The sequence below is a fragment of the Artemia franciscana genome, chromosome 13, assembly GCF_032884065.1.
Source record: "Artemia franciscana chromosome 13, ASM3288406v1, whole genome shotgun sequence".
Classification (NCBI taxonomy): domain Eukaryota; kingdom Metazoa; phylum Arthropoda; class Branchiopoda; order Anostraca; family Artemiidae; genus Artemia; species Artemia franciscana.
In genome coordinates, this window is record NC_088875.1 from 24,665,030 (window position 1) to 24,953,387 (window position 288,358).

The window sequence follows — 288,358 nt, forward strand, 5'->3', positions numbered from 1 at the left end:
TTGATACCCATCTTACTGCAGTGAGCAGCTTAGAATAGAAAAACTTCGTCTATAGCTGTTTGAAGATACAAGTAGAGAGAAAAGCATATTTTTGTATTTGAAAATTGTTAACAAAAAGTCGAGGACCTCTTGTAAAGATTGGAAGAGTGTTCGTAGCAAGGGTGAATCGGGGATTAATGCGTTGCATTCATTTGTTTGTGGTGCAAGCTTTTTAAATTATATCTGAAATCCCAACAACGATCCATGCATCTATCTGTACACACTCCATACAAATTGTTCCAAGGTAAAGACATTGCTTTCAAAGAATGACCTTCTTTGAAAGACAGTGGCTTTACCCATCGTAGTAGTTTTTCGCTCTTTCTGAACATATGAACCAAGATTGGTAAATATAGGTACTACACTTTAACATATACTAAGAGCTGGCATATCCTTCCCCAACTTAAATGTTAGGGAATAAGTAGAAGTGGGATGAGAAAATAACTCACTTTTATTTACTAGAATGTCACACACACCAAAAACTTGAATTATTAGAAAACACACTATCAACTGGTTGCAAAGCATATAAACACAAAACCCGTATACGGGTTTCTTTTGTTGGTCAGGGGGACGTCGACATAACACTGTACCATTAGATTCAAAGAAAACTCAGAGCTTTCAAAACGCAGTTGAAAATGTTTATATACAGGAGAACCAAAGCATCTAGTGTGTTTAATACAAATGATACAGTGTATTTATCAAACATGCCCTCCCTGAGATGAATGGCCATCGTCACATCCCTCCTGGTCAAACGCATAACAAACGAAGTAAAGAAAAATAATACTAAACTTCAGAAGTGTGAAATTCTACGTTCCTTCTCTCCTCTCCTCTCCTTCTTCTCTTCTTCTCCTCTATAATTGATGTCCGCATTTCTAGGATACCAGATCAGTTTGGCTAAAGATCCATTGCCATCCATGTACCTCCAGATTGAACCATCAAAATAATGGGTTTAATAACCCTTGCAAAAGGGTTTTGTTTTCAAAGAAGAGGATCCGCGAGATAGCAGAAAAGTCATGAGCAGAAGTCATGTAATTACAGGGAAAATATAGACGAGGAGTGGGGATAAAGGACCTAGCGTTCAATCTTCGCCTGCTATCCCAAGGGGAAATATATATACCAAACCACCCACTAATGAAAATGAAAATCTCAAGAAGAGACAAAAATCTTATGGGTTTTAGGTCATCAACTACAAGAATTTTATAGCAAGATTAAAGAAGTAAACTTTCTCATCCACTCAAATTTATATTTGAGAGAGCCAAATTGAGTTCTGGTATATTAGACGATGCTACGTGTCAAAAGACACTGACTACAACGGCCTCTTATCCTCCATCGGTAGAAACAAATCCACATCTGAACTAAAACAGAACTTGACTCTTGGTATAGCTTAAAATTTCTCAGGATAAAAGATACGACTTCACAGGAATGATTGAGAGGCAAATCTCAAGGAAGCATGAAGTAACTTTTTCAGGGTCCTACTACTTAGGACGGTCATACAGGGAATAAAAGTCGATACCAAAAGAGGGTAAGAATGGGATATGAAGCTACAGAGTAAAGGTTTGGTGAGAATAGGTAATTACTGGCAATCGAGGATAGTGTCACCCAGGTGCCGTAAGAAATTAAGCGGCATATGTTTGGGAGGGGTAATTTCCTAGCACTTGGAAAAAGGAGGAAGTACAAAGGGAAAGTAAGGGTAATAGATGGCCGTTACTAGTGCCCTATTCTTGGAAATTAAGGTAAGAACATGTTTCACTTCATGGCTTTTTGTCCTGATTTACCAGATTTAAGAAAAGAACTATTTTCTTGCAGTTTATTGTCAATTGAGTAGTTGGGCCTAGTAATGGGGTCAAAATGTCATAGGTCCATAAAAAATATTGCAAATTATACTAAATTGGGAATGATCCCGAGTGAACTATAGCTTGAAGTGTTTTATTTTTCCTTTTTGTAGCCATGGACCATGTGGATTTAAAGCATTTAGTACCCATCTATCATGTATGCGACATTTTGTGTAATTTTGCGAGTTAGTTTTTTGGTATAATCTGTTTTATTATGTTTGTTTCTCTTTTGCAATTGTTATGTTTTTCATGTTTATTTTTATTTACCATATTTTGTTACCCAATGTGTGTTATTATCATGTGCTATTATTTTGTGTCATTTTTTTTGCAATGGTCCAACGTAGCTTCTGTTGCAATAAATATATATCTGTCTGTTTGCCAAATAGATAGAAATTCTCACTATTTTGCAAAATTGATTCTACCAAGTAACGGCGAAATTACTATTACATAAACATTGAAATTTTTTTTATTCCAACCATAATAGCTACGTATCCCTTGCAGTTGTTAATAGAAACTTATTGTAGTAGTTTAAACGAAGTCGAAATGTAAAGTCTTCGAAGCCATCTCCATAAGACAAACGATGCCAATGGTTTTAAGTTATAGTAGCTAGTTACAGGTGTTTTTGGTCACCAGCAAGCTTCTGTTGTGTCTGATCAAGGATCTTTAACTAATGGGCAAAAAGGGTTGTTGCATTCAGGTGTGAGAACTAAGGTCTTTGGGTGAAAAATTAAATACAGATAATCAGGGCCTTTATCGTAAAGATAAGTCCTAAAATTTGGTTTTTAAAACTGTAGATATTAATATGATTTCTTCTATAAACACTCATAAATGTTTCAACCAAATTTTTATGTTATGTAATTGATTTTTCACCTCACCTTTGATGCGATTCTTCGGGCTTTTAGACATATTTCCGAGTAATAACTCCAACAGGAGATGTGCCATGTCATTATCAGGTGTGCTTTCATTAAGCAAGGATGATGATGGCCTGGCACAGGTCCTGTTGAAATTATCCAGATCTTTGTGCTATTTTGTTTTTTCTGACAGGGCATATTGAGGTAAATTATATAATTTATCTGCCATATCCGCTTTGTGTTCAAGCACGTAACGTATATGTAAAATTACCGACATTTTAAACTACTTTTTTGTTTTCAGATCATTCACAGAAGACTTTGTGCCCGGAATATCATGATTGCTGACGATTTCGTTCCTAAAATAACAGGTTTCACTCCAGAGCATCCTCAGACACTTTTAGACAAGCCTGATTATAGGCGCTGGCTGGCACCTGAGACTTTAAGATCTCTTCTACACCCACCCAAATCTGATACTTGGTCTTTTGGTGTTTTACTTTGGGAAATCTTTACGCTTGGTCAGTACTGTTGATTACTTACAAGGTTTATCGAAACTCTTGATTCTTAGGGAATGATATAAGAAAAACTATCCATCCTGTGGAACTGAATATGCTCAATCTAAATTTCTAGTCAAAGTTCAAAGTCGAATTTAGTCAAGTCAAATCTTGAATCCCTACTCAAAGAATCCTCATAAAAGGAACATAAAAGGGTACAAAATGAACATGGTCACCACTCTGTGGCAAGAACCAATTGTTTTGGCCGCAAGAGACCCATGTGCTATTAGGCGCACTTTCTGAGATAGCTAATCAACTTAGAAACTATCAAAAAATTGTTTATTTATTTCCTCAGTCTTGGAAGCCATAATCTTAATTTTAGAACCTGGTAGCGCATTTTTTTATAAACATACGTCCAAGTCGATGCAAAGTAAACACTTAGTTTTCTACACCTAGTTTTGATCTTCGTTTGGCTGAGTTGCCTCACCTGAAGCGTTCTTAGTTTATGTAGAGTGGTGAATAGCTAGCTAAGCACCAACTAATAGGGAGTGGACTCGGTGAATCTTTCTGTTATTGGAGGTGCCAAAAGCATCGAAATGTGCACTTGTAGGCTCAAATTTCTAATTTCATAAAATCTGGTCCTAAACCAACTTCATGTAGGTACGGAAGAAGGAAAGAGGATAGGAGAAGTCCCCTATAACCGAGGAATATCTTTGAACCAAGTCAGTAATTCGGATTATATTTCCCTCTTGCCTCCGAAATATTTAAGTGTAACATAAAAGATTACATTCATTTGTTTACCTGCACAGAAGGAGGAGGAGCTTTAGGGAGTCCTTCACAAAAAAAAAATTTGAAGAACTTCCCTTGAAAAATGAGAAAGGACCCTAGTTTACATTTTTAGTATTTCAGACAACTCCCCTCTCCTTTCCCGAATGTATTTCAAGGGGTGAATTTTTCAGAGATGACTAAAGCCTTAGAAACATTGTTGTTCGAATATTAAACATGAATGTAAAAAAAACAGATTTGTGGGTGGGGATGCCAGGAACCTTCATCATATTTAAAGGAGCCACTGATTAGACAGTTTGTATTTAAAACTTTAAGTTAAAACGATACCTGTCACTAACTTGCTGTTAGAGTAGAAGCCTATGGGATTTTTATTTTGGTAGGGAGGCATTGAAGGTCTCAGAACTGGATTTTCAGTGGATTCTGAATTGGACTTTCCGTGAAAGGTGTTTCTGATAGATAATCAGATGAATAAAGTATATTTTCACAAGCGAAAATATCCTATTGTTGTTGTATTTGTCAATTACTATAGGGGTAAACGAACTCTTTGATTCATGGAATGTTCCACTATACTCTTTTTTTTGTTTCTAGGTGGGACTCCATATGCTGAAGTTCGTTCGCAAGATGTTCCAAATAGAGTTATACGTGGTTTGCGACTAACGCAGCCTTCTAATATTTCTGACGATTTGTTTCAAATTATGCTGCAATGCTGGCAAATTGACTTGGATGAGCGACCTGCATTATCAGATCTAGTGGAAATTTTGAGCCATGCTTTTGACCAAGCACGGGTAAGTTTTTTCTCGTTGTTGTGTTCTTTCTCATGTTGGCTATTGGAAAACAAAACGTATTCTCTGTACAACTACTGGTCCTTCGATTCAGACGGTTTCTTCCTTTTTATTGGAGAATGTGTTTAGATCTTGTATAGCCGAAGTGTATTTAATTACTCTATACGGCGTCTTGGTAGGGAAAAAACAAAAGAAAATGGGGGAATTTTATTCTTTTTAAGTTTGAAGCTGTATTTTCCATTCTACTCTTTACTATTTGTAAGTTTGTGTATGTACTATTGTTTGCTAGGTACTTATTCTGTTATATTGACCCCACTCAAGAAGTGAAGTAAGACTAATCTTAATGAAATATGCCAAAACATGATGCAAATATAATTCTTTGGAAATAAATTTGGGCTTTATATTTGCACATTTGGGGGATTCTTTAACCTGTCACTTTTTTTCCATTGACTGTAAGCTAATTGTCTCTTAATACAGACAGACGAAACCGGCTTGTCCTCGAGTTTTAGAGCACGGTTCTTGAGTGGGGTTGCTATAACAGATAAGTACCGATGGCTGATGAGCCACAGTCTTGTCTTGCCAGCCCTGACTCTAGATTAATAAAAAGTAAATTCTTTTACAGCAGTTATAATCGGTTCACATCATTCTTTAGAGCCAGTGTATTTAATATGCTGGTTTTAAAGCATGTCCAAAATCTATTTGCTGATTACTGAGAAGAAAATGAAAACACCGGTTTCAAATACTACCTTTAGTTCTTCAAAAACCTGCAATAAAATAACAAAATTCGGGTAATTTAACCTCACAAATCTAACAAGGAATATAAGAAGATAAGATCATGCTTATGAAAAACCCTTGAGATCTACTATAAACAGAACTTAATTAATTTCTAGAAAAAAAGGACCAAGCATAATCTAAAACCCATAAAGTTAAGTACGATTTTTAAGCATTAAGACTTTCTTGCAAGATGTCAAACTATATCCTATGAAAGTTGTCTTTTAGGCAATCCCTGTCCTTGTAAAAGGCGTTAGAAGTAGTCGAGTCGTCAGTGAGACGCTCGCCCATTCTCTGTTTGTTTTTCAAGGCCAAATTTGCCCACGAATCTTTCTTTCTCACAAAAACAGTTCTGATCGAAGCATTGAAGTCTCTAATAACAAAGAGAAAATCTTTTTTCAGAGTTACGTCAACTAGACTCTGTCGTTGGATGGGAGACTCCGAAGATAGAACCTTTTAAATTCTCCATCTCGTTTACTACAGCTTGGAGCTTAGACTTGAATCGTATTGAATGGCGATCCATTTGTTCTTATCGAAATCAGTCGAGATGGGTGCGGCGTAAATATTTGATTTTTTGTCTTTCGTTGTTATTCTTGTCTTGTTTTTCTGAGCCTTTCCTTGCTAGTAATAAGGAGGTATGCCTAAGAAAGTTCCGCTGTGCCCTAGTCGTATTTGTTTAGCCTATTTTGGACTAGACCTATTTTCCTCGTTTATCAGGCGTTCTAGTATTCTGGATTCCAATAGACAAACTCGATTTTTACATATGCATAGTCTCCGAAATGGCAGTGTTCGATGTTATCAAAATGATTCTATTCATTTTGTTCCCGGTCGCCAAATCATTGGTTGCATTGAACGGTATCGATGTCCATGTTACAGTATCAATATGGACGGTAGATATCATCCTGTGGTCTTCTTCTGTTATTCGGGATGCGTTAGCTATGGCTTTCATTTTAGATTGCTTTTCATGCACTTTGGAACAGAGGGTCAAAGAACAAAGGATTGTGACTAATTGAAGGAACGTGATAAGTCATTTTCTCTACTCAATGCAGGATTCAGTTTTATATATTACGAATAAAATGCCTTTTTGGTTTTCTCCAACACCAACAACTAAACCCACTGTTGAAACTGGGTTTGTGACTGTCAGGACTTATCCGTAGACCCATGCGCCCTGCCCAGTGTACATCATAGAGGTCTTCTACCTCCTCTGTCTGAAATTCTGGTCCATAGGTCTGTGCTTTATCTACATTTAATGACCCTAAGAAACCGGGTCCTGTGTTGATCCGTACCTCCCTACCTGGAGGTACCCTACATACCTGTGGCATGGTTCACTATGTGCCCCCCTGGGACTTACTTCTGGAGAATGCCTAATAATAGCTCGTTTAACTTTTGTATACTTAAAAAAAGTTGGACGTTATATTTGGTTACGCCTTGGAATATTTGGTTTCTTATTTTGCGCTGCTTGGTCTGCCAGAATCAGCTGAGTCATCAGGTCATCAATCTGCTGGTGTTAGCTGCTGCATGAATTACCTAGTGTTATTTTTCTGGTCCAAGTAAATCATTAGTTGTTCATTCGTAGACATGGTCGTGACAGATTTTTTTATTTGTGTAATCGTCGTCAAATTTCAAAGGACACATTGCCGAGCAATGTTTAGAAACAAAATGTCAAATGCTACTCTCTGCGATCGAAGCAGTTTGAGCCCTCTTAATATTTGTAAACAAGTTAGTTGCTCAGAAAAACTAGGTGTATTGAGGTGTAATGCAGATCTAAATATTCTGAGGATAGAAAGAAGATTCTTTAAGAAACAGATTACAGAAAAACAGAATAAGTTCTTAAAATTTATGCATAGGTGTCCGAATTGAGCTGCATAAAAATGGCGTATAAAAACTTTTTTGTTTGACTGTCGTAGGGAACGACCTTATCTGAAAGCATCAACAATGTGGGATGAGGGAAAGCATGGGTGCCAAAACAAAAGTGCAGGGTTATTGAAATACTCGGAGGAAATAATTACTTTAGTCTACTCGTAACTCATAAGATGCTTGACAATTTTGTACATACATTCATGATTGGATCTCTAAAAGACATGCTCACATCTTCCATGACATCCTTCGACTTAGCTATTCTGAAAGAAGGATCAGTAAAGTAATTTAGACTAGGATGGGCGAAATACGATTGAATATACATTGCCGTGCTGATCTCCCCTTTAAGCGCCAGTGAACAAATGTGTTTTGGCAATTATTTCGGAAGCTATATACGATTTATAGACATAACAGCAACGATATATGTGTTGATTTATTTTTAACATCGGCACGATATTATCCAACTTTGGTGTGCATAATTTTAAATACAGATTTTTAAAATACAGTCATTTTCCCTAATCGCTTATTCCACTACGCTACAAATATTATTCTCGAGTAGTATTTGCAGCGCCATATACATTCGTTAGTCTTAAAGTACATCATCAGTGCTGTGCAGATCTCTCAGGTAACAAGCAGGATAGCGAAGGGAATCCGCAACAAGCGCCGTAGGTATCTGCTGGTATTTAGTTACTCTTAAATTGTGAGGAATAGGTAAGTGGGTCCTGACGCATTTCTTTTTCCTGAATATCTATGTAGCCTCTTCTGTGAGGTGATCGATATTGCTAGCAAGCAGTATTTATTCAGCTTCAATTTTTTGTGCTTGAATTAAGACTTATTGGAAAATTAATAACCTGTCCTGCTTGTAACGAATGGTGCTTGCTAATTGATTGAGTGTGGAATAGATAGGTCAGTGCCATTAGCATGGCTGGCAGCAGCTATGTTTATTTGCCGGTAATGAGCTTTACAGAAATGATGTTGCGATATCAGGAAAATGTGGTGAAAGATGGAACAATGAATACGATGAAGTTTTATTTTTATTTTTTTTTGCTATCGGTGAAAAATCGAAAACCTGAATGAGATACCTGATAGTTTACAGGAGCTATAGGTGAATGAAAAATGTAGTCAAGTATCTTATAGATGTCTTTTTTTATCTTGATCAAGGCTATGAGATTATGAGCACTCCGGCCTTACTTATGTTTCTTATCTTGGTTCAGGGTCATGAAGATTTTTAATTTACCTCCCCCCCCACCCCTTGGCATTGCAATAGTAGAAAAGTCTATTAAGGACCGTGACCCAGACGTAACAATAAAGCTGTCCATGCTGCAAAGAGTGTCAGTTTGAGGATTCTACCGATTTTGCCATGTCATAATTTAGTTTTTTTTCAATAATTCAGGTCCATTTTAGATTCTTTTTGGGTTATTCCGCTTTATACTTTAACTTGAAAACACATGTTCTATTTAATCACGGTCACAGTAATAGTTGCAACCTAGTAAGAGCAAACCACGGCCCATAGTAACCGATAGTTTAAAAAGCGGTTTTGAAATGTATTTTCAAATATAATAATAATGGTTAGTATTGCCAGTATCTGGAAGTTACTTCCCATTTGAAGAAACTGTGAAGTAACATTTATTTAAGGTTAAAGTATTTATTTTCAGTGCATAATTTTTGGGCTACTAACTGGCGTATTAGTTTGTAATTGATCAGGAGATTCTAATTAATTTGTATTGCTGCAAACTTAACATATCTTTACTTTAATTCATCTTTTTAAAGTCTTTTTTTTTCTAGGAATATGTTACGTTTGACCTAACGCCAAATTTCAAATATGAGCCATATCAAACAGACAAAGAGTTCAACAGATAGTCAATGTCTAACGAATTGAGTCTTCCACAATTAAACTTTAGCCATAGGCCTACTTAAGAAGTTGTTATGTTTTAGAGAGGTTATTTTAATTGTCTACAATCACTATGTATTTCAATCCGTCCTCTAAATAGATCTGGTTGTATTTTAGTGTTTTTATGTGTCTTTAATAGTGTTGCAGAGCAACACTATTGCCTTAGCAGTTGTAGCTGTAGTTTTTTTGTTTCTTTATGAGCGGTCTCTAACTCCAACTGGTAAGAAATGTAAATCCTAAATTTTACCTGGGTATAAGAATACAAAAAAAAACAAACAGATAAACTTCAGTGAAAGTTTGTAAAACATCCAGCAGTTTTTGAAGAAAAAAAATATTATGATTATTACTGCGTACATACAGAACAATTCAGAAGTTGTGTAATTGCTCGTTGACCTTACAAAGAAGCACTTATATTAATCATAACGCATCTGTAAGAAGTATAGGGAGCGTGTACAGTTGTACCCTGTGAGATATAGTTGCATGAGACGTATTTTGGTCTGTTACTATGACCCACGGGTCGCAGGGGCTACAATAATTCCCGGGGTCATGGGGTCGGATGTCTAGTTCGAAACTTGGCTCACTGAATTTCTTGTTTTACTTCATTCACTTTTCATAATCCCTTCTTTGCATTTACTTGAGAGAACACGAATAAAGAAGAGCAGCAATCTACAGGGTTATCTGAAAAATTAAACAACTGGGAAGTCGCTGTTGATTTAATAATTTGAACTGCACTTTTGTGCTTAGCACAAATTACATCTCTCCCTCCTTCGCTTTCTTTCTTTCTCTCTCTCTCTCTCTCTCTCTCTCTCTCTCTCTCTCTCTCTCTCTCTCTCTCTCTCTCTTTTTCTTTCCCTTATTTTGTTTCACTTGAAGCAATGAAATTGCTTGTAAGTAAGAATTGTTTCTTTTAATTTCAAATTGTAGGTACGTGTATTCTATGTGTTTTACTAAGGAATTATGTTGGCGTATTAATTAGAAACTCTGAATCTTGTATCATTGCATCTCAGTTAAGTTAATCAACAGAAATCTAAATGTTCTATTTTGTTTACTTTTTTTTACGTATTATCTTGTTTTGTCAGTTTAGCTTTCCTTTTGAAACTGTTTTTTTGAACTTTTCAGGATAAAGACAGGAAAGAAAACTATTCCTGTACAAGTTACTTTACGTCGCTTTCTGTTCGAAATTCCGAAGTAAATTCCTAATTTAAGCTCTTTATTGATATCGAACACCTTATCACTTGCTAATGTATTAAAAAACATTAAAGAAAGCTTTTATTACTAGTTACCGTTTAACGCTTGTTAAAGAATTTCGTAAGATGAAGACAGATGTTTTTTCTATTAGCTTCTGACCAACTATTAATTCTAACTTATACTATGATACATTTTTTTACTTAGTTCAATGAACAATTGAACTTTACTAAGCCGAGGGCTTTGGAATACCTTTAAAGCTGATTACAAGACGTTAGATCCTCCATCCCGCGTGACCTTATGACCAAACTAGTTGACAGGATTTTTGGAGGATTTTTGGAGGATTTTAGAAGATGGTGAGAAGAGCTCTAGAGCTGGGTGGGCATTATTTCTCCACACTCGGATTTGCTCTTGCACCCGAGATGTTTTAGACTCGATTTGTGATCTAGTTTGCGATCACTATTAGTTTTAAAAACATTCCTTTTCCATCTTTTTTGCTAAATTGATTACTGTTGCTATTGCATTCAGAACAACCGCCTTTTTCCCTTGAAGTTTCGTTTCCTTTTTGAACATACTTTAGCTCAACAATGGTTAATTTTTTCCCTTTTTTAGTGTTTATTTGATTTTTTTTGTCTGTTTCGTTCGTGTATTTTTTTGTTATTTTGTATATATAAAATAAGAGCTTTTGACTACCTTTGAAAATATGTTTTTTTTTTTAAGAATAAAGACTAAAAATATATTTTATTGTCATCGGAGTATCATTAATTATGCCACTTCCTAGATCATGGTTGCAGCAACCTAGTTTAAGGATGAATCACGGCCCATGGCAGAAATAGCCTGAAAATTTTAAAAAACGTGTCAGATGAAAACAAAAAATAGACATTTGGAACGGCCTTGGATGAAAAATCTAAAGAGGAAATTTACATTCCCTTGGCTTGAATAACAGGGAAAATCCCTTGGCTTAAACAACAAGGGAAATAACTTTTCTAGATGAGGATCGTCATCAATGTTTTCTTCTTTTTTTTTTATTAATTCTGTGGATCCATTCTCTTAAATCTTCTTTTTATATAATCAACATACAAATGACGACAATTCACACTGTCAAAATTCTGGAATTGAGTAGAATGATCGACAGTTTGGTTATTTGAAGTCTAAGTTAGTCATAATTAATTACACGACATTTTCTTTATTTTACTTGGAAAGTTAGCTCGAGAAAAAACAAAAATAAAGAATATTACCTAATTCATTCAATATATCAATATTTGTCAGCGGTACCATGTGATTTCTGGTTCTTTCTGACGTTCCCCGTTTCTTGGAAGCGAGAATTCTCTGAATTGTGAAATCTCAGCTTCAACAACTTTTCTAGGTCATCAAACTGTTTAGGTACTTTAACCACTTTTACCTGTATTTTCTTGAGTATACCACGTTTTTTAGGAGCTTCAACAACCACTTCCAATCCAGATCCGAAAATTTTTGTGTGTACCGGGTAATTTTAAACCTCGTCCTTTCCGTTAAGTCTTCGGTATTGTTAATCCTTCACCTTTAGCGTTAGAAAATAAGTTATTTTATAAATTTCTTTCCAGAATATGTACCCAATGCAGCAGCACCACTTTTTAGAGCAGCTTTACCTGTTGCAGTGGCTAATGGTATTAAAATGGAAGTGAGCCACCATTTTGAATCAGTTGATGATAAGATATAATTATATCGACATCTTTATTCTTTATTTCTCCTTGCTCAAATTGCTCAATTTGTTTTCCTTTAAGCAACCGTTTAACAGGTTCTTTACCAACAATAATATATATATATATTTTTTTTTTAATTCGGCAATTTTTTTTTTCCTAAGACATCTCTTAATATTTACTTTTTGAAGAAGAGAAAAATGAATTGTGTATTCAATAAAGGCAGCTTTTTTTATTGATTCAGATTTATCGAGAAGAGATAAGAATGGTATCTTGGATGATTTTGAAGAATTTTTTCGTAGTATAAATCAATATCACATCCTTTTTTCATTCTTATATTTTTCAATCTTTGTCACCTGTCTTTTATGAAGTAAAAGCTTAACAGGTTCTCGTTCATTCATTTTTGTTTGCGTTACTCGCACTTCACATTTTTGTTTCGCATCGGAACTCGCTTTAATTATTTTTTTTGTTGAAATTTTCCTAAATTTATATTTTATAAATAAATTTACATTTATATTAAAAATTCTAAGGTAAGGATTATTGTAATGCTCTTCAAAAAACTTCAAAGGCTTGATTTTCGTAACCTTTCTTAAATTCTGTTAAGCGTATATCCAAGTTCGATTTGAACTTCAGGGATTCATCGTTAGTTTTCAAATCAATTAGCAAAATCCATGATTGTTTGTTACTTCATTAAATTAATGAGGGGGGGTGAGTCATTGTTTAGGTGGTGGTAGGGTAGATTCCTAAAAAAACACATTTTAATGCAGAAAGCGCTTATTCTTCACTACTCCCCAAACACATGGGCCCCTCCCTCAACACGCTATAGCTTCAATTTTCTTCTAAGTTCTTTAAGAACTACTGCTCAAACACGTGGGTCCCTCCCTCAACACGCTATAGCTTGAATGTTTTCCCAATTTTTCAAGAACTACTGCTCAAACACATGGGTCCCTTCTTCAACACGTTATAGCTACAATTTTTTCTCCATTTTTTAAGAACTACTGCTCAGACACATTTGGTCCCTCTCTCAACATGCTATAGCGTCAATTTTCTTCTAAGTTCTTTAAGAACAACTACTCAAACACGTGGGTCCCTTCCTCAACACGCTATAGCTACAATGTTCTTCTAAGTTCTTTAAGAACTACCGCCCAAACACATGGACCCCTCCCTCAAAACGCTGTAGGTTCAATTTTCTCCTAAGTTATTTAAGAACTGCTGTTGAAACACATGGCTCCCTCCCTCAACACGCTATATTTAGAATTTTTTTCAATTTTTTAAGAACTACTGCTCAAACACATGGTTCCCTCCTTCAGCACGCTGTAGCTTGAATTTTTACTCAATTTTTTAAGAATTGCTGCTCAAACACACTGGTCCCTCCCTCAACACGCTATAGCTTGAATTTTTTGTCAATATTATAAGAACTACTCCCCGAACACATCGGCCCCTCCCTAAACAAGCTATAGCTTCAATTTTCTTCTAAGTTTTTTAAGAACTGCTGCACAAACACATGGGTCCCTGCCTCAACACGCTATAGCTACAATTTTCTTCTAAGTTCTTTAAGAACTACTGCTCAAACACATGGGTCCCTCCCTCGACACGCTCTAGCTTGAGTTTTTTTTTCAATTTTTTAAGAAAGGACGGGAATTGATTGTGAAATTTTAAAATTTTTCAATGTATTTTCTATGAAGTTTTCTATGTATTTTCAGTTTCGCGATTCTTTTTATCAGCAAAAAATGGGCTACCCATGGGGAACCTTTATCCGGGCTACTGGCAAATATTTATGCCGAGAACCTTCAAAATTGGGCATTGAATTCTTATCTTTTAAAACACGTCTCTTGGGGTCGTTATATGGATGACGTAATTTCACTTTGGAATTATGGGGAAGCTGAACTTCGGGGCTTCTTAGATTATCTTAACACTTAGAATCACAATAAAAAAAATAAATATGAAAAGTTTTTTCTACTGAAAGTAGGAAGCAGCATTAAAACTTAAAACGAACGGAAATTATTGCGCCTATGATGGATTTACTTCCTCGTAATACCTCACTCGAGGGATTGCGGAGCGGCCAAACCATTTCATATACGGAGTAATTTTTCTTCGTTTTTAATTCTCTGGATCCATTCCCTTAAATCTTCTTTTTATATAATCAAACAGCTCGTGGTAACGAACTGTAGTAAGGAGCGACCCGGCTCAATAGTAAACGAAACTCTAAAAAACGGTATTTTGATGCTAAAATATACATAAAAAAATCAAATTTTCATGCTGATTTTAAATATATAAGTTTCATCAAATTTAGTCTTTGTCATCAAAAGTTACGAGCCTGAAAAAATTTGCCTTATTTTAGAAAATAGGGGGAAACATCCCCTAAAAGTCACAGAATCTTAACGAAAATCACACCATCGCATTCGGCGTATTAGAGAACCCTATTCAAGCTCCTATCTACAACAATGTGGAATTTCGTATTTTTTGCCAGTAGACAAATCACGGGTGCGTGTTTATTTGTTTGTTTGTTTTTTTTTCTTCTTTTCCCCAGGGGTCATCGTATCGACCAAGTGGTCCTAGAATGTCGCAAGAGGGCTCATTCTAACGCAAATGAAAAGTTCTAGTGCCCTTTTTAAGTGACCCAAAAAATTAGAGGGCACCTAGGCCCCCTCCCACGCTCATTTTTTCTCCAAAGTCAACAGATCAAAATTTTGAGATAGCCATTTTGTTCCGCATAGTCAAAAACCATGATAACTATATCTTTGGGAATGACTTGCTCCCCCGCAGTCCCTGGGGGAGGGGCTGCAAGTTACAAACTTCGATCAGCGTTTACATATAATAATGGTTATTGGGAAGCGTACAGTCGTTTTCAGGGGATTTTTTTTGTTTTACGGGTGGGGTTGAGGGAAGGGGGCTATGTGGGAGGATCTTTCCTTGGAGAAATATGTAATGGGGGAACAGAAATTCAATGAAAAGGGCGCAGGATTTTCTAAAATTACTATAAAAAAAACAATGAAAAAATAAACATGGAAAAGTTTTTTCAATTGAAGGTAAAGAGTAGTATTGAAACTTAAAATGAACAGAGATTATTACGCATATGAGGGGTTCTAAAAATACTTTAGCATAAAGAGAGAGGTATTTAGGAGGAGATAAATACCTCGCCCTTTATGCTATAGTATTTTTAGTAATTCCAACTATTGATTCTACGGCCTTTATGATTCAGGGGTCATTCTTAAAGAATTGGCACAAAACTTACGATTTAGTGTAAAGAACGAGGTATTAACGAGGGTACAAACCCTCATAACGGTATTAACGAGGGTACAAAAATAAAGAATATTACCTAATTCATTTAATATATCAATATTTGACAGCGTTATCATGTGATTTCTGGTTCTTTCTGACGTTCCCCGTTGCTTGGAAGCGAGAATTCTTTGAATTGTGAAATCTCAGCTTCAACAACTTTTCTAGGTCATCAAACTGTTTAGGTACTTTAACCATTTTTACCTGTATTTTCTTGAAGATACCACGTTCTTTAGGAGCTTCAACAAACACTTTCGATCCAGATCCGAAAATTTGTGTGTGTACCGGGTAATTTTAAACCTCGTCCTTTCCGTTAAGTCTTCGGTATTGTTAATCCTTCACCTTTAGCGTTAGAAAATAAGTTATTTTATAAATTTCTTTCCAGAAAAACTTTTCCATGTTTATTTTTTCATTGTTTTTTTTATAGTAATTTTAGAAAATCCTGCGCCCTTTTCATTGAATTTCTGTACCCCCATGACATATGACATATTTCTCCAAGGAAAGATCCTCCCACATAGCCCCCTCCCCTCAACCCCACCCCCAAAACCAAAAAACCCAATGCAGCAGCACCACTTTTTAGAGCAGCTTTACCTGTTGCAGTGGCTATTGGGTTTACTTCCTCTTGATACCTCGCTCTTTACGCTAACGTATTTTTAGTAATTTCAACTATTTATTCTACAGTCTTTGTGATTCAATGATCATTCTTATGATTTGGGATAGGATTTAAGCTTTAATGCAAAGAGTGAGGTATCGACGATTGTGAACTTCCTCATATACGCAATAAAAACATACAAATATATAAGTTCGTTTCGTATAAATTTGTAAATTACGCATATTTTTTACTAATGAAAATGTTCCTAAAAAAATAAAAGTTCTAGTTGCATTTTTAAGTAATCAAAAAATTGGAGGTCAACTAGGTTTCCTCCTTATCTCCTTTCTTTCGATTTTTTAAGCTTCTGATTAAAACTATGAGAAAGCCATTTAGCCAAAAATATTAATTATTTATGTGTCGAGAGCCAAGATAAAAACACGCTTTAATTAAAAAACGTCCAGAAATTAAATAAAAAAAAGTTTTTTTTTAAATCAAAGTAAGGAGCGACATTAAAAAAAAACAAAAAAAAACAGAAATTACTCCGTATATGAAAGGAATTTTTCCTCCTCAACGCCCCGCTCTTTACGCTAATTTTTTTTTCTGTTTTAAGAAGGACAGTTTAAGAAAGAGTCAAACTTTGGCATAAAGAGCGGGGTGTTGAGGAGGAAAAACCCGTTTCATATACGGAGTAATTCCTGTTCGTTTTAAGTTTTAGTGTCGCTCCTTACTTTAATTCAAACAATTATTTTTTACTTAATTATGTTTTAAGAACTACTGCGCAAGATCAACCTTACACTATACAACTTAGGCATAAAGAGCAGGGTTCAGGAGGAGGTGGCAATGGATTTCTTAAACAATTTGATGATGTTTTTTAGTTTGATTTTCTTCTAAGTTCTTTAAGAACTGCCGCTCAAACACAAGGGTCCCTCCCTCAACACGCTATAGCCACTATAGCTACAAAGCCACTATACGCCATAGCTACAATTTTCTTCTAAGTTCCTTATGAACTACTGCTCAAACACATGGGTCCCTTCCTTAATACGCTATAGCGTCAATTTTCTTCTAAGTTCTTTAAGAACAACTGCTCAAACACGTGGTTCACTCCTTCAGCACGCTATAGCTACAATTGTCTTCTAAGCTCTTTAAGAACTACTGCCCAAACACATGGACCCCTACCTCAACACGCTATAGGTTCAATTTTCTCCTTTGTTATTTAAGAACTACTGTTGAAACACATGGCTCCCTCCCTCAACACGCTATATTTAGAATTTTTCTCAATTTTTTAAGAACTACTGCTCAAACACATTGGTCCCTCCCCCAACACGCTATAGCTTGAATTTTTTCTCAATTTGTTAAGAACTGCTGCTCAAAAACACTGGTCCCTCCCTCAAAACGCTATAGCTTGAATTTTTCTCAATTTTTTAAGAACTACTCCCCAAACGCATGGGCCCCTCCCTTAACAAGCTATAGCATGAATTTTTTCTCATTTCTTAAGAACTACTGCTCAAACACATGGGCCCCTCCCTCAACACGCTATAGCTTGAATTTTTTCTTATTTTTTAAGAACTACTGCTCAAACACATGGGTCCCTCGCTCAACACGCTCTAGCTTTAATTTTTTCTCAATTTTTTAAGAAAGGGCGGGAATTGATTGTGAAGTTTTAAATTTTTTCTATGTATTTTCTATGAAGGTTTCTATGTATTTTCAGTTTTGCGATTCTTTTTATCAGCGTAAAATGGGTTACCCATGGGGGACCTTTATTTGGGCTACTGGCAAATATTTATGTCGTGAACCTTAGAAATTGGGCATTAAATTCTTAATTTTTAAATCAGGTCTCTTGGGATCGTTATATGGATGACGTAATTTTACTTTGGAATTATGGGGAAGCTGAACTTCGGGGCTTCTTAGATTATCTTAACACTTAGAATCAAAATGAAAAAATAAATATGAAAAGTTTTTTTTCTACTGAAAGTAGGAAGCAGCATTAAAACTTAAAACGAGCAGAAATTATTGCGCCTATGAGGGGTTTACTTCCTCGTAATACCTCGCTCAAGGGATTGCGGAGGGGACAAACCATTTCATATACGGAATAATTTCTGTTCGTTTTAAGTTTTTATGTCACTCCTTACTTTCAGTTAAAAAAACTAGTTTTTTATATATTTAATATATAAATAAACTTACATTAAATTGTCGGAATTAAAACTAATAATGTATTTTAAAAACTTATTTTTAAAAACAGCCCTAGTATCCTTACTTCAACGAAAAATTTTGATACCAATAGTTACATAAAAAAAATTGCATTTTAATGCTTATTTTAAATGTATAACTTTCATCAAGATTATACCTATAAAGAATTACGAGCCTGAGAAAATTTGCCTCATTTTAGAAAATTGGTGAAAACACCCCATAAAAGTCATACAATCTTAACGAAAATCACACCGTCAGATTCAGGGTATCAGAGAACGTTATTATAGAAGTTTGATGTTACTATCTACAAAAAAGTGGAATTTCTTATTTTTTGCCAGAAGACAAATCATGGACGTGTGTTTATTTTATTTCTTTTATTTTTATCTGTTTTTTCCCCAGGGTTATCGTGTCGACCCAGTGGTCCTAGAATGTCGCGAGAGGGCTCATTTTAATGGAAATTAGAAGTTCTAGTGCCACTTTTAAGTGACCAAAAAATCGGAGGTCACCTAGGCCCCCTCCCAAGCTCATTTTTTCCCCAAAGTCACTGGATAAAAACTTAGATAGCCATTTTATTCACCATAGTCGAAAAAACTAATAACTATGTCTTTGGGGATGGCTTTCTCCCCAGAAGTCCCCATTTGAGGGGTTGCAAGTTTCAAACTTTGACCTGTGTTTACATATAGTAATTGTTACTGGAAAGTGTAAGGACGTTTTCAGGGGGATTTTCTTAGTTTGGGAGGGAGACTTGAGGTTGGGGGGGGGGGTTACGTGCGAGGATCTTTCCATGGAAAAACTTATCATAGGGGAAAATACATTCAATGAAGGGAGCGAAACATTTTTTAGCATTATTTTAAAAAAAACAATGATAAAATAGTTTTTTTCAACTGAAAGTGAGACATTAAAACTTAAAACGAGCAAAAATTACTGCTCATATGAGGGGTTTATCTCCTCGTAATGCCTCGCTCTTTACGCTAACGTATTTTTAGTAATTTCAACTATTTATTCTACGGTCTTTGTGATTCAATGGTCATTCTCATGGAATTGGGACAGGATTTAAGCTTTAATGTAAATAGCGGGGTATCAACGAGGGGTGAACTCCCTCATATACACAATAAAAACCTACGAATATAGAAGTTCGTTACGTAAGTTAATTCGTAAATTACGCATATTTTTTACTAATGAAAATGTTTGTAAAAAATTAAAAGTTCTAGTTGCCTTTTTAAGTAATCAAAACATTGGAGGGCAACTAGGTTTCTTCCTTATCTCCTTTCTTCCGATTTTTTAAGCTTCTGATTAAAACCATGAGAAAGCCATTTAGCCAAAAATATTAATTATTTATGTGTGGAGAGCCAAGATCAAAACATGCTTTAATTAAAAAACGTCCAGAAATTAAATAAAAAAACAAGTTTTTTTCAATAAAAGTAAGGAGCGACATTAAAACTTAAAACGAACAGAAATTACTCCGCATATGAAAGATATTTTTCCTCCTCAACGCCCCGCTCTTTACGCTAAATTTTTTTACTGTTTAAGAAGTAGAGTTAAGGGAAGGAGTCAAACTTTGGCATAAAGAGCAGGGTGTTGAGGAGAAAAAGCCCCTTTCATATATGGAGTAATTCCTGTTCAGTTTAAGTTTTAATGTCGCTCCTTACTTTCATTTAAAAAAAAGTTATTTTTTTATTTAATTATATTTTAAGAACTACTGCGCAAAATCAACCTTACACTAGAGATGTTTGGCATAAAGACCAGGGTTCAGGAGGAGCTGCCACTGGATTTCTTAAACCATTTGGTGATGCTGTTTATTTCAATTTTCTTCTAAGTTATTTAAGAGCTGTTGCTCAAACACAAGGGTCCCTCCCTCAACATACTATAGCTTCAATTTTCTTCTACGTTCTTTAAGAGCTACTGCTAAAACATATGGGTCCCTCCCTCAGTACGCTATAGCTACAATTTTTTCTAAGTTCTTTAAGAACTATTGCTCAGACACATGGGTCCCTCCTTCAACACAATAGCTTGAATTTTTTCAATTTTTTAAGAGCTACTGCCCAAACACATGGGCCCCTCCCTCAATACGCTATAGCTGCAATTTTCTTCTAAGCTCTTTAAGAGCTAATGCTCAAACACATGGGTCCCTCCCTCACACAATAGCTTGAATTTTTTTCAATTTTAAGATCTATTGCTCAGACACATGGGTCCCTCCCTCAACACGCTATAGCCTTAATTTTCTTCTATGCTCTTTAAGAACTACTGCTCAAAGACATGGGTCCCTCCCTAGACAAGCTATAGCTACAATTATCTTCTAAGTTCTTTAAGAACTACTGCTCAAACACATGGGTCTCTCCCTCATAACCCTAGAGCTACAATTTTCTTCTACGTTATTTAAAAACTATTACTAAAACACATGGGAACTTCCAACAACACGCTATAGCTACAATTTTCTTCTAAGTTCCTTAAAAACTACTGCTCAAACACATGCGTCCCTCCCTCAATACGCTATAGCTTCAATTTTCTTCTAAGTTCTTTAAGAACTGCTGCTCAAACACATGCGTCCCTCCCTCAACAGCCTTTACCTTGAATTTTTTTTTTCTCAATTTCTTAAGAACTGTTGCTCAAACACATTGGCCCCTCCCTCAACACGCTATAGGCTCAATTTTCTTCCAAGTTCTTTAAGAACTACTGCTCAAACACATGGGTCCCTCCCTCAACACGCTATAAATTGAATTTTTTTTCTCAATGTTTTAAACACCACAGCTCAAACACATGTTTCCCTCCATCAACACGCTATATCTTCAATTTTCTTTACGAACTTCAAGTTCTTTACGAACTGCTGCTCAAACACATGGTTTCCTGCCTCAACACGCTATAGCTTGAATTTTTCTCAATTTTTAATAACTACTGCTCAAACACATGGGTCCCTCCCCCAACACGCTATAGCCACAATTTTCGTCAAAGTTCTTTAAGAAATACTGCTCAAACACATGGGCCCTTCCGTCAAAAAGCCTTACCTTGATTTTTTTCTCAATGTGTTAAGAACTACTGCTGAAATACATGGGTCCCTCCCTCAACACGCTATAGGTTCAATTTTCTTCTGAGGTCTTTAAGAATTACTGCTCAAACACATGGGCCCCTCCCTCAACACGCTATAGCTTCAAATTTCTTCTATTTTCTTTCAGAACTACTACTCAAACACATGGGTCCTCCCTCAACACGCTATACCTTGAATTTTTTCTCATTGGTTTAAGAACTACTTCTTAATCACATGGGTCCCTCCGTCAACACGCTATAGCTTCAATTTTTTTCTAAGTTCTTTATGAACTGCTGCTCAAAGACATGGGTCCCTGCCTCAACACGCTATAGCTACCATTTTCTTCTAAGTTCTTCAAGAACTACTCCCCAAACATATGGATCCCTCCCTCAACACGCTATAGCTTGAATTTTTCTCAATTTTTAATAACTACTGCCCAAACACATGGGTCCCTCCCCCAACACACTATAGCTACAATTTTCTTCTAAGTTCTTTAAGAACTACTACCCAAACACATGGCTCCCTCCGTCAACACGCAATAGCTTGATTTTTTTTTTCAATTTTTTAAGAGCTACTGCTCAAACACATGGGTCTCTCCCTCATCATGCTATACTACAATTTTTTTTCTAATAGCTACAATTTTCTTCTAATTTCTTCAAGAACTACTGCTAAGAGTTTTTTTTTTTTTTTTACTTAACTTGTTTTTTTATTTAATTATGTTTTAAGAACTACTGCGCAAAATCAACCTTACATTATAGAGCTTTGGCATAAAGAGCAGGGTTCAGGAGGAGGTTGCACTGGATTTCTTAAACAATTTGGTGACGCTGTTGATTTCAATTTTCTTCTAAGTTCTTTAAGGACTACTGCTAAAACACATGGGTCCCTCCCTCAACACGTTATAACTACAATTTTCTTCTAAGTTCTTTAAGAACTATTAATCAAACACATGGGTCCCTCCTTCAACGCAATAGCTTGAATTTTTTTTCAATTTTTTAAGAGCTACTGCCCAAACACATGGGCCCCTCCGTCAATACGCTATAGCTGCAACTTTCTTCTAATTTTTTTTAAGGACTACTGCTAAGAGTTTTTTTTATTTAACTTGTTTTTTTATTTAATTATGTTTTAAGAACTACTGCGCAAGATCAATCTTACACTATAGAACTTTGGCATAAAGAGCAGGGTTCCGGAGGAGGTGGCACTGGATTTCTGAAACAATTTGGTGATGCTGTTGATTCCAATTTTTTTCAAAGTTCTTTCAGAACTATTGCAAATAAAACACATTGGTCCCTCCTTCAACGCAATAGCTTGAGTTTTTTTTTCATTTTCAAGAGCTACTGCCCAAACACATGGGCCCCTCCCTCAATACGCTACAGCTACAATTTTCTTCTAAGTTCTTTAAGAGCTACTGCTCAAACGCATGGGTCCCTCCCTCGACACGCGATAGCGTGAATTTTCTTCTAGGTTCTGTAAGAGCTACTGCTAAAACACATAGGCCCCTTTCTCAATACGCTATAGCTACAATTTTTTTCTAAGATCTTTTTTAGAATTACTGCTCAAAATCATGGGTCCCTCCCTCAACACGCTATAGCTTCAATTTTCTTCACGTAATAGCTTGAAACTCAACACGTAATAGCTTGAATTTTTTCTCAATTTTTTAAGAACTACTGCTTAAACACATGGGTCTCTCCCTCAACACGCGAAAGCTATAGTTTTCTTCTAAGTTATGTAGGAACTACTGCTCAAACACATGGGTCTCTCCCTCAACACGCTATAGCTACAATTTTCTTCTAAGTTCTTTAAGAATTACTGCTCAAGATCATGGGTTCCTCCCTCAACACGCTATAGCTACAATTTTCTTCTAAGTTCTTTAAGAACTACTGCCCAAACACATGGGCCCCTCCCTCAACAAGCTATAGCTTCAGTTTCCTTCTAAGTTCTTTAAGAACTACTGCTAAAACACATGGGTCCCTCCCTCAACACGCTATAGCTACAATTTTCTTCTAAGTTCTTTAAGAACTATTGCTCAGACACATGGGTTCCTCCTTCAAAGCTATAGCTTGAATTTTTTTTCAGTTTTTTAAGAGCTATTGCCCAAACACATGGGCCCCTTCCTCAATACGCTATAGCTACAATTTTCTTTTAAGTTCTTTAAGAGCTACTGCTCAAACACATGGGTCCCTCCCTCGACACGCGATAGCTTGAATTTTCTTCTAAGTTCTTTAAGAGCTACTGCTAAAACACATGGGCCCCTTCCTCAATACGCTATAGCTACAATTTTCTTCTAAGTTCTTTAAGAGCTACTGTTCAAACACATGGGTCCCTCCCTCGACACGCGATAGCTTGAATTTTCTTCTAGGTTCTTTAAGAACTACTGCCCAAACACATGGGCCCCTCCCTCAACAATCTATAGCTTCATTTTTCTTCTAAGTGCTTTAAGAGCGACTGCTAAAACACATGGGTCCCTCCCTCAACACGCTACAGCTACAATTTTGTTCTAAGACCTTTAAGAACTATTGCTCAGACAGATGGGTCCCTCCTTCAATGCAATAGCTTGATTTTTTTTTCAATTTTTAAGAACTACTGCCCAAACACATGGGCCCCTCCCTCAATACGCTATAACTACAATTTTCTTCTAAGTTTTTTAAGAACTACTGCTCAAACACATGGGTCCCTCTCTCAACACGCAATAGCTACACTTTTCTTCTAAGTTATTTAAGAACCACTGCTCAAACACATGGGTCTCTCCCTCAACACGCTAAAGCTACAATTTTCTTCTATGTTCTTTAAAAACTACTGCTCAAATATGTGGAACCCTCCTTCAACACGCTACAGCTACAATTTTCTTCTAAGTTCTTTAAGAATTACTGCTCAAAATCATGGGTCCCTCCCTCAACACGCTATAGCTTCAATTTTCTTCTAAGTTCATTAAAAATACTTCTCAAACACATGAGTCCATCCCTCAAAACGCTATAGCTACAATTTTCTTCTAAGTACTTTAGGAACTACTGCCCAAACACATGTGACCCTCCCTCAACACGCTATAGCTACAATTTTCTTCTAAGTTCTTTAATAACCATTACTCAGACACATGGGTCCCTCCTTCAACGCAATAGGTTCATTTTTTTTCAATTTTTTAAGAGCTACTGCTAAAACACATGGGTACCTCCCTCAACACGCTACAGCTACAATTTTCTTCTAAAATCTTTAAGAACTATTGTTCAGACACATGGGTCCCTCCTTCAATGCAATAGCTTGAATTTTTTCAATTTTTTAAGAGCTACTGCTCAAACACACGGGCCCCTCCCTCAATACGCTATAGCTACAATTTTATTCTTATTTCCTTAAGAACTACTGTTCAGACACATAGGTCCCTCCCTCAACACCCTATACCTTGAAATTTTTCTCAAAGGCTTAAGAACTACTGCTCAAACACATGGGTCTCTCCCTCAACACGCTATAGCTACAATTTTCTTCTAAGTTCTTTAAGAACTACTGCTCAAACACATAAGGTCTCTCCCTCAACACGCTTTAGCTACAATTTTCTCCTAAGAACTTCTGCTCAAACACATGGGTCACTCCCTCAACATGATATAGCTAAAATTTTCTTCTAAGTTCTTTAAGAATTACGGCTCAAACACATGGGTCCCTCCCTCAATACGCTATAGCTTCAATTTAATTCTAAGTTCCTTAAGAACTGCTGCTCAAACACATGGGTCCCTCCCTCGACACGCGATAGCTTGAATTTTCTTCTAGGTTCTTTAAGAACTTCTGCTCAAACACATGGGTCACTCCCTCAACATGATATACCTACAATTTTCTTCTAAGTTCTTTAAGAATTACTGCTCAAACACATGGGTCCCTCCCTCAACACGCTATAGCTACAATTTTCTTCTAAGAACTTCTGCTCAAACACATGGGTCACTCCCTCAACATGATATAGCTACAATTTCTTCTAAGTTCTTTAAGAACTACTTCTCAAACACATGGGTCCCTCCCTCAATACGCTATAGCTTCAATTTTATTCTAAGTTCTTTAAGAACTGCTGCTAAAACATACGGGTCCCTCCCTCAACACGCTATAGCTACAATTTTTTTCTAATTTCCTTAAGAACTACTGTTCAGACACATAGGTCCCTCCCTCAACACCCTATGCCTTGAAATTTTTCTCAAAGGCTTAAGAACTACTGCTCAAACACATGGGTCTCTCCCTCAACACGCTTTAGCTACAATTTTCTCCTAAGAACTTCTGCTCAAACACATGGGTCACTCCCTCAACATGATATAGCTGCAATTTTCTTCTAAGTTCTTTAAGAATTACGGCTCAAACACATGGGTCCCCCCTCAATACGCTATAGCTTCAATTTTCTTCTAAGTTCTTTAAGAACTGCTGCTCAAACATATGGGTCCCTCCCTCAACACGCTATAGCTGCAATTTTCTTCTAAGTTCCTTAAGAAATACTTTTCAGACACATAGGTCCCTCCCTCAACACCCTATACCTTGAAATTTTTCGCAAAGGCTTAAGAACTACTGCTCAAACACATGGGTCTCTCCCTCAACATGCTGTAGCTACAATTTTCTTCTACGTTCTTTAAGAACTACTACTCAAACACATTGGAACCTCCAACAACACGCTATAGCTTCAATTTTCTTCTAAGTTCATTAAGAACTACTTCTCAAACACATGGGTCCCCCCTCAATACGCTATAGCTTCAATTTTCTTCTAAGTTCTTTAAGAACTGCTGCTCAAACATATGGGTCCCTCCCTCAACACGCTATAGCTGCAATTTTCTTCTAAGTTCCTTAAGAAATACTTTTCAGACACATAGGTCCCTCCCTCAACACCCTATACCTTGAAATTTTTCGCAAAGGCTTAAGAACTACTGCTCAAACACATGGGTCTCTCCCTCAACATGCTGTAGCTACAATTTTCTTCTACGTTCTTTAAGAACTACTACTCAAACACATTGGAACCTCCAACAACACGCTATAGCTTCAATTTTCTTCTAAGTTCATTAAGAACTACTTCTCAAACACATGGGTCCCTCCCTCAAAACGTTATAGCTACAATTTTCTCCTAAGTTCTTAAAGAACTTCGGCCCAAACACATGGGCCCCTACCTCAACAAGCTATAGCTTCAATTTTCTCCTGAGTTCCTTAAGAACTACTGCTAAAACACATGGGTACCTCCCTTAACACGCTATAGCTACAATTTTCTTCTAAGTTTTTCAAGAATTAATGCTCAAATACATGGGTCCCTTCCTCAACACGTTATACCTTGAATTTTTTCACAATGTTTTAAGAACTACTGCTCAATCACATGGGTTCTTCCCTCAACACGCTATTGCTTTTTTTCTTCAATTTGCTTTTCTCGCTATTGCTTTATTGATTTTTTTCTCAATTTTTAATAACTACTGCTCAAAAACTTGGGTCCCTCAACACGCTTTACCTTGAATTTTTTCTTAATTTTTCAAGAACTACTGCTCAAACATATGGGTCCTTTCTTCAGCACGCTTTAGGTACAATTTTTTCTTTAGAGGGACATATGGGTCCCTCTCTCAACACGCTATAGCGTCAATTTTCTTTTAAGTTCTTTAAGAACAACTACTCAACACCCTCCCTTAGCACGCTATAGCTACAATTTTCTTCTAAGTTCCTTAAGAACAACTACTCAACACCCTCCCTTAACACGCTATAGTGACAATTTTCTTCTAAGCTCTTTAAGAACTACTGCTCAAACACATGGGTCCCTCAACACGCTTTACCTTGAATTTTTTCTCAATTTTTCAAGAACTACTAATCAAACACATGGGTCCCTTCTTCAGCACGCTATAGGTACAATTTTTTCTCCAGAGGGACATATGGGTATCTCTCTCAACACGCTATAGCGTCAATTTTCTTTTAAGTTCTTTAAGAACAACTACTCAACACCCTCCCTTAACACGCTATAGCTACAATTTTCTTCTAAGTTCTTTAAGAACTACTGCTAAAACACAAGGGTCCCTCTCTCAACATGCGATAGCTCGAATTTTCTTCTAAGTTCATTAAAAACTACTTCTCAAACACATGGGTCCCTCCCTCAAGACGCTATAGCTACAATTATCTTCTAAGTTCTTTAAGAACTACTGCCCAAACCCATGGGCCCCTCCCTCAACAAGCTCTAGCTTTAATTTTCTTCTAAGTTCTTTAAGAACTACTGCTAAAACACAGGGGTTCCTCCCTCAACACGCTTTAGCTACAATTTTCTTCTGAGTTCTTTAAGAACTATTGCTCAGACACATGGGTCCCTCCTTCAACGCAATAGCTTTTATTTTTTTCCAATTTTTTAAGAGCTACTGCCCAAACACATTGGCCCCTCCCTCAATACGCCATGGCTACAATTTTCTTCTTAGTTCTTTAAGAGCTACTGCTCAAACACATGGGTCCCTCCCTCAACACGCGACCTCCCTCAACACGCTATAGGTTCAATTTTCTCCTAAGTTCTTTAAGAACTACTTTTGAAACATGCTATATTTAGAATTGTTTCTCAATTTTTTAAGAACTACTGCTCAAACACATGGGTTCCTCCCTTAACACGCTATAGCTTGATTCTTTTCTCTATTTTTTTAAGAACTGATGCTCAAACACATGGGCCGCTCCCTCAACAAGCTATAGCTTCAATTTTTTCTAAGTTTTCTAAGACTGCTTCATAAACACATGGGTTTCTGCCTCAACACGTTATACCTACAATTTTCTTCTAAGTTCTTTAAGAACTACAGCTCAAACACATGGGTCCCTCCCTCAACACGCTATAGCTTGAGTTTTTTCTCATTTTTTTTTAAGAACTACTGTTCAAACACATGGGTCCTTCCCTAAACACGCTATAGCTTGAATTTTTTTTCAATTTTTTAAGAAAGGACGGGAATTGATTGTGAAGTTTTAAAAAAAAATTATGTTTTTTCTATGTATTTTCTATGAAATTTTCTATGTATCTTCAGTTTTGCGATTCTTTTCATCAGCAAAAAATGGGTTACCTATGGGGAACCTTTTTCCGGGCTACTGGCAAATATTGTTGCCGAGAACCTCGAAAACTGGGCATTAAATTCCTATTTTTTAAAACAGGTCTCTTGGGGTTGTCATATGGATGACGTAGTTTCACTTTGGAATTATGGAGAAGCTGAACTTCGGGGCTTTTTGGATTATCTTAACACTTAGAATGACAATGAAAAATAAATAAGTGAAGTTTTTTCTACTGTAAGTAGGAAGCAGCATTAAAACTTAAAACGAGCAGAAATTATTGCGCATATCAGGGGTTTACTTCCTCGTAATGCCTCGCTCTTTACAATGAAGTATTTTTTGTAATTTCAACTATTGATTCTACGGCCTTTGTGATTCAGGGGTCATTCTCAAAGAATTGGGATAAAACTTGCAATTTAGTTTAAAGAGCGAGGTATCGACAAGGGGTGAGCCCCCTCATATACGCAATAAAAACGTACAAATATAGAAGTTCGTTACGTAATGTAAATCGTAAGTTACATATATTTTTTACTTATGAAAACGTTCGTAAAAAATTATAAGTTATAGTTGCCTTTTTAAGTAAAAAAAAAAAATTGTAGGGCAACTAGGCCTCCTCCCTTGCTCCTTTTTTCCCAATATCTACCGATTAAAACTATGAAAAAGCCATTTAGCCCAAAAAAATTTATATGCAAATTTCGTTTTAATTTTTTATTTCCGGAGAGCCAAGATCAAAACATGCTTTAATTAATTTCTCACTGCAGGCTCCTTTTTCCTTATTTCTTATCTTGACTATGGCGAAAATGATCAGGGTGAATAAAATTATTTATAAATGAAAGTATTCATTCATTCATTCAGTATGCATCCAGTACTCAGTCAGACTTCGTTCAGTTTTCTGTCAGACTTCGTCCAGTTAAGACCAGTGTTGAAAATGATTATATATTGAATAGTGATTTCAGTGTTACGCAACAGATTGATTTGATACGTTTTGTAAAAGTACTTGATATAATTAATCAGCGACGAAAGAAATTAAATCTGTTTTGGACACTTTTTCTGGATAATTTTAATGAGAAGCAGACGAAGGCTGGTACGTCTATAATTAAGAAATACAATTAAAAGGTAACATTTTTCTAATTTTCTGATATGCCTGGAGGTTTCAAATTTATAGGACTAGTGTTTGCAAAATTCAAAGGATATCCAAAATGGCCGGTTCGAATTGTGGATAGTGTTCAAAAGAAAAACAGATCACACTACGTTGTTTTCTGTTACGGCACGCATGAGGTATTAACGGCTCAAGAATCTCAGCTTGAACCATACCAAGAAAATTTTGATGAAGCTGTGAAGAAAAAAATCAAAGGAGTAGCAAATTCATTCAGCGTAGTTATCACTTTTCCGGATATTTACTAAAAAGTTAAACTTGTATCGGGCTTCTTTTGCCTCCGTTGTGGACAATGCTCAAAACGGACTTGAAAATCTGCGAAGCCGTTTGAGAAATGAAATTGAACAACGTTTTTTTTTTCAATTGAAACTAAGGAGTAGCATTGAAACTTAAAACGAACAGTGATTATTACGCATATGAGGGGTTCTAAAAATACTTTAGCATAAAGAGCGAGGTATTTAGGAGGAGATAAATACGTCGCTCTTTATGCTAAAGTATTTTTAGTAATTTCAACTATTTATTCAACAGCCTTTCTGATTCAGGGGTCATTCTTAAAGAATTGGGATAAAACTAACGATTTAGTGTAAAGAGTGATGTATTAACGAGGGTACAAATTCCCTCGTATACATAATAAAAATGTAAGAATACAAAAGTTTGTTACGTAAGTTAGTTCTCAAGTTACGTATATATTTTACTAATAAAAACGTTCGTTAAAAATTAAAACTTCTAATTGCCTTTTTAAGTAAACCGAAAATAAGGAGGACAACTAGGCCTCCTTCCCACCCCTTACTTCTCAAAATCGTTTGATCAAAACTAAGAGAAAGCCATTTAGCCAAAAAAAAAGAATTAATATACAAATTTCATCTAAATAATTTATGTGCTGAGAGCCAAAATCTAAAATGCATTAATTCAAAAACGTTCCGAAATTAAATAAAAAACTTTCTTTTAACTGAAAGTAAGGAGCGACATTAAAACTTAAAACGAACAAAAATTACTCCGTATATGAAATGGGTTGTCCCCTCCGCAATCCCTCGCTCTTTACGATAAAGCTTGACTCTTTAACACAATTATATTTTTTAAAACAATAAAAAGGTTTAGCGTAATGAGAGAGGGATTGCGGAGGGGACAAACCATTTCATATATGGAGTAATTTCAATTCGTTTTAAGTTTTAATGTCGCTCCTTACTTTCAGTTAAAAAAACTAGTTTTTTATGTTTAATATATAAATTAACTTACATTAAATTTTGGGAATCAAAACTAATAATGTATTTTGAAAACTTTTTTTTTTTTTAACAGCCCTAGTATCCTTAATTCAACAAGCACTGACCAAATGAATGAAGTGAGAATGTAAATTCATTCAAACTAAAGAGAACAAAGTGATTAAATGCAATTTCTCAGAGCCAACCTTGCAGTTTTAGCAGCCTGTCTCAAAGGCCTTTTCGTAGCTGGTTCAATACTATTGTAAATCGGTTTAGTAAAATATTTCGTTAAATGATTTTTAATTAAATTAGAGTATAAATAATTTAGTGAGTATTCCCCTAAGTCCCTGTTCAAAGAAATATGTTCAGAGGCGAGTAACTAGGGTCTCATCTTTACCGGAATATAATATTTTAATAATTTTAAAATTACTAGTAAAAACTACGCACAGATTATTTTTTGTGCAAATATTTTTTGATTTTGTTGTTATTTTTGGGAAATAGGGAAGATAGATAATATTTGAGGGCTTATCAGTTGTCTCACATTGTGAAATATCTTCTTCGATTTTACAAGAATGTCTTTTTATTCTACGGTTAGCTTCTTTTTTATAGATATACAACTGCAAAGTGGTCATTTTGTTCTCTAAATTTGAGAACATTCGGATAGACTTATCGGAATGTATAAAACAATGAAACTAGGAAAAAAAGCTTCTTTTTTGTAGATATAGAACTGTACAATGACCATTTTTTCTAAAAATTTGAAAACATTTCGATAAAACTATGAAACTAGGAAATTAGCTTCTTTTTTATAGATATACAACTGTACAGAGGTTATCTTGTTCTCAAAATTCGAGAAAATTCTGATAGAGTTATCGAAATGTATAAAACTATGAAACTAGGAAAATAGCTTTTTTTATAGATATACAACTATACAGTGGTCCTTTTGTCCTCAAAATTTGAGAACATTCCGATATACAACTGTGCATCGGTTCATTTTGTTCTTAAATTATTTTAAATCATTTTGTTCCTAAATTTTGACAACATTCCGATAGAGTTATCGGAATGTATAAAACTATGAAACTTTAGAGTTATTTAGAGTTATCGGTAAACTATGAAACTAGGAAAATAGCTTCTTTTTTGTAGATATACAACTGTACAGTGACCATTTTGTTCTAAAAATTTGAGAACATTTCGATAAAATTATGAAACTAGGAAATATACAACTGTACAATGACCATTTTGTTATCAATATATGAACTATGAAGCTAGAAAAATAGCTTATTTTTATAGATATACAACTGTATAGTGACCATTTTGTTCTCAAAATTTGACCCATAGAGTTATCGGAATGTATAAAACTATTAAACCAGAAAAATAGCTTCTTTTTTAATAGATATACAACTGTACAGTGATCATTTTGTTCTCAAAATTTGAGAACATCTCCATAGAATTATCGGAATGTATAAAACTATGAAAGTAGGAAAATAGCTTTTTTTTGTAGATATACAACTGCAAAGTGACCATTTTGTTTTATTATTTTGAGTACATTTCGATAGAGTTATTGGCATGTATAAAATATGAAACTAGAAAAATAGCTTCTTTTTTATAGATATACAACGGTACAGTAGTCATTTTGTTCTCAAAATTTGAGAACATTCCGATAGAGTTATCGGAATGTATAAAACTATGGAACTAGGAAGAAAGCTTATTTTTTGTGATACATTAACCATTTTGTTATAAAAATTTGAGAACATTTCTATAGATTATCGAAATGTAGAAAACTATGAAACTAGAAAAATAGCTTCTTTTTTATAGATATGCAACTCCACAGTGACCATTTTGTTCTCAAAATTTGAAAACATTTAGATAGAGTTATCAGAATGTATATAACTATAAAACTAGGAAAATAGCTTCTTTTTTCTAGCTATGCAACTCTAGAATGACCATTTTGTTCTCAAAATTTGAAAACAATCCGATAGAGTTATCAGAATGCATAAAACTGGGAAACTAGAAAAATAGGTTCTTTTTTTATAGATATACAACTGTACAATGACCATTTTGTTACGAAAATTTAAACTATGAAGCTAGAAAATAGCGCCTTTTTTTTAAATATACAACTGAATAGTGACCATTTTGTTCTTAAAATTTGAGAACACTCCCAGAGAGTTATCGGAATGTATAAAACTATGAAACCAGGAAAATAGCTTCTTTTTTAATAGATATACAACTATACAGTGGTCATTTTGCTCTCAAAATTTGAATACATTCCGATAGAGTTATCGGAATGTATAAAACTATGAAACTAGGAAAATAGCTTCTTTTTTAAGAATATACTACTGTACAGTGATCATTTTGTTCTTAAAGTTTGAGAAAATCACGATTGAGTTATTGGAATGGATTAAACTATGAAACTTTGAAAATAGCTTCTTTTTTTATAGATATACAACTGCACAGTGTTCATTTGTTCTCAAAATTTCAGAACATTCCGATAGAGTTATCGGAATCTATAAAACTATGAAACTAGGAAAACAGCTTCTTTTTTTTATAGAAAAATAGCTTATTTTTTATAGATATACAACTTTATAGTGGCCATTTTGTTCTAAAAATTTGAGAACATTCCCAAAGAGTTATCGGAATGTATAAAACTATGAAACTAGGAAAATAGCTTCTTTTTTTAATAGATATACAACTGTACAGTGGTCATTTTGCTCTCAACATTTGAAAACATTCCGATAGAGTTATCGGAAGGTATAAAACTAGGAAACTAGGAAAATAGCTTCTTTTTTATAAATATACAGCTGTAATGGGGTTGTTTTGTTTTCAAAATTTGAGAACAGTCCAATAGAAATATCAGAATGTATGAACCTATGAAACTAGGAAAATAGCTTATTTTTTGTATATATACTACTGTAAAGTGCCCATTTTGTTCTATTTTTCGTTCTACAGTGATCATTTTGTTCTCAAAATTTTAGAACATTCCGATAGAGTTATCGGAATGTATAAAACTATGAAACTAGGAAAATAGCCTCTTTTTTATAAATATACTACTGTACAGTGATCATTTTGTTCTTAAAATTTGAGAAAATCACGATTGAGTTATTGGAATGGATTAAACTATGAAACTTCGAAAATAGCTTCTTTTTTTATAAATATACAACTGCACAGTGTTCATTTGTTCTCAAAATTTGAGAACATTCCGATAGAGTTATCGGAAGGTATAAAACTAGGAAACTTAGAAAATAGCTTCTTTTTTATAAATATACAGCTGTAATGGGGTTGTTTTGTTTTCAAAATTTGAGAACAGTCCGATAGAAATATCAGAATGTATGAACCTATGAAACTAGGAAAATAGCTTATTTTTTGTATATATGCTACTTAAAAGTAACCATTTCGTTCTATTTTTCGTTCTACAGTGATCATTTTGTTCTCAAAATTTTTGAACATTCCGATAGAATATCGGAATGTATAAAACTATGAAACTAGGAAAATAGCTTCTTGTTTTATAAATATACAACTGTACAGTGGTCATTTTGTTCTCAACATTTGAGAACATTCCGATATAGTTATCGAAATGTATGAAACTTTGATAATAGGAAAATAGCTTATTTTTTTGTAATATAATAACCATTTTGTTTTAAAACTTTGAGAACATTTCGATGAGTATAAAGAGGTCATTTTGTTTTCAAAATTTGAGAACATTCCGATAGAGTTATCGGAATGTATAAAATTATGAAAATAGGAAAAGATTCTTTTCTATAAATATAAAACTGTACAATGGTCATTTTGTTCTCAAAATTTGAAAGCGCTCCGATAGAGTTATTTGAATGTATAAACTATGAAACTAGGAAAATAGCTTCTTTTTTTATACAGTGGTCATTTTGTTCTCAAAATTTGAGAACATTCCGATAGATTTATCGGAATCTATAAAACTATGAAACTAGGAAAACAGCTTCTTTTTTTATAGAAAAATAGCTTCTTTTTTATAAATATACAACTGTATAGTGGCCATTTTGTTCTAAAAATTTGAGAACATTCCCAAAGAGTTATCGGAATGTATAAAACTATGAAACTAGGAAAATAGCTTCTTTTTTTAATAGATATACAACTGTACAGTGGTCATTTTGTTCTCAACATTTGAAAACATTCCGATAGAGTTATCGGAATGTATAAAACTATGAAACTAGGAAAATAGCTTCTTTTTTTATAGAAAAATAGCTTCTTCTTTATAGATATACAACTGTATAGTGGCCATTTTGTTCTAAAAATTTGAGAACATTCCCAAAGAGTTATCGGAATGTATAAAACTATGAAACTAGGAAAATAGCTTCTTTTTTTAATAGATATACAACTGTACAGTGGTCATTTTGTTCTCAACATTTGAAAACATTCCGATAGAGTTATCGGAATGTATAAAACTATGAAACTAGGAAAATAGCTTCTTTTTTTATAGAAAAATAGCTTCTTCTTTATAGATATACAACTGTATAGTGGCCATTTTGTTCTAAAAATTTGAGAACATTCCCAAAGAGTTATCGGAATGTATAAAACTATGAAACTAGGAAAATAGCTTCTTTTTTTAATAGATATACAACTGTACAGTGGTCATTTTGTTCTCAACATTTGAAAACATTCCGATAGAGTTATCGGAATGTATAAAACTATGAAACTAGGAAAATAGCTTCTTTTTTTATAGAAAAATAGCTTCTTCTTTATAGATATACAACTGTATAGTGGCCATTTTGTTCTAAAAATTTGAGAACATTCCCAAAGAGTTATCGGAATGTATAAAACTATGACAATAAGAAAAGCTTCTTTTCTATAAATATACAACTGCACAGTGGTCATTTTGTTCTCAAAATTTTAGAACATTCCGATAGAGTTATCGGAATGTATAAAACTATGAAATTAGGAAAATAGCTTATTTTTTGTAGATATACAACTGTACAGTGACCATTTTGTTCTTAAAATTTAAGAACATTTCAATAGAGTCATTTTGTTCTCAAAATTTGACAGCATTCCGATAGAGTTATTTGAATGTATAAAACTATGAAACTAAGAAAATAGCTTCTTTTTATACAGTGGTCATTTGGTTCTCAAAATTTGAGAACATTCCGATAGAGTTATCGGAATGTATAAAACTATGAAACTAGGAAAATAGCTTCTTTTTATAGAAAAATAGCTTCTTTTTTATAGATATACAACTGTATAGTGGCCATTTTGTTCTAAAAATTTGAGAATATTCCCATAGAGTTATCGGAATGTATAAAACTATGAAACTAGGAAAATAGCTTCTTCTTTATAGATATACAATTTTACAGTGGTCATTTTGTTCTCAACATTTGACAACACTCCGATAGAGTTATCGGAATGTATAAAACTATGAGACTAGGAAAATAGCTTTTTTTTATAAAAAAATAGCTTCTTTTTTATAGATATACAACTGTAGAGTGACCATTTTGTTCTCAAAATTTGAAAACATTGCCATAGAGTTATCGGAATGTATAAAACTATGAAACTACGAAAATAGCTTTCTTTTATAGATATACAACTGTAATGGGGTCATTTTGTTATAAAAATTTGAGAACATTCCGATAGAAATATCAGAATGTATGAAACTATGAACCTAGGAAAATAGCTTTTTTTTGTAGATATACAACTGTAAAGTGACCATTTTGTTCGAATATTTTGAGAGCATTTCGATAGAGATATCAGAATAATAATTTCTAGTTATCAGAAAACTAGAAAACTAGAAAAATAGGTTATTTTTTTTTATAAATATACAACTGTACAATGACCCTTTTGTTATCAAAATTTGAGCTATGAAGCTAGAAAAACAGGTTCTTTTTTTATAGATATACAACTCTATAGTGACCATTTTGTTCTCAAAATTTGAGAAAATTCCCATAGAGTTATCAGAATGTATAAAACTATGAAACTAGAAAAATAGCTTCTTTTTTGTAGACACAACTGTACAGTTACCGTTTTGTTCTAAAAATTTGAGAACATTTCAATAGAGTTATCGGAATGTGTAAAACTATGAAACTAGGAAAATAGATTCTTTTTTATAGATATACAGCTGTACAGTGACCATTTGTTCTAATATGTGTTCTACAGTGACCATTTTGTTCTCAAAATTTGAGAACATTCCGATAGAATATCGGAATGTATATAACTATGAAACTATGAAAATAGCTTCTTTTTTTATAGATGTACAACTGTATAGTGGTCATTTTGTTCTTAAAATTTGAGTACATTCCGCTAGAGATATCGGAAAGTATGAAACTAGGAAAATAGCTTCTTTTTTTTATAGATATACAACTGTACAGTGGTCATTTTGTTCTAAAAATTTGAGAACATTCAGCTTGAGTTGTCAGAAGGTATGAAACTATGAAACTAGGAAAATAGCTTATTTTTTTATATAATAACCATTTTGTTATAAAAATTTGAGAACATTTCTATAGTGTTATTGGAAAGTAGAAAACTATGAAAATAGGAAAATAGCTTCTTTTTTTTACAGACATACAACTGTACAATGACCATTTTGTTATCAAAATTTGAACTATGGAACTAGAAAAATAGCTTCTTTTTTATACATTTGGCAACTATGATAACATAAAACTATTAAACTAGGAAAATAGCTTCTATTTTATAGATATACAACTGTACAGTGGGCATTTTGTTCGAAAATTTGAGGACATTCCGATAGAGTTATCGGAATGGATAAAATCTTGAAACAAGGAAAATAGCTTATTTTTGTAGATATACAATTGTATAATAACCATTTTGTTCGAAACATTTGAGAAAATTAGAATTACAAAACTACTGGTTTACTAAACTAGGTTTAATAGGTAATTAAGTAGATGATTTGATCCTAGATCACAAAAATATACGATTGAAAACCCAACCTTTTCCAATTGCGCAGGGAGGTACAATCGTAATAATAATTAGGGTATAACCTAACCACTATATTATATACATGGAAACCCTACTGAATCATGCATTAAAGTATTTTATTTTTGTAAACCATCAGAATTACAAAACTGCTAGCTTATTAAATTAAGTTATAAAATTAGTAATAATCAAACTACTTTATTACACACAGGTAGATGCACTTCTTTTCTTTTTTTGGGAGGGTACCTTTGTTTGCAAGTTGCCTTACCAACTTCTCATCCCCTCGCTGATCCAAAATTTACATTGATTCAACTTCTATTATACGACGAGGGAACCGCCATCTATTTTATTTGTCTATTTTCCTAAGGAGTCCGTATTACCAAACTGCTTTTCTGACTTAAGTCTCAATTGGGCCCGTAAATTAGTATATTTTAGACTACAGGTTCAATTTTAGATGAAAGAGAGAACTGACCCAGGTACTAGAGGCTCGTTTTTAGCGAAAACTCAAATACCCCGAAGAATAGATAAAACCACCTGTGATGAGAAATTTCGACTACCTTTTTCAACGTAGCGTACAAATTACATACACAACTAATGTAAATTGTAATCCATAATTAATGACTGTAATTGTTTTTGGGAACAAATGAGGCAGCCTGATGTAAGCGACTAAACTAATAAAGGAAACTGTTTGCCACCAAGGGTACAGAAAATAACCCTTTGAAGTGAATGCCACACTGAAACTAAACATTGTCTGCAAAAGCTCCTTTTTAATAACTGTTTAGCTGATTGACCAAATTGTTCATTCCTTTGTTTTATAAAATAAAAAAAAATAGTTATTTTTTTTACTGAAAGTAAGGAGCGACATTAAAACTTAAAACGAACAGACATTACTCCGTATATGAAATGGGTTTCCCCCCCCGCAATCCCTCGCTCTTTACGCTAAAGTTTTTAATTGTTTTAAAAATTAGAATTGTGTCAAACAGTCAAACTTTAGCGTAAAGAGTGAGGGATTGCGGAGGGGGAAACCCATTTCATATACGGAGTAGGTTTTAATGCTTTAATGTCGCTCCTTACTAACTTACTTACTAACTTACTAACTTAATTTCGCTCCTTACTGCGACATAAGTTTTAATGTCGCTCCTTACTTTCAGTAAAAAAACTAGTTTTTTTTATATTTTATTTCTGAACGTTTTTGAATTAATGCATGTTTGATTTTTGCTCTCCGCACATAAATTATTAAAATAAAATTTACGTACTAATTCTGTTTTTGGCTAAATGGCTTTCTCTTAATTTTGATCAGACCGTTTTGAGAAATAAGGGGTGGGAAAGGAGGCGTAGTTGCCCTCCAATTTTTCGGTTACTTATAAAGGCAGCTAGAACTTTTAATTTTTAACGAACTATTTTATTAGTAAAAAATATAAATAGCTTAAGAATTAACTTACATAACAAACTTTTATATTCATATATTTTTATTATGTATATGAGGGGGTTTGTCCCCTCTTTAATACCTCGCTCTTTATACTAAATCTTAAATTTTGTCCCAATTGTTTAAGAATGATCCCTGAATCAGAAAGGCCGTAGAATAAGTAGTTGGAATTACTAAAAATACTTTAGCATAAAGAGCAATGTATTTATCTCCTCCTAAATACCTCGCTCTTTATGCTAAAGTATTTTTAGAACCCCTCATATGCTTAATAATCTCTGTTCGTTCTAAGTTTTAATGCTACTCCTTACTTTCAATTGAAAAAACTTTTTCATGTTTATTTTTTCATTGTTTTTTTTACAGTAATGCTAGAAAATCCTGCGCCCTTTTCATTGAGTTTCTCTTCCCCCATGATATATTCCTCCGAGAAAAGATCCTCCCACATAGCCCCCTCCCCTCAACCCAACCCCCAAAACCAAAAGAATCCCCCTGAAAACGTATGAACACTTCCCAATAACCATTCCTGTATGTAAACACTGGTCAAAGTTTGTAATTTGTAGCCCCTCCCCCAGGGACTGTGGGGGAGTAATTCATCCCCAAAGACATAGTTATGATGGTTTTCGACTATGCGGAACAAAATGGCTATCTCAAAATTTTGATCCGTTGACTTTGGGAAAAAATGAGCGTGGGAGGGGGCCTAAGTGCCCTTCAATTTTTTTGGTCACTTAAAAAGGGCACTAGAACTTTTCATTGCCATTAGAATGAGCCCTCTTGCGATATTCTAGGATCACTTGGTTGATACGATGAACCCTGGGAAAAAGAAAAAAAACAACAAATAAACACGCACCCGTGATCTGTCTTCTGGAAAAAATATGAAATTCCACATTTTTGTATATAGGAGCTTGAAATTTTTGCTATAGGGTTCTCTGATATGCTGAATGCGATGGTGTGATTTTGGTTAAGATTTGATGACTTTTAGGGGGTGTTCCCCCTATTTTCCAAAATAAGTTAGATTTTCTCAGGCTCGTAACTTTTGATGACAAAGACTAAATTTGATGAAACTTATATATTTAAAATCAGCATGAAAATCCATTTCTTTTGATGTATCTTTTAGCATCAAAATTCTCTCTTTTAGAGTTTCGTTTACTATTGAGCCGGGTCGCTCCTTACTACAGTTCGTTACCACGAACTGTTTGATGATAAACACCCTCTGTCTGTGGATGAGATAGATAGGTACGAGAAGGACATGATTCGTGCTCAAACCATATTTAAAATTTAGATCTAAAAAAATTGTGTAAGAAAATATTGTTAAGCACCTTAAAGAGGTAAATATCGAAACACAGGAGCATAAAAGAGAAAATAAACTGTTACCTTAATTACGTGGGCTAGGAAATGTTACCGTTGTACGTCCAATTCTAGCGTAGAAAGTCTTGTGAAAAGTAGTTATTTCGGTTTTGTTGTCAAATTAAAATTCTATTTTCTTGGTCAAGGTTTCAGTATCTGATTATCAGTGTAATTGCCTATATTTGTAAAAAGGTGTCATAAAAGCATGAAGCATGTGGAATACACTGCAGGTGCGTGAATAATTACACGAGTGTTTTTTAATATTCTTTTATATTCTTTTTCTTTTTTTCTATTTCAATTTATTTCAATTTCACTCTTTTTCATTATTTTCTTAGGTTCCTCTACCACCCTGTTCCTCTGATCCATGGGCTAGACAAGCCTTACCTCATTACCTACCATATCCAACCGGTCGTTCTCTTAATAGAAATGGAAAAGAACAGGTTATTTTTCAAAATTTTTCAGTATTCTAATATTTTTTTTTCTCAATTTTCCATCTGTTAATCAAGCACGAAAAACTTTCCCTTGCTCTTCTCCCACCTCTTTGGAAGTCTATTATTAATAGCTTTGATATACTGTCTGTTAAATAATGTTCATTAAAGACATTCAAAGCATCTACCAAAGACGCTATGAACATTTTACTCTGAATAAAAAAATTGTAATTTTACCTAATAAGAGCGTCAAAAGTCGCACTCCGCAGCTGCAATTTCACGGCCCCACTAAACTTGCAATCTACAGGCCACCATGGACATCGATATCATTATCTGAAAAAAAACGGTCTATACCAAACTCAGCTATCGAGGCAGGAGTAAGGGGCTGTACAAATTTCCACAGAACACTGTGACTGGGTTGTTATAGACAACTATGATGGTTTGGTCACTCTCTTTTAGACCCCTCATGTACGTAATAGTTTTTGCTCTATTTTAAGTTTTAATCTTGCTCCACTTTCAGTTGAAAAAATTCGTTTTTTAAAATTTAAATCTCTTACCCTTTTGAATATTGCAGGAAATCTGGCTCCCTCTCTATGAAAAGTTCCTTACCGCCACGAAAAATTCCTCCATAAGAAGATCCACAAACGTCGATTTTTCGTCCTTAGTTCAATGTAATAATTGCAGTTCAATCAAACAGTTCGTGGTAACGAACCGTAGTAAGGAGCGACCCGGTTCAATAGTAACCGAAACTCTAAATAACGGAATTTTGATAACAATAGTTACATCAAAAGAATTGCGTTTTCATACTGATTTTAAATATATATTTCATCAAGTTTAGTCCTACCCATCAAAAGTTACGAGCCCGAGAAAATTTGCCTTATTTTAGAAAATAGGGGGAAACACCCCCTAAAAGTCATAGAATCTTAAAGATGTTGAATCACACCATCAGGTTTAACATATCAGACAACCTACTGTAGAAATTTCAACCATCTATCTACAAAGAAGTGGAATTTTGTATTTTTTGTCGGAAGACAGATCACTGATGCGTGTTCATTTGTTTGTTTTTTTTTTTCTTGTTTTTTTCCCAGGGGTGATCGTTTCAACCTAGTGGTCCTAGAATGTTACGAGAGGGTTCATTCTAACGGAAATTAGAAGTTCTAGTGCTCTTTTTAAGTGCCCAAAAAATTGGGGGGCACCTAGGCCCCCTCCCACGCACATGTTTTCCCAAAGCTACCGGCTCAAAATTTTCAGATGTCCATTCTATTCAGCCTAGTCAAAAACCTAATAACCATGTCTTTGGGAACGATTTAATCCTCCACAGTCCCCAGGGGAGGGGCTGCAAGTTACAAACTTTGACCACTATTTACATATAGTAATGGATATTATGAAGTGTGCATACATTTTCAGGGGGAGTTTTTTGCGTTGGGGTGGTTCCGGGGGAGGAGGTTACGTGGGAGAATCTTTCCATGGTGGAATTTATCATGAGGGAAGAGAATTTCCATCAATGGGGCGCAGGATTTTCTAGCATTATTAAAAAAAAATCATGAGAAAATAAACAATCTTTTCCAACTGGAAGTAATGAGCAGCATTAAAACTTAAAACGAACAGAAAATATTACGTCTATAAGGGGAATATTCTCCTCCACAGTACCTTGCTCTTTACGTTAAAATATTTTTAGTAATTTCAACTATTTATTCCATGACCTTTGTGATTCAGCGGTCATTCTTAAAGATTTGGGACAAAATTCAAGCTTTAGTGTTAAGAGCGAGGTATTGACGAGGGGGTGAACCCTCTCATACACAAATATAGAAGTTCGTTACGTAAGTTAATTCGTAAGGTACGTATGTTTATTACTAACGAAAACGTTCGTAAAAAAATCTTGTTGCATTTTTAAGTAACCAAAACTTGGATGGCACCTAGGCCTCCTCCCCCACCCCTTCTTTATAAGAATCGTCCGATGAAAATTATGAAAAAACAAATTGACAAAAAAATTAATATGCAAATTTCGTTTTAATTATTCATGTGCGGTGAGCCAAAATCAAAACATGAATTAATTCAAAAACGTTAAACGTTAAACATTAAAACTAACACTTCTAAATTAAATAGAACGTATCATCATTTTGGATGTGGGGAAAATTTCCAGGGCGAAGAGTGGAGGGTAATTTTCCAGGGGGTATTTTTGTGCTTTTTTTCATTGGAGAATACCCGCTTTCGTTCTTTTCATTTTAAAAAAACGGGAAAACATCTCAAAGCACAATTTTTGAGGGCCAGATGGTACTCTACGATTCCCATATTAAATCGAATTTGTAAAAACGATTAAGAGGAAAAAGCTTATAAATCAGCCATAATTAGCTCTCCATAGTGTCCATGAGTCCGGTTTTTTTATTCCAAAATTTTTAACCAAGCTTGGCTTTTAGCGTGCCATATGGCACTTTATGACTGCTTTACTGAGTCAATTTATGAAAACAATAAGATACAAACATTAGTTTTTGAATGAGCCCTTAAACAGTTTTCAATGGTTTCCTGATGTTCTACTGCCCGATAGTTACGAAGAAAAGAAAGAAAAAAACAGTAGAAAAAAAGAAGACATAACAGTACTTCCCTTGCAAAAAAGTGATTTTTCTTCTCGTTCAAAGAGGGGCCCTATATAAGTTTTCGATAATGGTGATTCATAAGGTGTACTTTTTGTCTTTTTACGACATCATTTTCAAATTAAATACACCAGACTGACGTGAAGCAAGGGGCTGTTGGATAGCGCGTTGTTTACCTGCGAAATTTAGTCTTGTTTGTTGGGCGCGGGAGTTGAGGGAAGTGAAACGAGAACAGGCACTTTAATTTTAGCGGTGAAGCTGGCATTTTAAACGAGCTTATATGAAATTCGCCATATCCCACTTGAAACTAGTGTTGAAGTAGTCAACTAGTGTTGTTTACACTACACTATTATTGTCTACAGCAACTCATCACTTACAATTTTAGTAAAAAACCAAGAGTCAGTACTTATTTTTATGTTTTTATCCAATGTGTGTCTATTGTTTATTATGTATTGTATAATGTTTTGAAATTAAGCGAGTAGCGTCTTTGCTTAATAGTAACTTTTTTCACCACCGTTTGAAGAAAAATGTACTATTAAAGACTCAGGGCGGGTACATGCTCCCTTTCTTATTATCCGTTGGGTGCCCAGTGTCTATTACAAAACAATTTCCCCCCAAAAGTTTCCAGACATCTTGAAAACACACTTAGGCAAGTGTTTTTCGTAAACTTTCTAACATTCATAAATTTTCTAACGCTGGAGATTCGCCCTATCTTCTTACAAATCTATGACCTGTACAAAGAGCAAGAGAAATTGGCAAGACAGGAAACTTGGAAACTTTAATATGGCTCAAAAGAAATTAAAAACCCCTTAAATATCTGACATCGGTACTAATTGAAATGGAAAGATTCGAAGCAAAGTGCTCTTAAACGTGTCTTTTATGACAGAGACTGGTGTCATTTAAGGCAGTTTCCACCCAATAACTCGGGGAAAATCTATTATAGAGTGTGTATTTTTCTTCTTGCGAATAATTAGAATTTGATTGTTTGCATTGAATTTTACATTTTAAAATATGAAAGCTAGTAAGCATATATCATTAACTATAATGATATTACAGGCTCACTCTTTACCTAAGCCTACAGTAGGTGCAGGTCATTCTGGTAAAATAAGACATTCTTACAATAGCAACAGCACAAAGGCATTCAACGACTCAACCACATCAACTGGAGCTTCATCGGCCAAATCGAATCTTACAAAATATCCCAATCTTGAGAAGCTTTTGACCCGCAATGACCATCCGGTGGATTTAACTATGGCTAGAATGATTCTTGAACAGGTTAGTATGTGTTCTTTATGTCATTTGTATATAGTAACGATGATTGAAGTAAAATAATTCTTTTTATTAGATGGTATGGATAGCTTCCGTGCATAGTATGACGATTTTTGTCTTAATTAAAAGATTAAAAAAACATGCCTATTAAAATTGTTTTTTAAATAGATTGTTTAGGCTATCCCTCATTGAATGCCACTTTGGCTTGATTCTAAAAAAAGGTTATAAGTATCAAAAGTATCAATTTTTTATAAGAACTCTGCTTACGTGGGAAATAATTAACTAAATAAAAGTGAATCAGTAAAAATAAATATTAGCTGTTAAGGAACAATATTGCTTGTACTGTATATTTGTGTATATATTTGTATACTCATACTGTATTAAAAATGTATGTCATACTTGAAAGAGTAAAAGAAAAAAAGTGAATATATGTCCTGAATCTCCACTTCTCAAATGCTGCACATAGAAGGTTAATGACCAGAAAGGGTGGTCATTAAGGTTAACAGAAGACGACTTTTCACAAAGATAACATTAATCTAGCACGAAGTGCAACAAATTTCCAAGAGTTTGCTGGATTATAAAAGTCAATGAAGAAATCTCAGTGCTGGGAAAATACTTGTAGCTTCGAGTTTAACACTAAACAATATAAGCCCCTGTTATGAAGTAAAAACAAAAGCGGAACTAGTTAGTTTCTGCCCTATAAAATAATCTTCTTTCTCTGAGTAAGACATCGACAAAAACTATAGTGTCCTTGTAGATAGTTAGTTGAAATTTAACGATTTTCACCAAAGTATAGAAATTTCTGGTGAGAAAGACGAAAAAAGTTCTTGGCCTGATATCTTCTCAATTTAAAAAACGTCACTAACTTATTGAAATTATTCAAATTTCATTTGAATAATGAAATTTTCAAATAAGAAGCCTCTTATTAGACGCCACCAAGACCAAATAATTGGTAAAATTGGCGCCACCAAGCAAATAAGAATCCTCTAAGAAAAGTGATTTGAAATAACGGCTTCAGAGCTTGAAATTAACCTCATTGTCACCTAGAAGATGTGATATGACAGGATTATCTTCTAAATACATCTAAGTAATTTAATTTAATAATGCGCTCAATGTTGAATCTGGTGTATGTACTAGAGGATATTCCAAAAGACTTGAGCGACTTATTGAAAAGCGCTAGGACCAATTTTTCAATATGGAGCTGTATTGAATCAGCATTGCGTATTCTAAAAAGACGTGTTGAGGAAGAATTGAGGGCCTTTCAGTGCTTTTACAAACATGACTCTATGAAACAATTGGTTTGAGCCTCACCCTCTTGTTGTCTGCCTGGGACTTTAGCAATATATCTTTCCTTTTTAAGAATAAATCACAACCAAACAGTGTTAATTTTTTAGTCAGGAATAACCACAACAGGTTCAGCTCTAACATTGTATTATTTTACTTGGGGGAAATTAAAATGCAATGATCACCTGAAAATTCCAGTGAAGAGGCATCTGAAGCTTACTATTTCTCAGGAAAAAAGCAGGATTTCCTTTTCTTGACAACATAATCCCTTCAATTGACAGAGAGTCGTAAAATGACATTATTTTTACCAGTCTAATGATCGGTAACATCGACAAATTTAATCCATTTCTTTTTTGTTGATATTAGTTAATCCTGTTTGGTTAGTTTCTTTCAGCTACTACGACTACAAACTAACTATAGGTACAAGACAGGTGAGGGCAACAAAGCCACAGACACTTTTTCCCTCCCCCATCAGATTTCTATCTAATAAATTTTTTTATGCAAACGACTAGATTTAGAGGCTTAAGTCTATGCCCTCCCACCAGTTATTGCCCTTGGATAGGTGTTCAGAGCTTGCTCCCCATCTAAGTGTCAAATAGCTGTCTTTTACGCTTTCTGCAAAATTTATCTATTTTGGCTATAAAAACCTTGAAAATCTGATCAAATAAATAATTTCCTAGTTTTGACAAAATTCAAAATTCTTTTCTGATTAGCACGACCCTTTCGGTCCCTTCTATTTTTCTCAGGTAAATCAGCCATTTATATTTTCTAGTAAAAATAAATGTTTACTTTTTAGATGTCAAATCTTTGATTCTTGGTTAAGAGAGGGGGGGTGAAGGTAATGTATCAATTAAGATTTGTGCTCAGTTCTCTTCTCTCTCTAACTTTTATTTTCAGCCATGAATGATCCCTCTAGTGCCCTTTATTTTTTAAAGAGAGGAAGGGGGAGGGATATCCCTGTGTTTTATTAATAAAAGGCACAGGAAAAAGCATCAGTAATGACCTACCATCTGAACTTGCAAAGCGTCGGAAAGAACTTTTGAGTACGGCTTACAAGCTTCGAAATTCCAAAGTAACCACTGAGAAAGTATCTCAAACTAAAGTCATGCAACAGGGTACTAAACTATGGCTAGAAACAAAAAAAAACTTCTAGCTCAAACTGGGTTAAGTTCAGTGATGCATGCCATGACCCCCTCGCCTTGGTTTTATCCGCAGTTATTAGTAATGGTGCTTCTGACGCGTGACATAAACTATCGAGTATTTTCGCCTCAGTAAAGTGAGGGGATGCAATTTTGCTGCTCTTTTTTGCAACGTCCGTATCTGTGTGTGTTTTTTTTAGTTATTGTCTTATTTTTCCTTTTTTCTATTTACTCCTTTCTTGCTTTCTTTTGCAATGTGCGTATCTATGTTTTTTTTATATTTATTTTCTTATATTTCTCTCTCTCCATTTTATTTACTCTTTTCTTTACTTTTTTACTTGTAAATATTTTTCCGTTCCAGAGCGAAAATTCAAGTTCGTGCCTTCGCCTTATGAATTTGCTGTCATTAGGATGTCTGCGTCACCCGTGTTCACTCGACTACAGCGTGGTCTCTATTCATCACCTATATTGGTAAGTAGTAATGTATGAAATTGAGTTTTCATCGAGGACTGACGCTAATCTCACGAAAAGGAAATTAGATGAATATGAAAGTCGTAGAGTAAATTTTAATGAAATTTTGAATAACCCGGTTGGAAGAACACCGAATATGAATTTTGATGAAAATTTAGATAATATTATTGATAGTAATTTTGTGGAGGAGTTTGGATTATGGGATGTTGAAGCTCGGTGGGAGGATGTCCTCCGGGTTGTGCATTTGAATGCTCAAGGGCTGAATTCTTCCCTGGATGATATATAGCTTATATGTAGGAATTCTCGCCCTGGAATTATTGGCTTATGTGAAACTTTTTTAAATGAAAAGAACCAGCTACTTATGGATATACCTGGATATAATTCAATATTTCTAAATAGAAAGATAACAAGAAGGGGGGGGGCTAGGATTTTATGTATTGAGTAATCTGGCAGTTGTAAGAAGAGATGATCTGTCTAAAAACGTTGAACGGGTATTTGAATCTCTGTTCATAGAATTGGCTACTAGCTCCAATGAAAAGATAATAATTGGCGAAATATACAGATCTCCAAGCGGATCAATGAAACAATTTATGGAAATATTAGAGATTGTTTTTGGGAAAGTATTGTCTGAAAAGGTAGAAATAATTTTAATGGGTGATTTTAACGTTGACATGATGGATATAACATCGAGTCAGGCTTGTGATATACTGGCACTAGTAATCTCGTCTGGGTTAACTCCCTGTATAAATATCCCTACACGAATTTCGAACCAATCTGCAACCTTAATTGACAATGTGTTCTCATCTATACATTCTGTAAAAAATGAAGTGCTACTATCAGATACATCGGATCATTTCCCAGTAGGAGTTTTACTTCCACTCCCCCTGCTTGCCCGCCGAATAGCCCCTGATAATAAACCAAGATTCCGATATACACCAGCAAACATCGAAAAGCTCAAAGATGATTTATTCACTACGTCATGGGAGTGTACAATACCTGATAGGGTGAGCTTAGAAAATTATAATAGGGTATTTGATTTTTTTTATGAAACAGTAAAGGAGAAATTTATCCACCATTGCCGATCACCCCAACCAAGTCTTTCAAAGAGATCAACACCCATAGCCCCATGGACTACAGCTGGAATACTGAAGTCAATAAAGAGGAAACAAAACCTTTGGAAAGAGTATAGGAACAGACCAAGTGATGCTAAATTAGAGGCTTTTAAACTATACCGGAAGATACTTAAAACTCTGATTCGAAAAGCTAAAATTACATATTTTTCCCGAAGGTTTGCGGATTGTGGCAAAAATATTAAGAAAATTTGGGATGTAATTAAGGAAGTTACGCAACCATCGGCAAGACCTAGAAAGCTCCCTAAATCACTTAATGTTCAGAATCAACTTTTCTTGGACGAAGACCAAGTGCGACATCAGATGACTAAATTTTTTGCTGAGGTTGGGAAAACAACGGCGTTAGGTGTGGTTTCTTCTTCAAATTCTAGGTCTTGGAAGCAGTTCCTCGGTCCTTCCTGTGCAAAGTCGATGGTTCTTGAGTCAGTTACGGAGCAGGAACTGATAATAATAATTTCGTCATTGAAAAATTCTTCATCTGGATTCGACCAAATTCCTGCCAAATTAATTAAACAGATTCTTCCCTCAATTATTAAACCACTGTGCCACTTGGTTAACCAGTCATTCAAGCTCGGAATATTCCCTCAGCGTCTCAAGTTAGCACGAGTGATAGCACTATTTAAAGGAGGTGACCGGGAGGACCCGGGGAACTATAGGCCTATGTCTCTTCTGTCTGTTTTTTCTAAAATATTTGAAAAGGCTATGCTAAAGCGTTTGCTGAGTTTCCTAGATGCGAAGAAGTTTTTTCATCGGCACCAATTTGGTTTTCGGGAGAAGTGCTCAACAGAACACGCATGTAATATGCTTCTTCATTTTGTACGACAGTCTTTAGACTTCGGCCTTATCCCTGCGGCAATATTCCTTGATGTGAAGAAAGCTTTTGACAGCCTCACACACGAGATACTTATTGGTAAGTTGTCGCATCAAGGTGTTCGTGGGGAAGCTCTGTCCTGGTTTTCTTCATTCCTAACTAGCCGATCCATTGCAGTAGAAGCTTCTGATGAGCATGTTCCAGTTGAATATGGAGTGCCACAAGGCTCAGTTCTTGGGCCATCCCTTTTCCTCATATATGTCAACGACCTCTATCGGCTATTTAGCAACCCACGATCTGATTTCTGTTGTCATTTGTGTCAGAAAGGAGATGCTGTGGTTGGAGCCTTGGATACGCCTGGTCAACATGGAGAACTCTTTGCTTTCGCCGACGACACCACCCTGGGGGCTGCAGCACCTGATGAATCGTCTCTTATCCTTAAGCTACAATTGATGACAGAAAGCATATATCGTTGGTTTGATACAAATTTGTTAGCTTTGAATGTAAAAAAATCGTTTCTTCTTATATTCTCCCGCATAGGCAAAAGCTGCCCTACAGTGACAGAGCTTAAAACATCTAAGGGATCCATATCCCACCCAGCTGACCGGTTTATTCGATTCCTTGGGATACTTCTGGATGAAAATCTATCTTTCAAACGGCATGTTGAGTCAATGAGATTAAAGGTTTCTTGAGGCCTTGGAATTATTCGGAAGCTGAAGCGAGTCTTTCCTTTTTCTATCCTTCGTCTATTATACTTCTCTCTTATTTACCCTTATTTATGCTACTGCTCGTCAGTGTGGATGTCAACATTTCCATCTGTACTTACACCTTTACATAATCTCCAACTGAAAGCAGCAAAAATCCTTCAGTCTACCACCCGTATTTCTGTTGAGCTTCTGAAGATTAAAGATATTCATACATTACACCTCTCTTTCATTGCATTTCAGTATTTCCGTGGAGACCTTCCATCAAGTTTTTCCGGGCTTCTTGAAATTGTTCGAAATGTCAGTCCTTATTAAAATAGAAACAAGGATGATGTGCAAGTGCCATCCACCCCTGCAGTGCGCTCGGACTTTGGTCTGATAGTTGCTGTCGGACATGCCTGGAATTCCATTCCTGTTGGGATTCGACAGTCCTGTACCATAGGCTCCTTCAAGAAACGGTTGAAGAATTTTTTAATTAAAAAAAAAATAATTTGAATTATAATATTGATCAGTTATTTATATTGTTTTGTTATCAAGATTTATTTTATTTAATTAATTATTTAGATTGAATTTAATTATTTAGATTTGGGTGGTGTGAGTGTCGGATCCTTGATGTATGTATATATTTTTTTTTTAAGTAGGTGGTGCGGAGATCAGTTGTATTCGGGTGGGGATTGGTGAGTAGACTCTAAATATATTTTAAGTGTGAATGTATTTAATGGTTATTTATGTTTTGTTTTGTTGGTTTTTTTCCCAAATAACCGGCCATTGAGCCCTTTGGGATATTTTTTGTTTATAAATGGATGGATATTTATAATAAAAGGAACTTGAACTTGAAAAAGAAGGTATTTTAGAAATAAATTTTTAGCTTTTTTCTAGGGTGGTATTTTTTTCTGTTAAATTTTTTCTTGTAAATTTTTTTATTGTTTTAAAAGGTAGAGTTGTGACAAAGAGTCAAACTTTAGCGTAAAGAGGGAGACGTTGAGGAAGGGATACCCCTTTCATATACAGATTAATTTCTGTTCGTTTTAAGTTTTAATGTAACTCCTAACTTTCTGCAAAAAATTATTTTTTAATTTAATTTCTGAACGCTTTTCAACTAATGCAGATTCAAATTTGGCTCACCCTACACGAAAAATAAATACAAAATTTGCATATTAATTTGGGCAGATTTATTCCGTATAGGAAGGGTTGTGCCTTCCTCAATACCTTGCTCTTTACGCTAAAGCTGTTATCACTTTTAGAAAAAGCTTCTCTGTTTCAGTAGCCTCTCTTAATAAATTGGGACAAACAGTCGAACTTTAGCGTAAAGAGCAAGGTATTGAGGAGGGGAAACCCTTCATATATGGAATAATTTTTAATGTTACTCCTTGTTTTCAGTTAAAAAAACGTGTTCTTTTTAAATTTAATCTTTAATCGTTTTAAAAATAATACTGGTAAATATGGCTCACCCTCCATGAAATATGTCCCCTCCGCTCACGGAAAATTCCTCCAGTGGAGATTTCACCCAGCGTAAAGTGCATCGTCCCACGTCAAATTCCCACTCAAATTGCTTGTAGACGTCTCAGCCTGGAAACTTGTCCTTAACATTTTTTCATTTCAATAAGACTTTAATCTCTAATTAGCTTCTCGATTACTCCAGAAATGCCTCCTTCTGTGGAGATTATTTCCCGAAAATCAAAATATGCGGAAAATATTCCTCGGATAATTCCCGACAAAGATATCAACATATAAAATTTGGCGAAGAGAATGTAAGACAGTTTAAAAAGAATTTCGTAAAGTAGTTCTGTCAAATCCCCGCCAGTATATCATATCCCCTGGAAAATTAAACCGCCAGAAATTTTCCTCTCCGAGGAAAATTCTTACTTATGAAGTCCACCCCAAGCACAAGTCCTCCGATACATGTCTCTATACTTCCCAATAACAAATACTATAAGTGAACAACGGGCTGATTTCATGGCTTACTGGCCTCTTCTGACGGACTGTTGGGGTCATTTTACGACTAAAGACATAACTATTTGATCTTTTAGCTATACCAAAAAAAGCATATCACAAAATTTCGATCAAATAATTTTGGGGCAAAAATGGGCGTGGAAGGGGGCCCAGCTGCTCTCCAATCTTTTTGATCATTCAAAAAAAGCACAAGAACTTTTAATTTCCTGTCGAATACATGCTCTCTCCATTTGATTTTAGGGGGTGTTTCACCCTTATTTCAAAAATAAGACAAATTTTTCTCAGGCTCGTAACTTTCGACGGATAACACTAAACTTGATGAATATATCCTATGTATTTGGAATCAGCATGATAAGCTGGTCTAATTAGCTTTCAGAGTAAACTTTTCCACTCTTATACAAAATATGATGGTAAAAGCTAGTTTAGGTTAGATTATGTTAGTTTAGGCTAGGTTAGGTTAAATTTGATTACAAATGTTAGAAATGGGTTAAAAACTGAACCCCACCTGACTAGACCTAATCTAACCTAACCATTCATCATCAAACCTTGTATTAAAATGAAAAATTTGACTATTGTCATTAAATTTCCGTTTCTTGGAGTTTCTTGGTTGGTTTTGAGCCGATTCGCTCCTTAATTGCAGTTCGCTATCACGAACTGTTTGATAGATTTTTTTTTCTTGGGCATACACTGAGTTTGTCTAGGCTGCTGCAGTCAGAAAACATCGATGTAGCTGTGTACAATCAGTATGTCAAAGTGTGACGTAAATTTTTGAAGATATACGAAATAAGATGGAGAAGTTTAGTCAGCTGTTTTTGGAAGTCACATGCATATGCCATGAACTGGAAGTCACTGTTTCCATGCCATGAGAGAAGTTCTATAAATATCCCATATGATATCTTGGCAGAAAAGACGCACAATTTTGCTATTGACTTACCCTTTTTATTCTGTTCCTGAACCAACTAATAAAAACAGCCAAATCTTGATTCTCAAAACACAAAGTTATTCTGAGAGGCCCCAACGGAATCCTGCCCTTTTTGTCATAAAGAGCCTATTGGCGTTATAGAAAACCTGATCAAGTTATATGCCTCAGATCTAACTAGCTTGGAGTTTGCTGTGGAAGCTGATTTTGAACTATTGCGGGCTAAGGGGCTGAAAGTAGCAACCGTCTTTTTCCAAAAACGGCAGTACAGAACCTGGCTGAGTGGGAGCGATACATATTCCTTAACGTACATATGTTACTTCGTATTTTCAGTGTCATTCCTACTTCTATAGTATGTGTTGTGAGGTCATTTTCTACAACGAAAGTCTAAAAGCTGGGTATATAAGCCATGGTCTTCGTAATAAGAATGGAAATGTTGCCACATCAGCATCCATGCATATTCTCTGTGCTATTTTCATCCAGCCCTGTACATTCCTCGAAGTGAAAGTCAGCTATTAAATCCCTAATTATTTAATAATAAATCCCTAATCACTTTAATAAAAGTATGGCTAAAACCCCTCCCCGAATCCCACTCTTTAAATTAAAGTTTAATAATAACAATGCATCAGTAAAAAGAAGTTATTTACTGTATATGCTTTTCGAAACAAAATCGTAATTTTTTAAATTATCCATGGTCTTCGTAATATAAGAAGGGAGATGTTGCCACCTCTGCATTCATGCTGTAATCTCTGTGCTATTTTTTCCAGCCCTATACATTCCTCGAAGTGAAAGTCAGCTATTAAATCCCTAATCATTTGAACATTCATTCAAATAATAAGAAGTATGAATTGGAAGTTTGAAGAGATGAAACTTAAGAAGCATTTGTTAGGCTCCTCCCATAAGAAAATTTATTATCCAGCACGCTAATAAACGGAGTATTTAATATTCACCGATATTTTTTTGTATCAGTGAATGATATTCTGGAAAAGTCTCTTCTTATCTGGGCTCTTATGTTGCGATTCACAACATAAGGCGAGTCTCTATTTCTTGATATGCGTGCATTACTTTTAGTTTGTAGATGTTATATAATATAAGGCACTTTTTTCTTCTGTTTTGAATGATTCCCTCCCACTATAAAAAATTCCTGCGTATGTGTCTATTCTAGGGTACATTACCTGTTTCGTAATATTTTGGTGACCCTCTCCTTATGTATTTCTTCCCCAGAAAAGTTTCTGCTTGTGGGGTTGACAAAGCCCCGTAGTCGTTTTGGTTTTCAAATGTGCTAATATACACCTTGCTCCTATCTTTCATTTTATTTGGAAAAAGCAAATATCCTGCTAATAAAATCACTAAAAACCTAAAAATAAGGCTCAGCCATGATGTGACCGGTTAAAACTTCGGAGCAGTTCTGAGGAATAAAATTAAATCCCACTGTTACAGAAATAAATTGTGATGCTATTAAAATCTGGCAGGTTTCGGGAGGGTCATTCATTTCTAATATATGATTATTGTTGTAAAACTAGTGTTTCTAAGTAAAATAATAGAACTTTTAAGCTTGGTCTAGGTAAATACAAAATATATAGAGCCCTTTCCGGTCGAACTCCCTTTCCAGGATGTTCTATTTCTTAGGAATTCCCTCATCATTGCATATATTTTCTAAATAATTTTCCTATTAATTTTTTCAAATCCTCCTTTCTCACATCTCAGACTAGATTCTAATTAACATCCCAGGTAAAACCAGATCGGTAGAAAAGATCTTGGGTAGCCTCCCCGCCTTACATTGAAAAATATAAATCATTTGGTATTTTCCCATAATCTATATATATAAAAATAAGGTTGTTTGACGTCATGTTTGTGTGTCTACCGACGTCATTTTTCTCGACTGACGTCATTATAAGGATTGAGCCGTATGTCGCCATGAAGTTGTTTATCGACTGACGTAATGTTTGTCAACTGATGAAATTACAACTGATGAAGGGACACCGGTCTGTAATTCCCATAATTTCCTATAATGACTGAACAGGTTGCGTCTTTTCCTTTACTTAGACGCATATATCTTTATTTATATAGTGCTTAGCAGCATATAGCTATATTTATTTATTCAAGATATTTTTATTGGCTTAATCCATCCTCCTTCTAAAATAAAATCTGGGTAAGTACCTGTATGTTTAAAAGCGAGGAAGAACCACCTTTTAGTTTTAGCCAATTCTCTTTATTTATTTATAGTTTTCTTAAAAAACCTCAATTCTAATCCTTGCTTCAAGGGAATTTTCATTGCCATTATACTTTTTAATTGAATTTCTACCAAAATTTAATTTTGCAGGCTCAGACTTCCTCATTAGAAGGTCAAAGTCTGCCATCAAGCAGATATATGAGAACAAGAATAGAAAATTCACAGAACCATTTCAATGATTTAAGAACAGAACAGCTTCCAGAACCTGTTAACCAAAAATCACTTCCACTGGTCACCAATAACATTTTGAGAGACCCTAAATATTCGGTTGGAATAGACTCTTCGAACTCTTGTGGACAGACGGAACAAATCACCTGGGCCTCAATTCAAGAAATGACAAGAACGGAAATAAACTCCTTAATTTCTCAGCCTCCTCCAAACTTCGATAGTTATTTATCCACTACTAATAACGAACGAGCTGTAGGTTCTTCTGACTTTTTTGGACAGACGCACCAAGTCTCTAACGATTCAATCGGACAAAATATTGAACTGGATTTAGACACTTTAGTTTCTCAGCCACCACCCCTTATGAATAATCATTCAAATTCAGCTAGTGATGGTCAAATTCCAGGCTGTTCAAACTCTTTTGAACCCAAACAGCAATTCTCCCAGAAGAACGTTGACCAAATTATGAATATGAACCCCTTTAGATCATTGAATCATTCTTCAAGCAATACTATCAATGAGAATCAAGCAAATGTTACGAATTTTGAAAGTCAAAATAAACGAATGTCACTTTACCATAGAGCTACACCTCTACCTGCGATCACAAAAATGCGTCCTAAAATCGCACGACGATATCATGGTTTAATTACTTACTACATGCGAGCACATTCACCAAATGATACTCTATAGTTAAACCCAAATTATCCTTTAGCTAACAAAGGTGAAACATATCTGGCATATTCTGTCTTTTCTTTATTCATGGCAGCTGAGCATAGACTATATGGAGCAGAAGATATTATAGTATGGACTGTCCTTGAGCTCCTGGCGGATCCGAATGACCTACCAACAAAGGATAGACTTGACTCAAACGTCAAAAAGACAATTCCGATGGTTTTAAGAAAAGTAATGTACAATGTGTTCCCCAATATGACAATGAAGTACATTAATGCTCTGCATTATGCATATAAAAGGGTTTTAGGTTGCAGCTTCGACTACACAGTGGATTTAGCTCCACCTAATTCACAACAGAAAAAGACTGGATGGGTCTATTCGACTAATAATCCCCTTACCTTTGAACAAGCAATAAAGATGCTTAACATATTTATTATGGGAAAAACTTTGCCTAAAATAGAATGCTGTGATAGTATATTGGCCTTTGTATTGAGAGGAATTGTGGAGTTCCTAGCAGGTATATCTTGCACCAATAAAAACTTTTTAAATATCATCGATATTATTCAGTCAGTAGAAAAAGACTTAAAATCACTTTACGTCGAAAAATCACAATCAAGCACAGAAGTACTTTGCAAGATATTTTGTCCTTTTATGACACCGTTAGCTGCTTCCAGATATTACACGATTATATACCAACTTGTTCCACTGGGAATGTCAAATTTTCGCTGCCAGATGGAAAAGATCAAGTATTATCGTTTCCCTTCAATGTACTGGATTACTGAAGCCTTTTCACATAATCGTCAGTTTCCATGGAATTGTATCTGGAATCAGTGCCCTCATGAAGGCCAGGCAATCTTTAAGGCGTCACACCTAATGAGCAAAGACCCATATATATGTTTCTCAAAGCGTTGCACCAGAGCGCCTGAGTCGTATATAGAATATAGCGCATGGGTGGCGAAATACATGCTCCAAAAATTGAACCCTAATATTAAATTCGGCTAATGGGATGAAGAACCAGTTTGCCAGAAAATAAATCATCAGCTTCTTGCAGTATTTATTGACGATTATTTTGCAAGAAAGGAATTGACCAGATTTGCTCCAATTCCAATTTTTTACAGAGACAATGGTGGTGAAGTCGAATGGATTAATATCGAAGGAGTTAATATGGGTGAAACAGCTGGTGGTAGAAAAGGGAGTAGTCTAGAGAACGGAGGTACCATAAATCAAAGAGGTATTGATTTGGAGTGGTGTAATACAGAGAGCGTAATTGATGTAGATGGAGGGGTTGATACAGGAAATGTACTAATGGATATCTTTACAGAGAGCGGAGTTGATACGGACAAATGGGTTGATGCAAAAGAGGAACTATTGAATGTCCTAGAAAACGGCGGAGTTGTTATGGATGAAAAGGTAGATGCAGAAGATAAACTATTGGGTATCTTAGAAAATGACAGAGTTGATATGAATGAAGAGGTTGATGTAGAAGATGTACAAATGGATATCTTTAAAAATTCCTAAGCAAACAATTATCTCTTTCAAACTTTTTTGTATTTCTTCCTTTTTTTTATTTCTCTCTTATTTTTATTTTATTAAATTTCCTTACCTTTGTTACAACTACTTATTTTACTTTCACAAGTTAATAACCTTTGTTCTCCTTATCTTTGTTTATTTCGAAGTGTAAAGGGTGGCTCACGCAAGTGTCACTTTTGTTTGAAGCCACAAAGAAAATTTTAAGTTTCTCCTCGTTACTGCAAGATTTAACTTAGATGTTATCAAAAAGCTGAATATTGATACTGGATTAAAAAGAAAATCAACCTAATACCAGGGTAATAACTTTATTGAAAGCCTTAGCAGAAATGAAAAGCATGATAGCTGGAGGCGGGTTTGGTCTTTGTGAGAAGGGGCTCCAGAATTCCTTTGTATAGAATTTTTTTCCGGTTCCCCCTCTGTATTGTCAAAAATTAATTTTTGTGGGTATTCTCATTGAAACTTTTTGTCTTTAGCATTCCCATTTTAAAATAACGAGAAATATATCTCCCTTTATAGACACTGAAAAGCAAATTTTGTATCTCTTCTTAAGTTGTTGTGAATTATGGCCACTTGTATCACTTGTTTAAAGCTAGTCAGTAATATAATCTAAATAGTGAGGTTATAAAGCAAAAATTAAACAAGTCAAACTTTAATATATTAATAACTTCTTGGTTTTAATTAAATTCTGTTTTTTTTCCCTTAGAAGTTAAGTCAAAGCCCTGCTAGAGACGTGTATCAACTTGCAGCCAGTGTGAAACATTTAAAGCGAGGAGAAGAAAGGTCTTAATTAGGCTTGTTCTGTGGTACATTTAATTGAAATTACATATGCTCCACAGCTTGATTGCCCCTGATTTTGAGAATATTTTCTATAATATTATATTTTGCGTGTCTTTAAAAATGAAACCTACTGTGTGAAACATTATGGCTATATGCGTTAAGCAAAGGATAGGCCAAACGATGCGCTGAGGGGACAAAGATTATATTTTTGGTATTTTTTTCGGGTAGAGTTTTTACAAAAGTCGTGTGACGGAGTTTGTTTGCGTGTGTTCCTTCTATTGGCAATGCTGTAAAGCAAAAAAAATTCGAAAAACACTGTATTTTCCGACAGCCAACAATGTATTCTTAACATCCTTCTTCTTTTCCAGAATTTTTTCCAGTTTCATTGATCTTTGTAATTACAATGGAAATAATCAGTATATAAAATCAGATAAAATTAACATAGCCAAAAGTATGTCAAAACTTCATAATAATTACGAGAATAATAACGTCAAAACGATTTCCTCCCCTCTTATATATTTGTATTTATCCACCATCGCTCGGATGAGAAGCAATTCTTTTTATAGTTGAAGGACTCAGCTTTTAAGCTGTGGAGCATGTTTTTACTTACGACAAAAGTATCATAAATCTGTTTTTACTGAAAAAAGAGAACTAAACATGATTAAACCTAAACCCTTATACAGGCAAGGGAAAGAGAACGAAATAGTTCCCATATTCAAGGCCATATCCAGGGAGAGTTTAGGGAGTTTTAACTCCCCCCTGAAATGTCTGCTCGACTCGTAAAATGAAAAAGAATATAATTAAATTTTTAATGTGTTTTTAAGTTTTTTTTATATCCCCCCTCCCGGCGAAAAAATCCTGGATACGGTCCTGACCATATTTCATCCTTATTGGCATATCTCTCAACACTCTGCTGGTCCGATCTTGTTTATTTCTGCTTCTTCTTCGTCTATAAGTTAGTATATATTACTAAATGGTAATTCTGGTTATTTGCCACTTCTCAGACATATCTAGGTGAATAAAGTTAATCAACACTTGATGGAAACCAGCTGAAGAAGTTGGTAAACGTCAGGGTTGTACCACCTCAGTCCCAAAAGACAGGTACCAATCAATTCTTACATTACAAAATTGAATATATAAACCGAGCTAAAATTCGCTTTGCATAATCAGCAGGTTTGAGGCTAGATTTTATGTTTTTTGCCACCAGAGGGTTTCAGCAATTCAAAACAATTTCTTGTACAAGAGACACGGATTGTTAACCAGATTTACCTTTAAGTAAGTTACAACAGTATTGATAAGTAAGTAGTTCGTAATAATATCTCGTTTCTAAAGCTGTTTTCCATTTTTCATGTTGTTCCAGCCCAAAGGTGGTAGATTTTGATATATATGCCTGGATTGTTTTTTGTTTTTATTATTATTATTATTATTATCTTTGTTTACTCGAGTGCTGGTTCAATAGGTTTTCCAGTAGTACAATAAACTAAAGCCATAAACTAAGAAATCAAAATTATATTTCGAAATAAAACTGTATATCTCAAATTATATTTCCGTAAAAAACAAAAATAGATTTATTTGATCCTGTCTTTTTCTATCTGAGCTACCAAATATTGGCTCTAGTAATTAAAAAGTTGTTGCGTGAAATTGCTGGTAAAAATTGGATATACGTCCCATTCCTCCAGTCAGTTGATTCGATTGATTGTATCAGTTATTTCCTAACTTATTCGGTTCTACAGTACTAAAGTATATTTTCTGAAAATGTGTTGCGTCTTCTTTTCCTACTTCCCGCAATAATCCCGTAATACACAAATAAGAGCATTTGACATCAAAATTAATTTTCATCGTTTCTTGAATGTCATCAATCCATCCTCATACAAACTACAGGTGCAAAATTGGAACACATTCTTCATTTTTTGGTTTTCATATAAAACTAATGTTGTATAACATGCCGCTTATTGAATTAGAACAGCCGAAACGCATCTTAAAATCCCACATGAACTTGCAAGAGCAGAGTTATCAATAATATTTTTTTAAGTCTTTGTTTGTTTATCTACATATACAGCGTAAAGCAAAACTGGGTATCACTCAATCAGCCAAATTACAAATTATAAGGGTCGTATATGCATTTTTAGAATAAGCATTTTAATTCCTCCCGTTAAATTTTCTCCATCCCACAACACACAAATTGAGATTTGATCTTCTTTCTCTAAATCTTAAATTAATATTGTCACATGAAAGCTATTTGTAATTTGGCTTTTGTCTAAATTTTTATTAGAAAATTACTAAATTACTAAAAGAATATTACTAAATTTCAACAGCTTGAACCAGCCTTTTTGGAATAAATTGTTTTAGTTTCTTGTGCTTCAGCACTTTAAGCAGAATTGTGGTAATTTTGGAATATTTTGATAATCAGTTTTGTCCACACTGAACGCTTCAATTTCCTTACAAATTTATTGATTATCGATGAATTGCTGAAATCAATTCACTGTATTTTCAGTTTTGAAGCAGAATTATTTAACTTGACAAGTATTGATTTTATAAACTATTAATAAGCATGTTTCAAAAATTGTAAGGCGTTCAGTTTTTAATTGTATTATTATTTATTTTTAATTTATCGTTGATTGATTTTAATAGCACTGTTTTAATTTTAAATCGAACGCATATTTGCTAGCAGTCCAACCCGGATGTGCTACTGATGATTTTTATGCTTGTATAAAAATATTTTGTGTTTTTTTACTCTCCAAAAGTGACGTTTTAATTTATAATGTGTAAATCTGTCGACGGAGACTAGTCGGACAAACATTACGCCTCGGGGACGTCCCCAACAAAATCTGCCTTAGCGTGTGTAAGCAAGTGAATATGATATTTTATGCTAAATTTGCAGTTATGTATTTATGCTGTGCTATGTTTGTGATTTGTAATTTTTGATATGCTATGCCTACAATTTATCGTTCTATTTTCAGGTGCTATACTATACCCACTTATTTATTGGGCGTCCATTAACCTTTTTCACTTAGGGTAAGAATTAAGAATACTTTGTTTTTATGTTCAGAATAGATGTATTGCAGAATTTCATATTTGTGTTCAATTTTGTTCTTCCCAGAAAGAATGGCAATGGCTTCCTGGTACCCTCCCTCATTTTCCGTGGACGCCCATAAACTGTGCTTTTAAAAAGTAAAAATGTAAGTGCTTTGTTTTATGCGCCTAATTTGATGTAAGGCTTGGAGTTTTGTTTTATAGCTAGGACAGTGTGATTATGGTGGTTGAAGGTTTTTTTGAAGCAAATACAGAGTGATTATTTTAAGAAGTGAACCCGGATTTCCAAGCAAGAGGTCGAGCCAAAGGCGGATGGTTAATACTTGAAAAGAGGGAGGGGATGTGGTATAGATAGGAAGATAAAGTAATAAAGTGATTATCTGAAAGCCATTGTCTATGTGACACCACTTGCTGCAGTAAAAGAGGTTTATTCCCCTCTAAGACTTTGAAAGTAAAGTCTGAATAAGAGTTAAAATTTTTTGTAAACAATAAGGTCTTCTTAGCATTGATCCTGTGTCAATTTTTGTATGTTCAGTCACAATCAGAGAGAAATCAGAACCTATAGCTGCTTTGGCTATGGCCTCTTCAATGTGTGGGATGGATATTCTTTATCAAAACTGCCGAAATATTCTTTTTACAGATGGTTCTTTCGAGACTATCACTAGTCAAACTATGATCACTTCTACTTTTTTGTGTTATGATTGGTTGTTTGCTACATTAAGCCAAATATAAGAGTGATTTTGAATGCATTGTCTTTGTTTAATACACTCGCTAGACCTCAAAAGAGAAACAAGTAATTTATATTTAATAACAGAAATTAGCTCCTAAAACCTAGTAAGTTTTCTTTCCGAGAATTTTTCAGGAAGGAGAACGAAGAGGAGTTTACCATTCCTTAGCATAAAAGGATAAGGGAAAAAGATTGTTTCTTCAGGTAAACCAAGGCAATCCGAGGTAATAAATGAGTCGAAACTGGCGAGAAAATTGTATGCAATTATGGAATTATCATAGTTTTTTTTATGATTGCCGCAGCAATTATTAACATTTATTTCTTAAAACAACAGACAATAGTAATTGTTTGCTCATATTCTATTCTTAAATATCAAAACTAAAAGAGAAGCTAATATTTTCATTCTTATAATTTTTCAACGACAAGACTACCTCTGTAAATTAGATATACAAAAAGAAAAAGAAAAGAAGTGCATTTTGCCCCTGCGCCAACCAAGGTGTCTGTCCAGACCTCAGTTTCCAGACAGCTCCCCTCCATACGTAAGGTTTGATGCTTGTCTTCAGTAAATTACTGCAAAGGATCCTTCTCTAGAGCTTTAAATTGTACCAATCAGGCAGCTTTAGCATAAGAGGAGTGTTCGAACAAATATACGGTTGGATCTCTACACCTAGGGAACCGCATGACCAGACATGCATGTTTAGGCCCAGATCTCTTACTGGAACTGCATTTGAGCGCCACTTTAGTCAAATTTGCAAAACAAAGTCAATTTAAAAGTTGTTTAATTGCTTTTAGCATCAGTCCTCGTGTTTCTTTTAATAGCCTGTATAAATAAAGAGGTCAATCAGGTACTTCACCGCTAGAAATGTGAATAGAGGACTTGGCTAAATCGGCTTCTGAATGGATCATACCCATGAAACATTTTGATAGTTATTTTATAACAATTTTTAAGAGGTAATTTTCTTGTTAAGTATTAATGTAAGTTTCATCGACTGCCTTTTAAGGTATAAAATGCAAAGTACCAAAATCAATTGCTTTAGGTTACAAGCTGTTCCGTAAAACAATTCACAGTAATCCACTTATAAATAAATCTCGTTTGTATGGTAATTCTGGATATTTTTTTGTAAATAATAAACGGCTTTTTTTATTCGGGGATAACATATCTAACACTGATCCACAGATAACACAGAGATTAAGCTTGCTTCGACTGCCCTTCAAAGCCTAAGAAATGTTTTCCCAAAAATGACAGGTTGTTGTAACAATACATCTTTGACTCATCTATTATCGCTACTTTAAATAGTTCAGACTTGGCCACTGATTTTTGATCACTTCAACGAGATGCAACACTTTTCGATTGAGGAATAGGTTGATCGAGCCCCTTCCCTTTCAAACACATGTTAGCAAATAATTTCCTTTGCCAAATGTCATGCTACATAATCTTTAAATGAGACTGGTTATTTGTGAGTTTTTCCTTTCTAGCAAGTCATATTCTTAGCATGTTAAATGTAAGATTTAGAGTCACTGAAAAACTCAATTTTTTAAGACCTAAGTAGCCTTTTTCTTATAACAAAATTTGTGGCTGGGGCCTCTGAGAAATTAGGGCCTGATATGCCATTGGTCAACCATTTACCGAGGTATTAGAGCCAGTTAAAGGAAAGCTTTTCAGGGTGGGTCTAGCTATTGACGAGGTGCTCAAAAGTTCAAGAATCTCGAAGCATCTCGAAGTCGAAGAATCTTATACCCCTACTCGTCAATGGAGGTGGTATTCACTTATACCATGTTTGAAGTAGAGTTTTTTCACGACTCCTCCCACCAATTAAATGGTAAGACTTCCCTCTAAACCCTTATGGCTCATCGATAAACTTTACAAAATGTCAAAAAAAGCTCAAATTTCCTTCTCCTCAAGAAATTCGTCGGATTTCCTTAATTTATAACATGTAGAAACCTTAAGAAAAATAAACATACATGTTTTAAACTAAGGATTGAAGTGCACTCAAGATGTGAGAAGGAACGACCATACAAGAGAGCAAATATAATAACGCCAACGATTATTGAGTAACCTTCGCTCATATTTATTTTTCAGCATTCCAAATTATTTAAGTTTCATCAGAGGATGAAGTTAACAAAACACCAACTTGCTCCAATAGCTAGCTCTGATAGTTTGAACTGACTAGATTAGCGGAGAGATGAATGCTTCTCTAAATTACCAAGGAAAATGAAAGTGAAATGTTATTGTTTGAATTAGTAAGTGTACTTTATCCAGAGTTTTGAAAATTTAGAAAAAATCAGAAACTAAACCTTTCATGAAAGGGACCAAGTTTTTGAAAGTTTTTGGTAGTAGCAGGCATTAGTTTAAAAAAAAGAAATTTGGATGAATAATCAGTGAAAAAAAAAAGCTAGAACATGACACTGATCACTATATGTCCTTTGAATGTCAAGTTATATTTTTTGATCAACAGAATGTTGAAGTTTGAATTTTTATTGACTAAAGGCATTGTCAAAGTCAACTAATTATTTTTACTTCTTCATTTTTCCAATTCAAAGTGGCAAAACTGACGAAAATGTGTCCCTGCCAAGTAACCTCATAATTTTGAAAAAATCAAAATATAATCACAATAAAATGGCTATTTTCGGGTATGAATAACACTAAGATGGGTTTAGGAGGGAGATACTGTAAGATGCTAGATTAAAATGAAGCTAGATTTTCACCAAATCAATTTGTCATATTAAGAAACTAAGTTAGAATGAAGCTAGGTATTTTTTTATGGTAATAGGAGAGAAGCTAGATTAGGATGAAGTTATGGATTTTTTATGGTAAAAGGAAAGAAGCAACTCGCCGAAATTTGTTTTATGGTAAAAGGAGAGAAGCGGCTTGTCAAAATTAGGAGATTATTATCAAATCAATTTGTCATATTAAGAAGCTGGTACAGAATGAAGCTAATGATTTTTTTTATGGTTACTCGTCAAAATTCGGTGATTATTACCAAATCAATTTTTAATATTAATGAGCTAAATTGAATGAAGCTAAGGATTTTGTTATAAAAAGAGAGAAGTGACCCGTCAAAATTCGGAGATTATTACCTAATCAATTTGTCGTATTAAGAATCGAGATTAGAATGAAGCTAAGGATTTTTTATGACAAAAGGAGAGAAGTGACTCGTCAAAACTTGGCAATTATTACCAAATCAATTTGTCATATTAACAAGTTAGATTAGAATGAAGCTAAGGATTTTTTTCTATGGTAAAAGGAGAGAAGTGACTCGTCAAAAATTTGGTGATTATTACCAAGTTAATTTGACAAATTGAGAAGCTGTATTAGAATCAAAATAGGGAACTTTTTTATGGTAAAAAGAAAGAAGCGACTCGTGAAAATTTGGAGATAATTACCAAATCAATTTGTAATATTCAGAAGTTCGAAGCGACTCGTCAAAATTTGTAGATTAATACCAAATCAATTTGTCATATAAAGAAGCTCGAATAGAATGAAGCTTTTTTATGGTAGAAGGAGAGAAGCGACTCGTCAAAATTGGGAGATTATTACCTAATCAATTTTTCATATTAAGAATCTAGATTAGAATGAAGCTAAAGATTTTTTTAGGATAAAAAGGAGAGAAGTGACTCGTCAAAATTTGGCAATTGTTACCAAATCAATTTGTAATATTAACAAGCTAAATTAGAATGAAGCTAGGGATTTTTCCTTTGGTAAAAGAAGAGAAGTGACGCGTCAAAATTTGGAGATTAAAATGAAGCTAAGGATTTTTTAATGGCAAAAGGAGAGAAGCGACTCGTCAAAATTTGCAAATCAATTTATCATATTAAGAAGCTAGATTAGAATGAAGTTAGGGATTTCTGTATGGTAGAAGGAGAGAAGTGGCTCGTCAAAATTTGATGATAATTACCAAATCAATTTGTCATAATAAAAAGTTAGACTAGAATGAAACAAAGGATTTTTTTATGGTAAAAGGAGAGAAGCGACTTGTCAAAATATGGAGATTAATTCCTAATGGATTTGTCATATTAAGAAGCTATATTATACTGAAGCTAATAATTCTCTAATGGTAAAAAGAGAGAATCGACACGTCAAAATTTTTAGATTATTACCAAATCAATTTGTCAGATTAAGAAGCTATATTTGAATGAAGCTAGGGAGTTTTTTTAAGGTAAAAGCAGAGATATAACTCTTAGAAATTTTGAGATTATTATCAAATTAATTTGTCATATTAAGGAGCTAGATTAGAATCAAGCTAAGGATTTTTTTTTATGGCAAAAGGAGAGAAGAGACTTAAAATTTTGGAAATTATTACCAACTCAATTTATCATATTAAGAAGCTAGATTAGATAGAAGCTAAGTATTTTTTATGGTAAAAGGAGAAAAGTGACTCTTCAAAATTTGGAGATTGTTACCAAATCAATTGGTCATAAAAAGAAGCTAGACTAGAATGAAACTAAGGATTTTTTTATGGTAAAGGGAGAGAAGAGACTCGTCAAAATTTGGAGATTAATACCAAATCAATTTTTTAGATTACGAAGCTATATTAGACTGAAACTAATGATTTTCTTATGGTAAAAAGAGAGAAGCGACTCGTCGAAATTTGGAGATTATTACCAAATCAATTTGTCATATTAAGAGCCTAGATTAGAATGAAGCTAAGGTTTTTCTAAGGTAAAAGGAGAGAAGTGACTCGTTAGAATTTGGAGACTTTTACCAAATCAATTTGTCATATTAAGAAGCTAGATTAGAATGAAGCTAAGAATTTTTTTATGGCAAAAGGAGAGAAGCGACTGGTCAAAGTTTGCAAATCAATTACGAAGCTAGATTAGAATGAAGCTAGGGATTTTTGTATGGCAAAAGGAGAAAAGCGACTCGTCAAAATTTGGAGATTAATACCTAATCAATATGTCATATTAAGAAGCTATATTAGACTGAAGCTATTCAGTCTAATCCGATTTCCCGCTCCAAATCCCCCCAATGTCAACAGGACTGCTCAGGATTTGAAATAAGAGCTCTGAGACATGAATTTCTTCTAAATATCTAATTTCATTAAGATGAAATCTGGTCACCCGTTCTTAAGTTAAAAATACCTCAATTTTTCTAATTTTTCCAAATTAACACCCCCTAGCTCCTCCAAAGAGAACGGATCCGTTCCAATTATGTCAATCACGTATCTAGAACTTGTGCTTATTCTTCCCATCAAGTTTCATCCCGATCTCTCCACTCTAAGTTTTTTCCAAGATTTATGTTTCCCTCCTCCAACCCCCTATGTCCCCGGATCCAATTCAAGTCGAAAATGGAGTATCTGAGACTTAAGATCTTTAATCTTTAAGTATATATATTTAAGTATTGATCTTTAAGTATATCAAGTTTCATTAAGATCCGATCACCTATTCGTAAGATAAAAATACCTCAATTTTCACGTTTTCTAATAATTTCGGGTTCCCCCTCCAACCCCCTCCAATGTCACAGGATCTGGTCAGAATTTAAAACTAGAGCTTTAAAGCACAAGATCCTTCTAAATATCAAATTTCATTTTGATATGTTCCCCCGTTCGTAAGTTACAAATACCTCATTTTTCCAAATTACCCCCCCCCCCTCCCCCAACTCCACCAAAGAGAGTAGATCCGGTTCGGTTATGCCAGTCACGTATCTTAGACATGTTTTTATTCTTCCCATCTAGTTTCATCCTGAGCTCTCCGCTTTAAGTATTTTCTAAGATTTCCGGTCCCCCCCAACTGACCCCCCACTGATGCTGGATACGGTTAAAATCTATATATATAAAAATAAGTTGTCTGTCTGTGTGTCTGTCTGTGGATCAGGTGACGTCATGTTTCTGTGTTGACTGACGTCATGAAATTAGTTGTCGTCATTTTTGCTTTGACGGTGACGTCATTCAAGATATTTAAGACATATGTTCACGTAGAAATCTATTAATGTTTAAGTTTACAATGACTGATGAACTTACCATGGCAAAAGCCGATGAAGATGCTCAAAGAGTCTATGCCAAAAAACTTGCTGCTGATAGAGAAAGTCAGAAAAGAAAGCGTGCCGAGGAACTACCAGAGCAACGCGAAAGCAGACTTGCTGCTAAAAGAGAAAGTGAAAAAAGAAGGCGTGCCGAGGAATCAAAAGAACAGCAAGGAAACAGGCTTGAGGCTGATAGAGAAAAAAAGAACAGAAAGCGTGCCGAGGAATCAAAAGAACAGCAAGGAAACAGGCTTGAGGCTGATAGAGAAAGAAAGAACAGAAAGCGTGCCGAGGAACTACCAGAGCAACGCGGAAGCAGACTTGCTGCTAAAAGAGAAAGTGAAAAAAGAAGGCATGCCGAGGAATTACAAGAACAGCAAGAAATCAGGCTTGCTGCTGATAGAGAAAGTAAGAAAAGAAAGCGTGCCGAGGAATCACAAGAACAGCAAGAAATCAGGCTTGCTGCTGATAGAGAAAGTAAGAAAAGAAAGCGTGCCGAGGAATCAGAGCAACCTGAAAGTTATCGCCTGGCATTCAGGTACAACCCAGTCGATGATTATAGCTTGAGTAGATGTGTTCAAATCGGGACAATGTCTAAAATTTGTCCCTATTGCAAGGCCTTGAAATTCAATGGTGAAACAATGGGAATGTGTTGCGCCTCAGGAAAAGTTAAACTTCCTCTATTGGCTGCACCACCAGAGCCATTGAAGACTTTCCTTACTGGAACTACGTCAGAATCTAAGCGTTTTTTGTCAAAAATCAGAAAATACAACTCATGTTTCCAAATGACGTCGTTTGGAGCCCAAATCGAAAATCCAGATCAATTTATGTCTACTTTCAAAGTAAAAGGGCAAATTTATCATAGAGCAGGGTCCCTTCTACCATTCTCAGGCGAGAATGATAAATTTTTACAATTGTACTTCATCAGTGATAGAAATTCTGAATTGAATGCACGTTGCGAAGTTTCTCCCAACGTTGATAGGACAATCGTTTCCCAATTGCAACATCTTTTCCACGAAAATAATAATTTAGTGCGTCTGTTCAAAACAGCCATCGATTTGATGCCTACTGATACGCATAAAATTGTTATTTCCGCTGACAAAACGCCTCCTGGCCAACATGTGCGTAGATACAATGCTCCAACTATTGACGAAGTGGCAATCGTTATGGTCGGTGATAAGTTTTTACCTCGAGATATTATTCTTCATAAGCGAAACGCTCAGTTGTTAAGAATTGCTGAAACTCATCGATGCTACGATGCCCTACAATATCCTATCATTTTTTGGGATGGAGCCGACGGCTATCACTTTAATATTAAATTGATGAATCCAGCCACTAACAAAGAAATGAATAAGAAATGCAGTGCAATGCATTATTATTCCTATAGACTGATGATTCGGCAGGATGAAGAAAATTATATTTTAAAATGCCGTGAATTGTTTCACCAATTCGTCGTTGATATGTATGCTAAAATTGAATCAGAACGTTTGCTATATATCCGCCTGAATCAGACCAAGCTCCGCTCTGAACAATACATTCATTTGCGAGATGCAGTTATAAATGACGGTAATACCACAAACGTTGGAAGATTAACAATTTTACCTTCGTCATATGCTGGCAGTCCCCGTCATATGCATGAATATGCTCAAGATGCTATTGCGTATGTTCGTCTCTATGGTCGTCCAGATTTATTTATTACATTTACATGTAATCAATCTTGGGACGAGATACTGCAGCTTTTACTTCAAGGACAATCGGCGGTTCATAGGCATGACATTACGGCCCGTGTCTTCCGGCAAAAGTTGAAATCACTGATAAACTACATTGTAAAACTTGAAGTGTTTGGGTCAGTGCGATGCTGGATGTACTCAGTGGAATGGCAAAAACGAGGTTTGCCACACGCACATATACTAATCTGGCTACATAAAAAAATTACTTTGAACGAAATTGATGATGTGATTTCCGCTGAAATACCTGATAAAAATGTCGATAAGGGGTTACATGATATTATTGTAAAAAATATGATACATGGACCTTGCGGTGTACTGAACGAAAATTCACCATGCATGGCCAAAGGAAGGTGCACAAAGCAATATCCTCGACTTTTAGTATCAAACACAATTACTGGCAATGATGGTTACCCACAATATAGAAGAAGATCTACTGAAGATGGCGGTAAAACAGCAATAATAAAGAAGCGTAACGGTACCACCATCGAAGTAGATAACCAGTGGGTTGTTCCATATTCCCCATTATTATCAAAAACATTTAATGCACACATAAACGTTGAATACTGTAACTCCGTAAAGGCAATCAAATACATATGTAAATACGTCAACAAAGGCAGTGACATGGCAGTTTTTGGCTTGCAGCCCGAAATCAAAGATTTCGATGAAATCGTACAATATCAGGCTGGAAGATACATAAGCAGTAATGAAGCTGTTTGGCGAATTCTTTCATTTCCGATACATGAACGTAGTCCAGCTGTTGTTCACTAAGCGGTACATTTACAGAATGGTCAACGTGTTTATTTCACGGAAACCAACGTGCAACAAAGAGTGCTGAATCCACCGGATACAACATTAACAGCTTTTTTTTTAGCAGAGATATAACTCTTAGAAATTTTGAGATTAATATCAAATTAATTTGTCATATTAAGGAGCTAGATTAGAATCAAGCTAAGGATTTTTTTTTATGGCAAAAGGAGAGAAGAGACTTAAAATTTTGGAAATTATTACCAACTCAATTTATCATATTAAGAAGCTAGATTAGATAGAAGCTAAGTATTTTTGATGGTAAAAGGAGAGAAGTGACTCTTCAAAATTTGGAGATTGTTACCAAATCAATTGGTCATAAAAAGAAGCTAGACTAGAATGAAACTAAGGATTTTTTTATGGTAAAGGGAGAGAAGAGACTCGTCAAAATTTGGAGATTAATACCAAATCAATTTTTTAGATTACGAAGCTATATTAGACTGAAACTAATGATTTTCTTATGGTAAAAAGAGAGAAGCGACTCGTCGAAATTTGGAGATTATTACCAAATCAATTTGTCATATTAAGAGCCTAGATTAGAATGAAGCTAAGGTTTTTCTAAGGTAAAAGGAGAGAAGTGACTCGTTAGAATTTGGAGACTTTTACCAAATCAATTTGTCATATTAAGAAGTTAGATTAGAATGAAGCTAAGAATTTTTTTATGGCAAAAGGAGAGAAGCGACTGGTCAAAGTTTGCAAATCAATTACGAAGCTAGATTAGAATGAAGCTAGGGATTTTTGTATGGCAAAAGGAGAAAAGCGACTCGTCAAAATTTGGAGATTAATACCTAATCAATATGTCATATTAAGAAGCTATATTAGACTGAAGCTATTCAGTCTAATCCGATTTCCCGCTCAAATCCCCCCAATGTCAACAGGACTGCTCAGGATTTGAAATAAGAGCTCTGAGACATGAATTTCTTCTAAATATCTAATTTCATTAAGATGAAATCTGGTCACCCGTTCTTAAGTTAAAAATACCTCAATTTTTCTAATTTTTCCAAATTAACACCCCCTAGCTCCTCCAAAGAGAACGGATCCGTTCCAATTATGTCAATCACGTATCTAGAACTTGTGCTTATTCTTCCCATCAAGTTTCATCCCGATCTCTCCACTCTAAGTTTTTTCCAAGATTTATGTTTCCCTCCTCCAATCCCCTATGTCCCCGGATCCAATTCAAGTCGAAAATGGAGTATCTGAGACTTCAGATCTTTCTATATATATCAAGTTTCATTAAGATCCGATCACCTATTCGTAAGATAAAAATACCTCAATTTTCACGTTTTCCAATAATTTCGGGTTCCCCCTCCAACCCCCTCCAATGTCACAGGATCTGGTCAGAATTTAAAACTAGAGCTTTAAAGCACAAGATCCTTCTAAATATCAAATTTCATTTTGATATGTTCCCCCGTTCGTAAGTTACAAATACCTCATTTTTCCAAATTACCCCCCCCCCTCCCCCAACTCCACCAAAGAGAGTAGATCCGGTTCGGTTATGCCAGTCACGTATCTTAGACATGTTTTTATTCTTCCCATCTAGTTTCATCCTGAGCTCTCCGCTTTAAGTATTTTCTAAGATTTCCGGTCCCCCCCCAACTGACCCCCCACTGATGCTGGATACGGTTAAAATCTATATATATAAAAATAAGTTGTCTGTGTGTGTGTCTGTCTGTGGATCAGGTGACGTCATGTTTCTGTGTTGACTGACGTCATGAAATTAGTTGTCGTTATTTTTGCTTTGACGGTGACGTCATTCAAGATATTTAAGACATATGTTCACGTAGAAATCTATTAATGTTTAAGTTTACAATGACTGATGAACTTACCATGGCAAAAGCCGATGAAGATGCTCAAAGAGTCTATGCCAAAAAACTTGCTGCTGATAGAGAAAGTCAGAAAAGAAAGCGTGCCGAGGAACTACCAGAGCAACGCGAAAGCAGACTTGCTGCTAAAAGAGAAAGTGAAAAAAGAAGGCGTGCCGAGGAATCAAAAGAACAGCAAGGAAACAGGCTTGAGGCTGATAGAGAAAGAAAGAACAGAAAGCGTGCCGAGGAATCAAAAGAACAGCAAGGAAACAGGCTTGAGGCTGATAGAGAAAGAAAGAACAGAAAGCGTGCCGAGGAACTACCAGAGCAACGCGGAAGCAGACTTGCTGCTAAAAGAGAAAGTGAAAAAAGAGGCGTGCCGAGGAATTACAAGAACAGCAAGAAATCAGGCTTGCTGCTGATAGAGAAAGTAAGAAAAGAAAGCGTGCCGAGGAATCACAAGAACAGCAAGAAATCAGGCTTGCTGCTGATAGAGAAAGTAAGAAAAGAAAGCGTGCCGAGGAATCAGAGCAACCTGAAAGTTATCGCCTGGCATTCAGGTACAACCCAGTCGATGATTATAGCTTGAGTAGATGTGTTCAAATCGGGACAATGTCTAAAATTTGTCCCTATTGCAAGGCCTTGAAATTCAATGGTGAAACAATGGGAATGTGTTGCGCCTCAGGAAAAGTTAAACTTCCTCTATTGGCTGCACCACCAGAGCCATTGAAGACTTTCCTTACTGGAACTACGTCAGAATCTAAGCGTTTTTTGTCAAAAATCAGAAAATACAACTCATGTTTCCAAATGACGTCGTTTGGAGCCCAAATCGAAAATCCAGATCAATTTATGTCTACTTTCAAAGTAAAAGGGCAAATTTATCATAGAGCAGGGTCCCTTCTACCATTCTCAGGCGAGAATCATAAATTTTTACAATTGTACTTCATCAGTGATAGAAATTCTGAATTGAATGCACGTTGCGAAATTTCTCCCAACGTTGAAAGGACAATCGTTTCCCAATTGCAACATCTTTTCCACGAAAATAATAATTTAGTGCGTCTGTTCAAAACAGCCATCGATTTGATGCCTACTGATACACATAAAATTGTTATTTCCGCTGACAAAACGCCTCCTGGCCAACATGTGCGTAGATACAATGCTCCAACTATCGACGAAGTGGCAATCGTTATGGTCGGTGATCAGTTTTTACCTCGAGATATTATTCTTCATAAGCGAAACGCTCAGTTGTTAAGAATTGCTGAAACTCATCGATGCTACGATGCCCTACAATATCCTATCATTTTTTTGGGATGGAGCCGACGGCTATCACTTTAATATTAAATTGATGAATCCAGCCACTAACAAAGAAATGAATAAGAAATGCAGTGCAATGCATTATTATTCCTATAGACTAATGATTCGGCAGGATGAAGAAAATTATATTTTAAAATGCCGTGAATTGTTTCACCAATTCGTCGTTGATATGTATGCTAAAATTGAATCAGAACGTTTGCTATATATCCGCCTGAATCAGACCAAGCTCCGCTCTGAACAATACATTCATTTGCGAGATGCAGTTATAAATGACGGTAATACCACAAACGTTGGAAGATTAACAATTTTACCTTCGTCATATGCTGGCAGTCCCCGTCATATGCATGAATATGCTCAAGATGCTATTGCGTATGTTCGTCTCTATGGTCGTCCAGATTTATTTATTACATTTACATGTAATCAATCTTGGGACGAGATACTGCAGCTTTTACTTCAAGGACAATCGGCGGTTCATAGGCATGACATTACGGCCCGTGTCTTCCGGCAAAAGTTGAAATCACTGATAAACTACATTGTAAAACTTGAAGTGTTTGGGTCAGTGCGATGCTGGATGTACTCAGTGGAATGGCAAAAACGAGGTTTGCCACACGCACATATACTAATCTGGCTACATAAAAAAATTACTTCGAACGAAATTGATGATGTGATTTCCGCTGAAATACCTGATAAAAATGTCGATAAGGGGTTACATGATATTATTGTAAAAAATATGATACATGGACCTTGCGGTGCACTGAACGAAAATTCACCATGCATGGCCAAAGGAAGGTGCACAAAGCAATATCCTCGACTTTTAGTATCAAACACAATTACTGGCAATGATGGTTACCCACAATATAGAAGAAGATCTACTGAAGATGGCGGTAAAACAGCAATAATAAAGAAGCGTAACGGTACCAACATCGAAGTAGATAACCAGTGGGTTGTTCCATATTCCCCATTATTATCAAAAACATTTAATGCACACATAAACGTTGAATACTGTAACTCCGTAAAGGCAATCAAATACATATGTAAATACGTCAACAAAGGCAGTGACATGGCAGTTTTTGGCTTGCAGCCCGAAATCAAAGATTTCGATGAAATCGTACAATATCAGGCTGGAAGATACATAAGCAGTAATGAAGCTGTTTGGCGAATTCTTTCATTTCCGATACATGAACGTAGTCCAGCTGTTGTTCACTTAGCGGTACATTCACAGAATGGTCAACGTGTTTATTTCACGGAAACCAACGTGCAACAAAGAGTCCTGAATCCACCGGATACAACATTAACAGCTTTTTTTCGCTTTGCAAAAATGATTCTTTTGCAAAAAAACTGCTGTATACTGAAGTGCCTTCGTATTACACGTGGAATACTAAAAATAAAGTATTTGAACGTCGAAAACAGGGTAAGTCAGTCGACGGCCAACCTACCATCTTCAAAGATACCACGATAGGAAGACTCTACACCGTTCACCCCAATCAACATGAATGCTTCTTTCTACGCCTGCTTTTGGTGAATGTACCCGGTCCGACATCCTTTGAGTATTTGAGGACTGTAAATGGTAATATACATGACACTTACCGTAGTGCATGCCAAGCTCTGAATTTATTGGAGAATGACCAACACTGGGATAACTGCATCAATGACGCGTGCGAAACGTCAACCCCAAGTCAAATTCGTGCATTGTTTGGCATCATTTTAACAACTTGCTCTCCATCAGCTCCTACAGAGTTATGGGAAAAATATAAGTCAAAAATGTCCGAAGATATACTCCATCGAAAACAGTTAGAGACGTCAGATATGACTTTTGATTTTACATCAGAAATTTATAACTCCACTTTAGTTGTTATAGAAGATTTGTGCGTACGTATGGCAAACAAACCTCTTCAGGATTTGGGAATGCCTTCACCTAACCGTATCGCTGCTATTTCGACATGTGTAGAATTGGATCGTGAACAAAGTTACAGTACGAGTGATCTATTGTCGTATGTACAAAATAACATTTCCAAGTTAACGTCAGAACAAAAAGACATTTATGATACGATAATGCATTGTGTCGATAACAACGTTGGAGAAATTTTGTTTTTGGATGCGCCAGGAGGTACTGGTAAAACGTTTGTGATAAAACTGATTCTGGCATCAATTCGATCAAAAAATGATATAGCGTTGGCAATTGCGTCGTCCGGAATAGCCGCAACATTGCTGCCTGGTGGAAGAACTGCTCATTCCGCTTTGAAATTGCCTCTGAACTTGCATTCTACAGAAACTCCCACGTGCAATATTTCCAAATCATCTGGGATGGGTAAAGTATTGCAGCAATGCAAACTTATTATTTGGGATGAGTGCACAATGGCACACAAAAAATCGCTCGAGGCTCTGGATCAATGCTTGAAAGATTTGCGAGGGAAGTCGAAACCCTTTGGCAGCACATTAATATTGCTTGCGGGAGATTTCAGGCAAACATTACCTATAATACCTAGATCAACTCCTGCAGACGAAATGAATGCTTGCCTGAAAAATTCTAATTTATGGGCACACGTAAAAACATTAAAATTAACTACAAATATGCGTGTCCGATTGCAAAACGATGACTCTGGTCAAACATTTTCAGATCAATTGCTGGCAATGGGAAACGGAAAGCTCCCAGTAGACTCAATTTCAGGACGTATACAACTACCTGCTGATTTCTGTAATTTAGTGACGTCCAAAAATGAATTGATTGAAAAAGTATTTCCGAATATTCTAAAAAATTATAAAAATAATAAATGGCTAAGTGAAAGAGCGATTCTCGCACCCAAAAATATAGACGTCCACGAAATCAACAATATTGTTTTGACCAAGATTCGAGACCAGGCAGTCCTTTACAAGTCAGTCGACACAGTTTTGGATCCAAATGAAGCGGTTAATTATCCATCTGAATTTTTAAATTCCATAGATCTTTCAGGGTTTCCACCACACGTGCTACAACTAAAAATAGGCGTACCAATAATACTTTTAAGAAATATAAACCCACCAAAGCTTTGCAATGGCACTCGACTTGCCGTAAAAAAAACAATGGAAAACCTAATAGAGGCCACAATCTTGACAGGGCCTTTTGAGGGTGAGGCTGTTCTTATTCCTCGCATTCCCATGATTCCAACGGATCTGCCTTTTCAATTTAAAAGATTGCAATTCCCAATTCGATTAGCATTTGCAATCACCATTAACAAAGCTCAAGGTCAATCATTAGAAAAATGTGGTATAGATCTTAATACTGATTGTTTTTCCCATGGACAATTGTACGTTGCATGTTCGAGGGTCGGTAAACCTGACAATCTATTTATATGCAGCGACAATTGGACAGCGAAGAATGTTGTATATTCGCAAGTTTTACGCAGTTAATTTGTATTTTGGAACCAAATGAAGCGGTTAATTATCCATCTGAATTTTTAAATTCCATAGATCCTTCAGGGTTTCCACCACACGTGCTACAACTAAAAATAGGCGTACCAATAATACTTTTAAGAAATATCAACCCACCAAAGCTTTGCAATGGCACGCGACTTGCCGTAAAAAAAAACAATGGAAAACCTAATAGAGGCCACAATCTTGACAGGGCCTTATGAGGGTGAGGCTGTTCTTATTCCTCGCATTCCCATGATTCCAACGGATCTGCTTTTTCAATTTAAAAGATTGCAATTCCCAATTCGATTAGCATTTGCAACCACCATCAACAAAGCTCAAGGGCAATCACTAGAAAAATGCAGTATAGATCTTAATACAGATTGCTTTACCAATGTACAATTGTATGTTGCATCTTTGAGGGTCGGTAAACCTGACAATCTATTTATACGCACAGACAATGGGACAGCGAAGACTGTTGTATATTCACAAGTTTTACGTAGTTAATTTGTATTGTATCTATCTATCTATCTATCTATATAAAAACGAGTTGTGTGTATGCATGTTTGTTTGTTTGTAAAAAGAGCGTTTGCATATGACGTCATTATTAGTATATACGGCTTTGTATATGGACAGACAATGGGAAAGCCAAGAATGTTGTATATTCGCAATTTTTACGTAGTTTGAAACACACATATAAATCTATCTATATTCACAGGTGGGACACAGGGACAGAACTACAATGGCGCGTAACTAATATGGCGCGTAACGACTTACGCGCGCGGGGGGGCTTAGGGGGGCGCGAAGCGCCCCACCAACTAGGTGTTGGGGTGGCGCGAAGCGCCACCCCAACAGCTAGTTTAAAATAAGAGATCTGAGTTACGAGGTCCTTCTACATATGAAGTTTCATGAAGATCCGATCACTCCACCGTAAGTTAAAAATATGTCACTTTTCTAATTTTTCAGAATTAACTCCCCCCCCCCCAATAGAGCAAATCCGTTCCGATTATTTCAATCAAGTATCTAAGACTTCTGTTTATTTTTCCCACCAAGTGTCATCCCGATCCCTCCAATCTAATCCGGATCTGGTCGGAATTCGAAATTAGAGCTTTAAAGCCCAAGATCCTTCTAAATATCAAATTTCATTAAGATCTGGTCACCCGTTCGTAAGTTACAAATACATCATTTTTCAGAATTACCCTCCCCCCTCCCAACTCCACCAAAGAGAGTAGATCAGGTCCGGCTATCTCAGTCACGTATCTTAGACAGGTTTTCATTCTTCCAATCCACTTTCATCCTGATCTCTCCGCTTTAAGTATTTTCTAAGATTTTCGATCCCCCCCCCCAATACCCCCGCCCCCCAATGACGCTGGATCCGGTTGAAATTTAAAGTAAGAGATCTGAGTTACGAGGTCTTTCTACATATGAAGTTTCATGAAAATCCGATCACTCCTTCCCACCAATTTTTCCCACCAAGTTTCATCCCGATCCCTTCAATTTAACCGTTTTCCGTGATTTTAGGCCCTCCAAACTCTCTCTAATGTCACCAGATCCGGTCCGGATGTAAAATAAGAGCTTTGAGACACGATATCCTTCTAAATGTCAAATTTCATTGAGATCTGATCTTCCGTTCGTAAGTTAAAAATACCTCATTTTTCTAATTTTTTAGAATTACCCGCCCCCCAAATACCACAAAGAGAGCGGATCCATTCCGGTTATGTCGATCTTGTATCTGGGACTTGTGCTTATTTTTCCCATCAAGTTTCATTCTGATCCCTCCACTCTAAGTGTTTTCCAAGATTTTAGGTTTCCCCCCCCCTCCAACTCCCCCCACTGTCATCAGATCCGGTTGGGATTTAAAATAAGAGCTCTGAGACACAATATAATTCCAAACATCAAATTTCATTAAGATCTAGGACTTCTGCTTGTTTTTCCCACCAAGTTTCATCCCGATCCCTCCACTCTAAGTGTTTTCCAAGATTTTAGGTTCCTCTCTCCCAGCTCCCCCTCCAATGTCGTCAGGTCTGGCTGGGATTTAAAATAACAGCTCTGAGACAAGATATCCTTCCAAACATCAAATTTGATTAAGATCTGATCAACCGTTCGTAAGTTAAAAATACTACATTTGTTCTATTTTTTTCGAATTGACCGCCCCCCTCCCCCCAGATGGTCAAATAGGGAAAATGACTATTTCTAATTTAATCTAGTCTGGTCCCTTATACGCCTGCCAAATTTCATGGTCTTAGCTTACCTGGAAGTGCCCAAAGTAGCAAAACTGGGACCGACAGACAGACAGACAGACCGACAGAATTTGCGATTGCTATATGTAACTTGGTTAATACCAAGTGCCATAAAAAAAAATAAAGAGGATGCTTAGCCAATAGTGTAAAGACTAGAGGCTAATCTTCCCTTCTTTATCATGTACCTATCAGGCTTTCAGATTTCATTCTCCTCCACTACACGCTTCAGTTTTAAATTTATTTTACAAAAAATCTCCAGTGGCATTAAATCTGAGCCAGATATTCTACTATTAGATGCTTCTTTGTTTACTCTGCTATCTTATATTTTTGGTAATTATTTTCTGAGGGAGATATTTATTTTTATTTTTCATGGTATTACCTTGGCGTGGGATTTCTGATGGTTAGCGCCTAGACTCCATCATTTCATATTTAATCATCTCTCAGCATGCATGAACCTTGTGAATATGGATTCTGTAGTGCCATTTAAAACAATGTTTATACAGACTCAAACCTCGACGGCGCGTTTCAGGGTCCATAAATCATAGGGCTAACTAGGACTGCAGGTATAACTAGGACTGCCCCATTGAAGCAGCTCTGTGTAAAATACCACTTCTTTTGAGAAAGCACTCCGTATCGGTCGTAAGCCGATGTATCGGCTAGTAAATATTATATAAATAAATAAATCGGTATAATATATCGGCTAGTATAAATAAGTCGGATGAAGATATTGAATTTCGGTTGAATATATATATGCATATATATACATACATATATATATATATATATATATATATATATATATATATATATATATATATATATATATATATATATATATATATATATATATATAAATATACATATATATATATATTATATATATATATATATATATATATATATATATATATATATATATATATATATATATATATATACATATATATACATATATATATATATATATATATATATATATATATATATATATATATATATATATATATATATATATATATATATATATATATATATATATATATGTATATATATATATTTGTCTAGTCCTTGAGGTCATATGGGAGACAGTAAAATAGGGAAGTCAAATGAAGTCGAAGTTTATATATTGTTGATACTTGTCAATACACACCGTGTGTTGCCATGGTGTGGCCATTTAGCCTGGTGTGGCTAAATCTATGGTGAGTACAAAACCGTACAGCCTGAAAAGTTGTTCTTGCTTGTCTCCTAGATCGCAGATACAGGCACCGATTGGTAAATCAAGAGGAAATCGATAACACTAAAAGGTGGCTACAAGAAAAACGCAGTGTAATTGAAAAGATAATAAGATAAAGATCCTCCAAAGCCCTTGGTTGCTAATAGGACTTTGAATCGATTTTGAATCGATGAGATCCTGTACCCCATCTTCCCGTGCAAAGCATAAATCTACTATGCTACAAAAGGATAGCATAATATAAGACAAAATAAAATAAAGACAAACTTGTGGCAAATATTTGCTTTTTGCCTAGAATTCTCTTAGAAACAATTGATAACTGTAATCTGACTATGTGTTTGTTTTTACAAAAGCTCCCCCCCCCCATTTTCAAAAATACCAGCTCCATAAAATTTAGCGTCGAATTTGGGCTTGTCAAAAAGCCCAGAGTAAAAAAAAAAAAAACGCGAATTACGGTGAATTAGCGGCGAATTACATGCTAATTACACAAGAAATTCATAAGAAAAATGAAATTCAGGGGATCACATTACCCTGTTCCTCATATGACCTACTTTAATAAAAAATGGCTGTTAAAGGTATTTAAAAGGAAAATATACCTTTATTTTACTTATTTAGATAAACTTCAAAACAAAAATTACCGCTACATGTAATTCTGGTTATTCTAGTCAGGAGCACACAAAATCAATATATGTCTAAATATTGTTGGGTCTGCTAGCCTTTGTTTTTTTTTTGTTTTTTTTGTTGTTTTTTAATCCAATTAAGACGCAAATCTTCAAGGCTAAACCGTAAAAGACACCTTTTCAAGTAAAGGTATTGGCATGAAAAAGTCATTTCAGGTTGTAACACATAGCTGTATTAAAAGAAATGGGATTGCGCCATCCAGTTGGGATGAATTGAAAAGTTTAACTTAGTTTACAGTTGAATCCTGGCTTTCTTTGTGACTAGGCGGGATATATTTTGGAAAATAAAACATCCAATATAAAAAGGTAAAGTTAATACCTTCCGGATAACATGTTATGTTGTAATTATTTAAAAAGGGATGGAGAACTAAAATGTTTGTTATAGACCGACTGTCGAATAGGATTTTCAGCACCCGTGGACAATTTTGGTTTTGTGTCCACCGACAATTTAAATTAACAAAAAAATCGGTTTATAAGGGATTCCTCGCCCCTCAGAGGCTGCACCCGCAAGCAGCCGTTAAACCTTTGCCTCCTCCTGTGGCGGCGCCATTGACTGCAGTTTCTTTATGTACACCTAGAACAATTTCAGTGTTAGACAAATCCATCGGAGCTATTCAAAGGAATAGACACTTATTAGCACAAGTGAAGAGGAAAGGTCCCCCTTTCCTCTCTGAAAATTTGTATATTGATGCAAAGATAAGTACTTTTTAAGAATATTATTAGTTAAAAAATGGCAAATTTACTTTTATTGCCATAGCAGCCAATGTTCTAGGTCTAAATTGAATTAAAAAAAAAACAAGTTTTTTTTACTGAAAGTAAGAAGCGACATTAAAACTTAGAACGAACAGAAATTATTCCGTATATGAAAGGGCTATCTCCTCCTCAACGCCCCATTCTTTACGCTAATGTTCTTTATTGTTTTAAAAAGTAGAACTGTGAAAAACAGTCAAAGCCTAGCGTAAAGAGCGAGGGTTGAGGGAGGATAGCCCCTTTCATATACGGAATAAATTCCGTTCGTTTTAAATTTTAATGTCGCTCCTTACTTTCAATTAAAAAAACTTGTTTTTTTAATTTAATTTCTAAACGTTTTTGAATTAATGTAGGTTTTGATTTCGGCTCAGTCTATTAGTATATGAACAATTGAAACGAAATTTGTATATTAATTATTATTTTTTGGCTAAATTGCTTTCTCAAAGTCTTGATCGGATGGTTTTGATAAATAAAAGAAGTAAGGAAGGGGGACTAGTTGCCCTCCAGCTGTTTTGGTTACTTAAAAAGACCTCTAGAACTTTTAATTTTATTTACGAATGTTTTTATTAGTAATAAACATATGTAACTTACATATCAACTTACGTAACGAACTTCTACATTTTTAAATTTCTATTAAGTATATGAGGGGTTTCATCCCCTCGTCAATACCTCGTTCTTTACTCTAAAGTTCAAATTTTGTTCAAATTCCTTAAGAATGACCCCTGAATCACTAAGACGGTTGAATCAGAATAAATAGCTGTTCATAAACTACTAAAAATACTTTAGCGTAAAGAATGAGGTATTGAAAAGGGGACAAATCTCTTCATATACGCAATAATTTCAGTTCAATAAGTTTTAATGTTGCTCCTAATTTTCAGTTGGAAAAACTTATATTTTTATTTAATTTTTCATTGTTCTTTTAAGTAATGCTGGAAAATCCAGCACCCCTGTCCTAAAAATTCCCTTCCTCCATGATAAATTCCTCCATTGAAAGATTAATCCTCATAGCCGTGATCTTTCTTCTGGCAAAAAAAATACAACAACAAAATTTCACATTTTTGCTGATAGCAGCTAAAAACCTCTACAGTTGGGTTATATGATACGCTAAATCTGATGACGTGACTTTAATTAAGATTATAAAACTTTTAGGGGGTGTTTTCTCCTTTTCTCGAAAATAAGGCAAATTTTCTCGGACTTGTAAATTTTGATGGGTATGGCTAAACTCGATAAGACTTATATATTGAAAATCAGCATTAAAATCCAATTCTTTTGATTTATCTATTGGTAGCAAAATTCCGTTTTTTACAGTCTGGTTACTATTGAGCCGGGTCGCTCTTTATTGCAGTTCGTTTCCACGAACTGTTGGATGGGTACATGGAAATATGTGGGGAAGGTGAGCGGAAAGGCTATACAAAATTTTAGGATGGTTGGCCCCGCCTCTCCCCGCTTCGTTGCACTTCCCGGCTGAAGGTTCATGCAACAAAGATCAGCGCCGGTAGTAGGGACTACAAAACTCTAGTAACGTATTCTTTACCCTTTTTTTTACCTTAACTGAATTCCCTTTGCGAAACGAGTAAATCTCTTCAAAATTCTATTTTGGTTAATTATCTACTAGATTTTTGACAGCTAATTATTTATTAGATTAAGTAATTGAAGTAAATATCACTTCAATTCAGTTCAATTCAATTCATACTTAATTCAATTAAATATGAAGTAAATTCATACTTCAATTCACTTCGTACTTAAGTAATTCAGTAATATCAATTCAAAAAAGGTCTGTATACTTCCCAATAACCAATACTATAGATAGATAGATAAGTGTATTTCAAAAACCCATGGGCCATATACACACAAAAATATAAATAAATAACAATCAAGCAAGGAAATTAAACAACAGTATGAATTACAAACACGCACAAAACGGAATACAACGCGAAAATGCCTAATCTAACAACAAAAGAAATTAGTCATATGAAACTTTTTTTTATATGTAAACAATGGGCGAAGTTCATTACTTGCAGCCCTTCCTTCGGGACTGTGGGGGACTAAGTCGTCCCCAAAGACATGGTTATTAGATTTTTCGACTATGTTGAACAAAATGGCTATCTCAAAATTTTGATCCGGTAACTCTGATAAAAAATGAGCGTGGGGGGGGGAGCTAGTTGCCCTCCAAGTCTTTGGTCACTTAAAAAGGTCATTAGAACTTTTAATTTCTCTTAGAATGAGTCCTTTCGTGACATTCTAGGACCATTGGGTCGATACGATCACCCCTGGAGAAAAAAACAAATAAGCACGCATCCGTGATCTTTGTTCTGGCAAAAAAAGCAACAACAACAAAATTTTACATTTTTGCAGATAGGACCTTAAAACCTCTACAGTAGGGTTATATGATACGCTAAATCTGATGACGTGATCACATGACGTGACTTTAATTAAGATTATGAAACTTTTAGGGGGTGTTTTCCCCTGTTTTCGGAAATAAGGCAACTTTTCTCAGACTTGCAAATTTTGATGGGTACAGCTAAACTCGATAAGAATTATATATTGAAAATCGGCATTAAAATCCAATTCTTTTGATTTATCCATTGGTAGCAAAATTCCGTTTTTTACAGTCTGGTTACTATATAGCCGGGTCGCTCCTTATTGCAGTTCGTTTCCACGAAATGTTGGATGGGTACATGGAAAATGTGGGAAAGGTGAGCGGAAAGGCTGTACAAAATTTTAGGATGGTTGGCCCCGCCTCTCCTCGCTTTGTTGCACTTCCCGGCTGAAGGTTCATGAAACAAAGATCAGCGCCGGTTGTAGGGACTACAAAACTCTAGTACCGTATTCTGTACCCTTTTTTGTTACCTTAACTGAATTCCCTTTACGAAAGGAGTGAATTTATTCAAAATTCTATTTTGGTTAATTGTCTACTAGATTTTTGACAGCTAATTATTTATTAGCTTAAGTAATTGAAGTAAATATCACAGTTTGGTTTCTATAATGGTCAACATCTGAACCACAATTGAAGAAAATTCTAATACAATCTGAAAACCCCTAACATTCATGAACACTTGCTTATCTTATTCCTAAAGGAACATTAATTGACTTAGCCTCCCCCTCCTCATCCTGGTGGATAAAAAACAGCCCACTTTATCCATATACATGTACTTCGCACTAGTATTACTCCTTTATTCGTCGATTGAGGGCCGTTTCTGTTCGCTGTCCACTATTCCAAATATAATGAGATTGTATAAAGTGGGCTGTATATTAATCCATCAAGAAGTAGGGTGTTGGCAAAGTGAGGCAATGCACCTTGGTAAATGAGACAGTAAAGCATGCATGATTATTTTAAGGCAGTTTTCATAATTCTTTTGGGTATTCCTCCAATTGTGCCCCTGATCTTAAGCTTTTCCTTTCTTTTGTCGAACTGGATGATATCTCCGTTTCATTGGTAATTCTCTAATGAAAAAATCAAGAACAAAATTCATTTACGATTTTTACAACATTGATGTTTTCAATGCTATAATATTGTTCTTAGTTTTCAGTTTTGCTGCTTTCAATCTTGGGTAATCGTGGGGAGAGATTCCTTTCCTAAACTAGCTACTCATAGTAACAAAACACGTGAAATACCATCCCACTCATCGTTTAACGTCCTCTTCAAACGTTCTATTAGCTAACGTAGCAATTGCGTCTCCCCCACAGCTAATGTCTATATATATTACTCGGCTGTATAAAAATGACCAAATTTGTTAGCATCCTTTACTTTTTGTTCCCTTTTCATCAATGTTAACTTATAATGCCGAAGTATATTTTCAAAAAAAAGAAACTTCACTTGTTTTTCTAAAAAGTAAAAAAATAACGCTTTGCTTCCAGTTAAAAAAAAATCACTATCATAGCAATCCATAAGAAAAGAAATCCAAGAAACAATAATATCAAACAGTACTAAAGACAACAGTAATGAAAGTTGTAGTAATACCATTAGTGAACATTAATTATGACATTGTTTAAATTCAGGAATAGTCACTTGGACTATTGCCGAAAAACAGTTTTGATTTTAGTTTTAAGCCCATTTCAGTATTCTTAAGGGTATTCAAAAATCTACAAATTAGAATCTAAGTTTTACAAATTAATTTGAGTCCTCGTTTTGCAAATTAAATACATAAACTCAAACTGATAAGCGTGCCCTCAGTACTGTTTAATAGTTTTTTTTTATGCAGACACCTATGAAGGAATCCAGTGGCTATGGTCCCCCTAAAGAAAAGTAAAATTATTGTAATTTCCTACTAGTTTTCCATTTTTAATTTGATTCACTTATTTTGTGAATTTTCTTTTATCCCCCCATACACATAAGAAATTGCCCCCCCCTAAAAAAACTATGGATGAGGTTGTTTATGGAGGTTAAATAAGTAAACTACTTTATGAATAGTTGTTAGTTAACCTTAAGGCTGTTGAATCATATTACTCTGAATGCCTAGACTGCCTCCCGAAATAAAGTATTTTCAAATCCAATTAAAATTTACACCTGAACTGGTTCCATCTCCTCTAGTTTTCAAGGTTTAGCTTAGACTGACAACTAGAAAATTCGGCTGCGGATCTCAGACCCTCGATTTGGCAAAACTGAATATTATTTAGACAAAACATTTTTTTTCTTTTGTTGCTTTTAAGTAAAAATTAGAGTGATTTTCACCGGATTGATAAGTCAAGATCATTTTCGTATGTTCAATGACTCTAACTTCTAAGTACGTTAATTTTTACACCTGGTTCTGAGATCAAGGTTTTTATTCCAAGGATTTTGAGTCTTATAGCAAATAAATATTGGTTCCACAACCATGCCGCCATGGTCCTGGTTAGCCACTTAGCCACCGACTTATGGGTTAACATATAATTTCAACTTTATCTCTGAAGAAAACCTGGTTTTGATTCCCACAAAGCTACCTAAACCTTTCTGTTTTAATTTAGCCTGACATCAATAAGTCAAGATCATTTTCTTATGTTTAATGATTCTAACTTCTAAGTAGGCTAGGTTAAGTTGTACACCTGGTTCTGACATTGAGGTTTTAACTCCGAAGACCTCGAATCTTGTAGCAAATAAATACTGGTTCCAAAGCAAAGACGCCATGGTCCTAATTAGCCACTGACAAATGAGTTAACATTTAATTTACTCCCATCTTCGAAGAAAACTTGATCTTGATTCCCAATAAATGCCTAAAACTTTTTTTTTAATTTTAGCCCGTTTTGAAATATCGCTGAAAAGGAATTCCTTGACAACCCTGGCCAATTTAACGGGGTTTTAACGAATTGATATTGAATAGTTGAGTTTTATGGGATTGAACTTTGTCATATAGTCTTGTTTTAGCCAAAATAGACCACGAAAACCTTTCTCAAGTAACAATAATTAAAAGGATCTGACAAGTGTAGGACAGAAAAGCAAGAGTACTTCTGTGGCAAACTAAGCCGAGGTTACAGATTAGGTTCTTTTTTGTTCCTCTGGTCTTACATCTTTCTGATCAGATTTTTTATATCAATATTATGATCATAGAAAGACAGCAATTCAAGATAGGATCCCTAAGCCCCGATCCCCATCCTAAACACTAAAAATCATAGCTTATTCCACATTGTCCTGCATACTTTTGCATAACTCACCTGCCTTTTGGGAAGGAGGCAGGAAGTAGAAGTAGATTTTATCGAACTTAACTCTGTTGAGATCTGTTGTCTGTTGAGTTTTAGCTGACCAGTAGGACTTTGAAGGAAGAACTCCGATAATGTTATCATCATAATTCTTAGACTACAGGTCAGAGTAGAATTGGGTTTAATTTTCTCCCTGAGAATTAGGATCCGATGTTGATCAGGATCCTGAATTGTTCTAAAAAAATTGCTCATACGAGACAGTTCAGAATAGTCATCTTAAAGTCTTGGACGAAAGTCCAAAGTGCGACAACCCTGATAATGTTTCACTTAAAAGCTTATATCTCATGATTTTATTTCTTTCTACGAAAATAAGCATCCTTTAATTTAGATAAAAATATATATATAAGATTATTATGATCATAGAAAGGAACCTAAGCATGATAGGACTCCAAAGCCTCGCTCTCTATCCTAAACTCGTAGAAGTTGCAGCTTATCTTACATTGTCCTGAATAGTTTTGCATAACTCACCAATAAAATGTAAGCTTGAATGGTTTTGACAATCAAGAAAACCTGGTGATTTTTTGTCACAGTGTGACAACCTTAGTGCTGTTCACGTGAATAATGGCTTGTTCTCTGATCAGGTACGAAAATACTGATAGGGATGGAAAGACATTCTCACATCGTCCTTCCCATGGTCGAGTACATACGATTGTTTCCTTAGACTTTATATTTTTTCATGTGCTTCGTATATTTTTGGTCCTCCCTAAACGTTGATGAAAACCAAAAGATAACTTTTACGTACTATTCATGTACCGCTTTAAATCACTGATTGCATGTAAAATCAATGTTTGATTCATCTTCTATAAGAGGGGAGTCTACCATTGTTCCTAAGTGGTATAAAAATTATGATATAATCTATTTCATCAAATGTTCACTATTTTATCGTGAAATAATTTAAGAAACTTTTTCCACGGGACGATTTAAAAAAAAGGTACAAGAGCTTCATCAAGCCAAGAATAAGCAAAAATAAAGTCAAATAATCTTCCAAGAGTAAACTACCGTAAATCAATGTCAATCAATAAATGAAACTCAAAACAACAAGAAATTACAATAAATAGCCGACTCAAACTAAAAACGAGTAAATATTAACATGAATAGGGCTGATAAACCCCATGCCTTCTCCAGATCAGAACACAATTTGCGCTTTACTGAAAAAAAAAACCGTGGATTGTCAGTTTAATTAACATATACTTACATTTGTTCCTTTATGTTTTGAAAATTCGTTATCTATGAAAGTTTGAAAGATTAAAATATTTTAAACGTATTTTGTTTTCCAATCAAATGAACTTTTTCGAAGTTTTTCTGACAACAAATTGCCATCTCAAAATTTCTATTAGATACATTTTGAGAAATTACGATGTGTTTAGGAGAGGGGTTATCGACCCTCCGATCACTCTCAATCTCAAAAAGAGCACTAAAACTTCTGATTATCATTCCAATGATCCCGCTCCAAAGTTTAGACGATTATCCTTTCTATATAAACCTTATATGACCCCAGGACATAACTTACAACCCTTGCCCTGAAGGTTCTGGGGATTCGTCATCGTCAAATACGTAATTTCCAGACCTTTCAACTATGTTGAACAAAACGATAATCTCTAAATTCATATTGGATGTGTTCGGCGGAGTGGTGGGTTGTGGAGAGGGTTATTTAGCCTCTGATCCCTTTTTACTATTAAAAAGGGCACTTGCCCTTCAATTTCCAATCGAATGAGCCCTTTTGGATGTTTCTAAGACAGTTCCTCCACCACAAAGCGCCCTGGTATAAGAAAAAGATCTTGAAAACTTAAAAGTAGAGGAAAAGGCTGGGTTAGGGGCAGGGCCGTATCAAAGAATTTTGTTTTGGGGGAATATCTCTGTTCTTTCTACAGGTCAGACAAAAATTTAAGAGGGAAGAGTTCAAAACTGGCAAATCCCCTCCCCCTGGCTATGCACTATACAAGGGGAGGGGAAAGAGATCATTAATTTAACATATTTTTACTGTAATTGTGTCTGTCATTTTATACTTATTCTTTATTTCCTTTATAACTCTGTTAAAGACTTAAAGACGATCAGATTTTTATTTTATTTTATTATAATTTTTATTTTTTTGGAGATGGAGAAGTCTAAAGAAAACACATCAAAAGAGACAAATGAAGAGCCAATGATAAAAAAACTGAAGATAGATGTGAGTTTTTTATTATTATTTTTATTGTTTGTCTCCTTAGATTAAAGATTAGAGTTTTGCGTTTGACGATACAGCGGTCAAAATCACGATCTATATTATTTGTGTCAATAGATGAGGGGGGGGGGATTAGTTCACCTGTGAACTTTTTCTACGGGGTAGACTTCCCAAATAAGTATGCAAAGTTGCTTTTCCCTAAAAATCTCAATTCTACTAAATGCATAAAAAACTCCTTTGTGCTTCTAGCGCTTCCCAAGCAATGAGAGATGCGGGCACAATGTATTGGAACTGTATTGGGATAGTATTTCTGAAATCCTTTCTAAGATTAAGGCACCTTTTTTTCTGGTAATCAAGCAATCAGAGCTACCCACTGAGGAAAAATGCATTCTCTTTTATATTTATTGTTCAGAGATATCTCATGCTTTACGATATGTAGAATCTCTTGCTCTTCCATTGAATTATAAAGTAATTATAAAAGTAGGACTGCTATATCGGCTTCTAAGTGTATCAACCGTTGTTTGAAGGTAGAAAACTAGGTCACGCCTATTTTGTGAACTTTCAGGGTAATATATAAATGCTGTTATCATGCTTGGAAAGCGACGAGACAAGCCCACAATTTTGCACATTATCCATAAAACCTTATGATCTGGACTCAGGTAGGATTTTACACGAAATGTCTTTCCGCACACTGTTTCCTACACCACCGCCGAGACTGTTGTCACATCGTTTATTTCGGGTACTCAGAAATGAGCCAATTCTTTTGCTGTATTAGTTTTATTTTATGAAATTTTTTTGGGGATTTTTGGCTACTATCGGCTTGACACTATTTTATCTACACAGCTGTTTAAAGGTTCCGGACTGGGGAAAACTAGTTTCAAATTTAGAATACAAGACATGTCTATCAAATAAAGTAACTAGCGCAAAAATGTAATTTTGAGAATTTATTCAAAATACTTTTCCTATCCACTTTTCCCTTTTTCTTTTTTTGTCTCTATACTTATTTAGTGAGCTGAACACTCTGGAAATTCATGATTATTTGGCTGCTTTAGTGAAAAAAAAAGACAAAAAAAGGATAGGCTATTTTGGTAAAAGCAGCCATTATTAATAAAAACGAATGCCTAGGTCACACTATGGTCAAAATTATAAATAAAATGAAAATTAAATACATCAGCAGCCCCAATTATGTCCAGCAATGTCCAAAAACAATTCAGCAATCCGTCTTGTAGCCTGATCAAGGTTCCAAATTTCAGTCACAGTAGCAATAGTAATGCTACTGCTACAGAGCAGGACTTCGAAGGCTTCCATCTTGTTAAAAAGCGATAGACAGTTAGCCAAGAGAAAATTAGGCATGGTGAGCCTATGGGGCACTATCAGCTAAATAACGGGCTTGCTGTGTTGGATGGGGCACGCGGGGTTTTGTCAAATCTCTTCAGACTCGGTATTTTAGGTGTTTTGGATATCTTGATTTTCACCAGGTTTCACTCAAACACTTGTTTAGGCGAAGGAAAATTGTCACAGTCTGTTGCTAGTACTGAAATAGCTCACCCTGTACAGCTTTCCCTTTCATTTTTCCCTGCCCGGAATCCAGGTCTCCTTCGTCGGTTGTTCCCATTAATATACGTCGTGTCATCTGTGACTTTTTGCTGTAAGTGTAATTTAGTTAGTGAACACAAAATATATGGCGCTAAAACAGTGTGAAAGAAACACAACTTTATTGAGCAAGTTTTTGGCACAGCGACGGTTTCAACAGGAGTGATTCTGGTACTCATAAAACTCTGCTAGTTGAGAGAGGAGCCAAGCAAGGTGCAATTGCCTCACATTATTATTTGAATAATTATGTCCTCAAAGGGCAGGATCAGCGTGAGATGTCTCGCGTCCTCTCTGGCCTTAATATCTCCTTAGTCACTTATGCTGATTTCGAACTTTGGACAACATTTCTGAAACTTTTCAAAAACTGCATGCAGAATATCTAAACTCAGATCTTGAATTTAATGCCCCGAAGTCCAGCGTCGTTCTTTTTAACTGGAAAGGCCAATTTCCTCATGAAATTGTACATGGGAATTAAAAGATCTTTCTCATACCAGTCATCTCCAAATAGATGTCATCAGACGGCGCATATCAGTTGTCTATGCTTCCATAGTCTCATCTAAGCTGCGTTTCTATCGCCGTTATCTCGCAATGCTATAGAGCTCAATGCTGTACAATACAAAGGCCAGTTTCAATAGCCGTTATCTCGAATTGCTGTACAACACTGTTGCTCTCCCCCACATCCTTTACATTGCATTTTTCTGGAAAATTTTTATAAATACTGATAAATAAAAATCTGCTGTATTTTTTTCTTTTCTGCAAAATACCTACTGAAATATCCAATTTGGACACAGAATTCAAAATACATCAGCACTCTTCTAAAACAGATCCTTTCATAGCTGTTGCTAAACTTACAGAAAAACAAAACCACAAGAGTATAAGACATGCTTGGAGCCATCTCCTTGAAATACAGTTGTCTTGTCATAGTTGTATAGTGATGTTTGATTTTTTTTTTCGATTGTTGTAGTGCTCCGTCATTTTCTTTTTATACAAAAACAGGATTTCAATAAATAATAATAATAATAATACACTGCTATTATTCTGACTTTAAGTCAGGGTACTTTGTAGAAAAAGAGTTGTATTAGAAACTTCAAAAACGGCTCAATCGATTGGAAATTGAAAGTGCTAGTGCCCTTTTTAATAGTTGAATGAGATTGGAAGGCAACCAACCCCTCTCCCATCCATCTTTTACCCTAGCAAATTCAATCAACATTTTGAGATAGAAATTTTGTTACACTTAGTCGGTAGGTCCTGAAAAGATGTCTTTGAGGATGACAACCCTCCAGAGCCCTCAGGGCAAGGCTTGTAAGTTATACCCTGGGGGCGTATAAGGTTCTTACAGAAATTGTGTTCGTATAAGTTGCAGAGGGGGCCTATTGTATATCTAATCAGAAGTTCTAGTACCCTTTTTTAAGATTCAAAGTGATGGGACGTTAGATACCCCCCACACGTCGCATTTTCCTAAATGCATCTTGTAGAAATGTTGAGATGGTCATTTTTTGTCAGATAAACTTCAAAAAGAGCTAATTTGATTAGAGGCTGAACGGGATAGTGTCCTTTTCCATAGTTGAAAGTGATTGAAGGGGAACCAATCATTTCCTACGCTCACCCTTTCCCCAAGATCATCTAATCGAACTTTTGAGATAGTCATTTTGTGTAACGAAGCTGAGAAATCTGGAAGGTATGTATTTAAGGGTGAAATCCCACCCAAAACCCTTGGTAGAAGGGCTTTAAGTTATATCTCGCGGGCATGTAAGGTTTTTGTGGAAAGGGTGGTCGCATAAACTATAGAAGGGGCTCATTAGATAGGAAATCAGAAGTTCTGTTTCCCTTTTTAAGGGTTTAAGTGGTTGGAGGCCAGCAACACCCTTCCCCCCGTCTTATTTTCCCCAAATATATCCAATAGAAAATTTGAGACATTTGTTCAAAAATAGTCCCAAGTTCACATAACAAAGCGTTTGGGGTTGAAATAATTCCTCAGAGTCTATGGATAAGGGTTGTAAGTTATGCCCAGGGGATATAAGGTTTTTATGGAATGGGTGGTCATGTGAGCTTTACAAGACGCTCATTGGACTGACAGTGTACAGTTATAGTTACCCTTTATAATCTACCCTTTTAAGAATCCAACGTAATGGAGAGCAGATAGTCACCCCCTCTCCCTGGCAAACATTCAATTGAGATTTTGAAGTAGCTATTCATTAAAAATAGTCCAAAAGTAATAAAGCAATGTCTTTAAGGTGGACTCGGCCCCCTGGAGCCCAGGGACAATAATAATAAGTTTTGCCCCGGGACCAATAAGATTTCTATAGAACAGGCTGTTGCACAAACTTTGGAGTCGATGGAGCACATTTGATTGGAATTTAGAAGTTTTGGTGTTCTTTCGAATAGTCTAAAGTGAATGGGGAGTAATCAGCCCCCCTCAAGCCTTTTATTTCTCCAAGCATATTCTATTGAAATTTGAAGAGAGGTATTTTACTTCGAATTGTTGAAAAATTTAATTAATTATGTCTTTTATATCATTGGGGATGTCAACCTCCCCTCAGTCCTCAGGGCAACGGCAGGAAGTTAAGCAATTTGTTCAATTTTTACATATAGTACATGTTATTGAAAAAGGCATGTATGTTTGAACTTCACTTTCCAAAATGAAGGGCATTCAGGTTCGCCTTTCAGAGAATGTTAAGGGAAGTGTTGAAGTCGATCAAAACACGCTATGTGTAAACAGATTATCAATAGGGGTAACTCAGGACAAATTGAGTATATTAATTTAGATGATTCAGAAAATGACAAAGGAGATTATTTGAAAGGCGTAATTTGCAGGCCACGAATAGTACTAAAACCTAAACCACTGCTACTACCAAACTCCTCCATTTACAATACTGGGGGATATTTGAACTAAATCAAAAGATGCTATGGGCATGCACATTGTCAAAAAAGTGGACTTCAAGAATTGATTTGGGTAACAAGTTGCAACTTTAAGAGAATGCTAGAAGGGGAAGTTTATCTGACCAAAGGGCAATATGTTCACACTACTCCTAATACTTCTTTCACTTCTGAATTTACTACTACTACTATTAATACTAATATCTCTGTTGAAACGACTTATAATGTTAAAAGCATTAAGATGAAGATTTCAACAAGGACATGAGCACACAGGTTATCAACAGGACATATCAGCAATGCCATTATATTGGGTAATTGTATTTAGTTGACACTTCCAGGACTTGATAAGAGGAATATTCTACTGACAAAAAGGCAATACGTTAATGCTACTGCTGCTAGCTGCCACCAGTACTATCGCTATTACTATTGCTGTAACTACTATTACAGCTATGCCTAAGGGTATGAAGGTGAGACTTGTTTGTATCCATTTTTGTTACTTTTTTACAAGTGAGACAAACAATTTGGGGGGAGGGGCTTAAAATCCCAATTTCCCTGGATAAAGCCTTGAGCACGACTATATAATGATTCGGAGGTAATAGAAGTGAGATTGTCCCTCGGAGAAAAAACTACACACATCCATGATCTTTAGATAGCGGCATAGACCAGAGGGCCTTTCCTTCATAAAAACAACAAACCGAGGGGACTGTTTTTAGACCTTTTAGTCATTAGGAAAATTCAAGGAATAAACCGTGCCAAAATTAATTTATCTGCTTAAGCTTTGTAATGAACAGAGTTAAATCTATTCTTGGGAAAAATTCACTGAATATACCACGTAAATTTAATTCACTAGTTCAAACTTTAGGGTTAGTGGAGATAAACCTTTAAGTCCTTAGAAAAATTCAAGGAATAAACCATATCAAATTTAATTCATTTGCTCAAACTTTATGGTCAACAAAATTAAATTTATCAGTCTTTAGGAAAATTTAGGGAACAAGCCGTGTCAAATTTAATTCGTCTGTTATAAATTTTTAATCAACAGGGTTAAAACTAATAGTCCTCAGGAGATTTTAAGGAATAAACCGTGCCAAATTTAATTCATCTGTTATAAATTTGTGACGAACAGAGTTAAAACTATCCATTCCTGGGAGCATTCATGGAATAAATCTCGTCAAATTTAATCCATCTCTTCAAATTCTATAGTCAACAGAGTTAAACTGCTTTTATTAATTTTATTGGTATTCACCTAGCAAGTTGAACACCCGGAATTTATCAACTACCTGAGTTTATTTTTGTCAAAGGTGTTTTTTTTTACTAAATTTTGATGCTCGGTGAGCAATCAAGTCATTTGGAATTTATTTACTAGCTGAGTTTATCTTATGCAAAAGTACCTTTTATTATTTCTTATATTCAGTTACCAATTAAACACATGGAATTTGCTAAAAAGCTGAGTTTGTTTTGGTCTCAAATGTTTCTAATATTCTTTTCGGCACTCAGCTAGCAAGTAAAACACTCGAAATTTAACAACTACCCTAGTTTATTGTAGTCAAAAGTGATTTTATTTAATTTTTTATGTTTAGTTAGCAAATGAAGCACTCGGAATTTTTCAACCAGCTGAGTTTGTTGTGCTTAAAAATACATTCATTAAATTGGTTTTACTCGGTCAGCAACAAAAAAAATGGGAGTTTACCAATTAACTAAGTCTGTTGTGCTCAAAAGTGTGTTTATTAGATTTTTTTGTACTCAGTCGGCAGCTAAAACACTCGAAATCTCATTCATCAAATAAAACACACTAAATTTATGTTCATCTATCGCAGACTCCTGGTGAAAGGGGTATACCTAGACTAGGGTTTTACCTACGGACTAGGATTGTTTTAGAAAAAGAGACGGTAAAGCTTAAAGATATTTGTTGCTTAAACATAATCAAAAGGGTTTTTTGAAAAAAACACTCATATTTAAATAGGAATAACACTTAAAGTTTACTATTAAACATCCACAAACGTGGATTAATCTTGGTTCCTGTACATATTTCCTTTAAATGTTTCCTGTACAAAAAATAATCAAACCAGCAGAAATGATATACGCTTGTCGTAAACAAGATATGAGCCATGTACGAGAAACTACATGGCTCTTTTTATTGGTCAAACCTTTTTCTTTTGCTCTTCTTTTGTTTGTCATTATAGATAGATAGATAAATAGATATTTATTGGAACAAAAGCCACATAGGGGTCGTGGCAAAAACCAACGAATAATACAAAATAGTACCACATGATACTATCTCACATAACATGGTATATAATAATAACTATGAAAAAGCATAGCAATTGCAAAAAGAAAACAAAAACAAAAAGGTACATAATACCATAGAATCGCATAATTACACAAAATGTCACAAACATGATCATATATCATGATTATATTTGATCATGATTATATTTGATCATGATTATATTATATTTGATCATGATTATGATCATGATTATATTTTAAATGTTTTGAAGCTACATGGGTCTGAAGGTTACTAAAAAAAAAAGAAATGCTTCAAACACTTCAGATAAAACAACGTTCAAAAATCTTTTCTTGTCTCGCGTATCGTCCACCCTCCATAAATCTCTCTCTGTTCTGCATGGCTACACACACATATCTCCTTACATTCTTAATATCCACTTTACACTTGCTTTTTGAAATTCCAACCATCGAATCTTTCCCATTTACCCCAATCCCAGAGGTTTCTAACCCTCAAATCCTTTAACTCCTTACATTTGCACGTAAAGTGCTCTAAGTCCTCTTTTTGTCCACACATTGGTCAAAAATACGGCTCCTCTGTGACCTAAAACCTCCCAAATATTTCCTTCTTTCACCGAAAGACACAAAATCACCCTTTATTTTCTACAGCATGTGCCATTCTGATCTCTTATATCCTATTAAATAAAAAAAACTAGTTTTTTTAACTGAAAGTAAGGAGCGACATTAAAACTTAAAACGAACAGAAATTACTCCGTATATGAAATGGGTTGTCCCCTCCATCAGTCCCTCGTTCTTTACGCTAAAGTTTTTAATTGTTTTAAATAGTAGAATTGTGGCAAAGAGTCAAACTTTAGCGTAAAGAGCGAGGGACTGCGGAGGGGACAACCCATTTTTTATACGGAGTAATTTCTGTTCGTTTTAAGTTTTAATGTCCCTCCTTACTTTCAGTTAAAAAAACTAGTTTTTTTTATTTAATTTCTGAACGTCTCTGAATTAATGCATGTTTGATTTTGGCTCTCCGCACATAAATTATTGAAATGAAATTAGTATATTAATTTTTTTTTGGCTAAATGGCTTTCTCTTAGTTTTGATCAGACGATTTTGAGAAATAAGGGGTGAGGAAGGAGGCCTAGCTGCCCTCCAATTTTTCGGTTACTTAAAAAGGCTACTAGAACTTTTAATTTTCAACGAACGTTTTTATTAGTAAAAAATATACGTAACTTAAGAATTAACTTACGTAACAACGTAACTTTTATATTCTTATATTTTTATTATGTGTACGAGGGGGTTTGTACCCTCGTTAATACCTCGCTCTTTACACTAAATCGTAAGTTTTGTCCCAATTCTTTAAGAATAACCCCTGAATCAAAAAGGCCGTAGAATAAATAGTTGAAATCACTAAAAATATTTTAGCATAAAGAGCGAGGTATTTATCTCCTCCTAAATACCTCGCTCTTTATGCTAAAGTATTTTTAGAACCCATCATATGCGTAATAATTTCTGTTCGTTTTAGATTTCAATGCTATTCTTTACTTTCATTTGAAAAAACGTTTTCATGTTTATTTTTTCACTGTTTTTTTTTATAATAATGCTAGAAAATCCTGCGCCCTTTTCATTGAATTTTTCTTCCCCCATGACATATTCCTCAAAGGAAAGATCCTCCCACAAAGCCCTCTCCCATCAACCCCACCCCCAAACCAAAAAATCCCCATGAAAACGTCTGTACACTTCCCAATAACCATTACTATATGTAAACACTGGTCAAAGTTTGTAACTTGCAGCCCCTCCCTCAGGGATTGTGGGGGAGTAAGTCATTCCCAAAGATATAGTTATTATGGTTTTCAACTATGCTGAACAAAATGGCTATCTTAAAATTTTAATCTGTTGACTTTTGGAAAAAAATGAGCGTGGGAGGGGGCCTATTTGCTCCAATTTTTTTTGGTCACTTAAAAAGGGCACTAGAACTTTTCATTTCTGTTAGAATGAGCCCTCTCGCGACATTCTAGGACCACTTGGTCGATAACATGACCCCTGGGAAAAAAAAAAAACAAAAAAAAACAAACAAATAAACACGCACCCGTGATTTGTCTTATGGCAAAAAATGCAAAATTCCACATTTTTGTAGATAGGAGCTTGAAACTTCTACAGTAGGGTTCTCTGATACGCTGAATCTGATGGTGTCATTTTCGTTAAGATCCTACGACTTTTAGGGTGTGTTTCCCCTATTTTCCTAAATAAAGCAAATTTTCTCAGGTTCGCGATTCTTTTGATGTAGCTATTGATATCAAAATTTAATTTTTTAGAGATTTTGGTTACTATTGAGCCGGATCGCTCCTTACTACAGTTCGTTACCACGAACTGTTTGATTAATATAGCAAAAACGTTATATCTTTTTTCATCCCTCGTTTTTATAGAATGAGATAATCTTCATGTCAATCCTAATTTTACGTTTTAAGACTAAAAAACATAATAATTTCTCTGCCAAAAGAAAAACAAAAACAAATTGAACCTACTGCAACTCCCTTAACTCCACCTCACTCCATGTTACTGATTAATTTTCTACCATAAATGCCTCTACTATTTTTTATCCTACCACGAGCTCTATCCCGTTTTTATTTGGCTGTTTTTACAGATTTTGACCGTTTCCCATCTGTCTGAAGTTTTCATTTTAAAACTGAAAAACCAAGCCCGTTTACGGGCTTGGTTCACTCATCCTCCTCTAACTCATCGAGAGGCTATGCAATGCTGTCGTAATCACATAAATAAAAAGAAATTTGTTTGTACATCTGCTTATATAAAAGAGACAATTTATAAGAAAAATATAAGAAAATTGCTCACCTGAATGCTGGTATCCCATCATTCAGGTGCTCCAGTTGGGTTCATGACTAACTTATTCAATACCGTTGTCTTATAAATAACAAACTGCATGGTGTTAGTCTCCCCTCTCTCCAGTAAAAAAGCTACTGGGAGTTGGTAGGAAGTTATGTTTTGATTCTATGTCTTTTTTTGAATACATAGATTAACTTATAAAACAATTTTCTGCTTTGTTAGTTGGAATGTGACAAGAATTTCACTAAAGATTCCTTTCATCAAAGTCGAAAGGGCGAGGAGCACATTGCTCACGATCCACAAGAGAAGATAGTCATCCATGAGCACCCTGGAGGAAACAATAATGGTTATAATTCTTTTTCAAGAACTACTGTACCTGATCAAACCGTTATCAAGATCCGAAACGTTGGATGTCCTCACTCAATCCGTCAATCATTCAATCCGGTAAGTAATTACTTTGAAGGACCCTCTGGAATAGTCGTGGCATAAAATGTTCTTTATATGTTATATTCTCTCTACTTAACTAATAAGATTCAACTTCAGATTCATCAAAAATCATTTGATTAGGTAAATTAAAAATTCAATTCAGTAGATTTTATCTTTTTATTAAATAAGTTCTTAGTAAACGTTTCGTGTGTTTGTTTTTCCTAGGAAACTGTAAACCTTGATCCGAAAAAATAATAACATACCATCCGGAATGTATCAGTCTAATTAACTAAGTATAGAGCAATTTGTATAAATTTAGAGGAAGGGGAAAGTTACCTTCCTTAATTTTTAAGACCATAGATTTTTTTGCTGTTCTAGTCAAGGGACTCCATTTGTCTTTTAAAGGGTTTTCAGACAAGATATTTCTATTATTGTACCTTGCAGTTCAATCAGACACTATTTTAGGATTTATGGGCTATTGAATTTGAATGGGACGTGATTATCTGTTACTAGATTGCAGCTACTGCAGCAAACCTGAGATGTGGCATCATCGTGCAAATCATGATTTACTTTTACATTCCAGTTACAACTGGCCATATTATCTAGTAATTTTTTCAGCGAATATGATTTTTTTCAAAATGCTTTTTTTATCACAGCATAAATGCTGGATTCCAACACAATTATTTTTCATATCGCAATTGGATTGTTTTACTAAATTCTATAATGTTTATTTGGGACTGGGTCTCTGGTGTTTTTAGTTACTTAGGACTCTACAAAAATTATGTAAGCTGCTACTTTTGGGCGTCAATAATGCTGGCAAGATGATGTTACTACGAATGTTGAAAAATTATAAGATTGTATAAAATCTACCAACTATATACCCAACTTCAGAGGAACTGTGCATTGGCAATGTGACGTTCACCACTTCGGTTTGGGTGGTCATACCAAAGCAAGGAAAATGTGGCACGATTACATCTCTGCTATTAATACCATCGTTTTCTTGATTGAAGTTGCAGATTGAGATCGAATTCAAGAAGCAAAACAAGCGCTGGAATCTGTGCTTATTGATGGAATCTTGTTAACAGTTCCAATATTGACACTTGGGGACAAAACTGATCACTCGAAGGCAGCATCAGAGAATGAGTTACAGTCAATATTTCAACTCCATCATTTGATAACAGACAAAGGACCTATGAAGAAGAATGAAGGTGACCTGCCTGAGACTCTAGGTGGACGTGACCTACTAAAAGATAACAAACAAATACTGGTCCACTAAGAGAGACACTCTTACTCCCGCTGTTCAACCGTGCCATTTAACCATACACTTGGAAACTAAAAAATTTATCACTATCTTAGCTCTATGACCAGTACTGTCACTTACTTGAAGTACTTTTACATGAAGTACTACTTAAGTAAAATTTTCCATTACTTGTACTTGTACTTAAGTAAAAACTCTAGGGTGTACTTATTACTTGATACTAAAGTAAGATTACGAAATACTTATTACTTAAGATACTTTTAATGTACTTGTTTTTCAAATACTTTACCTTTGACACGAAAATTTTGTGTGTGTGTGCTTCGGCAATGTACAAGAAAACATCGCTTTTAGATTTAGACATACCTCCATGCCCTATTTTTGGATATGAAATAAGGTATTTGTTTTTGACAAAAAAAAAATTATAGTATTATTAACACTTGGTTTAATTTATATTTAAAGTTATATAACAAAGCAGATTGAAATTATTTCGCAGTTCACTGGTCCACAGTGAGCTAAAATCCCTTGTTTTGTGCTAAATGTTGCATACTATAGTCCATTTGAGCTTATATTTCTAACATTAGTGTTTAAGTTTTGTCATCTCGTCAACTGAACCAGATTTCTACCATTGCATCATCTTCAGGACCATATTATTGGTAAAACTACTGAAGCTATCTAAATCCAATGCAGTGGTATTTTGTCAGATTCGTTTCAGCAAATTCAGGTATTCAGACGAATCTGACTTCAGATTTGTCACTCTATTCATAAGTTATAGACCCTACTAAATTAAAGGAAAACTGAACTTTCTTAAGACTTGAAACCCTACCCTTTCCCTCTATTTGAGATAGGGTTTGTGATACCGGAACTTGATATGAGCCCTAATCTTAGGCATCTTTGGTCTAGTTTAGATTCGGATCCGTAACTCCATTTGCAAGTTATACTAAATAAAACAGAAAAATTAAATTTTTCAGGAATTAACCCCCCCCCTTGTTATATTTAAGCTAGGGTCTTTATCTCAAAACTTGATATGTGTCTTGGTCTTAGGCCTCTTTGGTTCAATTTTCATTCAGATCCATCACTCCATTCGCAAGTTCCTCTGAATTAAACGAAAAACTGTTTTTAGAAGGTAAAGCCCTCTCCCCCTGTTTTATTTGATTTAGGGTCTTCATCTTTCAACTTGATGTGTCTCATGATCCTTGGCACCAAATCTGGCCATCAAAATTTTCATCCAAATCCAACCAACGTTTCTCCCCCTATACGTGATTACACAGACGGACGGACAGACAGACAGACAGACGGACGGATTTTACAACGTCTTAGGTAGCCATGTTGGCTAATTGGACCCAAAACAAGGAAAACAATGGCATATCACCATGCAGGTAGCATGACCTATTTGGACAGTGGAAAATATCCATCAAGATAGGTTTTTGAGATCTGTCTGTCTGTCCGTCTGTCTGTGCAATCGAGTAATGCGGATTTGTATTGAAATTGAACTATTTGGATTAAAATTGAGCTTAATTAGGGCGATGGGGCTTTAAGTGTTAAAAAAATTCGAGTTTTTCATTTAATTCACTGCAACTTGCATATGGAGATGAATTTCGATGAAAATTGAATAAGGATGCCTAAGAGTATGATATGCATTGAGTTCTGGGATAGAGACCCAAGCTTAATTAAAAGTTGATTTTTTCACTTAATTTAGTGTAGCTTGCGAGAGATTGATGGATCTCAGTGAATATTGAACCAAAGGTGCCTAAGACCGTGACAGGCAGCAAGTTTTGAGATGAAAACCTTAGCTCAAATAAAACAAGGGAGGGAGAGTTTAAGTGCTGAAAAAAGTCAAGCTTTTGGTTTAATTTAGTATAACTTGTGAATGGAGCAACGGATCCAAATGAAAGCTAGACCAAAGATGACTAGGATCAGGGCTCATATCAAGCTCTGATATCACATGCCATATCTAAAATAGGGCGAAGGGGTGGGGGTTTCAAGTTTTAAGAAAGTCGAGTTTTCCTTCAGTTTAGTGGGGCCTATAACTGCTTCCACCCATGGCTTGCCCAAAGCCTGGAAATAACTCTTTTCCAAAATAAGTCATACTGAAGCCAAACTTCAACCAAATATTCCGTCCCAGAGAAAAATTACTCTGTATGGCATTTGGTATTTACCAAGTGGCATACAGTGATCGCAAATTCTGTAGGTCTGTCGGTCTGTCAGTTCCGGTCTTGCTAGTTTAGGCACTTCCAGATAAGCTAGGACGACGAAATTTGGCAGGCGTATCAGGGACCAGACCAGATTAAATTTGAAATAGCTGTTTCCCGATTCAACCATCTGGGGGGGGGGGAGTGGGAGTACGGTTAATTAGGAAAATTTAGATTGGATCTTAATTAAATTTGATATTTAGATGGATATCATGTCTCAGAGCTCTTACTTTAAATTCCGACCGGATCAGGTGACATTGGAGGGGGAAACATTAAATCTTGGAAAATGCTTAGAGTGGAGGGATCGGAAGAAACTTAGTGGGAAAAATAAGCACAAGTCCTAGATGCGTGATTGACATAAACAGAACGAATTCACTCTCTTTTGGGGAGTTGGGAGGAGGGTTAATTCTGAAAAATTAGAAAAAATGAAGTATTTTTAACTTACGAAGGAGGAATTTGATCTTGAATTTCATCGGATGCAATTTCATATTAGAAGGACCTCGTAACTCAGATCTCATGTTTTAAATTACGACCGGATCCAGTGTCATTGGGGGGGGGGGCGGAAATCTTGGAAAACGCTTAGAGTGGAGTGATCAGGATGAAACTTGGTGGAAAGAATATGCAAAAGTCCTAGATACGTGATTGACATAACCGAAATGGATTCGTTCTCTTTGGGGGAGTTGGAGGGGGTGTTAATTCGGAAACATTAAAAATAATTGAGGTATTTTTAACTTAAGAGCGGGTGACCGTTCGTGAGGTATTTTTGAATTTGATATTAAGAAGGAACTCATGTCTCAGATCTCTTATTTCGAACCCCGACCAGTTCTGGTGACATTGGGGGAGAGTTGGAGGGGGAAGCCGGAAATCTTGGAGAACGCATAGAGTGGAGAGATCTGGATGAAACTTGGTGGGTAGAATAAGCAAATGTCCTAGATACGTGATTGACAAAACTGAACTGGGTCCAATCTCTTTGGGTTAGTTAGGGGGTCCAGTGCTTTAGCGAGTTCGGTACTTCTGGACGTGCTAGGAGAATAAAATTGGTAGGCGTGTCAGGGACCTGCACAAATTGACTTGATAAAGTTGATTTCCCCGACTCAACCATCTGGGGGGGGGGGGTACTGAAGGGAGAGGAAAATTTATAAAAATGAGGTATTTTTAACTTGCGAGTGGGTGATTGGATCTTAATGAATTTTGATATTTAAAAAGACCTTGTGTCTCAGAGCTCTTATTTTAAATGCCTACCAGCATTAAGTCTCTGATTTTTCTTTTAAATTAATCTATTGATTCTTATAATTTTGCTAGAACTCATGCCATATGAGCTCTTAGCTCTTCCGACCTCGTCACAAGTGCCATATGAGCTCTTAGCTCATATTATTATTTTATTCCTTTTTTCTCAGAAGATTTTCGACTTAGTCTCATGGTTTTTTGCCATTTCATGGTGTGAAAACTGCTGCTAGAAATAGATAAGTTACAACTTCTGCCCGTATTTTCTTCTAGTATATTTAAATGTGTGCTTGCACCGTTCCTGCGTCCCCTTAAAAGTTCTGTTTCTTACGGTAATATTGGTTTGTCTTCCGTTGCATATGCAGACGACATTCTTCTTGTTGCCCGGACTCGCCGTGGATTGCTTTACAATTTTACTATATTAACCAACGAACTATCTAAGATTGGACCGTCAGTTAATGCGTCTAAATGCGAGTTTATTTGTTTTAATAGCCCTTATGTGGTCGTTGCTGAGACTGCAATTCTGCCATGTTCTTCTTTAGTTAGTTGGCTTGGTCTGTGTTTCGGTCCAGCACTTTCCACTACCTTTTCACCCCTAGTGAATCGAGCCGTGAAAAACCTACGCGTCGCCTACAGAAAAATATCTCCAAACAAAAGCCGTTACAACCGCAACGGTTCGTGCATGATTTATAACGCTTATTGCGTCCCTGTGCTTTTGTTTTTATCAGGCATGACTCATCTGTTTCGAAAGAAAAATCCCCATACTGTAGCGCGGCTTATTTTAGATATTGCAAATTCCTCCTCCGGCTTCCTAGATGGCACCAAAACAGAAAAATAATCGCTCGATTTGGTTTAACAGATGTGCCTTCTCGGATTCGGTCTTCCAGTGATAATTTATGTAAAAAGACTATCTACTTTATTATCTACTATATATATATATATATATATATATATATATATATATATATATATATATATATATATATATATATATATATATTGGCTTTTTCTATAATTACGAATTTACAAAGCCATAACTTGATGTCCACAACTATTTAATTTTAATTCAAAATAAACGGAGCTCTTCATGGTTCCTCTTATGAAAGAAACGAGCTATGACAAGGCCTTCAGATGGCTCTCACAGTTCATTGACAAATAAAATAACTACGATGTTCGAAAAGATGGGGATGTAACTGGCTCGTTTTGATACTAAACGCTTTATTAATATAAAGTTTTTCAATCTGCAAAGGGCTTCAATTAGCCATGGTTCAAAACGGCCTTGGTGCTAGACTGAGAATTGTAATATGCAATCAGTATAATTTAAAATCCTCCTCCCCATCTACCCCGTGCAAAAAATATTAATAAAAATATATTCCACTAAACAATAGATGACTGAAAATTTTCTCGTAATGTTTAAATTTGTACAGCTTTAAAAATTTATGTTGCTTTCCAAAACATGATAAAAAACTTGACAATCTTGACATTTTCAAAAAAAAGAAAATTTGACAGTACTGGAAAACTCTAACAATACTTCAATAATTATCTCTACAAAGGGGAGCAAATGTGTGCATTGAGTTCTTCTGTTTTGAAATACTCCGAAATGCTCATAAAAAAGTTATCCATTGAAGATTTTAGGATTAGCTTAATTTATCATTGTATGAATAACCAGTTTGAATTCCGAAGGGTAATTTAATTTTTCAAAGTGTGCGAATATCTTTTTGGCTCTGGAAAAGGGTGAGCATTTTACTGATATACTTAAAAAAGGCATTTCATACTGTTGATTTCAGTATTCATAAAGGTGTAAAGTAAAGATGTAAAGTAAAGTAAAGGTTTAAACAGAGATGTTTATATTGGCATATAGTTTAAATTAAAATGATGGGTCAGTGTGAATAGATCTAGGAGAAAAATTTCCGTGTTGTCATGTGGAGTTCCTCAGGGTTCCGTCTTCGGATTCCTGTTAAATTTAATGTATTTTGACAGTATGTGGCTCTGTATTCCTGATGTATCTATGACATCTTTCGCTGAGTTACGGCAACAAAATCTTCCAAGTAAGATAGGATTAAATGGTTCTGTACTAAGTCGGGTTGAGAAGGGGCTGTACCAAGCACTCATTCTCGACCTGATGCTGAGCGTTAGAAGACACTCTGATGTGGTTGTGTCTAAGGTAAGCCGTGACCTTGGAATTTTAAGAAACTTTCAACATATTTTACCTTCTCGTGTTTTATTTCTTTTATCAATCATTTATTACGCTGGATATAAATTATGGACACATGATTTAGGCTAGTAATTTTACGTACAATTTATACAAGTGCAGAAACTGCAAAATAAACCAGTGAGGTTAATTAGTTAGTATGAATCAAGGTTTTAAGTACACAGTCTATTTTCTGGAAACCTACGATTTTGAATGTGGGTTAGATCAGATATTTGATATTAATATTTTTGTGTTTCAGAGTTTAAATGACTTCATGCCTGATGTTTCTAATAATTTGTTTTTGTTTTAGTACATTTTATCATGGATATACCGCGAGAAATTTGATGACCCGGTAAGTAAGCCAAGATATATTCTTTGGTCTAGAAATTTGGCAAAGCACTTAGGTCCAAAGGTCTAAAATACCTTTTCACACTCAATTTGGGAAGTGAAAAGTTGGCTGTAGCTTAAAAACTGTTCAAAGAAGCATTTCCTTACGGGTTGTTGGTGACGGTGAGGTTGGAAGCTGAGAGACAAAAATGAAGTAATTTTGGGTTTTCTTCGCTTTTCTCTTTTCTTATATTTAGTTTTCATAGAACGTTATTATTATTTTTCACTTTTTTATTTTTTTTTTCAGTAATTATTATTAATATCTCTTTTTTTGTATTTGTGTTTAATTCAGTAGTTAAGAATCTAATCTTCCCCACGAAAATAACTTCTAATTTGTAATATAAATTGCGTTATATAAACATTTCAATCCGAAATTGAAAATATATTTTTAAAATTCACATGCAACGGACCAATCATTAGATCTCTTAGTTGGAGCATTGTATTTTTTCTACCCCAAATATTTTAAGAGATCTAAAAATGGGATCTGCCAATCCCGTACCACCGCTTGATGTGGAAGAAAATCAGTTTAAAAATACTTTTATGAGTCACGTGTTGGTAGTGAATAAATTTTAAGGATATACGGCTAATTGAAGGAGACACTATTGTGGATAGACAGGGACTCCAAACGCTGACTACTATATTCAGAGATTAGATTCTTACCTGAAGATAGAGACATATTGAATACTTTTTATAAGTCGGTATGTGATATTTTCATTATCAAAAAATACTGTGAGCCCTTCCCAGTTGCAACCTGATTTTATAGCGTTCATCGGGATAAGAATGTGCTAGTATTCGTCAAAGGGCTGTTTTTGAGGGGTTAAAGCTTCATTAGCTCCTAGCCCCCAGGGATACGACTGTACCAGTGCTTGTTGACCCCATACTACTGTAACTTAAAAATGCTGATTGTACGAACACACTTAGAAGTTTTACCGACCATAAGTTGCAGTTGGGGATGAGAAAATGACAGTTTACCTCTGTATGAAATACATTCTCCTCATTTGGGTCTTATTGTTGCTCTTTGCTTTCATAATAGTAGTGTAGACCAGAAATACTCCCAGAAATCGAGAGATATTAATTACCAATTTCACATTTTTGATGAGTTTGTTAAAGTTTCCCCCCAAAATAACATTTTGGATATGGCTCTGGGATTATATATCAATTTTACCTCCTCCCTACTCTCGTCTCTCTATTAGAACTAATTGTGTCTTTATCTAAAGAACCAATGAGAGCTGGGATGTTTTAGCATTAAAAACCCCTCTGCGGTATCTTTGTCCATCCGTAACTAAAAAACAATCAAAGAACCCCATTATAGATGGTTAGAGCCCTTATATACAAATGCCTGGAATTAAGTACTTTGTGTCAGAGAGAGATTAAGAAAAGAGTATTGGCTTCACGAATACTAGTGCACCCATATGGGCCTATTAGCGCTACCTGAAGTAACTTTCTGGCTAATTTTTTCCTAAGGTTTAGCTCTTGAGATTTCTTATGAGATTTTTTCTTAAGATTTTTCCTTAACGTATAAATTATAAAATTTATTTTCTTAAGCTTTTTTTCGCTAAATCAGAGCAATCCGTCAAAGTTCCAATGGGTTGAATGATTTAAACTCTTTGTTTTTACATGAATACAAGTGCCTCTGGCAATGCTCTCAATCAATATATTGATTTTTATTACTTAAGCTAAGAGGCAGATGCTAATAAATTGTTCTTTGAAATACTATCTAAGCTATAGGTTTTGTGTTAATAAATATTTCCTTCTATTCCTTTCTAAATTACGAATGACATAGCACGTCTTTTACTAACTCACTCAATGGTCTTTTATATTACAATGTCCTTAAAGATGGTTTATCAAGAAAAGATATAGTACCCTTTCAATGAGGATGAACTAGGCAACAAAAGGATAGGATGGATATTTAAATATATTTTCATGATTTGATTGATACGACCTAGAGATGGACGCAGGTTTTTTGGAAAATGTACTTTAATTTCTTGCAAAAACTAGTCAAGTATTATTTTTTGCAAATGATAACGTAATATAACTTTTAAAGTTATTATTTTATTTTATCACTAATGTAATACCTATTGGAATTGGTTTATGAGATTAAACCATTGATACAAATGACAGAATGAATTATTAATCTGTGATTTTTTTTTAATAATAAATGACAAAAATAAAAAGGAGATTTTCATCATTGGAATTGAAAATGTAAATTACGTTATTTTCATTAATGTTTTTATGATTCCATTTTGCTTAGGATATAAAAAAGGTCACTTTAAATGCTGAGAATTGCAAATCTGGAAATTTAACAGGTAAAGATAAGACCAGGGCTACCTTTAAAAAGAAAGGCAATAAGTGTGAATACGGTAATTATAGAGGCATTAGCCTGGTTTCCGTAGATGACAAATTATTTTGTATGATGATTATTCTTAGACTTTGAATACTGTAGACAAAATTTTAAGTAAAAAATAGTACAGTTTTAGGAATTCGTAGAGGAAGTATCGACATGCTTTTGCTCTAAAATTAATAATTGAGAAGTACCCGAGTAATCAAACAATTTCTTTCCTCAGTTTCTACTAGAATGATCAAGTGTTTGAATCGCCTAACGAAAGAGCTTTAGAGAGAGAGAGAGAGAGAGAGAGAGAGAGAGAGAGAGAGAGAGAGAGAGAGAGAGAGAGAGAGAGAGAGAGAGAGAGAGAGAGAGAGAGAGAGAGAGAGAGAGAGAGAGATCGGTATATTTAAAAACTATCGTAGCATAGCTAAATTCAGTTTTTTCACAAAAATCATACATTTAAACAAAAATCACACACTATGACTCAGCATTAAAAATTGATGTGAAGAAAGGCACAAATGAGTTGGGGTAACGATTAGTTCGTACTTTAGGGGGTACAAGTTTATTTTGTAACCAAGTTTGGCCATTGGGAGGGGCTGGTTCGGGCAGTATTGATCGGTGGCTCTTATTGGCTAGAACGGACTTTCCAAATTGCTGAATAAGGTGTTCAAGCCGGACTTTAAGTGGAGATAAATTTAATTTAGCGAGGGCTTGATCATAGGGTATGTCACGGTTTCGGAGTATAATCCGTGCTGCTCTTTTCTGGACGCACTCTATGTCGCGTAATAGGTACGCTGCGCGGATAGCAGATGAACCCCACACGGGGCACGCGTACTCGAGCAACGGGCGAACATAACACATGTAGGCATGGAGAAGACTTTCAGTATCACACCCAAAACGCCTCATTTTGGTAAGTGTCTGAAGGCTTGCATTAGCCTTGTGGACGTTTAAATTAATATGGGAACTGAAACTACAGTCACTAGCTCTAGTAAAAGTTTCATCCCAATTGCCAGAAAAACACTCTAAATTGATTAGCGCTTTTTACAAAAATAACACTACTGCAGTTAAGATAGCTATGTGGCAGGAATCTTGACCAGCTTAATTTCAACTTACCAGAGCCCCCTGATGTTACTGCAAATAGTCTAAATGAATTTCTCGCTTCCATTGTCCAGGGCCTTCCAGCATTGCCAATCCAATTATCAACAGGAGCCCCATCCCCCTTTTTCCCGACTGTTTCCCCGTTTGAGATCGAAAGAAGAATTGAAAAACTACGAAAGACAAGTGTTTGTCCTTTGGATATCCCGTTTCCTCTTATTAGAGCCTTCGGTGAATTCCTGTCTAAGCCCTTGTCTGTCCTGTTTAACGAAATTACTAAGTCTGGGCAAATTCCAACAATTTGGAAACAGGGTTTCATTACCCCTTTGAAAAAGAAAAATGGAAAATCTATCTTTGAAGGCGTTCGATCTATTACACTTACTCCTATTTTTTCAAAATTGTATGAACGATTCCTTGCAGATTTGCTAAACGAAAAAATCCTACCTCTTACTGACTTGAAGCAATTCGGCAACCTAAAATCAACTTCTACTTCCCACTACCTCGTTTTTCTTATTGACCACATCGGGCAAATCCTTGAAAGACCAAATTCCTGTCTAAACTTAATTTCCATTGACCTCCAGAAAGCTTTTGACCTTGTTAACCACAATATTTTAATTGAGAAACTAGAAAGTGAGTTCAATATCGATCCCTTACTGGTAAAATTGGCTGCCTATTTTAAAATTTTAACAAATGATCGCAGGTGATTAAATACAAGAACCATTACTCAAATCCTCTCCCTATCTACAATGGCATACCCCAAAGAACTCTCCTAGGTCCTCTCCTTTTTTCAGTCATGATTAACAGCCTCGTGAAGGAAGTTCCTGACCGTTGGAAATTTTTTGATGACCTAACGATTGTTGAAAGTTGCATAAGAAATTTAATAAGCGACCCTATGAGTATCCTCAATGAAATTGGAAGTGAGGCTTTGGACCTAGATATGACAGTAAACCCCTCTAAGTCCACGAGAATGCCGATTTGTTTCCTCAAATCCTCGCCCTGTTTTCTTAATCCTATCCCTCCTGAAATTTATGCGTCCTTGGTTAAATTACTTGGAGTCACAATTTCTTCAAATTTAAAGTGGGATATCCACGTTAAAGATATCATCCATAAAGCTAATGCGTCTATCGCCCTCCTTAAGCTCCTAAATAAATATAGCGTCCCCCCTTCTCACTCCTTAAGGTTGTACACGTCTTTTGTCCGCCAGCATCTTGAATATGCTTGTCCATTTTGCCACCCTGGCATCTCCCGTGAAGAATCAGACAAAATTGAGTCAATCCAAAAAAGAGCCTTGCGAATAATTTTCAAAGAAGGCAAGGTGCCTTACTCTCTGCTCCTAAAAACTAGTTTGGAAACCTTTGAGTGAAGGAGGTCGTCGTTGTGCCTCCGTTTTTAAAAAAAATGCAATAACGAACCCTCGGACGGCAAGTATTTCCCCCAAACGTCACTCACCATTCAGATTACGACAGCCTCGAGCTGTTCCTGAGCCTATGCCTGTTTGTCCCCCATTCGCTGCGTTACTTCCAGATATGAAAAAACCTTTGTTCCCTTCATCACAGAAAAAATAAATAAAATAGCCAAGTAGTTTCTCCTTTTTTTTTCATGTGAGGTGCTTTAGGTCGTTGCACTAATATGCTTACCCCCGCTGTTTTGGTTTAGTTTCCCTTTTAATTCATATGTGTTTCCGTGTGTTTTATGCTTCGTTCTTTTTTTTGTGAGTTTTCGGACTTTTTTTTTAGTTTCCTTTTTAATTTTTAGATATACATGTTAATTTCTTGTTCTTTTCTGTATTATTAGATTTTTTTTGTCCCCTTCCCTTTTTTTCTGACTTGTATTTGTCCAAGTTTAGTTTGACCGATTTTTTTTTTTACTCATAATTTGATTATTCATTATTATTAATGTTTTTTGCTGTGTTTGCTCTGTTAGTCGACTCCGAAGTCCGAATTCGGCCCTTTGAGGGTTTGTGATAGTGATCTTTTTGAAATAAATATCTTATCTCAGTTGCTCAATTTTTTCTAAAACTGGTGTTTTGTTTTTTTCGTTTTTTAGTTTTATTTTAAAGCTTCGCTGTAGAATTTCTTTGAAAGCCTTTCTCATACTTTAAATGAAAAGTTTTGTTTTGTGCCCTAAGAATCAAGTTTCATTTTTCTGTTTTTCTGAAGAAAGAGGGGTATATGCCTTCAAGACGGGGCTTTTTGGTGGCTGAAGAACGTACATCCTGTAGTAAAATCTAATGACTAGTTGGGGGTCTAAGGCCAAAGAAAGACTTTTGCTCTTCAGAATAAATGAAATAAATATTTTTATCAATGTGGCATTACAGTAGTGAGCGAATTTGTAAGAAAAAAGAAGTCTCATGACTAGCAGAGATAATTAAATAGGATTTGCGGTCCAAAGTATGTTTCTTTAATAAAGTGATGCGGGAATCATCACTATGATGAGCGATGAGGGACCACAAATAGAATTTGTGGTCCAAACGTATGTGCCCGAAATATAATTATTCGGAGAAGCCCTCTTAAAATATCGTAGTGTTAAAGTAAAGTAGGATTTTGTCCTGCAGTCCAAAAGCTATTGTCAGGGGCCCTGCAGGTGTGAAAACGTAGAAAAAATATAAATTGTTCAAACAAATGAAAAAATAAAGATTTTTATAGAAGTGGTGTTACAGAAGTGTACAAAATTGCAAAAAAAAATCCTAATTAATTATAAAGTAAAAAATGAATAGAATCTGTGGTCCAAACGCGTGTGTCCAAAATATAATCATGGGGAGAAGCCCTCTTAAAATATTGTAATGTTAAAGTAAAGTAGGATTTTGCCCTGCGGTCCAAAAGCTATTACCGGGGGCCCTGCAGGTGTGAAAAGGTAGAAAAATATAAATTGTTCAACCAAATAAAAACATAAAGATTTTTATAGAAGTGGTGTTACAGAAGTGTATAAAATTGTAAAAAAAAAAAATCCTAATTACTAATAAAGTAAAAAATGAATAAAATCTATGGTCCAAACGTATGTATCTGAAATAGAGTGATGAGGGAAGCCCTCTTAAAATCGTGGGATGTTAAAGATTGAGAGGACTTGATATGTAATCCAAAAGTCATTGTGGAGGGGTCCTGTATGTATGGGAAGATCAAAGAAGGAAATGGGTTTGTCGAAAAACAATGAAATAAAGATTTTTTCACTGTGATGTTACAGGAGCGTACAAATGAGTTAAAAAAGTGTAATGAACCAAAAACAACAAATGCGAATTGTGGTCCAAATAGTGCGTGTCTGAAATAGAACGGTGAGGAGGCCTAATTAAAATCTCGGAAATTTAAAGAAAGAAATGACTTGCTTTCCGGTCCCAAATTCATGGTGAAGGGCACATTTAGGTCCAGAATTGTAAAAAAAACATGAGTTGTGTTGTTGTGTTACAGGAGACTACAAATTGATAAAAAGAGCCTTAAAACTAGTAAAGAAAAAATGAATATGATTTGCGGTCCAAAAGTGGCTGAAGTAAAGTTCTGAAAGAGGCATATTAAAAAAAAAAAAAAATTTTAAGACGTATATGACTCGCTTTGTGATTCAAAAGTCGTTGAGGAGGCTCTTGTGAACCTGGGATGATAAAAAAAAAGAATTTTGAAAGACAGTGAACAAAAAGTGTCCCAAATTGTGAAAAAAAGAAGTGTAACTACTTGTAAAACAAAAAAGCGGACTAGTGGTCCAAAAAACACGGACCTGAGACTGGTGGTCCAAAAGTACCTGTAATAGAATCTGGGAAGAGGTGCATTTAGCTCCAAAAGTCACATAGAGGGCCTCTGTAGATCTGGAAAGGTAAAAAAAGAACCTGAGCTGTTTGAAAAATAATACAATACCGATTTCTTATCATTGTGGTATTACAGGAGTTTACAAATTTGTAAAACAAAAAATATGTCTAGTGGCTAGTAAAAAAAAAAAAAAAAAACGAGTAAGATTTGCGGTCAAAAAGTATATTTCTAAAATAGGGCGACGGGGATACCTTCTTAAAATTTTGGAATGTTAAGGAGAGACTTGAACTGTGGTTCAAAATTTATGGTGGTGGGGGGGAGGGGGGCTGTAGGCCTATAAAAGTAAAAAAGAACATGATTTGTTTGAAATATAAAAACAAAATAAGGGTTTTTTTATCTTTGTGGTGTTACAAGAGTGTACAAACTTGTAAAAAAAAAACAATAGATATCATTTACAGTCCAAAAGTCTGTGAAATAGAGTAACGGGGGAAGCTCCCTGTAGGCCTGGAAAGGTTAAAGAAAGTGAGGACTTACTCTGCGGTCCAAAAGTTATGGTGAAAAGGCACTATAGCTCTAGAAAGGTAAAATTTGAGCGTGAATCGTTCGAATAAATAGTAAAATAAAGATTTTTGGTGTTCCTGGTGCTACAGGAGTATACAAGTTTGTAAGACATGTGCAGACATGTTTGTAAGACATTTGCATTGACATGTAAAGGAAACGAATTGGTATTGCGGTCTATAGTAAGTGAAATGGAATGATGGGGGTCCCCACCCCACGCCTGAAGAATCCAGCAGAACTAAGATAATCAATGTCCGTATGTAGTGTATCCCCTAAATAGTGTCCGTAATGTATAGTGTCAGTAATGCATCCCCTAATAGTGTCCGTATATCCCTTAAAATTCTATGCAGCCTATCAGTATATCCCCTATACTCCTATCCAATGTGTTCTGAACCCTCCTATGCTCTAACGCAATGTCGTCAGAAATACCCCTATCTCATAATTTTTTGCCGCGGGAACAAGCTATTTTAATGCAATAGCGCCGTATTTCCAAGGTCAGATGATATGTACGACTAGAGTTTGACTCTAAGACTAATGAAGTTAAAGGTAAAAAGACATATGTTTGCATGAGAGTATTCTGTTTATATACAAGAAAACGTTACAGTCATAAATATTCCTAGCCGAAGGGAAGTAAAATTCTGTTTGCACCAAAGAAAAATGGCAAATAGGGCAGAGAAACAAGAAAACATCTGGTGTCGCCTCTTAGAAACAAGACCTAGACATACTATGTAGCGAGATTTTCTCTGAAATGTTACAAGAAAGGTAAACCAAAAAGTGATTACATCTGCTTAATAGTGATTTCCGATCGGAAGTAGGCCTAAGGTGAAGGATCATACCAGTATTTTATGGTTTGCATTGAAGTTAACATTTTAAAATGGGAATGTTCGTAAGAATTTATCATAGACTGTGTTGGTATTGCAGGATCATTTATTGCCTGAGCCTACATTGGGTCATTCAGGTAGAAGCAGACATTCATCCGATAGTAACATCAAAAGGATTGTCCCTGACTCCACCACATTGACTGAATCTTTACCGGCACCATTAGATATATTCAAACATCCCTATCTTGTAAACCGTATATACAGCGACCCTACAGAAGACCCAAACAATTTAGCTTTTGCTTTATGGGAAGAATGGGAGAGTGAGCTTTTTGGACCAATGTTTCAGCAGGTTAGTGTTTAATCTTTATGCAGTTCGTGTATAGTAGCAATAAATAAATAAAATCATTCTTTTATTAGATGGTATAGTTAAATTCTATGAATGGTATTCGAATTTCAGTCTGACTTAAGAGGTTTAAAAAATGGTCACAGCAGATTTTTTTTTTTTTTTTTTTTTTTTTTTAAGGGTATATCACTTATTGAGCAGCACTTTGGCTTGAGCCTAAAAAAAATGGTCATGTATTTCAAAGTTTCAAAGCAGTATTAATGAAAGGAATATGAAGAGTTAAGGAACAATATTTCTTATGCTGTATAGATGTGTACCAGTTTGTACACTAATACTTTATTAAAAATGTATACCATTTAGAAAGGAGTAAGCAAAAAAAAAAACACTTCCCAAATGGCGCACACAAGGTTTTGTCCAAATGCTACGTCCAAGGTTAACAACCAGACAGTAAGGTCAACAGGAAGATGGCTTTTTTTTTAAAGATGGTATCAATCTAGCACGGAGAGCAACAATATTCAAATAGTTGTGAGGCTGTAAAATTCCATGAAGAAACCTCAGTGCTGGGGAAACACTTGTATTTCCCTTGCTTTAATTGTGTTTAATACCAAACAATGCAAGCTTCTGTTATTACTTAAAACCAAAAGCACAACTAATTGATTTCTTTCCTCAAATATAATCTTCTTTTTTCGAATATGGCGGGCACTGACAAAGTCTATAATATTGTTGCAGATAGTCAGTTTAAATTTACTGATTGTCAACAAAGTGTAGAAATTCCCAAGTGTATTACATATCGGAACAATAATTATAATGAAATCCTAGATTGTATGATTAATAGTATAGGACCAAGCAAAATTTATATAATTTCGAGACATTGAGCCCAATAAAATTGATGTTTTTCCTTTCAGTATTGTTCATTATGTCATCGTGCGTTGCCAAACACGACAACGGATGATTCAGAGAGTTCTGAAGACGAAAAATCTAGTATGGTAAGCAGTGCTAATCAATATTGTGTGCTATTGTATTTGGCAATAATGTTTTAAAAATTAAAATGCCCAATCCTGCAGCCCCAGAATTCAAAATGAACTAGTTGGCATTTGGGGTCAGTTCATTGCTGCAAATATTGTTGATCAAGAAAAATCAGCTTTTTTTTCACCTTCCTAAAAAATAGGGTCAATCAGCCGGATATCTAGAATAATTCGTAGCCAATTTCTCTGGAAAGTATCAAGCAAATCTTTATCCACTTTTGGGAGTGACCATGCTTCAGAACCATATTTTACCACTATCATTAACCATAGCTTTCTATTTTTTAGTCTTGTTTTGCAGATATATATCTTATTCTTGCAAACTTTTTTAATAGTGAAAAAATACCCTGACCCTTGGTTATTCTACTTTTAACGTTTTCACTGCTCCCACCAGCGTTACTGCTAATGCTACAAAGTTCTGTGAGGCTGTCCTCATGATCAATATTTTTTTTACCCAATGTTTCCTTTTCCTCTTCACTTATTCCTATCCTTAGCGAATTAGTTTTCTTGACATTAATTTTCATCCCTATCCTAGCACCCTGAACTCACAGAACCTCTAAAAGCTAATTCATTTTGCTCAAACTTTCATCTAGGATGGTAAGATCATCAGCGTAAAAAGCTAAAATATTCAGCTAAACCTTAAGAAAATAATTCAGTCAAGCCGTGAAATATTCAAACTTTAGAGTATCTCAGAAGAATAAAATTAATTCCGATTGTTACAGTATAAAATTGTAATATCATAAATATCCTAAGGAAGCCTGTTTATTTCTAATATTAGCTTTTGGATGTAAAACTAGCATTTCTAAATAAAATGTAAAACAGTTTAAGACTATATAAAACTGTTTAGTCTTTCCTACGTAGATACGAAAGCAATAGAGCCTTTTCCGGCCTAACACCCTTTCTGGGTGTTTTACAAAAAAAAATTCAAATCTTCAAAATTTGGCCATTAATTTCTTTCATATCTTTCAAAATAGATTTTTGTCGAGGAGCCAGGTGGAAAAAAATTATTGAAAAGGTTCTTGGGTGACCTGTTTATCATATACCAAAAAAGATCAGCATTTTGAATTTTCCCGTAATTTTATATAATTACTGAGCAGATTGTGTACTTTCCACCACTTAGACGAATCACCCCCACCTTATACTTATACACCAGCAAATTATGGCTTAAGTTATTGCATTCAAGATATTTTTGCTGTATTTTTTGCTGCAATATTTTGCAAATCTGTATAGATCCCTCTATTTTTAAAAGCGAGGCAGGACAACTTTTTAATCTTAGCCCATTTTTTTTTTGTTTCCTGACAGTTTTGTTTCCAGACTTAATCATTAGAAGGCCAGAATCTGTCGTCAAACTACAATATGAGAACAAGAATAGAAAATTCACAGAACTACTTCAATGATTTAAGAACGGAACAGCTTCTGGAACCTGTTAAGCAAAAGAATTGGGTTGCGTTGGGCTGGGCTGTCGCCTCTGAATTATTTGTCTTTTAAATTGCTTTTAATATTTGGTGACACTAACACTTCTGTTAAGAGTACTTTGTATAATATAAATTTTGCATGCAAGTTACGTGGTAATGTTAATTGTAAAACCACTAATGTAATTTACCTATTAGAATATAATAAATGCTGCTTATAATTTGTGAGGAAATAACTAATAATGTATATAACAGGTTATCTGGACATAAAATAACAGTTAATAAAGAAAAAACTAATAACTAAGTAGTTCAACATTTTTATAATGCTATGTGCTCCATATCAGATACAACTTTTACAACTTTATAAAATTTGGAATTAGAAAATTTAAATAAAGAAGAAAAGAATAATAGACTGCGCAAACAGGAGGATTTCTGGATCCATACTTTTGGTACAGCTTATCCTTTTGGGCTAAATGATCGTGTAGCAAAAAAATGGAGATATGCCTCATGTTGTTAATTTTATTGATGGATTTTATGGACCATCCTTCTTTTACTTGTCCTACTAAGCCTAAAAAGCGATCGAGAGGGCATAAGAAGAATAAGAGAAAAAAGGAATTGGATTTACATAAGTTTTCTACGGATCTATGCCAGTTACTTGAATCTAAGGGTATGATTTCTGTATTGAAATGTTTAAATAAGTTATCCAGGAGGAATTTAATCAAACTTTTCTGGAGAGTTAAAAATAATACAGCTCTTGAATATAATCTTAAAGTAATATACGATACAATTTGCATTCCAACTAAAACGAAATTTATTTTTCAAAAGAATAGGTCTGATAAGATTGGTAATAAGGATAACAGATTATATTTACCTATTAATTTTACTTGTAAGCAGACTGAAGATATTAATTTACAAGTAATTTTAAATCAGCGGGAGGTGAAACAGGCCCTTCCTAGTAATTTGAATTATAATGACAGTCCAGTTTTAACTTATAAATTTTCAAAAACTATTGGGCAAATGATTTTTAATTACAACTTAATACTTGAAAGATTTTACAGTGACATAATTTGGAAACCTGTTTGTAATTGTAAGCAACAAGGTCCATCTGTAAATCACACTTACCAGCATGTTATAACAGGGGACTTATTAACAGTAAAACAAGAAGATCTTTAAATTACAATTAACAAAGGGGCTAATTTCCATCTTTCTCATCATTTGAAACCATCGAATATTCTTGGTAGCTTAGAAAATGATTTTGATTTATTTATTGATAAGTACTGTAAGAAAGCAAATAAATTAAAGAGAGTTTTCAAAGTTGAAAGATTTTAATTATAAGTAGAACAAGAAATAAAATATATGCTAATTTAAGAAATAGTAACGCTAAATCATTGTTTAATAACGCTAGGATAAAACAAGCAATTGCTAATCTACATAATCAATTTGCAATTGTACCGGTGGATAATAATTTCGCCATAATTTGTCAGAAGTTGTATTGTCATATCTTAAAAAGGGAGTTATGTACGACCAATGGTTACGAAAAGGTGAATTTAGAGGAGGAAAATTTAATGGAAAAAACTGAAGAAATACTTTCAAAAAAAATTTGATATTAGAATTTAATGACAATGATTAAAAGTTCGGTTTCCTATATTGGACTGTAAAATTTCATTATAATCCCCTTAAACCACGGTTTATTGCCGGAGCAGCTAGATTTCCAACCCGCATTGCTGCTACTGAAATTTAAAACCTATTGTTCTGGTATAAAAAAATATTTGAACTTTTATTCATGCTGGAATATTAATAATTCACTGCAGGGGATAGACTCTTCAACAATGGTTTCAGCTGAAAGAATTGAGTCTTCCGATTTTGCGACAATGTATACTAATCTATCACTTAATTTAGTGTCAGAAAATTTAAAAACGGTTATTTAAAAATTTTTCCTCTTATCTAGTAAGAGGTTCTTAAAAATAGACACTTATAATAAAAAAGCTAGATGGACAAATTGTTTAAGACTACGGTTAGTTCGAGATTTTACAGCTTAGATATGACTTTTGACTTATTAGAATTTGTTTTATATAATACTTATATAAGATTTAATGGTAATTTCTATAAGCAAATTGTGGGAATTCCCATGGAAGGGAATGCCAGTCCATCTATAGCTGACTTGTTTTTAAATCACTTCGAATATGAATATATGATGGATAAGAATAATCCAAATAATTTAAAATATGTCTTATAAAATAATAAAAGATATTTAGATGATGTTTTGGTTTTGAAATGTAAGAAATTTATTAATATTTCAAAAAATATGTATTCAGCAGAGCTGACTTTTGAACCTATTCATGGCACAGGTTTAGAAGATCATTTCTTAGATTTGAATATTAATATTTCTGATAATAATAGATTATGTTTTAAATTGTATAATAAAACGGATGATTTTGATTTCGATTTAATTAATTTCGCATTCTCTGAAAGTAATATACACTCAAATATTACATATTCAGCATTTTATTCACAGCTACTTAGATATGCAAGGATTTGTAGTAGTTAGATTGATTTTAAAAATATATGTAAATTTTAAGCCAAAAATTGATTTTAAGAGGTTTCTCTGCAAATAAATTAACTTGGCAAATTAAAAAAGGATATATTTTTGATTATAACAAACTTTTAAATAAACACCGAAAGAATTATCTTGAAATACTTAGCGAAATCTTCGGTTGATTTCGATTTTCACTGTTACTGGGTTTGACGTGTCCCTAAGTTTTGACAGTGGATTTCTGGAGGATTTTGCATATTTTGTATTTTCAAATAGTTTTAATTTATATTCATTTCCTTGAATTTTATTTAGGTCACATTTGCATCAATAGAGAAGATTCGATATAGCGTAAAGTTTAGATAATTGTTCAGTATTAATAACTATGACCCTTCAGATTATTATAAATACACGAGAGCCAAAACCAAGGCATGATAAGCTAGTTCTGGAGTTACTTGGTTGTTTTACGTTTGTTTTTTCAAAAGCCTACATTTTGGGGGGATACCTAGCACGGGGATACCTCAGGGAATTTATGGTGGGCACGCCACTTGCCTGGGTAGGGAATTTAAAGTGCCGAAACCCTATAGGGAGGTGTGTACTTTCCTGATGAGCCCTTGTACTGGGTTGTCACCTCAGAATTATTTGTCTTTTTAATTGTTTTAATATTTGGTAAATGACGACTTATACTTACTTATGACACGACTGCCTGTCCATGGATTATTCTTTATGGTTGAGTGAGTATGGATATGCTATTTCACCTATGTAATTGGATGGATGAGTAAGGTTAAGGCTTCATTCAAGTACTGTTCTATATTAATTACTAAAGTAGGAAAACAGTCTTCCTTTCCCCTTCTGTGTTTCTCTTTTGTTTATATGTTGTTTTTATGGTTTATGTTTATTTCTGTATAATATATATTTAAATTATATTAAATATTATATATCGTAAGAATAATTGTAATGAATTCCTAGATAGTATGATAAATAGTATAGGACCAAGCAAAATTTATATAATTTCAAGACAGTGAGCCCAATAAAATTGATGTTTTTTCTTTCAGCTATGCCGTTGGTGTCTTCGTCCGTTGCCAAACAAGACAATGGAAGATTCAGAAAGTTCTGAAGACGAAAGAGCAAGTGTGGTAAGTAGTGCTTATCAATATTGTATGCTTTTGTATATGACAATAATGTTTTAACATTTCTAATGCCCTATCCTGCAGCCCCAGAATTCAAAACAAACTAGTTGATATTTGGGTTTAGCTCATTACTGCAAATATTTTTGATCGAGAAAAATCAGCTTTTTTACACCTGCCTGGTGGAAGAAACAACTGATACATCAAGGCAGGAACAGATGGCTCTAGGGCTTCAATATTTGACTGGCGAAACTTTTTTGGTCAAAATAGAGTTTTTCAAATGTGTTGTTGTTGAAGACTTGCGAGGTGAAAGCCTCGGTCAATTTATTCTAAGTCGAATCTAGAAACATGATCTCGATATGAAACTATGTAGGGGACAACAGTGTGATGGTCCATTTGCCAGAAGCCCAGACCTTTATCTAAAACAAATATCTTGCATGTTCACTCTGTTGTCCAGTCGTTGAATTCGGTTTTGACAGACTTGAGCAATATCTGTGATATCAAGCACTTTAGGATGGTTATTATTCGTGAAACATCAAATTTCTTTTATTTCAGTGCCAAGCGAAGTGCTATCTTAAAAACTTACATTAAGTCAATCTACTGGATGGGTGAAACTGGATGAGTTGAAAAGTGCGATGCAATATAGACATAAAAGCAGTTTGTTGTTCTATTCTTTAATGCCCTAAACGACATAGAGACAAACAGGGTCTCCGTGGCATCTTCAAATGCTCAGTAGCATCCTGAGCTTGAACTATATATTACTAATAACAACTCACCGCAGCTTCAAGACGCCTAAGACCAACACAGCTACACAATCTCCTCTCACAATAACCCTAGAAAATGGGATTGAACCACACTGTTCGTACAGCCTACTGTTTGAAATAGGGTCAGTAAGCCGTATATCTTAAATAATTCGAAGGCACTTTCTCTGGAAAACACGAAGCAAATCTATATCCACTTTTCGGAGCACCCATGCTTCAGAACCATATTTTGCCACTATCAGAACCGTAGGTTTCAATTTTATAATCTTAACTTAAGATATATCCTATTCTTCTCATTCTTCCAAAGTTTTTTTTTTACCGTGAAATCTACTCGCTAATCTGCTCATTTTCACTGTTCGCATAATCGTTACTAGTAAAACTACAAAGTTATGTGAAGCTGTCTTCCTGATCAATCTTTTTGTTACCCAGCGTCACCTTTTCATCGTCACTTATTCCTATCCTTAGCGACTTAGTCTACTTCACATTAATTTTCATACCTATCCTAGCACCCTGAACTCACAGAACCTCTAAACGCTCATTCATTTTGCTCACACTTTCATCTAGGATGCTTAAATCATCAGCATAATAAGCCAAATATTCTGCTAAACCTAAAAACATCATTCAGTCAAGGCATGAAATGTTCAAACTTTGGAGTATTTCAGAAGAATAAAATTAATAGCAACTGTTAATGTATGAGATTGTTATACCGTAAACATCCTAGAGACTTCCGGAAGCTTATTTATTTCTAACTAGCTGTTGGGGTGGCGCTTCGCACCACCCCAACACCTAGTTGGTGGGGGCGCTTCGCGCCCCCCCCCCCCAAGCCCCCCCGCGCGCGTAAGTCGTTACGCGCCATATTAGTTACGCGCCATTGTAGTTGTGTCCCTATGTCCCACCTGTGAATATAGCCCATTGTCTGTGCATATAAATAGATTGTTTACCGACTCTTGAAAATGCAACATATAATGGTCCATGGGAAAACAATCCGTATTCAGATCTATACCTCATGATTCTAATGATTGCCCTTGAGCTTTGTTGATGGTGATTGCTAATCTACCATTCCCTGTGTCGCCATCGTCATTTATATATCCCCTTGTGCCCCCCGGCATCCCCTTTGTAGTTTTGTCCCTGTGTCCAGGTCGTCATTTGTGTCCCGGTGTCCCAGTCTGTGATTTCTCTTTGAGTGTCCCGGGCGTCATTTATATTCCATGTGTCCCGGTGTCTCGGTCGTCATTTATATCCCCCTGTGCCCCCCGGCGTCCCCGTTGTAGTTGTGTCCCTGTGTCCCGGTCGTCATTTATATTCCCTATGTCCCGGTCGTCATTTGTATCCCGGTGTCCCGGTCTGTATATACATTCGTTTTTTAGTTTTGTTTTTCTCCTTTATTTTTTTCCTTTTTTATTTTTTTTTCTTTTTTAGTTTATTTAGATTTTTAGATTTTTTAGTTTTTTTATTAGTTTTTATTTTTTTTTCTTTTTAGTTTTTTTGTAGTTTTTACCTTTTTTTTAGTTTTTTTAGTTTTTTTTACTTATATCCTGGTCGTCATTTATACTCCCTGTGTCCCGGTCGTCATTTGTGTCCCGGTGCTTTGTTGATTGCTAATCGAACATTCCTTTTGTCCCGGTCGCTTTCTCTTTGAGTGTCGTCATTCATATTCCCTATGTGCCGGTGTCCCGGTCGTCATTTGTGTCCCGATGTCCCGGTCTGTAATTTCGTCAGTTGAAAACTTATGATGAAATAAATTTTTAATTTTTTCCCTTTTTTTGTTTTTAGTTTTTTTTTTATTGGTTTTTACCTTTTTTTAGGTTTTTTAGTTTTTTTCTTTTTTCTTTTTAGTTTTTTTTGAAGTTTTTATCTTTTTAGTTTTTTTATTTTTATTTATATTTTTTTAGTTTTCTTTTTCTCCTTTATTTTTCAGTTTTTTCCTTTTTTTAGTTTTTTTTCTTTTTTAGTTCTTTTAGTTTTTACCTTTTTTAGTTTTTTTTAGTTTTTTTTAGTTTTTTAGCTTTTTTTATTTTTTTTTATTAGTTTTTAGTTTATTTTATGGTTTTTTCCTTTTTTTAGTTTTTTTTTTAGTTTTTTATCTTTTTTTAGTTTTTTTTTAGTTTTTAAGCTTTTTTAGATTTTTTTATTTTGTTTTCTTTTTTTTTTTGTAGTTTTTACCTTCTTTAGATTTTTGCTTCTTTTATTTTTTTAGCTTTTTTAGTTTTTTTTCCTTTTTTTCTTTTTAGTTTTTTTGTAGTTTTTATCTTTTTTATTTTTTTGTATTTTTATTCATATTTTTTTAGTTTTCTTTTTCTCTTTTATTTTTCAGTCTTTTCCTTTTTTTAGTTTTTTTCTTTTTTAGTTTTTAGTTTTTTTTTAGTTTTTTACCTTTTTTTAGTTTTTTTAGTTTTTTTAGTTTTTTAGATTTTTTAGTTTTTTTATTAGTTTTTAGTTTTTTTTTTGTAGTTTTTGCCTTTTTTTAGTTTTTTCAGTTTTTTTTAGTTTTTAGTTTTTTACCTTTTTTTAGTTTTTTTTAGTTTTTTAGCTTTTTTAGTTTTTTTTTTCTTTTTAGTTTTTTTTGTAGTTTTTACCTTTTTTAGTTTTTTTTCTTATTTTGTATTAGTGTGAAATAATTCAGACGTCATATGCGGACAAACATGACGTCACCTGATCCATCCACAGATCCACACACAGACAACTTATTTTTATACTAGCTGTTGGGGTGGCGCTTCGCGCCACCCCAACACCTAGTTGGTGGGGGCGCTTCGCGCCCCCCCCAAGCCCCCCCGCGCGCGTAAGTCGTTACGCGCCATAATAGTTACGCGCCATTGTAGTTGTGTCCCTATGTCCCACCTGTGAATATAGATATATATATATATATATGGTTTTAACTACGTAAAACTTGCGAATATACAACATTCTTTGCTGTCCCATTGTCTTTGCATATAAATAGATTGTCAGGTTTACCGACTCTTGAACATGCAACATATAATGGTCCATGGGAAAACAATCTGTATTCAGATCTATACCTCATGATTCTAATGATTGCCCTTGAGCTTTGTTGATGGTGATTGCTAATCGACCATTCCCTGTCCCGGTGTCCCGGTCGTCATTTACATCCCCCTGTTTCCCCCGGTGTCCCCGTTGTAGTTGTGTCCCTGTGTCCCGGTCGTCATTTATATTCCCTGTGTCCCGGGTCCCGGTCATCATTTGTATCCCGGTGTCCCGGTCTGTATATACATTCGTTTTTTAGTTTTGTTTTTCTCCTTTATTTTTTTCCTTTTTTTTTCTTTTTTAGCTTATTTAGATTTTTAGATTTTTTAGTTTTTTTTATTAGTTTTTAGTTTTTATTTCTTTTTAGTTTTTTTGTCCCGGTCGTCATTTATATCCCCCTGTTTCCCCCGGTGTCCCCGTTGTAGTTGTGTCCCTGTGTCCCGGTCGTTATTTATATTCCCTGTGTCCCGGTCGTCATTTGTATCCCGGTGTACATGTCCTGGTCGCTTTCTCTTTGAGTGTCGTCATTTATTAGTTTTTTCCTTTTTTTTTTAGTTTTTTATTGGTTTTTACCTTTATTTTAGCTTATTTTTCAGTTTTTTCCTTTTTTTTAGTTTTTTTTTATTTTTTATTTTTTTTATTTTTTATTTTTTTTAGTTTTTTACCTTTTTTTAGTTTTTTTAGTTTTTTTAGTTTTTTAGCTTTTTTACTTTTTTTATTAGTTTTTAGTTTTTTTTTGTAGTTTTTGCCTTTTTTTAGTTTTTTCACTTTTTTTTTTAGTTTTTTATTGGTTTTTACCTTTATAGTTTTTTTAGTTTTTTAGCTTTTTTATTTTTTTTTATTAGTTTTTAGTTTTTTTTGTAGTTTTTGCCTTTTTTTAGTTTTTTCAGTTTTGACGTCACCTAATCCAGTTTTTTCAGGTGACGTCACCTGACACATCCATCCATCCATCCACAGACAACTTATTTTTATATATATAGATAGATATATAGATATTAGCTTTTGGATGTAAAACTAGTATTTATAAGTAAAATATAATACTTTTTAGTCTTTCCTAGGTAGATACGAAAGAGGTAGAGCCTTCTCCAGCCTAACTCCCTTTCCAGGGGGTTTCACAAAAAAGTTCAACTCTTCTATCATTGCAAAGATATTCTAAAAAGTTACGCATTAATTACTTTCATGTCTTTCAAAATAGATTTCTGTCGATGTGCCAGGTAAAAAAAATGTTATAAAGGTTTTAGAGTGACTTCCTTATCCTATAACAAAAAAGATCAAAGCATTTGAAAATTTCCCATAATTTTTAATAATTACTGAGCAGATTGCGCATTTCCGCAACTTAGACGAACCACCCCCACCTTATAATTGTATATAAGCAGATTATAGCTTAAGGTATTGCATTCGAGATATTTTCGCTTGCTTAAACTATCCTCCTCCTCAAATAAAGTCTGTAGATACCTCTATTTTTAAAAGCGAGGAAGGACAACTTTTTAGTCTTAGTCCATTCCGGTTGTTTCCTGACGTTTTTCTGAAAAGAAAAGAATTTCTACCGAAAATTATAATTTTGCTGGCTCAGACTTAATCATTAGAGGGCCAGAGTCTTTCGTCAAATTACAATATTAGAACGAGAATAGAAAATTCACAGGACTACTTCAATGATTTAACGACAGAACAGCCTCTGGAACCTTTTAAGCCAGAGCCACTTCCATTGATCACCAATAATATCTCGAGAGACCAAGAATTTTTGGTTGAAGTGAGCTCGTCTAACCTTTATGGACAGATGGAACAAATCATTCAAGTTTCAATTTAATGAAATGACAAGAACAACAATAACGCATCAGCTTCTTAGCCCCCTACAAACTTCGATAGTATTTCATCTGGCGCTAATAATGAACAAAATGCATGTTCCTCTGCTCTTTTTGAACAGGCACACCAAGTCTCTTATGATTAAATAGGACAAAATGTCGCGGTTGATTTAGACACTTTAGTTACTCAACTGTCCCCCTTTGGATTAATTATTCCAATACAGCTAGTGATGACCAAACTGCAAACTATTCAAACTCCTTTGCACACAAGCAGCAGTTCTCTCGCAATAACATCCACAAAATGACGAGTACGAGATTCTTCAGATTATTGAATCATTCTTCAAGCAATACTATCAACGAGAATCAAGCTGATGTAACAAACTTTAAAAGTCAAAATAAACGAATGTCACTTTATTATAAATCTACACCTCCATGCGATCACAAAAATGCGTCCTTAAAATACGTCTTAAAATCGCACCACGATATCATGGTTTAATTAATTACTCCATGCGAGCACATTCACCAAATGATACTCTATGGTTAAACCCAAATTATCCTTTACCTAATAAAGGTGAAACATATCTGGCATACTCTGTCCTTTCTTTATTCATGGCAGCTGATCATAGACTATATGAAGCAGAGAATATTATAGTATGTACTGTCCTTAAGATCCTTGTGGATCCAAATGACCTTTAAACGAAGAATATACTTGACTCAAACGTGAAAAAGACCCTTTCGATGATTTTAAGATAAGTAATGTACAATGTGCACCCCAATATGACAATGAAGTACATTTATGCTCTGTATTGATGCTCTGCAACCCCCTGTAAACAGGTTTTAGGTCTCATCATTGTTTGCGAGGAGAGCTAGGATTCATATCCATAAATTTGTTTGCCCCTTCCCCGTTCGTAGAGTTTGAAGAATGTATCTCTAGGAATATTCTGATTGAAAATGTTTTTTTTTTTAATATATTTTCATTTAAAAGTAAAAAAAATTTCTCACACTATGATATTCAAAAAGTAAATTTTGTTTTGAACTATGGCCTGCTTGTGTGACTTGAATAAAGCTAGTCAATAAAATAATCTAAATAGTAAAGTTATATATTCCAATACAGCTAGTGATGACCAAACTGCAAACTATTCAAACTCCTTTGAACACAAGCAGCAATTCTCTCGCAATAACGTCCGCAAAATGACAAGTAAAAGATTCTTCACATTATTGAATCATTCTTCAAGCATTCACCAAATGATTAACTCTATGGTTAAACCCAAATTATCCTTTAGCTAACAAAGGTGAAACAGTCAATAAAATGATCTAAACAGTAAGGTTATGAGGTGAAAAATTAAAACAGTAAAACTTGAAGAAATTAATAATTTCTAAGAAATTAATAATTTCTTATATATGATTAAATTCTATTTTATTTCCTTAGAGTTCAAGTCAGAATCCCATTATGCGGCCCGTCTTTCAACTTGCAGTCAGATTGATACGTACATTTCGAGGAGAAGGCTATTAATTCAGGCTTTGTTTGTGGTACATAAAATCAAAATCACATATACTCCACAGCTTAAGTTTCCCCGATTTTTATATTATTTTCTATGAAATGGCATTTTTGTGTGTCTTCAAAATACAACCTAAAGTGCAGAACACAATGGTTTATATGCGTGTTACGGGAAGGATAGATCAAACAATACGTTCAGGGGACAAAGATCAGTTTATGTCTATTTTCCAGGTAGGGTTTTACAAAAATGGAGTGATCGTGCAGTTGCGTTGTTTGGGCGGGGGCAAGAGGTAAAATACAGTATTACAGTACTACAGTACTATAAAATACAGGTAAAATACAGTATTTTTTAAAAGCCAACATTTAATTTTTAATATCCTTCTTCTTTTACAGTATTTTTTTCTCTAGTTCCTTTGGCCTTTGCCAAAGAAATTAATACAGTCACTTGATAAAATCGGATAAACAGGCATAAACAGATGTATGTTAAAACTTCATAATAATTACGAGATAAATTAACATCAAAACAATTTACACCCTCTCCTATAAAGTCGTATTTATCCATCATCAAACAGATGGAAAGCAAAGGTTTTTAAACTAAGGACCATAACTTTTAAGCTGTGGAGCGTATGTTTGTTTACGACGAATGTATTATAAATGTATTTTTACTGAAGAACTTGAACTGAATAAGATTAAACCTAAACCCTTACAAAGACAAAACATGGAATGCAAAATTAGGTACAACATTTCATCCTTTTTGGCACGTCTCTCAACAATCTGCTGGTTTGATCTTATTTAGTTCTTTCCTCTTTTTTATATATATTAGTATACATTGTTAAATGGTGATTTTGGTAATTCGGCCCTTCTCAGACATAGTATAAAACGAATAGACTAATTCCAGACTCAATGGTAATTAGCACAGCATAAATATTATTTTCTATGGAAAATTCCTACCTTCTCAATTAAATATTTTGGGGACAGATCGGTCTCGCAGATTTCTTCATTCATCCGCCTTCATGCGTGCGCAATGAAACATTTTTATTGCCATGCGTTGGAAATATAGTATTTATGATGTGTCGCAAAGGGAAACTTCCTTTCTCGCGAGCTGCGATGTGTCTTACTTCTGAACTAAATTTTCCATACTGTATATTAGGGTAGTACCATCTCAATCCTAAAAGACAGACATCCCGTACCTGTCAATTCTTACTATAGAAAATTAAATATATTAAGAGATCTAATGCTTACTGCATGATTAGCAAGTTTTGAGGCTTGATTTCATCTTTTTGCCAACAAAGGATATCAGTTATTTAAACAAAAACATTTCTTGCACAAAAGACATAGCTTGAGAACCAGAAATACCTTTAAGTGATTTATAGCAGTTTTGATATGTAAGTAGTTCGTAATAGTACCTCGTTTCTAAAGTTATTTTCCATTTTGCATGTGATACCGGCCCGAAGGTGGTAAATTTTAATATTTACCTGGATTTTTTTTATTATTATTTTTATTATTATTTTACTCGAGTGCTGATTCAATAGGTTTGCCAGCAGTACAATAAACTAAAACCATAAACTAAGAAATCAAAATTATATTTCAAAACAAAGCTAAGTGTTTTAAATTATATTTCATTCAAAACAAAATTATATTTATCTTATACTTTCTTTGTCTATCTGAGTTACCACATATCGGCTGTAGCAATTCTAAACTCGTTGCGTGCAATTGTGTTGTGAAAATTGGATATACATCCCATTCCTTCAAACAATCAGTTGATTCGATTGGTTATATCAGTTACCTCCCAATTTATTTAGTTCTACAGTACTAAAAACTACTGCTGAAAATATGTTGCGTGACGCAGCTTGCGTCTTCTTTTCTTACCGGCCATAATAATTAGAAATCAGAACATTTGCTATCAAAATTAGTTTTCATCGTATCTTGAATGGCATTAATCCATTCTTTTACAAACAACAATTTTAAAATTAAAACATATCTGTAATTTTTTAGTTTTCATATAAAATTGATGTTGCGAAACATACAACCTATTGAATTAGAACAGCCAAATCGTGTCTTAGAATCCCACAAAAATTTTCCAAAAGCCGAATTACCAATACCATTTGGTTTTAAGCCTTTAAATGCATTTCATCTACACATACAGCGTGAAGCGAAACTGGGTATAACTCAATAAGCCAAATTACAAATTTTAAGGATCGTATATACATTTTTAGAAGAACTTTTTTAATTTCTCCCGTTGAGCTTTCTCCATCCCGAAACATACACATTCCATCTTCCTTTGAATCTTAAATTAATTTTGTCACACGAAAGCAATTTGTAATTTGGCTGATTGTCTGAGAATATTACTAAGTCTTTACAAACTCCAAATTGGATCCAGCCTTTTTTTAAATAAATTATGTTAGTTAATTGTGCTTCGGCTTTTTAAGCAGAATTATGGTAATTATAGAATCTTTTGTTTTTCTACACTGAGTTTTCTACACAGTATTATCTACACTGAACGCTTCGATTTTCTTACAAATTTATTAATTATTGATGAATTGCAGAAATCAATTCACCGTATTTTCAGCATTGAAGCAGAATTATTTTACTTGAAAAATATTGATTGCATAAACTGTTAATAAGTACCTTTCGAAAATTGTAAGGTATTCAGTTTTTAATTTTACTTTTATTTATTTTTAATTTATTGGTCATTAATTTTAGCGGCGCTGTCTTAATTTTAAACAGAATGCATTTTTGCTTGTATTCCCGTCTAGATGTGTCGCTAATGATTTTATTTGTTAATGTCATTTTAATATTTCATTGTTTTTTTTACTGGTCCAAAACTGAGTTTTCAGGTTATAGTGTCTAAAATTATCGGAGGGGGCTAGTCAGACAGGTATTACTCCTTGGGAACGTCCCCTACAAAATCTCCTCGTGTGTGAGTAAGCAAATGAATCTGATTTTTTATGCTAAGTTTACAACCTGTAATTTTTATTGTGCTATGTTTGTGATTGGTCATTTTTGCTATCATATGCTTGCAATATGTTATTTCATTTTCAGGTCTTGCACTATGCAAGATTTATTTTATGGGCGTCGATAAATATTTTTACTTTAGGGTAAGAGTTAAGAATACTTGTTTTCATGTTCAGAACAGAAGATTGCAGATTTTCATATTTTGTATTCAATTTTGTTCTTCCCAGAAAGAACAGACGCCCATTTTTCTGTGGACACCCACAAACTGTGCTTTTAAAAAGTAGAAAATGTGAGTACTTTGTTTTATGCGCTTAATTTGATATAAGGCTTGGTGTTTGTTTTATGGCTAAGACAGCGTGATTATGGTTGTTGAAAGCTCTTTTTTATGGTAAATTAAGAGTGATTATTTTAAAAAGTGAACCAGCCTTTCTAAGTAAGAGGTCAAGCCAAGGGCAAATGCTTAATGTTTTAAATGGATAAGGGGTTTTGGTATAGCTAGCCAAATTAAGTAATGAAGTGATAATTTCTATTGGACAGGCCGTCCAAAAATCAAGCAAAGCCAACATCTGAAAGAGAACCGTCAAAGTCACGATCCATGAACCACCACTTAGGACAGGAAAAGGGGTTCATTCTCCTCTAAGATTTTGAAAGTGAAGAAAATCGGACAAAAAGTGACAAACTAAAAACATTTGTAAACAAAAGGGCTTTTCAGCAGTATTGCCCCTGTATCAATTTGCACATATCCCATTCCCATCATATTTAAAGTAGAATCTCAAACCATAGCCTCCTTTGGCCATGACCTCTTGATTGTGTGGGATGAATATTCTTTGCTGAAACTGTCAAAATATATCTTCTATAGATGGCTCTTTCAGACTATCACTGATCAAATTATGGTCACTTCTGTTTTATTGTGTTTTGATTCGTTGTTTGCTATTTCGAACCAAATATATGAATGATTTTGTATGCATTGTTTTTTCTAGTATTATTGTTAGACCTCAAGAGAAAAGCAAATAATTTATTTTTGATAACAGAAATTAGCTTATTCGAGAACGAGAACGAAGAGGACTTTACCATTCCTTAACGTAAAAGGATATACAGGAAATCGCTGTTACTTCAGAAAAATCAGGAGAAGCTAAGGTCATAAATGGGTCAAAACTAGCGAGCAAATTGCACGCAGTTGGGGAAATCTCGTAGTTATTTTCTATTATTGCTTCAGCAATTATTACCATTTATTTCTTAAAACAGACGAATACTAGTAACTGTCTGCTCATATTCTGTCCTTAAAACCAAAGCTAAAAGACAATGGTATTTTTTTATATGTATGATTTTTCAACGAAAAGACTTACTGTTTAAATTGGTCTTCCTACAGAGAAAGAACATAAGACATAAGTAGATTTTACTCCTGTGCACACCGAAGTGTCTGTCCACACCTCAGTTTCCAGACAGGTCCCCTCCATAGGTAAGATTTGATGCTTGTCTTCAATAAATTAGTGCAAAGCATTAATGTCTAGAACTAAACCAAGCAGGAAGCTTTAATGTAAAAGGAGCGTTTGCATACATGCATGGCTGGATCTCTCTTAGCAAGCGCATGACCAGCCATAAAATATATAGGAATTGGATCTCTTACTGGAACTGCATGTGAACGCCACTTTAGCTAAATTCACGAAACCATGCAAATTTAAATGTTGTTTAATCACTGAAGATTATCGGACACCCATAAACCTCAGATTATTCATCTGATTTTCTTAATTTATAACATGTAGAAAGCTTAACAAAAATTAACTTACAGTGCTTTAAACTAAGGATGGAAGTGCACCCAAGATGAGATTAAGACAGGGAACGCTCATAGAAGGAAGCGAAGACAAAGAAACAAAAGATTATTAAGAAAAAATCACTCCTGTTCATCTCCTGTTCATCAACCAAACACAAATTTGCTCCAGTAGCTAGGCTTGAATCATTTCAAGCGAATCCTCACTAGATTGGAGGTATGATTCCATTAAAATACCAAGGTATTTACAATGAAAGTAAAAAGTGACTATTTGAGTTGATCAAGTGTACTTTAACCACAGATGCCTTGAAAATTTAGCAAAAATCAGGAATTTAATCTTCAGTGAAAAAGGCCTCCATATACAGACAGTTATGTAGTTTTTGATAGTAGTGGGCGTCAAATTTAGAAAAAGAATTGTGCATATAAAGAATATAAAGAATTGGGCATATAATCAGCAAAAAAATCAGCTAAAAACATGTGACGTCAACCATCTTGTGAAGGTGCATCTTTCCTTTGAAGGTCCAGTTGTATTTGGGATTGGCAGTGTTTATGTTTGAACTTTGACAGACTGAAAGTATTGTCAAAGTTAATTAATTAGTTTTCTTATTTATTTCTCAATTAAGAGGCAGTTTTGACCAGAATGTGTTACTGCCGTAATAACTACATATTTTGAAAGAAACAAAAGAAAAATCAGAAAATGGCTGTTTTCGGGTATGAATAGTCCTAAGATAGGTCAAGGAGGCAGATAATGTTTTTAATATGGAATCTTTGGTACTTCAATGCAACGAATGGGCTTTTAATAAAATAGGCGACGCGAAAACTAGGTTTGAGTACATTGGAAGGCCTTACAAAAAAAGCCTTAAGCTCCAAGAAATGCAATTTTAGCGAATTCTGTTTCAGAAATTATATTGCCTTGTAGCTTCTCAGTGGTAAACAATTTGTTAATTCTAATAGCCCCAAGAGGTACTCAAGTTGCCTTTTATAATTTTAGTATTCCGATATATGACGTATTCTTTCTATCAGTAAAGAAAATATTTGTACAAGGAGTTGAAATTGATATAACATCGGGTGGTATAAAGTTCGGGTGGCATAAAGTTTACAAAATCATTGTCTAGTTTCAAACCCTCGTGGATTTCAAAGCTCATGGTAAGTCACGTTGGCTTTATACAAGTATAGAAATACGAGAAATAAGTTAAATTAAGAGCCTCATTCACGAAACTTGTCCAAAGAAGAGAGAAATAATGCGTCTGATTTATATTCTCGTCGACCACTCAGCGTTGGAGTAATTCTCTGTCAACATAAATATCATCTTTAGTCGACCTAACAATATGTTATGTCCATCTCTCTGTTACTTCTTTTCTCTATTCAAGAACCGAACGAAGCTAAGAATTCTTTACACGGTAAAGGAGGAGAAGCAACTTGTCAAAATTTGGAAATTATTACCAAATCAAATTATCCTATTAGAAGCTAGATTTGAACAAAGCTAAGAATTCTTTTATGGCAAAAGGGGAGAAGTGACTCTTCAAAATTTGGAGATCGCCACCATATCAAGTTATTGTAATAGAAGCTAGAATCGAATGAAGCTAAAGGCGTTTAGCTTAACAGGCGCTGTAAACAGGCAGAAAATCATTTTACCTATAGTCTATATAAAACTTCCACTCTTTTTATAAATGTTTTCTTCTATTACCTTATTTATACTACTTAAATTATCGTCGTTTTAATATACATTCACGGTAATCACAGATATGACGCAGGCTACTGGTTCCCTCAATTCCGTCTCTTCCCAGTAAAGGTTAACTTCTGTAAGACAATGTTGTGAGAATAAGGATCATTTAAGAGCATTTCTTTTACTAAATAAGTCAAGCCATTACGTTCAGTCCGGCCACTTCAGCAAATGATGGGAGGTCAGGGGTCAGACTCTCTTCCCTGTATTTATCTCAAGGTCATCCCAAAGAAAGATTGAAAAGTCAGGCCCTAAGACGAACCTTTGAGGCTTTAGGAAGACCCTCCTAGAATCCAGAGACTTTTTCATAATATTTGGTATGTAACTATGGAATGTTGTAATACGGTTTCCATTACTGGATCAACGGTTAATAATGGTCATTCCATTTTCTTTCGACTGCAAACGTTTTAGGAATAACCATTGGGCATGTGCCAGCATGCAGCAGTATAGCCACTAAAGCTAGAAGGTTATCAAATTAGTTTCTCTTTAGTTCTAAGCCGATTGGTTTTCTCAGAATTTCCGCTTGAAAGCCCTTTGGCCCTACTCTGGCAAAAATTGTTGTTTTGACACACAAAACGATAAAATCACCACATAGCAGTGACGCAATTTCCTTTGTAACTTCCAAATGATAAACAAAAAGTAGAACACTCCTGAAGTTGAACTTTCAGTCCTGGTTGAACTTTCCTGAAGTAATGATGCTAGGACTGTTTTGAGAAAATATTTTAGTTATAAAAATTGTATTTTAATGTGAGTTCTTTTATATTCTTCATTTTTCTTTTTCTTTTTTTTTTTGCTGATGACGCCCCTTTGATATAGGGTCGAAATATTCATCTAAAGTTGCATTCTACTGTCTTACATAAACAATTTTTTTTTTCTACTTGCTGTTTATGATGGAAAGGCAGTGAGGCCTTCGTCGCTATTCAATTTCAAAATGTCACTATAAACTTTTCATTTCCTTTTGAATGAACCGTCTCCTAATATTAGCCGACCAGCTACTCAAAACGATGACCCGTTGGGAATAAGATTAAGAAAAAAAAAGAAAAAAACACGCATCCCATGATCTTCTTCTCGAAAAACAAACAGGAATTTCCGTATTTTTGAAGATAAGACATTGAAACCTCATTTCTAGGAATTCTATGATGTTCCAAATTTGGTGTTGTAATTTTCACCATGGTTTTATTTGGGGGGGGGGGAGATCCTCTTTATAAATAATGCATATTTTCTTCTGGTAATATATTTTGATGGATAAATTTTGAATTGACTAATTTTTCATATTTTGGAAGTCATAAAAATCAAACTTTTCAATGTTTTTTTTTTCAATTATTTTACAATTTTCAACTGAAATGAGTCGCTAGTTACTTGGTTTGCCACCATGATCTGTTTGACAACTTCTATAAACTCATCAGAACATCAAGTTATCTGAGCGGAGAGCAGAGAGGAATCTTCCTAGAATACTCCCTCCAGCCTTATTTGGGTGCTTTGACTCATCTCACCCCCTAACTTTAGCAAAACTGTAATTTTTAGAAGGAAGTATCGCAGGTAAAGTCGAGACCGCATCTATAAGGCAGGCACATAGGAAAGATCTTTATCTTACAGGGGGAATATTCTGGGGAGACACGACTTTGAAAAAATGCGAAGATAGGCCCCTTCCCCCTTCATCCGTACCTAGTATGAAGCTACCAAAGCTAATCTCGTAACAAACATACACAGCGCACGTAACTCATATTGGGCCTCGTGGTAAATCCAACATACTTACCTGTGTTGCTGCAGTAACTGAAACAGCATAGGATGTGACAGAGGAACAGCTTAGATTCACGAGTCTACCCTCAACAAGCAATATTAGTTTCTTCCCATTAGGCCAGATTATGTGATCAACTTGAGATCGGACTTTCTCCCATTTGAGGTCCGGAATGTTATCGGAGTTATCCCATAGAGTTATCGGAATGTATAAAACTATGAAACTAGAAAAATAGCTTATTTTTTAATAGATATACAACTGTACAGTGGTCAAGTTGTTCTCAAAATTTGGATACATTCCGATAGAGTTATCGGAATGTATAAAACTATGAAACTTGGAAAATAGCTTCTTTTTTATAAATATACAATTTTACAGTGATCATTTTATTCTCGGAATTTGAGAACATTCCTTTAGAGTTATTGGAATGTATAAAACTATGAAACAAGGAAAATAGCTTCTTTTTTATATATATACAACGATGTACAGTGGTCATTACTCTCAAAATTTGAATACATTCCGATAGAGTTATCGGAATGTAGAAAACTATGAAATTAGGAAAATAGCTTCTTTTTTATAGATATACAACTTTACAGTGATCATTCTGTTCTTTAAATTTGAGAAAATTCTGATTGAGTTATCGGAATGTATAAAACTATGAAACTAGGAAAATAGCTTCTTTTTTATAGATATACAACTGTTAAGTGTTCATTTTATTCTCAAAATTTGAGAACATTCCGATAGAGTTATCGGAATGTATAAAACTATGAAACTAGGAAAATAGCTTATTTCTTGTAGATATACAACTGTACAGTGACCATTTTGTTCTTAAAATTTGAGAACATTTCGATAGACTTATTGGAAGGTATAAAACTATGAAACTAGGAAAATAGCTTCTTTTTGATAGATATACAACTGTGATGGGGTCATTTTGTTCTCAAAATTTGAGAACATTCCATTTTGTTCTCAAAATTTGAGAACATTCCGATAGAAATATCAGAATGTGTGAAACTATGAAACTAGGAAAATAGCTTATTTTTTTGTATATATACAACTGTAAAGTGACCATTTTGTTCTAATATTCGTTCTACAGTGATCATTTTGTTTCCGAAATTTGAGAACCTTCCGATAGAATATCGGAATGTATAAAATTATGAAACTAGGAAAATAGCTTCTTTTTTTATAGATATACAACTGTACAGTGGTCATTTTGTTCTCAAAATTTGAAAACATTCCAATAGAGTTATTGGAATGTATAAGACAATGAAAGTAGGAAAATAGCTCTTGTGCCTTTTTTAGAGTCAAAAGTGATTGGAGGGTTTCTACCCCCACTCCCCCTTACATCCTCTTTTGACCAAAAGCATCCGATCAAAAATTTAAGATAGCTATTTTGTTTGAAATAGTTTAACGATCAGATGCCAAAACTTTGGGGTTAACATATCCCCCCCAGAGGCAGGAGGGAGGGTTATAACTTATACCCGATGGGCATATAAGGTTTTTATGGAAGAGGTGGTCGAATAAACTTCGAAGCAGACTCCAATGATTAGAAATTGAAAGTTCTAGTTCCCTTTTTAAAATTGGAAATTTATCCGATGGCAATTAGCCCTCCCCCAATCCCTAAGGCCATAAGGCTCCAATATTTTTTCCCCCAGAGGCACTTCATACAGAAGGGATGTAAGAGTAAACTTCAGAGGGGGCTGATTCGATTGGAAATAGGACGTTCTAGTGCCATTCTTAAGAGCCGAGCAATAAGAGGGCAACAAGCTCCCCCCAAGGCCCCTTTTCCCCAAATACCTCCAATCAAAATTTTGAGACAGCCATTTAGTTAAAAATAGTTAAATGATCAAATAACAAAAACTCTGTGGTCATCACAACCCCCTAGAGCTTGGGGGCAAGTGTCTTTTGCTATGCACCCGGATAATTTAAGGTTTTTATGTAAGTGGTGGTATTGAAAGTTCTAGTTACCTTTTTAAGAGTCAGAAGCGATCGGAGGGAATCTATCCCTCTCCTCTGCACCCTTGTTTGCCCAAATTCATCAGATCAAAATTTTGAGATAGCCATTTGGTTTGAAATAATCCATCAATGGGATGATAAAAGCTCCTGAGTCAGCATACCCCGCCCCACCAGAGCTCATGGGAAGGGTTGTAACTTCTGGTTCGAGATTTTTATGGAAGAAGTGGTGGTATAAATTTCGGATGGGACTAAAATAATTAAAATTGAAACTTCTAGTTCCTTTTTAAGAGTTATTAGTGATCCAAGGGCAAGTATCCCCCCCTAACAAGCCTGGACCCATAAAACTCTAATATTTTATTATTTAAAAAATTTCCTCGAGACACTTCACGTGGAAGGGGTGGTCAAACAAACTTCAGGGAGAGCTCATTCGCTTGGAAATTCGAAGTTCTTGTGACCTTTTAAAATTAAAACTTATTGAAAATTAAAAGTGACTCCCCCACTCATCCCCCTCCCCCATACACCCACCCTTTTCCTCCTAAAACTATCCAAAAAATTAAAAAAATTAATTCAAGATTAAGTAACATAAAACTCTGAGGTCGACACAAACCCCCAGGGCCAGGGACAGGTGTTGTGCCCTGCGGGTATAAAAGGTTTTTACGCACTTGGTATTAATCAAGTGACATATAGCAATCGCAAATTTTGTCGGTCTGTCGGTCCGGGTTTTGCTACTTTAGGCACTTCAAGGTAAGCTCAGGACGATGAAATTTGGCAGGCGTATCAGGGACCGGACCAGATTAAATTAGAAATAGTCGTTTTCCAGATTTGAAAATCTGGGGGGGAGGAGTGGGGGGCCCGTTAATTCGGAAAAATAGAAAAATAGAAGTATTTTTAACTTACGAACGGTTGAACAGATCTTAATGAAATTTAATGTTTGGCAGGATATCGTGTCTCAGAGCTGTTATTTTAAATCCCGACGGGATCTGGACATTGGCGAGGGGGGTTGGGAGGGGGAAACCTAAAATCTTGGAAAACACTTAGAGTGGAGGGATCGGGATGAAACTTGGTGTGAAAAAAAAGTACAAGTCCTAGATACATGATTGACATAACCGGAACGAATTCGCTCTCTTTGGGGTAGTTAGGGGGGGGGGGTAATTCTGAAAAATTTCAAAAAATGAGATACTTTTAACTTACGAACGGTTGATCGGATCTCAATGAAATTTGATATTAAGAAGGATATCGTGTCTCAGAACTCTTATTTTAAATCCCGAACAGATCTGGTGACATTGGGGGGGGGAGTTGGGAGGGGGAAACCTAAAACTTGGAAAACACTTAAGAGTGGAGGGATCGGGATGAAACTTGGTGGGAAAAATAAGCACAAGTCCTAGATACATGATTGACATAACCGGAACGGATCTGCCCTCTTTGGGGTAGTTGGGGGGGGGGTTAATTCTAAAAAATTAGAAAAAATGAGGTGTTTTTAACTCACGAACGGGTGATCGGATCTCAATGAAATTTGATATTTAAAATGATGTCGTGTCTCAAAGCTCTTATTATAAGTCCCGACCGGATATGGTGACATTGGGGGAGTTTGGGGTGGGGGAACCTAACATCATGGAACACGCTTAGATTGAAGGGATCGGGATGAAACTTGGTGGTAAAAATTAGCAGAAGACTTAAATACGTAATTTACATAATTGGAACGGATCCGCTCTATTGGGGGGAGTTAATTCTGAAAAATTGGAAAAAATGACATATTTTTAACTTACGAAGGAGTGATCGGATCTTCATGACACTTCATATTTAGAAGGACCTCGTGACTCATATCTCTTATTTTAAATCTCAACCGGATCCAGCGTAATTGGGGGAGCAGTTGGGGGGAACCGGAAATCTTAGAAAATACTTAAAACGGTGAGATCAGGATGAAACTGGATGGGACGAATAAAAACCTGTCTAAGACACGTGACTGACATAACCGGACCGGATCTGCTCTCTTTGGTGGAGTGGGGGGGGGGTAATTTTGAAAATTGAGGTATTTGTAACTTACGACAGGGTGACCAGATCTTAATGAAATTTGATATTCAGAAGGATCTTGCGCTTTAAAGCTCTAATTTTAAATTCCGACCAGATCCTGTGACATTGGAGGGAGTTGGAGGATCTCTTGGAACATTGTGACATTGGGGGGAGCGGAATTCTTGGAAAATGTGAAAATTGGGGTATGTTTATCTTACGAATAGGTGACGGGATCTTAATGAAATTTGATATTTAGAAGGAATTCATGTCTCAGAGCTCTTATTTCAATCTCGACCAGATCCTTTGACATTGGGGGAGTTGGAGGGGGAAATCTTGGAAAACAATTGGAGTGGAGGAATCGGGAAGAAGCTTGGTGGATAGAATAAGCAAATGTCCTTGATACGTGATTGACGGAACCGTACTGGATTCGCTCTTTTTGGGGGAGTTGGGGGGAGGGGTTCAGTGATTTGGTGAGTTTGGTGCTTCTGGACGTGCTAGGACGATGAAAATTGGTAGGCGTGTCAGGGAGCAGCACAAATTGACTTGATAAAGTAGTTTTCCCAGATTTGACCATCTGGGGGGCTAAAGGGAGAGGAAAAATTAGAAAAAATTAGGTATTTATAACATACGAGTGGGTGATCGGATCTTAATGAATTTTGATATTTAGAAGGACATCGTGACTCAGCGCTCTTATTTTAAATTCTGGCCGGCATTAAGCCTCTTATTTTCCTTTTAAATCAATCTATTGATTCATAGAATTTTGCTAGAGCTCATTCCTTATGATCTCTTGCCTCTTAGCTCTTCTTGCCTCGTCACAAGTGCCATATGAGCTCTTAGCTCTTGTTATGTAAGTGTTGTAACTTTTTTTACTTTTTTTAATTTTAACTTTTTGTAAGACGATTCTTTTTAAAATATATTTTTTATTTCTTGATTATCGTGAAAAGAGTTTTTAATAGTTTGTTCTTCACTAGGTTGCTGCCTTATGCCTTATCATGATGTAAATGGGCTATTTCCTATATAGCTCTATAAATCTTTACGTAATAAAAAAAACAAGAACTTTTGTCAATAAGGCCTAAATTACGAGTGTAGCCCGTTTTAGTACGCTTAGATTAATCTAAAAATTAAAAAATGCATAATTCTTCTTGTAAAGCTTTGAATCTTTGTCTTAAGTTAAAACTGCATTAAAAAATTACACTAATTCAAATTGATTTCAAGGAGGCACACTCGTGCCTCTATAAAGAGGCGAACCACGATAATGTTAAGCGATCTTCGGTTCCAGTGGTCGCAGAGGGATGGGGAGGGATGCATTTCGTAGCCCGAGCTCCAACTAAGAAACCTGCCAAATTTCATCCCCCTCCGACTTTTCCCTCATGGCCGACTTTTCCCTCATGGGGAAAATCTGGCCGAAAGTTTCGACCGAAGATCCCAGCCCCCCTTTAACGTTGTCCGATCGGGCTGAAATTCACAAGTTAAGGTCCCCTAGGGCCCAGGAGCCACGAAGACTTGATAATTTCAAAAATTAACATGGGCCCTTATGGGGAAATGGGTTTTTCTAAGCTAGAAAATCGGGGGGTTAAGATTTTCCGACGAAACTTTCCAGGAAAATTATTCGGAGAATTCCGCGTCGAATGAGTCTTCTTACACCCAGATCCGATGTCGGCTGTGACCTGTAGGCGTGGCAGAAAAAAAGGGTTTCTGTCATTTTTCTCAAATAAAAATTTTACGGATTAAGACAGAAATTTTTGAAGCTTTCAGTCAGTCTCACCATGTCGAGCTGATCATTTTGATGTACTTGAATGTTGAAATTCGTAACTTTTAACAACAAAAAAACTTAACATGGGCTCTTATGGGGAAATGGGGTTTTTCTAAGATAGAAAATCAGGGGGTTAAGATTTTCCGACGAAAGTTTCCAGGGCACTTACTCGGAGAATTCCGCGTTGAATGAGTCTTCGTACACCCAGATCCGATGTCGGCTGTGACCTGTAGGCGTGGCGAAAAAAAAAACAAAAGGAGAACATGAACATTAAGTGGCTATGCGTGGTTTCTGGAAAACAGGGAAGGAGTTATCGGATCGAGCTGAAATTTCGCGGATAAGCTTCTGGGCCCTAGGGGACCTTAACTTGTGAATCAGCCCGATCGGACAACGTTAAAGGGGGGCTGGGATCTTCGGTTGAAACTTTCGGCCAGATTTTCCCCATGAAGGAAAAGTCGGAGGGGGATGAAATTTGGCAGGTTTCTTAGTTGGAGCTCGGGCTACGAAATGCATCCCTCCCCATCCCTCTGCGAAGATCGCTTAACATTGTCGTGGTTCGCCTCCTTAAAGAGGCACGAGTGTGCCTCCTTGATTTACTTTTCGTTGATTTCCATGCGCGGCTTGATTTGTGCATGACTTGTATATGCCAATCTATCTTTTTAAATGAGAAGAACTCGTTAATATTGGATAAAACTTAGGAACTAGCCAAGGATATGCTTAAATAATTAGGGTAGAGATTAATGTTCTATTCTGAGCACGAAAGTTGAACTCTCATTTTTAAAATATCTGGTACATCTGATGATTGGTTGAAAAGATGCAGCATACCTCCTGTCAATATCAACCCAATTCTATAGAAGGATATAAGTTTTCGTTAGACAACGCTCGGAGTGTCGGGCTTTGCAAAACACCTACCTGGTGAAGAGCTTTGAATTTGGCCATCACTCTCTTGATCTCTCTTCTTAAAAAAATAGTATGCAAAAATTGCAAAAATAATCAATATTATAACAATTAAAAACAAAAGTATTTTCATCTTAACTTACAAAGATGATTAAAGATAAAAGCAAATGCGTCTGATTTGTATCTCTAATTTTTAAATCAATTCGAATTAGTGTAATTTTTTTAATGCAGTTTTAACTTAAGACAAAGATTCAAAGCTTTACAAGAAGAATTGTGCATTTTTTAATTTTTAGATTAATCTAAGCGTACTAAAACGGGCTACACTCGTAATTTAGGCCTTATTGACAAAAGTTCTTGTTTTTTTATTACGTGAAGATTTATAGAGCTATATAGGAAATAGCCCAAATACATCATGATAAGGCATAAGGCAGCAACCTAGTGAAGAACAAACTATTAAAAACTCTTTTCACGATAATCAATAAATTAAAAATGTATTTTAAAAAGAATCGTCTTACAAAAAGTTAAAATTCAAAAAAGTAAAAAAAGTTACAACACTTACATAACGAGAGCTAAGAGCTCATATGGCACTTGCGACGAGGCAACAAGAGCTAAGAGGCAAGAGATCATATGGAATGAGCTCTAGCAAAATTCTATGAATGAATAGATTGATTTAAAAGGAAAATAAGAGGCTTAATGCCGGCCAGAATTTAAAATAAGAGCGCTGATTCTAAATATCAAAATTCATTAAGATCCGATCACCCTCTCGTATGTTATAAATACCTAATTTTTTCTAATTTTTCCTCTCCCTTTAGCCCCCCAGATAGTCAAATCCGGGAATACTACTTTATCATGTCAATTTGTGCTGCTCCCTGACACGCCTACCAATTTTCATCGTCCTACCACGTCCAGAAGCACCAAACTCACCAAATCACTGAACCCCTCCCCCCAACTCCCCCAAAAAGAGCGAATCCAGTACGGTTCCGTCAATCACGTGTCAAGGACATTTGCTTATTCTATCCACCAAGCTTCTTCCCGATTCCTCCACTCCAATTGTTTTCCAAGATTTCCCCCTCCAACTCCCCCCAATGTCAAAAGATCTGGTCGGGATTTCAAATAAGAGCTCTGAGACATGAATTCCTTCTAAATATCAAATTTCATTAAGATCCCGTCACCTATTCGTAAGATAAACATACCCCAATTTTCACATTTTCCAAGAATTCCGCTCCCCCCAATGTCAAAATGTTCCAAGGGATCCTCCAACTCCCTCCAATGTCACATGATCTTGTCGGAATTTAAAATTAGAGCTTTAAAGCGCAAGATCCTTCTAAATATTAAATTTCATTAAGATCTGGTCACCCTGTCGTAAGTTACAAATACCCCAATTTTCAAAATTACCCCCCCCCCAACTCCACCAAAGAGAGCAGATCCGGTCCGGTTATGTCAGTCACGTGTCTTAGACAGGTTTTTATTCGTCCCATCCAGTTTCATCCTGATCTCACCGTTTTAAGTATTTTCTAAGATTTCCGGTTCCCCCCAACTGCCCCCCCCCCCCCAATTACGCTGGATCCGGTTGAGATTTAAAATAAGAGATATGAGTCACGAGTTCCTTCTAAATATGAAGTGTCATGAAGATCCGATTACTCCTTCGTAAGTTAAAAATATGTCATTTTTTCAAATTTTTCAGAATTAACTCCCCCCCCCAATAGAGCGGATCCGTTCCAATTATGTAAATCACGTATTTAAGTCTTCTGCTTATTTTTACCATCAAGTTTCATCCTGATCCCTTCAATCTAAGCATGTTCCATGATGTTAGGTTCCCCCACCCCAAACTCCCCCAATGTCACCAGATCCGGTCGGGACTTATGATAAGAGCTTTGAGACACGATATCATTCTAAATATCAAATTTCATTGAGATCCGATCACCCGTTTGTAAGTTAAAAAGACCTCATTTTTTCTAATTTTTCAGAATAACCCCCCCCCCCAACTACCCCTAAGAGAGCAGATCCGTTCCGGTTATGTCAATCATGTATCTAGGACTTGTGCTTATTTTTCCCACCAAGTTTCATCCCGATCCCTCCACTCTAAGTGTTTTCCAAGTTTTAGGTTTTCCCCTCCCAACTCCCCCCCAATGTCAACAGATCTGTTCGGAATTTAAAATAAGAATTCTGAGACACGATATCCTTCTAAATATCAAATTTCATTGAGATCCGATCAACCGTTCGTAAGTTAAAAGTACCTCTTTTTTTCAAATTTTTCAGAATTACCCCCCTCCCCAACTACCCCAAAGAGAGCAAATTCGTTCCGGTTATGTCAATCATGTATCTAGGACTTGTACTTATTTTTCACACCAAGTTTCATCCCGATCCCTCCACTCTAAGTGTTTTCCAAGATTTTAGGTTTCCCCCTCCCAACCCCCCTCCCCAATGTCCAGATCCGGTCGGGATTTAAAATAACAGCTCTGAGACACGATATCCTGCCAAACATCAAATTTCATTAAGATCTGTTCAACCGTTCATAAGCTAAAAATACTTCTATTTTTCTATTTTTCCGAATTAACAGACCCCCCACTCCTCCCCCCCCCAGATGGTCAAATCTGGAAAACGACTATTTCTAATTTAATCTGGTCCAGTCCCTGATACGCCTGCCAAATTTCATCGTCCTAGCTTACCTTGAAGTGCCTAAAGTAGCAAAACCAGGACCGACAGACCGACAAGATTTGCGATTGCTATATGTCACTTGATTAATACCAAGTGCCATAAAAACCTTATATACCCGCAGGGCACAACACCTGTCCCTGGCCCTGGGGGTTTGTGTCGACCTCAGAGTTTTATGTTACTTAATCTTGAATTATTTTTTTTTAATTTTTTGGATAGTTTTAGGAGGAAAAGGGTGAGTGTATGGGGGAGGGGGATATGTTGGGGAGTCACTTTTAATTTTCAATAACTTTTAATTTTAGAAGGTCACAAGAACTTCGAATTTCCAAGTGAATGAGCTCTCCCTGAAGTTTGTTTGACCACCCCTTCCACGTGAAGTGTCTCGAGGAAATTTTTTAAATAATAAAATATTAGTCTTATGGGTCCAGGCTTGTTAGGGGGGGGGATACTTGTCATTGGATCACTATTGACTCTTAAAAAGGAACTAGAAGTTTCAATTTCCAATTACTTTAGTCCCATCCGAGATTTATACCACCACTTCTTCCATAAAAATCTCGGACCAGAAGGTTACAACCCTTCCCATGAGCTCTGGTGGGGCGGGGTATGCTGACTCAGGAGCTTTTATTATCCCATTGATGGATTATTTCAAACCAAATGGCTATCTCAAAATTTTGATCTGATGAATTTGGGCAAACAAGGGTGCAGAGGAGAGGGATAGATTCCCTCCGATCGCTTCTGACTCTTAAAAAGGTAACTAGAACTTTAATACCACCACTTACATGAAAACCTTAAATTATCCGGGTGCATAGCAAACGACACTTGCCCCCGAGCTCTAGGGGGTTGTGATGACCGCAGAGTTTTTGTTATTTGATCATTTAACTATTTTTAACTAAATGGCTGTCTCAAAATTTTGATTGAAGGTATTTGGTGAAAAGGGGCCTTGGGGAGAGCTTGTTGCCCTCTTATTGCTCGGCTCTTAAGAATGGCACTAGAACGTCCTACTTCCAATCGAATCAGCCCCCTCTGAAGTTTACTCTAACATCCCTTCTGTATGAAGTGCCTCTGGGGGAAAAAATATTGGAGCCTTATGGCCTTAGGGATTGGGGGAGGGCTAATTGCCATCGGATAAATTTCCAATTTTAAAAAGGGAACTAGAACTTTCAATTTCTAATCATTGGAGTCTGCTTCGAAGTTTATTTGACCACCTCTTCCATAAAAACCTTATATGCCCATCAGGTATAAGTTATAATCCTCCCTCCTGCCTCTGGGGGGGATGTGTTGACCCCAAAGTTTTGTCATCTGATCGTTAAACTATTTCAAACAAAATAGCTATCTTAAATTTTTGATCGGATGCTTTTGGTCAAAAGAGGATGTAAGGGGGAGTGAGGGGTAGATACCCTCCAATCACTTTTGACTCTAAAAAAGGCACAAGAATTTCTGATTTGCAATCAAATGAGCCTCCTCCGAACTTTTTATGACCAACCCTCCGAAAGAACCTATTTACTCACCGGTTTAATTTACAACACCTGCCCCAGAGTTCTGGGGGCTGTGTTATCCCTGGAGTTTTTGTTGTACGATCTTTGGTCTATATTGAACGAAATTGCTATATATAAAATTCGATCGGACGCACTTAGGAAGGAGGTTGTTGGGGGGGGGGGCTCAAATCATTTGAGTCCCCTCCGAAGTTTATACGAGCCCCTCTTCCATAAACACCCTATATGCCCCGAAGACACAAGTTACAACCCTTTCCCCGAGCTCTGGGGGTGGGAGCATTATGTTGACCCGGAATTTTTGCTATCGGATTGTTGACCTATTTCAAATAAACTATCAATCTCAAAATTTTGATCGTTTACATTTTGGGAAACGAGATTCTATTCATCATGCATTTAATATCAATTTTTAAACCATAGAACCTTAGGCTTAGAACCTTAGTGAGCAGGTTTCATGCCAACTATCGAAACCTAATCACTGGAATTTATGGAGAAAGAAACTCTATTTTGAAGATAGAAAATGGATGCAATAGTAATGAAACTGTCGAAGCTTTCCAGCGACAAGCGACCGCGTTGAGCCGGCTGTCGAAAATCGATTTTGTTTTAACACGATTAAAAGAAAGAAACATTACGAGGGATGAAAATGATGGTTTGTACTTACGAGTCAGAAAAAAGAACAGCAATCTAAAAAATGTATAAAAGTATGTTTTTAGAAATCAAATCACATTGCCTGAAAACTCTAAATATGGCTTAATCTCAAACACACAACGACCTGTCGGAGGCAAATTTGATAAATATCATTGACACATTTCATCGGCCATCATTTTTACAAACTTTTGAAATATCGTTAAAGTATTTGTTGTCTTCTAAACTACCAGGTTCCACTATTAAGCCATAAAATAGTAAATAGACATAAGGAATGAACTTAAGAGTATTTTTCTGTGTTTCTGAAGTGCTTGGACTACAGGGTTTAGCTTTTGACACAGGTAGAAACACAGATCTACACAAAATCAAGATTTGCTGCACTTTAATTATAAAAAGTCAAATCGCTAATCGCTTTTTTCACTTTCTAAAACCAATGTTACAACTTGGGTTTAGCCTGCCACGTCTTGGAAGCCCTATAGCTTGGCAAAATTTTCAAAATCTTTCTTTAAAGGATAAAATGGTAAAAAGTTGTCCTGTGGTGGCGCAGTGGATTTGACCTTAGCTTGGTAATACGGGACCCAGAGATCGAATCACGCTGCAGGAATGCACTGCAGGGCCGACGCAGGGACCATAGTAGTCAATAAGCGTCGTTAATTCTTAAATAAATAATAATAATAAATGGTAAAAAGTCCAATCACATCGGCCACATCGGCCAAAAAAAATTTATCATTCCTCTGATTGTAGCTATTAAAAGCTTCCTGAGCTCAGCCATACGGAAGGTTCGATATGCAACGTCTATATTTCAAATGACCTAATGACTTTACATAATCATGACGATGCAAAGAAGTTTAAAAGGCATTTATTTTTCTAAAAAGTTTCCTTATAATCACTTGACCATGTTTCCTAGAATAAAATAGAAATATAGGAAAATGGAAGTTATTGGCCCTCATTATAAACAGCCACTCTACCAAAAAAACAAAGTATATCTGAGTGAGTCAGCTTAGACGCTGCTAATAATTTAATTTTTCAGTCTCTGAGCATTGGCGGGCATTAGATACCGATTCTAAGATACAGTCTAAAAGCAGAAAGTTCTATTAGAAGAGATATCAAGGCTATTATAGTATGTCAATGATTCTAAGCATCTATTGAATCCATGGAAGAAAAATGGAAGGAGTTTGGAGTTAAAGGAGATCTGACTGGCATCAAAACTAAAACGGTTGGGATGATAAACGAGAGTTGACAGACCGTTTTAAGAAAGTTTGTTATTACCGTAAAAATCAAATATGTCCAGCATTAAAAGCTGAAAGAATTCTCGATTCTCCACTCTCAAGGCTAAAGTGCGACTTCAGCAGCAAGTATTACATTAGAAATCTGGAATTTTATTATAATTTTTCCAGAAGGCAAGATTGGATCCAGAAGATCCAATTTTTCCAGAAGGCAAGACTTTCAAAACTGCAAGTTTTGCAATTCGAGTGTTCTGAATGGCAATTGGTAAACAAAACTCTTCCTTCTACCAATTGCTTTTACTTGCTTTCTCAAGACCAGAATATAATTGACACTTTACTGAAAAGAATGCATTTTAAATGTTTTAACTTTTAACTATAGTAAATAGAAAATTATTAAGACTTTAACGAATTTATTGGAATTAATACATTTTTTGCAGTGAACTGCAAATTTCATTTACTTATTGAATGTACTTTGTGGTTTATTTCTGAATGATGAAATCTGCAAGCTTATTAAAGCAAAACAATATATTATAAAAATTAATTTTCAGTAAAAATCTTGATAATACCGGGATATTTTTGTTTTCCATTTTCAAGATTTTTCGGTTATTTCACTTTTTTCTTTATTTCTCCATGAAACTTGAAATTTTCATGTCTTTAATTTTTTTTAACAGTATGCAATTTTTTAGAGGTTACGGCCCTTGTTTATGCTTAAAATATTTGAATTTTCAACACCATATATAAACTACAATAGTATGTTGTTGTTGTTGTTTTATTGCTCCATTCTCATTAAAAGCTACTATTGGTTTGAATTCATATCATAAAGGTTGTGACAACACATTCAATGTTTAATCCTTGGGATTACAGTAACATAAACAAATTGTTGAACTATCCTTGGGATAGAGTTACGTAAATAAACCGTGGAAGTGGGTCATTTGCTACTTTCTGTGAAAAAAATATTGTACTCTTTTAGATTAGATTTAAGGTCTCTTCGAGATTCTAAAGAGCGATTTTAAAATTCTGATTTTGCTAGGACAAAGTTGGGCATTCGTTTCTCAAGCAGTAAAATTGGCAAAATAATTAAAACAACTTAGACTAACAGTCTTTCAAGAAGGCTATGTCCTACAAAATCTACTAAACTGTTTCAAACTTGATTGTATTTTCAATTGAATGAGGGTCCACTTTTCCCTTCAGTTCCCCAAAGTTACACCCCTGATGGGATAAAGTGAAGTAACCGGTTTTTATTGCCGATTTGGATTAGCCAAACTCACTTTTGTAGAAAGTTTCCGACGGAAAATAGATGATATACTACTGAACGAATCAGAGAATCTAAAGTTGGCTGCTAACAAAAATATATGTTTCCCATACTATACCTTCAAACTCTATTCATTCTTTAGATTGCTTCAAATTTTACAAAAAGTTTAATTAAAATAAGAAAAAAGTATATAAATAACACTATTATAGCAAAGAATCACAATCATTGAACTTCGTTACTATCTAAAGATTCAAACTTTTTCTCGACCATTTTTTGTACACTTTGTTCTATTCTTTTCAATGCCTCTTGAAACTCGATGGTTTTTAAAAGTTCTTTCGTCATCCGACGGGCCTCTTTTTCCTCTAAAGACATTTTTTCGTCGTTTGGGCTAATCTGTCGCTTTTCTAAATTTTCTTCGATACGCCTCCACGCCGCTTGGAACTCTTGACTTGTGCCTGTAGTCGTTAGTTCCCCCGGTTGAACAAACGATGGTTCTATATCTTCAGCATCTCGTTTTTTCCTTATTTCGTTAAAGGGTTCAATTAAAACTTGAGGGGTACCAACAGTTGCAGTTGAATAATGGGTGACTGTTTCCGTAATTATGTAAGTACTGAAGTCATTTATAGTGGACATGATTCTTTTGTTTCTAAACCAAATGGGTAGAACTTTTTGAATTGTTTCAGTTATTGTTTGTGGTCGTTCAATTATGACTACTGATGTTTTCACTTCCGGGAGTGACTTAGAGGTAGGAACTAGCTGCTCGGGAACAATGGCGCCTAGTCGCTGAGAAAACGATGACAGCAGTAACTGGTAAATCAGCGATTCAACTGTCGGAGACGTAGAACAATGAGAAAGGTCATTATTCTTCGTAGAGCTTGCTTCTAACGAAAAATCTGTAAAAGAACAAATCTTCCAATCAAAGAGTGTGAAAATTAGGCTCTTTAAAACTAAGCACGGAGTAAATATATTCCAAGCAGTAATTAAAAAAAGACCTTTTTTGAACATATATCCTCTTGATATATTTTGTCAAATTGAAGGCAAAAAAAGGTAACAAGTTTTTAAACATAATAAAACAGTTCGCGGTAACAAACTGTAAGTAGGGAGCGACCATCAGGTCGCTCCCTACTGTCAGGAAATCACACCATCAGGTTCAGCATATCAGAGAAAAATACTGTAGAAATTTCAAGCTCCTATCAGCGAAAATGCGATATTTTGTGTTTTTTTCCATGAAGAAAGATCATGGATGCGTGTTTATTTTTTTTCCAGGGGTAAGCTTATCAACCCAGCGGTCCTAGAATATCGAGAGAGACCTCATTCAAATGGAAAATTAAAAGTTGTAATGCCTTTTTTAAGTGACCAAACTTTTGCGGGCAACTAAGCCCCCTCCCACCCCTCTTTTCTTTAAGCTGTCCGATCGAAATTTTGAGATAGCCATTATGTTCAGCATAGTTTAAAGGCCAAATAACTATGCATTTGGATATATCTCAACCCTCCCCCCCCCCTCCACAGCCACGGGGGAAAGGTATTTAAGTTACAAAATTTGCCCAATGTTTACATATTATATTTGTTAGTAGGAAGTATGCATACATTTTTCTGGTGAGTGGTGAATTTTCTACTGGTGGGATTTCTTACGGGGATAATTTTCCATGGGGGGAGAAGTTCCCAGGGAGCAAATTTTTCAGCGTAAATTTTACAGTGGGAGTATTTGCCAGAATTCCTTTACGAAATTCTTATTATGTCGTGCTTTCTCTTTGCCGACTCAATTTGACGCACGGAGATGTTAAAGGTTGTTGTCCATGTAAATCTTCAGTAGGATTGATTTGTCTAGTGGATAAATCCGTGGAGAGGAGGGATATTTCAGTGGAGTTGTAGCCAGATTTTCTGGCATTACTTAAAAAGCGATCAGAAATTAAATAAAACAAAACAAGATTTTTTAACTGAAAGTAGGGAGCAACATTAAAACTTAAAACGAACAGAAATTATTAAGTATATGAGGGGAGTTGTTCTTCCTCAACACCTCGTTTTACGCTAAAGTTTGAATTCTATACAAATTCTTTAGGAGCGACTCCAGAAATACTATGTTCGTTTAATTAGAACAATAAGAAGTCTTTTTTTAATTATTAAAAAACTTTAGCGTAAAGACCGAGGTATTGAGGAAGAGCAACTCCCCTCATATACGTAATAATTTCTTTTCGTTTTAAGCTTTAATGCTACTCCTTAATTCCAGGTAAAAAAAAAACTTGTTTTTTTCATTTAATGACTGGATACCTTGATGAAAATGAAAAAGTGGTTTATCTATTTTTTGCTATTTCTTTTAGGTATTTGTGTTTTCTTATTTTTTTCATTTCCTTTCTTAGTTTTTTTTGGTATTCTTATTTGTTGCTTGATTGGCCTAAGAGATACCTCATCCTTTTTAATTGTTCTTCAGCACCTAAGACCTACCTATCAGTGACAATGTATAGCAATAAAAAACTATAATCGCAAATGCTTTAGTTTGGGTTTATGTATGATTAAATAATAGAAATCCAACTGAAAGTAAGGAGCAAAATTAAAACTTAAAACGAACAGATTCTGTAGATGAAGGGACTGCCCCTTCTTCAATCTGCCTGCTCCTTTCATCATTTTTATACAACTCTGACAAAGTCATGCTAGCCTTCCCTTGGTTTTACTCTGATTAGCTTGGCAAGTCTTTTCGTCGAGTGGGCCCGTTTCAAAAACGGGCCCCCTCTTTGCGCTAAAGTCTTACTGCTCTTTAAAAATACTTCTCATTCAAAATCAACAGTCCTTGTGTTTGAGTAGTGTTTCATAAGGAATCAAGACAAAAAGTAAAACTTTAAAAAAAAACTTTTTTTTATTTAATTTATGAGTGTTTTCAAGCCATACCAAGATATCCCATTCCCTCTCCTTGTTCATCATTTCTCTTTGAAAATTCCCCCGGAAACTTTCCTCCCTTTATAAAATTACCCCAAAAATTGGCGTAGATTTCACATGAACAATTAGTATATGTAAACAATAACGGCAGTTTATGCAATTTATAGTATTTCCCCATGGACTATGGAGGGTCATGTTATCACCAAAAGCATGGTTATTGGACTTTTCAACTATGATGAATTAAATGGCTATCTTTAAATTTTGACCGGATGTCCCTGGGGAAAAATAACCGTGGGAGGTAGGTTAGAAGCCCTCCAATATTTCTGGTCAATTAGAAAGGGCACTAGAACTTATTATTCCGTCGGCATAAGCTCTCTCTTCATCTTCTAGAGCCATTGGCTCAATATGATCACACCTGAAACAAAAAAAAATAAAAAAAAAATAAACACGCATCGGTGATCCTTCTTCTGCCAAAATATACGACATTCCACATTTTTGCAGATAGGACCTTGAAACCTCTACGGTATTTTTCTCTGATATACTGAACCTTCTGTTGATTTTCGTTGAGATTGCTTGACTTTTGGGGATTTTCCCTCTTTTTTAAAAATCACGCAAATTTCTTAGGCTCGTAGCTTTTGATGGGTAACATTAAATTTAATGAACTTTTTATATTTGCAATCGTCAAGAAAGTTAATTATTTTGATGCATCTAATGCTATTAAAATATCGGTTTTTAGATCTGGGCCGAGTCGATCCCTACTTATAGTTCGTTGCCACGGACTCTTTGTTACACTTTAAGCTTTTAGCACCATCTAAAGCTCAAACTCATTTTTAAACAAGAGTTTGAGCAAACTAATGAGAGTCTGAGTTTAATCAGAATCTGAGAAAACTTGCTACAAGCCAAAATTATGGAGTTTCCCACAATATATATATATACATATATATATATATATATATATATATATATATATATATATATATATATATATATATATATATATATATATATATATATATATATATATATATATATATATCTATATATATAAAAATAAGTTGTCTGTCTGTCTGTGGATCAGGTGACGTCATGTTTCTGTGTTGACTGACGTCATGAAATTAGTTGTCGTCATTTTTGCTTTGACGGTGACGTCATTAACGGTATTTAAGACATTTGTTCACGGAAAAATGTTTAATTGTAAAATGACTGAAGAACCTACAATGGCAACAGCCGAGGAAGCTGCTCAAAGAGTTTATGCCAAAAAACTTGCTGCTGATAGAGAAAGTAAGAAAAGAAAGCGTTCCGAGGAATCACAAGAACAGCAAGAAAACAGGCTTGCGGCTAAAGAACGCAAAACCGCGCAGTTAGATGAAAATCCACCTGGACAGCGAGAGTCAAAACATATCAAAACTGAAAATGATAGCGATGATGATTGGGTTTGGGATTTTGACTTGGATAAGGTCATCAATGCCTACCAGATTTAAGTTAAAAAAACAAAGGTTCGTCGATATGTACTTCGTAGTGACGCTGAAAAATAACGAAGAAAAAGAAAACTGAAAAAAGAAAAAAGGTAAAAAACTAAAAAAAAACTAAAAAGAAAAAACACTCAAAGAGAAATTACAGACCGGGACACAAATGACGACCGAGACAGAGGGAATATAAATGACGACTGGGACACAGGGACACAACTACAACGGGGACGCCGGGGGCACAGGCGGGATATATAAATGACGACCGGGACACAGGGATTGTTCAAATAGAAATTACAGACCGGGAGGAGTCAGTAAACCTGACAATCTATTTATATGCACAGACAATGGGACAGCGAAGAATGTTGTATATTCGCATGTTTTACGTAGTTAAAAACATATATTTATATCTATCTCTATTCACAGGTGGGACACAGGGACACAACTACAATGGCGCGTAACAAATATGGCGCGTAACGACTAACGCGCGCGGGGGGGCTTGGGGGGGGGGGCGCGAAGCGCCCCACCAACTAGGTGTTGGGGTGGCGCGAAGCACCACCCCAACAGCTAGTATATATATATATATATATATATATATATATATATATATATATATATATATATATATATATATATATATATATATATATATATATATATATATATATATATATATATATATATACTTTGAATGGTATTGCAGCACCTAAAGACGTCTAGAGAGATAAACCACATTTTATGTTTGACGATTGATCCAAGATACATTGTTTGTGCTTAAGCAAAAACGGTTGTATAATATGGCATAGGCTTAAAATGAAAACATAGTATTCACCTAATTGGAAGAAATTCACGTTATTATTCTGAGTAAATCTAGTTTATACAAGAAGTTGACCCATTCATCAAATTACCGACAACAAGTTTCTCAATTAATGGCCTCCAGGTTGAAGGACATAAATTTCCTTTAACCAGGAACAAGAATTATCCTGAAAGAGTGAAACATCTGCAACCCTTTTTCTTTGAAATATAAAATCTTGTATTTTGTCAAGACATTAGAGGACTCTTGGGAAAAATGGGTCTTCCGGAACATTTTTTTAGTTAGTGTGTATCTGTTATTGACAGCTAAAGCGAAGTTTGAAATGTGTACTTATTTTCCTGTGTCTCTGGGGTTACAAGATACAACACCAGGAGCGTAGTTACAGAGTTTTATTGGGGAGGGGGGGCAAGAGGGGTACAAGTCAAGTAGGTCCTATTCAAGCGGCAGTGAAGAAAAGTAACTATTAAACAAACACGCTACTTGGTGAATTTAAAAACATTGCAAAATACATTACAAACAATAAATACACATTAATCAATCACAAATACAAGCGTCGGAGCTTGGCTGTTACTAAATTTGTCTGCAATAAGCTGCGGTAGACGAACAAGCTTTCGGGTGAGCGAAGGTAAATGTTGTATACACTTGACTCAGCCAGATTCACCACTAATGATGAAGTACATATCCCGTCTCTGCTTTTCCCAACCCCCGCGTCCCGCACAGGAAGCTCATAAAATCATAAACCCACAAAAATAATGGGCGGCACAATAGCGCAAACATACAGGATAAGTCAAAGTATTATCACAGACTGTGTAACATATTGTGACATATTCTCCACAATTAAATAGCGACCTCATTTTAAATTTGAAAATATTCGAAAATTTAAAGTTAGAATCATTAATTTATCCATAGGGCATTGTTTGATAAAGAATATCCAGAAAATTAGAACAAATCTTGACATAATTGCGGCGGAAACTTTTAATTAATTAAAAATTGCAAGGGATGCCGTTTGAAACAGAAAATCGACTCCCAGAGTTTGAAAATTACTTCCCCTTTGAAGCTTTCTTAAAAAAAAACAAAATTTTTTTAGAATTATGCAAGAGTTTTTGGTATGCATTTCCGGAGGGGGTTGCACTGAATATCGTTTTTATATCTATAATTCCCTTCACAAGCAGAGCTCAGTCTCCTTGTGCTGCATGATAAATCAGATAACAGTTGAAAAAGAGAATGGGTTGGTCCCGATTTTACGTGCACACAAAATTTCTAAATTTTGAAAAAAGTATAATCATTTTGTTTAAATTCACTTTATTATATTCTCAGCAGACATTTTGTATAGCATGATGATGCAGGGATTAATGTCACACAAGTAGCGCTGGCGTCGTGTGAAATGCGACTAATAACAGTAACTCAGTTACTGTTCTTACTAATTACTTATTACTAATTCTCAGTACATTTATGGCAATTCTTTTTTTTGGAGCTGGTTTAAAGATATATTTGGAAAAAAAGAAAGTAATGAGAAGTCAGCATAGCATTGTACACAGAGGCTCTCCTACATTTGTGGGTTAATATGTGAATCTAAAACGAAAGGAATAGGGAAAATATTTTTCCAGGATATTAAAAGCGGGTCTAGGCCTCCCCCAAAGAATTTTTGTCGCGAAAAAATCCCTCTGAGAAATTCCCCCCTGGAAGATTCCCCCCACAGAAAATTTCCCTTATCTGAAAATTACCCCCATATTCCTCCCGCATAATTTTGAATGTTCTTTAGAAGGGAAATTGAAAGTTCTAACCAAGTCAGAGGCAGCACTGTAGCGTTGTCTAAATTAATGATCCATAATTGTTTAAAATATAGTCATTTTTTCTTACACAGAGGCACCTCATATAGATGGGGTGGTTATATAAAATTCGAAGGGGGCTCATTCGATTGCAAATTGAAAGTTCTAGTGCCCTTTTTAAGAGTCAAAAGAGATTGAACAAGAACATGCCAACTTACACCATTTTTTCTCCAAACACATCTGCTAAATTTTGGATAGCCATCTTGCACAAAATAGTCAAAAGGTCAAATAACCATATCTTTGGGTTTAAAAAGCCCCTTCCAACCCCCAGAGCAAGGGCTGTGAGCTAAGCAAATCTTCCATGAGTGAGGAGGGGGTGGTCCCCATAATATAAGGTATAATTTCTGTTTGCTTTATGTTTTAATGTTAGTCCTTACTTTAAGTTGAAGTCATTTTTTTAATTTAATTTCTGATTGTTTTTCAAATCATGTCCAGGCTTAATCAAAATATGATGTGGGCTACCAGCCCAATACACTCAATATTTCTTGCTGTTAAAATGTATGTACGAATAATTGTAAATTGGCCGGTAGCTTCCAAATTTTTCAGTTTTCTGCTTGAGAATTCCAACATTGGATTGTAAGTAAAGTTTTAGACAGGATGTGAATATTTAGTAAAATATTCGATAAATACTCATTTTTTTAAATAAGTTCTCAATAATGATTTTACTAAAGAAAAGTTCTTCGTGACTTGGTCTTCTACGTGGTTGAATCCATCAAAACCTCCAAAATAGTGTTCTCTGATGTTTTAGTACATTGTGTACATGTATTTAAATATATTTCCAGCATTTAGTAAAGGAAAAGAGGGTAATTACCATTTAAAGTCAGTGAAAACAAAGTTCCCGGTAGTACTTGTCACCCAACTGTCTCCCCAAAAATTTCCTGGCAAGGCTAATGATGCCCTGCCTCGTGTTTTCTGTGACGCCAGGCACGAAAATGCAATATTTATACTACTTGGATAAAAGATAGTGACAATGAGAGTGATACTACTACTTCCCCCCCCAGTACAAACAATAAAGGTATTGCAAGTTTTATTTAATTTATATATGCAGTTGTCTGTTGACCGCTCTTGATATAGAGCCAAAATATTTTTTAGATTTAAACAAATTTCACTGTCTTAGTTAAATTTCCTGTCCTTTTATTTGCTGTTCTTTCACCCATGATCATTCCTTGGCAAAAAATACACAACTCCAAATATTGTAGATGAGAGCTGAAAATCTCTGCAGTAGAACTCAGTGATTGTATTGTAGTTAGGGAGGGAAGTAGATGCCTCAAAGGGTGCATTTCGATGGCAAAACATCACTATTGCCATTGAGCCTTCAGATAAATAGAGAATTATTCAAGAGAGATAAATATTCAGGACTTTTCTCTGGGCGAGGGTACTATTCTCATTTTTTTTACAAAAAAACTTTAAAACCGCATTAAAAATATGTTTTTAGGCTATTTTATTGCATTTTTACAAGTTGGACAGACATTACGGAAGGGGGGTCGAATCCCTTAATCCCTCCCTCAAATCCGGCCTCGATAATCCCTCTGGATTTCCGAGACAATTTATTGTATACGCTGATTTTATGAAAGTAAAGAGTAACATTAAACCCCAAAATGAGCAGAATTTATTCTATGTAGGAGGGGAATGCTCCTTCCTCACACCCAACCTCTCTCTGATGGTAATAGAAACTTCGGAAGATATTCATTCGATCGCAAATTGAGAGTTCTAGTCCTTTCAAAATCAAAAGTGACTTGCGACCACCCAATCCCTCTCCTAAAACCAGTACATATCTGATCCTTTCTTACATTTGGAAAGTGATCGCATATCTAGGATCTTCCTTTGGTAATATTACACAATTGCAAAAATTTATAGACTAGACCTTTAAACTTCTACAGTAGGGTGTTCACTGAATGTTCTGTTGTTAGGGTGGAGGCAGATGTCTGGAAGACTGCAATTTGCTACCATGACATCGTAACTATCATTGAGCCTTCAGGTAAACAGAGAATTACTTCTAAGGAAGGGATGGGAGTGTGAGGGGGTGGTGTGAATAAAAATTGATGTTTAATATTTATTTTTTCTTTACGATTATTTCTGGTCTACGCTGTTATTATGAAAGTAAATAGTAACATTAAACACAAAAATTAGCAGGACTTACTTCATACAGAAGGGAGATGCCCCTTCCTCGTGCCCACCTTGCCTCATGGCCGTGGAAAATTCGGAGGATGCTCATTTAATCAGAAATTGAGAGTTCTAGTCCTTTTTTATGACACTTGGTATTAACCAAGTGACATATAGCAATCGCAAATTCTGTCGGTCTGTCTGTCGGTCTATCGGTCTGTCGGTCCCGGTTTTGCTACTTTAGGCACTTCCAGGTATGTTAGGACGATGAAATTTGACAGGCGTATCAGGGACCGGACCAGATTAAATTATAAATAGTCGTTTTTCCGATTTGACCATCTGGGGAGAGTGCGAGGCCTGTTAATTCGGACAAAATAGAAAAAATGAAGTATTTTTAACTTGCGAACGGTCGATCAGATCTTAATGAAATTTGATGTTAGGAAGGATATCGTGTTTCAGAGCTGTTATTTTAAGTCCCGACCGGATCTGGTAACATTGGGGGGAGTTAGGAGGGGGAAACCTAAAATCTTGGGAAACACTTAGAGTGGAGAGATCGGGATGAAACTTGGTGGGAAAAATAAGCACAAGTCCTAGATACATGATTGACATAACCGGAACGGATCCAACCTCTTTGGGGTATTTTGAGGGGGGGGGTTAATTCTGAAAAATTAGAAAAATGAGGTATTTTGAACTTACGAACGGGCGATCGGATCTCAATGAAATTCGATATTTAGAAGGATATTGTGTCTCAAAGCTCTTATTTAAAATCCCGACCAGATCTGGTGACATTGGGGGAGTTTGGGGGGAACCTAAAATCATAGAAAACACTTAGATTGGAGGGATCGGGATGAAACTTGGTGGGAAAAATACGCAGAAGTCTTAGATATGTGATTTACATAATTAGAACGGATCCGCTCTATTGGAGGGGGGTGTAATTCTGAAAAATTAGAAAAAATGACGTATTTTTAACATACGAAGGAGTGGTCAGATCTTCATAAAACTTCATATTTAGAAGGATCTCGTAAATCAGATCTCTTATTTTAAATCTCAAACGGATCCGGATCCACTTCACCCCCCCCCATGCCACCCTGCGTGCGTAAGCCGTTACGCGCCATATTAGTTACGCGCCATTGTAGTTGTGTCCCTGTGTCCCACATGTGAATATGTATATCTATATATATAAAAATAAGTTGTGGATGGATGTGTGGATGGATGTGTCAGGTGACGTCACCTGAAAAAACTGGATCAGGTGACGTCAAAACTGAAAAAACTAAAAAAAGGCAAAAACTACAAAAAAAACTAAAAACTAATAAAAAAAATAAAAAAGAAAAAACTAAAAAACTATAAAGCTAAAAAACTAAAAATAAAAAAAACTAAAAAAAAAACTAAAAACAATAAAAAAAAGGCAAAAACTAAAAAAAAAAACTAAAAACTAATAAAAAAAAAAAAAAAGCTAAAAAACTAAAAAAACTAAAAAAAGGCTAAAAAACTAAAAAACTAAAAAAATAAAAAAAAAAAAAAACTAAAAAAAAAGGAAAAAAACAAAAATAAAAAAGAAAATAAAGGTAAAAACAAAAAAAACTAAAAAAAATAAAAAGAAAAAAAGGAAAAAACTAATAAATGACGACACTCAAAGAGAAAAAAAAGGCAAAAACTACAAAAAAAACTAAAAACTAATAAAAAAAATAAAAAAGCTAAAAAACTAAAAAAACTAAAAAAAAGGCAAAAACTACAAAAAAAACTAAAAACTAATAAAAAAGCTAAAAAACTAAAAAAACTAAAAAAAAGGCAAAAACTACAAAAAAACTAAAAACTAATAAAAAAAATAAAAAAGCTAAAAAACTAAAAAAACTAAAAAAACTAAAAAAAGGTAAAAAACTAAAAAAACTAAAAACTAAAAAAAACTAAAAAAGGTAAAAACTAAAAGAACTAAAAAAGAAAAAAATAAATGACGACACTCAAAGAGAAAGCGACCAGGACAAAAGGAATGTTCGATTAGCAATCAACAAAGCACCGGGACACAGGGAGTATAAATGACGACCAGGACACAAGTAAAAAAAAAAATTAACAAAACTAAAAAGAAGGTAAAAACTACAAAAAAACTAAAAAGAAAAAAAAACTAAAAACTAATAAAAAAACTAAAAAATCTAAAAATCTAAATAAACTAAAAAAGAAAAAAAAGGAAAAAAATAAAGGAGAAAAACAAAACTAAAAAACGAATGTATATACAGACCGGTACACCGGGATACAAATGACGACCGGGACACAGGGAATATAAATGACGACCGGGACACAGGGACACAACTACAACGGGGACACCGGACACAGGGACACAACTACAACGGGGACACAGGGGGAAACAGGGGGATGTAAATGACGACCGGGACACCGGGACAGGGAATGGTCGATTAGCAATCACCATCAACAAAGCTCAAGGGCAATCATTAGAATCATGAGGTATAGATCTGAATACAGATTGTTTTCCCATGGACCATTATATGTTGCATGTTCAAGAGTCGGTAAACATGACAATCTATTTATATGCAAAGACAATGGGACAGCAAAGAATGTTGTATATTCGCAAGTTTTACGTAGTTAAAACCATATATATATATCTATCTATATTCACAGGTGGGACATAGGGACACAACTACAATGGCGCGTAACTATTATGGCGCGTAACGACTTACGCGCGCGGGGGGGCTTGGGGGGGGCGCGAAGCGCCCCCACCAACTAGGTGTTGGGGTGGCGCGAAGCGCCACCCCAACAGCTAGTATATATATATATATATATATATATATATATATATATATATATATATATATATATATATATATATATATATATATATATATATATATATGTTTTTAACTACGTAAAACTTGCGAATATACAATATTCTTCGCTGTCCCATTGTCTGTGCATATAAATAGACTGTCAGGTTTACCGACTCTGCAACATATAATTGTCCATGGGAAAACAATCCGTATTCAGATCTATACCGCATTTTTCTAATGATTGCCCTTGGGCTTTGTTGATGGTAATTGCTAATCGAATATTCCCTGTGTCCTCGTCGTCATTTACATATCCCCCATGTGCCCTTCCGGCGTCCCGTTGTAGTTGTATCCCTGTGTCCCGGTCGTCATTTATATCCCTGTGTCCCGGTCGTCATTTGTGTCCCGGTGTCTCGGACTGTAATTTCTCTTTTAATGTCCCGGTCGTCATTTATATTCCTTGTGTCCCGGTGTCCCGGTCTATAACATACGACAATAGATCAATTGTGTTGTAACTTTGTTCACGATCCCATTCTACACATGTAGAAATAGAAGCAGTACGATTAGGTGAAGGCATTCCCAAATGCTTGAGAAGTTTGTTTGCAATAGATAAGCACGAATCTTCAATTATAAGTAAAGTGCAGTTATAAATTTCTGTTGTAAAGTCCAAGGTCATATCTGACCTTTCTAGCCGTATTCAGTGGAGTATATTCTCGGCCATTTGCGATTTGTATTTCTCCCATAACTCTGTAGGAGATGAAGGAGAGCAACTTTTGCCGGAAGACATGGGCCGTAATGTCATGTCTATGAACCGGCGATTGTCCAGGATGTAAAAGCTGTTGTATCAAATCCCAAGATGGATTATATATAAATGTAATAAATGACGAATCATTAATCTATAGGCATAATATGTCATTGCACTGCATTTCTTATCCATTTCTTTGTTAGTGGCTGGATTTATCAATTTAATATTAAAGTGATAGCCGTCGGCTCCATCCCAAAAAATGATGGGATATTGTAGGGCATCGTAGCATCGATGAGTTTCATAAAAACTTCTCTTTGAAACGCCTTCTTATATACTTATAATGACGTCATATACAAAGCCTTTGACGTCATATACAAATCACCGATCATAACGATTGCCACTTCGTTGATAGTCGCGTATCAGTAGGCATCAATTCGATTGCTGTTTTGAAAAGAAGCACTAAATTTAAGGCATTAGCTCTTTGAGCAGCTTCCTCAGCTGTTTCTTCTGCCATTGTAGGTTCTTCTGTTATTTTAAGATCTATATTAAAAATTTCTCTTTGAAAGGCCTTCTTATATACTTATAATGACGTCATATACAAAGCCTTTGACGCCGTAACAAACATGACGTCAGTCGACAAACAACTTCATGACGGCATAATGCTCAATCCTTATAATGACGTCAGTCGACAAACATGACGTCTGTCGACACACAAACATGACGTCAGTCGCCACACAAACAACTTATTTATCTATATATATAAAAATAAGTTGTTTGTATGTGGGTCTGTCGAGTGACGTCATGTCATCATGTCGTCATGAAGTTAGTTGTCGTCATGTTTGTTATGACGATGACGTCATTAAAAGTATTTAAGAAAATCGTTCAAAGACAAATTTTAAATTGCAAGAAGATCGTGGACGGAAAATTGTTTAATTGTAAAATGATTGAAGAACCTACAATGGCAACAGCCGAGGAAGCTGCTTAAAGAGTCCATTCCAAAAAACTTGCAGCTGATAGAGAAAGTAAGAAAAGAAAGCGTGCCGAGGAATCACAAGAACAGCAAGAAAACAGGCTTGCGGCTAAAGAACGCAAAACCGCGCAGTAGGACACAGGTATTTAAGAATATCGTTAAAAGACAAATTCTTAATAGTAAGAAGATCGTTGAAAGAGAAATTTCTAATTGTAAAATGACTGAAGAACCTACAATGGCAACACCCGAGGAAGCTGCTCAAAACAAATGTATTCAAGCCGAAGTAGCTGAGTTGGTAAAGCGCTATGTTTCAGGTTCTAGGTCCGAGAGGCTCCAGGTTTGAACTTTGGCTTTAGCATCAATACAAAAGAAGAAAAAAACTAAAAAAGGTAAAAACTACAAAAAAAAACTAAAAAGAAAATACTAAAAAAAACTAAAAAAGCTAAAAAACTAAAAAAAAACAAAAAAAGGTAAAAAACTAAAAAAGAAATAAAACTAAAAAAAAAACTAAAAAAAGGTAAAAACTACAAAAAAACTAAAAAAAAAAAAACTAAAAACTAATAAAAAAAACTAAAAAAAACTAAAAACTGAAAAAGAAAAAAAAAACTAAAAAAAGGAAAAAAAATGAAAAATAAAGGAGAAAAAGAAAACTAAAAGCCGGGACACAGGGAATATAAATGACGACCTCAAAGGTCGTCATTGTCTAAACCTTTGTCTAAACCTGATTGTCTAAACCTGACAATCTATTTATATGCACAGACAATGGGACAGCGAAGAATGTTGTATATTCGCAAGTTTTACGTAGTTAAAAACATATATATATATATATATATATATATATATATATATATATATATATATATATATATATATATATATATATATATATATATATATATATATATATCTATAACGAAAAGAGAAATCTTTTCTCTTTTATCTATATTCACAGGTGGGACACAGGGACACAACTACAATGGCGCGTAACTAATATGGCGCGTAACGACTTACTCGCGGGGGGGGGGGGGCTGGGGGGTTGCGCCACCCCAACAGCTAGTATATATATATATAGATCTCTAGTGGATCCAGCGTCATTGGGGGAAGGGCAGTTGGGGGGACCGGAAATCTTAGAAAATACTTAAAGCGGAGAGATCAGGATGAAACTGGATAGGAAGAATAAAAGCCTGTCTAAGATACGTGACTGACATAACCCGTACCGGATCTGCTCTCTTTGGTGGAGTTGGGGGGGGGGGGGGTAATTTGGAAAAATGAAGTATTTGTAACTTATGAAACGGTGACCAGATCTTAATGAAATTTGATATTTAGAAGGATCTTGTGCTTTAAAGCTCTAATTTTAAATTCCGACCAGATCCTGTGACACTGGGGGGAGTTGGAGGGGGAAACCGGAATTCTTGGAAAACGTGAAAATTGGGGTATTTTTATCTTACGAATAGGTGATTGGATCTTAATGAATTTTGATATTTAGAAGGAATCCATGTCAGAGCTCTTATTTCAAATCCTGACCAGATCTTTTGACATTGGGGGGAATTGGAGGGGGAAATCATGGAAAACACTTGGAGTGGAGGAATCGGGATGAAGCTTGGTGGATAGAATAGGCAAACGTCCTTGATATGTGATTGACGTAACCGTACTGGATTCACTCTTTTTGGGGGAGTTGGGGGGAGGGGTTCAGTGATTTGGCGAGTTTGGTGCTTCTGGACGTGCTAGGACGATGAAAATTGGTAGGCGTGTCAGGGAGCTGCACAAATTGACTTGATAAAGTCGTTTTGCCAGATTCGACCATCTGGGGGGCTAAAGGGAGAGGAAAAATTAGAAAAAATGCGGTATTTATAACTTACGAGTGGGTGATCGGATCTTAATGAATTTTTATATTTAGAAGGACATCGTGACTCATAACTCTTATTTTAAATCCTGACCGACATTAAGCCTCTGATTTTCCTTTTAAATCAATATATTAATTCTTAGAATTTTGTTAGAGCTCATACCATATGAGCTCTTCTTGCCTCGTCACAAGTGCCATATGAGCTCTTAGCTCTTGTTATAAGTCGAAAATGATTGGAGACCAGCCAGCAGTCATGCTAAACTGTTTTTGTTATCTGGTCCTTTTTTTACCCCTTAGGACATCTGATCGACATTTTGTGGCATCTATTTTCTACTTTCTCTTTGGCTACTCAATTTTGAGCGTTGGGAAATTTCCCGGGAGAAGAGGATAGAATTTTCCACGGGGAGAATTTTTCATGGGGTTTTTCGCAGGAAAACATCAGATCCCATTGAAAATATGGAGGGCCACTACCAAGGAAGATGGAATATAAACCTGATGATATATTATTGCTCGACTTTAAAACGGAATGTTCCAAATACATCCAAAAATATCACGGAAAAAAATGTTTCCAAATTTTTAGTGATTAGTCGGTCTAATTGATGCCTTTTTTCTGTTTCTTTATTTATGATAAATAGTTATTTTTTATAGCTGTGTAATATGTAAAATCTCATTTTTGCTTAATTCATGGCTTTCATAATGTAATAACTCACAAAGATGCTATATTTTAAAGAATCGAGTTGCTTGACAAAAACTAATGATAAAATTAACTCAAATCATGAGATCCATATTAAATTACCTCCAAATGCAACTACTACTGCTACTAACAACTCACTGCAACACCGAGCCGTCTTAGGCCAAAACAGCTACGCGCGCTACTCGTCCATCCTTCTTTACACCTTCCCCAGAAGTTCCAGTTTCCCTTAAATCTTTCCTTACGACATCCTCCGACCCCAGTCAAGGATGGCATGCGTTTTTTGGCCCCGCACGGTTGACCGACAAGGACAAGCTATGGTAACCTGTCATACCTCATCAGCAGATCGTGTCAGCAGAATCGCCGTTTTAGTCATAAAAAATGGGATAGAATCTCACTTTCCGTAGAGCCTACTGTTTGAGATACAGTCACTAAGCTGGGTACCCAACGTACTGGGTACGGTGAGTCCGCAGACAATATCTCTGGAAAATATCTAGCAAATCTTCTTCCGTTTTTTGTAGCGCCCATGATTCAGAATCATACTGAACCACTGTCATCACTCTAGCTTCCAAATTTCTAACCTTGGTTTGCCGACTTATCTTCCTATTCTTCCAAACTTGTTTCAAATGAGAGAAAACGCCCGGGGCCTTGACTATTCTACTTTTAACATCTTCATTGCACCCAGTGTCCTTACTAATAATACTACCAAGGTAAGTGAAGCTGTCCACTTGATCAACCTTCTTGTTACCCAACACTACCTCTTCACCTTTAATTAATTTTAAAAAAAAGTTTTTTCGAGGGCAGTAAAGAACGAAGTTGAAACTTAAAACTAACATATATTACTTCCTAGCCTATCTAACATATATCAATAAAACTAGTGCAAATAAATCAACTGGTGAGCTTGAAATCTCTACATTAGCGTTCTTGGATACACTGAATGTGATATGGTGATTTTCAGATTCTATGATATTAAGGAGTCCCTCTTTTTCGAAAATCAGACAAATTTTCTCAGGCTTGTAACCTTTGATGGGTAAAACAAAACTCAGTGAAAGTTGTATATTCGAAATCAGCATAAGAATCTGATTCTTTAGATATATCTATTGGTGTCAAGGTTCTGTTTTCTTAGACTTTTGCTTACTATTGCGCCGGGTCGCTCCTTACTTACAGTTTGTTGCCACGAACTGTATGAAAAGGCATTTAGTAAATAAAACACTTGCAATGGTCCATTAACTACATTTAATGCAACCATAAATGGTATCAGTAAAACGCCATAACACTATTAAAATGTTCGGAGGGTTAAGGAGGGGGTATACCTCCTCCAGCGGCGCAGCTACAGTATTTTTATTGGGGGACAAGAGGGGGAGCTGTTGAAGTAGGTGCCATTCAAGCGGTAGTGATGGAAAATAACTATTTAACAAACACGTTACTTGGGGAATTTAAAAACATTATGCATTACAAACAATATATACAGCACACTATACAATACAATTATAAACAATACCTTACAAATGATAAAAACAAATTAAATAGTCATAAATATAAGTGCTAGTACTTGAATTTTTACGAAAATCGTCAGTAATGAGCTGCAGTAGACATCGGTAGTATAGCGTGAACAAGCTTTTGGTTAGGCGAAAATGAATGGTGTATACACTCGGCTTTTTTCAGCCACAATCACCACTAATGCTACAGTACACATTCTCCCTCCACTTCCCCCAACCCCCACATCCTGTACAGGATGCTCAATCGCACAATTGAACCAAGCTCTATTCTAATAGGCCGGGTATTGCGCTTTTTCTTTGCTCGTAATTTTGAATGGATTTTAACGCGATTGGATTTGATTTGTTGTACTAAACTTTTAATGAACGTGATTTATTGAAATGTTATTTATAATTTTATTAAATTGATTTGTTTGTGCGTTCGCCAATTTATGTTAACCAACAGCATTAATATCAACGGCCACATAAAGCCAAAATAAAGATCATAGGTAGCGCTGACTAAGTAGAGATACAGGACAAGTCAAAGTATTACACTCGGATTGTTCAAGATTAGGTAGAGAGAGAGACATATTCCCAACATTTGAAATTGGAAAGTATTTAAAAAAAAGTCAAAGTTAAAGTTAAAATTATTAACTTATTCATTGGGCATTTTTTGACAAGGAACATACAGAAAATCTGAACAATTCTTGGCATCATTGCGGCATAAACCTTGAATTAATTAAAAATTTCCAGGAATGCCAATTGGAAGGGAAAATTGACTCCTAGAGTTTGAAAGTTACCTTCCCCTTTTTATCTTTGTTTAGAAAAACGAATTCTACAAAAATTACGCCAAAGTTTTTCTTTTGTAAATCAGGGTATGGAAGGGTGTAGCCTATACATTTCCAGACGGGGTTACATTGAACATCGTTTTTATGTCTATAATGTTTTTCACAAGCAAAGCTCCGTCACCTAGTTTTGCATGATAAAACTGATAACAATGGAAAATTAGAATGGGTTGGTGCCGCTTATATATGCACACGAAATTTCTAAATTGTGAGAAAAATATACGTATTTTGTTTAACTTCACTATATTCTATTCTCAGCAGATATTTTGTACAGCATACTGATGCAGAGATAAATGTTCCACAAGTAGCTCTGGAGCTTTATCAAATGCGACTAATTTTAGTCACAATTCTTAGCACATCTATGTCAATTCCTTTTTTAGACCGGGTTAAGAAAAATACTTAGAAAAGCGAAAACAGCGAGAAGTCAGCTTAGTATTTTACCTAGAGGCAGTCTTACATTTATGGGATAGTATGTGAGTCCAAAAACGTAAAGAATAGGACATTATCAGCGCTTATTATGCGTTTCAGTTACAAATAAGAGAATTGGAGTTTCAATTAAATACTGGAAATAAAAATTAAAACAATTAAATGATTCTGGAGCGGATCCCCCCCTACCAAATTACATGATCAAACTACAACCAATTTGACCCATCTAGTTATACTACGAATATCATTGTAAAAAGGCCCAAGTCTTATTTTCTTTCTCAATATTTTTTTTTCATTCAAGAAATTATATTCACTTTATATCTACTTTCTTATTCTTCAATAATTCGATTGCTTCCTATTTTCAGATGTAGAGAGTGTATTCATTTCAACTTTTGAAAGTTTTAAAACAAGGGAATCGAATCTTGAACTATTAAATTTTAGGAAGTAAAAGCACCTTAAATATCAGGAGAAAAATTGACCTAAGCAAATGTGGCAAAACCGGAAACATAGAATATTCTTCAATTTTGCAATTAACTAGGCTTACATTTTTACTTGATGATAAGGTTTCAATGGCAGTTTATTTGTAAAAATATCGATGTGGAACATATTATAAAGCATAATGGACCCCTATTTTTCCCATTTTCCTTCTGTTAAAAACGATCATGGATTAATAAAAAAAAAAAAAATATCTGCTCAAATTTAAGAGCGAATTTGACACTTAAAAAGAGAAACAGTTTTAAAGCTACTAAATAAATTTTTTCCAAATTATTGGGGGACAGCTGCCCCTTTCCTGCCCCCCACAACGACGCCACTGCCCCATCGCATACGAAACTATACTATTCATATTAAGTTTTAATAATGCTCTTTACTGTCTGTAAACATGTTTTTTTCTATCAATTTTAATAACACTAGCCACAAGCCCCCGGAGGATGCTTGTCTGTGATGAAAAGATTACATTACTTACACAGCACATAATGTCACCAGCAGGGGCGTTGTTTGGAGGGGCGCAAGGGAGGCAGTTACCCCCCAATAGTGTGGGAAAAATTACTATATATGCCATGCCCCTTGACTATCCGGATATTGAGCCCGCTTGCTCCCTCCTAATAAAAATGCTAGAGATTAGCCCCTGATCACCAGGGATGTGCATAGGATTTTTCGGGAGGGAGAGGTCGATTATAAAAACTAATGTTTATATGATCATTTAAATAAGATGTAACCCAGATATTTTCGAAAGAGCGGTGAGGGAGTGACCCCTATGTCCCTGAGTACGTCCCGAGTGTCGCCTTGGGGCTTGTTAACATCGTATTAACATGTAAGTTTATATTAGCATCTAAATTGGGCGACATGTTAAAGCAGATAATACGACAAAATTTACCTACTTTGGTGTTTTTTCTTTAAATTTGTAATAGAATTTTAACAAATTGACAAGTAAGGAGGAATGTATTGTCGTTGTGGATGGGGAAGTGTGTCATAAAAGGTACAAAGAGCCAACTTAAATGAAAATTGTAGGAAATTACCATCAAAATGTAAAAATATAGAGACCCCAGACAAAAGGCATGGGTCTATGGTACTCCCGCTGCGCACAGGCTAGAAATCCGGATCAGACTGATTAATGCTGTCTTTTAAAGATGAAGTGTGCTGATAACGATTAAAGTAGCTAAAAATGAAATAATATTTTAATGAGTTGTTGAAAAAGGAAGACACTCCACAAAACCGCAAACTAGTCTTGCTGAAACTAGTCTTTATTTCGTGATTATTTTTTTCTTTGTAGATATTTGAAATATGGACTAAAAATTCACATAAGTTTAGTCATTAGAATGGCAGGAGTAATGAGAGTGATAGGTCAACAAAAGTGGGTTACTTACTCTGTACTTTTTTTGTGTTGTGTATGAAAAGGTAAGAAAAATAAGTTTTTTTAACAATTGAGATCACAGTAGTTTTTTTTAGTGACCGCAAAACCGACTGCCAACATAAAAGCCTAAACTTGGAAACCTGGAATTAAGGAAAGCGTACATTTGTCGGTAGTGTAGTCAATTGGATGAAGGGAAAATACTTACAATATTTATTGCCCTCCCTCCCTGGAATTAAACAAAAATAAAAATAGTATTTTCTGATATTTTCACTGAAAAACTGAAAGAATGACGAAGTACCCCCCTCTAGATCTTAAAAGTAGATTTTTCACCCACCCCCCCTAAATTTCCATGAATTGACACCATTGGCTGCGGCACATCTACAAGCAAGCTTTTGGCAAGTATGATATTCACTTTCTTCAGTTATTTATTATTCGGAAATACTCATATTATTCTACCTTCATTAAGTTGAGCCGAAACGACTGTTAAGTATATCAAGGTCCCAAAGACTAACACCACCATCTTCACTATGAGATTGTCACAAGCTATTGATAGACTAATGTCACGGAAGCTTCTTTTAACTGATCACGAATCAATTGGTTCTGCCTTTGCATAAAGCCAGAGTTGCCGTAAATCCATAAAATAGTGACGACCGTCTACCGTTATTTAAAACAAGTTTTTCTTGAATTCGGTAAAATCGGGTCAGTGTTTATTTTTTCTTCGTTCGTCGGTTTTTATATATATATTTAATATTAATTAGGATTTTTAGGCATGCAAGGTAGCATGGTATGAGTCAAACTTCCTTTAATTGGAAGCTCTTCAAAAGAGAAGATAAAGAATCTGATGTAATACTAAAATAAAAACAAAGGCGACACGAATGCTTTTCTGGATAGTAATGATAATATTGAATTGGGGGGGGGGGGGAAGCTGGAAGTTGTGCCATCTAAAATATTACGTTGTTAAGACACCTGTTGTTCATTGCTACACCAACTTAATACTACGGCTAGGTATATATGCTTTATGAGCCTTTAGTAGGGACAGGAAATGGACCGAGGCATCCGCACTTCTGTATTTTATGAAAGATACCTCTTTATTTATTTATTTGTTGTTGAAAAAAAGCCTTTTTTGTATTTCACTGAAAAATTGAAAATAACTATAAATTTCTCAAGAGTCAATTTCGAAATATACATTACCCCCTCCCCCATTCATTTTCGCGAATTGAAAACACTGGTCTGTAGTATCGTGTTCCCTTCTGAAATTTTGAGGTTCTTACATTTTTCTGAAGAATTTCATATATTTCCCATACAATTAGCCTACTTTGGTGTTTTTTTTAAAACCTCCTCCTTCCCAGCAGTGTAACTAATTTTAAGTAAATTTGGTCATACGTGCCTGACTAATCGCTATCATTACATTCATGGTTTTCCAGCGGAAGTTCATATGGCCAATATCAAAATTGGATCAACGGGGTCGTTTCATAATAACAACTGTCATTCCTTCCTGTAGGGGGTGGTAGCCTAACTTATCTTATTTTGACATTTATTAAGCTATAATCGTCGTTTCTATTCGTTTTAAGTTTGACATCAGGTTAAATGGTTATTTCTGCTAGTTTCAAGTTCTAAAACTTTTTGGAACAATTTTTGTATTGATGACACATTGAGCTATATTTTCCATTGATTTGGATTTTAATTTTGTTGTCATTATGTTTTATTAATAGTTTGTTATGGCCATTTAAAGATGGCTGACAGCATTAATTGCTTACGATCCTTATCATTTTCATTCATGGTAATTTCTACTCGTTGACATTTTTTATCCATTCAGTTGAAATTGTAGATATTTCAAAGAAATTAATAAAAAAGAACTTTGGGTGAATATTCAACGCTTTAAATTGTCTAAAAAATGAAGAGACTTTCATTTAAAAAATTAGAAAGTATTTTCCTTTGCAGCAATTTCCTACGTTTTAAATCCTTTCGTATAAATATTTGTTGGGCCATTTACTCTTTAATCTCAAACAGAGTTGAAATAAATAAAACCTATTTCTTTAATATTTCTTTTCTAAGATTCGATAAGACCTTTTATTATTATTAAATCAAAAAAAAAAACTTTTTTCTACTGAAAGTAAGATGCAAGATTAAATCTTGAAACGAAATGAAATTATTCCCCATATTAGGGGGGCCATTCCTCAATGCTCCTCTCCTCAGGCTAAAGTTTATAAATACATTAAAAAGTTCGCAATCTAGCTAAACGGCCCTTAGGTCTTAGGAGTGGTTCTTAAAGAATTGGAACAAAGGTTGACACCTTAGCGTAAAAAGTGGGGTACTGAGAGGGGAGTCCCCTTTGTATAGGGAATAATTCCTGTTCCTTTACAATTTTAATGTTACAATTTATTTTCAGTAGAAAAACTATTTTTCTTATTTAGTTCGTGATGGCTATTCAAATAATCCCAGGAATACCATCTCCTCTTCCATACTCCCCATGAAAATTCCTCCATGGGAAGTACTTCCTACGTAAAATCCCTCCCCCAAGAAAATTACCCGTGGACAATTCCATCCTCGCTGCAAATTCTCCACGAAAACTTCTTACGGTCGATTCCACCTAAAGATACTCCTTAGCTTAGATTCATCCGGAAGAAGACTTGTTTTAATTTAATTTCTGATCATTCTTCAAATCATGGCGGAATCCCCCCTATGGGGATAAATTTTTCCGGAAATCTCCCCCCCCACCTCAATGGAAGGTTTCTCCCGTGGAACATTTCCCCTAGGTGAATTTCTCCTGGAGACACTTCCAGTATGGATGATTCCTCTTATGGAAAATTCTCTCCACGTAAAAATACCCTAGACAGTTCTGACTCCGATAAATTTCCCCCAGGTATTTTTTCCGGAACATCTCCACATGTAAAATGGAATCGCCAACGAGAAAGTAAGACAAATAAAACAAATTTCATATTTAAACTCTGGCAAATCCCCCCGTGTAAAAATTCTCGAGGTAGCTTTGCCCTCGGAAACTTCCCTCTCAATGAAAACTTTCCCATAGAAAATCCGTCCCCCCCCCCCCTGATAAATGTCTGTATACTTCCCAACAGCAAATACTACATGTAAACATTGGGCAAATGCCAAAACTTGCAGTTTTGCACAAAACCTTCCTCAGGGGGCTGTGGGGCTTCATGTCATCCCCAACGCCATAGTTATTGGACGTTTCAACTATATTAAACAAAATAGCTTTTTCAAATATTGAGTGTACGGCTTTGGGGAAAAAAGGTCGTGGGAGGAAGGCTAGTTGCCCTCCAATTTTTTCGATCACTTAAAAAGGGCACAAGAAATTTTAATTTTTTGTTCAAATGAACCCCTCCCAGTCTTCTCGGACCATTGGTTCCATATGGTTACCCCTGGGAAGAATAAAAAAAACAACAAAACGAACACGCATCCGTGATTTTTCTTCTGACAAAAAATGAATTTCCACATTTGTGTAGATGGGAGCTTGAAAATCCTACAATATGGTTCTATGATACGCTGACTCTAATTGTGTAATATTTAATAGGGTTACTTGACTTTTGGGGGGGGGGATGTTTCCATCTTTCTCGAAATTCAGGCAGATTTTTTCAGCCTCGTAGCTTTTGCTGGGTAACGTTAAACTTAATACATCTTAAATATTTGAAATCAGCCATAAAACTGATTTTCGACTTATCTGTTGTTATGTATATATATATATATATATATATATATTTAGATTTTCGGACATTCTTGGGCTGAGTTGCTAATTATTGACAGTTCATTACCGTGAACTGTTAATAAACAATCTAAATCAGTCTTGAATTTTCCCTTAGACAATAATCAATATTACCTGCATACACCAAAGATATAAAAATATAGTGTGCGAAAATAGCGAAAAATTGTTTGATTCCATTTGTTAAAATAAATTTCATCCCCTTCTATAGTGTACAAGCAAATAGTGAATTTACAAAAATGTGATTTTTCTTAGTGTTATAGTATAGACGACATTTTTGCGCACAAGGGTCCTCCAAAGACAAATTAAGATTAGCCCATGATGTCCCTTCAGCGACATATTTTAACTGAATACTTGTGACGAAACTTTCCCCAGGATTTATTATTTTTCAAAAACTAAGTCACGTTTTACTATTATTGTGATTAACCTTTTTTGTTTGCTCTTTAGACATCCTTAGCGTCCTTAACCTCCCCTGCGAAGAAAATATGGTCCCATCGTCTTTTTTTACCCACAGTATACCCATGGGTGAAAAAAAAGTGTTGGCCTAACAATATAATTTCTGGCAAACTTCATTGATACATGACGAGGAGAATTTTGTTCAGAGGAGAGGGGACTCTACCCTATCCCAGATTCACCGAGAGTATAACTTTATTGTTATTATCAAACACCCTTTATTTATTATAAAAAACTGAAATTATCCATGAATCGTGTTGGTAAGGATTTCTTTATTCTGTCCAGTTCCTTTTTGGCAAAATTCTTGAAATTAAAAAGATACTTTTTTATTGTTACAGGGACTGTTGAATTGTAAGGACAATTAGTGCTTGAACAATTAAATTCAATACTTTTCAAAATATCTAAGCTATACAAATGATCTAATATAATATTTTAACACAGAACCTCATCTCGCATGCTTTAATTCTTTGATTGAGACTAATGATCTCTGTGTGAATGAGCAACCATTGAGAAGTGTTCCAAGAGGAATATATTACCTTGTTTATAAGGACCTGGTGTCATACTCAGCTTCCCCAAGGAGGAACAGAGACATTTTTCTGAAGTATCAAGCATTGTTTAAGTCAAGCAAGGTCATTGCGCGTGTTTTACCTGAGGATTCCTTAAAGAGATAACGGTCAAGAATTCCAGAACAGTAAAACTTTTGGAGTTGCACTGCCTCCATCAGCTTAAGGAAACTATACGATAAAGGTAAAATATTATCAGATCTTTTCTTATAAAAAAGTCAATTTATTTAATTATAATCAAGTTTTTCACTTGCTAAATAAACTAAGCCATTTTGTTCTGCACAGTTGAAAGGCCGAATAGGTGTGACTTTGAAGACAACATAACCCCAAACAGCCCCTTGGGAAAGGTCTTTAAATTATAAAATCTGCCCATTGTTTACGTATTGTATTCGCTTTTGGGAACTAAGCACAAGGTTCTGGGTGGGGGGGATTTTCTGCAGGGGGATTTTCCACGGGGAGAATTTTCCATGCAGGGGAAAGTTTCCAGGGAGTACATTTTTCAGGAGAAATTTTTTGAGGGATTTACCCGGAATTCCTATACGAAATTCTTCTTATGCCTTGCTTCCTCTTTGCTGACTCAATTTTAAGCGTTGTGTTGTTAATGGTAATCGTCCGGGGTAAATTTTCATCAGTATTGAAATGTCTAGAGGATATATCCATGGGGAGGAGGGATTGTTCATGCAGGTGAAGCCAGATTTCCTGGTAGTATTGAAAAAACGATCAAAAATTGAATACAAAAAACAAGTTTTTCCAACTGAAACTAAGGAGCAAGATTAAAATTAAAACCAATAGAGATTATTACGTATATGAGGGGGATCCCCTCCCCAACACCTCACTTTTACGTTAAAGTTTGACTATTGTCCCAATTCTTTAAGAACGATTCCTCAACCACAAGGTTTGTTTATTTAGAACAATAAGAAGCTTTTTTAAAAGTACTAAAAAACTTAAGCATGAAGAGCGAGGTGTTGAAGAGGGAGCGATTGTGTTCTTTTTAAGTTTTAATGCTGCTCCTTACTTTCGGTTAAAAACAGCTTGTTTTTTCTATTTAATCAAATTTACAACAAACATAAATTACTTCAAAAAATAGAAAGGCTAACGCCTAAAAAATACTAGAGCCTCATTTCCACGATACTAAAAACAGCTTTTATTTCGATCAGTGTGTTTTAATTGGTCATAACATAGCAAAAAATAAATAAAATGATAATAATAACCGAGATTACTGAAAATAACTAATGAAAGTATCTTTAGCATACTGCCGTTCCAAAGATATTGCATATATGCCCTTTTGACAACCTGGATGCACTTAGTGTCTTTTGATTTGATTGGGCATATCCCTCCACTTGCTCTTTACACAGAAAGCGCTATTGCGCTGCCTATGACGATGAACTGAAAGAAAGATTAATGGCTATTTATGATTGACTGAATCGTAAACTGGGTAAAACAAAGTTCAAAATGTGTTTTATGTCCCCTTATGTGATTGAGTACGGTAAATACACTGAAGTACTAATAGTTACTCAAATTGGGCTCTAGAAAAACTCACTAGAAATTTGTCTAGAGTCTTATTCCCTTTGGAATAATTATTCCTGTTAGTGTTGAAAATTGTCAATATGAACTTCACGCCTAGTGGTATAATACTTATAAAAAAATAAGACTACTAAAATAAACTATCGAAAAACTACATTAATTGATTTAGACCATCATGGACTCAATCTTCTCATAAGGAAACAACTTAAAAAAAAAGGCAAGCGCGTAGTTTTAAGAATATTTGCGACAATCCTTAATTGCGGGTGTCAAAGTCATAGTATAGAAGAATAGGTATTAAATACTCAGAATGAATAAATAGCACAGCTTAGATACCAATACAGTTATGAAAACTCCTAACCAGTTTACTGTTACCAATTAGATACGAATTCCAGTTTCCTGTCTCCAGCCGCTAGCATCGCTACCGTGCACTGTGTCCCAAAAATAAATCGAGTTTTCATAACCGTATATTGGTACCTAAGCTGTGATAAATAGCAAAGAAAGTCGTTAATTTTTCTAAAGATGTAGACAGTGGAAAAAAATGAAGAAAAAAGTCTTTGATTAGTGAGTTTTACATTGAATTGGTTTTGTTCTCCGAGTGTCTTTATTTCAAAAAGTCTTAAAGATGTTTTAAGTTAAGTAAGAGATTATCTTTGTATAGCAATGGGTTTCAGGCAACTTCACGATTCTATGATTTTTCCTAGGAAAATCGTAGACGAGTAGACAAGACAATCGTAGACAAGGTGACAAGATGAAAATGGTGGGAGGTGGTTTAATCTTCACCTAGGGTGCTTTGATCTCATTTGAAAATCCATATCTTATATTAAGAAACTGTAATGACAGTCAACGGCGTTTCCAGGATTTTTGTTCAGGGAGAGGTTGTATTTCGGGGAGGGGAGCTTTAAAAACACATCAAAATTTAGTTTCTAAACATTTTGGTTATGTTTTTAGGAATCGGACATTTCTTTGGGGTTAACCCCCTGTAACCCCTCCCCTCAATACGGCTTTGATGGCATTTTTTGTCTTCACATAATCCATTTTTAGGCATCGTCTTCTAGTTTTCACAGTCAATTTATTTTAAATTAAAACTTTAGATTTAGTTTTGTTTTTGCTAAAAACATTTGGAAAGCATAAAGCGTTGCTCCTGCAACTGTAATCAGTGTATAATGTTTCAAAATAACGTTTTACTTCATCTATTTCACTGTTCTTCTTTAAGTAATCCTAGTAGTCATGATGATACCCGCATGCGTGAAATCTACCTTGTTTTGAGACTTTGAATTTTAAAAAACGATTTCGCAACAAACACTAATATAACTGGGCTATATTAAGTGCATGAAACATCAGTTATTCTTCTTGAAGTAAAACATAATCTCTTGCAATATGTTTTTCCGCTACCAATTCCCTCCCAATATCAAGTTCATATTTAAATATTTTTTCTTTTTACATTAATTCACAGTTTCGCAAGAATATCCCATTTATAGCAAGTAAGTACGAAGGTAAATAAATAACCAATATACATTAATGATACAAGATAAGCAGTACATATATTTCTGCTGACACACTACAACACAACCGACAACCTCTGTCGTATATTAAATCCTCCACGAAAATGAAAGATGGAACGGAGTAACAAAACAAACAAATCGAAAATAAAGGAAAAACAATAATATTTTATATTATTTAGTACAAAATTCTTTTTAGCATGGTTTATTTTCGTATTTAAAGGTGATTTCATTATACACTTCCTTCTTGACAGCCATTATAAAATTCCATTATGAATTGGGACTTTCGGAAAGGTCTTGTCCAAAATCATGTTATGAACGATTTGCCTACTCTAGAGAAGGGCTACTTTGCTTAATTTTCATTGATTGGACCACTTTATTGGGGTACATTTTATGGTTTTGACATACATAACCAGATATTGCGATTACATACTTTAGTGTTATTTTATTGCTTGCTTGTTTATACCTTCTGAACTTTATTGATGGGATTATCTAAAACTTGCAGCACAAGGATGAATAGCCTATTGTACATTAACCCTAAATTCACTGTTTTGACATAGATCATCGGTCTTTATAGCCTTTCCAAAAAGAAAAATATTGATTAATTTTTGTTTGTTAAATACACTTCTTCAAACAATGAGGAATATTTTTCAACAAAAAGGCTCGTGGTACGAGCAATGGATAACCGTGTGATATCCGTGTTACCGTGTGTTACATGAAATATGTACATGATATGTACATGAAAGGAGCGCACATGAAAGGAGCTGTTCCCTCCTCAACGCAACTTTCTTTACGCTAAAATTTTTTCATGTTTTAAAAATTACAGTTGAGAGAAAGAGTCAAACTTTACTGTAAAGAGCAGGGCGTTGAGGAGGGAACAAGTCCTTTCATATACGGAGTAATTTCTGTTTGTTTTTCGTTTAATGTCGCTCCTTACTTTCAGTTAAAAAAACTTGTTTTTTATTTAATTCTTATAATATCGAAAAAGAATCCCTGTCATAGCCAAGGCTATTGGAAAATAAGGAAATGAATTTGGATTGACAGTTGAATATATTCTGATATTCATTCTGAAAGTCTTTAATAACCGTGTGTTACCGGATAATCGTGTGCTTTAATGCCACATCTATTTGAATTTAAGCAAAATCCAGCAAAGCTCTTGCATCTACCTTTGCACTCACTATGTAACCGTTTAGAAGATAATTGACACATGTCGTTTGATTGTTATTAATTAAAAAAAAAACTATTTCCCCAAATGAGTTTTTCAAAGAAAAGTAAAAAGCTACATTAAACCAAAGACAAGCATACAGGGAAACGATTTTCCGAGCGTAAAAACTACCATAGATCACCATCAGTAAATAAATGGAACCCAAAACAGACAGAAATTTTAATAAATAACCGATTCAAACTCGAAAGGAGCAGAAACTAATGGGATTAGGGCTGCCCTCCCCCGTGCCTTCTAAAAGCCAGACATCATTTACACTTTACTGAAAACTATCCTTAATTCAAGCTGTGTGGTTCTGTTTTCAAACACTTCGCGGTAACTAATTGTTGCTACGTGATAACGTGGTACATGAAAGGAGCGTACATGAAAGGAGCTGTTCCCTCCTCAACGCAACTTTCTTTACGCTAAAATTTTTTCATGTTTAAAAATTAGAGTTGAGAGAAAGAGTCAAACTTTAGCGTAAAGAGCAGGGCGTTGAGGAGGGAACAAGTCCTTTCATATACGGAATAATTTCTGTTCGTTTTAAGTTTTAATGTCGCTCCTTACTTTCAGTTAAAAAAACTTGTTTTTTATTTAATTCTTATATTATCGAAAAAGAATCCCTGTCATAGCCAAGATTATTGGAAAATAAGGAAATGAATTTGGATTGACAGTTGAATATATTCTGATATTCATTCTGAAAGTCTTAATAACATCTGATTCATTAAGGTCATAAAAGAGTAAACATTTAAAACATAGATTGTTTTTGTTAAAGTGCAAATCATGTTCGGTCATTAGAAGGCGCTGGAGGTGTCAGTCCTACTCTATTCCTCTTAGCTTCTGCTCTTTATGAGTTTCATTCTGTTATTTATTGCAATTGTGTTGCGAGAGCAACACTTTGGTTTGGTCCCGTTTTTTTTCCTATGCCGCCGATATAGGCTTATTCCTAGAAGCTGGTGAGGGTCTAACCTGTGCAGTTTTTACGGAAAGTGCGCATCAATCCTCAAGCCGGATTGATGAATATGGCATTACATTTTGGAAAGCTCCGCAGAACTCTTGCCTGGGGCAAAAAAGGGTGGTTTTTGCTTGTCCACGAGCCATAGCCTATAGTGTGCGAAGTGAAGTGGAGTTATGCAGCCTATGTCAGAGAGGAGTATCTGAAGTTGTGCAGCCTAGCTTTCCTTTCATCAAACCATGTTTCTGCTTTCGAGTGGAAGGCTCCGTTCTAGCAGGCAATCAGGCAGGCACCACTTTCAAATTGAAGATGGACTAAAAATCTATAAGTGTTAAATACATGTGGCAGTTACCCGGCCCCACAGCCAATATATCCTCTTTGAGTGATAAATAGAAAAATTTACAGAAGCCAAAAAGCGGCATTTTCCCACGGGTCCAAAAGTTCTGCCGTGATTTTGGCTGGGTTTATCAATTGTTTTTCGGACGTGGGATTGAGGTAGATAAATGTTATCAGATGTACCTCTTAAACTTTAAAAATTTTATCATTGCTAAATTAATTGGATCCTATCCTTTGCTCCTTTCTAAGTGGTGACGTTAGAAGTTGGCCTACGGCAAAAAAAAAAATCAACTTGTGGACTAAGACAGATATAATTTTTTTCGACGGCAATCGATAGCTCTTGATGGGCTGATCAAAGTATATGTCATCCATTTTTTGGTACAAAAATTCCTTCATGAGATATACTAGTTTGAAAGTTTCAAGGAGTTGACAACTTCAGCAATAGGGTACACACTGAAATCAAAAACAAGCCGACACCAATTGTGAGACATGTAGGGGACTTGTAAGGAAAGGTCGGCTGTTAGCTCATAATCATCTTCGGCAGTGGGGGGCTTGCAAATTTTGCTATTTGGTGTACCTATCATTTGTTTCCAGTGTATTTGATGGTAAGACATGTAGGGTACTTTAAGTAATAATCGTCTGTTAGGCTACAATCATCTTTAGTGAAGAGGGGTTTTTAACTTTTGCTAGTTGGTGTAGCCTACCCATACTCACTGTAACCTAGAATTAAGTGTTTACGCAACGGGTGCAAACGATAACGTAAAACAACGAGGCAGTTTCGTAATAATTAATAGAGTGTCACCTATGGTATTATATAATAATACCATATCTTATATAAGATTATATAAGATATTGTTCCAAGTTTTCATCCGTCACGATGTCTACGATTGAAAAGGATAAAGTTCAACTGGCTGCAAAGTCAATTTAGTCCCTTCTTTTGATACTATTTTGTTGTTGTTTTTTCGACGCTGAGGATTAGCCTTTGATCATGTGATTACTGATCGATAGCGCAGAAACAAAACCAAGCTTTGCCTTTGTCAGGCGAAGCTTGACAAAGGTTACCGCAACACTTCACGTTTCTCAGGCAACGTAGGTCTAGTTTCTGTTCGTTTTGGGTCTAGTTTCTGTTCGTTTTGGGTTTTGTTTATATATTGATGTTGATTTATGATAGTTTGGCGCTTGGGAAACTATTTGACGTTGTTTTTGATCATCTTTGGTCTTATGCAGCTCTTTATTTTTCTTTGAAAAACTTTTTCGAGGGAAAAATTTTATTTTAATTTCTGTTCGTTTTTGATTGAGTTTGTTCGTATTTTTATCTGTAAAGAAAGGAATATTTCAAATTTTTTCAATTTTTCTCTATAAAAGTCCATATCTTAGGATACTATTTATATGCTGGACCAAATTCCTTTAAAAAATCTGGAAAAATGTAGTATCTTTTGATTTAGTTTTACATTGCCTCAACTTTTCCTGAAAAAAAATTTAACACCCTACTGTACTACACCCTCTGTTCCTATGATATTGCAACTATGATATTATGAAAACCTTGAGGCACTTAGACCCTTTTGACTTAATTCAATAGTAAAACCAGACGTAAATATAGTAGTAGCCCTGAAAGTTTCAACTTAATATCCTGAGTCGTTCTTGAGATGTGGCTCAGACATTTTATTGACATCCAGCATGCATATAGAGCCTTGTGATCATGGTTGCAGCGGTAGCTGCAGTCTAGTAAAGAGCGAACCACAGCCCATATTAACCAAAATTAAAAAAAGTGTCTAGAGAAAAACTATCGAGTGAAAAAAATAGACAGCTGACACTGATACACGAATGGTAACTACTATTTTGGTTCGTCTTAAAAGTCAAAGTTTATTGTGGAATAAAATTATGGTGATTTCAAAAATAGCCTGAGACCCTCAAATATAGCGGTATATCAAAATGAAAATTGTACCTTTGGAATCAGCATGACCAAAAACCAATTACAGGGAAATTTCAGCCCCCCCCCTTAAAGGGACAAGGAAAATCACTTTTTTGCATGGGTAGCACTGATCAGTCTCTCGATTTTTTCTTAATTTTTAGCAGGGCTAGGGAACCAGAACATATAGAGAGATGTGCAATAGCTCATTAGAAAAAAATTAAATTTAATAGTGCCTTTTTTAAGTGACAAAAAAGATTGGAGGGTAAATAGCCCCCCTTCCCACAGGTCCCCTCCTCCAAAGTTATCCAATCAAAATTTTGAGATAGCCGTTTTGTTCAACATAGTTAAAAGGTTAAATGTCTATGGTTTTTGTGTTTAAATGGCTCTCCATAGTCCCTGGGGAAAGGGCTGTACGCTGTATTGATATAAGACATATCGACATCACGCATATCGGTACGGCTGTATTGTTATTTGGCGTGCTGGTATTAGACAGGTATCGGGATCGGGCATATCAGCACGGGGTGTTATTTTTCGATCATTGTTTTCCAATATTTCAAACGTTTTCTATAGTTTCCCAAGATTTGAAAGCAAGTTTATCCAAGCCCCATAAGAAATGGGATCAGATCAAATCAAAAAAGCACCATAGGAATTAGCATGATTGAAACCATGTATAAGAGGATTCAGGGGAAGGAGAATCCAGGGGGGACCCGGGTCCCACCCAAAAGTTTTTTTGGTGCCCAAACTCCATTTTTCTTTTTTAAATAAACTTGTCAATTTTGTCAATTATTGATGCCCAGGTTGCATTGCCCCCCCTCTAGGATTTTGCTCTAGATACGTCTCTGTAGAGAAGAATTACCGACCGCCTTGAACTACTAAAATCACTTTGGCTTTCATAACGCAGCGGTTTGTTTACCCAAGGCGCTTTACAAAGGCGCTAGTCTCTTGAGACAAAGTGAAAAAAAATCTGACATAGAATCTTGGCTACAGTTTATCACAAATTTTGCCTGAATTATAAACACAAGGAAAGGATCTAACAAAATACATTTGTTCAAAATAGTATTTGTTTCATGAAGAAGTTGACACTTTTTAAGATAAATACATATTTATACTTTTAACAGTAATATAGGATCAAATATGCCCAGAAAATAAGCTATAATGCGCAATGATCCGATTATATAGAGGGGGAGGGGTGTATATTGGGGCTTTAAAATACTTTCTCGGTGTACAGGGCTTAAAAATTAATTTTGCGAAAAAAAATTATTATATACGGAAGAAACATAAAAAATAGGCATTAAGTGGTGTGTTCACTTTAATAGTAGATCATTTATGTGAATCACTCGGTATTTACCTATTGGAATATACAAAACACAAGATTTAACAAAATCAGAAAAAAAATCAAAAGTTTTTCAGGTCGGGATTTACACGTCGGGTGGGGGGGAGTAATGTATAGAGGGTCTGAATGCAAAATGTGTTAGGTATATTTATTCTGCAGTTATGAAGAAAGAATTATTTTCTGACTTTAAACGGTCAAATACTTTTGCATTGATCTGTCTCCGTTTTTCTTTTCAGTGCTAGCGGTTTACCAGAAAATAATACAGATACGTTTAATGGCTCACTTAAAAGCTATTTTTCACACCTACGTGCTTTTTATAAATTCCATCATCTGCACGTGTCATATGACACTAAAAAAGGCACTTTTATGTCATTTCTCAAGGGATGGGCTAGCGGACAGCCAAAACATAACAGACAGATGTTTAATAGCTCGTATGAAAGCTATTTCTCATGTCTACATTTTCCCATAGATTGCACCATCTGCAAGTGCCAAATGGCACTAAAGATGGTACTTTTGGTGTCATGTCTCAAGTGGAAAATTTACTACTATTGGGCATTCAAAACTTCTTAGAAAGATTTTCATTGGCTCATTTGAAAGCTCTGCTCACATCTACGTACTTTTTATCAATTCTACCATCCGTAAGTGCCATATAGTCACTAAAAACGGCATCTTTGGTACTACTTCTTAATTGGAAAAGCTTGGAAGCATAAAACGGTACCATTATAAAAATTATGGCCCAATACAAGAGCCCCTTTGGTATACTTCCCCTCCCACCCCCCTTAGTAAGTCTCATTAATCCGTTGTGGGAATTCACTATGAATTCTTTCATACGGTCAGCCGATGTTGAGGCTCGCAAAATGCTTTTTAAGATATCAAATGTTCTTAAGAGGAAAAAATTCATAGAATAACAAATAACTGAATCTTGAAATTTCAAATGACTAATCCTTGACGTACCTCCTCCCTCCTCCTGTTCGTAAGAATTCAGCTTCACCAAATATAGTTTAATGATCTCACTCTTTATAACAGAGACTTGAACTCCTGTTCGTAAAAATTCAGCTTCACCAAATATAGTTTAATGCTCTCACTCTTTATAATGGAGACTTCCTTTTCGTAAAAATTCAGCTTCACCAAACATAGTTTAATGCTCTCACTCTTTATAATAGACACTTGACCTCCTGTTCGTAAAAAATCAGCTTCACCAAATATAGTTTAATGCTCTCACTCTTTATAATTGAAATTTGAATTAACTATATGTTTTATAATAGCCAATTATAAATGTATTTTCTGAATAAAGTTCAATAATTATGCTTTTGGTGACGACATAACCCTACATAGTCCCTATATGTTCCTATATCTATCTATATATATAAAAATAAGTTGTTTGTGTGTGTGTGTGTCGAGTGACGTCATGTTTGTGTGTCGACTGACGTCATGTTTGTCGACTGACGTCATTATAAGGATTGAGCTGTATGCGTCATGAAGTTGTTTTTCGACTGACGGTCATGTTTGTCAACTGATGAAATTACATAGGGGGACACCGGGACACAAATGACGACCGGGACACAGGGAATATAAATGAGGACCGGGATCTTCAAAGAGAAATTACAGACTGGGACACCCGGACACTAATCACGACCGGGACACAGGGAATATAAATGACGACCAGGACACAGGGACACAACTACAACTGGGACGCCGGGGGCACAGGCGAAATATATAAATGACGACCAGGACACAGGGATTGTTCGAATAGAAATTACAGACCGGGACACCGGGACACAAATGATGACCGGGACACCGGGACACAGGGAAAATAAATGACGACCGGGACACTCAAAGGGAAATTACAAACTGGGACACCGGGACACAAATGACGACCGGGACTCAGGGAATATAAATGACGACCGGGACACAGGGACACATCATTAGAATAATGAGGTATAGATCTGAATACGCATTGTTTTTCCCATGGACAATTATATGTTGCATGTTCAAGAGTCAGTAAACCTGACAATCTATTTATATGCACAGACAATGGGACAGCGAAGAATATCTATATATATATAAATAAGTTTTCTGTCTGTGGATCTGTCAGGTGACGTCATGTTTCTGTGTCGACTGACGTCATGTTTTCGACTGAAGAAATTACAGACCGGGACATCGGGACACAAATGACGACCGGGACACCGGCACATAGGGAATATAAATGACGACCGGGACACAAGGAATGTTCGATTATCAATCACCATCAACAAAGCACCGGGACACAAATGACGACCGGGACACAGGGAGTATAAATGACGACCAGGACATAAGTAAAAAAAATTTAAAACTAAAAAAAAGGTAAAAACTACAAAAAAACTAAAAAGAAAAAAAAACTAAAAACTAATAAAAAACTAAAAAAGCTAAAAAGCTAAAAAAAAAAACTAAAAAAGAAAATAAAATGAAAAAGGAAAAAAAAATGAAAAATAAAGGAGAAAAATAAAACTAAAAAAAAAGAAAAAAAAACTAAAAAAAGGTAAAAAACTAAAACCTAAAAAAAGACCAATTCAAAAACGAATGTATATACAGACCGGGACACAAATGACGACCGGGACACCGGGACATGACGACCGGGACACAGGGACACAACTACAACAGGGACGCCGGGGGCTCAGGGGGATATATAAATGACGATGGCGACACAGGGAATCGTCGATTAGCAATCACCATCAACAAAGCTCAAGGGCAATCATTAGAATCATGAGGTATAGATCTGAATACGGATTGTTTTCCCATGGACCATTATATGTTGCATGTTCAAGAGTCGTTAAACCTGACATTCTATTTATATGCACAGGCAATGGGACAGCAAAGAATGTTGTATATTCGCAAGTTTTACGTAGTTAAAAACATATATATATATATATATATATATATATATATATATATATATATATATATATATATATATATATATATATATATATATATCTATATTCACAGGTGGGACATAGGGACACAACTACAATGGCGGGTAACTAATATGGCACGTAACGACTTACGCGCGCGGGGGGGCTTGGGGGGGGGCACGAAGCGCCACCCCAACAGCTAGTATATATATATATATATATATATATATATATATATATATATATATATATATATATATATATATATATATATATATATATATATATATATATATATATATATATATATATATATATATATATATATATATATCTTCTATATATATAAAAATAAGTTGTCTGTCTGTCTGTCTGTGGATGGATCAGGTGACGTCACCTGAGAAAACTGGATCAGGTGACGTCAAAACTGAAAAAACTAAAAAAGGCAAAAACTACAAAAAAAACTAAAAACTAATAAAAAAAATAAAAAAGCTAAAAAACTAAAAAAACTAAAAAAAGGCAAAAACTACAAAAAAAACTAAAAACTAATAAAAAAGCTAAAAAACTAAAAAAACTAAAAAAAGGCAAAAACTACAAAAAAAACTAAAAACTAATAAAAAAAATAAAAAAGCTAAAAAACTAAAAAAACTAAAAAAAGGTAAAAAACGAAAAAAACTAAAAACTAAAAACTAAAAAAAACTAAAAAAAAAGGAAAAAACTGAAAAATAAGCTAAAATAAAGGTAAAAACCAATAAAAAACTAAAAAAAAAAACTGAAAAAACTAAAAAAAGGCAAAAACTACAAAAAAAAAACTAAAAACTAATAAAAAAAGTAAAAAAGCTAAAAAACTAAAAAAACTAAAAAAACTAAAAAAAGGTAAAAAACTAAAAAAAATAAAAAATAAAAGAAAACTAAAAAAAAGGAAAAAACTGAAAAATAAGCTAAAATAAAGGTAAAAACCAATAAAAAACTAAAAAGAAAAAAAGGAAAAAACTAAAAAAAATTTTCATCTAAAAAACTAAAAAAAACTAAAAAAGGTAAAAACTAAAAGAACTAAAAAAGAAAAAAATAAATGACGAAACTCAAAGAGAAAGCGACCAGGACAAAAGGAATGTTCGATTAGCAATCAACAAAGCACCGGGACACAGGGAGTATAAATGACGACCAGGACATAAGTAAAAAAAAAAAACTATCTATATATAAAAAAAGGTAAAAAACTAAAAAAACTAAAAACTAAAAAAAACTAAAAAAAAGGAAAAAACTGAAAAATAAGCTAAAATAAAGGTAAAAACCAATAAAAAACTAAAAAAAAAACTGAAAAAACAAAAAAAAGGCAAAAACTACAAAAAAACTAAAAACTAATAAAAAAAGTAAAAAAGCTAAAAAACTAAAAAACTAAAAAAACTAAAAAAACTAAAAAAAGGTAAAAAACTAAAAAAAATAAAAAATAAAAAAAAACTAAAAAAAAAGGAAAAAACTGAAAAATAAGCTAACATAAAGGTAAAAACCAATAAAAAACTAAAAAGAAAAAAAGGAAAAAACTAAAAAAAATTTTCATCTAAAAAACTAAAAAAAACTAAAAAAGGTAAAAACTAAAAGAACTAAAAAAGAAAAAAATAAATGACGACACTCAAAGAGAAAGCGACCAGGACAAAAGGAATGTTCGATTAGCAATCAACAAAGCACCGGGACACAGGGAGTATAAATGACGACCAGGACATAAGTAAAAAAAAAAATTAACAAAACTAAAAAGAAGGTAAAAACTACAAAAAAACTAAAAAGAAAAAAAAAACTAAAAACTAATAAAAAAACTAAAAAATCTAAAAATCTAAATAAACTAAAAAAGAAAAAAAAAGGAAAAAAATAAAGGAGAAAAACAAAACTAAAAAACGAATGTATATACAGACCGGTACACCGGGATACAAATGACGACCGGGACACAGGGAATATAAATGACGACCGGGACACAGGGACACAACTACAACGGGGACACCGGGGGAAACAGGGGGATGTAAATGACGACCGGGACACCGGGACAGGGAATGGTCGATTAGCAATCACCATCAACAAAGCTCAAGGGCAATCATTAGAATCATGAGGTATAGATCTGAATACAGATTGTTTTCCCATGGACCATTATATGTTGCATGTTCAAGAGTCGGTAAACCTGACAATCTATTTATATGCAAAGACAATGGGACAGCAAAGAATGTTGTATATTCGCAAGTTTTACGTAGTTAAAACCATATATATATATATATATATATATATATATATATATATATATATATATATATATATATATATATATATATATATATAATATATATATATATATATATATATATATATATATATATATATATATATATATATATATATATATATATATATATATATATATATATATCTTTATTCACAGGTGGGACATAGGGACACAACTACAATGGCGCGTAACTATTATGGCGCGTAACGACTTACGCGCGCGGGGGGGCTTGGGGGGGGCGCGAAGCGCCCCCACCAACTAGGTGTTGGGGTGGCGCGAAGCGCCACCCCAACAGCTAGTATATATATATATATATATATATCTATTCACAGATGGGACACAGGGACACAACTACAATGGCGCGTAACTAATATGACCCCAACAGCTAGTATATATATATATATATATATATACATATATATATATAAATAAGTTGTTTGTTTGTGTGTCTGTCTGTCGACTGACGTCATGTTTGTGCGTCGACTGATGTCATGTTTGTCGACTGACGTCATTATAAGGATTGAGCTGTATGTCGTCATGAAGTTGTTTGTCGACTGACGTCATGTTTGTCAACTGATGAAATTACAGACCGGGACACAGGGAATATAAATGACGACCGGGACACTCAAAGATAAATTACTGACTGGGACACCGGGACACAAATAACGACCAGGACACAGGGAATTTAAATGACGACCGGGACACAGGGACACAACTACAACGGGGACGCCGGGGCACAGGGGGGATATATATGTGACGACCGGGACACAGGGAATGTTCGAAGAGAAATTACAGACCGGGACATCGGGACACAAATGACGACCGGGTCACGGGAATATAAATGACGACCGGGACACAGGGACACAACTACAACGGGGACGCCGGGGGATATATGAATGACGACAGGGACATAGGGAACGTTCGATTAGCAATCACCATCAACAAAGCTCAAGGGCAATCATTAGAATAATGAGGTATAGATCTGAATACGGATTGTTTTCCCATAGACAATTATATGTTGCATTTTCAAGAGTCGGTAAACCTGACAATCTATTTATATCCACAGACAAGGAGGATAGAACACAACCCTGCTTAACTCCTGATTTAACACAAAACCAGTTTCTAACCTCATTTCCTACCTTAACCGCAGAAGTATTATCCCATACATAGCACAAATCACTTTAATACATTTTTCTGGTATAGCATATAATGATAAGACCTTTGTTAACGCTCTTCTATAAACAGAATCAAAAGCTTGCTCATAATCGATAAAACTGAGGACCAAAGGTGTTTGACAACGAAGGGACTTCTCAATTATTAACCTAAGAGTGAAAACTTTGTCGACATATCCTCTACCTTTTCTAAAACCGCTTTGTTCTTCTCTTAAAACTTTGTCTACAGCATCTCTCAGTCTAAACCCTCAACATTCTTTGAAAATTTCTGCTTAATATCCTTAGCCTTATTAGCAGTAATAGTAGTTGCATCCAAATAGTAGTAGTAGTTTACATATGGTGCCTTTGGGTTTGTTCGACACCCCTCTCAACATGCACTGAAGGTTTCAAGTTAATAATCTAAACTGCTCCTGGGTTTTAGCAGCTATGCCCTTTTAAAAACATGCATCCACATAGCATGTTGTGTTTAACATCCATGCTTTTTGGTTAGCTCAACATCCCACTTAACATGTAATAAGAGTTTCAACTAAACACCCTGAACCATTCCTAGGATATTGCTGGTACGCCCTTTTGACAACCTGCATGCACAAAGTGTTTTTTTATTTAGTTCAATATCCTCCTGTCTGAAATTCTCATCACCCAACCCTTATCCTCAATAGTAGAGGTCGTAGCAATAGTAGTAATAGTAGCAGAAGTAGCAGCAGTAGTAGTTGTAGCAGTAAGCATAGAGTGCCTTTTGGTTATTTCAACAGTCTTCTCAACACGTCTTGAAAGTTTCAAATCAATACTCTAAGCTGTTCCAAGAAACTGTTCATATATCTTTTAGAACAACTGAATACAGACATTGAGTTTCCCCACCTCAATGCCCTTAGCCTCAAAAGAAGTAGTAGCCGTAGCAGTAGTAATAGAGGCAATAATGGTAAGATGCACATAGTGCCTTTTAGCTATTTCAGAATCCCGCTCAACATGCCCTGGAAATTTTACTTAATGCTCTAAGCCGTTGGTAAGATATTGCTTATATGCCCATTTGAAAACCCGTATGTAATTAGTTGATTTACTTTGATTTGATTGAGTTTGTTTAAAATGAAAATTTGTTTAGATTTCGTTGAAATTCCCTCAAAAAGTTGCCTTTTTAACATTATGTGCACATACCGTTACACCTGTGCTATAGTATTGCGTGAGACCCAGTTGCACGTAATGGCGTCTTGAGGAATTGGTTGCAAGGGGCACCGATGGAGTTGGATGCTAGGACAGTCCCGTTTGAATTGGTTGTTAGAGGCCCCGTTGCAATTAGTTGTTAGCGTCCGCGGTGAAATTGGATGCCAGGAGCCCGATGGAAATTTATGCTACGGCCCCCTTAAAATTGGTTGCTAAGGCTCCTGGTGAAATTGGTCGCTAGGAGCCGGTGTCTCGAAGGTCCCACCTAGCAGGCCCTGAAGGTTTTTTCTAGCCCTAGTAGGTGTTTTGGTATTAATATATTAGGTTGTGATTAATTTCGACCATGTCCCTACTTGAGGGGTCCCTGAGGGTTTTTTCCTGGCCCTCATAGGTTTTTAGACATAACAACCAAAGAAATCATGATTCTTTTTTTTCCTTGTCTCAAAATTCCTTTTTTTAGAGTGTCCCCTATTATTGGACCGAGTTGCTCCTCACTTTGAGTTCGTTGCAAAAATAAGTAGGAGCTTCATGAGAGGAAGTGAGGAGTGAAGCTCAGAACAAAGCGGGGTTCAGCAGGAGTGTGCGCCGCTGCATTTGCCTAAGAAACCTTATTTTTCTTAGGAGTGTGTGCACCAGCATTGTCTAATTGCTGCAATTACTTGTCAGTTGTAGCTTTCACAATATTAATTGTCTTTAATTTTCAGGGAAGTAAACAAAAATCGAAAATGCCAGACTCTTTCGAAGAACTACGGATGAATCACTGTCTTGATACATCGCTTGTACCTAGTGATCCAAATGTATTCTTTTTTATAAATTGCTCATGGCTGAACAGAAGTTCATATGAAAGTGAAGAAACTGGAGCAGGAACATGGTGCACGACAACTGGAAGGGAAATTCAACTATCGTACACAAACGTCCACATGGTTCTCAGTATAGTTGTGTGTTTTGTCGGTATCTTCATTAACTCCTTTTCAGTTATTATTTTAAGAAGAAAAGAGTTTTTGTCCTCTTTTAACCACATGCTATGTGCTTTGGCAGTCGTTGATCTTTTTGTAATGGCCGAGTTTGTGCCAATGTGGATATATGACTATATAATAACTTACAGGCCACTGGAAGATAGACATACCCTCAACTGGTCACGTTATACCGTCTATCACAATATTCATGCACAGTATTTTCACACAGTGTCAATAGTGTTGACTTTATCCCTCGCCATATGGCGTTATACAGTATTAAAAAATCCAATGAAAAGTAGACGACTAACAAAGTCTAGAAGCAATAAAGTAATAATTTTCTGTTTCGTTCTTTCAGTTATTCTTTGTCTTCCAGCTGTTCTTTCTAACGGCGTTGAGGAAAAGAAAGTTTATTTTTTGACAGAAGAAAAAACGCATTTATTTGTACTATACCATGTGGGTTCTACACATCTTGCAACTTTGGAAAATGGCTTACTTCAAAAGGTAAAATATAGAATTCTTGTGAGAATTTTTGTGCCAATTTAATCTCTTTCTGCTGTTTCAATTTGTGCTATGTCATAAAAGAAAGCTTCAAGAAAATCCTGAGATGTTGATTTTGGGCTCTTAAACTTCAACAAACAAGGTTTTACCATAGTAGTCAGAGCGCCAGATTCTGTGTCTCGATTATTTCGATTAGTACCCATGCCGGAAGGTACAAAAATATTAAGGGTGGATCCCATGGCAGTCGACCATGCTTAAAACGAATATCGTAGGGTGCATGTTCGCCGTTGGGGCGTTTCTGAGATATAGGCCAAAAACACCAAATTTGACCTATAATGGGGTTCGATGATTCTAATTTTTTTTACAGATAAGATTGGTCGAATCCAGTGTACCCTTACATCAATAGAAAGAAGAGACATGGGGCTACACGAATGTGATTTTTATTTGTAAAAAAAATAAAAAATAGTACACTTTTTACTGCAGTTTTAAAAAAAGTCAGATTTTTGTCAACAAATTTCTAACAGAAAAGCTAAAAACTCGAAATTTTTTCAAGATAAAGTATGTTTTTTTATTTTAAAAAAGAAAGCCCGTTTAATTCCGAAGACACTGAGCTAAGAAAAAAGTTTAAATTATTATATCTGGGGGGTCTGCAACTTTTTTAGGGAGTGTACCCGATAATGTGAATTTTGTTTAGTAACCCGCTACCTAGCAATCAATAACGCGCTACCCGCTACCTAGCAGGGAGTTGATTGATAAGCTAAGCAGAAGAAATTAATAAGCAGAAGATGAAAAAGAAAAGTGAGTCAGGTAGGCCAAGATAGAAAAAAACAGTTACTTCAGGTTGATTCAACATGTGATTCTGACGCAAATACTGATTTGCTGATGGATGATATTGAAGAATATGATACAAATTTGGAAGATCAAAAAACAATTTTTAAAGAAATAGAATTTTTAAAAGCACTTTTGGTGTTGTAAAGTTGGCTGGAAAAATGAGTGTAATTTTTTTTGCAGAAGTAAGAGACTTAATGAAAGTAATTTACAAAATTAAATATCACAAGAAACTAGGTGATACTGACTAATTTAGATTTATAAGGACTGATAAAAAGGCATGTTACATTGATCAATCAGATTTAGCTTTGGAACTTCCAGTTCTAGTGAAGATGCTTGTCAAATGGAACATCTGTGATTTGAAATTGATTTGTCAATATTTAATCTAATATCTTGCTTTTCCTTCATGAAGCACCAAACAACCATGCAACAGTCGAAAAATCTCTGCGAACGTTCACGGCGATAAGTAAAGCTGTCGGATGTGAGATACGGTGGTCAAGCAAGATCTCTTCATTTATCAGCTAGCACAGGGAGTGAAAAGTAAATACCCGGCTTCCACCTCCTGCTCAACTAACTCAAGGCAGTTGGTAAGATAATGGACAGCTCCGGACTCAAAGAGATTATAGTGCAGGCAAAGCCGCTGCTACCTGGTACATGCGAAAAGGTATTTCAAGGGAAAGGCTACTACCAAGATATCAGTGCCTACTGCATACTGTACGAGGTCTTGCTAGCCCTCTACTGGGAGTCCTTGGAAGAGTATTACTCCGAAGCACAAGAAGACTTATCCCGTCTGGACCAGCTGGGTAGTGCCATTAAGTTATTCAGGACTTCATTGGCAAACGGTGCTAACGCGCGAATTGCACTTCAGAAGGCAAACTATACCTTAATCACTTTGGCTCCCATAATGAATGCCTTCGAAACCCTTCGAAATGCGTCACCCACGTTTGCTTTCTGGTGGTAGTTCTTTGAAATACTGGAAATAGCGATGCAATTCAATCATAATGAACGAGACTGTGACTGGGAGTCTCATTTGACAGCAACTGCTCGGATGTTGCCATACTTGGTGGTGGCTGACCATCCTCAGTGCACAAGATGTCTCATACAGTACCTATATGACATGCGAAGTTTACCACAAACCTTTCCTGATGTACACAGAAGGCTCATGAAAGGATACTCCGCAGTGAAGAGAACGCACACCAGGTTTACGGCCACCTGTTTCGATCAGATACTGGAATGCAAAGTGAACAGGGATGCAAAGACGACGGCCAGAATAATAGGAGAATAAATGGATGAGAGACAGACTGAAGCTTGGATTCTTGCCTTACCGATTTCCGCTGCCATCAGCAATGGTTTCCTGCAAGTAGTCAACGTATCCACAGAGACATTGAAATATCACGAAGACAATCAGTCGATGACGACGCGATTACAACTTTCACGAGATAGAGTTAGAGACATTTTCACTACATGTGGCAATCCGTTCAGCAGAGTGGACTTCGACCTAGTGAATATTGTTACGTCAGAAGTCGTGGACGATGAGAAGATTGTTTCTGATATTACTTGCGCAGCCACAAAAGGAAAAGAGGTAGTTGAGGACTTTCTGTGCGACAGGAAAGACGATGTGAAAAAGGTTGTACTCCGAACTTTCCCTTCAGGGAAAAAAACTCAGAAAGTGAAAGGTGTCCCTAAAACCGATCTCCTGAGCTCTGAAGTAACAGCCTTGAAGAGAATCATTACTGCTCAATTGAGCTATGGCGAAGAAAAGGAGAAAGCCGTTGCAAAGATCCTCACAAAATATATTCTTCTTTTCCCTCCATCCATTTTTGAACATCTTCCGCAACAATCAACCAAGACATCCTCTGGCTGAAAAATGAGGGCGGGGAACAAAGCTGTGCTGTTGAACTGGCTAAGAAAAAAGGAGGACTTTCATCTTTGCCGGCCACTGTGAAATCCGAAGAAACAACATCAGCTACAGTATTTATCATTGACCTAATGTCCAAGATAAGGTCATATCGGCCTGCCAGGTTTGAAACAGTCAAATCCTTCGGGGAAAGATTGCTTCTATCATTGCTGAATTATCTTCCAGTGGGTATTCGTGAAGTCCAGATTGTCGCATATCGGTACGACGGGCTGTTTGGGAAGCTCACAGACACCGGAGAGTTGATCTCCTTGAAATCAGCATGCTGACTCGGACGAGGGAAAGGGAAAAACCTCCAGATTTCCGCTCTTAGCACAATTGAAGAATGGGATGCCATACTTGTAAGCTCAGCGTCTAAAAGCCGGCTCCTCGAAATTTTGTATGAAACCTGGGAGCAGATGAGTGATCAGCTTCCGAACGCACTCAACATTTTTCTCTCAGGTGGGTTCAAGGAGATATTCAAAGTGTCTCTGGTCAAGCGTGGCTGCTGTCCAACTTTACAAGAACACTGTTACTACGAGGAATGCTTGACCTCCAGCCACGAAGAGGCTGACCAACGCCTTATGACACATGTCAAGTACGCCAGCCGTTACGCTTGTAGCATCGTAGCATCGTTGTGCATGCCAACGAAACAGACGTGGCAGTAGCCTGTGTTCATTTTTTTGAAGAGCTTCAAGCTGAAGGACTGAGCGAACTTTTATTGAAGTTCCCGACTTACATTATCCCAGTACACGAGCCGGCGGATGGAGTCCACTTGTCCAAAGAGGAGCAGATTATGTTACCGTTCGTGCACTGTCTGCCAGGTTGTGACACAGCGAATTTTTTCTTCGGCGCTGGGAAAGCTTCTTTCTTAAACACCGTGGTGTCTCCAACTTTTGCCTCAAAAATGGTGTCTGTGACGGAGCAGATCAAGGATGCAGAAGGGAAGCTTTCAGTCGACGCGTTTAGAGAATTTTACGACCTATCCAAATTCCTGGTCATTGTAAACAATACGGTAAACAGGCCGGATTCAATTCACTGGCCAGTGTAAGGGCTTGCATTCGGTGCCAGAAACAAGATGTAAAAAGACTTCCACCTTCTGACAACACCTTCGAGCCATGCATACGAAGAGCCATATTCGCTACATGGATAATCTTGTCGTCAGTACAGGCTCGGCCGAGCATTCCAGATCCACTTCTCCTTGGATGGAAGATGGCTGAAGGGGGAGTAGATGCGGTCGTCTCAAACTGTAAAGAAGCATCAAGCCTGGAATCTTACTGCATATGCAAAAGTGGAAGATGCAGGAAAGACTGTAGCTGCTCAAAAATAAAAGGATGCTGCAGCTTATGCTCCTGCCGCGGAACGAGGAGGGCATGCAGGGAGTCTGACCTTGCCCCATCTGAATTCTCGGAAGAAGAAAATGAGGAATATTTGTGAAAATTTTATTTGATACCTTTTACTTTTAATTACAACAGGTCCCTAATCAGTTACTATTACCCAATTTTACGGGCAGGCCGAGTAAGACAACTCCAATGCGCCGACTGAATCCATCTGTGAAGCAGAATTCTTATATGTAGTAAATAGCTCAGTCGTATTACTGGCAAATCAGGTCCCAAAAAGGTAATTGCAGACGCCTTAGTACACCAGAAAACATATTTGTCCATTCTAAAAAAAAAAAAAAAAAAAAAAAAAAAAAAAAAACTTTTTTTAGTCAACATTTTTTAAACCTATTTTTATTTTTAAGTAAAAGTTACAAATTTTAAACGAAAAAGTTTGAAGTATTCCTACCCTTTGAAGAAAAAAAAATATTAGCCAATGTCCCTTTTCACGATACGGCTAGTGATCATTTCAGTGACACTACAAAAAAAAATCGCAGACCTTTTAAAAATAAAAATAGTTTATACGTTTTTAGCTCAAATTGTACGGAATTGAATGTACTTTTTTTTCGAATATCAAAAAAAATTTGTTACCTTCAAGAAATTTCGAGTTTTTAGCTTTTCTTTGAGATATTTGTTGAATTTTACAGCACTTATTTTGAAACTGCAGTAAATAGAGAAAAAAAATAGTGTTTTTTTTCAATTTAAAAATCATATTCTTGTAGATCTAGATCTCTTCTTTCGATTGATATAACATTACGCCAGATTGCTCATCCCAATAAGTCGCAAAAAAATCCTGAATCGTCACACTTAGTTATAGGCTAAATTTGGCGTTTTGGCCTATATCTCAGAAACACCCCAACGGCGAACATGCGCCCTACGATATTCGTTTTCAGCATGGTCGACTACCCTAGGATCAGTCCTCAGCATTTTTGTACCTTCCGGCATGGGTGGGTGCACGATACAGAATCTGGCGATCTGACTATAGGGCTTTCAGGTTCGGAAAAAAAGAAATTACTGCAGCCAAGTGGTTAATTCTTCTTAAGGTTATTTTCATTTGGTCTTTTAAGACTTAAAGGTGAATTAATCAGCGTCTGAAAACTCAATTTTTAAGTGTTGCATTGAGTTAGAAGCCTTTATTATAGGTTTCATTGATCGGTTACTTTCCGATTAATTTTTAAAACGGGAATCGAAAACAAACTTTGGGGTGTTTACTTTTATTGGATAAAAAATTTCTTTTCAAATTTTGATCTTGCTCTATAAAACAGAAATATATTCTTTGTTTTTTATGCTAATGTCAATTCCAATATTTTCAAATTTCTTACACTGTTCAGAATTATAACACTAAAAAAAGCATGGGTGGTCGCAAGAGTGTTGTTGACAGAGCCCCATCTCTTTCTAAAAGCAAAAAAACCTTATCCTCAAAGGACTTTTTAAAGTTTTCCCCTTCTTCCCTTAGAAATATTTCCATGGGTAGCCATGGGGGGGGGGAGTCTTCCACAGCCTTCATAGGAATTTATCACTGAGCTGCTCAAAAAGCCTAGATGAAAAAAATGTATTAGCTGATCTGCAATATGGATTTTCAACTCAATCTTTACAAAGCTTGTATTAAATATAACTATTAAAGCGTTATGACTTCTATTTAAAATTGAAAAACAGTTTTTCAAAATTGACACCAAATATTTTAAATCTTACTCAACGAGTGTTGAATATAAAGTAAGGTTTTTATTTTCAATATATATATATATATATATATATATATATATATATATATATATATATATATATATATATATATATATATATATATATATATATATATATATATATACATTTAGTTTCAATCTTTAATTTAATCTTGTGAAACAAGTTTTCTATGTTCTTTCAACGACTCATTACGAGACCCTTCATTCTTTATTCAGTGGATCTTATTTTTTGTTACTAACAAAGAGACATTCCCGAGTTTTCATTTTTGAATGTACTGATTAAAGTATCGAAATTCAATAATTTCGTAAAATCTTTTCTGTGAGATCAATTACTTAACCTTTCGTTATCTATTGTTGATCTAAGCTGTTTTGATCCGGCTCAGAGCAAGTTAATGAAAAAAAGTTTTTCGAAGAGAAGTAAAGAGTGAAGTTGAAACTCGAAACTAACAAAAACTATTACTTCGCAGATTCTAAGGTATATTAGTCCAGATAATTAACTCGGAATATTTTCGAATACCTGTAGGATTCTAAAAACTATTGTTTTACTGAATACTGCCGTCGCTTGAGGTTTTTTAAAGACTTATAATTGCACACTAAAAGTTATAGATATAATGGGTGTTGAAAGACTATTGACAGGCTTATAAATAGTCTATTTTTTGCGGTTATATTAATGTTTTTTCATGGAATTTTTTCATCCTAAGAGAAAACGCCGTTTTAATAGATCGGTTTCATGTTTTTGGTTAAGCGGTAGTTTTTAGAATTCCACCAAAATTGATATACATCAGTAGTCAGTTTATTCAACCTAGTTTAGTAAATATATGTTGTGTAATCTGCAAAATAATCAGCGCTCTTTTATAATACTAATAAAAGAGCGGTTAATGTACTATATTCTCTTCACTCTAAGTTAGCTTCAAATTTTGCTTCCGTTAGAAACAATTCTTGTGTTAATTTTGCTCATTATATTTCTTTTAAACATGCACGCCAAAGCTTAAAAAAAAATTTTTGTTTAATTTTGGCAATAAAAATTAGCAAGCCAATATTATTTTTGGTTCAGATACGACATCGAAATAAGGTTTTACTCCCTATTTCTCTTAAGCTTTTCCACAAGCTATATACACTTTGCTCTGGTGCGAGCTCTTTTGTTACTTAAAAAGGACATCATCTGCTAACGATTTACCAAAATCCTTAGCAATTACTGCAGCCTTCATGCCACTATCAGCGAGCTATTTGCGAACAATTACGGAGCTCACTGCAACATTTACGTAAGACTCAGAGCAAGTTTAGTAAATATATGTTGTGTAATCTGCAAAATAATCAGCAAAATAATCATTACAGAGGATCCCAAAACCTCTTTTCTCGGTTTTAGACTATTTGAAATCGATTGACTGCCTTAAAGTTTTCATTCACCGGCATTTTGACCCTCTTTGACCAACGATGTTTAGTGGTAAAAAATAGCAACAATTTTCACTTTGCTTTGGTTTGTCAAAATAGGAAACTCAAAGCCTCCTTGTTCATGTTTTAGATCATGAAAAATAAATTGGCTATCTTAGAATTTGTATCCTGGCATGTTGACCCTCTTTTACCAAAACTGATGCTTCATGGCAGAAGTGGCAGAAAACATACTTTGCTAAGGCATTATCCCTTAGGTTACTTAAAAGTTACAGGCAGCAAAGGCAGCATTAATGACATTACCAGCTGACGATTTGTGAATAACGACAAAGCTCTTAGTAGCATTCACGTCCTACCCTGGAAATGTTTTTCATCATGGATGGTTTGAGACGTCCTTTTTGAAAAGTTCCAGCCAACCGGTAAAATCTGTTACCCCATTCTACTAATATTTTATCTAGTGATGACTCTGATCGCGGCTAAAAGTTGTAACAGGCAAAGTTGTAGACTTTCACAGTATTTCCAGAGCTTCTGGATATAATTTTGACATTCGTTTCAGAAAATAATTAAATAAAAAAAAAGCAAGTTTTTTTTTAACTGAAAGTAAGCAACGACATTAAAACTTAAAACGAGCAGAAATTACCCCGTATATGAAAGGGGCTGTTCCCTCTTCAACGCCTCGCTCTTTGCACTAAAGTTTGACTCTTTCTCTCAACTCTCCTTTTTAAAATAGTAAAAATATTAGCGTAAAGAGCAGCGTGTTGAAAAGGGAACAGCCACTTTCATATATAGGGTAATTTCTGCTCTTTTTAAGTTTTAATGTCGTTCCTTACTTTCAGTTAAAAGAAACTTGTTCTCCGCAGATGAATAATTAAAGCGAAATTTGCATATTTATTTATTTGGCTAAATGGATTTCCCATAGTTTTGATCAAATGATTTTGAGAAAAAAGGAGGGGAGAGGAGGCCCAGTTGCCGTCCAATTTTTTGGGTACTTAAAAAGGCAACTAGAACTTTTAGTTTTTTACGAACGTTTTCATTAATAACAGATATACGTAACTTACGAATTAGCTTACGTAATATACTTCTATATTCGTATGATTTATTACGTATATGAGAGGGTTCGCCCACTCGTCAATACCTCGCTCTTTACATTAAAGCTTAAATCTTGTCCCCTGAATCACAAAGGCCGTAGAATAAATAGCTGAAATTACTAAAAACACTTTAGCGCAAAGATTGAGGTATTAGGAGGAGGTGAACCCCTTATATGCTTAATATTTTCTGTTGGTTTTAAGTTTTAATGCTACTCCTTACTTTCAGTTGAAAAAACTTTTTCATATTTATTTTTTAATTGTTTTTCTAAATAATGCTAGAAAATACTGCACCCCCTTCATGGAAATCTTCTTCCCCCATGACAAATTCCTCCATGGAAACTTTTCCCCACATAACCCCCTCTTCTCAACCCCTCCTCCCAACCAAAAAATTCCCCTGAAAACGTCTCTACACTTCCCAATAACCATTACTATATGCAAACACTGGTCAAAGTTTGTAACTTGCAGCCCCTCCCAAGGGGACTGTGGGGGAGTAAGTCGTCAGCAAAGACATAGTTATAAGGTTTTTCGACTATGCTGAACAAAATGGCTATCTCAGAATTTTGATACGACGACTTTGGGAAAAAATGAGCGTGAGAGGGGGCCTAGGTGCCCTCCAATTTTTTCAGTCACTTAAAAAGGGCACTAAAACTTTTCATTTCCATTCAAATGAGTGCTCTCGCAAAATTCTAGGACCACTGGGTCGATACAGCACCCCAGGAAAAAAAAAATAAATAAACACGCATCCGTGATTCGTCTTCTGGCAAAAAATACAAAACTCTACAATTTTGTAGACAGGAGCTTGGAACTTGTACAGTAGGGTTCTCTGATACGCTGAATCTGATGGTATGATTTTCATTAAGATTCTATGACTTTTAGGGGGTGTTTCCCCTATTTTCTAAAATAGGGCAAATTTTCTCAGGCTCGTAACTTTTGATGGGTAAGACTACACTGGATGAAACTTATATAATTAAAGTCAGCATTAAAATGCGATTCTTGTGATGTAACTATTGGTATCAAAATTCCGTTTTTTAGAGTTTTAGTTACTATTGAGCCGGGTCACTCCTTACTACAGTTTGTTACCACGAACTGTTTGATGAGAATCGAATAGAGCTTTAGGCTAGTTTTCCAATGAGAAGACGAAATGCTTTTTGTGTTAGATACAATAGGATTATATGAAAACTAACTTTCCTATGAGCCCTATTGCAGGCATATATCAAGAAAAAATAGCAAACAAACATGTAACGGAAAGACTGACAACAAGAGCAGAGCAATATCTATGAAGTGGCTCTCCAACAGAAAGAACAAGCTGCCAATTACTTAAAAGTTAAAAAGACTCTCTTTGCAGTCTCAGAGTCAATTCAAAATTCAAGCAAGCTAATTTCGGCCAGAATCGATTTTGCTGCAAAATTTTTTAAGCAAAAAGCACCAAGCTCAGCCTGCATTTGCTCTTGTTGACAAGATTCTGATGAGTTTTATAAAAAATACTTTTGTGACTGTCATTGCTGCCATTAACTTTTTGAAGGTAGCCGATTCAGTCCATAGAGCAGAGCTCAACAACATATAGCCCACGGGTCATCGACTGAATTTATATAAAAATTTCAAGTGACTTAGTTTAGTTTCGAAAAAGAGCATAAAAATGAAATATAAGAAACGAACATGAAATGGATATTTTGAGAATAAAAAAACAAATATGAATGATGAATTGATGAATAAGTAGTGCGATAATTACCATTAATTATTATTAAATTTTAACTGATTAAGCTATTCAAATATACTAGATATTACAAAAACTTGCTATTTATTCTCATATATTAGTTGTTACAATACCACCGTTCAAGGGGACCTGAAAACAGCTACCCAAAGCGAAAAGGCTGAGGGGAGGGTAAAAATATCTTTTTAATGTGACTATGTTGGTCATTTACCAGTTCCTTTGGGGAGGGGGAGCAGGATTACATATGCCTGAACGCTACCAACCCTAAGAATGGCCAGGATTCAAGTTGTCAAGTACCTTGGGAGTATCACAAAATATGACAGTAGGCTTACACCGCATTAGATTTAGCCCTTCGTTCAACTTAAATGATTCTGATCCCCAGCATTTGAAATTGCTTTAATGGATATGAAGCATCTGAAGAACCTTTAGCGCCGTACTAGTTGAAAGAATAATCAATGTAGATCTTCGCTGATCATGCTTCCAACACCATGATATACACACAATAATTAAGAAACGGCAATGCGGACACATCCTAAGCCAACCAACAGGGACGTTGACTAAAAAGCCATCCACTGCCAATCTTTTTCGAGTGGAAGAGGAGCTATTAGGACCACGTAAAACTTGAAGGGATCAGCTGTCCAAGCAAAAACCTATCACTGAGAGGTCAGACATTCTTTGTCCAACTTAAACGCGTGTAGATAATTAATTGTCTTTGGTGGGGATTATATAAACGTTTCACTAATGTTTTGATACTGAGAACTGATAAAAATCTTCAGTGATTCTGTGTTGCGAAACAACTTGCTGCGGGAATGGTTTTATAAATATATTATTTTCTCATTAAAAATCTCAACAATTTCGAAGTCACTGGGAATAAGTCGTAATGATTGAACATAATAAACCTTTGAAAACCTAGCGTAAACCTTCCATTGTCTGGCCATTTTCACAAAAAGTGTTGCACGCTGAAAACCTTGCCACTGTAAGCTTGCCACTGTTGATTGGATTTAGCAATTCCACAGATACAACAAACTCGTTAAAACAAGTCAGTCGTCGAGGCCAGTTGGCTCAATCCTTTTCTCTGAGATGGATTTGAATAAATACTTTGCTGTTTTGAAATTAAACATTGAACAAAATTTTCATTATAATATGCTGGCAAATTAATAATTAATACTTTAACGGTGGAAAAAAGGTCAGTAAGTCAAATGCTTCCTTAAGTGTACTGGCTGATTAAACCCTTATATCCAAATACTGCCATATGGAATGGCTGGGGAAAAATCATAACCAGAGCATACATGGCCCTTTATAGTTAGCTGTAATGTGTTGAATCTGAGAGGCTCAAGATGTATTGTCATCGTTTTACCTGCATTATGGAATTGCTTATTTTGCCTGGGACAAATTCACACAAGAGAGGGAACTTTTGCTAAATTTATTTATGCTTCGATTTTCGCCCATTCAATTACAGTTAAGAGAGCAGGATGCCTATTTTAAGCAGCAACGGATTTCGATCTTAGATCATTTGCAAACAATTATCCCACGGAGGGGAGGAATCTTCGGAAAATTTGTCCATGGCGGTCGCAATTTATCCACAATGTGGTCATACTCAAAGAAAAATCAAGAGGGAGATGCAATTCCGAGCTGAGAGAAAGCTCTTTTTTGTGAATTTCTGCTTTTTGTTCAAAATATCTGTTTTTAGATGTTTCAGTTGCATTCAATAAAAGTTTTCGAGGGGTAAGGCTAATAGGGGCGAGTTTTCCGCGCGTAGTTTTCCAAGGGGTGTTTTCATAGATAAAACAGCTAGAGTTTGTATTAGCTTCAACCGAGATGAATTTTCTATCTCGGCTATTGATCTATAATGGGACTAAAATTGATTAAAGCCATCTGTTTGGCAAAAACAAGAACATTCAAAATTAGTTCTCTGCCCAAGTCGGAATAGGCTAGACGAAACTATACCAATCTTCTCTTTGGCGAACCTAGTTTATCTTCAAAATTACCCTTTGAAAATTACAAATAGTAAGCATATCACAAAATTGAAAATCTCTACAGAGTAATTAATTCCTTGGAAAATGCCATTTTTACTGATATTAAATATTATTTTTCACACACAAGATCCAAATAAAATGTTACATGATTCGGTTATACTATTCATATAGTAGGTATAATATATATGACATAGTATTCTGCCGTTGTGCAGGTTGAGACAGCATATATTTTCTTACATATTTATTTAACATTTTAGGTGAACTTCTTAACCTATGGAATCTTGATCAAGCTGATTCCTTGCGCCATCCTCACATTCATCACTACTTGGCTAGTTCGTCATCTAGTGGAAGGACAAAGAAACCACCTTCGTGTGAAACGTTCTTTTGAAGTTCATAAGATATCAGAAACAGCTGTTTCGCAATCCAAACCAATGGCAACTTTGGAAAGGAACACAGAAATTTCCATTTATCGCTGTTTATTAATTCCAGCAGAAAGCTGTAGATTAAAACAACCGAGAGACTTTAGAACTCGCTTGCTGGTCGGGATAAACATGATGTTTTTGATAACTGAATTTCCCCAAGGAATTGTTTCTCTATTAGGAGCTCTACATGGGTATGATTATTTTGTAGGGTGCCATAAAGCCTTCGGGGAATTGTTTGACATGCTAGCTCTAATTAATTCGGCTGTTAGCTTTATTATCTACTGCAGTATGAATAGGTTGTTTAGAAAGCGATTACACAGTCTATTTTTTAAGCGTAGATTAACTTCAGTCAGGCTATAAAGCTTAAAATAAATTATCTTTATCACATTTTTTTGGCCAAGGCAGAATACGTGCGTACAAACATCAGAGAGCCTTAGAGGCTTGTTCCACCCTTTAGAGGTCCTAGGGGGCATAAATATCCAATAATAGATCTAGGTATCCTACTTCAGCAGCCAGAAAACTGTGGCTTGGGAGCCTTAAGCGATTCTTTCGTCGTCAAGCTGTGCTCTTGAGAAACTCTTCGTCATTTTGATTATACATGTTCTACGACAAAACGAGGCGCAAGAAAAAAATATATTAAAATCAAGCTCTTTAACATGAATATTCGTAAAGTAAAGGTTCTCCATATAATTCATGTCCATACTTTTACCTCGATGAAGACATAGGCAGAGGCAGCCTCTCGACGACATAGGTAGCGCAATAACGCTGCCTAGGTAAAGAACTATGTTGGCTCAATATATATATTTTTTTTCTTGGACCAGGGAACTTCGCATCGAAGGAGTTCTCATAGAAACTTCAAAAAGAGCTCATTCGATTGGAAATTGAAATGGCTAAGGCTCTTTTTAGTAGTCGAAAGTAGCTGGAGGACAATTAATCCCCTTCCAAGGCCAATCATTTCCCCAAACTCATCCAATCAAAATTTTGATATAGCATTTTGTTCCAATTAGTTGAATTGTCTGGAAATTATGTCTTTGAGGATGACAACCCCCCCCCAACAGCCCTCAGGGCAAAGTTTGTAAGTTATGTTCTGAGACATATAACGTTTTTATGTACATCGTTGTCGTAGAAACTTCAAAAAGGTCTCATTACATTGGAAATTGAAAGGGATAGTGCCACTTTTGATAGTCGAAAGTAATTGGATGATGAATGCACCCCCCCACACGCCAATCATTTCTCCAAACACTTCCGATCAAAATTTTAATATAGCTATTTTGTCCAAAATAGTTGAAAGGTCCGGAAATTACGTTTTTGAGATAGACAACCCCCCTTCCCCCCACATCCCTCAGGGCGAAGGTTGTAAGTCATGCCCTGGGGGCATATAAGGTTCTTGTAGAAATCTGTGTCGTAGAAACTTCAGAAAGGGTCCATTCATTTGGAAATTGAGAGGACTAGTACCTTTTTTATTAGTCAAAAGTGATCGAAGGGCAAATCCTCCCCCCACGCCCATCAGATACTAAAACAATTTCAATCAATATTTTGAGATAGCCATGTCTTTGAGGATGACAAATCCCCCCAGCCCTCACGTAAAGGGTTGTAAGTAATGCCCTGGGTCATATAGGGTTTTTCTAGAAACCGTGGTCATATAAACCTCGGAGGAGGCTCATTGGATTGGTAATCAGAAACTCTAGTGTCCTTTTTCAGAGTCGAAGTGATCAGAGGGCAGCTACCACCCCCTCACCACCATCAAACGTACACACACGCACACACGTTGTATTGTCACGAAATGCATCTAATAAACATTTTGAGATAGCTATTTTATTCAAAATAGTCTAAATATCATATCACAAGCCTTTTGGAGTTGAAAAATCCCCTAGAACCTGGGAGCAGGGTTGTAAGTTATGTCCTGGGAGCATTTAAGGTTTTTATAGAAGGGATGGTTGTATAAACTTTAGAGGAGGCTCATTTGGTTGAGAATTGGAAGCTCCAATTCTCTTTTAAGAGTCAAAAGTGATGGAGAACAGCTATCCTCCCCCACCCCCGACTAACCCTATTCACAAAAGGAATCTGATTAAAACTGCGAGAAAGTGATTTTGCTTAAAATAGTCCAAAGAACATATAACAATGCCTCTGGGATTGGAGCAACCCCCCAGTACCCTGAGGATAACCTGAGGATATATGCCCTGGGGGCATATAGGGTTTTTATTGAAAGGATGGTCGTATAAACTTCAGATGGGGCTGATTTGATTTGAAATTGGAAATTATAGTGCCCTTTTTAAGATTCAAAAGTGATTTGAAAGCAGCTAGCCCCCCTCCCCTCATGTTAATCTTTTCCCCAAAGACATCAAATCCAAATTTGGATATAACAAATTTTTTCATTGTTGTCGAAGGGCCCGGAAATTATGTTTTTGAGTAAGACACTCCCACCCCCAGAACTCTAAGGACAAGGGTTGTAAGTTATGCCCCGGGGACATATAAGTTTTCTATGGAAAGGGTGTCGTATATACTTCGGAAATGGTTCATTGGGCTAGTAGTCTGAATTTCTAGTTCTCTTTTAAGAGTCGGAGTGATCTGACGGTAGCTATCAACAAGACGTCATGTTTTCCCGAAATAAGTCAAATAAAAATATTTGAGACTGTCATTTTATTCCGAATAGTCCAAAGATCATATAACAAGGCTGTTGGGGCTGATAAAAACCACGAGAGCCCGAGAACGAGGGTTGTAAGTTATGCCGCGGGGCATTCAAGGTTCTTATGGAAGGGATGAGTGTTTAACTTTAGAAGAGGCTCATTTGGTTGAAAATTGAAAGTTCTAGTTCCTTTTCAAGGGCCAAAAGTGAAGGAGGGCATTTGCCCCCCTCCCCGACAACACCTCTTTTCACCAAAAGCATCTAATTGAAATTATGATTTAGCGATTTTCTTTAAAATACTCCAAAGAACACATAGTGATGTCTCTAGGATTGACACAACCCTCTAGCGACTTTGGGATAGGGTTGTAAGTTAAACCATGAGGGCATATGAAGTTTTTATGGAATGGGTAGTCATATATGGATTATGGAGATGTTATGGAATGGGTAGTCGTTTTTATGGGTTGGGGCTCATTTGATTTGAAATTGAAGGTTTTAGTGCCCTTTTTGATTTGAAGTGATTTGAGAGCAACTATCCCCCCCTCCTTGCTCTTCATTTCTCTTAGCACCTTCGATCAATAGACAGAATAATTTTGTTCATCGTAATTGAAGGGTTCGAAAATTATGTCTATAAGAAGGAAAGCCCCCCCCCCCTACTGCTCTCAGTGCAAGGGGTTTCAAGTTATGCCCTGGAGGCATATAAGGTTCCTAAAGAAAGGGTGATCGTATATGCTTTGAAGGGGACTCATTGTATTGGTAATCAGAAGTTCTAGTGCCCTCTTTAAGAGTCAAAGTGATCAGAGAGCAGCAACCTTCTCCCCCCCCAAAAAAACCCATAAAAACACGTCGTGTTTCTTGAGATGCATCCGATAGATACTTTGAGATAGTCCTTTTATTCAAAACAGACGAAAAACCCCATAACAAGGCTTTTGAGGTTGATACAAACCACCAGAACTGAGGGTGGGGGAATCCCCTGGGTCATTTTAGGCTCTTGTGGAAGAGACGGCTGTATAAACTTTAGATCTGGCTCATTTGGATGAAATTGAAATTTCTATTTCCCTTTGAAGAGTCAACAGTGATGGTAGTTAACTAGCCCCCTCCTCCCCCCGCTAACTAACCCTCTTTTCACCAAATGTATCTGATTAAAATTGTGCAACTTTGTTTAGAATAGTCCAAAGAACATATAAAAATACCTCCAAGGCTGCAAAAACCCCCCAGAGCCCTAGGGCATGGGTTTTAAGTTATGCCCTTGAATATATAAGGGTCTTATGTAATGAGTGGTCGTATTCAATTCGGATGAGTTTTATTTGATTTTAAATTGGAAGTTATAGTGCTCGTTTTAAGAGTCAAAGCGGTTTGAAAGAAACTACCCCCCCTCCCTCCCTACACCCATCATTTTTTATAACAAATATCCAAACATAGTTTTGAGACATCAATTTTTTCAGAATTGTTGAAAAGCTCAGTAATTATGCGTTTGGAGGTATCAACACTCCCCCCCCAGATATCTCAAGACAAGGGCTGCAAGTTATGTGATTTGTTCATTGTTTACCTATATTATAAGTTATTGAGAAAAGGTATGCATGTTTGATTTCTACTTTCGCAAAATACAAAGGGTATTAAGATGAGTCTTTCAGGGAATTATATAAAAAAACAAGTTTTTACAACTGAAAGTACAGAGCAACATTAAAACTTAAAACGAACAGAAAATATTCCGTATATGAAAGGGGCTGTCCCCTCCTTAATGTCCCGCACTTTACGCTAAAGCTTGACTCTTTGTCACAGTTCTACTTTTTTAAATATTATAAAATTTTAGCGTAAATCGCGGAACGTTGAGGAGTGGCAGCCCCTTTCATATATGGAATAATTTCTGTTCGTCTTAAGTTTTAATGTCACTCCTTACTTTCAGTTGAGTCAACTTGTTTTTTATTTAATTTCTGAATGCTATTGAATTAATGTATGTTTTGATTTTGGCTCACCGCACATGAATAACTAAAACGAAATTTGCATTTTAATTTTTTTTTTTGCTAAATGGCTTTCTCATAGTTTTGATCAGACGATTTTAATAGAAATTGAGTGGGGGAGGAGGCCTCCAATTTTGGTTACTTATAAGTTAACGAACATTACGTAAGCTAACTTACATAACTTATGTTTTGTATATTTTTATTACGTATATGAGGAGGTTTGCCCCCTCGTCAATACCTCGCTCTTTACACTAAAGCTTGAATTTTGTCCCAAATCTTTAACAATGACCCCTGAATCACAAAGGCCGTAGAATAAATTGTTAAAATTACTAAAAATACTTTAGCGTAAAGAGCAAGGTACTGAGGAGGATATGTAATAGTATCTGTAATAATATATACGTAATAATATCAGGTCGTTTTAAGTTTTAATGCTACTCCTTACTTCCAGTTGAAACAACTTTTTTTATATCTATTTTCTCATTGTTCTTTTTCAATAATGCTAGAAAATCCTGCACCCCCTTCATGGTCCCCTTCCCTCATGATAAATTCCTCCATGAAAAGATTCTCCCACGTAGTCCCCTCTCCCCGACCACCCCCATGTGAAAAAGTCCCCCTGAAAATGTCTCTACACTTCCGAATAACCATTGCTATATGTAAACAATGGTCAAAGTTTGTAACTTGCAGCCCCTCCCCTGGGGAATGTGGGGGATTAATTCGTCCCCAAAGACATATTTATTAGGTTTTTCGACTATGCTGAACGAAATGGGTATCTCAAAATTTTGATCCGTTGACTTTGTTAAAAAATGAGTGTGGAAGGGGGGCCTAGGGGCTCTCCAATTTTTTGGATCACTTAAAAAGAGCACTAAAACTTTTAATTTCCGGTAGAATGAGCCCTCTTGCGACATTCTAGGACCAATGGGTCGACCGATTAGCTCTGAGGAAAAAAATACGTATATGTGATCTGTCTTCTGGCAAAAAACACAAAATTCCACATGTTTGTAGATAGGAGCTTGAAACTTCTACAGTAGGGTTCTCTAATACGCTGAATCTGATGGTGTGATCCCCCCCTATTTTCTATAATAAGGCAAATTTCCTCAGGCTTTAACTTTTTATGGGTAAGACTAAACTTGATGAAACCCAAGTACTATTACTCCTACCACTACTATCACTAAAACTAATACTTCTGTAGCGCGTATTACTAAGATTGAGGATATTGAAAAAAATTCCTGAAAAAACATTGAGGGGAAGAAACATACTATGTATATACAAATTGCTAATATGGGCGTATCAGCCTTATTTTTGGAACGGCTTATCATACCAAGAGGAAACTTCAGAGGCATCATGAGTGGGATGTTCAGTTGACCAAAGACAAAATGTACCAGTTACTACTGCTATTAATGCTGCTGCTACTACTGTTACTACTAATAATTATGCACTATTACTGCTACTACTGCTCCTACTGCTACCACTACTAATACGATACTGGTATAATTAAGGCTACATCTATGAAGGTAAATGTTTGACCGAATATTGAGAGGGAATTAAAATTAAATCAAAACACACTTTGTGCATGCAGATTGTCAAAAGGGCGTATCTCAAGAATTGATTTTGGTATTAAGTTGAAACTTTCGGAGAATACTTAAAGAGGAAGATCAATTGACAAAAAGATAATATATGTGCCACTACTAACACTAATACCACTGCTACTTTTCCTTATGCTAGTACTACTACTAAACTTCTGCAACTACTACTTCAATTGCAACAAATTGTAAGGCTTAGAGTATTAAGGTGAAAAAGGTGTCAAAAGCCCACATCAACAATATTTTTGGAATGGCTTAAAGTATCAAGGTGAACTCTATTAAGGTAGGAAATGAGGTTAGCAACTGGTTTTGTATTAAATCAGGAGTTAAGCAGGGTTGTGTTCTATCCCCCTTTATATGGATCATTTTGATGGACTTCGTCTTAAGGAGCACAGGAAAGGCAATTGGAGACCATGGAATCAAATGGGGAGGAAGAACGCTCCTGGACTTAGATTATGCTGATGATTTAAGCATATTAGATGAAAGTGTGAGCAAAATGAATGAATTTTTAGAGGTTTTACGAGTTCAGGGTGCTAAAATAGGCTTGAAAATTAATGTTAAGAAGACTAAGTCACTAAGGTTAGGAATAAGTGAAGATGAACAGGTGACCTTAGGTAACGAAAAGATTGATCAGGTTGGGAGCTTCAGTTACCTTGGTAGTATTATTAGTAAAGATGGTGGGAGCAGTGAAGATGTTAAAAGTAGAATAGCTAAAGCTCAGGGTGTTTTTTCACAGTTAAAAAAAGTTTGGAAGAATAGAAAGATAAGCCTACAAACCAAGATTAGAATATTGGAAGCTACAGTGATGACAGTGGTCAAATATGGCTCTGAAGCATGGACACTCCGAAAAGCAGATGAAAATTTACTAGATGTTTTCCAGAGAAATTGCCTACGGATTGTTCTGGGTACCCGGCTGACTGACCGTATTTCAAACAGTAGGTTGTACGAAAAGTGTGGTTCAATCCCGCTTTCTGGGGCTATAATGAAAGAAAGGTTGAGATGGCTAGGCCACATTCTACGGATGAAGGATGACAGATTACCGAAGATTGTCCTTTTTGGCCAACCGTCTGGGGCTACACGGAAAGCAGGTCGTCCTTGTCTGGGTTGGGAGGATGTCATAAATAAGGATTTAAAGGAAATGGGAACTTCCTGGGAGGGTGTAAAGAGGGAGGCTTTAAATAGATTAGGTTGGAGGAGGAGCGTGCGTAGCTGTGTTGGCCTCAGGCGGCTTGGTGCTGCAGTGAGTTAGTAGTAGTAGTAGTAGTATCAAGGTGAACTCCCAGGGCATCATGAAAGCGATATTCAACTGACCAAAAGGCAATACGCACATGCTACTACTACTACTGATACAGCACTAATACCGCAACTACTTGTAGTACCACTGAAGCTACTGTGATAAAAGTACTATTAGGCTAAGTCTATGAAGGTAAAATTTAAGAGAAATTTAAAATTTATGAATTGATGGCAAATTCGAATTAACAAAAGAGACTTTGTTTACTTAGATTATCAATAGAGCGTATCTAAAAATTGATTTATGTATTAAGTTGTAACTCTCAGAGAATACTTAAAGGGGAAGATCAATTGACCAAAAGGCAATATGTGCACATTACTGCTATCGAGCGTACCTAAAAATTGATTTAGGTATTAAGTTGTAACTCTCAGAGAATACTTAAAGGGGAAGATCAATTGACCAAAAGGCAATATGTGCACATTACTGCTAATACTACTGCTACTGCAACATTTACTAGTTCTACTACTATTACTATATTTCCAGTTACTACTTCTATCGCAACTGCTTGATAGGTTAAGGGCATTAAGGTGAAAATTTCAAAAAGTATATGAATATATAAGTTATCAAAAGATCAAATCGACATTATCATAGCAACGAGCAGTTATACTACTGCTGTGACTACGATTACAACTATGCCTAAGGGTATGAAGGTGAAATTTTCAGTGAATATTTTTGATAATTTCTGTTGTACGGATGACAACCTGCCATCTTTATGCAGGTTTTCCAACACATAGCAGCAATATCTTAGAAACAGTTTCGTGTGTCAAATTAAAACTTACGATGCTTGTTGTGGGGGATATTGAACTAACCAAAAGACAATATTTGCATCATAATACTACTGCCTCTACTCCTATAACTACTATTATTGCTATTATTATTATTATTATTTCTATTACCACTATTTACTCTACTCCTACTGCTACTATTATAACTACTGGTGCTACTAATACTACTAAAAAATCAAAGGGTATTAAGGCAAAAATTTTGGGCAATATTGTAACTGTATTTAAATATATCAAAACACACTATGCCCACACAGGTTGTCAAGAGGACGTATCGACAACGCTTTAGGACTGGCTAATGGTGTTAAGTTAAAAAAATTATGGAGTGTTGAAGGGGATGTTGAAAAAAAGGTGCTATGGGCATACTCTACTAATGCTACTACTGATACTACTGCTACTCAGTAGCGTAGCTTACTCTCGGACATGGGGTAATTACCCCTCCTGGACTTCAGTTTGCCCACCTTCCCCAGACCCGAGTTTGCTCCCCAGCTGAAATTTAGTTTCTTCAATATTCTTGTCAAAACTAAGATTAGCCTGCATAATTTAAGCATCAACAGAAGCAGATCAGTTATCATTAGTATATATTTATCTTTATAGTAATATAAAGTATCTTTATAGTACTTTTATAGTACAGTATAGTACTTTCATGGTACTAAATGGCTCATTTTTCCATTTTTACTGTCTTTTTGCTTGATTTGGGAAAATCGCACCAGCTTTACCCGTCCTCCTCCAAGGATTTTGACGAACTTACGCCACTGCTGACACTATAAACATTGCTAATACACAAGCTAGGGATATTAAGGTGAAGCCTTCAGGGAATATAAAGGCGGATGCTGAACTAAACCAAAACGAACTATGATCATGTAGATTGTCAATATGGTGACAAAGTAATATCAGGATAACGGTTTACATTATTAAGTTAGACCTTTCAGATCAAGTTATGATAGATTTTGAACTAGCCAGAAAACACTATGTGTGTACTTTTGATACTACTTCTACAGTTACTGTGACTAATGACACTTAGGGTATTAAGTTGAAACGTTTAGGGGGAGTTTAAATTAAACGAAATATCTATAGGCTTAATATCATATATGTAAGTATTAAAAGGACATAAAAGCAATATCATAGGCAGTGCTACTCTATCATAACAAGTAATATCATTGATATTTCAAAGGAGCTAATTTGGTTGGAAATTCAAAGTTCTAGTACCCTTTTTAAGAGTCAAATGTAATTGGAAGGCAATCAGCCCTCGTCTTTAGCTCATAATTTCCCAAACACTTCCAATCAAAATTTAAGATATCCATTTTTTCAGCATAGTTGAACGGTCTTTTAACTGGATCTCTAAGGCTGTTGCGTAGATCAAACCCCCACAATCATGCAATTTGCCCATTATGCTTAAAAAATAAATATTGCCTTAAGATTAAGTACAAAATCACAATGTTAATGCTAATTGCCAATAAGGCATCTCAGCAATATCCCAGAATGCCTGAAGGTATTATGTTCAAAATTTCGGAGCTACTTCTATCACTATTTCTGCTCTTAAAATTTAAGTGAATCAGAAGAGTGTACGTGTATCCAAGCTGTCAAAGAGCATACATAGATTTTATTACGAATGGTATCAAGAGTTCTATTTCCGGTCAACTAGAGGAGATAGGTAACTAAATTAAACACTACTTTTTGTGTTCAGAGTCCTAAATAGGTGTGTGTTGTTAATAATTGTTGAAAATTTTCTCCAGCATACAAACAGCAGGGCAAACTATAAATTTTTAAAGAAAAACTGAAAAGATTTAAACGATTATTTTCTATTTCCCTGAGAAGACTATGTCAATATAGAACGAACAGAAATTAGTCAAAAAACTTTTTCCACAAAATAAGTTTTTCAAAGAAAAGTAAAAAAACTCCATTAAACCAAAAAATTATCAAAAATAAAATCAAATAATCTACGAAGCGTAAAACTATCAAAGGTCAGCATCAATAAATAAATAAAACCCAAAACAAACAGAATGTACAATAAATAAGCGAGTCGAACTGACAATGAGCAGAGATTAACATGAGTAAGGCTAAGAACCCCTATGCCTTCCCAGAGCAAGAATATAATATGCACTTTACTAAAAAAATTTAATGTTTTCATTTTTATAACTTTGAAAAATCAAATGGACACTCATTTGCATTTTTTTCAGTAAAGTGCAAATTATTTGCATTTTATAAAATTATTATAATGTGCAAGTAAAGTGCAAGAGGTTACATGAACCTAAAAAATTATAAGAGCACAATCGCTCATTGAAACACTTTTAACCTCATCATGAAAAAGAATTTATTTTATACTGGAAGAGAATACTATATTAGTCTAAAAAATTTTGAAAGGGAAATGCTACCCTTCGGATGTATTGACAAAAAATACAAATTAAAAGTGTAATGAATAGAAAATATATCATACATGGACCCCCAAGGTTAAACTGGCTCTTTAGCCGTCTCACTATGAGCTAAGTATTTACGGGCTACAAGTTATTGCATAAATGGATCCCCAGAGTGACCTTCGGATCCATATACCCTCACTACCAGTGAAAAGTCTAAGAGCCAGAAACGAGCCCTTATATCTGGGTAAGTTGCCTCTTTCACTTTTCAGCTATTATAATGCTCTAAAGAATCTTAAAAATACATACAGAAAAGGATTTTGTGTTCATTGTCGGAGCTCTAAGTAAGTCAGCAACCAGATCGTCCATTATAAGGTTTAAATCATAATTGTTGACCTGGAAACAAAGTGACAATTATTATTCCTTGAAGTATTTATGATTTTAAGTTGTACAAAGAATTTATATTATGCTGAAAAAGAATTTTAATCTTAGGATTAACATCCTCAAATCTCTGTCTTATAACCCCCTCACCACCACCACCACTACCAGTTAAGACTTTAAGAGCCAGAAATGTGCTTACATCGGGTTAAGTTGCCCCCATTACGATTCAGCTGTTATAATGTTCTAAAGTGTCTTAAAAACTCAAATGGAGGGGGGGTTGTGTCCATTGTTGGCACTTCGAGGAAGTCAGAGCAAATCGCGTACTATAAGCTTGAAATCATCATTGGTAGCCTAGAAATAGAGTGGCGATTGTTATTCCTGGAAGAATTTACGATTCTAGACTATAAAAAGAATTTATATTATACTTAAAAAGAATATTAATCTAAGAACTAGGATTTTCGAATCCCCTTCTTAGAGGCTTGGCCTCCTTTCTAAAGTAAAACACTACTAAAATTCAGAATTTTCTTAAAATAGAAATAAACTCTAGTTTTATCACTTTAGAAAACTTTAAAACTTTAGAAATAAAACTTAATAGAAACAAAAACAAAGGTTTGAGCTTCATGTCTGTACTGTTGAAAATTATAACATCGCATTGGTAAATATGTGTACTCCTGAATTCAATGTTTTTAAAGCCAAAGGCCAAAGGGTTTTCAAGAGCTTTACTTTTGAAAAGCAACTTATACGAACGATTGTTTCGTGTCCTTTCTGCTTTCAAACAATTCTCAATCATACTACACAAATCCGTGTCCGTAGAATCATCAGGAATGTGGCCTACAATGCCAAAATGCAAGGGGGGTTTTAGTTTTGCAATGTTTCATGGCATTAAAAAGAGCAGTCGCAGTTATCTTGTCATCAAGGTCAATCCACCACTGTTTCTGCAAAGGCTTCAAGTCTAGGATATGAGATCTCCAAGCACCATCAACAAGGATCTCAAGGTAACTCTTGCGCTCGTCAGGCTTTTCATGACCAATAGATGGTTGTTTCAGAATTACTGAGAGCGTAGATTTCGTTTGGTGAACATCAGAGAAGCCCTAGGGCACTTTACCATGCTGAAGTATCAATGAGGTTACGTGTTCCCTGAGATTATCGACATTACTACAGACTTCATTTAATTTCATGGTAAGGATTGTAGTAATATCACCAGGAATCATCAGCACTTCATCAGGCTCATAAATTACAAACTTGGGTAGCGCAAATTTCTTTTCTTCACAACGCCAAATAGCCCTTATTAAATCGGACACAGTTTCCCATGGCTCTACGCGATCAGAAGCGCAAGAAGTCAAACCAGCTAGTTACCAAGGGATTTCCTTGGCTTTTAACAGCATATCGGGCTTGTAATATTGCGCAGATTTCGAAACAATATCATTACTTTCATTTCCCGCCTTATTAACACGAAAAATGAAGTCCAAGAGAATATTAAATATCAATTTTTTCTCTCGCGAGTAAGTTCCCATTCAACCCCTTGATTCTGTCTGTCCGTAACCATTATCATTTAAGTAATTCATTTTTATCGGGAGGGAGTAACTTTCGTGGACTGGCACATAAATCTTATAATTTAAACGTTAAGAATCAATACTTTCTCCTCCGGTTTACAAGAACAATTACAACTATAATTTGAATTTCAAATGATTTTGCAGAACGAAAATCAGAAAATATAGGGTGTGAAGGGGCACCAGTTTCTCCTGAATCCCCAACATCACTATCACTGTGAGGGACTGGCAACTGTTCTCTTAGTACCCTATTGACCTCGCTACAGGGCACTTGGTTTAGTAGATTGTCTAAATATTCCGCACCGAGGCCGATATCCCTCACGAAACCATCTGGATCAAAGTTTGGGGAAGGTGTGCTAATATGGCTCATCCCTGCAGTTAAACCCTCCTTACATTCTCTTCCCATTAGGGCCATATATGAATTATCGTGAAATTCCGATAGTGGTGTCGTTACATGAACTTAAAAAATTATAAGAGCACATTCGCTCATTGAAACACTTTTAACCTCATCCTGAAAAAGAATTTATTTTATGCTGAAAGAGAATACAATATTTGTCTTAAAACTTTTGAAAGGGCAATGCTACCCTTCGGATGTATTGACAATAAAATACCAACTAAAAGTGTAATGAATAGAAAATAAATCATGTTATACTATGACTCCTTAGCCCCCTCACTATCAGCTAAGAATTTACGAGCTAAAGAGTTATTCCATACATGAACCCCCAAAGTGACCTTCGGATCCATGTACCACTCACTACCAGTGAAGAATTTAAGAGCCAGAAACGAGCCAGTACATCGGGGTAAGTTGCCTCCTTTAATTTTTAGCTATTACAATAATCTGTACAATCTCAAAAATACATACAGAAAAGGATTTTGTGTCCATTGTCAGAGCTGCAAGTAAGTCAGCAAGTAGATCGTCAATTGAAAGGTTTAAATCATAATTGCTGGCCTGGGCACGAAGTGAAAATTATTATTCCTTGAAGCATTTATGATTTTAAGTTGTACAAAGAATTTATATTATGCACAAAAGGAATTTTAATCTTAGGACTAGCATCCTCAAATCCCTGTCTTCTACCCCCCCCCCCCCGCCACTACCAGTTAAGACCTTAAGAGCCAGAAATTAGTGCTTACATCGGGGTAAGTTGCCCCCCTTATGATTCAGCTGTTATAATGTTCTAGAGAGTCTTAAAAACTCAAACGGAGGGAAATGTTGTGTCCATTGTCGGCACTTTGAGGAGGTCAGTGAGTAGATCATCCACTATAAGTTTGAAATCACCATTGATAGCCTGGAAAAAGAGTGACAATTGTTATTCCTAGAAGAATTTATGATTCTAGGCTGTCAAAATAATTTATATTCTGCTGAAAAAGAATATTAATCTAAGAACTGGGATTTTTAAATCCCCTTCTTAGAGGCTTGGTCTCCTTTCAAAAGTAAAACACTACTAAAATTCAGGATTTTTTTGATATGAAAATAAAATTTTAGTTTTTCCTGAAGTATAGAAATACATCTTATTTTCAACATGTCACAACTTAAATTTCATTAATCTCTATAGTACCCCAGCCCCTTCAATATCAATTTTAGAAACCTCCCAACTTAAATTGTTAGCTTATGAAGCAGTTTTCAGTGTCTACTTGGATAAACATGAAAAATATAAAATGCATTTTTTGTTCAATGAAAAGCTAGTAATTCAGATTAGTAAATAATCAATTTTTCCAAAACCAATTTTTCTGTGTTGCTACACCCAGGTTGTTCTGGTTTGTGCACACCTCTTTGCCGATTTCCTACCATCAAACTGTTCAAAAGACTTCATTTTATTATCATCAAAACACTCTTTTCCGTATTACACTCCTAAACTTGAATTATTCAGATTTTGGCACACCCTCGTACCTTTTTCTTGCCACTATACTTTTCAAAAGGCTTCATTTTATTAATTTCAAAGCACTTTGTATTACGCTCCTAAACTGAAATTTAGCAGATTTGCGCATATCCCCATGACGACTTTTTTTATCAAATACTTTTTTAAAAGGTTTTCTCTTTTTGATATCAAATCACTTTGTCCAAAACTGCATTCCTAAGCCAGGATAATTCAGACTTGCATTAGACCCCATACCAATTTTTAACCACAATACTTTTCGTAAGTCTGCCTTTTATTTATATCAAAGCACTTTTTTCCATACTACCCTCCAAAACGTAAATTATCCAGATTTGCACACACCCCCATGCCAAGTGTCTTATCACTATACTCTTCGAAAGGCTTCCTTTTATAGATTTCAAATCACTTTTTCCCCTTTTTTACATCATTTTACGTTTGTATTTAAGTAAAGGCATCTAATTTGCAGAGTAAATCAACCCTTTTCATGGAATCATTTAGCTCTATGCAGGATGGTATCTGCTCACGCTAATTAAGGCCTAAGCCAAATATGGAACAGATGGTGATTATGGCTTAACATGGATATTTGACGGGTATACTTCTACTCCTTTTTCTAAAACATGTATCAGTTAGCATTTGACTTTTGAAATAGCAGACGAAAAAAACATGTATTTTAACGTGATAAACAAGATACATTTATCTGCTATAAAAGTTTTCATGGGGAAGGGGGTGGGTTTCTAGTCGATTACCTAATATAGAGTTACATTAGGTTATATTTTGATATGCACATCTTTTTGGGGGATGGGGGGATATACATAGAGACTTACCTGTTACGAAAATATAACAGTTCAAAAAAGGGATGAAACCTTTTAATTGACGGTGAAACAAAACTAAATTTTTAGCTGAATATTTCGGACACATATACAGTGTCCATCAGCAGCAGCAAACTAAAAGACATCAATAAAAACAAAAGAGGTTATACCTAATGAACCAATTACATATAGTTTATTGTTCCCATTTTTTCAATATATCAGCGAAAGCAAATCTGCTTGACCTTATAATTTCTAGTTCATTAGATTCATCTGAAATATCAGGTGGACAGAGGTAATAGCTCTTAGGTGAAATGAAATTTACTTTATTTGTCCTTAGTAAATTATCATAAATTGAATTCAATCCAATTTCACCTGAACCTCTATTTATAGAATTTTGTTTACAGGTAAACTTGGATTGAATTCAGTTTCTTTGACCTCTGTTCACCAGATATTTCAGATATTATCTAATTGACCGGAACCAAAAAGGTCAAGGAGATTTGCTTCCGCTGTTGCATTGAAAAAAATGAGAGCAATAAACTATATGTAATTAAATTATTAGGTATAAATTTTGCTGTCTTTATTTATGTCTTTTAGTTTTACTGCCAAGTGACTGCTATATTTTCGTCATGGAACGGCAGTGCGGTCTTCGAAGTTATCGACTTACCTGTTGACGTCTTTGAGACATATACATTTTTTTAAATCAAGTGATATCTTCAAAATGCAATTTAAGAATGATGGGGAAGCTTGTTCAACACATGGTTTCATGCCCCCCGGAGACAATAGAAGATTACTTAGTTCTGTTAGAAGAATAATAGGAGTCTATTGTTCCATGAAAATCAATAGCGGATCAAGGGATGCTTATGTTTCATGGAAAATAGCAGCATCCTTTCTTTGCCATACTACTAGAATAAAAACTTTTGTTCCTAGAAAAATCAATAGACATCTAGACTCCATAGCAGTTGTGGTCCTAGAAAAATCTTGGATTACGATAAGTTTGGACGACGTTGTTACTTAAGAAGGCCCTGAAAGTTTTTTCCTGGCCCTCGCGAGTTTTGTAAAGAATCAAAGAAACGATGTTGTAATGTTTACATTTGCATCTTGACTAGCAAACTCTAACAAGCCCTATTACTTAACAAGAAAAAGTAAACAAACCTTATTACGTAACGTACACCTGCATCCATTCACATAAGTAAACAAACCCTACTACGTAATAGCCAAAGAAATCATTCGCATAAGTAAAAAAAACCTATTACGTAACAAACACCTGCATCTCGAAGGAAATTAATAACACCTGCGTTTTAAAGATGTTTATATGAAAAGTGTTGGGACTGGGATTTGGAGGGATGAGGCTCCCTTTAAACTCATTATTCTGTCACTACTAACATACGTGGTGTAGACACACCACAAATACAAAGGGCTAGACGACCAGAATGATTACCTTTCATTTTGCGAAGCCTCATGAATATCATAAGGTGCTGATCAAGAAAAATGGGTTTGTGGCATAACAGTTCGTCAGGCAGGAGAAGTTTATCCTCACTACCGTTAATGTTTCCACAAAAAAAGCTGCCTTGCGTCGAATCAATTCTTTCCTGAGGCCTGCATCGGTGTACCATAACATTCAAGGCTGTAGGACCAATGGTATTTTCTACAATTAACATATTTGGCAAAATATTAGGTCAATTGCCCTTGGAGTTAACAAGGGTACGGTTGAATCTGGAGCACTTCGATTCGGTGGACTTTGTAGGGCAACTAGTCAAGTGTCCTTTAGATTAGCATCGAAGATTTAGCCTTGTATTTTTTTAATATGTCCTTGAGAAATCTTATTTCCGAGACAAAACTCAGAAGTGATTGTGGTGTCCACAATATTCAATCAAGGAAGCGTGACCAAAATACATAAGGTGAGAAAATTCAAACAGATTTAATCAGACCTGGTATTGAAAATTTAAGGTTGGCACATGAGATGGCATTGGAAACACCTCATGAGCTTGTTACAGAGTCCCTTTGTACTGGCACTTACGAGTGTACGTTTTAAGCTATTGGGAGAGCAAACTTTTGACTCTTCTTTGACCCTTTTTTGGAAGAAATAATGTTTTTTTTGCCGTTTATTTCTTGTAAATCGGGGTCAGTCTGAGCCGATGACTTAATGATATTAGTCTTGAGCCAACCAGAGATAATTTTTTACCCTTGTTAGACCCATTTTTATGGGACCTCTGCTTCAAACCATGTTTTTGTTTGCTATGAGGCTCCCCTTGGTCCCATGATTTGCGGCTTTAAAGTTAAACCAATAAGGGACAAAAAGTATGTTGGTTCATTTGATGGCCCACTTATACCCTTCTCCCTCCCTCTCAGTAAAAATTTTCCCCTTACCCGCTTAGCTTGCTGTTGCACCGAGTCACAACTCAGGCTTGATTTCAAAAGACAAGGGTGGGAGGGGCCTGGTCAACCTTTAATCACTTTTGACTCTTAAAATGGTACTAGAACTTTCAGTTTTCAATCAAATGAGCTCGTTTAAAAATTTCTACGACAATTCCTTCTATACCAAGTGCTTTGGATAAATAAAAATTAGCATATATAGCTCTTTACTTAGGTAGCACAATTACACTACCCATTATAGTAGTGTTTCAGAAGAAACTTGAATATGAAGGCCTCAGTTACTTTTGCCAAACAAGGTGTAAGTGAGATCGGTCGAAGATCGTCGCATGCACTAGGGGCGCTATTTTTAGGAATAATTTAAATATAGCCCGGTTTCTACTGTGACAGGAAATAGCCGGAAGCAAAACACTCGTTTATGATGCTTGACAGTGGTAATCCTATGAAAGCTGCATATTCACGTTGCAATTTGACAGGTAATTCACCAGGGTATGAAGATGTATTCGGTTTAATCTTCCGTAATTCCGTATAAACGTCGAACTCACTGACTATTATATTGCTCTCACGCTCACATTTGTCAAGTATGGTGGACTTTTCATCAGCCGTAATAGGTGGATAGGTAGTGCAGATCTTGGTGAAGAATTCGCTCACTTCTTCTGCACTGATTAAGGACCCATCATCATTTCTGATCTTTACACTGCTGTCAGAAGCTTGGCCAGCGACTTTTTTCACAGCGTTGTGCCACTTTTTGGGGTCTGCAGGAAGTAACTGGTAGGGCATGGTTTCACGACCATAGCGAGCTTTAGCTTTCTTTGCCAAAGAGACTATTTTATTTCGCAATTTCTTGCCGTTCATAATATCACCACAGGAGTAGAGGAGAGACCTGTCTTTTATTAGTGAGTTAGTAGCTGGAGAGATCCATGGTTTGTCGTATTCACTAACAACAAATGATTTTTTTGTAAAGATCTTTAGGTATTGACAGTATAAAAGTGGCATTGAAATCGGATACCTTAGTTTTCAAGGGCTCGTTACTGTACACTTTGGGAAAGTCATATGTGCTAATCCATCGACTGTATTCACAGATGGCCGACTCCGTACTAGGAGGAACAGTGACACGGGATAGTTTGGGCTTTGGCAAGGACTCCCTTGCTTTCCACAGAATTGCGTTGTGGTCTGACATGCCAACGGGACCAAAAGAAAAGGGAGGGGAGTAAAAATCATCACAATTTGTGAGTATAAGGTCCAATATGCCCCGCATAGAGTAGGCAGGTATGTGCACTACTTGTTTTAAAGACACACATGATGATAACCAACTCTTCTTAGTTTGATTAAAGAATCTTCCTATAATAAAAGCTGGGCTACTATATATAGTTCTGGTTGGAGTTAACTAAGAGTAATGAAGATAGACTAGTAAGAGCAGCATATGAAGAGATGTTGAAATGTGGTTTAAAAACCTCGTGGCCATCCCAAATTAAATCATTACTAGAAAAAGTAGGAATGCCTTATTTATGGAATAATGGTCTTTGCTCTCGTGATGTACCAACAAATTTAGAAAGCCAGGTACGATTTATATTAGAGAGTCAGGAAATTCAGCATTGGCAAGGGCTGGTTTTTGATTCTACAACCCTGCAACATTATAATCAGACAAAACCTAGTTTTGGGGAGGTAGTTTATTTTAAATTTAACTTACCGGCTATGATTCTACGTCGTTGGATTCAGCTTAGGGCAAATTGTCTTCCAATCCAGAACAGGCAAAAAACCTTCGACAAAAATAAAATGATAGTTGGTCCTGATAGGCGGTATGTTTGTCCCCTTTGTAAAGATGATGATGAAGACTTGGATCATTTTCTCCGGAAATGCCCGGTGCTCTTGGATTTACGGGACATTTATTTGCATGGGGTTAATTTGATGCTTCCGGGTATTCTACAAAATAGTAATCCAACCACAATATTTCGATTGGGAGTATAAATAGATAAATCTTTAATAAGAAGAAAAAGTTTTATATGATTAATTTCTTTTGTAGTTAGATTAGGTACTTTTTGCGTTGAATTCTGTTTTTTGTGCGTGTTCATACTGTTGTTAATTTCCTTGCTTATTTGTTATTTATTTATATTTTTGTGTATATGGCCCACGGGTTTTTGAAATACACTTATCTATCTATCTATACTTCTCAGATGATTAACAGCCGTTTGGATGCGGAAAACCAAGTCACCCCGGTTTCTAGCACTTTCCGGGTAATATACTGAAGCGACTATAATACAAGAAAAGCAACAAGGAAGAGATTTTGGTTTGCAAATAGCCCAGATTACTTCATGAGCTGGATCAAATATTTCTGGTAATAATTTGCAGGGGATGTCTTTCCGTATGTACAGGGCAGCACCTCCACCCAGTCTATGAACGCCTCGATCAGTTAAAAAACAAGTGCGATATGCAGACTGTTCTACCAAAAACAAAAACAATCATGATATTTAGAAATAGCCTATTTATTCGTTTAGCATGTTTTCTTTAGAAGAGACTAACCTCTAAATATTCACTGTAACTTTCGTTTCACGGTTTCAACTGTGGTTTCAAATCCTGTTTTGGTTTCAAACCTTGAAAAGATTTTTTTTTAAATACTACTTTTAGTTCTGTTCATTGGTCAACCATTTTACTAGTGCATAATCTAAGTAAGCTTGGAATGTAAGCATTAAACCAGGTCACTTCACCACAAAGATTGTTTAATTGGGATTTGAAATTCTATTCCTTATTGATTCAACTAAATAATCTTCTAGGAGCATCTTAATGTAATAAATAAAAACCAAAAATAGATGGCAGTAAAATCAACTGGGTGAAAAAATTTAGTTTTTGTCTTAACATCAAAGAAACTAGCTTTTAATTTAAGAGTTAATAAGTAAGAACAGGGGGAAACTTCAAACAATAACTTTAAGTACATATCTTATAAAGAGTATTCAACTTTTAAAAGCTGGTACCTCCAGATTTTTTATATTGTTGATTAAAAACTCAAGAAAAATACTACTATATCAAAGTCCTAAATCCAAAAACATTCAGCACAGATTTTTCCAAATAGTGCTTGATATATTGAGCTTGCAACCCAGTTTGATCTCTTCTGTTACAGCAAGAGTCCAAAATTATCCAAAAAAATAACATTTAAACTCAAGTCCCATGGAAATGTTTTAGCAGAAAGGTGGTAGAAGAAAATAAGTCCTGGAATAATATTCAGTTAAAAAGGCAGCCTTGAAAACTGTTATCCAATGCTATTTTTAGTTGCACGTTTGCCAAGGACATATTGGACAGAGAAATCTTGACAAGCTTCCCCATGTTTACTCTTTGGAAATTAGATCTTAGAAACTTCTGCTCGAAAGAGTCCCTTCCCCCCCCCAGAATATTTAAAACTAATCATTCTATAAGATTAATTTAAAAAAAAATCTGATGTAAGTCAGGAGCAAAATTGAAACTTAAAAGGTGCAAAAATCATTGTTTCTTAGCCTTTGTGACATATATTTATAGAACCCCAATTATTTGCATTATAATGAAAAACTAGGGCTTTACTGGATACCCAAAACAATATAATATATTATTATGTGTGTTTTTGCCTTTGTGAGTGTTATGTTATTTTGTTGTTATAGTAATGTGCAACATTTTGTTACTGTTATGTGTGTTTTTATCATTTAATATGATTTTGTCTGCAACTGTATTTTTTTGCCATGCCCCAAAGAGGTTTTGTTTTGCAATAAACATCTAGCTATCTATCTCTTAATTAATTGAAAAAAGTTCCCGTAAAAGAAGTTTGTAGAGGATGTGTCGACCATGTTTTCACTCTTAGGTTAATAATTGAGAAGTCCCTTCGTTGTCAAACACCTTTGGTCCTCAGTTTTATCGATTATGAGCAAGCTTTCGATTCTGTTGATAGAACAGCGTTAACAAAGGTCTTGTCGTTATATGGTATACCTGAAAAATACATTAAAGTGATTTGCGCTATGTACGAGAATAATACTGCTGCCGTTAAGGTAGGAAATGAGGTTAGCAACTGGTTTTGTATTAAATCAGGAGTTAAGCAGGGTTGTGTTCTATCCCCCTTTATATGGATCATTTTTATGGACTTCGTCTTAAGGAGCACAGAAAAGGCAATTGAAGACCATAGAATCAAATGGGGAGGAAGAACGCTCCTGGACTTAGATTATGCTGATGATTTAAGCATATTAGATGAAAGTGTGAGCAAAATGAATGAATTTTTAGAGGTTTTACGAGTTCAGGGTGCTAAAATAGGCTTGAAAATTAATGTTAAGAAGACTAAGTCACTAAGGCTAGGAATAAGTGAATATGAACAGGTGACATTAGGTAACGAAAAGATTGATCAGGTTGGGAGCTTCAGTTACCTTGGTAGTATTATTAGTAAAGATGGTGGGAGCAGTGAAGATGTTAAAAGTAGAATAGCTAAGGCCCAGGGTGTTTTTTCACAGTTAAAAAAGGTTTGAAAGAATGGAAAGATAAGTCTACAAACCAAGATTAGAATATCGGAAGCTACAGTGATGACAGTGGTCAAATATGGCTCTGAAGCATGGGCACTCCGAAAAGCAGATGAAAATTTGCTAGATGTTTTCCAGAGAAATTGCCTACGGATTGTTCTGGGTACCCGGCTGACTGACCGTATTTCAAACAGTAGGTTGTACGAAAAGTTTGGTTCAATCCCGCTTTCTGGGGCTACAGTGAAAGAAAGGTTGTGATGGCTAGGCCACGTTATACGGATAAAGGATGACAGATTACCGAAGATTGTCCTTTTTGGCCAACCGTCTGGGGCTACACGGAAAGCAGGTCGTCCTTGTCTGGGTTGGGAGGATGTCATAAATAAAGATTTAAAGGAAATGGGAACTTCCTGGGAGGGTGTAAAGCGGGAGGCTTTAAATAGATTAGGTTGGAGGAGGAGCGTGCGTAGCTGTGTTGGCCTCAGGCGGCTTGCTCTGCTGCAGTGAGTTATTAGTAGTAGTACTAAACAAACAAACAGCAGTTACTAATATAAATAAGTAAATACATTTTTAAACTTGTGATACTTAAATTGAATATACAAATCCAGCTTGAAACGAACAAAAATCTCTGCAAAGAAGAGTTTGGGTTTGCATCCTTCTTTCACAGTAAAAGTCTAAAACCTACTGCGTCATTAGAGCTTTGTTGAAAACCTTATGGGTCTTGAACAGTCTAGAAAAGTACAAATAAAATCAAACTGGATGTTTGATATACAATGCTATTGATTGCTGAAAGATCACCAGTTCAACATTTTACTTTAGTATAATTTTATTTTCATTTTTGATGTTGCAAAAACTGGAAAAGAAAATATTTATGATATAATTCGCTTTCAGTGAAGCGCCAATGACGTAGAAGGCCTTAAACTTTTACAGTTAAGGAAGGGGGCCCAGGCTGGATTTAAAGCTTTGACGCTTCTAGGCCCAAGCGTTTTCGCCGCACTGTTTTAGCAAAATTTTCGTTGAAATCCCCAAAAGTTCGAGAATAGTGAAAGCCGCAGGGCCTAGTTGGCCTACTGGTAAATTCTGATCCGGTTTCACTGCAGTTTTCATTTTATTTTCAGTGTTGTCATAAAAACAAAAGAAAATATTTATAATGTAATTCCTTTCAGTAAAGCGCCAAATACGCAGCAGGCCTTACACTTTTACCGTTAGAGAAACGGGCAGTAACCATACTCTTGTTTGTACTGAAAACACCATTCAGTAGAAGTACATAGCCCCTCCTCCCTGAAAACGATCGCGGTCTAACAACCAATCCTTAACCCAATTCTCATTTGTGTTTGGTACTTTTGGTATGTTTGGTAATTTTGCAGAACTTCGTATCCACTTAAGTAAGAGAATGATGATTCTAAGAGAATTGGTTATTTGAGTAAGAGAATGATACTTTTACTGTTGGGAAATGGAGAGTAGGCACGCTCTTGTTTGTAGTAAAGACAGTCTTCATTAGATATACATCACTCCTACTCCCTTAAGACGACTGTGGTCTAACAACCGATCCTTAATCTAATTCTCACTTGTCTTTAAATTCAGTTCTCCCAATTATTATAATAAAAAAAAAGGTAAACTAATTTTGAAGAACTTTGTATTCACTTAAGTAAGAGAATGATAGTTCTAAATAAGAGAATTGGCTATTTAAGAAAGAAAATGATACTTTGACCGTTTAAGAAACGAACAGGAGCCATATTCTTATTTGTAGTGAAGACACCATTCATTAGAAGCACATAATTCCATTTCTTTCGGAAAGAATTGGGGAAAAAACTTTCGGAAATTTTTTTAAATTATTTTTGTTTGGTTTTTTGTGATCGCAAAAAATTTTTCAACTTTTAAAAAACTCTTTATTTCAAATTAAGATTTTTTTTAACATCAAACTTTCATGAAAGTATCAAAACTAGCATCAAAGTAACAATATCAAAGTACCAAAGCATCAGAGTAAAGAAAGGATCGAGGTTAACAAAGTATCAAAGTAAACAAAGTATCAAAGTAACAATAAGCTACTTGCAGAACTTATAGTGCTCGCACCGTAAATCGAATTTACCACACAATTCACTCAATCCAAGCATCAAAGTAAACAAAATACCACAGTAACACTAATCAAGTTGCATACCTCAGAGCCATTTCCCAGGGGCGGGGAGGTGTGTGTGTCAACCACGGAAGCAATGTTATTTGGCCTTTGAACTATTTTGAACGAAATTATTATCTCCAAATTTTGACCGGATGCCCTTTGGAAAAGTGGGACGGGGGCTAGTTAGCCATTGATCACTTTTCACTCTTAAAAAAGAGCTAAAAGTTTTAATTTCTGATCGAATGAGCCCCCTCCAAAGTTTAACGACCACCCCTTCCACAGAACCTTATGTTCTAATAATAGGCGACTTACATAAGCTACAATCCTTGCCCCAGGGGCTAGGGAAGATTTCTCAAACCCTAAGTTATAGTAATTTGAATTTTGGACTATTTTGAACAAAAGGGCTATTTCAAACTTTTTATAAAATGCACTTGGAGAAAAAGGTAAGGGGATGGGGCTTGTTACTTTTTCATCACTTTTGATTCGTAAGAACTTACAGTTTAAATAAGTAATAATTCTCGTCCAGGTGCTATGGGGTATTTCTCAACCCCTAATTTATAATAATTTGAATATTAATCCTAAATAAATTATCTAAACAAGGCCTGCAGATTAATGTGAACAATACCAAGGCAATGTCAAATTATGTTTTTACTTCACTTGCTTGCTTGGAGGCCTTAAACTTAGGGAAATGGACATCGAAGAAGTCAGCGAATTCAAGTATCTAGGTAGTACACTGACTCAAAACGGTAAATGCGACAGAGAGATTATCCTTCAAATTGCATATACAGGTGCAGCATTCTCTCAATTATTTAATTGGAGATAAGCATTTGGAGATCTAGCGAGTATTCTCTTAATTACCACTGTATCTGTTTAACCACAACGCTGTAGAGAAGTAAGCCTATGAAAACAGCGAATAAGGAAAAAATCTTTCGGTCCCTTTTGATACGTATGGCATATTTTGCCAAAAATCTGTTTCTATACTTAAAGAAATTAACAGAGCAATGTGAAACAAACGTTTTGCGATCGATTCGCAAATCAATTCCTGAAATGTTCTAAAAGTCTTATGTAACTAGCACAAATACTTTCATTAAAATTTTAAAGACATTTTAGTGCCTGAAAAGCAGTTGAATTACCCAAGGCATTAATAAAAATTTTATTCTTTATTCTACTAGAAATTTGTTTATATTACTTAACTGTCTATCTGCGACAGGAGAAATTATCATATTTTGGAGGTCATCAAACGTCCATTCAAACGGTATTTTTATTTCTTGGTTGTATCAATATAGAATTTACCGTCTTACACCTCTTCAAGGGCTGCTTGTGCACATACGTTGGTGCTAAATTATATGAAACTAATCAGACTGAAAAATATATGAAAGCACGAAGTTTTTCGAAGTTCAAGGAAGTTCAGGGTTTTTGGGAAGGTAGGGGATAGAACGAGATTTTTTTAGGGGCGAGAGGGCAGAAGAAAAATTATGAGAGGATCTGATTTTATATGTAACTTTCAAGTTGTCGTTATGTTTGTTATGACGATGAAGTCATAAAAGGTATTTAAGACATTCGTTCACGGAAAAATGTTTAATTGTAAAATGACTGAAGAACCTACAATGGCAACAGCCGAGGAAGCTGCTCAAATAGTCTATGCCAAAAAACTTGCTGCTGATAGGGAAAGTAAAAAAAGAAAGGGTGCCGAGGAATCACAAGAACAGCAAGAAAACAGGCTTGCGGCTGATAGAGAAAGTAAGAACAGAAAGCGTGCCGAGGAACTACCAGAGCAACGCGAAACCAGACTTGCTGCTAAAAGAGAAAGTGAAAAAAGAAGGCTTGCCGAGGAATCACAAGAACAGCAAGAAAACAGGCTTGCGGCTGATAGAGAAAGTAAGAAAAGAAAGCGTGCCGAGGAATCCAACAACAGCGTGAAATTAGGCTTGGGTCTCAAAGAGAAATCACCAAAAGAAAGCGTGCCGAGGAATCACAAGAGCAACCTGGGTCAGTGCGATGCTGGATGTACTCAGTGGAATGGCAAAAACGAGGAATTCCACACGCACATATACTAATCTGGCTACATTATAAAATTACTTCTAACGAAATTGATGATGTGATTTCCGCTGAAATACCTGATAAAAAGTCGATAAGGGTGATATTGTTATGATATTGTTGTAAAAAATATGATACATGGACCTTGCGGTGCACTGAACGAAAATTCACCATGCATGGCCAAAGGAAGGTGCACAAAGCAATATCCTCGACTTTTAGTATCCAACACAATTACTGACAATGATGGTTACCCACAATATAGAAGAAGATCTACTGAAGATGGCGGTAAAACAGCAATAATAAAGAAGCGTAACGGTACCACCATCGAAGTAGATAACCAGTGGGTTGTTCCATATTCCCCATTATTATCAAAAACATTTAATGCACACATAAACGTTGAATACTGTAATTCCGTAAAGGCAATCAAATACATATGTAAATACGTCAACAAAGGCAGTGACATGGCAGTTTTTGGCTTGCAGTCCGAAATCAAAGATATCGACGAAATCGTACAATATCAGGCTGGAAGATACATAAGGAGTAATGAAGCTGTTTGGCGAATTATTTCATTTCCGATACATGAACGTAGTCCAGCTGTTGTTCACTTAGCGGCACATTTACAGAATGGTCAACGTGTTTATTTTTCGGAATCCAACGTGCAACAAAGAGCCCTGAATCCACCGGATACAAAGTTAACTGCTTTCTTTTCGCTATGCAAAAATGATTCTTTTGGAAAAAAAACTGTTGTATACTCAAGTGCCATCGTATTACACGTGGAATACTAAAATAAAGTATTCGAACGTCGAAAACAGGGTAAGTCAGTCGACGGCCAACCTACCATCTTCAAAAATACCACGATAGGAAGACTCTACTCTGTTCACCCCAATCAACATGAATGCTTCTTTCTACGCCTGCTTTTGGTGAATGTACCCGGTCCGACGTCCTTTGAGTATTTGAGAACTGTAAACGGTACTATACATGACACTTACCGTAGTGCATGCCAAGCTCTGAATTTATTGGAGAATGACCAACACTGGGATAACTGCATCAATGACGCGTGCGAAACGTCAACTCCAAGTCAAATTCGTGCATTGTTTGGAATCATACTAGCAACTTGCTCTCCTTCAGCTCCTACAGAGTTATGGGGAAAATATAAATCAAAAATGTCCAAAGATATACTCCATCGAAAACAGTTAGAGACGTCAGACATGACTTTTGATTTTACATCAGAAATTTATAACTACACTTTAGTTATTATAGAAGATTTGTGCGTATGTATGGCAAACAAATTTCTTCAGGATTTGGGAATGCCTTCACCTAATCGTACCGCTGCTGTTTCGACATGTATAGAATTGGATCGTGAACAAAGTTACGGTACGAGTGATCTATTGTCGTATGTACAAAATAACATTTCCAAGTTAACGTCGGAACAAAAAGACATTTATGATACGATAATACATTGTGTCGATAACAACGCTGGAGAAATTTTCTTTTTGGATGCGCCAGGAGGTACTGGTAAAACGTTTGTGATAAAACTGATTCTGGCATTGCTGGAGATTTCAGGCAAACATTACCTATAATACCTAGATCAACCCCTGCAGACGAAATGAATGCTTTCCTGAAAAATTCTAATTTATGGGCACACGTAAAAACATTAAAATTAACTACAAATATGCATGTCCGATTGCAAAACGATGACTCTGGTCAAACATTTTCAGATCAATTGCTGGCAATTGGAAACGGAAAGCTCCCAGTAGACTCAATTTCAGGACGTATACAACTACCTGCTGAATTCTGTAATTTAGTGACGTGCAAAAATGAATTGATTGAAAAAGTATTTCCGAATATCCTAAACAATTATAAAAATAATGAATGGCTAAGTGAAAGAGCAATTCTTGCACCCAAAAATATAGACGTCCACGAAATCAACAATATTGTTTTAACCAAGATTCGAGACCAGGCAGTCCTTTACAAGTCAGTCGACACAGTTTTGGAACCAAATGAGGCAGTTAATTATCCATCTGAATTTTTAAATTCCGTGGATCTTTCAGGGTTTCCACCACACGTGCTACAACTAAAAATATGCGTACCAATAATACTGTTAAGAAATATCAACCCACCAAAGCTTTGCAACGGCACGCGACTCGCCGTAAAAAAAAACAATGGAAAACGTAATAGAGGCCACAATCTTGACAGGGCCTTTTGAGGGTGAGGCTGCTCTCTGTTGGGTGGCGCGAAGCGCCACCCCAACAGCTAGTATCTATCTATATATATAAAAATAAGTTGTCTGTCCGTTACGCCAGATTATATCTTCTATATACATAAAAGAAAACAAAGTAGAATGTAAAGACTGGAAATTGCATAAATATTTCGAAATATTTTTATTTCGAAATATTTCGAAATAAAACTATTATATACATAAATATTTATTATATTATAAATATTTCGAAATAAAAATATTATAACAATAGATTAAAGTAATTCGAAAAAAGAAAAATGGTAAAAAACTAAAAAAAAAACTAAAAAGAAAAAAACTGAAAAAAAAAATTAAAAATTAAAAAAATTAAAAAGAGAAAAAACCTAAAAAGAAAAACTTAAAAAAATAAAAAAGATAAAAAACTAAATAAAACTAAAAAAATTTAAAAAACTAAAAAAAAAAGAAAAAACTAAAAAAAAAACTGGGAATTGCGCAAATATTTCAATATATTTTGACAATAGATTAAAGTAATTCAAAAACCTTAAAACAAATACCCCAAATTTTAAGGTTTAATATAAATTGTTGGAACTTTAGCATGCTTGGCGCGTAAAGATTTTTCCAAATGTCAATGTTAGAATGAACATTGACAAATTGAAGAAAACAAATCAATAAAAAGAAGAAACTAAAAAAAAGAAAAAACTAAAAAAGAAAAAAAACTAAAGAAGAAACTGTATCTATATATCTATATATATAAAAATAAGTTGTCTGTCCGTTACGCCAGATTATATCTTCTATATATAAAAATAAGTTGTCTGTGTGTGGATCTGTGGATGGATCAGGTGACGTCACCTGAAAAAACTGGATCAGGTGACGTCAAAACTGAAAAAACTAAAAAAAGGCAAAAACTACAAAAAAACTAAAAACTAATAAAAAAAATAAAAAAGCTAAAAAACTAAAAAAACTAAAAAAAGGCAAAAACTACAAAAAAAACTAAAAACTAATAAAAAAGCTAAAAAACTAAAAAAACTAAAAAAAGGCAACAACTACAAAAAAACTAAAAACTAATAAAAAAATAAAAAAGCTAAAAAACTAAAAAAACTAAAAAAACTAAAAAAAGGTAAAAAACTAAAAAAAACTAAAAACTAAAAAAAACTAAAAAAAAGGAAAAAACTGAAAAATAAGCTAAAATAAAGGTAAAAACCAATAAAAAACTAAAAAAAAACTGAAAAAACTAAAAAAAGGCAAAAACTACAAAAAAAAACTAAAAACTAATAAAAAAAAGTAAAAAAGCTAAAAAACTAAAAAACTAAAAAAACTAAAAAAGGTAAAAAACTAAAAAAAATAAAAAATAAAAAAAACTAAAATAAAAGGAAAAAACTGAAAAATAAGCTAAAATAAAGGTAAAAACCAATAAAAAACTAAAAAGAAAAAAAGGAAAAAACTAAAAAAATTTTCATCTAAAAAACTAAAAAAAACTAAAAAAGGTAAAAACTAAAAGTACTAAAAAAGAAAAAAATAAATGACGACACTCAAAGAGAAAGCAACCAGGACAAAAGGAATGTTCGATTAGCAATCAACAAAGCACCGGGACACAGGGAGTATAAATGACGACCAGGACATAAGTAAAAAAAACAAACTATCTATATATATAAAAATAAGTTGTCTGTGGATCTGTGGATCGTGGATCAGGTGACGTCACCTGAAAAAACTGGATCAGGTGACGTCAAAACTGAAAAAACTAAAAAAAGGCAAAGATTACAAAAAAAACTAAAAACTAATAAAAAAAATAAAAAAGCTAAAAAACTAAAAAAACTAAAAAAAGGCAAAAACTACAAAAAAACTAAAAACTAATAAAAAAGCTAAAAAACTACTGACGTCAAAACTGAAAAAACTAAAAAAAGGCAAAAACTACAAAAAAAAACTAAAAACTAATAAAAAAAATAAAAAAGCTAAAAAACTAAAAAAACTAAAAAAAGGCAAAAACTACAAAAAAAACTAAAAACTAATAAAAAAAATAAAAAAGCTAAAAAACTAAAAAAACTAAAAAAAGGTAAAAAACTAAAAAAACTAAAAACTAAAAAAAAAACTAAAAAAAAGGAAAAAACTGAAAAATAAGCTAAAATAAAGGTAAAAACCAATAAAAAACTAAAAAAAAAAACTGAAAAAACTAAAAAAAGGCAAAAACTACAAAAAAACTAAAAACTAATAAAAAAAGTAAAAAAGCTAAAAAACTAAAAAAACTAAAAAAACTAAAAAAACTAAAAAAAGGTAAAAAACTAAAAAAAATAAAAAATAAAAAAAAAACTAAAAAAAAAAGGAAAAAACTGAAAAATAAGCTAAAATAAAGGTAAAAACCAATAAAAAACTAAAAAGAAAAAAAGGAAAAAACTAAAAAAAATTTTCATCTAAAAAACTAAAAAAAACTAAAAAAGGTAAAAACTAAAAGAACTAAAAAAGAAAAAAAATAAATGACGACACTCAAAGAGAAAGCGACCAGGACAAAAGGAATGTTCGATTAGCAATCAACAAAGCACCGGGACACAGGAAGTATAAATGACGACCAGGACATAAGTAAAAAAAAAAACTAACAAAACTAAAAAGAAGGTAAAAACTACAAAAAAACTAAAAAGAAAAAAAAACACTAAAAACTAATAAAAAAACTAAAAAATCTAAAAATCTAAATAAACTAAAAAAGAAAAAAAAAGGAAAAAAATAAAGGAGAAAAACAAAACTAAAAAACGAATGTATATACAGACCGGTACACCGGGATACAAATGACGACCGGGACACAGGGAATATAAATGACGACCGGGACACAGGGACACAACTACAACGGGGACACCGGGGGAAACAGGGGGATATAAATGACGACCGGGACAAAAAAACTAAAAAGAAAAAAAAACTAAAAACTAATAAAAAAACTAAAAAATCTAAAAATCTAAATAAGCTAAAAAAGAAAAAAAAAGGAAAAAAAAAGGAGAAAAACAAAACTAAAAAACGAATGTATATACAGACCGGGACACCGGGATACAAATGACGACCGGGACACAGGGACACAACTACAACGGGGACACCGGGGGAAACAGGGGGATATAAATGACGACTGGGACATAATAGTTACGCGCCATTGTAGTTGTGTCCCTATGTCCCACCTGTGAATATAGATATATATATATATATATATATATATATATATATATATATATATATATATATATATATATATATATATATATATATATATATATATATATATATATATATATATATATATATATATATATATATATATATATATATATGGTTTTAACTACGTAAAACTTGCGAATATACAACATTCTTTGCTGTCCCATTGTCTTTGCATATAAATAGATTGTCAGGTTTACCGACTCTTGAACATGCAACATATAATGGTCCATGGGAAAACAATCTGTATTCAGATCTATACCTCATGATTCTAATCATTGCCCTTGAGCTTTGTTGATGGTGACTGCTAATCGACCATTCCCTGTCCCGGTGTCCCGGTCGTCATTTATATCCCCCTGTTTCGCACGGTGTCCCCGTTGTAGTTGTGTCCCTGTGTCCCGGTCGTCATTTATATTCCCTGTGTCCCGGTCGTCTTTTTAGTTTTGTTAGTTTTTTTTTTACTTATGTCCTGGTCGTCATTTATGCTTCCTGTGTCCCGGTGCTTTGTTGATTGCTAATCGAACATTCCTTTTGTCCTGGTCGCTTTCTCTTTGAGTGTCGTCATTTATTTTTTTCTTTTTTAGTTCTTTTAGTTTTTACCTTTATTAGTTTTTTTTAGTTTTTTAGATGAAAATTTTTTTTAGTTTTTTCCTTTTTTTCTTTTTAGTTTTTTATTGGTTTTTACCTTTATTTTAGCTTATTTTTCAGTTTTTTCCTTTTTTTTAGTTTTTTTTTTATTTTTTATTTTTTTTAGTTTTTTACCTTTTTTAGTTTTTTTAATTTTTTTAGTGTTTTAGCTTTTTTACTTTTTTTATTAGTTTTTAGTTTTTTTTGTAGTTTTTGCCTTTTTTTTAGTTTTTTCAGTTTTTTTTTAGTTTTTTATTGGTTTTTACCTTTATTTTAGCTTATTTTTCAGTTTTTTCCTTTTTTTTAGTTTTTTTTTCGTTTTTAGTTTTTTAGTTTTTAGTTTTTTAGTTTTTTACCTTTTTTTAGTTTTTTTAGTTTTTTTTTAGTTTTTTAGCTTTTTTATTTTTTTATTAGTTTTTAGTTTTTTTTGTAGTTTTTGCCTTTTTTTAGTTTTTTAGTTTTTTAGCTTTTTTATTAGTTTTTAGTTTTTTTTTGTAGTTTTTGCCTTTTTTTAGTTTTTTTCTTTTTAGTTTTTTTGTAGTTTTTACCTTCTTTTTAGTTTTGTTAGTTTTTTTTTTTACTTATGTCCTGGTCGTCATTTATACTCCCTGTGTCCCGGTGCTTTGTTGATTGCTAATCGAACATTCCTTTTGTCCTGGTCGCTTTCTCTTTGAGTGTCGTCATTTATTTTTTTCTTTTTTAGTTCTTTTAGTTTTTACCTTTTTTAGTTTTTTTTAGTTTTTTAGATGAAAATTTTTTTTAGTTTTTTCCTTTTTTTCTTTTTAGTTTTTTATTGGTTTTTACCTTTATTTTAGCTTATTTTTCAGTTTTTTCCTTTTTTTTATTTTTTTTTATTTTTTATTTTTTTAGTTTTTTACCTTTTTTTTAGTTTTTTTAGTTTTTTTAGTTTTTTAGCTTTTTTACTTTTTTAATTAGTTTTTAGTTTTTTTGTAGTTTTTGCCTTTTTTTAGTTTTTTCAGATTTTTTTTAGTTTCTTATTGGTTTTTACCTTTATTTTAGCTTATTTTTCAGTTTTTTCCTTTTTTTTTAGTTTTTTTTAGTTTTTAGTTTTTTTGGTTTTTTACCTTTTTTTAGTTTTTTCAGTTTTTTTAGCTTTTTAGCTTTTTTATTTTTTTTATTAGTTTTTAGTTTTTTTTGTAGTTTTTGCCTTTTTTTAGTTCTTTTAGTTTTTTAGCTTTTTTATTAGTTTTTAGTTTTTTTTGTAGTTTTTGCCTTTTTTTAGTTTTTTAGTTTTTTAGCTTTTTTATTTTTTTTATTAGTTTTTAGTTTTTTTTTGTAGTTTTTGCCTTTTTTTAGTTTTTTCAGTTTTCAGTTTTGTCACCTGATCCAGTTTTTTCAGGTGACGTCACCTGATCCACACACAGACAACTTATTTTTATATATATAGATATATATATGGACATCGGGACGCAAATGACGACCAGCACATAGGGAATATAAATGACGACAAAAACACTCAAAGAGAAAGCGACCGGGACACAAGGAATGTTCGATTAGCAATCACCATCAACAAAGCACCGGGACACAAATGACGACCGGGACACATGGGGATATAAATGACGACCAGGACACTCAAAGAGAAATTACAGACTGGGACACCGGAACACAAATGACGACCGGGACAAAAATGACGACCGGGACACCAAGACACATGGAATATAAATGACGACCGGGACACTCAAAGAGAAATTACAGACTGGGACACTGGGACACAGAGAAACAACAACAATGGGGACACCGGGGGGCACAGGGTGATATATAAATGACGACGGGGACACAGGGAATGTTTGATTAGCAATCACTATCAACAAAGCTCAAGGGCAATCATTAGAATAATGAGGTATAGATCTGAATACAGATTATTTTTCCCACAGACAATTATATGTTTCATGTTCAAGAGTTCAAGCGCCCCCACCAACTAGGTGTTGGGGTGGCGCAAAGCACCACCCCAACAGCTAGTATATATATATAAAAATAAGTTGTCGGTGTGTGTGTGTGTGTGTCGAGTGACGTCATGTTTGTGTGTCGACTGACGTCATGTTTGTCGACTGACGATTTTACAGACCGGGACATCGGGACACAAATGACGACCGGGACACCGAGACATAGGGAATATAAATGACTACCGGGACACTCAAAGAGAAAGCGACCGGGGCACAAGGAATTTCGATTAGCAATCACCATCAACAAAGCACCGGAACACAAATGACGACCAAGACACAGGGAATACAACATTCTTTGCTGTCCCATTGTCTGTGCATATAAATAGCATTTACATTCCCTGTGTTCCGGTCGTCATTTGTGTCTTGGTGTCCCAGTTTGTAATTTCTCTTTGAGTGTCCCGGTCGTCATTAATATTCCCTGTGTCCCAGTGTCCAAGTCGTCATTTGTGTCCCGGTGTCCCGGTCTGTAATTTCTATTCAAACAATCCCTGTGTCTCAGTCGTCAATTATATATCCCGCCTGTGCCCCCGGCGTCCCCGTTGTAGTTGTGTCCCTGTGTCCCGGTCGTCATTTATATTCCCGATCGTGATTTGTGTCTGGGTGTCCCAGTCTGTAATTTTTCTTTGAGGTTCCCGGTCGTCATTTATATTCCCTCTGTGTCGGTCGTCATTTGTGTCCCGGTCTGTAATTTATCTTTGAGTGTTTTTTCTTTTTAGTTTTTTTTTTTAGTTTTTTGCTTTTTTTCAGTTTCTTTTTCTTCTTTATTTTTCAGCGTCACTATGAAGTACATATCGCCGAACCTTTGTTTTTTAACTTAAATCTGGTAGGCATTGATGACCTTATCCAAGTCAAAATCCCAAACCCAATCATCATCGCTATCATTTTCAGTTTTGATATGTTTTGACTCTCGCTTTCCAGGTGGATTTTCATCTAACTGCGCGGTTTTGCGTTCTTTAGCCGCAAGCCTGTTTTCTTGCTGTTCTTGTGATTCCTCGGCACGCTTTCTTTTCTTACTTTCTCTATCAGCAGCAATTTTTTTGGCATAGACTCTTTGAGCAGCTTCCTCGGCTGTTGCCATTGTAGGTTCTTCAGTCATTTTACAATTAAACATTTTTCCGTGAACGTATTTCTTAAATATCTTTAATGACGTCACCCTCATAGCAAAAATGACGACAACTAACTTCCTGACGTCAGTCGACAAAGAAACATGACGTCACCTGACAGACAGACACACAGACAGACAACTTATTTATATATATATATAGATAGATGTCCAGGTGTCCCGGCCATCATTTGTGTCCCGATGTCCCGGTCTGTAATTTCTTCAGTCGACAAACATGACGTCAGTCGACACACAAACATGAGGTCACTCGACAGACACACAGACAACTTATTTTTATATATATACTAGCTGTTTGGGTGGCGCTTCGCGCCAACACAACACCCAGTTGGTGGGGGCGCTTCGCGCCCCCCAAGCCCCCCGCGTGCGTAAGTCGTTACGCGTCATATTGGTTACGCGCCATTGTAGTTGTGTCCCTGTGTCCCCCCGTTGAATTTAGATAGATATATATATATATATATATATATATTTTTTACTACGTAAAACTTGCGAATATACAACATTCTGGCTGTCCCATTGTTTGTGCATATAAACAGATTGTCAGGTTTACCGACTCTTGAACATGCAACATATAATTGTCCATGGGAAAAACAATCTATATTCAGATTTATACCTCATTATTCTAATTATTGCCCTTGAGCTTTGTTGATGGTGATGGCTAATCGAACATTCCCTGTGTCCCCGTCGTTGTTGTTTCCCTTTGTCCCGGTCGTCATTTGTGTCCCGGTGTCCCAGTCTGTAATTTCTCTTTGAGTGTCGCGGTCGTCATTTATATTCCCTGTGTCCCGGTGTCCCGGTCGTCATTTTTGTCCCGGTCGTCATTTGTGTTCCGGTGTCCCGGTCTGTAATTTCTCTTTGAGTGTCCTGGTCGTCATTTATATTCCCTGTGTCTTGGTCGTCATTTGTGTTCCGGTGCTTTGTTGATGGTGATTGCTAATCGAAATTCCTTGTGCCCCGGTCGCTTTCTCTTTGAGTGTCCCGGTCGTCATTTATATTCCCTATGTCTCGGTGTCCTGGTCGTCATTTGTGTCCCGATGTCCCGGTCTGTAAAATCGTCAGTCGACAAACATGGCGTCAGTTGACACACAAACATGACGTCACTCAACACACACACACACCGACAACTTATTTTTATATATATATACTAGCTGTTGGGGTGGTGCTTTGCGCCACCCCAACACCTAGTTGGTGGGGGCGCTTGAACTCTTGAACATGAAACATATAATTGTCTGTGGGAAAAATAATCTGTATTCAGATCTATACCTCATTATTCTAATGATTGCCCTTGAGCTTTGTTGATGGTGATTGCTAATCAAACATTCCCTGTGTCCCCGTAGTCATTTATATATCCCCCTGTGCCCCCCGGCGTCCCCGTTGTTGTTGTTTCCCTGTGTTCAAGTCGTCATTTCTGTACCGGTGTCCCAGTCAGTAATTTCTCTTTGAGTGTCGCGGTCGTCATTTGTATTCCCTGTGTCCCGGTTCCCAGTCTGTAATTTCTCTTTGAGTGTCCTAGTTGTCATTTATATCCCCTGTGTCCCGGTCGTCATTTGTGTCCCGGTGCTTTGTTGATGGTGATTGCTAATCGAACATTCCTTGTGTCCCGATTGCTTTCTCTTTGAGTGTCCCGGTCGCCATTTATATTTCCTATAGGAAGAAAACAGGCTTGCGGCTGATAGAAAAAGTAAGAAAAGAAAGCGTGCCGAGGAATCATAAGAGCAACCTGAAAATTATCGCCTGGCATTCAGGTACAGCCCAGTCGATGATTATAGCTTGAGTAGATGTGTTCAAATCGGGACTATGTCTAAAATTTGTCCCTATTGCAAGGCCTTGAAAGTCAATGGTGAAACAATGGGAATATGTTGTGCCTCAGGAAAAGTTACACTTCCTCTACTGGCTGCACCACCAGAGCCATTGAAGACTTTGCTTACTGGAACTACGTCAAAATCTAAGCGTTTTTTATCACAAATCAGAAAATAAAACACATGTTTCCAAATAACGTCGTTTGGTGCCCAAATCGAAAATCCAGATCAATTTATGCCTACTTTCAAAGTAAAAGGGCAAATTTGTCATAGAGCAGGGTCCCTTCTATCATTCTCAGGCGAGAATCATAGATTTTTACAACTGTACTTCATCAGTAATAGAAATTCTGAATTGAATCCACATTGCAAAATTTCTCCCGACGTTTAAAGGACAATCTTTTCCCAATTGCAACATCTTTTCCACGAAAATAATAATTTAGTGCGTCTGTTCAAAACAGCCATCGATTTGATGCCTACTGATGCATATAAAATTGTTATTTCCGCTGACAAAACGCCTCCTGGCCAACATGTGCGTAGATGCAATGCTCCAACTATCGACGAAGTGGCAATCGTTATGGTTGGTGATCAGTTTTTACCTTGAGATATAATTCTTCATAAGCGAAACGCTCAGTTGTTAAGAATTGCTGAAACTCATCGATGCTACGATGCCCTACAATATCCTATCATTTTTTGGGATGGAGCCGACGGCTATCACTTTAATATTAAATTGATAAATCCAGCCACTAACAAAGAAATAAATAAGAAATGCAGCGCAATGCATTATTATTCCTATAGACTAATGATTCGGCAGGATGAAGACAATTATATTTTAAAATGCCGTCAATTGTTTCGCCAATACATCGTTGATACGTATGCAAAAATTGAATCAAAACGTTTGCTATTTATTCGTCTGAATCAGACCAAGCTCCGCTCTGAACAATCCGCTCTGAGATGCATTTGTAAATGACGGTAATACCACAAACGTTGGAAATTAACGATTTTACCTTCGTCATATGCTGGCAGTCCCCGTCATATAAAAGAATATGCTCAAGATGCTATTGCGTAGGTTCGTCTCTATGGTCGTCCAGATTTATTTATTACATTTACATGTAATCAATCTTTGGACGAGATACAGAAGCTTTTACTCCAAGGACAATCGGCGGTTCATAGACATGACATTACGGCCCGTGTCTTCCGGCAAAAGTTGAAATCACTGATAAACTACATAGTAAAACTTGAAGTGTTTGGGTCAGTGCGATGCTGGATGTACTCAGTGGAATGGCAAAAACGAGGATTGCCACACGCACATATACTAACCTCGACTTTTAGTACCCAACACAATTACTGGCAGTGAGGGTTACCAACAATATAGAAGAAGATCTACTGAAGATGGTGGTAAGATAGCAATAATAAAGAAGCGTAACGGTACCACCATTGAAGTAGATAACCAGTGGGCCGTTCCATATTCCCCTTTATTTTCAAAAACATTTAATGTACGCATAAACGTTGAATATTGTAACTCCGTGAAGGCAATCAAATACATATGTAAATACGTCAACAAAGGCAGTGACATGGCAGTTTTTGGCTTGTAGTCCGAAATCAGTGATATCGATGAAATCGTACAATATAAGGCTGGAAGATACATAAGCAGTAATGAAGCTGTTTGGCGAATTCTTTCATTTCCGATACATGAACGAAGTCCAACTGTTGTTCACTTAGCGGTACATTTACAGAATGGTCAACGTGTTTATTTTTCGGAATCCAACGTGCAACAAAGAGCCCTGAATCCACCGGATACAACGTTGACTGCTTTCTTTTCGCTTAGATTCTGACGTAGTTCCAGTAAGCAAAGTCTTCAATGGCTCTGGGGGTGCAGCCAGTTGAGGAAGTTCAACTTTTCCTGAGGCGCAACACATTCCCATAGTTTCACCAATAAATTTCAAGGCCTTGCAGAAGGGACAAATTTTAGACATAAATCCCGATTTGAACAAATCTACTATAATCATTGACTGGGCTGTACCTGAATGCCATGCGATAATTTTCACGCTGTTCTTGTGATTCCTCGGCACGCTTTCTTTTGGCATTATATCTTGAAGCCGCAAGCCTGTTTTCACGTTGCTCTTGTGATTCTTTTAGCAGCAAGTCTGGTTTCCCGTTGCTCCGGTAGTTCCTCGACATGCCTTCGTTGATGTAAATTGCACATTCCTAATCTGGCTTTATCTCAAGAGGCCAAAAGCCTGTTTTCACGTTGCTCTTGTGATTCCTCGACACGCCTTCTTTTTTTTACTTTCTCTTTCAGCAGAAAGTCTGGTTTCGCGTTGCTCTGGTAGTTCCTCGACACGCCTTCGTTGACGTAAATTGCACATTCCTAATCTAGCCCTTTCTCTTTGAACCGCAAGACTGGTTCTGCTTTTTCGTAACATTCTATAACATTGACATTTGGAAAGATCTTCACGTGCCAAGCTTTCTAAAGCTCAACAATTTATGATAAACCTCAAAATTTTAAGTATCTGTTTTAAGGTTTTTCGAATTACTTTAATCTATTGCCAAAATATTTCAAAATATTTATGCAATTCCCAGTTTTTACATTTTAGTTTCTTTTCTTTTTCTTCTTTATTTTTCAGACGTCATATGCAAACCCTCAACACAAAAATACATACAACTTATTTTTATATATATAGAAGAAATAATCTGGCGTAACAGACATAGTGTAACAGACATAACACATATACAACTTATTTTTATATATATAGAAGCTGTTGGGGTGGCGCTTCGCGCCACCCCAACACCTAGCTGTTGGGGGCAATTTGTGTCCCCCCAAGCCCCCCCCCCCCGCGCGCGTAAGTCGTTACGCGCCATATTAGTTACGCGCCATTGTAGTTGTGTCCCTGTGTCCCACCTGTGAATATAGATATATATACATATATTTTTAACTACGTAAAACTTTCGAATATACAACATTCTTCGCTGTCCCATTGTCTGTGCATATAAATAGATTGTCAGGTTTACCGACTCTTGAACATGAAACATATAATTGTCTATGGGAAAAATAATCTGTATTCAGATCTATACCTCATTATTCTAATGATTGCCCTTGAGCTTTGTTGATGGTGATTGCTAATCGAACATTCCCTGTGTCCCCGTCGTCATTTATATATCCCCCTGTGCCCCCCGGAGTCCCCGTTGTTGTTGTTTCCCTGTGTCCTGGTATCCAAGTCTGTAATTTCTCTTTGAGTGTCCCGGTCGTCATTTATATTCCCTGTGTCCTGGTGTCCCGGTCGTCATTTTTGTCCCGGTCGTCATTTGTGTTCCTGTGTCCCGGTCTGTAATTTCTCTTTGAGTGTCCTGGTTGTCATTTATATCCCCTGTGTCCCGGTCGTCATTTGTGTCCCGGTGCTTTGTTGATGGTGATTGCTAATCGAACATTCCTTGTGTCCCGGTCGCTTTCTCTTTGGCGTTTCGCGCCACACCAACACCTAGTTGTCCCACCTGTGAATATAGATAGATTTATATATGTGTTTCAAACTACGTAAAAATTGCGAATATACAACATTTTTGACTTTCCCACTACTGGGAGCTTTCCGTTTCCAATAGCCAGCAATTGATCTGAAAATGTTTGACCAGAGTCATCGTTTTGCAATCGGACACGCGTATTTGTAGTTAATTTTAATATTTTTACGTGTACCCATAAATTAGAATTTTTCAGACAAGCATTCATTTCGTCAGCAGGAGTTAAACTACGTAAAAATTGCGAATATACAACATTCTTGGCTTTCCCATTGTCTGTGCATATACAAAGCCGTATGCACTAATAATGACGTCATATGCAAACGCTCTTTTTACAAACAAACAAACATGCATACACACAACTCGTTTTTATATAGATAGATAGATAGATAGATACAATACAAATTAGCTGCGTAAAACTTGCGAATATACAACATTCTTCGCTGTCCAATTGTCGCTGCATATAAATAGATTGTCAGGTTTACCGACCCTCGAACATGCAACGTACAATTTTCCATGGGAAAAACAATCAGTATTAAGATTTATACCACATTTTTCTAATGATTGACCTTGAGCTTTGTTAATGGTGATTGCAAATGCTAATCGAATAGGGAATTGCAATCTTTTAAATTGAAAAGGCAGATCCGTTGGAATCATGGGAATGCGAGGAATAAGAACAGCCTCACCCTAAAAAGGCCCTGTCAAGATTGTGGCCTCTATTAGGTTTTCCATTGTTTTTTTTATGGCAAGTTGCGTGCCATTGCAAAGCTTTGGTGATTTGGTATTTCTTAAAAGTATTATTGGTACGCCTATTTTTAGTTGTAGCACGTGTGGTGGAAACCCTGAAAGATCTATGGAATTTAAAAATTCAGATGGATAATTAACCGCTTCATTTGGTTCCAAAACTGTGTCGACTGACTTGCAAAGGACTGCCTGGTCTCGAATCTTGGTCAAAACAATATTGTTGATTTCATGGACGTCTATATTTTTGGGTGTGAGAATCGCTCTTTCACTTAGCCATTTATTATTTTTATAATTTTTTAGAATATTCGGAAATACTTTTTCAATCAATTCATTTTTGGACGTCACTAAGTTACAGAAATCAGCAGGTAGTTGTATACGTCCTGAAATTGAGTCTATCGTATCATAAATGTCTTTTTGTTCCGACGTTAACTTGGAAATGTTATTTTGTACATACGACAATAGATCACTCGTACTGTAGCTTTGTCCACGATCCAATTCTACACATGTCGAAACAGCAGCGACACGTTTAGGTGAAGGCATTCCCAAATCCTGAAGAGGTTTGTTTGCCATACGTACGCACAAATCTTCTATAATAACTAAAGTGTAGTTATAAATTTCTGATGTAAAATCAAAAGTCATATCTGACGTCTCTAACTGTTTTCGATGGAGTATATCTTCGGACATTTTTGACTTATATTTTTCCCAAAACTCTGTAGGAGCTGATGGAGAGCAAGTGCACGAATTTGACTTGGGGTTGACGTTTCGCACGCGTCATTGATGCAGTTATCCCACTGTTGGTCATTCTCCAATAAATTCAGAGCTTGGCATGCACTACGGTAAGTGTCATGTATAGTACCGTTTACAGTTCTCAAATACTCAAAGGATGTCGGACCGGGTACATTCACCAAAAGCAGGCGTAGAAAGAAGCATTCATGTTGATTGGGGTGAACGGTGTAGAGTCTTCCTATCGTGGTATCTTTGAAGATGGTAGGTTGGCCGTAAGCCCACTGGTTATCTACTTCGATGGTGGTACCGTTGCCATTGTAGGTTCTTCAGTCATTTTACAATTAGAAATTTCTGTTTCAACGGTCTTCTTACAATTAAAAATTTGTCTTTGAACGATATTCTTAAATACCTGTGTCCTAGTCGTCATTTATATTCCCTGTGTCCCGGTCGTCATTTGTGTCCCGGTATCCCAGTCTGTAATTTCTCTTTGAGTGTCCCGGTCGTTATTTATATTCCCTCTGTCCCGGTCGTCATTTGTGTCCCGGTCTGTAATTTCTCTTTGAGTGTTTTTTTCTTTTTAGTATTTTTTAGTTTTTTACATTTTTCTTTTTTCAGTTTTCTTTTTCTTCTTTATTTTTCAGCTTCACTATGAAATACATATCGCCAAACCTTTGTTTTTTTAACTAAAATCTGGTAGGCATTGATGACCTTATCCAAGTCAAAATCCCAAACCCAATCATCATCGCTATGATTTTCAGTTTTGATATGTTTTGACTCTCGCTGTCCAGGTGGATCTTCATCTAACTGCGCGATTTTGCGTTCTTTAGCCTCAAGCCTGTTTCCTTGCTGTTCTTTTGATTCCTCGGCACGCTTTCTTTTCTGACTTTCTCTATCAGCAGCAAGTTTTTTGGCATAGACTCTTTGAGCATCTTCATCGTCTTTTGCCATTGTAAGTTCATCAGTCATTTAAACTTAAACATTAATAGATTTCTACGTGAACATATATGTCTTAAATATCTTTCATGACGTCGCCATCATAGCAAAAATGACGACAACTAACTTCATGACGTCAGTCGACACAGAAACATGACTTCACCTGATCCACAGACAGACAACTTATTTTTATATATATAGATAGATACAGTTTCATTTCAGTTTTTTTCTTTTTTAGTTTTTTCTTTTCTTAGTTTTTTTCTTTTTTAGTTTTTCTTTTTTAAATTTCTTCTTTTTATTTATTTGTTTTCTTCAATTTTTCAATGTTCATTCTAACATTGACACTTGGAAAAATCTTTACGTGCCAAGCAAGCTAAAGCTCCAACAATTTATAATAAACCTCAAAATTTTGGGTATCTGTTGTAAGGTTTTCGAATTACCTTAATCTTTTGTCAAAATATATTAATTTCTATTCAAACAATCCCTGTGTCTCAGTCGTCAATTATATATCCCGCCTGTGCCCCCGGCGTCCCCGTTGTAGTTGTGTCTCTGTGACCCGGTCGTCATTTATATTCCCGGTCGTGATTTGTGTCCGGGTGTCCCAGTCTGTAATTTTTCTTAGAGGTTCCCGTTCGTCATTTATATTCCCTCTTTGTCGGTCGTAATTTGTGTCCCGGTCTGTAATTTATCTTTGAGTGTTTTTTCTTTTTAGTTTTTTACATTTTTCATTTTTTTTTCTTCTTTATTTTTCAGCGTCACTATGAAGTACATATCGCCGAACCTTTGTTTTTTAACTTAAATCTGGTAGGCATTGATGACCTTATCCAAGTTAAAATCCCAAACCCAATCACCATCGCTATCATTTTCAGTTTTGATATGTTTTGACTCTCGCTTTCCTGGTGGATTTTCATCTAACTGCGCGGTTTTGCGCTCTTTAGCCGCAAGCCTGTTTTCTTGCTTTTCTTGTGATTCCTCTTCACGCTTTCTTTTCTTACTTTCTCTATCAGCTGCAAGCCTGTTTTCTTGCTGTTCTTGTGATTCCTCGGCACGCTTTCTTTTCTTACTTTCTCTATCAGCAGCGTGAACGCATTAACGCATGTCTTAAATACCATTAATGACGTCACCGTCAAAGCAAAAATGACGACAACTAATTTCATGACGTCAGTCAACACAGAAACATGACATCACCTGATCCACAGACAGACAGACAACTGTCTGTCTCTCGAAAATCGAGAGAGGGCTCATTCTAACAGAAATGAAAGATATATATGCCTTTTTAAGTGACCAAAAAATTGGAAGGCAACTAGGCCCCCTCAGACGTAGCTTCTTTTTTCCAAATTCATCCTATCAAAATTATTTGATAGCTGTTTTGTTCAGCATAGTTGAAAGGAGAAAAATAGTTGAAGCTTGAAATAGTATGAAAGGTCTTTAATAAACAAAATCTGCCCATTGTTAAGGTACAGTATTTGTTATAGGAAATTACGCAAACATCTCTTGGGTTAAATATTTTTTCGGGAATGAGTTTTTGGCTGGGGAGATTTTGCACGGGGAGAATTTTCCATGGAAAGTGGAGTTTTCATGGGGTGAAATTTTCAGAGGAAATTCTATACTAGGGGGAATTTTCCAGAATTCCTATACTATAGCTCTATATAGCTCTTGCTTTCTCTCTAACGACAAAATTTTGTGCATGGAGCTGTTAAGGCAGGACGGACTCTCAAGGAATATCCCTATACCTCCCATGTTAAACATTTGGAGCTTGCCCGACGTTCCTGAATTAGGGATTTCGGCGGTTTTTATTTCAATAGAAATTAAAACTCAAGAAATAAAAATCTGGTGATTATTTTAATCTAATCAAATCTTAAAGCCGACTATTATTTTTTTTATAATTAGAAAATAAGTATAAAACCTGTTTTGGGTTTGCATTCTAGATTGCTACACTTGACACTGTTGTTTTCGGGAAATCCATTGCATTTTTGATTTTTTTTTTTTTTTTTTTTCACTGTCTAACCAAAGGACGTATCCTTATCCGAACTATTACTTAACTTTTGATTTGACAACCTCTTTGGAATTCCCTAAGGTGTCAAGAATATTTTTATTGTCTCATTCTTGCCTAACCCAGTCAAATCTCTCTTTCAAAACTTTGCATAGAATTTAATAGGTAAAAACTTCATAAAACATGACTAATTTCATCTTTTTCCCAAAATTTCAAGCCTTGGTATAATTCATTGTGCTGTCGCAAACTAGAAACAAAATTTGTGAGACACAACTTAATTAAATGTAATTATTATCGTAAGATCTTTATCAATTTTGACCACTAAAGACATTTTTTGGGGGTCAATGATTTGAAGACGACGGCAGAGTAGATGGGCTAAAGAGCAATTTACTGCTGACCTGGCCCCACCCAAATTGTTTTAGAATTAGAGAAGAAAATTATAATCGATTTATATACCTTATATCTTTAAACGAACAATAATTGTGCATGTATTTGAGTGTAAATTTTTTCTCAAGGACAGGTCTATATTTTTTTTGGGGGGGGGGGGGATTCGGTATCCTGAGATTTTCTGGCCTGCAAAACCGATCTATATAGGTCGCGAGTTTGAGAAAACTCGTTTAGACCTTTAATTTTGAAAAAAAAATCATATGATTGACGTCAAATTTATTTACATCAGTATTGTAATGACGTCAGGCATTATTTGGCAGAGGATTTTACTCGGGAAGTGCGATAAATTAACATATCTAAAGATTCTAAAATTAAGGTTGCGTATCGTGTTATTGCATTTAAATACGATGGCAATAGAAGGTTGAAATTTTAGTTTTTGGGTGAAACAACATGGCATGGACAACATTGAGACCTAATTTGGCCATAATTTGGAATTTCTCAATTCTAGTGAGTCAGCTGCTATTTGAGTTAGTATGTAGCATGTATCGGCTTCTGCGAGGATAACAGCTTGAAATTATATATAATATTTTACAGGTTATCAATAATCCTAATTATATCGGGGAAAGAATTTTTTTGTCATAGATGGACAAATTTATGGCTTATAATGCCATTTAGACTACCTGCACACAAGACCTTTGGCTTCAAAGTTCCACTTTCCTAGGATTCAATTTCTAGCATAAAACCTGGTTCAAACAAAGCTTTGGAATTAGCTCAAGCGGAAGTTTTTCTGCGTAACGAAGCACAGACGTTACCCAAGTGTGGCTTACAAATTATGAATCAGTAGTTGTGGTTCATTAAAAATCCGAACTTGCCATTTGAAGGAAGAATTCTAGTTGCTGTAGAGGATTTCCCACAGTGTTCACCAGTTCAACTCCGGAGCAACCACACTGAATCACTTTAATTGTCAATTAAAAAAAGAAGTCATCTTTGGAAGTATTTCCAAAGAAAAAAACATGCGGGTCGATTCTGAACAGGAAGCATTTGCAAAGTGCATCCAGGACCTTGCAAATGGGAATCTTCCCAAAAATGACTTAATGAAATCCAATTACCGGAAGACATAATTTCCAGAAGTAATTTAATTGAGGAAGTACTTGGAGAACGTTTGTCTAATCTAAGTTTCAATTTAATGAGGGATCGCGTTATTTTAGCTTCGATCAGCAACGAAGCTAGTAAAATAAATGCGAAAATTGTCGATGGCATCCCATGAGAATACAAATCGTATGTAAGTTATGATTATGTTTAAAAGATAAAGATGGAACTGAATTAACTCTAGAATTCCTCAATTCAGTTGATATTGCAGATTTACAGTCCCATTACTTAAAAATATAGGAAAACACGAAAATTATATTTTTGCATAATTTAGATATTTCAGAGGAGATGTGTAATGGAACCCACTTTATTGCTACTGAACTATGCAACAACAAAATTAAGGTGAATATAATTACTGACCAAAAATCAGGAGACGAAGTTTACATTTCTCGAGTTACGCTCGACTCTAGTAAAAGTCAACCTCGATGTACTGTTCAACAATATCAATTTCCTCTTCGACCTGTGTTTGCCATGACTATACATCAATCAAAAGGCCAAACACTTGAATCTGTGGGTGTCGACTAGCGTACTCTTGTTTTTAATCATGGCATTTTATACTTGGCATTCTCTCTTGTTTTTTGACAACATAGCTTAAAAGTTCTGCTACCACAACTGAAAATGAACGACGAACATATAATGCTCTGCGGAAGGAAGCCCTGACAACTGCCAACAAAACACCTTATTGTTAGTTTATGTTTTTTAATTAATTATACGAGTAATAATTATGTATATATTTGCTTATAGATTTTTCCTCGAAATTGGTAGCACAGTTTTAGTTTTGTTTTTCTTAAATCTGGCATATTGACATTTCTGGCCGCAAGAACGACCTAAATAGGTGACAACTTTAAGGAAGAATTCTTATTATTCCCAGAGTGGTTGAATAGTTTTTTTGTTGTTGTTTTTTATTAAACTGGCGTATTGACATATCTGGTAACAAGAAATATCTAAATAGGTGTCAACCTTAAGGAAGATTACGTATTTCCCAAGTTTGGTTGTATCAAATTTATAGTGGCACATTTATACATTTCTAACCACAAGAATAATCTGAATAGGTGACAACTTTAAGGAAGAATTCGTATTTTTCCTAGGGTGGTTGTATCAAACTTGTAGTGATGCCATGACATCAAGAAGTTCACATTGCCTACAGTTATAAGATAGACGACAATAAGCAACAATATATATAAGCCTACCTCTGAGCCATGTCTGGGGACCGGTGGTGAGGCCGTCGGTCTCCCAGTACTCAATGCCTCATCTCTTTAAACAAGCAATAATTGTATATTTGTTTGTATGCATTTTTTCTCATAAATGGCTTCACACTTATTTTACTTTTTTAAATTGACATCTTTTGATTTTCTTGCCTAAAAAACGATCTATATAGGTAACAAGTTTGAGAAAATTCGCTCAGGACCTAAATTTTCAAAAAAAAAACGTGAGTGACGTCGTATTTATGAGCCCATTTCAAGAAATTACAACATTCAGCCCTCTCCCCCCTCCCTAGGAGCAACCCTATAGTTTTTAGTATCTATGACGCATGTACAAAAGGAACATAGCTGAATATAAAATATTAGCTGACATAGGTCTATTTACATTTAAATAAAAAATAAAAATTGTTCCAACTGAAAGTAAGGAGCAACATTAAAAGCTAAAACGGACAGATAATACTATCTATTTGAGGGGGATTACCCCTTCTTCAACATCTCGCTCTTCACGCTAAAGTTTTTCGGCACTTTTAAAAAAGCTACTCATTGTTCAAATTAAACGGCCCTTGTGTTTCAAGAGTCGTTTTTGAAGAATTGGGACAAAATTAAAGCTTTAACGGAAAGAGCGAGGTTTAAGGAGAGGATAACCCTCCTCAAATACGCAATAGTTTGTGTTCGTTTTAATTTTTTTAATGTTGCGCCTTACTTTCAGTAGGAAAACTTGTTTTTTGTATTTAATTTCTGCTCATTTTTTAAATAACACCAAGGAATCGGCTCCAACTCCATAAAAAAAAAAATCCTCCCAACGGAACAATCCCATGGACAATTCAATGCTGTTGAAATTTACCTTGGACAATTACCCTTAAGGTCTAGCCGAAGTCCAAGCATTTTACTCCCTAGTCAGTTCTTTTTCTTAGGCGGCAACTCGGTCAAATACAAAGATATCAGTTTTCTTCATTGCTCCAACTAAACAAACATAAGAAGGTTGAACTTAATGGGTTTCTCACTCAAAATTACGATTGGGCGCAGGCTATCCTTAGAAATTCTTCTTAAAATTGTTTATAAAATATAATTTTGTATATATATATATATATATATATATATATATATATATATATATATATATATATATATATATATATATATATATATATATATTTATTAGCCGGCAGTTTGATGTCTGCACGCTACTTATTCTCTAGACTCTGTTTAAACAGGTTACTATTAAATAATACTTGACTGAATCGCTTTCTGAACAATGGGAGTGGTTAGTCCCTTGGTCTAATTTATGTATTCTCACGCACTCCGATTACAGCTGCATCTAGTCTTTTGAGGGGAATTTTTGACTTCGGAACACAAATATGAGAAGCATTTGAAGAGACTTCAGCCAGCAAGTATAAATTATAGAAATAGGCTTCAGATTGTCGAAAAGAATATTTATTGTTTTATTTTTTGATACCCGAAAACAACAGTGTCAAGTGTAGCAATCTAGAATGCAAACCCAAAACAGGTTTTATACTTATTTTCTAATTATAAAAAAAATAATAGTCGGCTTTAAGATTTGATTAGATTAAAATAATCACCAGATTTTTATTTCTTGATTTTTAATTTCTATTGAAATAAAAACCACCGAAATCCCTAATTCAGGAACGTCGGGCAAGCTCCAAATGTTTAACATGGGAGGTATAGGAAGATTCCTTGAGAGTCCGTCCTGCCTTAATAGCTCCATGCACAAAATTTTGTCGTTAGAGAGAAAGCAAGAGCTATATAGAGCTATAGTATATGAATTCTGGAAAATTCCCCCCAGTATAGAATTTCCTCTGAAAATTTCACCCCATGAAAGCTCCACTTTCCATGGAAAATTCTCCCCGTGCAAAATCTGCCCAGCCAAAAACTCATCCCCGAAAAAATATTTAAGCCAAGAGATGTTTGCGAAATTTCCCATAACAAATACTGTACCTTAACAGTAGGCAGATTTTGTTTATTAAAAACCTTTCATACTATTTCAACCTTCAACTATTTTTCTCCTTTCAACTATGCTGAACAAAACAGCTATCAAATAATTCTGATCGGATGAATTTGGAAAAAAGAAGCTACGTCTGAGGGGGCCTAGTTGCCTTCCAATTTTTTGGTCACTTAAAAAGGCATATAGATCTTTCATTTCTGTTAGAATGAGCCCTCTCTCGATTTTCTAGTTCCACTGGGTCAGTACGATCACCCCTAGGGAAAATAAATAATAAACACACAACCGATCTTTCTTCTGCCAGAAAATACAAAATTCCATATTTTTGCAGACAGGAGCTGGAAACCTTTGCAGTAAGGTTCTTTGATATGGTGAAACTGATGGTGGAATTTTCATTACGATTCTATGACATTTAGGTTTTTTCCACTTTTTTGACAATTAGGCGAATCTTCCGTGGCTCGTTACCTTTGATTGGTGAGACTAAACTTAATTAAGCTTATATATTTAAAATCGGCATAAAAATCTTATCCTTTTGATATACCTATTGGTATCAAAACTCTGTTTCTTAGAGTTTTGGTTACTATTGAGCCGGGTCAATCCTTACTTACAGTATGTTATCACGAACTGTTTGAAAGGTGTTTTATGCAGTTTAGTAATGACTAGAGGACAAATGAATGAAGTGAGAAAAACAATTCGATCAGCTAAGGTAAAGAGTATTGAAAAAAAGGTCTGAAGTAATGATAAAAGAAAATGAAGAACAGAGAAATAGTAAACAAACAAGGTAAAGAGTATTGAAAAATATCAAAAGTAATGATAAAGGACAACAGGAACAAAGCAAGATACGGTTGGAATACTTGCAATAATGAAATTACGACGAGTAAAAATTGAAAGTGAAGAACAAAGAATTGTGCTGTTACAAGACAAACGACAACGGTGAGCAGAACGAATTAAAAATGAAAGAAAGAAAAAAGAAATATGTGGTTAAAAGTTATGCCATAGCGAGAACAAAGTAATATGGGGCTAGAAGATAAGCAGCAGCGAGAATTTCAAGCAAAAGAGAGAACATTTCAACAAAAGGCTTTTTAAGTTTCACAATGCCTAGAGGACAAGTGAACAAAATTGATATTCAAATTTGACAATACTAATCTGAGTAGCTAAGGTAAAGGGTATTGGAAAAACGTCTAAAGAAGTGAAAAATGAAAATGAAGAACAAAGAAATATATAGTTAGATACTTGCGTCAGCGACAATTCCGAGTAAAAAAAAAATGAAGAACAAAGAAATATCCAACCTACAAAACATGCAACAATGAAGAGTAGAACGAACTGAAAATGAAAGTGAAGAACAAAGATATGTACTATTAAAAGATATGCTAGGTTCAAATTTTTACTTGTATTTGTCGTTCTCGCAAGTATTCTAACCGTATATTAATTTGTTCTATTCTTCGGTCCTCCAGATATTACAAAACTGTTGAAAATACATTTTGCAAAAAGACTCATCATACTTGGTATTTTATGCTTAGGTATGTTTCTCGTGTAATTTTGCCTGTATTATAGACACTAAAAATGATACAACCACTAATATTGATTTTGGAAGAACATTACAGAGTATCTGATTATTCATAAAAACAAAAACAAGTAGCTTCAGTAACCATATCTAATGGCCAATCCGTTAGATATTGGCCCCATGTCGAATCGACAGACAAACATGGATGCCCGTCTCGAGTATATTTATATTCTCCAGCAAACATATCTACGGCCAACAGGGACGGCTCAGAGATAAATATGGATGGGGAGGGGGGGCACTGCACCAGGGGTGCCAATATGATTCGAGCATAATGATAGGGGGGATGTAGATAACGCTTTCGTCAGACCAGTTCGTTTGTGTGAATCTGGTTGGTGCTGATGTAAAATGACAAAGAAACCTCTTTGAAAACTAATAATATTTTCCTAGAGCAGTAAAATGCGTATTAACAACGGAAGCGAGCAGATTCTTTGATGAATAAGTTACTTTGACTTCATTGAGACTTTGTGAATGAGTAGACCAGACTTTTTTTTTCTTTTGAGTTGGATAAAAAAAAAATCAATTAATGGGGAAAATAAAATTTATTATCATAGCCAAAGAACTTTTGACAACCTGAAATTTTGACTGTTTGAAAACAAGGAGAAACTTACACTCTTTTATTTATTCAAAATTTAAGAGTAGAAGTAGTGATAGTAACCGAGAAAGTTTCAAATTAAATCTCCCTGTCGTTCTCAATATATTGCTGAGGTTCTTATTGCCACTCATACTTACAGTGCATTTTGATATGGGCATTACTAATTTATCCCCCATAATTTCGGGGTAATAATAAACAAAATATAGGGATAATATTGGGGTAACCAATGACAACAGGGAAGGAGACAAGGGCAATAAAAAAATTCAATAGTCTTCCAATTTGTCTTGCAGGGACGATATAGCTAGAGATAATTGATACTTGTGAATCAGCCAGCCTACGTCGACCTTTTCAATCTGGGCAGTTTCTAACTTCCACATTATGTTCAGATAACATAGATGACATTCCACTAAGACATTGTCCTAGGAAGATAGAACTTTACCCTGCATCTTACTACAGTCATGTCGCTGAATAAGATAGGGCATGTGAATTAACTCTCCCAAATCCCACTCGGCAAATTCAAATGTCTAAAACATTTCCCAAAAACCCCTTTATAATTTGTCTCCCCTCCAGTGACCCATCCTTATCATACCCCTATTAATGACTTCCAGAAACCGTACCCTAAATCGATGGGCTCTTAAGAAAGAGAATAAAAAAATCTACCAAAAAAAGAAAAAAAAGAAAACACAATCTGAAGATGAAGATCTAGCAACTCCTTCATTAATCTAATTTCAACTAAATTAGCTATGTAATTACAGTAATTAGGTAGACAGATTTATCAAACAAAAGCTCTGTAGGGCCATTCGCTATTTCATCAGTCACAAAAATAAAATTAAGTTTTTTTAGTATAGAGTAGACAGGGGCAGTTCAAAAAAAAATACTCCTTAACATAAATTAATGTTGTAAGTTGCCTTGTCGTATCCCCATCATTGAAGTCCAGACGCCATACCCTAAATCGACAGGCTCACAAGAAACAGAATGAAACAAATCTGCCAAAAAAAAAAGAGAAAAGAAAACACATTCTGAAGATGAAGATCTAGCAAGCAAGTTAAATTATATGATTAATTTTTCATGAAAACGAGGTTTATCTTATAATTTTATGACGAAATGATTCGTAAACTGATCGTGCGAGCAGTTTCATGTCTGAATCTCTAACAGATCAAGAGCTAAATCTAGGGTAAGGGGTTGCTTAACCAAGGGTGCCAATATGACTCGAGATGGGCACCAAATTAAAAAGTTTATTTTAAAAAAGATTAAAAAAAGGAAACAAAAAAGAACGGAAGAAGTGTGCCAAAAGTGTCTCAGGAGGAGGGTCGCCCCCTCCGATCCTCATTTATCTGTTCCTGGCCCAAATTACTCTTAATTCTTTATTCATCTAAACTCAACCAAATTAGCTGTATAGTTAAAACAAATAGATAGATAGATTTACTCACACAAAAGCCTTATCGGGCCATTCGTTATTTAATTAGTCACAAAACTAAAATTTAGGATTTTTTTAGGGTGGAGGGGGTTTATTATTAGTCAAAACCTACCTTTCGATTTCCGGGTATTTTACCAGAATATCAGGAAATATCCTTCGATCCCCTTGCACATTCAGCCATCAGTCTTCGTCTCTTATCCATTCTATGCTTATGTCCAGGTTCTTTGTTTTTATCCATATTTAACTTTTAGCTACAAGGCTAATTTTCAATATGTTATTGTGAATTTTTGTTTTCAACAATAATTTAATGTGTTATCAGAAGTTGCTTTTTTTCTGTATGTTTGTTTTTATACTCCGCTTTTTCAAGTGGGTCACAAATAAATTATTATTATTATTATAGACAAATAGCTATATGTGTTTTACCACGTTATTTAAACGCGCTGAAGATACGAGTTTTATCTTCAACAGGTGTGTCTATTTTCATGAAATAGGGGAAAGTTCTGTGTTCGTCAAAATTTGTTTGCAGCAATCAAAGATTTTTGTACCAATTTTGCAGATATATACTGAACTGGCTGACAAAAAATAATTTTTGTTTGGTTTAAGTTTCAACTGTTTAAGTGATCCTGTAACCTTAGCTAGAGTCGACTCAACTCTAAATGGGTACCTGGAGTATTCTGGGGAAGGTAAACAGGATGGGTGTGCAAAAGCACAGGATGGTTGGCCCCCAACCCCCCATTGAACTTCTTGGCTGAAGGGCCAAGAAACGGAGATCAGCACCGCCGGTACGGACTGTGAAGTCTAATGCCGTATCCTTTAAGTTACCTTTTTTTAAGTTTCAACTTTGCTCTTTAAATTCATGGGAAAGCTTTGCTTTTTGTTGTTAATTGGACAAATCGCCTATAAATAATTGATCAAATTGACAAGTATACTTGAAAAAGGAGTAAAAAAAAAAAGAAAAAATAACAGAATGCGAATGAAGGCACCAGAAAAATCTTGGGAGGGGGCTTAAGGCCCCCTGGATCCACTCCTGTTGGCCAATCTGTCAGATATTGGCACCATGTTGGTTCAACAGACATACATAGATACCCGTCTCGAGCATTTACATTCTCAGCTAATACTTTATTGAAAATGTCTTGCGCGAGGTCACAAGCCGTTGAATGACGAGTAGATTTTTTCCTGGAAAGTCAGTATTCACATGGCAGGATTCCTGCAAAGACCATGAAATTCCAGTTTCCTTAACCAGTAAACGGAATGCTAATTTAGTAAAGAGGTGTGATTTCTTTTTAAACAGACGAGTATCTTTTTTGAGCGCAGCTGATTGATTCGAATCTGTAAACAAAAATCCCACATTATTCTCTTATTAAAGCAAGTATAAGAATGAAATGCAACAAGAGTATGATCAGAACACCTAACATAAGGCATTCAAAATAGTTTTGATTGCTTAGAAAAGGTGTTTAGAACTGAGTTTTATTTAATATTGTCCCCCTACCCTTGCCTTTAAACTCCCAGCCGTTTTTAGTCTCAATCGGATTATAAATGTTTTCGGTAATTGATACATGAACATAAATTACTCTTGTAGTTCAATGTAAATTACTTCTTTTTGGCAGAGATATTTATTTTTCAAGTGGTAATGTTGCTTTGTATTCATTAGTATTTACATTTTGAAATCAATGTTCCTCCCTAATCCCTCTCTAAAAATAGAGTAGTTAGTCCATTCGAACATGTGTGTGTGGTAAAAATGCGACTGAAATTATCAGTGTAAATACGATTGCTTTGTACTGACAGTGTTTTAACTTGCCTTGAAGGTAATGTTATAAGCCGTTCTGCTGAGCAAGCTAAAATATTTTTATAAAATGTAAATATTTTAAGCTTCCCTTACCATGCATTGCCTAAAAACTTATATAAAATAACAAAATTATTCAGCTTACTATTTTTTTTCGAAAATACAGGTAATTACACTGGAATTTTTCAGGAAGTGATATTTTATTAGGGAAAAAGACTTAGAAAAGACAAAAAATATGTGAGTTACACGTACAACATAAAATCAATGAGAAAAAGTCAAAATTTTAGGGCCGTAAGGGCACGGAGAGATGCTTAGTTATACAGCTCCCCTTTGCATCCTTGTGTAAATGCTTGTACAGAAAGAGTCTGAATACAATTTATCACTTTATTCCTAGTTCCACTATTTTCTTTATGACGCTTGTTTCCGGTGTTTTTTTTTCAAAGATTTCGTAGCGACAAAATTTAAATAAGAAGTGACCGCAATTCTAAGAAAAGGATTTTTAACAACAATTAATATATGCAGAGATTTGCATTTTATGCTGATTTTAAGTAAATAAATCCATTAAGTTCAATACCACCCACCAAAACTTACGAGCATGAAAAAAACTTGCCTGATTTTTGGAAAAAAGGAGGGAAAAGCACCAAAAAGATAAGTGGTCTGAATGAAAATCATACCATTAGCTTGAGCACATCAGAAAACCCCATCTGCAAAGGTTTCAGGGTTTTTCCTTCAACAAAGATTGCGGATGTTGATTATTATTAATTTTTTTTACGTTGTTGTTTTTACTTGAGGTGATCGTTTAAACATATATTCCTTCTTGGTTCCCAGTAATATTTTTGGTCTATGCTTTCATTAAAAGTTCGTCGTAGGGGGGGGGGAGAGGGGTAATATTAACCTAACATTGGAACAAGTTTTTTATAATGAATAAAATATCAGGTTCACATGCCTAGCGGCATAGAGGTGACAAATGTGAGGCGGGACATCATGAGCCTCGCCAGAAAGTTTCTTGTGGGTGGGGTGTTAGTTTGTGCTACCAAGAGTATTGTTTTCAGAATTTTAAAAGATTAATGAATCTCTTTTTCTCTTTATATACAATTTTGCTATGCATTTAAACGTATATATACAACATAATTAAACTTCAACAAGCCCTATTGTACAGGTTCTAAGGGCTTCAACACCGTTGAATATCAAAATTCCTGCTAAATTTCCATCTATTTGAACAATAATACTCCTCTCCTTCCACCCAAAATTTGGTAGTGAAAATATTAGCAAGGATTCATTAAACAAAATTATTTTCATTGAAAGTTTTGCCGGAATATGCAATTTTGTCCACAAATTTAATTATGATCCTACATTTTAATTCTTAAGCAGAAAAACTGCAAAGGCGGGGCTCTACCAATCAATTTGCAATTATTAACATATAAATTTAACAGCAATAGAACAGGAGCTAATATGGTCGCTAACTCATACCATAGTTTGGTTAGACCTTGTCATGACTTGAAAAATGATGAGATATTAAATAAACATCACTGTAACGATGAGAAGTTAAACAATTATCAGCTGTAAGTAAAGTGCAATATTAAAACTTTAGACGAACACAGATTGTTCCGTATACGAAGAAGGATACCTACTCCTCAACCCTTTGCTCTTGAAACTGAAGTTTTAGTTTGGCATTTTTTAAGTTTTAATGTCGTTTTCTGCTTTAAAGTGAAACAAAACCTGTGTTCTTTTATTTAATGAAAACTAGAACCCACCCAGATCCATAGTTCTGTATAAATACTTGTTTCTCAATATCCCTTAATCAAAATGTAAAATGTTCAAAATTTTAATTACAGGTTCTTTTATGTTTCATTGAGGCCTTATTAATCTCTAAGATTAACACAAAATAAACTGTATGTCCAGGAATGATTTTTGTCAATTACTAACAGATTATCTGTTTTCTATATTTTAGGAAAAATCCAAGTATGGATGTAACTAGAATCCACACTGAAGAAGAGGAAATTTCAAATAAAAGCTTCGATGAAATATGTGGAAGCATCTTCAGAACGGTTGGGATCGCTTATCGTCCTTATCATGGCTACATTAGTTTAATTGTCAGTATCTTGGGAGTTATACTAAATTCATTCGTTATTTTAATTCTCAGAGACAAAAAACTAAGATCGCCTTTTTATAGCTTACTTTCAGCATTGGCTATTGCTGACAGTCTTGTGATGCTCGAATATATTCCTTGGTGTATACATTTCTATGAGCTATTCTCGATTCGCAATCTCGAGGACATCCACACTTTTTCATGGGCCTGTTTCAACCTATTCCATGCGTTTTTTTCTCAAGTATTTCATACTTATTCGATTCTACTAACTTTAAGCTTAGCATTCTGGAGATATATATTTCTTAAAACAATTAGAAAGAGACAATTTGGTAGAGCTTTAAGCTATTTTGTCATAACTGGTGTATTTATTTGCTCTGTGATTCTCTGCATCCCTATGTTCGTAAATATTGCGATTGTCAAGAAGAATATCACAATAGATATTGCAAGTGAAAACAAAACTGAGTACGTCGTTTATACGGTTGATGTATCAGAAAAAGGACAGAAGAATAATCAGTTTCTGTATAAGGTAAATTATTTACCAAGTATTCTTTGCTTACTCTAACTTTTTGCTTAATGTCTAATCCATTCGATAAGTTAAAGTCAAAGTTATTGTAAACAAATATGTGCAGGGCTACCGTGCCCTTAAGCCCTCTGAAGGCTAGAGTGTCAATTGTGTCTTGCATTTAATGATTTGTATTTTGACTGGTGTGTTTTATTAGTCACAATATTAGCAGCAACAAGAAAATCAAAATGCTAATAAGGCTTAAAAAAGAGCCGACAGAAACAAGTGTCAAATCCTCTAAAGGGTCTTTGTCATTGAAATGTTTCTTGTTTGAAGTGTTTCGCCTGACAATGGGGCTAAAACAAATTTTTTATCACACATGTCTCGCACAACCACTAACTTCATATCCTTCATAGACCAGCCACTGACTTCATATCCGACCTTAACCACAAGAATGCTATTCTTGTACATAGCACAAATCACTTAAATGTATTTATCTGGGTTACCATAGAGATTCGGATTAATTCAATCAGGTTTTATTATTACAGATAGAAATAAATAATTACAAATTATACTTCTCTACGCAAAAACACAAGATGAGTTTCTTTAACTTAACAATCTCTCTTAATCACGCGTTACAGCTCTCGTTTCACTCTTCAACACAGCCCCATTCCTCATCAAAACAATTCAACATTTAACAAGTTGCCCCTTCTTTTCCGAGAGCCCAGCCGCCTTAACAAATAAAAGCTTCGATGAAATATGTGGAAGTATCTTCAGAAACTTATACATACTTCCAATTATTTTTAAGGCACGATTATGGACTGAAGCAAACTTCTTCAGGTGGGATATGACTATTGACAGCCGAATTGGCGCACAATATTGTAATTGAGGTTTGATAAGTCTAATGTAAAGTAGACAAAGAGATTTTTGAGGGAATGTAGGCTCCGGTTTCCTTAAAATGCCAGGTTTACGGGAAATCTTCATCTCAACAGGATAGATGTAATGTAGTAATGTATGAGGGGAGGGTTCCCCTCCTCAAAATCTCGCTCTTCACGCTAAAGGTACTTTTGAAAAAGTTTCTTGTTGCTCTAATTAGACGACTTTTGTTTTTCAGGATTCATTATTCGAGAATTCGTACAAGATTCCAACTTTAGCGTAAAGTGTGAGATGTTGGGAAGGGGTAAGCCCCCTTCATGTATGCAATAATTTCTGTTCGTTTTAAGTTTTAAAGTTGCTTCTTACTTTGAGTCGAAAAAAGTACTTTTTTTTTTATTTTTGATGTCTGATCGTTTTATGAGCGATTCCGGGAATACTGGCTCCACCTCAACGGCAGACTGCCCCCCATGAGAAGATCTTTTAAATAATTTAAACCCAGAGGAAATTTACCAAACGGTAATTACCCTTAACATTTTCACACGTAAAATAGAGTCGCCAAAGAAAAAGTAAGTCAAATAAAAAGAACATCGTACAGAAATTCTGGCAAATTCTCCCAGCGTCCTGAAAAGTTTACCCCCAAAAAACTTCCCTCCCCACAGAAAATTCTCCATGTGGAAAATACCCCCAGTAAAAAATTCACACCAAACCAATCCAAAAAAGGTGCTCACACTCCCCAATAATAAACACTATACGACACAATCGGCAAATTTTATATCTTGGTTGAGATATGAAATATGCCCATTGTGCACGCAAAATGTTTTTTATTGGGAAGTGGCCTTTCCACAGGGGCTGTGGGAGGTCATGCTATCAAAAAGGCCATAATTATGGATCTTTTAACACAATAGCCATCTCAAAATTTTAATTGGACGATTTTTGGGGAAAAGGGGCCTGGGAATGGCTTGTTATATGCTCTTTGGACTATTGTGAACAACATGCCAATCTCACAATTTTGATCTGGTGCCTTCGGGAAAAAGAAAGTGTCAGGAAGGATGATCTAGTTACCATTCATCGCTTTTGACTCTTAAAAGGGAACTAAAACTTTACATATGCAATCAAATGAGCCCCCTCTAAAGTTCACACAACCACCCCTTCCAGAAAAAGCTTAAATGACCCCGGGGTATACCTGAAAATCCTCGTCCCCACGCTCCAGGGGGATGTCTTAAACCCAAATGCCTTGTTATGTAATCTTTGAACTGTTTGTAAGCTGCTTTTCGATCAAGATTGTAAGCTGCTCTTCGATCATTTTGATTCTTAAAAAGAGAACCAAGACTTCTTATTTCCAATCCAATGGGCCCCTTCCAAAGTTATACTAGGCCCCCTCCCAACTAGGCCCCCTTCTACTTCTCTTTTCCCCAAACTCGGTTGATCAAAATTTTGAGATAGCCATTTTGTTCAGCAAAGTTGTGAGACCCAATAACTATGCCTTTGGATTTGACTTGATCCCTCATAACCCCTGGAGAAAGGTTTTTAAGATGAAAAACTTGCCCATCATGTGCGTATAGCTTCTGTTAAAGGGAAGTATACGTACATTTTTTGGGGGTGGAGGGTTCAATTTGGGCTGAAGGGATTTTCCGCGGGAAGAATTTTCCATTAGAGGGGAGGTTTCCAGAGGAAGAACTTTTCAGGAAAGATTTTACACCGTGGAATGCTCCAGAATTCCCAAACAAAATTATTTTTATTAGTCTTAACTTTCTCTTTTTCAACTCAATTTTACGCGTGAAGATGTTAAGAGTATTTGTCCTGGGTAAATTTTCACTGGGATTTCATTGTCTAGATGATCTTCCCGTGGAGAGGAGGGGGTCTCCCTGGATTTGGAAATTAAATAAAAAGACATGTTTTTCCAAATGAAAGTAAGGAGCAACGTTAAAACTTAAAACGAACAAAAATTGGTACATATATGAGGAATCTCGTTCTTTACGCTAAAATTTAATTTAGTCCCAATTCTGTAAGAGCGAATCCCAAAATATGATGGTCGTCTAATTGGAACAATAAGAAGCTTCTTTAGAATTATTAAAAGGCTTTAGAGTGACGAGCCGAGTTTTGAAGAAGGGGTAGCCCCCCCCTCATATATGTTACAATTTGTGTTGGTTTTAAGGTTTAATGTTCCTCTTTACTTTCAGATGAAAGATTACTTCAGGTTTTTTATTTAATTCCTCGTGTAAGTTAATGTCCGCTTGGCTAAGAATATTTAGTAATTCCGAGAAATCATAGCCGATGTTTCCCTGTATGCGATTATTGCCTTCCAATACTTTGTAATCTATATGAAAATAAGTGACATAAAAGCCTCGTTTTTGGGCTAAGAGAACAAAGCAACAAAGATAATGTAAAAGGTAAGTGAAAAGAGCGCCAGAGTAAATGTCAGTCATTTTTTTTTTTTTTTTTTTACTTTGAAAACAATATTGAAATTTTTGCCGCAATATCAACAATGAGCGTTCCCAACTACGAGTTTCAATTTTGTGCTTTGAATCTAGAACTTGCTTTGTAAAAGGCTTGATTATCTACATAGATTCAAGCCTTGCTTCAGCCTGAAAATGAAGCTAAAAATAATTTTGCAACCAAGATTTTCCTAAAAAAATTTCAGTCGTTTTTTCTCGCGAAAATTTCCCAATTTTTTAAGAATTATTCCCAAAAGTTACTCAAATACTCAAATATTGAAGACTTGAACCCAAATTTTAAAAGTCGAGAATGGAGACCCTAAATCTAACTTTTAATTTCTGTTCAAATGATCCCTCTCCTGATATTCTAGGAACACTGGTTCTATACAATGGTCGCTGCCAAAAGACACAACAGAAACAAATAAACGCGCATACGTGATCTTTAGAATTCGAAAATTCGACATTTTTTTTTAGATAGGAGCATGAAACCCCTGCATAGGAATTCTTCAGTTTTGCAGATTCATTTAGCAGATTGGAGCTTGAAACCTCCAATTTGATGGCCTGATTTACATTAAGATTCTTTGACTTTTTGGGGATATTTCACCCTTTTTTCGAAAATCAGATACATTTTTTCAGGCTCGTAGCCTTCGGTGGGTAGCACTAAACTCAATAAATTATATATATTTGGAATCAGCAAATTCATTTTTTAGAATTTCAGTTACTATTGAGCCGCGTCGCTCCTTACCTGTAGTTCGTTACCACGGATTGTATGATTTTTAATTCTAATGATTCCACTGTTGTACTTTTTATTTTGCAGCCATTGTTTATGCATCTTTATTCAGATGAACCTATATTAACAGTCATCATTACTGTATCAGCCTTTAATGAGACATTTTTTTCACTATAGGCTACAGTTTTTTCTAAACGAATTTTCAAGGTTTTTGTTAATGTGGGATGTGGTTTGCTCTTTACTAGATTGGAGGTATTACTTCAACCATGCTATAGTTTAATTTTATAACTATAAATATTGTTTACATTATTCTTGGTTGATTAATTTTTTCTTTCTTGGAAGCTTAATCTGTAGCCCACTTCGATTTTTTTTTTATTCTAGTATTATTATTACTACGCTAAGCCAGATATGAAGTTTGAGTGGGTGATAACCCCACTCTTTTTCGTTGTAACTTCTGTTCGTTTTTAGTTTGGCTTTATTACTCGCTGTATAAATCAATGCTTCGAACATTGTCAATCAATATTTCTAAAAGTACTAAAATTAACGAAATTATATTCCATTCAAAAGAGATGGATTCAAGGGGGGAATATATGGATGAAAATTGCTGCTGCTAAAATAATAACACTTGATAGAAGGCAATAAGGTAATTTTTCCCCGCAAGGTTGAGTATTTTTAGCTGTATCTCAATTTTTGTCTAATTAATTAAAGAAAAAGTTTTCTCATGGAAGTAAAGAGCAAAACAGAAACTCAAAACGAAAAAGTATTATTATTTCGCTGTTCCTTCACCTGACTAAAAAGCGTGACTAACCAGTATAAGTAAAAGACTTAGCCTAAATCCCAATAAGCTATAGGTAGAATTATGATAAACAACAGTTTACTAAAAACAAAAGCAAAACAGGATTTGCACCAGAAATATTCTTAGGTAACTTGCAGAAATAGAAGACTAATTTAAAGGCTTTTAATAGTAGTTCAGCGTTAATGATATCAACAAATATTCGTATATAACCTTGATTATCTAAGAAAAACTGAAGCAAGCTCAGTTTTTAGCTAAGCTCAGTTTTTTTTCCAAAATCTTACAAATGTTGTGAAAACTCACGAGTTAGTTTATTTAGACCAGATTTCCAGAATGATATATATTGCTCGTTTTACAATAATTCATTTTTAGTAACAGTAATTATGTTCATTTTAAGTTTTAGCTTTGCTCTTTACTTCTATTAGCAAAATTTACTTTCAGCTAGCTTTTGTTTATTCTTCAGATATTTAATTATGCACAACAAACCTTACAAGAAGGTCTTTGTCTAGTATAGGCGAAGAAGTGGTTTTGTCAACATAGGGGGTAAAATATAAGTTTTGTATCGCATGAAACTAAGTCACAAATAAAAATGTGTAGTTAATTCACATAAATTGTCCAAGGGGAATACCATCATTGGTCTCTTTCACGAGTGACAGATGAAAATCCGATTATTAATGAACTACGAGATCCAAAGTTAATATAAATTCAAACATAATTCACAAGAAAAGATTTATTCGTGGTACAATAAGCATACAATACAAATTCAACACTAATCCCCATTAAGGCTTCACGGCCCGTAAAATGGGTGGATCACAAACGAGTCAATTAAACACTATCCAATAAGGGGTATGTGGCTGAGGTTAAAAGCATTGATCAATTCATGTAAACCTTGACGGGGCGGAAATACACACGGGGTGGAAGAAAACCATGCTTAATTTCATATTTGAACGCTCCTATGAAGGCTGGTCGTAGAAACCTATGAGGTGTTCATTTTGATTAGAGACAGGAGGTTCAAGCGCTCACTTTCAGAGCCAAGACTGATTGGAGGGCAACTCATTTCGCGAGGCCCTTTTTTGCTGTCCACCTTTAGTCCAAAAGATGTTGGATCAAAACTTCGAGACATCCATTTTGTTCAGAATAGTCAAAAGGCTCAACAAATATTCCTCCAGGGATGATAGAATCCCCAGAACCACTGGGACAGGCGCCGTAAATTATACAGATTGCCTGTTGTTTACATAGTGGGAAATGGAGGGCATTTTTGGTCTTGGGCATCCAATGACTCAAATATTCATGGATCGCTCAATAGCTTCAAATCGGTGAAGCACTTTTTCGTGGGAGAGGTGCAGTGCTAAACTTTTAGCAGATACATAGATATGCCACATTCCTTTTGAAGTGGATAATACAAAAATGTTCAGTCTCTGTGGTTGAGTGCAAAAAAATGAGCCATTTGTCCCTCCAACACCATCTTCCATCAGCAACTTTTCAGCAGAAGGTAGGCTTTTCTTCACCGATCGGCTTGAAATTTTTAAGGCAATTACCCCGGGCCAATGGGAAATGAAAACAACTGGGAATGAAAAAGTGCAATAGCCTTCTCTAAGTAAAGAGCCTCACCTCAAATATAATCCGACTAGTACTTCCGACTGTGACTGCGAAAGCAACAACTTGTGGCAACGAACTTCCGACTTCAACTGCTACTAATTGCGACTTTGACTTCTACTATTGATACTGCTATTACTACCGCGATTATAACTGTGAAATACAACTGAAACTTCTATTATTACGATTAGAATTATTGAACTCAATCAAATGGGTTGGTTGCATCATGTTTGTCAAAATGATATTGACCATTCAGACTGTCAAAAATTCTTATCTGTAATATCTCACGAAGGGCCAAGGTTATGAAGTTGAAAAGTTCAAGGAATGTTGAAGGGGATGTTGCACTGAATCCAAAAGATAACAGGTGTATCCATACTCTCAAAAAAGCTTTTCCGGGCGTTTCTATATTTGTCTCAAGAACAGCTGTGGATATTAAGTTAAATTTTCATTGAAAGCTAAGAAAGTTTTTAACAAAATCAAGAGACGCTATATGCATTCAGGTTGTCAAAATCGCATATCTTCATTATTTTGAAATAGTTAGAGAAGAGTATAAATTGAATCATTCAGAGAATGTTAAGGGGGTGTTAAACATAAAAACATAACTTGCATCCCAGTTGCTAATGGGCGTTGTTAACTTTAGAATAAAATAGGAAAATCTTGTTAAATTTACCAAGGATAAAAAAACCATAACGCTCAATGAGTTGTTACCCCTGAGGCGAACAAAGCCAAGAAACTAACACAGATTTGTAATGATGTTTTGGCCTCAGGCGGCTTTACAATGCGATAGGTTGTTCTTTTTTTTATATACAATAGGTAAGGGGGGAAATTATGCTTTGTTCTATTCATTTCTACGAATTTTCTTCATAGGAAGGACCTATCATTTACAGTTTATTGATGATAATTTGTGTTTTTCCATCTTTGCAGGTGAGTCTGGTAATGTATGGTGTGGTGGTCAAGCTTTTGCCATGTATAATTCTCACAGGACTAACAATTTGGCTGGTGCGAAATCTTCTTGAGTCGAACAAGTTTAAAGCTCAACTATCACTTGATTTTACCAGTACTGCACACCGGTCTAGCGGAAATGCCCTAACAAGATATGGAAACAGAAAGAAGGATTGTCGTACTAAACTGTTGATTGGAATCAATGTAATATTTCTAGTTACAGAGTTTCCTCAAGGGATAATATCCCTATATAGTGCCATTATTGGATATAGGTTTTTTACGGACTGTCACAATCAACTAGGAGAAATATTTGATATCTTAGGATTGTTTAATTCAGCGGTGAACTTTATTGTCTACTGTCTGATGAGCCGGACTTTCGAAGAACATGCTTCAAATCTTGTTTCGAACATTATCTACTCTTGTCAATTCTCCCGGGCTAACAGTTTTGGTAAATAAAAAGACGGAATCAATATTCTGCTTTGATATACTACTGGGATGAGATCGTGATCCACCTCATTTAGAGGTCACTCAATGTGTTTTTGCAAAATAGATTTGGAGAAAACTCACTGATATACCAGAACCTTTAGGAATAAAAAAAAAAAAAAAAAAAAAAAAATCACATGCAGACCAATGATCTTTGTGGCGTAGAAACCAATTTCATTATTCTCTGCCGTTGGCTAGGATTTCTATCCGAGGTTGGAGCAAATTATTTGACGCTTCTCGTGTTTTCCCTACAAATTTCTCCAAAAACCCATTTAGGAATGAGTCGACTCAAGGACACCACGACCCAAGCATCTGGTCGTAAGGTCATAAAATTGCAAGTTCAGCATACCAAGCACTTCGCTAGCACTGCACAGTTCCTCAAGACAAAAAAATTGCGCATTGCAAGCGAATTCAGACGTCATCTGCGGACAGACACACAAACGAACAACTTAATATATATATAGAGAGATTAATATAAAATATTAGGAATTGAAGGACATCGTCTTCTTCATATATGGTGTTAATTCTGTTCGTTTCGAGTTTTCCTTCCCTATATGTGATTTTTTTGTATTTGTTCGATTACATTTGATTTTTTAGATTTAATATTCAGGTATACCAGGCACAATTTATTTCAGGCTGGACGATATTTTTGGAAATGGTACATTTTAAACGTGCTTAAAAATTCGACGAAGTAGCTTACACTATAAATACATGAATAGTGGGCTGGTTAAATGGTTACAACGTAAGGATTTGAGGGAGAAATTAGTTTTTTCGTGAAAGTACTTCTTTAGTGGCGAGAGCGGGCTCCAGTCCATCTTTTATTTACAATAATTTATATCTACTGCAAGGTAAATTCAAACCTTTATTTTTTCAAGAGCTCTTTTTATATTCTTTTTGTGTAACAAAGGATCGGCTTTCCATCCCTAGTTAAAGGTGCCGCAATAAGTTTGATCCTGATCAAACTGCTGAATTTATCTGCTGATGACGGCCACTGTATATGTGACCCCAATATCCAGTGATTGTTTTGTTGTCTTTTACTGTCTAGTAAACTGTGGCCCAACTCTCGAAGCTGATGCACCCTCTACTTCTTTGGGGATGATATTCGTCGATGCCTTCAAATTGTTTTTCTTCAAGAGGTCCCAGTCTGAAATCTACTTCAACAGTTCCTGAAACGTCATTTACAATCGGATCTGACGTGTCGTCGTCATTTCTTTCATCTTCATCAGATGCTAGATCGAAATCAGGAGGAAGGATAACAGCCTGAATGCAACTGATTGCCCATGCAAATTTTTCGTCTTTTGGGAGGTCTAGAGCTTCGTCAAGTGAAATACAGGAGCTTCTTGTCTTTAATTCAAGAAATATGGAAGACGAAGAAAATGTAAGGAAAGATTTAAATATATTTTTTTCATGGCGAAGGTATTTTACTTTTACTCGATCAAAAAAGAGAAAAAAAGGATTAATAGTAAGAGAAAGTAAGAAAAAACCCCTAACAAGGAATTACGGATTTTTTTTTTCCGGAATCCAGAACACGGATGCGTGTTTATTTGTTTTGTTTTTCCCAGGGGTGATCGTATCGACCCAGTTGTCCTAGAACTTTGTGAGAGAGCTCATTCTAACGGAAATTAAAAGTTCTCGTGCCCTTTTTAAGTGACCAAAAAATCGGAGGGCACCTAGGCCCCCTCCAAAGATCATTTTTTTCCGAAGTCGCCAGAGCAAAATTTTGGGATAACAATTCTGTTCAGCATTGTAGAAAAACATAATAACTATGTCTTTGAGGACGACTTATTGCCCAAGTCCCCGGGGGAGGGGCAGCAAGTTACAAACTTTGACCATTGTTTACATATAGTAATGGTTATTGCGAAGTGCATAGCCGTTTTCAGGGGGACTTCTTCGCGTCGGAGCCGGGTAGGAGTAGGGGGTTACGAGGGAGGATCTATCCATGGAGAAATTTATCATGAGGGAAGAAAATTTCCATGAAATTATAATTTGCATTATATAATTTCCATGAAATTTTTTAATAGCATTATTAAAAAAACAATGAGAAAAAAAATAAAAAAAAGTTTTTTCAACTGGAAGTAAGGGGCAGCATTAAAACTTAAACCGAACAGAAATTATTACGCATATGAGGGGCTCACCTCCTCCTAATACCTCGCTCTTTACGCTAAACTATTTTTAGTAATTTCAACTATTTATTCTCAGTTAATAATAACATTAGTTAATAATAAATAATAGTTAATAATAAGGCCCTATACACCGAAATATCCTCCCGCCCTCTCATCAACCGGCACGGGTTAGGCCAATCAGGGCCGTTGCAGAGCCTGTACCGAAACTGCAACCTGTGACTGTGTCACATACTCGTTATAAGCTTAGTTTTGTGCCCTCGTTTGTTGAGTTGTTTAATGCTGGGTCGACTTTTTAATCCCGATTATTGTTGTTAGTTATATATATTATAGTTTTGTGAATGTTAATTTTGACTTGTCGACGGATTTTCGTGTGTGCATGACAATAAAAACTAATAATCGGCTCTGTCCGTTGCATATTTTTTAAATAAAGTGAATTTTAAATTTGATATACTTTAAGAGCACCTGAGACTATTGAAATGAGATTAAAGTATCATTCATAATACCTAAAGAATGGAAGAGCTTATTGGTCTTCATTTCCTATAATCGATAACCTTTTCTAATCAAACATACAAAATTGATAAATAGAATACTATCAATTGCCCATTTACTATTTGTATTGCACTAAACAATGCTTTCAGTAAAGCCCTATATAAAATCCAGAGTTTGAGTTTAGCCTTATTTGCTTTAACAACGGCTGAGGGTATTGGAATGGGATAAAAACTATAGTTCATACTGCCTCAAGAGTGGAAGAGCTTATTGTTTCACATTTCCTATAAACAATAATTTTTTTTTATTTATTTAAACATATTAAAAGGCAAACCGCAAACAAAATACTTATAAATGCCCACTTACTATATTTGTTGCACTCATAAATGCTTTCAGTAAAGCATTTATGAACTCAACCAGTAAGGTTGAGCGGGCAAATGATTTATATTCAGTTCAGCCCGAACTAAACTCGACTTTAAAGTATGGGGGGTTTGGGGGTGGCAGCCTACCTCATATATGGAATAATTTCTATTCGCTAGAGGTTTCAATGTCGCTTTTTACTGTCATTCAATTTCTGACATTTTTAACATCATATCCTGTTTAATACAAAGATTAGCGGGGCTTCACCCCAACTGCCCCTGGTTTTTAAGCTGAAGTCTAACTTCTGCCTAGCAATGCTTTGAAAATGAAAATCACTCCGGCAAAAATGACCACTTAAGATATTTTAGAGGAGCCTGAAATGCCAAAATGTTTTTTTTGAATGTGATGTTGATAGTTTAAGGGGACGATTCTTAGGTAAAATACTTTTCCTGCGAAATTCTCCCTCTCTTCTGCCTTGAAGTATGCAGGCGCATGATATAATACTTATTGTAACTAAGGGCATTGTAACAAACAAAATTAACATATAAACATATTATTAATAGAGATGGATTTACCTAAAAACTACAATAAAGTTTTCAGTCTGGTCCATATTCATTCTTATGAGCTTCCCCATACACGTAATATCTTGTAAATGTAATTTTTGCTTCACAAAAAAAAAAAAAAATGTTTCCGCAATAACAGAAGATCCATTTTCCCCTCAACATCTATATTCCATTCTTAGTCCAAATCAATTGTCCCAAATCAGACGATAATAGAAATTGAATACCCTTTAGATTGACTGGAAGACTTCTAACAATAGTTGAAGAATTTGACCCTTAGAGGCCCCATTTTTAACGTTATGGCACCTCCAGCATAAAAGAGACTTCTACCTTTCACTCTCCCCAATAGCTGGTATGATACAACCATTTGATATGGTCGTTCTAGCTGAGATGTTAGCAAGCTAGTCTTGAAGTCCTTTGTCCGTGAAGACGTGGATTTGAGTCCTGTTGTCCCTGATTATTTGGTTTGGAAGGGGGGTAAGGGGCATAACTCTGTAGTTTCAGCCAGAGTCGACATAGCTCTAAATGGGTACCTGGAGAATTCTGCAGAGAGTAAACAGGAAGGGTATGCGAAAGCCCAAGATGGTTCCCCCCCCTCCATTACACTTGCTAGCTGAAGATCCATGGAACGAAGATCAACATCTCCGGTTGGGATTGTAAGGTTCAATGTCTTGTTCTTTACCTTTCTATAGTTCTAATTCAATTGGATATCTCAGAGTTTTCGCTCGATAGCATTTTGGCCCGATTCGGGCCTAAATTACAGTTTTGTGGCACAAACAAATAGAAATAAGCACTTTGTTCTGATAAGATCTGATACTTCTAGGCTATATACTTAAGCGACCAATCTATCTATCTATATATATAAAAATAAGTTGTCTGTGTGTGTGTGTCGAGTGACGTCATGTTTGTGTGTCGACTGACGCCATGTTTGTCGACTGACCTCATTATAAGGATTGAGCTGTATGCGTCATGAAGTTGTTTGTCGACTGACGTCATGTTTGTCAACTGGTGAAATTACATACCGGGACACAAATGACGACCGGGACACAGGGAATATAAATGACGACCGGGAACCTCAAAGAGTAATTACAGACTGGGACACCCGGACACAAATCACGACTGGGACACAGGGAATATAAATGACGACCGGGACACAGGGACACAACTAAATCGGGGACGCCGGGGGCACAGGCGGGATAGATTAATGACGACCGGGACACAGGGATTGTTCGAATAGAAATTACAGACCGGGACACCGGGACACAGGGAATATAAATGACGACCGGGACACTCAAAGAGAAATTACAAACTGGGACACCGGGACATAATTGACAACCGGGACACAGGAAATATAAATGACGACCGGGACACAAGGACATATCATTAGAATAATGAGGCATAGATCTGAATACAGATTGTGTTTCCCATGGGCAATTATATGTTGCATGTTCAAGAGTCGGTAAACCTGACAATCCATTTATATGCACAGACAATGGGACAGCCAAGAATGTTGTAAATTCGCAAGTTTTACGTAGTTAAAAAATATATATACATATATATATATATATATATATATATATATGATGAGATATATATACATATATATATGGTGTTGATGAGGCGCGAAGCGCCTCATCAACAGCTAGTATATATATAAAAATAAGTTGTCTGTGTGTGTGTGTGTGTCGAGTGACGTAATGTTTGTGTGTCGACTGACGTCATTTTTGTGTGTCGACTGACGTCATGTTTGTTGATTGACGAAATTACACACGGGGACATCGGGACACAAATGACGAACGGGACACCGGGACATCTATATATATAAAATTAAGTTGTCTGTGTGTCGAGTGACGTCATGTTTGTGTGTCGACTGACGTCATGTTTGTTGATTGACGAAATTACACACCGGGACATCGGGACACAAATGACGACCGGGACACCGGGACATAGGGAATATAAATGACGACCGGGACACTTAAAGAGAAAGCGACCGGGACACAAGGAAATGTTCGATTAGCAATCACCATCAACAAAGCACCGGGACACAAATGACGACCGGGACACAGGGAATATCAATGACGACCAGGACACTCAAAGAGAAATTACAGACCGGGACACCGGAACACAAATGACGACCGGGACAAAAATGACGACCGGGACACAGGGAATATAAATGACGACCGCGACACTCAAAGAGAAATTACAGACTGGGACACCAGGACACAAATGACGACCGGGACAAAGGGAAACAACAACAACGGGGACGCCAGGGGGCACAGGGGGATATATAAATGACGACAGGGACACAGGGAATGTTCGATTAGCAATCACCATCAACAAAGCTCAAGGGCAATCATTAGAATAATGAGGTATAGATCTGAATACAGATTGTTTTTCCCATGGACAATTATATGTTGCATGTTCAAGAGTCGGTAAACCTGACAATCCATTTATATGCACAGACAATGGGACAGCCAAGAATGTTGTACATTCGCAAGTTTTACGTAGTTAAAAAATATACATACATATATATATATATATATATATATATATATATATATATATATATATATATATATATATATATATATATGTATATATATATATATATGTATATATATTTATATATATATATATATATATATATATAAGTTGATGGGGTAGCCCCCCCCCTAACTAGGTGTTGGGGTGGCGCGAAGCGCCACCCCAACAGCTAATAATTGTATATAAATATATACAGACGGCTATATTTCGAATCGAAAATAACTCGACTTTTTTTCTGAAACGCAACACAATAACAATTTCTCGCCTGAAAAAAATGATCTAGATAGGTTACGACTTTGGGAAAATTCGTTCAGACCCTTTATTTTGGAAAACATATATCTTATGAATGACGTCACATTCCTAACATGTCATGATCAACTTATATTATTTTTCCCATGGGGGACCGTGTCATTTTTGGTATTTATGAAGTCATTTGCCATTATACAAGAAGATGAATGAATACGAGCAACCAAACCAAAAGGCACGGAAACTATCCAAGCGACAGCAAGAATGGCAACGAAAATGACACATAATCAACCAAACCAGAAGCATATTTAGGGAACCTAATTACGAGAAAATGAAGGAAAGCGTTATTTTTTACGGCTCAAAAAACAAAAAAGTAAAATTAATGGTAAGACTATCGAACGTCTACCAAGAGAGCGCAAATGCTATAAAAGTTATACTTCTGTGGAGGATACACAGAAAGGAGGAACTGAATTCACAATAGAAGGTCTAAACTCAACCGAAACTGCTGATTTGGCACCCAATGAGTTGAAACTAAAGAATAACACTGTAACTATGCTAATGCATGATTTAGATATTTTAGAGGGCAATGGCACACACCTAGTTGTTACTGAATTAAGTAACAAAGCAATTAAAGAAAAAGTAATAACAGGAGAAAAAGCTGGAAAAGAAGTTCAAATATATATAAGCATGCGAAGTGCCGAATACCATTAAAGCGATTTAAATTCAGTTCCCAAGTATTATATATTGTATAGGCCTATATAATCTCAAATATGTCATTAAATAGTATTTTGGGCCTGTTTGAAAAAAAAATCTGATTTGCGGCACAATATGGTAGAAATATCTTCCGTCACGATCTCTTTGATTACTCAAAAGGGCACTGAACTTTTGACTTCCGTTTGAGTGAGCTCTCTCCCGATATTCTAACGGCCACCACTTGGGAACGATCAACAAGGGCACAAGTAAATAAGCATCGGTAATTAAGTTTCTCTGAAAGACTGCAAATTTCGTTTTATCATAGTACGATACTGCAACTTTCGTCAGTGTCGCACTTCTTTTAAAGGCATTTACCTATTTTTCTGAAGTTATACAAATCTTCTGAGGCTCATAACTTTTTATGCGTGATTTTAAAACGAATGAGTCACAATAAATGAGAATTTCTAATGAGTTTGTCAGTATCAAAATTTCTTTTTTTTTCGGCTTGTTTTTTGAGAGAAGTCATTTTTTACTTACAGTTAATTAAAAAAAAACTTTCTCCACAAAGCGAGTTTTTGAAAGAAAAGTAAAGAGTTGCATTAAACCAAAAATGAGCAAAAATAGAATAAAAGAATCTTCCAAACGTACACCTAATACAAATCACCATCAATAAATAAATGAAACACAAAGCGAACAGAAATTACAATAAATAACTGAGTTGAACTCAAAACAAACATTAACATGAGTAAGGGTGACAACCCCCATGTCTTCTCAGAACTAGAACATAATTTGCACTTTACTGAAAAGACAAAATACAAATGACAGTGGATTATCAATTTAATATACATATATTGATATTTATTCCTTAGTCTTAATTTTTAATTTATTAAAGTAAAAAAAGTGAAAACATATTTTGTTTGTAGTAAAGTCCAAATTGTGATTGAATATGTTCGGGGAAATGATGAGCGTGGCGGGGCCAGTTGCACCTCTAGTTACTTTCGATTCTAAATAAGAGCTAAGAGCTCATATGGCACTTGTGACGAGGTCGGAATAGCCAAGAGCTAAGAGCTCGTATGGTATGTGCTCTAGCAAAATTCTAAGAATCAAAAATTGATTTAAAAGGAAAACCAGAGGCTTAATGCCGGTCGGGATTTAAAATAAGAGCTTTGAGGTAAAGGGGCCTTCTAAATATAAAAATTCATTAAGATCAGAACACCCACATGTAAGTAAAAAAACCTCATTTTTTCTAATTTTTCCTCTGCGTTCAGCCCCCGAGATGGTCGAATCGGGGAAAACGACTGTATCAAGTTACTTCGTGCAGGTCCCCGACACGCCTACCAATTTTCATCGTCCTAGCACGCCCAGAAGCACCGAACTCGCCAAAGCACAAGACCCCCCCCCCCTAAAGAGAGCGGATCCAGTCCGGTTGCGTCAATCACGCATCTATGACATTTGCATATTCTACCCACCAATTTTCATCGTGATCTCTCCACTCTAAGCATTTTCCAAGATTTCCAATTTCCCCTCCAGCTCCCCCCAATGTCACTAGATCTGGTCAGGATTCAAAATAAGAGTTCTAAGACATGAGTTCCTTCTAAATATCAAATTTCATTAAGATCCGGTCAACCGTTCTTAAGTTAAAAATATCTCAATTTTTCCAAATTAACGCCTCCCCCCCCCTCCAACTCCCTCAAAGAGAGCGGATTCAGTCCGGTTATGGCAATCACGTATCTAGGACTTATGCGTATTCTTCCTACCAAATTTCATCCCGATCTCTTCACTTTAAGCGTTTTCCAAGCTTTCCCGTTTCCCTCTCCAACTCCCCCAACATCACCAGATACCGTCGGGATTTAAAATAAGAGCTCTGAGACACGAGGTCCTTCTAAATATCAAATCAAACAGTTCGCGGTTTTGATACTAAAATTCGAAATCTTGATACTAAAAGATACATCCAAACAATTGTATTTTTATGCTGATTTTAAATATATAAGTTTCATCAAATTTAGTCTTTGTCATCAAAAGTTACGAGCCTGAGAAAATTTTCCTCATTTTGGAAAATAGGGGAAACACCCCCTAAAAGTCATAGAATCTTGACGAAAATCACATCATCGCATTCAGCGTATCAGAGAACCCTACTATAAAAATTTCAAGCTCCTATCTACAAAAATGTGGAACTTCGTATTTTTTCCCAGAAGACCGATCACGGGTGCATGTTTTTTTTTCCCAGGGGTCATCGTATCGACCGAGTGGTCCTAGAATGACGCAAGAGGGCTCATTCTAACGGAAATGAGAAGTTCTAGAGCCCTTTTTAAGTTACAGAAAAAAATTGGAGAGCACCTAGGCCCCCTCGCACGCTAATTTTTTTCCCAAAGTCAACGGATCAATATTTTGAGATAGCCGTTTTGTTCAGCATAGTGGAAAACCATAATAATTATGGTTTTGGGATGAATTAATCCCCCACAGTCCCCGGGGGAGGGGCTGTAAGTTACAAACTTTGACCAGTGTTTACACACAGTAATGGTTATTGGAAAGTATACAGACGTTTTTCAGGGTGATTATTTTGGTTTGGGGAGTTGAGGGGAGGGGGCTATGTGAGAGGATATTTCCTTGGAGGAAAATGTCATGGGGGAAGAGAAATTCAATGAAGGGGGCACACAATTTTCTAGCATTATTATAAAAAACAATGAAAAAATAAATATGAAAGTTTTTTCAAATGAAAGTAAGGAGCAGCATTAAAACTTAAAACGAACAGAGATTATTACGCATATGAGGGATTCATCTCCTCCTAAATACCTTGCTCTTTATGCTAAAGTATTTTTAGTAATTTCAACTATTTATTTTACGGACTTTCTGATTCAGGGGTCATTCTTAAAGAGTTGGGAAAAATTTAAACTTTAGAGTAAAGAGTGAGGTATTAACGAGGGAATAAACCCCTCATATAAATAATATAAATATAAGAATATAAAAGTTCGTTACATAAGTTAATTCTTAAGTTACTTATATTTTTTACTAATAAAACGTTCTTTTAAAATTAAAAATTCTAGTTGCCTTTTCAAGTAACCAAAAAATTGGAGGGCAACTAGATCTCCTCCCCCACCCCTTTTTTCTCAAAATCGTCTGATCAAAACTAAGAGAAAGCCATTTAGCCAAAAAAATGAATTAATATGCAAATTTCATTTTAATAATTTATGTGCGGAGAGCCAAAATCAAACATGCATTAATTCAAAACGTTCAAAAATTAATTTTAAAAACTAGTTTTTCAACTGAAAGTAAGGAGCGACATTAAAAATTAAAACGAACAGAAACTACTCCTTGTATGAAAGGGGCTCTTCCCATCTCAGCGCCCCACTCTTTACGCGAAAGTTTTTAACTGTTTAATAAAGTATGATTGAGAGAAAGTCAAACTTTAGCGTAAAGAGCGGGGCGTTGAGAAGGGAACAGCCCCTTTCATACAGGGAGTAGTTTCTGTTCGTTTTAAGTTTTAATGTCGCCCCTTAATTTCAGTTAAAAAAAACTAGTTTTTTTTTTAATTTAATTTCATCACATTCATACATTTTTTTTTCATACATTCGCCCAGAAGCACCGAACTCGCCAAAGCACTAGGAATCTCCCCGTCCCCTCCAAAGAGAGCTGATCTTTTCGAATTATGTCAATCACGTATCTAGAACTTGTGCTTATTCTTCCCATCAAGTTTCATTCCGATCTCTCCACTCTAAGCGTTTTCCAAGATTTCCGGTTTCCAGCATTTCTGTTTTCCCCCTCCAACTCCCTATGTCCCTGGATTCAATTTAAAAATTGAGCATCGAGACATAAGATCTTTCTATATATCAAGTTTCACTAAGATCCGATTACTCATTCGTAAGATAAAGATACCTCAATTTTCACGTTTACCGGTTCCCCCTCCAACTCCCCCAATGTCACCGGATCTGTTTGGAATTTAAAATAAGAGCTCTCAAGCACAAGAGATTCTATATATCCAATTTCATTAAGATTTGATCACCCGTTCGAAAGTCACATACCTCATTTTTTTCCGAATTACCCCCCGCCCCCAGCTCCCCCAAAGAGAGCGGATCCGGTCTGGTAATGTCAGTCCCGTATCTTTGACTTGTGATTATTCTTCCCACCAGGTTTCAACTTGATCTCTCCACTCTAAGCATTTTCCAAGATTTCACCCCCCTCACTCCTCCCAATGACACTGGATCCGTCGGATTTAAAATAAGAGATCTGAGTTACGAGGTTCTTCAAAATATTTAATTTCATTCATGAAGATCCGATCGCTCCTTCGTAAGTTAAAAATACCTCATTTTTTCTATTTTTTTAACTAACCTCCCCCCCCCCCCAACTCCCTCAAAGAGAGCGGATCCGTTCTAGATATGTCAATCACGTATCTAGGACTTGTGATTATTTTTCCCACCAAGTTTCATCCCGATCCCTCCGCTCTAGGGGTTTTCCAAGTTTTTAGGTTTCCCCCTCCAACTCCCCCCAATATCACCGGATCCAGTCGGGATTTAAATTAAAAGCTCTGAGACACGATATCCTTCTAAATATGAAATTTCATTAAGATCCGATAACTCGTTCGTAAGCTAAAAATACCTCATTTTTTCGAATTAATCCTCCCCCCACTTCCCCCTCCCCCCGATGGTCGAATTGGGGAAACTACTATTTCTAATTTAATCTGGCCTGGTCCCTGATACGCCAGCCAAATTTCATCGTACTAGCTTATCTAGAAGTGCCTGACTAGCAAAACAGGAATAGGCAGACGGACAGACAGACCGACAGAATTTGCGATCGCTATATGTCACTTGGTAAATACCAAGTGCCATAAAAAGGGCACTAGAACTTTCCAATCGATGAACCACTTTCGATGTTTTTACGGTGAATTTATAATGTCCTTATTTAAATGATAGTTTTTAACTTCACCAGAAACTAAACGTTCTTGCTCCTACTTACTTGTCAAACAAAAGTTTGGGACATACCAGAGTTCTTGCTTGTTCCTGTCGCTTCTAACTCAGTCCCACCTCCAATGGGCAGTTCCATGCGTTCACATGAGTAGTACACGAGGTTTGCCAAATAGAAGCATTAATAGTTTTATTGACTTCTAAGAAGTACGTGCCATATCCATTCCTGGTTGTTACCATAAAAAGAAGAAGAGAAAAGAAAAGAGGTCTGGTTTCAAAGGCTTGATCAGTTATTATTAGAGTAGTGGCCAAGAGTAGAAAATCACAAAAAGAGATGATAAATGTATGTCAGAATTCGTAGATTTAATTTCAGCAATAGCCTCCTGCTCTGACAGGAATTACACAGGCTTGTAAATAATCAGATCTCCATAAAAATGAAAACAGTAAATTTTATTTTGTTTTAAATCTTATTGTTCAAAATCGCAAAGTCCTACGGATTTTATTCTGAATAGAATTCTCAAGAAGGTTGGCGAAAATGGGACTGTGTTACCATATGAGATTAAAAGCTATTCCATATTAATTATGCAAATTACCCCAGATTGCTGGTAGACAATTCAAAGGAACGCAACCATGTTGCGCTCCTTTGAACTGGAGACATTCACAAATTATAATTATTTTTTTTGCTATCATGAGGCGGAACCACTAGCCTTTGCAGAGTCTCTATATCCAGACTTACCACGGCTAATACGTCTGACATTTTAATAGCAATGGATGGTATTTTTTCACAGATTCTCTGACAGTTCTTTGTACCAGGAATGACGATAGAGTGGTGTGAATGGTTAAACCAGCTGAAATACTAGGCAATTTATTGATTTTTGGACATTTCCGATGCTGCAAGTGATGACACTATTGTATTTTTGAAGTCCGCAGCTTAAAAAACTTCATTTATTTTTCAAATTTTGGTTCTGAATTTAAAACATACACTAACAAATAAACTGGCCATACTTTTACAACCGAGAAAATACGTTCAATTATTTCATATTGGTAGAAGTTTGTTATTTGGCCGTTCCCGATTGTAGACAACTAAGAAATGAATCATGGTAAATATTGACTTTCGCTAAATTCGTCGTCCTAGGAGATAATTCTATAACAATTGGGATAAATTTGTTTTTATTAATCTGTTTTTGCTAAGCCAATTAACCTAAGAAATAGTGATGTAAATACAAACCATTTCTTTCGGTCTTGGCCATAAAAAGGAGAAATTAATTAATCAAATTCATTAATCAAATGTGTGACAATGTTTCCATTTCTATATTAGAAGCTATCACTGGATAAGTATTAATACAAGTCGACGAAGAATTTAACGACAAAACATGACATTCTGTAGGCACTGACAAATAAAATTGGCTATTTACTTTTCTAGCTGAAAAACATTTGACAAAAGATGACCAGCATGACCAACTGAAATTAATTTGTGAAAGTAATCTTAGAAGAGGCAACAAAAAGGAGCAAGAGCAAATTAAGCTGCTTGTAGTTATAATTAAGATAAAGATACCAATTTTCCGATACACTAACACAGATGAATACATCATTACTAGACTTGGAGAGACTGTAGTCAATGCTGCAACAAAAATAGGAGGTCCAACTGCTTTGAAAACAGATTTTACAGATTTCTCATCAGAAGCTGACCAAGCAACAGAATAATGCAAAGTATAGTCCATAGAGAGACCAACAGCCAAGGAAATGCTAGCAGACTCTAGAACATTCAGCTCCCACCCCATTTTTATTAGCGTGGCGAAGGTGGTTGTTACAATAGTAAACGTAACTAATGCTGCACAAAAACTAACACTTATGTTTCGCGTACATAGAAGCAGTATACAAAAACAAATTACGAGAGTGGTGACAACAGAGATCATTGTTCCATGGCTAAGAGACAATTGGAGGTCATAAAACTCTAAATACGATACAAAAAACCCATTCAAGCTTGATGGTGCTGTTTGAATCTCATTAGTAAACCAATTTTCAACTTGATTATAGAAAGTGTCCATTTCAACAAATGAAGAGGTAAAGTTGTAGATACTCTCATATTCAATAATAAAAGCTACTAATTTCTTATCCTTTCTTCGAAATCTTGGTCCAGCGTGAATAAAACCCGTATTAAACATTGGTAGAATTGTCACTTTGGCACTTTCTGCTAAGCAAAAATCAAACACTTGAGGTAAATAAGGAAATGTAGAATTTTGACAACAAGGTGATCTATCTGTACCCGTAACCGGGTCCAAGCAAGGCCTTTCCATAAACGCTAATAAGGAATCCATAAAACAATTTTTGTAAATTTGAGTATTTGTTAAATCAGTAAAGTTCTGTCTTCTTAATTTGCGACAAAAATCAAGAACCCAAATTTGTACAGCCTCACTAGAAGCATTAAATTCTTCTTTTAATACTAAATTGCCGCTTGACAATGGGTCAAGAAAATTACCATTGTCAATCGGACTCACTCCAAATACGAACCGCAATGGCAACACAATAGTCTCTTCTTTAGAAACTCCAGCTAAGAACTTGGTTTTCAAGTCAGTATACCTCTCAAATGGATGATAATTTTCAAAAAGCTTAAAATCTTTTTCTGTTGGTAAAGTCAGCTTTGGATCATAAAAAACAAAATAAGCGCTAAGGACACTCAAACCTAAAAAAAAGATAATTAAACAATAGGAAAACAGATTAAAATACATAAAAAACACTGGCACTTGTAACTTTTGGAACAAAGTAAAAATATTTGGCACTTTAAACTTGGAAATCACTCGAGGACATTTTTCGATGACTGCAATTGTCGCTGGAAGCCAGGTTACTACAATGAAATAGTTGAAGAGTATCGCGGTTCCAGTGAAAACCCTAGTAAAAAAAAAAAAAATCGATTACAAACAAAAATATTCCATTTTGCACTTCTAAATCCCTTTTTTAACAATGCTGTAAGGTAGGTTGACACTTTTGGCAAAGACTGTTCCCTTGAAAGAGTCCACACGCGGGAATAAATCAACTTATCTTCATAGAATCCAGAGTACAATCTCAACATATCTGTTTTGAAGTTGCGTTACAAAACATGCAAGGGCAGACAATCCTAACAATCCAACATGTAAAAAATTTAAAGTATTGCCTTACTCCCAGAAGAACGGCTTTTATTTAAAAAAAAAAGCCTAACTTCCACCATCTTCACATATTATCCACACAAACAAGGCTAGCTTTCCACTCGAAAGCAGAAACAAGGTTTGATGAAACGAAAGCTTGGCTGCACAACTTCAGATACTCCTATCTGAAATAGGCTATATAACTCCACTTCACTTCGCACATCATAGGCTCTGGCTCGTGGACAAGCAAGAACCGTCCTTTCGGGTCCCAGGCAAGAGTTCTGCGGAGCTTTCCAAAATGTAATGTCATATTCATCAATCCGGCCTGAGGTCCACACTTTCCATAAAAACCGCACAGCTTAGACCCTTACCAATTTCCAGGAATAAGCTGAGATCGGCGGCATAAAAAAAAAAAAAAAAAAAAAAAACGGGACAAAACCAAAGTGTTGCTCTCGCAACACAATTGGCTTGTTCCTAGTACAGTTGGAGTTCGAAATATCTTAAGAACTTCCAATATTACGATGCAAATAGCACGGATACGCGAAACAGAATGACAAGTTAGGCTGTATCTGGTACAATTTGAGTTTGGTTATAAAATCTAGCAAAAATTAAATAATATATTTTTGTCAAATCTACATACGTCCTAGGTTCAAACAGCTATGATTAAATACAGGTAAAAAAGGTTATTTATTTAAAAGCAATTCTTACTTATGACCTATGGTTGAATTTACAAGGTTAAGATCTAATGACTATAGAGGAAATCTATAGTTATATATGGACCCAGGTAAAAAAAAAAACTTCAGAATTCAAAACTGAATATACAATATATAATACATAAGCTTTCTTGACCTGTGCCCATACATAACTTTAGATTTCCTCAATATTTCTTTTGTTCTTAACCATATAAATTCCAAGAAAAACGTTGCACAACGAGATCTCCGGTTATTTAAGTAGTTAAATTTCAGATGCATTATATAATGCGCATAAAGGCACATTTGGTGACTTCATGTTGGATTCCTACAATGGAAGCCAGGTCCGTCGACCACGGAAGAAACCGTGAGTACTAGTCAAACACGGTTATTTTTCATCCCTGAGCAGTATCTACTATATTATTGTCAAAATTCCTAGAAAAAAAATCAAGAAAAAAGAAAATGAATCATACCCGAACGCTTTGAGAGCAGTAACATCTGATAAATAAGACGCGAAGCAGG

At 35.4% G+C, this 288,358-nt stretch overlaps 7 protein-coding genes and 2 long non-coding RNA genes across 12 annotated transcripts in view; 5 read left to right on the top strand and 4 right to left on the bottom strand.

Annotated features, from left to right (window-relative positions):
* LOC136034699 (putative inactive tyrosine-protein kinase Wsck) overlaps positions 1 to 11,212 on the top strand; it is a 61,872-nt gene extending 50,660 nt beyond the window's left edge. The window contains exons 12-14 of the mRNA XM_065716034.1: positions 3,021 to 3,234; positions 4,585 to 4,781; positions 9,192 to 11,212. Of these exons, the coding sequence (XP_065572106.1) occupies positions 3,021 to 3,234; positions 4,585 to 4,781; positions 9,192 to 9,266 (486 nt within the window). The 3' untranslated portion in view covers positions 9,267 to 11,212. The remainder of the gene's footprint in view (positions 1 to 3,020; positions 3,235 to 4,584; positions 4,782 to 9,191) is intronic.
* Positions 11,213 to 29,125: 17,913 nt separating this feature from the next.
* Positions 29,126 to 207,015, top strand: LOC136034702 (uncharacterized). Of its 3 annotated transcripts, none has more exons than XM_065716037.1 (9): positions 29,126 to 29,350; positions 89,749 to 89,820; positions 99,580 to 99,801; positions 106,956 to 106,997; positions 115,664 to 115,912; positions 116,812 to 116,892; positions 121,926 to 122,006; positions 193,489 to 194,241; positions 206,464 to 207,015. In XM_065716037.1, exons 2-9 carry the CDS (start codon positions 89,749 to 89,751, stop codon positions 206,986 to 206,988), a joined length of 2,025 nt encoding a protein of 674 aa, XP_065572109.1. In that variant the 5' UTR covers positions 29,126 to 29,350; the 3' UTR covers positions 206,989 to 207,015. The 3 variants fall into 3 exon arrangements, with proteins under 3 accessions (XP_065572109.1, XP_065572108.1, XP_065572110.1); XM_065716036.1 differs by lacking the exon at positions 29,126 to 29,350 and adding an exon at positions 81,277 to 81,536; XM_065716038.1 differs by lacking the exons at positions 29,126 to 29,350; positions 193,489 to 194,241; positions 206,464 to 207,015 and adding exons at positions 81,397 to 81,536; positions 128,969 to 132,955.
* On the top strand, positions 29,375 to 46,627 carry LOC136034283 (hepatoma-derived growth factor-related protein 2-like). Its single transcript, XM_065715423.1, has 4 exons — positions 29,375 to 29,608; positions 40,580 to 40,684; positions 44,320 to 44,538; positions 46,613 to 46,627. Exons 1-4 carry the CDS (start codon positions 29,375 to 29,377, stop codon positions 46,625 to 46,627), a joined length of 573 nt encoding a protein of 190 aa, XP_065571495.1.
* LOC136034703 (uncharacterized) lies at positions 46,838 to 62,090 on the top strand. 2 transcript variants are annotated; one of them, XM_065716040.1, is made up of 2 exons: positions 46,838 to 47,426; positions 55,267 to 62,090. In XM_065716040.1, the coding sequence occupies exon 2, from the start codon at positions 56,101 to 56,103 to the stop codon at positions 57,013 to 57,015; it is 915 nt and encodes a 304-aa protein (XP_065572112.1). In that variant the 5' UTR covers positions 46,838 to 47,426; positions 55,267 to 56,100; the 3' UTR covers positions 57,016 to 62,090. Both variants share the same exon structure in this region, with proteins under 2 accessions (XP_065572112.1, XP_065572113.1).
* LOC136034705 (uncharacterized) lies at positions 124,466 to 240,244 on the bottom strand. The gene is made up of 2 exons (XR_010619235.1): positions 240,200 to 240,244; positions 124,466 to 125,410 (listed from the first exon to the last, which is right to left on the bottom strand). It is a non-coding gene; the product is annotated as an uncharacterized LOC136034705 (long non-coding RNA).
* LOC136034701 (uncharacterized) lies at positions 151,247 to 172,424 on the bottom strand. Its single transcript, XM_065716035.1, has 2 exons — positions 172,260 to 172,424; positions 151,247 to 151,992 (listed from the first exon to the last, which is right to left on the bottom strand). The coding sequence occupies exons 1-2, from the start codon at positions 172,321 to 172,323 to the stop codon at positions 151,322 to 151,324; spliced, it is 735 nt and encodes a 244-aa protein (XP_065572107.1). The 5' UTR covers positions 172,324 to 172,424; the 3' UTR covers positions 151,247 to 151,321.
* LOC136034704 (uncharacterized) lies at positions 177,788 to 220,430 on the bottom strand. Its single transcript, XR_010619234.1, has 3 exons — positions 220,282 to 220,430; positions 217,529 to 217,615; positions 177,788 to 177,923 (listed from the first exon to the last, which is right to left on the bottom strand). It is a non-coding gene; the product is annotated as an uncharacterized LOC136034704 (long non-coding RNA).
* Positions 240,245 to 261,090: 20,846 nt separating the features above from the next.
* Positions 261,091 to 272,217, top strand: LOC136034706 (G-protein coupled receptor dmsr-1-like). Its single transcript, XM_065716042.1, has 3 exons — positions 261,091 to 261,156; positions 263,621 to 264,284; positions 271,615 to 272,217. Exons 2-3 carry the CDS (start codon positions 263,634 to 263,636, stop codon positions 272,086 to 272,088), a joined length of 1,125 nt encoding a protein of 374 aa, XP_065572114.1. The 5' UTR covers positions 261,091 to 261,156; positions 263,621 to 263,633; the 3' UTR covers positions 272,089 to 272,217.
* Positions 272,218 to 284,956: 12,739 nt separating this feature from the next.
* The window catches only part of LOC136034284 (protein dispatched homolog 1-like), a 15,555-nt gene continuing 12,153 nt past the window's right edge, over positions 284,957 to 288,358 (bottom strand). The window contains exons 2-3 of the mRNA XM_065715424.1: positions 288,310 to 288,358; positions 284,957 to 286,914 (exon numbers count right to left, since the gene is read on the bottom strand). The exon at positions 288,310 to 288,358 is cut by the window's right edge and continues 150 nt beyond it. Of these exons, the coding sequence (XP_065571496.1) occupies positions 285,309 to 286,914; positions 288,310 to 288,358 (1,655 nt within the window). The 3' untranslated portion in view covers positions 284,957 to 285,308. The remainder of the gene's footprint in view (positions 286,915 to 288,309) is intronic.

Excerpts from the sequence above, each read along its gene's own strand:
- LOC136034283 (XM_065715423.1), top strand. The coding sequence starts at position 29,375 with ATGCCTGGAGGTTTCAAATTTATAGGACTAGTGTTTGCAAAATTCAAA. Across the intron at positions 29,609-40,579 it reads GAGTAGCAAATTCATTCAGC|GTTCCTCTACCACCCTGTTC; the intron begins GTAGTTATCACT and ends TTATTTTCTTAG. Across the intron at positions 40,685-44,319 it reads ATAGAAATGGAAAAGAACAG|GCTCACTCTTTACCTAAGCC; the intron begins GTTATTTTTCAA and ends ATGATATTACAG.
- LOC136034703 (XM_065716040.1), top strand. The coding sequence starts at position 56,101 with ATGGCAGCTGAGCATAGACTATATGGAGCAGAAGATATTATAGTATGG.
- LOC136034702 (XM_065716037.1), top strand. The coding sequence starts at position 89,749 with ATGGAGAAGTCTAAAGAAAACACATCAAAAGAGACAAATGAAGAGCCA. Across the intron at positions 106,998-115,663 it reads GCGAGAAATTTGATGACCCG|GATCATTTATTGCCTGAGCC; the intron begins GTAAGTAAGCCA and ends TTGGTATTGCAG. Across the intron at positions 194,242-206,463 it reads AAAATGGCTTACTTCAAAAG|GTGAACTTCTTAACCTATGG; the intron begins GTAAAATATAGA and ends TTAACATTTTAG.
- LOC136034701 (XM_065716035.1), bottom strand. The coding sequence starts at position 172,323 with ATGGTGGTGTTAGTCTTTGGGACCTTGATATACTTAACAGTCGTTTCG. Across the intron at positions 151,993-172,259 it reads TTCGGCTCAACTTAATGAAG|ATTTTTCGTTAGAAGCAAGC; the intron begins GTAGAATAATAT and ends GTTCTTTTACAG.
- LOC136034706 (XM_065716042.1), top strand. The coding sequence starts at position 263,634 with ATGGATGTAACTAGAATCCACACTGAAGAAGAGGAAATTTCAAATAAA. Across the intron at positions 264,285-271,614 it reads ATAATCAGTTTCTGTATAAG|GTGAGTCTGGTAATGTATGG; the intron begins GTAAATTATTTA and ends CCATCTTTGCAG.